Source organism: Carassius gibelio, chromosome B6 (assembly GCF_023724105.1).
Source record: "Carassius gibelio isolate Cgi1373 ecotype wild population from Czech Republic chromosome B6, carGib1.2-hapl.c, whole genome shotgun sequence".
Lineage (NCBI taxonomy): Eukaryota > Metazoa > Chordata > Actinopteri > Cypriniformes > Cyprinidae > Carassius > Carassius gibelio.
In genome coordinates, this window is record NC_068401.1 from 19,597,972 (window position 1) to 19,886,329 (window position 288,358).

Consider the following 288,358-nt stretch of genomic DNA (forward strand, 5'->3'; position numbering starts at 1 on the left):
AAAACATCGCCTACATCACGGGGTCTCCCTTTTTTCCCTGATCTTCACAGTGAGCTGTCTAGATCGTGGAATAAGCCGTATTCATCACGTCTTTTCAGCCCTCAAGTGTGCATTTATTCTGATATAAGAGGGCTGAAAGAAAATGGTTATGAAGTGATGCCCCGGGCGGAGCAGACGCTCGCGATCTATCTTTCCCCTGGTTCAGCGTCATCTATTAAGAACCCGACTTTGCCCACGAAGCCTTTAACCCCTTACTAGTAACCCCCCTTTTTTGGCATGGAGACCGAAATTACATACCCAAAATAAAAAGGTTTCTGCTCATGATTCTTTCTGACTAGATACATAATCAACCTTTGCTCACAAAGCTGACACTTTAAAGTTTACTGTTCAGGAATCAGAATCACTCAGACTGTTATGATAATAGAGATATATAAGCTCAAACATAAAAACAAAAATAAAAATATTAAAAACATATGTTTTAAATGTATTTAAAAAAATGTTGATGTAGGAAATGAGTTTGAAAACACAGTGTAGCTAAGGCCACAAGTCTTCCAAGACTTCATAAAAAATTTCATAATCGAATCTGTAAAACTGTGAATTTTATGAAATATTTTCTAAGGCCATGTCATGTGTGTTTTTAGAGAAGGCTAATCAGATTGATTTATGGCCCTTGTCATCTCTGTAAGATCTCACATGTAAACATGTGTATGTTTCACTGTTGAAAACTGCCCGAATCATGATTGTATTGTTCTCACCAAACGGTTCTTTCACACCTCCGCCAAGTATGACACATTATCCGCATTATTCTTTTATCATTATTCTTTTGTTTTAATTCCACCTTTATTAGCCTTGATTGTGGTTTTTCAGGCTTTACAAAGCAACAAAGCAGCGATCTCACTTCAGTCTCTCTTTGCATTTAGCCCTTATTTATCAAAAGTCTTACTATAAAAATACAACAAAACATTTTCTTACGACCTTACGTGAATTATTGAGACAAAAATGCATTGTGAAGAAGAAAAGCACCTGCTATTAGTAGCATTGGTGCTAACGTTAGCATCAAGCTACATCTGACAATTTATGAAATTATTAGTACACTTTTACTCAAAACTCACTTTAAACCCCGATCGAGTGTTTATAATAACTTCCTTTAGCGATCAGGGGTGGAATTTGGTCGTTTACTGTTGTAAAAATATGTTATTTGTAGCCTTTTTCATCGCTGCACAAGTTAGCATTTCCGATGTACATTTTCGATTTTTTTTATAAAAACGCCCCAGATCTCAAGAAATTCTCATACCAAGCTTTACTATCGTAATCGCAGGTTTATTATTCGGATATTTTGTGTGTACAGAGGTGTTTCAGTGTTGTTTTGGCCAGATAACTACCAGGAAGTGTGCAGGAAGCATGTGACACGATGGGGCGGTGTCCAGATATGAAACTCTAGATTGACGTTTGAAAGACCCAATCAGAGTCTGAGTCACACACCGCACGAGCTGCCGGCACAGCAAACACATACACAGATCGCTGGGAGAGGCTATTTATCATCTGATCGCGTAAATCCGTGGAAAATGAATAGAAATGACGATTCTGTCTGAAGAAATATGAAGTAAACATCAGTAAATATATCCATATATCTCCGCAGATATGCATCTTTTGTCTATAAATCCTTATTGACGCTGTTCAGTGAGTCTATGTGAACACAAATAAACCGCTCTTGACGTGACTGAAAATGAGTGAGTTGTGAATTTCTATTCAAAATGTGGCATAATACGGATTTATTATTTTGCACTCCTGACATAAATCACTAAATATCTGTCACTGCCACAATGTTTTATCAAAATATTGGTCAAATATCGAATCTTGAGTCTTTAAACTTTCCATTGATGCACAGTTTGTCCAGATGAAGTAAGACAGTGATGTTTAATGTGCTGTGAAAGTGAAACAATAATAAACTGGGGCCGTCAGCGATGTTTGCACGCAAAGGGGTTAAAGATCACATCTAATTTAGTGGGTAAAGCTTACACAGCAGCAGGTCAGGCTGGAGCTTGCCTTCACTCTATGGCTTTGCTTCAGGCTTATCAGGCTGAGCTGCTGGGGGAGTTAGATAACAGTGAGGGAGTCAGCCGTGACGAAATTCGCGAACTTCGTCGGGCTACGGATTTATCTCTCAGGGCGACAAAAGAAACAGCACGTGCTATTGGTAGATCTATGGCTGCTTTGGTTTCTACAGAAAGACACCTTTGGCTTAATCTTTCAGATATTAAAGATAAAGATAGATCTTTTCTTTTAGACGCTCCCATTTCTCATGAAGGTCTGTTTGGTGATGCTGTGAATGAAGTGGTTTACAGAGGACCACTTTTCTTGGGGTGGTATGGGATTCGCTCACGATGCGAGCCGCTCTTTCGCCCGTTCGTGTAGCCAACATCCTCACAGCCACATCAGAGCTAAAGCTAGGCCAGTCACGCACTGTAAAACAGTTCGAGAGATTGTTGGGTCTCATGGCAGCAGCGTCCAATGTGATCCCCTTTGGCCTGCTGGGCATGAGACCTTTACAGTGGTGGCTCTGGACCAGAGGGTTCTCCCCGAGGGGAAACCCACTTCGTATGATCAAGATCACGCGGCGGTGTCTCCGCGCCTTGGTCATATGGAGAGAACACTGGTTACTGTCCCAGGGTCCGGTATTGGGAGATCTTTGTCATCGGGTTACCATCTCGACAGATGCTTCCCTTACCGGCTGGGGAGCGGTAATGGAAGGCCGCTCAGCTCAGGGTCTGTAGGAGAGCCATCATCACTCTTGGCACTGCAACTGCCTGGAGATGATGGCTGTCTTCAAAGCTTTGTGGCACTTCCTGCCAGACCTGAGGGACCATCATGTGCTGGTCCGCACAGACAATACATCGGTGGTCTCTTACATCAACCGTCAGGGGGGTCTGCGCTCGCGCCCACTCTGCAAATTAGCGCACCAGATCCTCCTGTGGTCCCTGGGGAAATTACGCTCTCTGAGGGCAATGTATATACCAGGGACTCAGAATATTGGAGCAGACACCCTGTCGAGGCAGGTGCTGAGGCCAGGGGAATGGAGGCTTCACCCCGAGGTGGTGGAGCTCATATGGGAATCTTATGGCCAAGCAGAAGTGGATCTGTTTGCGTCTCAGTACACGACGCACTGTCCACTATGGTTCTCCCTTACTCATCCAGCCCCCCTGGGGTTGGACGCTATGGTACAGACGTGGCCGAGGCTACGTCTGTATTCCTTTCCCCCTGTTGCTCTGCTCCCAGGAGTTCTGGAGAGAGTCCGCCAGGACGGAGTAAGTCTACTTCTCGTAGCTCCACACTGGGGAAGCTTTGGGTGTGGCCTCTGAGGGGGCGCAACTCATAGAGAGTGGTCTCTCAACTGAGGTTGTGGAGACCATTCTTAGCTCCAGAGCTCCAGCTACGAAGAAACTTTATAGACTCAAATGGAATGTTTTTTCTTCTTGTGTTACCAACATCAGTGTTTCCCCCAGTCCACTGCTCTGTTGGCTCAGTTCTTGAGTTTTTACAAGACCGCTTCACTTCTGGTCTATGTCCATCCACCTTAAAAGTTTACGTGGCGGCCATCTCGGCTTTCCACGCCCCAGTGGGTGGTGCATCTCTGGGTCGAGACCCTCTTATCTCTCGTTTCCTTCGTGCCACCTTGAGGCTGAGACCTGCAACTCGTATTAGAGTGCCGGCCTGGGACCTGGCTATAGTTTTAGAAGGCCTTTCTAGGGCTCCATTTGAACCCCTAGATTCGGTCTCTGAGAAGTTTCTTTCGTTTAAGACTACTTTTCTCCTTGCTATTTCGTCCCTTAAAAGAGTCAGAGACCTTCAGGCTCTCTCGGTTTCTCCCACCTGCCTTGAATTTGCACCTGGGATGGTCAAAGCATTTCTCTACCCTAAGCAGGGATACGTCCCTAAGGTACCGACCGTTGTTCCGAGACCTATTGTTCTGCAGGCTTTCTGTCCTCCCCCGTTTGCATCATCGGACCAGGAAAAGTCTAACCTCTTGTGCCCGGTGCGAGCATTGGACACTTATGTTCATCGGACTTCTTCTTTTCGGAAATCCGATCAGCTGTTTGTTTGTTTCGGGTCACCTAAGATAGGTCTTCCTGCCACTGAACAGACACTTAGTAAGTGGATAGTTGGGGCTATCCTTCTTGCCTATGAGTCTTCTGACCTACCGTGCCCTTTGGGGGTCAGAGCTCATTCTACTAGGAGTATGGCGGCCTCTAGAGCCTTATTATCTGGGGCCTCTCTTCAGGATGTTTGTGATGCGGCAGGCTGGACCTCGCCACTCACATTCATCAGGTTTTATAGCCTAGACCTGGACGCTACTCCCGGGTCTCAGGTTTTTAATTCTTGAGGCGTTGGTTTTTCTGTCTGACACTCAGGCACTTGTAATATGGCGGTTTGGGTATTCTTGTTCCCAAAGCGTTATCGACGCATCATCTCTCCCTCAATGGGGAACGTCTCGGTTACGTCTGTAACCTCAGTTCCCTGAGAAGGGAACGAGACGATGCGTCTCCCTGCCATACTTCCTTCGTTCCTGTGATCGACTTGCTTCGGCACTGTCGAAGCCAACACCGGTTGCTCCGGTTGGGGTTTTTATCAATTCCTGGTCGTGACGTCACTCCTGACGCTCACTCTCGCCATTGGACTAGTTGACATGGTTGCTTCAGACGCACTCACGCAGAATGCGTTCCCAAAGCGTTATCGACGCATCGTCTCGTTCCCTTCTCGGGGAACCGAGGTTACAGACGTAACCGAGACGTTTTATTATATTCATAAGAGAAAGATAGTCTGTACCGATTTTTCCCGGAAAAACACGACCGGCTGGAGGCGTGACGTGTGGGCGGAGCTAAAGAATCACGAGCTCAAGTAAGCTTTTGCGTTGAGAGCGTTTGGAAGCTGTGGCATTACCATGAGGAAAAAAACATCCAAAACAAACCATGGCTAACAGTCAGATTCAGCGTATATTTATGATCCAGAATCAGATCAAGAGGCTGAAATCTAACAAGAGCAGCATCAGCAACGACGTCTCTATGTGGTATGTACTGAAACTGTATATATCTGCTTAGTGGTTTTGGAAAATGACTAAGTTCCACTTTATGTCGTCTTTTTTTTTTTTTTTTTTTAAAGCTTTACATGTGGAAAGTGCAGTTTGATGGCAACATCGCATGTTGTTTACTTTATGTGCTTACGCGCCGATAGCTAAGTTAACAACACAGAGAATATTTGAAGCAGTTTTACTCACCGCCTGCGGTTCTAACACACGATCGTGACCCTTTTTATTGGGACTGCATTATCCTTAAGAAATAAACGATGTGCAAATCCGGCGTCAAACTGGGCCTTGTTTGTAAAACAAGCATCTTCGAAATGTAGGGAACAAACAAAAACACTTGCACAACTCCGTTGATGCTCTGTAAAAATAAACTCCATCCACTGGTCCCTTAATGCTTTTTTTTTTTTGGTAATCTGTGCAGGGTTGTCTTGCCCTGGCAACCAAAAACACACTTCTTTTGTGACATTTCGCGACACTCTAGCTCTGATCAGTGAATGTCTGTGCTCTCAGTGCTCTGCTATACAGGAGTGCGCGCTCTTCCGGCAGAAGTGCCCTTAGGACCCATATAAGGAAATTCCGCTCCATCTAACATCACACAGAGCCATACTCGAAAAAAACTTTCCGAAACTTGTGACAAACCGGAAGAAGTATTTTTGGAACAAAAATACTCCTTCAAACGTACAACTTAATTTTTGAAACTTTGTCCATGTTTAGCATGGGAATCCAATTCTTTAACAGTGTAAAAAACTCAGTATGCATGAAAGAGCATTTCACCCCCCCCCCCCTTTAATAATTTGGAAAAATAATAGAACCACGTGGGGACTGACCAATAGCATCGATTTGTGAAAAAATATGAAATTGACAAAATTTGGACATGCGAGGTTTCCGCCCGACAGCGACGATATTTTAATAAAGGTGTTCCATTCCAATGTTAACCTTCAATTGTATCTGTGTTTCATATGAATTGTATAGTATACTGTGCCTTAAGAAATGTATTATTATTAAATGTATCATAAATATAGATCAGCACTTACCTAATGTAAGTTACTTTGCAGAAACAATTAATTTGTCAACATTTTTTTCACCACTGATAATGGGCTTTAGACTAAATTATGTCAGTGTTCCATTTTCATTCATTTTGGACACCTAATACATTGAGTGACAGAACACTCCTTTTTGTCATGCTATATTTACATATTTGGTATTGCTGGATTCAGCACAACCCCACCTTTCCAACAAGCCATCATATGTGTTTTCTATAATAATCCCAGGCAAAGCAAACATTCTGCATAGATTTTAAATTTGTGCATGTCTGCTTATTTTAGGTTTGTGTTTACATGTCTCTATTTATTCCATACATAAAGATATTTACATCCAGTCTTTTCTAGTAGCTGAATCAACTTCCTGGCTACAAACATGTCAAGTTTCAAAGCTCTCAGAGCTTGTGTGATTGATCTGCATTAGTTTATATGCCTTAACTCCCATGCGGACAGGCTATATTTTAGTCCTTTATTGGTTTTGGGGTGTATAACAATATCAGTTAATTTAACAATCTTAGCAGTAAAATATTTTAGCCAAGAATCCATTTCATATATGGGAGACCTTAGAGATGAGGAAAAACATTGTTGGGTTAAAGTATTCAACATTTTTTGTACTTAAGTATCTAAGTATCGCAAGTAGTCTATTTTAAAATTTACTACTCAAGTACTGAAAGTAAAAGTAGAAGTATTGTGTTATGGAGCTTTTAAAGAAAGTAGTCAAAAGTTTGAACATATTGTTTTTACTATTTCAAATGATTAACCTAAAGGACAATCACAATTCCTTTGACTAACTTCTTGTAAACAAAAAACGGTTACTAGGGTTAGTTCGCCCAATTAGCAAAATTATGTCATTAAGAACTTACCCTCATGTTGTTTCAAACCCGTAAGACATCAGAGGGTCAGTTAGTATTTTTTGAAGCATCGAAAATACATTTTGGTCCCAAAATAGCAAAAACTACGACTTTATTCAGAATTGTCTTCTCTTCCGTGTCTGTTGTAAGTCTGTTGTTATCGCAGTTTGTGATATCCGTTGTCTAGACTTATTTACCCGGCTTTCTCATTACCCATCTCAACAAGAATGATTAAAAAGATAAACACTGTTCATTTTAAATTCATATGGAGGAATAGATGTCAGTATATAAGAAAGATTGATTTGGTTAAAAACTATGAGGACGGGGGGTTGAATGCGATTGATTTTGATATTATGAATGGTGTCCTGAAGCTGAAGTGGTTAAAGTCTTATCTGACAAATAGAAATACCTTTTGGTTCACTGTCCTGAATATGATTTTTAAAAAAATGGGTGGGATAGACTTTCTCCTGCGCTGTGACTTTGAATGTAGCTCATTACCGATTAAACTCTCTGCTTTCCATCAGCAAGTACTTCTCTATTGGAAATTAATCTATAACCATAATTTTACGCCACATAATAATCCAGTTTGGAATAACAGGTACATACGGCTCAGCAGAAAATCTGTGTATATAGAGGAATGGAGATCCAAGGGCATTTGGGCTGTTGCACATTTTATGGATGAGACTGGAAACATGTTACAACATGAGGAATTCTGTAAAAAATACCAACTTCAATGTAATGTTAAGTATTATGACAGAATTCTAAAAGCCATACCAAGTTCTTTGAGAGCAACGGTTAGAGAAGACACTCAATACTCTGCCGTCTCCCCTGTCCTTAGTCAGTTCTGCATTGAAGGTTTGGATGTTTGTGATTTTAAATACAACAACAAAGTTATTAAGAATCTTCTGATTAAAAAATATTATCCCAACCCAGTAAAAAGGTTTTACATACTTAAGGACTTTGAAGTGGAAAAAATTAAGAAAATAAGGAAAAATTACATTTCATTTCCACTCCCACCTAAAGTAAAAGAAGTCAACTTCAAAATCTTAAATGAAATTTACCCAACAAACGAATTCTTGAGATTGAGATTCAATTTCGATCTAAATAATTGTGTCTTCTGTGTAGAAAACATTGAATCGTTAGAACACCTTTTTTTTTACTGTGACCCAGTCCATTTTTTTTTTTGGAGAGAAATGCAGAGCTGGCTAATGTCCAGGGAAATTGTATTGTCTTTATCTGTGAAGACAATTATTTTTGGTGTTTTTGATGAAAATAAGAATGTGGATTTTGTACTTAATTCTCTTTTGTTATTTGGTAAGTTTTTCATTAATAAATGCAGGTATTATAAAACCAAACCTACCTTGACTCATTGGAGGAATGAGTTGAATCTTCTAAGTAAATCTCTTAAACTTGTGGAGGAAAGGAAAGCCCTTAAATTATTTACTTTACTTTAAACATTTAAGTTAATTTGAAACGGCCCCGTTAATTTTTTTTTTTTTTCACACTGAATCACGCCTGCGCAGTATCATCAGCTCCTCGGTTCTCGAATCGGACACTTCCGAAAGAAACGGTTTTTGGTTCAGATGATCCGAAAACCAATGCAACCGGTTCTTGACTCGAGAACGAGAATCGCTCTAACCGGCACATGCTTCAGTTCAGTATCATCAGCTGCTCTACTCCTGTTCATGTTCTATTTACTACAAACTCAATTTGTGAATGTGTCATCATTAACTATAAATACAGTACAGATATTTCAAAAATCATCCCTTATTCCTATTAAACATAGAGTCTTTAGAGTCTTAATTGTTGTCCAACTTCCCTGAAAACCCCTTTGCCCTATACATAATCTACAATATACAGATTAGAAACATCTTTAAAAAAAAAAAGCAAAATAACAGTTATTTTATCACACTTTACGATGTTTAACAAAATACTTTAAAATACCAAAATTACACGCATGCGCAGTATCATCAGTTCATCGGTTCTCAAATCAGACAGGTCCAACAGAAACGATTATTGGTTCAGTATACTGGTGATCCGAAAACCGATGCAACCGGTTCTTGACTCAAGAACGAGAACTGCTCCAGCAGTTGGCGTGTTCGTTCGTCATCTTGCTCTGCTCGGTGTTCATCTTTAGTTTGGTCTTCACAGCAGTTGAGTAAATGAATTACTCCGGCATATGGTTTATTCTGACTCAGAGGGAGTGTCAGCCACATTAAAAAAGTTAACATCTTAAGTAACTTGTGGATTAATGCGTATTGGAGACGCGATGTTTTCTTTACATTTTCTGACTGAAAGCCACCAAAAAGCCATTTTAAAATGGATAAGCAAATAATAATAATAATAATAATAATAATAATAATAATAATAATAATCTGCAGGGATCCCCAGACCAATACAATTAGTGTGCCTTCTCTATTTTAAAACCCACGAACCACCACTGATCATGAATGATTCACCCCAACATAGACGCATTCGCATTCCTTTCGAAAAAAAAGGGTGTGTGAAAGTCTCACTAATGACACTGATTTACGACGCGGATGGATAAGAGCGCTCTCGCCCCGGTTGCGGGGACTCTTATTTTGACAGAGCGCAGCTCATACGGTGGGATGCTTCAGAGCGCGCGCGCACACCGCAATCCAGTCTTGCATCAGCGTCATCTTCAGAGAGAGCGAGCTGTGAAATTCCCTGACTAAATGCAGTTTTGATCTTTATGTTCTCTATGAGTGTTTAAAGTTGTGTGCGTCCAGAGAGAAAGTGAGTACTACAAATAGCACTGTTACTCAGGCTTAGTTGATTGTTGTTTGCTTAGATATCGATGTGGAAAGAGTTATGACACAAAATGGATGCTAATGTGAAGTATTGAGAATGAGAAGTCACGTGCCGATTTGGGTTGATTTGGGAGCGGTCTGAGCCGGTCGGCCCTGATGGAAGGATACGCTATCTGTTGCCAGGGGCAATGCCTTCAGAACTTCACAGAGGCGCGACTAAACATTTCAGAGCGCTTTCATTTTTGCGCATTTATTTTGTCGGCGGAACAGATCGAGACGGATCTACGAATACGAGAAAGAAAGGGAAGAAAGTAAAGCAATGCAAAAACATAAGGCGAAAGAAAGTGGACCTTACAGGAACAAGCTCACATCAACAGTGGTGTTTGGAGAAGCTCTCAGGCAGCTCCCTGCAGCGGCACAAAGACTTGAACCATATAACTCCGTGCACACATATGGACATTGGGAATTATATTGTTTATAATGTAAGTCATTTTGCATTCACGCTGTTAATGGCTTAATCTAACCCAGACATTTACATCTCGCAATCACACATTTAACTACCCTAGCTAGCCCAGAACTGGTTTGTCCACTTTGCAGCCCCCAACAAAAAAACCTGGTACAGTATGTGTCACTGGGTTAAAATCAAATTATAACTAAACATACACAGCTTTAGCTTACATCAAAACATGTTGGAAATGTTCGTATACATTGAACATCTCGATACAATCTAGTGTTCAGTCGCAGTTAATTCTAAATGCAATGTAATTACAATACGCTAAAACGCATGTGAATAAACTTACTTTGGCCAGTACAACACTGTATTCATCACCTGCTGTAAATGGACCCAGCCACAACAGAAAGCCTCGTTAACTTTCCAAAGACTTGTGGCTTTTAAACTCCTGCATTGTGTAGTAACTTAAACCGAAAACAATATAATTCCCAATGTCCATATGTGTGCACGGGGGTAAATGGTCCAGGTCTCTGTGCCGCTTGAGAGCTTCTCCAAATACCGCTGTTTTGCGCTTGGTGTAACTTAAAAAAACTGTATTCCACTGCTCCTATGTTTTCCATATGTATCGTGTGAGGTACTGCAGCAGTTTTTAACGCAGCAGTAACTTCCAGGCATGGTAAAACAGTGCAGAATTGCGAGAATCTCCTCTTAACAACACATGTAAACAATCCTGTTTCGCCGCCGGTATCCTTCCAACGTGGCGGAGACCGTGATATTGAGGGAGGGGCTTTGTGCTATGACGACAACTTCTCATTCTCAATAGTTAGTGTTTGAGTTTCATCCAGTACAGTGTAATTGCGTAATTATGTATAATTATTATACATGTAAGCTGTGAATTATGTTTAATATTCTGCTGTATTTAATGACAACATTGTGTTGATGTTTGGGGAAGCCAGTAGTTTTAATGTCATTTATGTTGTCATGAGTGTGATTGTGATAAGAAAGAAGCATTGTTTGTTAGAGCATATCTTTTATTTGTTTTGTTACAGACCACACACAGTCATACGCTTATGCTGACACTCCTCAGGACATAAAGCAAAGACGATATCACTTAATATTCATGCTCATCTTCGATCTGTGCACAGAGAGCCCTGTTTAATACAGCTAATCAAGATCTGGCTCCCTCTCTTCATATGCTTGTATAAATAAATCTGTTAAACTGGATTCCTTCTCCGATTTTGGTGTTCTTACCAACACACCCGGCCCAGCTTCAACTCATTAGCCACAGCTAGCACCTTACAGTCCTTAGTCCCTCAGCTACATTTGGTCCTTCGAGCCGGATACAAGCTGTTCCGGGAATATGCAGCAAAACGGTGAAGCATCCTGGGTCCAATCGACTCGACCGAAGAGGCAGCGGAGACCGCCACAGTGTCTGGAGGACTATGAGGTTAGTCCAATGAGACAACTGACACAAGTTTCATCTCGTACAAGTTTATTACAGCATATGCATGGTCTAGAGGGGTGGAGCTCTCACCGTGAGGGAGCGGCTATGATGACGCCAGCTGAAAGAACACGTATCACAAGGTTCCCTCGTCAGGTTCAGTGGGACTCCGATATTAGTGAGCATGATGAAGACTACTCTCCCAGCTATGATACACGTTCAACTGGCCGACGTGCAAAGTGGACATATACTCCGACACCCTTTGCAGGGGACGAGAATTAGTTATTTGAGATGCGTAGAGAGAACACATCATTATGCCGATCTGAAGAGGACAGGCAGAGCAGCCATGCACAGATTTGGAGTATTCAGAGTGAAATGCATTCTCCTGTAGCCCCAGTTAGGACACAGCAGGGGGCACGACAAGAATCGTGGCCAGTACCACCTCCTCCTGTAAAGGATCACTTTCCGGCCCGAAGGGAAGAAGAGGAGTATGACGACTGGCTACCACCTCCACCATGGCCCTCTGCTGAACCACCGACAATGCCTCCGGAGGGTGAGGAGACACAGATGGTCACAATTATAGATAGAATGATGAAGGAACTCCAGCTAATCAGAGATAGTGCTGTATCTAACTCCGCAACTAGAAGTCATCTGTCTTCAACCCCTAAGAGACCACCAGCTAGGAAGTTTCATGAGCCTCAGCCTCTGACGCACCGGCCACATTTTTACTCACCAGGCATCAGCTCTCCTCCTGTTCTTGACTCGGCTAGATCTGGGCCTCTACCTAAACACGTACCAGGCCCTCACATGAGTCATTATACCCCCTCTCGAGACATACCATACCAGCCTTTATCAGCTATGGTGAAGGAAAAGGAATACCATGGGCCAGCACCGAAAATTCCCCTCTTCATCCATAGGGACCCCATGGAATTCTCCCGCCTGAAGCTCGCCCTAATGAACCTGTTGCCAAAGGACGCCACTGAGCTCTTCAAATATCAGGTTCTCGTGGACCATCTGAGATTGGAGGAGGCTTGTCTTATAGCTGACTCATACATCAATTCACCTATGCCGTACTCAGACACAATGGCCGCATTGAACGAGAAGTTCGGGCAGCCACATCAAGTCGCCTTAAAGAGGATTGCTGATGTCATGGACTCACCAGAGATAAGGCGGGGTGATACAGCAGCCTTTGAGAAGTTTGCTTTGCATGTTCAGTCATTAGTGGGCATGTTGAAGACTCTGGGCTCTGATGGAGAAGTTGAGCTGCGATGCGGCTCACACGTTGCACGGCTGCTCACGAAACTTCCGCCTGAGTTGAGGGCCAATTTCCGACGCCAGATGTTCCATCGACCTGGCTCTACTCATACCCTGCTTGACTTAGCAGAGTGGCTCCAGTATGAGTCATGGTGTCAAAGTTATGACACCCCATCTGACACCCGAGTCCAAGGGTCACTGAGCTACAAAGCTGAGAAGCGACAGAGTAGATCAGCGGCTACCGTGCTTCATGGGGCAGAGAGCTCTGGAGGTAGTAAGGCCACAAAGCAAGATGGCCAGAGTTCCTCAGATTTCAAAAGGAGAGGCAAGATAAAGCTGTACTGCCCATATTGTGAGAGTTCGGAACATTTTCTGAATAAGTGCCCATCCATTCAGAAGTTCACAAGGGAGGAAGTCATAGATTGGATCAAGGTGAATAAAAGATGCTGGAGATGTGGGAGGTCCCACCAAGCTGCACAGTGTGACCTCAAAAGGCTCTGTGACCTGTGCCAGGGCAGGCATTTGAAAGTTCTCCACAGTGTGAACACCCGTCCCGTTGCAGAGCCACCCAAAGTAGAGAGTTGTTTAGTGAACAACGGTACCGAGGTTCTTTACCTGGATCGGCCATCAACTTCCACTCGTGTCCTATTAAAGGTTGTGAGAGTGCTTCTTCGGAACAAGGACCGTACTCTTGACACCTACGCGGTATTGGATGATGGATCGGAACGCACGATGCTCCTTCCAGAAGCTGTTGACCGACTTGGTTTGCAAGGTAGACCAGAGGATCTTGTCCTTCGCACAATACGACAGGATGTCCAAACCTTGAAGGGATCATCCGTCTCATTCTGCATATCACCCCTTGCACATCCCAGAAGAAGCTTTAAGGTGGCAGAGGCATTCACTTCACAGCGCCTCAGTCTGGCGGATCACTCATATCCCATCTCCATGTTGAAGAGAAAATATAAGCATCTGGCAGACCTCCCTATTGAACCGTTCGAGCTTGTCAAGCCACTTGTATTGATAGGACCAGATCACCCCCATCTGCTCACTCCAGTGAAGCCAGTGAGGTTAGGCCCTCCAGGAGGACCAGCAGCTATCCGTACAAGACTGGGTTGGACGCTTCAGAGGCCGACTCACATCATCAAGTGGATGGCATGCGCACAACAGTGCTTCCTTACCAGTGTTTCACCACAGACAACAGAGTTGATGAGGAATGTTGAGAAACTCTGGCAGATGGATGTGCTGCCTTTTCAGAGGGACAAGATGGCAGTGAGATCGAAGCAAGACAAGGAGGCAATAGAGCACCTGGAGGCAAAGACAAGGAGGGTTGAAGTTGCTGGTATCTTTCGGTATACTACTCCGTTGCTACGGAAACAAGACATGCCCCTGTTCCGTGCATCCAAAGAGGCGGTTCTACCAAGCTTGTGGAGTACAGAAAAAAGATTAACGAAGGACCCTCAACGTGCCAAAGCTTACTGTGAGGCAATCAATCAGCTGGTACAATCAGGAGCTGTCAAGAAGTTGGGCCCAGATGAGATCTCAATGACTGGTGAATCATGGTACATACCTCATCACCTAGTTAGCCATAATGGGAAGAATCGGCTTGTTTTCAACTGTTCCTACCAGTTTCGTGGGCTGAATTTGAATGATGCCTTTCTCCCAGGACCGACCTTGGGCGCATCTCTTCTTGGGGTCCTGCTGCGCTTTAGGCAACAAGCAGTAGCAGTTAGTGGAGATATCAGGAGTATGTTCCACCAAGTCCAACTTCTGCCAGAAGACCGACCACTTCTCAGGTTTGTGTGGAGAGATATGAAGCGAGAGGTTCCCCCTGATACCTTCGAATGGCAAGTCCTGCCTTTTGGCACCACCTGTTCACCTTGTTGTGCCACCTTTGCTCTCCAACGGCATGCTAGAGATCACAGTGTTCCAGGGGATGGTGTCAGAAACTCTGTAGAGCGCTGTTTTTATGTTGATAATTGCCTTCAGAGCGTGGCAACTGCAGCTGAAGCCAGAGGATTGGTCGACAAACTCAGAGAGACTCTGTCATCGGGTGGATTTGAAATCCGACAGTGGGCATGTAACATCCCAAGTGCCATCGGACATCTGCCGAAGGAAGCTAGGTCGGACAGTATGGAGCGCTGGCTCTCACATGATGACACTGGTCTGTCCGCTGACTCTTGGGCTAAGTTGGCATTGGGAATCGGACATCTTGGGGTATAAGAGCCGCCCACTTGATTACGGTGTACTGACTATGCGCAACGTGTATAAAGTTCTAGCTCGGCAGTACGACCCTCTGGGTTTCATATTACCCTACACAACCCGCGCTAAGTTGCTTGTCCAAAGCATGTGGGATAAGCACCATCACTGGGATGACCCCCTCCTCCCTCAGGAGCTCCAGTTAGCTTGGAAGGAGTGGGAAGACGAACTCCATCTGTTGCCTCGCATAACCTTACCCCGATCCTATGTTCCAGCTCACGTGAGTCAAACAGTTGTCTCTAGACATATCTACATATTCAGCGATGCGTCAGAGAAAGCCTATGGCTCTGTTTCTTACCTGCGGACCAAGGATGCCCAAGGCCAAGTCTACCTGTCCTTCCTGGCAGCGAGATCAAGAGTCGCTCCCCGGCGACAACACTCCATTCCACGTCTAGAGCTCTGCGGTGCCCTAACAGCAGCCCAACTGGCAAAGATGTTAGAAGGGGAGCTGACCTTGGAGATCGATAAGATTATACTTTGGAGTGATTCAACTACGGTACTTACCTGGCTGCAGTCGGAGTCGTGCCGTTTCAAAGTATTTGTGGGCACCCGTGTAGCTGAAATTCAGGAGCTCACGGAACCCAGTGCCTGGCGTTATGTGGACTCCTCACTGAATCCAGCCGATGATGTCACACGGGGTAAGACTCTTGGGGAGCTCGCCTTGCCTAATCGCTGGAGCCAAGGGCCCCCTTTCCTCCTTAAGGAACCCCACGAATGGCCATCTCAATTACCTAGGCTGCCTGATTCAGATTTGTCAGAGTACAGGAAGTCAGTTTCCTGCGGTACTGTAACTAACAGTGACTGGCCATGTTCTCTACAAGGTGGCCAACACACTTGGAAGGATCTGGTTGAAGCTACGGTGCATGAACTTCACGGGGCGGCTGGACAGGGTAGTACTTTTACTGCTTCAGATTATCATCAAGCAGAAATGATCATTTACAAGAGAATCCAGCAAGACTGCTTCCCAGAAGAACTACACCACCTCAAGAAGGGCAAGTCAGTACCCAACGGTAGTCGCCTACTTACCTTGTCCCCAGAGTTAGACCCTAAGGATGCGATCATACGTGTTGGTGGTAGATTGCGGGGGGCGGAAGTGCTCGATTCTACTTTTAAACACCCGATCGTCTTGGATCCCAGTCACCCAGCCACCAAGCTCCTTATACAGGACTATGACACTCGTCTCTGTCACCCTGGACCTGAAAGGGTATACGCAGAAATGCGTCGCACTTTCTGGATTCTGCGCGGGAGAGAAGCAAATCGTCATATACAACATCTCTGTAAGGAGTGTAGAAGATGGAAGGCCAAGCCATCGGTGCCCAAGATGTCAGACTTACCAGTGGCCCGTCTGCGTCTTTATAAGCCAGCCTTCTATTCCACGGGTGTGGACTGTTTTGGGCCTTTCCAGGTGAAGTTGGGGCGCCGCTCTGAGAAGAGATGGGGCATTATTTACAAATGTCTCACCACACGAGCAGTACACCTGGACCTCTTACATAGCTTGGATTCGGACTCATTTCTAATGAGCCTCAGGAGATTCATTGCCCGTAGGGGTACGCCAGCTGAACTCTACTCGGATCAGGGCACAAATTTCAAGGCAGGAGAGAAAGAGCTTCGTGAGACATTTGACGGTCTATCCTCTGAGCTTCAGCAACTTCTAGCGAAGCAGAAGATTGCTTTCCACTTCAACCCCCCGGCAGCACCTCATTTCGGTGGGGCATGGGAGCGAGAGATAAGATCGGTCAAATCTGCTTTGTATACAGTTATTGGAGCTCAGCCGGTCTCTGATGAAGTACTACGTACCGTCTTGTTGGAAGTTGAGGCGATACTGAACACAAAGCCACTGGGATATACCTCAGCCAATATAGCAGATCTGGATGCAATCACTCCGAACATCCTCTTGATGGGGCGGCTGGATGGTGCTTTGCCCCAGGTGGTATACAACAAGAGTGAAGGCTTGAGCAGGAGAAGATGGAGGCACTGTCAGGTCTTGGCAGACCACTTCTGGTCTAGGTTTATCAGGTACTACCTGCCTATCCTGCAGTCTCGACAGAAGTGGCATACCACCAATGTGGATCTTGCCGTCAACTCTGTTGTTCTGATGATGGACCCACAGCTTCCCAGGGCTCTTTGGCAAGTCGGCAGAGTAACTAAGGTACATCAGAGCGTTGATGGTCGTGTAAGGTCAGCAGATGTCCGGATCAAGGACAAAGTCTACACCAGACCAGTTGCCCGTCTCATTGCCCTTACAGCTATCCCAGACTCATAATGGATTCTGTCGTAGTGCCTATGGAGTGGCTGAGCAGTGAGCCTTTCTCAGGAGCAAATTGCATGCAATTTGGGGGTGTCTGTGTGAAAGTCTCACTAATGACACTGATTTACGACGCGGATGGATAAGAGCGCTCTCGCCCCACTTGCGGGGACTCTTATTTTGACAGAGCGCAGCTCATACGGTGGGATGCTTCAGAGCGTGTGCGCGCGCACACCGCAATCCAGTCTTGCATCAGCGTTCATCTTCAGAGAGAGCGAGCCGTGAAATTCCCTGACTAAATGCAGTTTTGATCTTTATGTTCTCTATGAGTGTTTAAAGTTGTGTGCGTCCAGAGAGAAAGTGAGTACTACAAATAGCACTGTTACTCAGGCTTAGTTGATTGTTGTTTGCTTAGATATCGATGTGGAAAGAGTTATGACACAAAATGGATGCTAATGTGAAGTATAGTTAGTGTTTGAGTTTCATCCAGTACAGTGTAATTGCGTAATTATGTATAATTATTAAACATGTAAGCTGTGAATTATGTTTAATATTCTGCTGTATTTAATGACAACATTGTGTTGATGTTTGGGGAAGCCAGTAGTTTTAATGTCATTTATGTTGTTATGAGTGTGATTGTGATAAGAAAGAAGCATTGTTTGTTAGAGCATATCTTTTATTTGTTTTGTTACAGACCACACACAGTCATACGCTTATGCTGACACTCCTCAGGACATAAAGCAAAGACGATATCACTTAATATTCATGCTCATCTTCGATCTGTGCACAGAGAGCACTGTTTAATACAGCTAATCAAGATCTGGCTCCCCCTCTTCATATGCTTGTATAAATATATCTGTTAAACTGGATTCCTTCTCCGATTTTGGTGTTCTTACCGACACACCCGGCCCAGCTTCAACTCATTAGCCACAGCTAGCACCTTACAGTCCTTAGCCCCTCAGCTACAAAGGGAAAGTAGAGTAGAGCGCAGTCTCGTGGGTACCCCCCGGCCGTGGGAATGGACGAGGCCGGTGGAGTGATTGGAGATGTTTCGCTTGGTAGGCTTGTCACTGGCTTCCCAACTGTCTCTCAAAATGTCCAATGGACCTCGGATCTGGTGAGCAAACAGTAATTAAAAAGGAGAAAACCCGGTGGATGCTTGGGGAACCTCACGGTAGGCAAGCAAAAGGTAAGGCAGCCATTTATATGGAAGTAAAATAATGACAAATGTCTTTTGAAACAAAAAAGCATGCTGAATAGCACTAACTGAAAAGAATATGCATTGCATTAACAGTACTTGCATTTTAATGCCTTGTATTTCCAAGGATTGCATTTTTAGATCCTGAAATTTAACATAGTTGTTCGTTTAAGCTGTGAATATTTCAATAAAAAATATTTCACACACCTTTTCATAATAAAAAAATCAATAATTCATATTCACGTTCCAGAATTCACCTCCAAAATATTCAATCGGTTTAAAAATACGATGTATAATATTTGACAGGCAAATTTCGGTCCATTTTATTTCACTTTCCAAATTCGCTTCCACAAATTCAGTGGTTAAAATTCGGCAGATAATTCGCCCATTCACATCCGGGAGCTGCAGGAATAGCAGTAGAGCACAGAGGCATGATCTCCATCTCCTGTCAGTCGCTCACCAGCAGGTGGTGCAAGCAGCTTCTGATGAAGACCAAAGCAACAGGTGGATTAAGTAATACAGTAACAAAAACTGATCTGCAGAAATGGAGCAGGCGCTAAGCAGAAGTTTTGATTATCGGGGCATGTGGAAAAGCTGATTGTGTGAATGTGAATGTTTATTTCAACATCTTTGCCTTTACCATAGACTGTATTTAAAGGCTGTTACCCGTAGCCTATTAAGCAGCATTCTCTACCATAAAGGAGATTATAATGGGATTTTACCCAACGCTGAAGTACAGAACTAACATTACATCTAAGGAAGACATATATTGCTTTCGGTTGTTTAGTTTCCGTAACTTTGTGTCATGGCTTGTGTGTCGCTGTGCTGTAATACTGGGCATCCCCTCACGTCACACTCCAAGATTCACAAATGACGAGTAACGCTTTTCAATCAATTAATACTATGATATAAGACCTCAGATCTCAGATTACACTTTATTGATGATTATGCAAACTATAGGCTATAGACAGTTAAGCGGATGTAAAATATGAACGAACGCTCAAGGTTTCACGCGGTTTCCCTCAGAAATCTGTTAAAGAAAAGAAAACTGATTAACAGTGATTACATTTACATTTATTAACTTAGCAGACGCTTTTATCCAAAGCGACTTAAACCAAGAGGGTCTGGCTGCAGACATATGGGCGAGTGGAGCTCCACTCAAGAGCGGAAATACAGTATTGTTCAAAATAATAGCAGTACAATGTGACTAACCAGAATAATCAAGGTTTTTAGTATATTTTTTATTGCTACGTGGCAAACAAGTTACCAGTAGGTTCAGTAGATTGTCAGAAAACAAACAAGACCCAGCATTCATGATATGCACGCTCTTAAGGCTGTGCAATTGGGCAATTAGTTGAAAGGGGTGTGTTCAAAAAAATAGCAGTGTCTACCTTTGACTGTACAAACTCAAAACTATTTTGTACAAACATTTTTTTTTTTCTGGGATTTAGCAATCCTGTGAATCACTAAACTAATATTTAGTTGTATGACCACAGTTTTTTAAAACTGATTGACATCTGTGTGGCATGGAGTCAACCAACTTGTGGCACCTCTCAGCTGTTATTCCACTCCATGATTCTTTAACAACATTCCACAATTCATTCACATTTCTTGGTTTTGCTTCAGAAACAGCATTTTTGATATCACCCCACAAGTTCTCAATTGGATTAAGGTCTGGAGATTGGGCTGGCCACTCCATAACATTAATTTTGTTGGTTTGGAACCAAGACTTTGCCCGTTTACTAGTGTGTTTTGGGTCATTGTCTTGTTGAAACAACCATTTCAAGGGCATGTCCTCTTCAGCATAGGGCAACATGACCTCTTCAAGTATTTTAACATATGCAAACTGATCCATGATCCCTGGTATGCGATAAATAGGCCCAACACCATAGTAGGAGAAACATGCCCATATCATGATGCTTGCACCTCCATGCTTCACTGTCTTCACTGTGTACTGTGGCTTGAATTCAGAGTTTGGGGGTCGTCTCACAAACTGCCTGTGGCCCTTGGACCCAAAAAGAACAATTTTACTCTCATCAGTCCACAAAATGTTCCTCCATTTCTCTTTAGGCCAGTTGATGTGTTCTTTGGCAAATTGTAACCTCTTCTGCACATGCCTTTTTTTTAACAGAGGGACTTTGCGGGGGATTCTTGAAAATAGATTAGCTTCACACAGACGTCTTCTAACTGTCACAGTACTTACAGGTAACTCCAGACTGTCTTTGATCATCCTGGAGGTGATCATTGGCTGAGCCTTTGCGATTCTGGTTATTCTTCTATCCATTTTGATGGTTGTCTTCCGTTTTCTTCCACGTCTCTCTGGTTTTGCTCTCCATTTTAAGGCATTGGAGATCATTTTAGCTGAACAGCCTATCATTTTTTGCACCTCTTTATAGGTTTTCCCCTCTCTAATCAACTTTTTAATCAAAGTACGCTGTTCTTCTGAACAATGTCTTGAACAACCCATTTTCCTCAGCTTTCAAATGCATGTTCAACAAGTGTTGGCTTCATCCTTAAATAGGGGCCACCTGATTCACACCTGTTTCTTCACAAAATTGATGACCTCAGTGATTGAATGCCACACTGCTATTTTTTTGAACACACCCCTTTCAACTAATTCAACTAATTGCCCAATTGCACAGCCTTAAGAGCGTGCATATCATGAATGCTGGGTCTCATTTGTTTTCTGAGAATCTACTGAACCTACTGGTAACTTGTTTGCCACGTAGCAATAAAAAAATATACGAAAAACCTTGATTATTCTGGTTAGTCACATTGTACTGCTATTATTTTGAACAATACTGTACGTCACCTCCACTAGCGCCGCCGCCGCCATGTTGGACCGGGCCACACTTTCCGTAGAATTACGTCGCCTCCACTAATGACGCGGCCGCCATGTTGGTCCGGGTAACACTTTACGTAGAATTACGTCGCCTCCATGGGGGCGAGTGGAGCTCCATTTAAGAGGGAAAATATGTCACTACCACCAAACTTTCGTTTTGTATTACTTGTTATATACACGTATAAAGGGTGCTTTGCCAGTTATGTCACCTCTTTGTACGTAAGGTTAATATGTTCTGTACTTTAATCTTTGTTACTTTTACCTAGTAGAAATAAAAAAATATATATATACTAATCTTTTACGGTTTATGACAAGACAGCATTTTTTTTATCCTATTTTTATGCACTACAGACATCAATTTTTTCATGTTTGTTTTACCAGTGTACAACTGCCAATGTAACATTCCATACTTTTTAGAAAGTTAACCTTGTGTTTTTAATATTTAGCAGTGAAAAATAAATGAAATATTAAATAAATTATTAAAATAATACCTCAACCAGAATTATGTGTTGAATTTTGTATTTTAATCAAAATAACAACATATACAAAATAACCACAGTAAAATAATGAAGAATAACTTCCACAATTTAGAAGTTTTAATGGTTTTTGAGTAATAATAATAATTAACACATCTTACACTACATTGAAAACACATGAACTGCAAGTGACCATAATTGTTCCTCTAATAACACAATGTGTTCACATGCACGTACACGTTACTCTTCAAGACCTCCATTGTCTGTGAAGCAATCCCAGCTACAGTAGCCAGGGTGGTCATCTGAGGAGTAAAACCCCAAAAGCACTCCTTGTTGGCCATTTTCCTGGTGACCAGCCCCACAGTCTTTGTGAAGCTGGCTGTACTGTAGGCGACTGCACCTAGAGATTATGTACGGCTTTCTGTACTTTAGATAGTGTCTCTTTAAATATCTTCACTGCACCTGTTCAGTATCAACAAAAAAAAAAAAGTTTCATGTTAAGGAAATGGAAGAGAGTGAGATTACTTAGTCTAATTGTTATAGCCACAAAAACAAGAGGGTTGACCACACTTACTGAAGTCACCATCAAGCCAGCTGAAGTGTGCCTCCTGTTTAATATGCTCCTGACTGACAGTGTTGTTAAATCTCTGGCATGAACAATTACGTCAGATGGGTCAAGTTTAATTACAATACTGACATTTAATTATCATTAATGTTAAAGCAATTTACTTGTTGCTGAAGGTGCCTGGTCCACCACAGTTGTGCTTTGTTGTTCTGATGCATCTGATGCTGGGCTGGGGACACAAAGAAGACATGAGCACAGCAAAACTGGAACAATACTATGTCTGTGTGCTGACGTTAGGTAAATTCAACACAGAATAGTACTGCATCATTCACCTATGACAGTCCCATAGCAGACAAGGTGATGGTGCTCGGAAGTTTCAGTCTCTATTTGTGGAGGTGTTATGAGGATGGATAACACTTGATATACATTTGATCTGAAACAAAAAAAGTCAAACAATAGAATAACAGAACAACAAAATAGAAAAAATAAATATGTTAAAGTCACATGTAAAAAGACCTTGACTTCTAAGGTGGCAACATACATTTAAAATGTAGAGTGCTGCATCTTCTATGCCAATCCTATCCCTGGAAGTGAATGAAAAATTAAATATCAAAACAACCTCCTCATATGACCTTTTTTAAATTATACAACAAATGCTAAAGGAATACACATACAAAACGATCGTGTCCTTTCATTATTCACTACGTTATTTTACCACAAGCCATCAAAAACTAAGTTACATCTATGCTATCCATCATGTACTAAAGGTAAAAATTTAAAGAGCAAACAATTAACAAATAAGTTTATCAGAAATGTATTATCCAAACTGTACTTCCCCAGTCAACTGAAAAGAAAGTATGTTCTTCAAGAATTTATTGAAGAAGAGGCAAAGAAAATAAGGAAGCTTTATTTTACTTATCCAGTTCTTCCTAAAGCCAAAGAAGTAACATTTAAAATTCGAAAGGACATTTATCCATCTAATCACTTCCTACAAGAACGATTTAATTGGGAGAACAATTCATGCGGGTTCTGTGAGAAAGATATTGAAACTGTTGATCCTATGTTTTTGAAATGTGAATCTGTACAGACTTTTTGGCTGGAATTTCAAAACTGGCTTCATTTCAAACAGATATCAATACACCCTTTGACTGTGATCTCAGTTAAGGTTGGAGTATTGTTGAAGGAAAAGATCCTAGACTTTTTGATAAATAACTTAATTACTTTTAGCAAACACTAGATTCATAGATAAGTAGATAAGTAAGATAAGTACGTTTTTATTTATTTATTTTTTTTTTATAATTGTTTTTTATTATGCAAATACAAAGAAAACAGAGAGATTGTACAATAATCAACCTGGTTTTCCAGCCAAGTTCATTCAAATGTTTACCAGTACTTAACAATAACCTCTATACAATAGGGGAAAAAAAATAAAAATAAATAAATTAGATTTAACACAAGGAACACTCCCCTTCGCCTTATACATACATCTCTCTTTTCTTTTTCCTTTTCTCTTTTCTCTTTTATTAGACAAAAGACAAAGATAAGTACGTTTTTAAAGGTTAAACTAAAGAATGAACTAAAGATATTTGCAAAGTCTCTTCATTACAGGATTGACAGGAACGCCCAGAAACTCTTGTATGCTTTGAACTTGTTTTTGTTGTTAGAATAAGACCCTAAGACATCTTTCTTTTTCTTTCCGTTATTTATTCTGTTTTATCTTATGGTGTGATTATTGTTATTTGTTATTTTTTTCCATCTTTTTTCTTTTTATTTGTCTGTATCAACACTAATTATATGTGTTCAGTTGTTGAAATCTGGTGTAAAGGTTTGTAATTGAACTTGATAACTTAATAAAAAAACACATTGGACAGACACATTGATCTATAAATTACTATGTGGTGTATATATGATCAGTGGCCAGACATCAACATTGCTCGCGATATAAATCTATAAATCCATAGTGTTTATTAATTCTTTTTTTAGTAATTTCACGTAAGCCCTGTGCGTTTTTCTTACACTGCACGTTACAACAGCGTCAGTTCACCATTTTAGCGATGCAGAGATAAAATTACCTGAGTTTAAGTTTGAAGTACTCCCGGCGACGCCATCTTGATGTTTTCAAGTGGAGGTGAAGTATTTTCGGTTTGAGAGTGGAGCTCCACTCGCCCATGGTCTGCAGCCAGACCCTTCTCACTTAAACTCACGTCTTACTGATGAAGCAAATTATACAGACAGATGAGGATATTAATGCAAGTCACTTAATAAGAAAAACTCCGTGTTAAACTTTAACGTTAAAAAAATAACGTCTTTTATTGTCTCAAGAAATTAAATTCTGCATCTAATTAATACAATATATTACTGTATATTATGTACAATTCAGCAGATGAGCCCAGAATTGAGCCCCACAAACCAAAAAGTTTTCGTAAAAAGAAAACCAAGCGCAGTAGTTTTATGTTTGATATTTGCTGTCTATTCGCTTAATCTGCTTTAGGGACCATCTGCAAATTTACCTAAAAAATGAAACGTAGTACAATATTAAATTAAAATTAATCCGTTTACACTAAATTAATAATTTACTCAAACTGACTAAATATATATGGCCAATAACTTATTTCTCTTTGTATGGACACTACACAAATATTGTTTAAGAAAAAAAATTGTAAGTCAGTCTTGCATCTAGCAATGTACAACAACTGTTGGAACATGAAAAACCCTTTCCAGGGATCTTTAATATGTAAATCATTTTATACTGTAAATATATGACGGGTATTGGCAAAATCTCACCTGTAGATAATCACTATGAGAAATACAAGATTTAGAATTTGACAGTACGTTATTTAAACACATTGGACCTTTTAACCCAGTCAGTGGAATTGTCAGATGGTCCCTTGGGTCCCTGCTCTCTCCATGAAGACGTGGACATTTCAGCAATGGATAAATGGATTTGCAGCACTAAAAACTGCTTGTAGTTGCTCTGCTACTAAATTAATTTAAAAATGGCAATCCATATACAGCTTTGATATGCTGTTCCTTCATCTTGGCTAAGCTGAACTTTGTTATGGAAAAGGTGAGGAAGCTAGCAACGCTTGCAGCATTCTGAAAAGTTGAGATGTTTTTAACTCGATACGGTGTGGATACGCTTGTTTTTTCCAGGTGCGTCCGCACCGCATCGAGTTAAAAACATCTAAACTTTTCAGAATACCGCAAGCGCATTTTTAAGCGCAATATGTGAAAGGCCCCTTACTCGTCATTTGTGAATCCTGGAGTGTGACGTGAGGGGATCCCCAGTATTACAGCACAGCGACACACAAGCCATGACACAAAGTTACGGAAACTAAACAACCAAAAGCAATATATGTCTTCCTTAGATGTAATATTCTGTACTTCAGCGTTGGGTAAAATCCCATTATAATCTCCTTTATGGTAGAGAATGCTGCTTAATAGGCTATGGGTAACAGCCTTTATACAGTCTATGGTAAAGGCAAAGATGTTGAAATAAACATTCACATTCACACAATCAGCTTTTCCACATGCACTGATAATCAAAACTTCTGCTTAGCACCTGCTCTATTTATGTAGATCAGTTTTTGTAACTGTATTACTTAATCCACCTGTTGCTTTGGTCTTCATCAGAAGCTGCTTGCACCACCTGCTGGTGAGCGACTGACAGGAGATGGGGAGTCCGATTCAAGATGGCGGCGAGACCAGACGCGATTTGAATAGACCTGAAACGACTGTTGAAGATTGCTGCTCAAATTAACTTTTAGAATTTAATTTTGCTGCTAAAAGTTTTTTTTTTTTCTGGTTTCGCAACTGCAGTGTTATTGAATTTCTTTTTTTCCTGCCGGTTTTCGGAAAAATAGCGTCTTATTATTCAAGCTAGTCATTGCTAACTCTGCAGCTAACATAACAGCGCAATGGAAGTGGTGGCAACTAAGGAAAAACGAACTGTCCGAGAAATACACTCTTATGCATGCCAGGCTAGTGCTTTTGAGGAGTGTGTCTCATCTCCTAACACGCCTACAAAACCTCAAATGAAAAAGGCAACCCTTATGAAACAAAAATATATTGCAGTATATTGGAAAATATCATGTAATATATTAGCCATATACAGTATTGTTCAAAATAATAGCAGTACAATGTGACTAACCAGAATAATCAAGGTTTTTCATATATTTTTTTATTGCTACGTGGCAAACAAGTTACCAGTAGGTTCAGTAGATTCTCAGAAAACAAATGAGACCCAGCATTCATGATATGCACGCTCTTAAGGCTGTGCAATTGGGCAATTAGTTGAATTAGTTGAAAGGGGTGTGTTCAAAAAAATAGCAGTGTGGCATTCAATCACTGAGGTCATCAATTTTGTGAAGAAACAGGTGTGAATCAGGTGGCCCCTATTTAAGGATGAAGCCAACACTTGTTGAACATGCATTTGAAAGCTGAGGAAAATGGGTCGTTCAAGACATTGTTCAGAAGAACAGCGTACTTTGATTAAAAAGTTGATTAGAGAGGGGAAAACCTATAAAGAGGTGCAAAAAATGATAGGCTGTTCAGCTAAAATGATCTCCAATGCCTTAAAATGTAGAGCAAAACCAGAGAGACGTGGAAGAAAACGGAAGACAACCATCAAAATGGATAGAAGAATAACCAGAATGGCAAAGGCTCAGCCAATGATCACCTCCAGGATGATCAAAGACAGTCTGGAGTTACCTGTAAGTACTGTGACAGTTAGAAGACGTCTGTGTGAAGCTAATCTATTTTCAAGAATCCCCCGCAAAGTCCCTCTGTTAAAAAAAAGGCATGTGCAGAAGAGGTTACAATTTGCCAAAGAACACATCAACTGGCCTAAAGAGAAATGGAGGAACATTTTGTGGACTGATGAGAGTAAAATTGTTCTTTTTGGGTCCAAGGGCCACAGGCAGTTTGTGAGACGACCCCCAAACTCTGAATTCAAGCCACAGTACACAGTGAAGACAGTGAAGCATGGAGGTGCAAGCATCATGATATGGGCATGTTTCTCCTACTATGGTGTTGGGCCTATTTATCGCATACCAGGGATCATGGATCAGTTTGCATATGTTAAAATACTTGAAGAGGTCATGTTGCCCTATGCTGAAGAGGACATGCCCTTGAAATGGTTGTTTAAACAAGACAATGACCCAAAACACACTAGTAAACGGGCAAAGTCTTGGTTCCAAACCAACAAAATTAATGTTATGGAGTGGCCAGCCCAATCTCCAGACCTTAATCCAATTGAGAACTTGTGGGGTGATATCAAAAATGCTGTTTCTGAAGCAAAACCAAGAAATGTGAATGAATTGTGGAATGTTGTTAAAGAATCATGGAGTGGAATAACAGCTGAGAGGTGCCACAAGTTGGTTGACTCCATGCCACACAGATGTCAATCAGTTTTAAAAAACTGTGGTCATACAACTAAATATTAGTTTAGTGATTCACAGGATTGCTAAATCCCAGAAAAAAAAAATGTTTGTACAAAATAGTTTTGAGTTTGTACAGTCAAAGGTAGACACTGCTATTTTTTTGAACACACCCCTTTCAACTAATTGCCCAATTGCACAGCCTTAAGAGCGTGCATATCATGAATGCTGGGTCTTGTTTGTTTTCTGACAATCTACTGAACCTACTGGTAACTTGTTTGCCACGTAGCAATAAAAAATATACTAAAAACCTTGATTATTCTGGTTAGTCACATTGTACTGCTATTATTTTGAACAATACTGTATTATTATATATATTTATTTTTTCCAGTATATTGCAATATATTGAAAGCGGCAATCATTTGTATATTTTGCAATATATTATATAGTCAGCTGCAAATATGTCTTGACCCCAAAAAAATTCTAACAAAACGTTTCTCAGTGGTTTACAGTAGTATCAAATGTACTTAAAAACATAATAAAAGTTTACCAAAGTTTGACTCCAAGAAAGGCCCCATTTTTCAAAATGGCTGCCGCCAGGTCCTTAAAATGACCATTACTCCTTTGTATTCTTCCTAGACCAGAAATATTGGTGCCTGATACATGTTTTTGCCATGTAATATTATAACTAGCATATTTGCATGATAGATAAGTGATTACAAGTCCAATTAAAGCAATTGGTTACAAGCATGTTTATGGGGAAAATATGTAAAATTTCCCTTAAGTACATGCAGGTACATGTAAAAAAAAAAAAAAGAATATCATGGAAAAGTTATTTATTTTTTGTAATTTAATTAAAAAAGGCAAACCTTTTATATTCTACATTTATTGCACATGCACAAACTGAAATATGTAAAGAGTTTTTGTTTGACTTCTGATGGTTTCGACTTACAGCTTCAGTATCTCAAAAATTTAGAATATTTTCTCAAAGATCAATCAAAAAAAGATCTACAAAACAGAAATGTTCAAGATCTCCAAAGTAGGTTTAATTATGCTATAAATACTTGGTTAGCGCTCCTTTTGCAATTACTGTCTGTGGTACTGCAGGTTGCTTTGATGGGGCATTCAGCTCCTCTGTATTGTTTTGCAGATGTTACTTATCTTCCTCTTCACAATACCCCATGGATTCTCTGTGAGGTTCAGGTCAGGTGAGTTGGCTGGCCAATCAAGCACAATAATATCATGGTCAGCAAATCACTTGAAAGGGTGTTTTGGCACTGTGGGTAGGTTGTGAGGGTTTTGCACTTTGTTTTATGTTTTGTTTCTTGTGTCTAGTATCAGCACATGGCTTTGTTAATTGTTTTCTCGGCCATGTGCTCCTTTAGCCCCTCCTCCTTGTTTCCTGTTTACCACACCCCCCTCATCAGCCTGGTCAGTATAATTGTGCTCAACTGTCCCTCATGTATTTTCCTCCTTATTTATAGTGCCCCTTACCCTTTTTTGTTTGCTGGTTCATGGTCATTCACACCCTCTCTGTCTCTGTATGTGGCTGAATACGCGCCCGTGTCTCCTTGTCTGGTTGGTCTTATGCCCTTGTCTAGTCCTTGCAGTTCTATGTTTTTGTCTTGCTCCTTATTTTAGTAATTTGTTTGTTCTTGCTTTTGGCTTTTATGTGTAATATTTATTTGGCTTTTCTAGTCTTGATTCTTGTTGGTTAAACTGGTAATTTCTTATCTTGTTACTTAACCTTTTATTAGTTCATTGGCTTATATCTTTCCTTGTCTTGAGTTTAATTTGTGTTTTTTTGGAGCTTTGTCCTGTCTAGTTTTGTGATCGAGTTCCTGACCTGTCCCCGTGTGTCCTGCCCTGGTTCTACCTACCTGGCACTTGGTCTGTTTCAGAGTCAGTGGTTAACAAGTGTCTGAGATCTGCTCTACGGTGCCTTGTGTGGTCTTCTCCATCAGCCTGGTTTTGCTGCCCCCTCTGTTGCCAAGTATTCTGCCAGTTGTTTCCTGAAGCTTTCCCAGTGGCCTCCCCTAAGCTGTTCCTGTTAACTGTTATCCTGTTGTGTTATCTATTGTTCACTTCACTACCCTCTTGTATCAGTCTGTTTTGTCAATAAAACCTTATTACCTCCCAATGAAATTGGGTCCTCCCTCCTAGATCCCTGACATAGGTGCTAAATTTCTGCTGCAAAATTAAATCAGCATCTACATTAAGCTTGTCAGCAGATGGAAGCATAAAGTGCTACAAAATCTCCTGGTAGATGGCTGCATTGACTTTGGACTTGATAAAACATAATGAACCAACACCAGCAGACGTCACGGCACTCAAATCATCACTGACTTCAGAAACTTCACACTGGACTTTGGATTCTGTCCCTCTCCAGTCTTCCTCCAGACCTTGAATTCCAAATGAAATGCAAAATTAACTTTCATCTGAAAAGAGGACTGTGAACCACTGAGCAACAGTCCAGTTCTTTTTCTCCTTATCCCAGGTGAAATGCTTCTGATGTTTTTTTTTTTTTTTTTTGGTTCAGGAGTGGCTTGGTTTTAGGAATGTGACAGCTGTAGCCCTTTTCTTGAAGAGGTCTGAGCTTGATGACTCTTGATGCACTGACTCCGGCTTCAGCCCACTCCTTGTGAAGCTCTCCAAAGTTCTTGAATCTGCTTTTCCTGACAATCTTCCCAAGGCTGAAGTCATCCCTGTTGCTTATGCACCTTTTCCTACCACACTTTTTCCTTCCAGTCAACTTTCTATAAATATATTTTGATACAGCACTCTGTGAACAGCCAGCCCTTTCAGTAATGACCTTCTGTGGCTTAACCTCCTAGCGGAGGGTTATGATGATTGTCTTCTGGACACCAGTCAAGTCAGTAGTCTTTCCCATAATTGCGGTTGCATGTTCTGAACTAGCCCAGGAGGTAACCAGTATTTATACTAATAATTAATAAAAATACTCAAGCTCAAAATGGAATGTCCAAATTTTTTGAGATACTGAATTTTTTATTTTCCTAAGCTGTAAATCGTAACAGAATAAAAAAAAAAAAAAAAAGTTTACTTTTTTAAATTAAATTACAAAAAATAAAGAACTTTTCTTTTAAGTAGTCAAGGATGAATTTTGTTTGAGCAAAATGGTATACACTGTGCTGCCAACAACATTACAATGAGTCACGCAATATCAAATGTCAATATTCTATTCTACCATCTTCTGAATTGCTGAAAATTGTGAATTTTGGTTTGTTGGGTTTAGTATAATGCCACCTTTATACTCTAAAATCTATAAAGGATGCATTACATATTAATTACCTTATTAAAATTGAAAAGAGTGACCATTTTAGAGGTTTCACACACAGGCCTCTGTTCGGGCTAATACAGGGTTGTTTATGATCAAAGTTATGATCAAAGTCATACAACTCCAATTTAAGTTACTTTTGGGTGCAATAACTTTTACATTGAATGTAAAGTCTGTGTTTTAGCAAAACAAGTTACATGACATAGGCTAAATTGTTTACATCTCTGGTTCACCCCAAACAATGATAAAACCTTACAGTATTCTCACAAAATCATGTATTCCATAAGTATCTAATCATGTTAGTGCAATTTAGACAAGTCCAATGGATTCACAGACCCAGAAAACATGTGGTTAGACACCAAGATTACTTGACTAAGTCAAATAATGAAGGAGTTAGGATATTTTAAGGGCTCCCTGCCCATCTTGGACGCCATCTTGAAAATTACACCTTTCTAGTGGTCAAACTTTGGTAAACTTTTAGCATGTTATTAAGGACACCTAATACTACAAAAAACAGCTGAGAAACCTTTTGTTAGAATTTTTTTAGGGTTAGGTGTTTTATTTTCATATATGCAGCCATCTAATATAATATATGTGTCATCAATATATTATTAAATGTATTCAAATATATAAAATATTAGAAAATAAAAAGGGAAAATAATATATTACAATATATCACAATATATTTTAAGAAATATATTGGTAAATAAATTTTCCTTTCGTAAGGGAAGAGGCAACGAAGAACAGCCATCGCTTCTGGAACTTCAGGATACCATCATTTCTGCCGTCATTGACAAGATAAACGAAAGAGCGGATCAGACAGACAAGGCGGTACAGTACAATACAGTCCAGATAAATGGTCTGAAAAAGTCTTTGGACTTTTGTCATAAAGAAGTGGCAGATCTGAAAAAACAGAATAGCACCTTAAAAGCTTCATGCGAGACACTCCAGAGAAAAGTCTGTGAAATGGAAACCAAAGTAAATGAGAGTGATCGATGCAGCCGACGACAGAACCTACGTTTGCACGGGATCCCAGAGAGAGAGGATGAAAACTTGAAGTCTCGTGTGCAAGAGGTCTGCCGTGCGGTGCTGTCGGCTAGTGAGGTTGGAGAAGTGATTGAGGCAATTGACGTTGTCCACAGAATTGGGAGACGCAAAGATGGCAATTCCAATCAGCAACCAAGACCAGTGATCATCCGGTTTATATCGAGAACAGCGAGAGACTTAATCTGGAGGACATCTAAGAAGAGTGAGTTCCTGAGCAGCAAGAAGCTTTGGTTCAAAGAAGACCTGACCGCTGAAGACAGAGCCATTCGTGGCCGGTTCTGGCCAACTGTAGAAGCGGCAAGAAAGAGAGGAGAGAAGGCTTATTTCGTGGGGATCAGAACATTTGTGAATGGAAACAAAATTAAAGACACTTGAAAAGGAAACATCTTGTATGCTTTGTTGAAGTGCAACCATTTCTTAAGGTAACCCCACATGCAGGGGCGTAGCAACCGGGGGGGACGGGGAGGACACGTCCCCCGCACTTTTAGAAACAGGTGATTCTGACCCCTGCTAATTTTTTTTCTTTTTTTTTTAGGATCCAGCGTGAATATTTCCAGTAGTGTTCTCTGATTTGTTACTTAGATTTGAGTGAAGTAACATTCAGCCAATCACAGAGCGAATCATCTCCTGGGCGCGTCTGCTATGAGCTTCAAATCTCTTGTTGCTCTTCTGAATTTTCGTTCGTTCGTTTGTTCACTTTGCTATTAGGCCGTCTGGGATAAAATGCACCCCAGAAAAAAGTAAAGGACGATTACATCCTTTTTTCAAACACACACTGTAAGTATGTTACAGTATGTCGCGATGACACGAATCGCGCGATAAAGTTTTCATGTTATGATTTAACCTATTGAACCCGTATGGACCTCGTCACGTCGTGCCGGATTCAGTGTGTTAAATGCTCTCCTAATTGTCACTTTGGATAAAAGCGTCTGCTAAATAAGACGTAACAATATTATTGGTTTCTGCTGTCTTTTGTTTGTCTACGTGCTGCTCGCGGAGTAAAATTATCATTTCACAATAAATCATATTTGTTTTGCAACGAATATCTTAAAATACTTTATCAAATTTTATTCTTTTAATTCATAACTGTTACTGTTTTATGTCCTAACTAGTCTGCAGGAAAGGCAGGCTGTGACGTCACTGGCAGAGAGAGGGGGCAGTTGCTCAACCTCTCCAGAATGTGTACAGGTGAGATTTGTATCTGGGTTACTCCGCCGCGGTATCCCCGAAGCAATCTAAAATAGTCCGAATATAAACACTTATTATAGGTGCACCCTAGTGATTCAGGACAAGCCAAAAACACGGTTTGGAAAATAGATTCATGTTGTACTCGCTTATTATATAAATTTTTCTACATTTTGAACACAAACAAAGTTACGGACCGCAGCTCTGATTGGTTGTTTTGTTTTTTTACCGGGAGTGATGTATTTCTGCAAATGGCAATAGGACACTGGGAGGAGCCAGAGGAGCTTGATTTTTTCACAGATTATCTGTCTCATATTTTTCATAAAATGTATGTTGTATAAAATTACTGTAGATGTAATCTGTATACTCATTTAACACCTGTTTTTGTCCAACTGTTAAAAAAAAAAAGTTATTGTTCAAATGTAGTGCAACTGAAATATTGTAAATATCATAAAATATCTTTATTTCATAAAAACAAAAATATATAGATGGTCTCCCATTGGTCTCAAAGTCCTGCAGTATTTTTAAATTTCGAGTATGATTTAACAAAAATAGGTTCCTGTAAGCTATCATGTCATGTTCCCAAATTTGAAAAAGTAAAATGCCAATTGGTATTCTGTTTAGAATTTATTATGAACATAAGCTTTGGGTCAAATCACCATACAGCTGTCCCCCCCACTTTTAAAATGACTGCTACGCCCCTGCCCGCATGTGTAATAAAGGGCACTGAGGCAGCTAATGATTACATTAGAGCAGTTATCTCTGCAGTTTTTGCAAAGAAGTTCATACAGTTAACGTTATTAGTTCTGAGTTTTTATGTCTGTATCTGTTTTATCTGTAAATGCCAGAGGTGCTAGAGACCAATTGAAAAGGAAATGTTTATTTTTATTTTTTCAAAACAAAGGTGCTGATTTTTATTTTATACAGGAAGACTCATGCTACTAAATCGGATATTTCTTTTTGGGGGAGTCAATGGGGGAAAAAAATATGGTTTTCATTTGGGAGTAACCGGTCAGCAGGGGTCGCTATTTTACAGGGAAACTTTAAAGGGCACATTATTAAACATTTAGCAGATTCAAATGGGAGATGGGTAATACTGGTTGTTGATGTAGATCATTCCCAATTCATTATTGTAAACATATATGCGTGTAACAACAAAAAAGACAACAAGCTATTATTTACAACAATAGAAAATATAATTAACCAGCTGATTACAACTTTTCCTACTGCCAAGATTATATGGGGAGGTGATTTTAATACCGTTATGGATGGAAATCTGGATAGATGGCCTCCAAGAAATAGTTCTTCAGATGAGTTGGAGAATGTATGTCAAAGGATGAGTCTTGTTGATATCTGGAGACACAAAAATCCCAACAAAAGCATATATACTTGGAGTAATAAAGATAGGTCACAGAAGTCCCATATAGATTTCTGGCTGATTTCTTCGGAGATCGATGACAAGACGGTTTCAGTTCATATAGAACCTACTGTTCTCACAGATCACCAAGCCATTTATATAAAGATAGATTTAATAATAGTCAGTTGCAAACCAAACAGAGATTATTGGAAACTAAATCAAATGCTATTACAAAATAAACAATTTAAGGATGATGCCGCCGTGATAATTGGAAAATATTGGAGAAAAGCTAGTTTTGATAACAACTTTGGAAGCTGCTGGCAGCTGATGAAATTTGAAGTTTGTAAGTTAGCTATAAAACTAGGGAAGAAAATAGCCAAAGACAAGAGAGAGGAAGAATCCAGAGTTATCACTAGAATAATAAAGTTATCAGAGAAAGTTAATTTAACTGGATGTGAATTTACAGAACTAACTTCTTTACAGCTTAAATTGGACAAGATGTATGAAGACAAATTTAGGGGCTTTTGTCAGATCTAGGAGGAAATGGCTTGAAAAAGGGGAAAAATGCACTAAATATTTCTTTAATCTAGAAAAAAAGAAACTTTGAAGTATAATCCTTAAATAAATTGAAAATCAATGATGTTGTCTGTAATAATAAGATCCAGATATCAAAATATGTTGCTGATTTCTATCAAAGATTGTACTCTAATGATGTCGAAAATGCAAAAAATATGGATCTCTTCCTAAAAAGTAAAAAAAAATATATTGATGTCATTGACGATGGCTTTAAATTGGTTTGTGACAGAGAGATTTGTTTATCAGAAGTGCAAAAATGTATTGACTCTCTAAAAGAAAATAAATCGCCAGGGAATGATGGGCTAATAAGTGAATTTTACAAGGTTTTTGACCAATTGTTAGCTCCTTTTTTAGTTAAAGTTTATATAGAAGCCATTAAGAAAGGGCAACTCCCACCAACTATGCGACAAGGACTTATTAAATTGATACCCAAACCAAACAAAGATAAATTAAGTATTGAAAATTGGAGACCAATTAATTTATTGAATAATGATGCTAAAATATTTGCACTAATTTTTGCTAAAAGATTAAAATCAGGGTTAGATGATATAATTGATGAAGAACAATCAGTCTTTATGCCAGGCCGAAATATAGGTAATAATATACGTTTGATTTTGGATATGATTGATTATAATGAATACATAGTAGGTGATTTTTTTGTCCTATTTGTCGATTTTTATAAAGCATTTGACACCGTTAGTGATCAATTTATGTTAAAAATGATAAAATGCTTTGGTTTTGGAGAACAGTTTTTAAAGGCTATTCAAACTCTATACAGAGGATGTAACAGCTCAGTTAAACTTGCTCATGGCACAACTCCTAGATTTGAGGTAGGTCGTGGAATACGACAAGGATGTCCCCTTAGCCGTTTTCTTTTTCTCCTTGTTACACAAATCATGGCAAGACATATTAAAAATGCCCAGTTCCAAGGTATATTGACATTAGGTACAGAATTTAAAATTTCACAGTTAGCGGATGACACGGCATTATTTCTCCGTAATAAAAACGAGGTTATCAAAGCAATTGATTCTATCACAAAATTCTCTGAAGTCTCGGGTTTAAGAATGAATCTAAATAAATCTGCCTTGTTGTCACTAAAGGAATGTGACTTATCAGTCATAAGTGGTTTTCCTGTTAAAAATACAATAACATACTTGGGGGTTATCATTGGTAAAAATGAAAAAAGGCGTTGTAATCTTAATAGTAGAGAAAATGAGGAAACTATTTAATATATGGTTGATGAGGGACTTGTCACTGAATGCAGAGTTTTATTGTCTAAGGCAGAAGGGATATCACGTGCCGTCTATCTATCTTTATCCATGGGAATGCCAGCTAGTGTATATAAAAAACTTGATAAGATCTTATTTAATTTCATTTGGAGGAATAGGACCCATTATTTACGTAAAGATATTTTATGTAATTTAAGGAAAGATGGTGGTCTTGAGGTGTTGACTTATGAAACCTTAAGTAATTCCTTTTTGGTGAGATGGTTAAGTAATTTAATTAAGGAAGCAGAGAGCATTTGGAACACCTTTCCCAAACAGATTTTTGATTCACTGGGAGGATTAAACTTGTTGTTGAAATGTGACTTTGAAATTGAGAAGTTACCTGTGAATTTCACTAGCATGCAATGTTAGCCTGGAAAATGGTCTACAGGCACAATTTTTCTCCCACAAACTGTTATATTTGGAACAACAGGAATATTCAATATAAAAAATAAATCTATATATTACCAAAGATGGGTAGATAACATTCTATTAGTTTAACAACTCATGAACACAGAAGGTCAATTACTAACATACGACGAGTTTCTTTCAAAAGCAAAACTTCCTGTCTCCCCTAAGGAGTATGCTATCGTTTTTCAAATGTGATCTCATGAGAATACGTGTGTATTTTTACGTTAAATGTGGTTCTACCACACGTACATTTACTTACGTTTTCATGCACATAGAAACGTACAATTTAGACGTATTTATAGCAGTAAAACGTACAAATACTTATGTGTTAGCATTTTAAAAACGTAAATAATCTAACGTAAAGTGTGAATGTATATGAATTCCCATGTATTAATATTAAAATCGTGGCTTTAATGATTTAAATCTGTTGTATTTAATTGTCATATCAATACATGTTTTAATTCAATTTATTGAAAGCAGTTTACTCGTCTGCTTAATAGGAAATAACATTTCTGTGCATGCTGCAAACCATAGATACACAAAAGCACAGCATACAATTACAAATCACATGCATTTGTTTGCTGTACTGCATATCTTTAGAATCCAGATGTTTGCAAGGAACATATGCAAATTCAGCCATTTATCAATCGATCTTCATCTTCATTCTCAGCAACAGCGTCCGTCACAGTCTTCTTCTTCTTCTTCTTCTTCTATTTTTACTGGCGGTTGACAACTTGTTGTTGTATTACCGCCACCTCTGGACTGGAGTATACCCACCACTTATATTATCTCTAAACTTTTAAATTCTTTTTAAAAGCCCTGTACTCTTTAAAAAAGAAAACAAAATTTGACACATTTTATCAGAACTTCCATCTAAAATATTTCTATAATTAAATATAATTTCATTAGCTTCTACTTGCTCAATAAACCTTTCCCTCTCATTCTTATATTTCTGACAATAAAACAATACATGCTCTACAGTTTCTGAGTTATTTCCAAGACAATACTCACAGATACCATCACCATGCTTTTTCATTAAAAATAATGTACTGTTAAGTCTGGTGTGCCCAATCCTCAACCTGGACAACACGCCTTCTTCATGTCTAGTTCTACCTGACCCTGCATTCTTATTTAGGCCTACTTTAGACTGTAAGTTAAAAAGATGTCTCCCACTTGATTCATTTTCCAAACAGCGCTGCCACATTTTAATTGTTCTTGTTTTAATAATACTTTTAACTTCTGCTTTACTGTGTTTTATGTCAACATCAATGATATCTTTATCTGCTGCTCTTTTGGCCCATACATCAGCCAGCTCATTCCCCTCCACCCCTATGTGTGCTGGAACCCATAAGAAGGAAAACATTTTACCCGCCTTTTGCAACCCACTCGCTAACTGCAATACTTCAAGCAGAATGTCTTTCCTGGACCCTGAATGGGAATTCTTGATACTTAAAATAGCAGAACTGGAATCAGAAGCTATGACAGATTGTCTGTTCCCCCCATTACTTTCTACCCATAACAGGGCAAGCCATATAACTACAAGCTCTGCCGTATATACTGCCAAATCATCACTTAGCCTATTTCCTACAGCCAAACCCAGCTCAGGCACCACATGAGCCACTCCCACTCTTTTATCTGATCTTTTAGATGCATCTGTAAAAATAATCCTGTCATTTCTGTAGTTTTCTGTTATATATCTATTAACTATCCCCTTATCTACTCCACATACCTGCTTTTCTTCCAGCAGCCCTAAGTCCACTTTTAATTCCTCAAAAGTCCACGGGGGAACTGTTGAGTATGGTACTGTCATACAGATATTAAGAGCACTTAAACCCATACACTCAACTTTTTGTTCAATACCCCACTCAAAGCTTTTTACTTTTTTATTTAATCGCTCTTGACAATTTCTTAGGGTTATGTGAGCAATATGATCCTCTCTATGACCTTTAAGATTAGCCCAGTACACTAGGGCCAGTTGATCTCTTCTTAAATTCAAGGGCATCTCCCCCACCTCCACTTGGATGGCTGCCACCGGAGAGGACTTGAGTGCTCCACTGCAAATTCTCAAGGCTTGGTTTTGCATTACATCCAGTTTATGTAACAATGACTTGGAGGCTGATCCATATGCTACACTCCCATAATCGAATACTGACCTCATTAAACCAGTGTAAATTGTTCTCAAAGCTGCACGAGACGCACCCCACTCAACCCCACACAAGCACCTCATCACATTTAGAATTTTCTTACATTTATCAACAATCTTCTGGATATGGAAGGCCCATGTCAACTTCTTGTCAAACCATACACCCAAGTACTTAAAAACCTCTACTCTTTCCAGCTCTTTTCCTGACAAGCTAATCTTAAATTCCGGTCTTATACTCCCCTTAGAAAAGAACATATCTTTTGTTTTTTCTGCTGATATCCTAAATCCCCATTGAACTGCCCATTTCTGAACTTCATTTACTGCTCTCTGAATTTCCTTTACTATGAATTCCACATTCCTCCCTTTCTTCCACATGGCACCATCATCAGCGAACAAAGCTACTCCATCAGGCCCCTTCACATTTTTGAATATCTGATCTATTATTATATCAAACAATATAGGGCTTACAATACTCCCCTGCGGAGTGCCATTCTCAACTATATATTCATTACTTAATTCTCCGTTTATTTTAACCCTTAGACTTCTTTCAGCCAAAAAAGCTTTTATCCACTGGAGCATTCTACCACCAATCCCCATCTGCTGCAACCTGATCAACAATCCGTTCGTCCACAACATGTCGTACGCTTTTTCAATATCGAAGAATACTACCACCACTGCTTCTCTATTTACTTGAGCTCTTCTTATACCATCTTCCAAACATACTATTGGATCCATTGTACCTCTACCTCTCCTAAAACCACTCTGGTAGCTCTGCAATAACCCCTTTGACTCAACACAGTAATTTAACCTATCGTTTACCATTTTCTCCATAGTCTTACCCACCTGCGAAGTTAAAGCTATAGGCCTGTAACTACTTGGATTATGAGGATCTTTACCAGGTTTCCTAATTGGCACAATTATAGACTCTTTCCACTCCTTAGGTATCCTTCCCTCCAACCATATCTTGTTAAATAACAGCAACAGCTTATCTTTCCCTATTCCACTCAAATTATCCAACATGTCATAACATATTGAGTCTCTCCCTGGCGCAGATTTTCTTAATTTTCTCAGGACAATATTTAGTTCTAGTCTAGTAATAAATTCATTAATACTACCTTCTTCCTCATTCACAATCCCATCCACTTTTGAATATCTTAACAATGTCTCTTTCCTTCCTTCCTTTTCCTCCAAACTGAGGTTATCTGAACTATGAACCCTAGCTAATGTTTTAGCAATCACTGTCCGTCACAGTCAAAACTCGCGCTCGTTATGATTCGAATTTGAAAATAGCGCCAGTGCGCCACGTTACGATATGCTTTACGGCACTGATATCGAACGCTCATTGGTCCTCATCCAATTCGTCACAGATTGCGACATGTAGTGTTTCAGTTTATGACATCTGAGTACTGCGACCATAGACATCATATAAGTAGACGCCCTATTGGCCGCTGGGCGACGAGATTTGCGGCCGCCATCTTGAACCGGTCGTACTCCTAGTTTCGTTGTGTAGCAGCAGTTAAGATGCCAGAGAACTGTGCAGCATTTTCCTGTTCTAATCGGCGGACCATCGCAAGTACGGCTCGGGATTACTTTTCACAAGTAAGATTTAACATAACTATTATTACTACTATTGTTATTTGTGTTTGCGCACGTGATTTCAGGAAGTAAAGTATATTAACCCTCTGATGGTCTTCCTTTCCTGTCCACACTCGTGTTTTTTGACAATAACATTTAATTTTGTGACAAGATAATATATATATCTTTTTACAAATGTAATTTTACTCTGTTTGTTAATGTTTTTACTCAACATTTGTGCAGTTTTTGGAGGATTTATGATATCTTCTAAATTTCTATAAATAAATAAATATTTATTTAAATAGGCTTTTTACAAAAAAAAACAGCATTTAATGTAAAATTCACTTTATAAAAGACACAGATTTCTAACTTTCATTCATGGGGATAACATGGATAATTTTAAATGATTTAATGTAACATTTATACCCATTTTTTGGAAAATGAAGTTTAAAAAACAAATAATAATAACTTTAACCATGGCTATAGAGCTCCACTATATGCTATTTGCCTCCCTGAAAGATATCTTTTCACAAGTTGGATTCAGTTGGATTCATATCTAAATATTATAAAATCTTTTTTTGTTTTACTGAAAAAAATCCCAGTTTTTCAATGTTACATTACAATGCATTGCAGGCAGTAAGCATGGTAAACCGCATGACTTCTGTTGACGGCGTTGGAGCAGGTTTGTGTGTGTATGTGCGTGCTAAATTGTATTGTCTCATACTGTCATCTCACTCTCTCTCCCTCTTTGGTGGCAGTTGTTTTATAACCTCACGTGTGTGTGTGTGTGTGTGATGGAGAGAGAGGGAGGGAGGGAGAAGTGTGTGTGTGTGAGATGGAGGGAAAGAGAGAGGGAGAAGTGTGTGTGTGTGTGTGAGAGAGAGAGAGAGAGAGAGAGAGAGAGAGAGAGAGAGAGAGAGAGAATGTGTATATGTCACAAATTATAATATTGTTTCTTCAACTTATTATCTGTTTCTGCTTCTTTATCATATTTATAGTGTGTGCTTTATAAATATCCTACCTCACATATTTATATTTTGGGCGTCTGGTCACTTATATATTATATCAGAATATAATATGCCACTGTATGCCTATTATGAATATTAAAATACGCTGAACCATGTGTCCTATATCATAGCTGCATGAATGACCTTTGCCGCAAAAAAAAAAAAACCCGCGTCAAAATCAGTTAGGTATTCAGTGAGATATGATTAATTTAATGCGCTGACAGCTCATTGCACCTGGCAAACAAGTTACACTGAGTGGAGCTGGCGACCGGTCCAAGATGGCGGCTCCACGGCTCGTTCAATAGGCAGTAGCGTTCGATGGGGCGTCTACCTATATATGTCTATGACTGCGACAGTGCGCCTTCATGGAGAGAAGACAGATACATAATTTCATGGATTAATAAATTAAATTCTGCTCTGTACCCTATAAAAACTATTACCTCCATAGAGGACTGCGACTGGAACTCTTTATAATTTGAACTACTTTTGGTACGACTTTTGATATTTTCTCAAAAAAATAAATGATTAACGTTATGTTTGTTTGTCTGTTATTTGTTTGTTTATAACAGTAACGTTATGTTAAGAAATGGTTATGGGTAGGTTTAGGGGTAGGTGTAGGATTAACATTAGTAGCTCAAAATATCGTTTTAATGTTATATTTTTACTAAAATTGTGTTTTATTATGTTTTATTCTTTTAACATTCTGTATAAAATGGGTAGGTTTAGGTTCGGGTCGGGTATAGGGATCTTACATTTATCAAAAAATATATAAAAAGGGAAAATATACATAAATATTAAACAAATTAATCAGATACGCATTGAAGAGCAGCTTCATGAGCAAATTTCTATGGATAACTGACTGGTCAGAAAACACGTTCTATCTGTACGTATTTGAGGTCGTTTTTACGTACATTTCGATACGTATCGAACCTGTAATTACGTCCAGATAATACGTAAATGACACTGTAAATACGTAAGGGCACATACGTATTGGACAGTTTTAATTTACGTCTAAATATGTACGTTTGTGAGATCAGGCTGCCTGATGAGACAGGATTGCGCTCGCGCTCCGTTCGTCTCTGACGCAGCGGACGTGTGATCTATAGGACTCGTGGCCAGTGCCGGAGCCGTCGACAGCTGTATTTATTGCATGGACGAAGCAGAAATGTAAGTGTCTAAATCATACGCACAGATCCATTGAATGATAAATGTTTTTAAACAATGCTGATGAACCGAATATACGAAGGAAACTTTTAAAATTAACCACAGCATTAACAACGACCTTGAAATAAGATCGCAAGATTTATCTGATAATCAGATGCATGAAAGTAGCGTTTGTTTCATTAGCAAACAGACATCTGACGCGTTTTCTCTCCGAATCATTCGCTGATGGAGAGGAAAAGTTAAATAGAGTTGAAGACGTTTTCACGATGAAAGAGAAGCGATCTCGCTCTCATAGACGTGCCAGGCTATATCTGCAGCTAACTGAATAAAAGCAGAATTAACTGATGGAAAAAAAAAAACACAAACAATTTATTAATGATGCAGTGCTAATTGAGATTTATTACAGTAGGCTACAGAAACCAAAAAGTATATTTTCTACCTTATTCTGTGCAGAAAATTTAAATAATTGCTAATTAAATGTAGCCTATATAAAATATATATAATTATTATTATTATATAGGCTACATACATAAAATGATTGTATTTGACATTTCTGTCACTTCTGAAATTATGGCTACGCCCCTGGTATGACAAAATGTTAGCTTATACATAATACTCTTTAAGCTCTTTTTTAAAAACTTGGCTTACATACATTTTTATGTATGCCATGAAGGTTTTTTTTTTTTTCAAAAGGTTTTTTGTTTTTTTTCCTAACCTATGGTTCTCCTAACCATAAATGCTACTGTAATTTGCCCCTTGACTAAGCATTTAAAGAATTTAGTAGAAGCATTTAAATAATCCCGTGAATGCACTTAAAGAATGCAGAATCGAATCGTTATAATCGAATCGAATCGAATTTAATTGTGAATCGAATCGAATCGTTCTAAATTTGCAAAAATCGTTCTTGAATCGAATCGAATACCTATGAATCGTAATCGAATTGAATCGCTGCCTTGCCAAAGATTCACAGCCCTAAATAAAATGTATGATGATTATTCTGTGTCATTCTTAATCGTTTTCTCAATCATTCAAAAAATGTTTTTAATAACAAAGCAAAAGCTGAATGTTTTTTTTATGCACACATGAACTGGAATATAAACATTCTTAATCTCTGTATTTATTTATTTGCCCCCAAAATTATACATTTAGTAGATAAAATGCACGATATAGTTATTATTATTTTTTTTTTAAATGTCTTTATAAACTTTATTTTTGTATTTAATCATATACTGCATAGTGGTGCACTTGAAAATCTTCTTGACTCAAATGTTTATTGGTCAAGTTTTGAAATCCACAACCTCGCAGTACTTTAAAAATGTTTTGCTTATTTTCTACAAACTTATAACAATTAAAATATTTTGTAGTTTAATAACAAATGGCTTAATCAAACCATACAGTAATTTGTAAATTCTCATTTCAAAGATAGATAGATTGCTTTTGTTAAATAAAGACTTCAACTGATTCTGTGTTAAAAGTTTTATTAAAGCTACACAAGGGTTTACTTATATATGTGTTTAGGGATAGGCCTACTGATCAACACAAGCAAGCACGTTATAAGATTTCTGTTGTAAGTAAATTATTAAATACATTATTAAAGTAAATTCCTATATGAACAACAAATGGCAAACATAGATTTAAACACCATGAACAAACTCAATGAAATCAGTCTAAATGTTGGGAGATGAAACATGCTTCCAAATCAATGGGACCATATTGTTTATACCCACTGCAGAATAAGCCATTCAAGAATGACCCACATGTTTGTAATCTTAATAGAATATCCACCAACATGAATTTTTTTTTTTTTTTTTTACAAAACCCTTTATTCATGTAACATGTTTTATTAGGTTGTGCTTGGTTTGATTACCTTTGATTATCTTGATTTTTTAAAGTGTGGATTTCAGGAACAAAATTTAGTAAAACTGGTTAATAATACAACATTTGTATCAAATAGTAGGCTATACTTTTTTTATTTTGCATTTGATTTGTTTAACTATTACACTGATAAAGTACACACTATGTTGGTCATCATCCAACATCCCCTGCATCAGATAAAAATAAATAAATAAACAAACAAAATAAAAAAAGTTAATTCTGAGAACGTTTACCCATGTACGTGTACAATAGTGGCTCATATAAAGCTTGAGAAATAAGTCTCCCCCATTAGAATAGCTTCTGCAAAGTAGAAAAAAAATAACAGGCTAAGGTGCAAGTATCAAACTCTGCTGATTTGTAACAGATAAATTAATTGCAAACAAACAGCTTCTCCACATGAACTGTAGGCTGCCATGCACTTCCATTTGACACCTTTTTTAAGGAAAAAAAAAAGTTAAAATGTTACTTCATAAGAGTCTTTATATTGTTCTTTATTTCTCAGTTTACAGTCGTACAATACAGTGAGTTTGTAGCAAGTTTGTGCCACCATATGTTACACACCTTCAAAAGACATACTTATCAAATGACATACTTTTAATAGCAAAACAGAGGAATATAAGAAAATATATAACAGCTGCTGGCCCATTTACTTGTAGTGTATTCTATGATGGGCTACCTTTGGCAAAATCAGTGCTGTATTCGAGTAAACATTTAAAACCGTAAACAATGAATACAATTTTGTGCACAAACGATCCATTATGTTCTACATTTGCTTATCTTCATTCGAAGTTGAAACGTAATTAACCTACCTTGAACAGTTTTTGTGATCCGGTGAAAACGCACTAATATTTTCAGAGTTGCTTTAACGCTAATATGGAAACTCATGAATATTCATGTATGCTCCGCCCAGCGTCACCGAAAATCTCATAAACCGAATATTTCAGAACACCGGTTTGTAATGCGATTTGTTCATGAACCAACCGAATCGTTCCATTGAACCGGTTCTATGCAGCAAACCAGTTGAACCGGTTCGCCCTATCGAACCGAGTCGTTTAGGACAGTTCGTGTCTGGTCCAAACCATCCCTGCGTCTCAATGTGCCTACTTTTAATACGCCCTCAAAGTATGTATTCTTTTGGTGAAGAAAAGTACACACTTTTGACTGTGTAGTAGAAAAAGATTGTATAAAGGTTTAATTTCATATATGAAAGAAAAATTGCCCCCCAACATATCAGATCCACCACTGTGCTCCAGAAGTTAATATTTTTTTTTCCCAAAAAACTTTTTCTTCCGACCAAAACAACCTAGTCCCAGTGAAATGTCTGGTTATTCAGTTGAATTCAATTAAGGTTTATTTGTATAGCGCTTTTTACAGTACAAATCATTACAAAGCAACTACAGAAAATTATGTTTCTACAATATTTAGTAGGAGACTGTCAGTTTGTGCATGTATGACCGGATCTTTCAGAAAAATGTATACAAGATGTAGTCAGCCAGACGATGAACATAATTAACAGCTATTATTATATGATGCTGTCACACTTTTAGCAATATTTGTTAGTTCTGTTATGTTTGGCAAACTGTAATCACTTTTTAAAACAGGATCATGCTTATGTGTCACCTCACCACAATTTTGGAGACTTTCAGATGCAAGAATCTACTAATACAGATCCTTCAATTGTTAACATCTCAATTTCATATTCAGAAATACTGAATGCAACATTTTTAAACTAACTTCTAGGAAATCACATTATCACATATTCTATAATATTTGACTAAAATACAACAGAATCAAACATTCCCTTACCCAAGGCTTGTTTGATTTGCATGTCTGAATTACTGCCCAGTAAAACACACCCAGGTCAATACACTAGATTCTCTTTTGATGGATAACTTGCAAGCCAATCACACAGTTAAATAACAACTATACAATTTTGTCATCTGTCCTGGTAAAATTACCTAAATCTGGCCTAAATCTGGCCGAGTCATTTAGGACCGTTTGTGTCTGGTCCAAACCATCCCTGCATCTCAGTGTGCCTACTCTTACTTGCTACGCTCTTAAAGTATGTACTCTTTTGGTGAAGAAAAGTACAGACAGTGTAGTAGAAAAGTAGGCAAGCTTTGGGATATACTATCTAGAGCCCGACCGATATGGATTTTTGGGGGCCGATGCCGATGCCGATATTAACTCGAAAAGAGCCGATTTATAAGCCGATATTTTGATTTTGAAAATAAACTGGATATTAGACCCATTTCCTATAAGCTGCACTTACATAACATTCAATGGCAAAATATCTGCCTGTTCTATGTATGTGGGCTGTATAAACCATTTTCCAGAAGGGATTTATGTAAAAAAAAGCCTTAGATTACGGTCTCAATCACTAAACAATTGCACATCAAAAGTATATATTTTTTAACGATCAAAAAACAGTCTGATTTTAAACATTTAACACTTTTACTTTCTTCCAGTTGAAGCTGATTTTAACAGTCTGTGTGTGTACTGTAAATAAATTATAATACTAAAGTTAAAGTTAAAGTATTTGCAGAAGTAGTCCCACACTTTTGCTGCTACATCATTCACCTTTTTCAGCCATCTGTAGGGCAGAAAGAGAGACATAGAAAGAATAAGCATGTGTATTAATGATATCACCATGTATCATTACTCATGTCATCATTAGAATTATAATAATAATAAACAGGGATCTCCTACATAGGCAAAAATGAGAAATATATATATATTTTTTTATTTGTCAAGCAATAGGTATTAACCTCCTTATATTTAACAATATTATTTCAACATTTTCCTGTTATGTCTGTAAAGCTGCTTTGAAACAATATGTAAGAAAAAAAAAGAAAAGAAAAAAGCGCTTGTTCAGCTCACATTTATTTACATGTCCCCTCTGATTTAATCATTTCTGACGCACCTACTGTAGTTACTGTAACTACACTATATTTGCTCTCACAGACACATTCACAACGGACCCGTATATCTTCTCCTCTTCTCTTTGTGCAGTCTGAATCAAAATGGTTAACGTTAGTGCCATGAACACACCGCTGTCAATTTTGAGAAGAACCACCTTCAAACAAGTTAATAGCAAGCATTTAAGGGGCCTGCTAAAAAGGAAGCTATATTAGCGTTAGAGTAACGTAACCAGCCTGAATTCACCAAATTGTTCCCTGGGCCTGAGGGTAGCCTCTTCTTCCTTGCTTCTCTCTTAATTCTCATCAGCAGGACTAGCGCTATCGCTCGCTTCTTACAACGGGACAGATACATGTTTGCTGCTGACCGAAAAGAGGAACAACAGACTATGAAAGAGCTCCCGCTAAAAGTTTTTAAAACTCCGCCTACGCCATAGCGCAGAGCAGGGCAAATCGCGTTGTATCTGAAGGGCAACGCTAAACCCAGCGGCCAAGCGCTGTGCATACCGCGTCCTGTGTGAAAGGCCCATTACGCGGTCATTATGTGGGAAACACACCGCAATAGAATAAGCACTAAACGCTAACTTTATAGTTCGACCTCTTATTAACGTTCGCGCTCTTCCACTGATAAACATGGTATTAGCTTTGTGGCTAATCTAATATAGCAATGCATTAGCGGCTGTAAGTGATGTTACAGAATATTTAGAAGTGATAATGATAGGACCGTTAACTAGAACTACCACACCGTTTTTATATACAGTGTATGAACTAAATCTACAATCATTTCACATGACGAACGACAGACTCACCTGGGTGGCTTGGCTGATCGCTTTCTTCTTTGTGGATTTCTGGCGCTGTTGCAACTCTGGAGCTGCAGACCGCCCTCTGGTGGGCAAACTATGCAACACTCATAACATGAGTGAAGAATATGAGACTGTTTCTCATGTTTCATCGGCCGTTATAAACGCCGATGCCGATTTAAATGCAATTAGCTCATATCGGCCGATAATATCGGCCGGCCGATATATCGGTCGGGCTCTAATACTATCACACAATTGCGTCTTTTAAAGGACCGCTCTGTCATACCTGTTACATGCACTGTGTCACTGTAAACTGGCCTGTCTCTCATGTTGTCACAGTTAACCTCTTCCACATTTCATTTAACATCCTACTACTGTACTGTAGAGAACAGAAGTAGCTCATTGATCTGGCAGTCACGGGTCTTTCATGCTGACATCTGCTCATATTTTCATTTAAACGTTGATTATTAGTAACTCAAACTAGGGGTAGGCGATATATCGTTTAGACGATAATATCCAAATTGTTGTCTGGACGATTTGCAAAATTGGCATATCCGACCTCCCAAACATGAAAAGAGCTGAAGGAAGTTAAAGAGAAAAAAAATAACGCACACTATAACCTTGTAAACAATTATATGTAACGATTTTAATAATGTAGGGGTTTGTTTGACTGTATTTTTTTTTTTTTTTTTTTTTATCACGATTGTTCCCCAATGAGTAAGCTGCTACTAATTTGCAATACAACTACGGAGTTCTTACCTGTGTGTTATGACGTTTCTTAGTTGAAGCAACAATCCAAAAACATAGAGAGTAAAGCGGATGTACGATTTATAAAATAGCTGCTAGAAAAGGCAAAATATGCGTTGTTTGCGGAAAACTGAAGTCTGAAGTTAAAACGTTTTCCTTAAATGTCTGTGGCGTCCTCAAGGTGCGAGCTTCGTGATTGCATCATTAGAACATTGCGTTGTATAATGATGAGTCCAAAAGATGGAATACATTTTCCCAAGAGATCTACTGGAATAGCCTCCGAACAACAAAAAGGGCTTCTTTTAACTTCTAAAAAACGTTTGTTTTTAGTACAAACTAAAACATTTTTATTAATACAGTGAACTGCCCATAATGCTCAGTGCCCCTGATGTCTTATGTCATTACAGTGTGCCGTGCGTGTGTTACTCAGTCACTTGTTATCATGCTTGTTATCTAGCTTCTAGCGCAAACAACACAAGAATTAGCGTAGAAAGCAAAAATACACAGTCATCCTCAAAACCAGTGCCAGAAGAGCTAACAGCGAGACGTGGGTCAGTTTCTTTAGTCGCCCATCTGTAGAATTTGTTGCATGCAGAGCGCCGCATAGCAGAACGCCACAGCCAACCTCTCCCATCATCTCCGTACAACGCACAAAACACCGTTTGAAGAGTACGGCTTCATCCTGAACAAAAACAGCACTGCTGCTACAAACACGGTACAAAAAAAAAAAAAAACAGACACAACAGACCTTGGCAGAAACATTCACAAAGAAAACACCATATGACAAAAAAAGCGAAAAGTGGAAAATGATTACAAACTCTGTGACAAGTTTTATTTCAAGGTCTATGTTGCCAATTCAATCAGTCGAGAAGGATGGGTTTCAAGAAATGTTACAGACTTTAGATACCAGATATAATCTGCCTTCAAGGAGATATTTCAGTGAAACAGCTCTACCAAAACCGTTCAAGATAAACGCTGTCCCATAAATTGCAGAAGGTCACCTATTATGCCACAACCTCAGATCTGTGGTCCAGCAGAATCTTGGAGCCATACTGCAGAGCAGTGTCTGTTATTTATTTTGTTCCTTTTGTGTTTTTTTGTCCTCATCTTTTATATTAATATAATGTACAAAAATTTTATATTGTGGTGTTTTTTAATATTTACATTTTGCAAAACAACTTTTTTTTTAAGAGGTAGTCACATTGTTGTTAGTCTATTACTAATAGAGTACTGTTTGCAAAGCACAAAGTTAATTTATTACATACATATATTGTACTGTAAAAGCACTGTTCTTGTATTAAAGTAAATATTTAGTACAGTAACTTGGTTCATGTTTAAATCAATAATGTCTCATATCTTTATGTACTAGTAATTCCATACAATAATAGGTAAAATGCGGCAAGTCAAAAGACCAACTGGACCTTCTTTCCCAATTTGCACACATTTTTTTTTAAGTATTGTAAAATGATTGTCTTAATATCGATATCAAGATATTGAAAAAAAAAATATTGAGATCTACATTTTTGTCAATATTGCCCACCCCTTTTCGTAAACCTCTCTACCAAACCGTCGATTGCATGCATCTGCCACTTGTAGTTTTTCTTTTTATTCGGGTTTGTAGTTCTGGACCAAATCCTTTGAGTAGAATCTCTCTGCAAAACCAGAGGCTGCATTTTCAGGAACGCAATCCTTGGACCGCATTTTTAGGACCCTAGGTTTTTAGTGACAACGCCACCTACTGAATTAGAGAACCAGCGAAGATGGATGAAAATCAAAGTGTGAGTATCAAATGTGAATAATTTCTTATTTTTTTAACATTAAAAACAATTGTGATGCATTTCATTGGAAAGTTAACATGACTTAAAAAATAAAAAGTGTTCATGGTTTGCTAAATGATCTTGTACGAATCTGTTGCATGAGTTAGCTTGTGTTGACATAGTGACAGCACAATAAACTGTGTCGCACATTCTATGTGAAAGCTTGTTAATTACTCATTGTTTTACCATTTTAGTTAAGTTAAAATAATCGTAATGTTTTAACTGTCATATGCTCACAGTCGGCCTGTTCAACATTACCCCACAATACATGTTATGAGTATGTCTCTTCTTTTTGACATGGTTTTATAATGTTGATTGAGATATATGACATTTTAATAGTCAAACATTACAGAGAAGCCAACATAATAATTAATTGTTAAAATACTACGTGTCTGTACAGCCTAATTTCTCACTGGTTGTCTATCTGGTTTAAATTATTATTAATATTATTTTATTTTTTTATTTTATTGTGTAGAGTTCTTGCTCAGAAAATTCATCCTGGTAGCTGGACTGAGAAGACTGGGCATGATATTGTGGTGAATAATATATTGCATAATTACATATTTCAATGAAATATGATTGCCTGTAATCTGCATTTCATATACAAGACATGTGATAAAGAGTACAGCAGCTGATGTTTCATGCATCACTAATATTATTTTTTGTTGATTATAGGGCTTGCCATGCTAGATCTGTGGAAATGGATGGGATTTTTATGTCTATGGTCAGGTGGCCTACACAATGTCCAATCTATCCTTTGTTTTTAAGCGATAACACTATTTCTGTTAACCTTGCAGTGAATATGTTCTCCATTTACTATTTCAGTGAAGTTGAAGAATTTAATAGGGTGATAGAGAAACAATTGAGAAAAGTGTTCGCTTTAAATATTTAGAGGTCAGGAAAAGTCATGTTAATAATGCTATTTCTATTCAGATTTCTTGCATCTCTATTATTATTTCTCTCAGTTCAGATGGGCTTTATTGACATGAATTTTTCAAGAACCTTTGTTCCGACAACATACAATTTTTCCAAGTCTTTGAACAGTATGCAATAACAGTATTATGAACATTCATTGGTATGAATATTTATATAATCATTTTTGTATTGCATATGTGTGTGCGCTCTGTGTTCACTAAGATCTTTTAAATATTAAATTAAAAATTAGAGAGTAGAACATGTTCAACAAAATTTTCCTTATTTCATTCACTTCTCTCTTTGTCACTCTTAGGAGTCATTGAAGACATTGTCCATGAAGTTCTTTCTATGTTGTTCACGTCATGAACAAATTTGTCTTTGTGTGTGTTCAAGTTCAACTGCTGTAATATATTATCTTATAAAATATACACAAATTTAAATCTACTCCAAGACTCATGCTTGTGACTTCCTCTGTACTTGAAAATGTGGTTAATCTAGTGACTGAAAAGACTTTACCATGATTCCTTGTTTATGTTACTTGATGAGTAATTATTTATAATACTTAAATACATTTACATTTTAATCATTTAGCAGACACTTTTATCCAAAGCGACTTACAAATGAGAACAATAGAAGCAGTCAGGTCAACAAGAGAACAACAACAGTATACAAGTGCCATGACAAGTCTCAGTTAGTCTAGTATAGAACGCATAGCCAGGTATTTTTTTTTTTATTTTTTTATTTTTTTTTTATTAAATGAAAAAGACAAGAAAAGGAAAAGTGCTGGTGTTAGTAAGTTAAGTGCAGGCGAAAAAGATGAGTCTTTAGATGTTTCTTGAAAATGAGTAAAGACTCAGCTGTACAAATTGAGATTGGGAGGTCATTCCACCAGCTGGCCACAGTCCAGGAGAGTGATTTTGAATTTCTTTGGGATGGCACCACAAGGCGTTGTTCACTTGCAGAACGCAAACTTCTGGAGGGAACATAGGATTTAACCAGTGAGTTTAGGTAAGTTGGTGCCGTGCCAGTGGTCGTCTTGTAGGCAAGCATCAGTACCTTGAATTTGATGCGAGCGGCTACTGGTAGCCAGTGTATCCCGATGAGGAGAGGAGTAACATGAGCTTTTTTTGGCTCATTGAAGACAACCCTCGCTGCTGCATTCTGGATCATTTGCAGAGGCTTGACAGTACATGCAGGAAGGCCCGCCAGGAGAGCATTACAATAGTCCAGTCTGGAGAGAACAAGAGCTTGGACAAGAAGTTGGGTTGCTTGCTCTGACAGGAAGGGTCTAATCTTCCTAATGTTGTATAAGGGAAACCTCCACGACCGGGTCGTTGTAGCAATGTGGTCAGTGAAGCTTAATTGATGATCCATCACAACTCCTAGGTTTCTGGCTGTCCTCGAAGGAATTATGGTTGACGAGCCCAGCTGTATAGAGAAAATGTGATGAATCAATGGGTTAGCTGGAATCACCAGGAGTTCAGTCTTTGTAAGGTTAAGCTGAAGGTGATGGTCATTCATCCACCTAGAAATGTCACTCAGACAGGCTGAAATGCGAGCAGCTACCGTCGGGTCATCTGGCTGGAATGAGAAGTAGAGTTGGGTGTCATCAGCATAGCAGTGATAAGAAAAGCCATGCTTCTGAATGACAGATCCTAAAGATGTCATGTACAGTATTGTTCAAAATAATAGCAGTACAATGTGACTAACCAGAATAATCAAGGTTTTTCGTATATTTTTTTATTGCTACGTGGCAAACAAGTTACCAGTAGGTTCAGTAGATTGTCAGAAAACAAACAAGACCCAGCATTCATGATATGCACGCTCTTAAGGCTGTGCAATTGGGCAATTAGTTGAAAGGGGTGTGTTCAAAAAAATAGCAGTGTCTACCTTTGACTGTACAAACTCAAAACTATTTTGTACAAACATTTTTTTTTTTTTCTGGGATTTAGCAATCCTGTGAATCACTAAACTAATATTTAGTTGTATGACCACAGTTTTTTAAAACTGCTTGACATCTGTGTGGCATGGAGTCAACCAACTTGTGGCACCTCTCAGCTGTTATTCCACTCCATGATTCTTTAACAACATTCCACAATTCATTCACATTTCTTGGATTTGCTTCAGAAACAGCATTTTTGATATCACCCCACAAGTTCTCAATTGGATTAAGGTCTGGAGATTGGGCTGGCCACTCCATAACATTAATTTTGTTGGTTTGGAACCAAGACTTTGCCCGTTTACTAGTGTGTTTTGGGTCATTGTCTTGTTGAAACAACCATTTCAAGGGCATGTCCTCTTCAGCATAGGGCAACATGACCTCTTCAAGTATTTTAACATATGCAAACTGATCCATGATCCCTGGTATGCGATAAATAGGCCCAACACCATAGTAGGAGAAACATGCCCATATCATGATGCTTGCACCTCCATGCTTCACTGTCTTCACTGTGTACTGTGGCTTGAATTCAGAGTTTGGGGGTCGTCTCACAAACTGCCTGTGGCACTTGGACCCAAAAAGAACAATTTTACTCTCATCAGTCCACAAAATGTTCCTCCATTTCTCTTTAGGCCAGTTGATGTGTTCTTTGGCAAATTGTAACCTCTTCTGCACATGCCTTTTTTTTAACAGAGGGACTTTGCGGGGGATTCTTGAAAATAGATTAGCTTCACACAGACGTCTTCTAACTACAGTACTTACAGGTAACTCCAGACTGTCTTTGATCATCCTGGAGGTGATCATTGGCTGAGCCTTTGCCATTCTGGTTGTTCTTCTATCCATTTTGATGGTTGTCTTCCGTTTTCTTCCACGTCTCTCTGGTTTTGCTCTCCATTTTAAGGCATTGGAGATCATTTTAGCTGAACAGCCTATCATTTTTTGCACCTCTTTATAGGTTTTCCCCTCTCTAATCAACTTTTTAATCAAAGTACGCTGTTCTTCTGAACAATGTCTTGAACAACCCATTTTCCTCAGCTTTCAAATGCATGTTCAACAAGTGTTGGCTTCATCCTTAAATAGGGGCCACCTGATTCACACCTGTTTCTTCACAAAATTGATGACCTCAGTGATTGAATGCCACACTGCTATTTTTTTGAACACACCCCTTTCAACTAATTCAACTAATTGCCCAATTGCACAGCCTTAAGAGCGTGCATATCATGAATGCTGGGTCTCATTTGTTTTCTGAGAATCTACTGAACCTACTGGTAACTTGTTTGCCACTTAGCAATAAAAAAATATACGAAAAACCTTGATTATTCTGGTTAGTCACATTGTACTGCTATTATTTTGAACAATACTGTAAATGGAGAAGAGAAGTGGTCCAAGTACTGAGCCTTGAGGAACCCCAGTAGCAAGGTGGTATGACTTTGAAACATCACCCCTCCAAGACACACTGAAGGATCTGTCAGAGAGGTAGGACTTAACCCACAGGAGAACAGTTCCAGAGATGCCCATCTTTCTGAGGGTGGACAGGAGAATCTGGTGATTAATAGTGTCAAAAGCAGCAGACAGGTCCAGTAAGATGAGTACCGAGGATTTTGAAGCTGCTCTTGCTAGTCGCAGGGCTTCAGTAACCGAGAGCAGAGCAGTCTCAGTTGAGTGGCCACTTTTGAAGCCAGATTGGCTGCTGTCCAGGAGGTTGTTCTGTACAAGGAACATAGAAAGCTGGTTGAACACAGCTCGCTCAAGTGTCTTTGCAATGAATGGAAGAAGGGATACCGGTCTGTAGTTTTCAAGAAGCGCTGGATTTAGAGATGGTTTCTTGAGCAGTGGGCTTACCCGAGTGTAACGGATATGCAGATCATCGATTCATGGGTTAAATTCAGGCATACAAATGAAACCCCTTTGTGCACTAAATGCCTGGCCTGGCGCCAGCCTGGCTGGACTTAAATTATTTACGATACCCGTGCGAGCCTCAAAGGAGATATGCAACCCCCAACCAAATTCCTTAACTCACACACCCAAAAAGAAACCTTTCTTAAAGTTCCTTACTTTTGTAAGTCCTTATTAATATGTATTTTTAATGTTTGTGTATTGCATAAAAATGGTTAATCCTGGGTAAATGGTTAAAGTGCTGACTTATAAGTGGAAATGTTCTCCTCAGTCTAACTCTTTCTCAAATAGTCATGTTTATGTAACCCCCACTCCTTGGCAGCTTCATAAAACTTTATGACCCCTGGGCAACAGGACAGGAGAGAAGCCAAATCACTGGCTTCTTTTCCCAATGCATTCTAAACTATTACCTTTTTGTTTTTATGTTTTCTAAATGTATTACGTATTTCTTTTTGGTACATTAGATGTTTCCCATATAAATTGGGACTATCTGCAATTTATTAGCGTGTGTTAATCTTTAATGTGTGTAATTCTGCATTTGAATGTAACTTCGTGTTTCTATCAGTTATATATATGTACTGTTTGGTGTTCTTGTAATCGTCATGCTTTGACAGACCCACTTATCTAAAGCAAAGTAATGAAAAATTTATTATTCTGGAATTACGAACTTGCTAGAATATCCCTATTGAAATCTGACAAGCCCTAAATCATTAGGGGGTTGTTTCCACAGAGACAAAGGAACTTTTTCCCGCTGCAGATCGCGGACGTTCATTGGTTGTTCACGCGAACAGAGGCGTGAACTATCTCAAGCTATAAGAGTTCTCGGACAACCGCGAGTCCCCCGGCGCGGCCTTGGGCAGTCATTATCATGGCTCCTTCGGAAGCTTTCGTTTTCGTTGTTTTCTTTTCTTTTCTTTACTAAGTTTATTCAACTATTCGCCTCTCCACACAAGAAAGACCAATTCTGGAACATTGCTGGTTAAACCTTTCAAATACCGCGCGATCCCGCAACAGCCGGAAGATGAACGAACACCCCTTGCCACGAAGGACCACGTGGCTCCACGCTCACGCCAAGATCCAGCGCAGCTCACACGCGCATCACACGGCCTCCGGCACACGCACGCTGTTTTCAAAAGGACCAGCGCACGCACGCTGAGCCATGCATTTATCACTTTTCTATGGAGATTTAAATGCTGCTTTAAAGTGTTGCTGTGATTTGATTGGTGTTGGCTGCTAAGGTTTACTGACTGTGATTTCCATATCTGAGTCCATTCAGTGACCTCATTCATTTCTCTCTCTCTCTCTCTCTCTCTCTCTCTCTTATTTGGATTCCGTTATGTCTTGTAAAAAGTTTACTGTCTGGATTGTCGTACGCATATTTACTCTGTGTGATTTGTAGTTTCGATGTATTATTAGCCAATTATTAAAAACCCATATATCCATGATCCTTGTCTCCACCACCCGCTCACATTACGAGTCACTGAGATGTCTGATCTTTAGCTACAAGCTTTAAATTTAGAAACTAAATTTATCATAAGGATAGGATAATGTTTTCATGGCCAGAGAATATTTTTCCTTGAATTATAAGAAGTGATAACTTTATTGAAAATTGATAGGTCAATCTGGTTTGCTGGACAAACCACTGTTTGATTTGCAGTAATTTACAGTAAGAGATATCACAATAATTGATATGAAGAATGGAATATTGACATATTAATGAGTAAGTTACAGGGCCCTGTAATTAGTTATTGGTATAGACAATTGAGCTATTTTTCATAATCAATAAAAAATTTTTGCAACTGTCATATGATATATAAATATTAATCATATTCCTGATTAATTATTCAAATTCCCTATATATCATTTGAGTTAATTATTCTGTACAGCTCATTGTTGCTACACGAGCCTGCTTGAATGCTAAGGGAAATGTTACAGATTGAAGAGTGGAGTAGATAATGTGAGTAAGCGGACGTATGACTGAAGAAGAGATCGTTTGAAGGAGGTGAGTGGGGATAGGATCAAGTGGACAAGTAGTAGGATGATTGGACAGGAGAATTTTGGAGACGTCCATCTCTGAGAGTGGGGAGAAGGAGGATAAAGAGTGTGCGTCGGTCATTGTGAAGTTGTCCTCAGTCTACAGAGTGGGGAATTGGTCACTGATGGATCTTGTCTTATTTGTGAAGAAAGCTGCAAAGTCGTCCGCTGTAAGAGTCGATGGAGGAAGTGGAGGCGGCAGATTAAGAAGAGAAGAGAAAGTCTTGAAGAGTGTCCAAGCATCACAGCAGCTGTTAATTTTGTTGTGGTAGTAGGATGTTTTAGCTGTGAAGACATTTGGAGAGAAGGAAGAGAGGAGAGATTGATACACACTGAGGTCCGTAGAGTTTTTTGATTTCTGCCATTTCCTCTCTGCAGCCCTGAGTTTAGAGTGATGTTCACGGAGAACCTCGGACAGCCAGGGGGCAGATGGGGCAGTGCGTGCTGGTCTAGACAACAGTGGGCAAAAGTTGTCCAAGCTAGATGTTAAAGTGGAGCAAAGAGTGTCCGTAGCACTGTTCGTGTCCAGAGCAGAAAACTGAGAGAGTGGTGGAAGAGAGGATGAAACCACAGCAGATAGGCGAGATGGAGAGAGTGAGCGTAGGTTCCGTTGAAAGGTGACCTGCGTTGGAGTGTGTGCCACTTCAGGAGTAAGTGCTAGGTTAGCAGTAATGAGGAAGTGGTCAGAGGTGTACAGTGGAGCAACTGAAGAGGTGTCCACAGAGCAACAGTGCGTGTAGATGAGGTCCAGTTGGTTGCCCGATTTGTGAATCGCTGTAGTAGACACTAGCTTGAGATCAAATGAGGTGAGCAGAGTTTTGAAGTCAGCAGCCTGGGGTTTATCTAGGTGGATGTTGAAGTCACCAAGCAGTACCAGAGGAGTACCATCTGCAGGAAAGTTTAATAGCAGCACATCCAACTCCTCCAAGAAGTTTCCCAGTTGACCTGGGAGATGATAAATGACCACAAAGTGGATTTTAACAGGGTGGGTTACAGTAATGGCATGTGATTCAAATGAACCAGTACCTGTAGGTGATGGCTGAAGATTAAATTTCCATTCTTTGGATATAAGGAGACCCGTACCTCCACCCCTCCCAGTGGTACGAGGAGTGTGGGAACAAGTAAAATTAGTGGAAAGGGCTGCAGGGGTGGCAGTATCTTCAGGTTTGATCCAAGTCTCTGTCAGTGCCATGAGGTTGAGACCGGAATGAGTAGCAATAGAAGAAATGAAGTCTGCTTTTGTTAACTGCAGACTGGCAGTTCCAGAGACCAACTGGAATAGAGAGTGTAGTAGTGGAGGTCAGAGGGACATGGCGTAGGTTTGTCAGACAGGCCTTCCTGCGACGTACATAGCGTGCTCTCCGAGTGTTAGTAGTGATAGTAGAGATCTGAAAGCACATAGTGACTACAAGTGTAAGATATATTTGAGAACAAGCTATACAAAAAGTAAAAAAAGAGAAAAAACAATACTCAAGTGCCCTGTCGGTGTCCTCGGTGGAGTCGCGCAGGTAGAGTCGATTGTCTTTACACTCGTCGGTCTTCACACGAGGAGGGTTCACACAAGGGTTGCCGCGACCGCTGCCGCGGTGAAACCTAGCGCTTTTGTATTAGTCTGATTACCTGTGATTGGACATGCCTCACTATTTAGCAGATCGAAACCAAGCAGTCCCGCGATAGGCAAACGCAAAACCAAGCAGCACTTTCAGCACGTATTAACCAGGGTAAGACACACACAATATAAACCAAAAACTTTCCTAGATAAAGACCCAATAATTACTCAGCATTCCTAGGAACCAGGTTTAATTGCAATAAAGAAAGTAGTAACCTCTAAAACTCTTAAGTACTGAAAATACTGCCTTGGTGGCACTTTTCTGGGGACTTTTGGCATACTCGTTTCAACATGCTATGCTTTGGGACAAACTTATTATAATCTGACATACTATTTAGATGGATAGTATTAACATTGAGACGCAGGGACCATTAACATCTCCGAGTATGTGTCCGACGTTCCGACTCAAAATCAGCCGAAGTCCGAGAATAGCTATTGTCCTAGAACTAGGCCTACAAGTTCTGCAAACATATTTTTTTAAAACATATATTTTTTTGCTCATATGGGACCCCTGTTGATTACTGTAGCTTGTATTAGTTATTTTACAGTGCCTAAGCACGTAGCCGGTTGTATACTAAAGGTTAACTTATTCAATATATTTTATTCTAAATTAAATCTAGCAATACATCATATAAAATACAAATGTTAATTGTTTCCTATTTTGTTTTGTGCAGGTTCTTAACAAATTATTAAAGATGATCAAACATGATAGATTTAATAAGCTATACAGCTAGCATGCTAACATAGGCTAATCTAGCATGCTTAGCAATTTCAATTTCAGAGGGTTCTTGTCCAGTAGCAGGTCAGACTACCTGAATTTCCTTTAAACATGGTCTTGTATAACAAGCATAGGTTTGTGAAATCAATCCAAAGCAACCTGACAAGCAATTTATAAGAACCAACAATATCTGCATTACAAAACCCCAAAATTTACTTAAGACAGAGTGGTAAACAAGCAAGAGAAGTGCAGTTAGTAATAGTTTTTTTTTAATCCGTATGTGTGTTGCTTTCATTTCAGATGAAGATTGCTTTGATTGGCCAGAGTCTTTTTGGACAGGAAGTGTACAAGGAACTGAAGGATGGCCACATGATTGTTGGTGTATTCACCATCCCTGACAAAGATGGAAAAGTGGACCCTCTTGGTAAGCCTCTTGTTTCTGTTAAGATCATTGATGCTATTTTTAAAGAGATAATTCACTCAAAAATTGCCCATGCTATCCCAGGTTTATATGACTTTCTTTCTTCTATGAAACACAAACAGGTTTTTTTAAATATAAGCCACATCTTTGGGTCCATTTAATGTGTGGAGTCCTTTTGAAGTTTAAATGAACACACAAACAGATACAATATTCCATAGACCCCAGTTGAGTGAAAAAACATTTATTGTGAAAAAAAGTGCTCTTATTTGAATATCTTTTATAAATGATTATGGGAACGTCATTAAGTTTGAGGGACTGATGCATATTATATGGTCTCAGAAAATTGATGATTTTTCTGAAAATATTAATTTGTGTTCTTCTCAGGAAAGGAACTCCTATATCTGGGAAAACAAAAGGGTCATTAAATGACAACAGAATTTAGATTTTGTCAAATGTTTGGAGTGAATATTTTGTCCAATATGTTCAGACCAGTAAAAAAAATATGGCAGGCCAACTGAATGAAATGCAAATTCACTCTATGACAGTAACAGTAACTCTTATGTAACAGCGGCAGCTCTGCTCTAGTATCAAACATTCATTGTGGTCTGAATCTGTCCTTTTAAAAAAAAATGCATAAAAAATTTAAATCATACATAAATAGAGTTCTTACAAAAAATTACTTGAATACAATTCTTTTACGGTGAATATGTTTTGCACTACGGAACCTTGGCCAAGCTTTGTCTTTAAAATATAAACTTGCATGTTATTTGCTGAAAGCTTTTTCATGGCAGGTGTGCCTCGCCACTGCCCTTTTTTAAATATGAATCCCAAAAAAAAAAGAAAAAAAAAGAATTTTTTTTACACAAATTGAAATAAATCTTTACACTCTCCACAGCGACTGAGGCAGAGAAGGATGGTGTTCCAGTGTTCAATTTTCCCCGCTGGAGGCTGAAAGGAAAGGCCATCACAGAAGTGGTGGATCAGTATAGGGCTGTCAAAATGGCTTAATATTTAATATTTTTTAAAACAAATGCATATAATTTAAGGCAGCTTGCTATCAGGTGCTTTGCTGGATAAATGTTCTCTTTAGTGCATCTGAGGCCCAATGTTTTATTCACTGACAGAAACCGCATAAGATGAGCAAATGATAACAGTGTGTAAATTATGTAAAATTCTGTTGTTTTAACATAAGTTATGTTTTGCTATTTTGTGTCCTCTATGGACTCTGATTCATGGTGATAAAAAGGGTGGGTTTACTATATTCTGGGCAGATGATGGACTGGACACAGGCCCAATTCTTTTACAAAGAGAATGTGATGTGGAGCCAAACGAAAATGTAAACAGCATCTACAAGCGCATCCTGTTCCCAGAGGGAGTCATAGTCATGGTGGGGATCAGTGCAGAAACTTCTACAGCTACATCATATTACAAACTATAGTATACTATGCTATACATTTAAAACAGAATCCATTCACCATTTTAATGAGAGTCCCCTTGGATTCTTGTGTTTGTATTTTTGTTTTAGGTGGAGGCAGTCAAGTTAATTGCAGCAGGTACAGCTCCGAGAATAAAGCAACAAGAGGAAGGAGCCACATATGAGTGTATTCAGAAGAAAGAAAATTCAAAGGTGGAGTACTCTAGCAAAGCACAACAGCCGATATATATAGATGGATGGATAGATTCAACCTTATTGTTGTAGAAAAAATGTAAACATTTAAACTATATGGTTGGTTGAATAGCCTGGCGCTGAGGTGAGAGGACGATGGCGCACTGTGGCTGCCGCTTCTACATCAGCGTGTTAAATTGTATATTTTATATTATATCTGCTAACATGCGGCTTTGCTGGTTTTTATTTGTTTTTATTAGAGGTGGTCATAGATTAATTTTTTAATCTAGATTAATCTCACCGTGATCTTGAAATTAATCTAGATTAAAATAGCTCATTCGAATTCTGCCGACGGCATTCAGAATATGTGTGTTACCCAAATAAAATTGACAAACAGTAAGTCTTTGAGAAGGGGTTTATCAAGCTAGGTGGTGTATAACGGTGGTAGGCGCCCTAATTTAAATAACCAGTTTAAAGAAAAAAAACCTTCTGGCGCCAGACAGGATTAAACCTGTCAAAAATTTATTTAACCCAGGATAGCAGAAAAATAACCACCTGTTACACAACAAATAATAATAATCCCAGACTAAAGGTCATCAGGATATTTATTCTTTCATATGTTCAAAATCATAACACAGAAAAAACCGAAATGGACAAAAAATAAATTAAGCAAAATAAGAAATGACCACACGTTCCCACTAGCGGTTTCTCTTCCGAATCCGTGCCCGTGCAATAAAGAAAAAGAGAGAACAAAGAAAACATTAGATAAACATCTCATTAAGTTTCATTAAAATCACACACATTAAATCAACAGCATCAATTATTTTAACGGGCAACAACAATTATAAACAAAACACTAAGCACACAAAATGTGCGAATATTAAAGCTATGTGAGTTGGTGCGTGCGTGTGTTGCAGAGTGTAATGGCGGCGCAAAGGTACTGACCACGTTTGCAGGTATTGAAGGCACCAATGAGTATCGCGGGTCACCCGACAGCAAGATAGGTGGATAAGCAGCAGTTTTTCCTTGTCTTCAGGACTGCTCATGAAAGTTGGTCTGGAAGTGCAATGCTTGTCATGCACCAGACATCAAACCCATGAAACAGCTGATTGACACGCAGCCGTCTTTCCACCCTAAACTATCACTCATACGGGCTACCCTTATGTGCAAACAAACGAATGACGCTTCTGATTCAGGTATGACACGCTCCCTTTAAATACAACTCCCTTCCGCCGTTAATTGACACACTCCACCCAGAAATCACGCTAAAATGAAAGTGAAAGTAACCAATGTCGTAGAACAGATTCTTTTGTTTGCCACAGGTGCATTAGAAAAGGGGCTCATCTCCTGTTTCCAAAATGCATCACAAAGTGCTTGAAAAAGATGTAAACTAATTCCACATTGCACAAGGTGCAAACAACCTTACGCCTATTTCACACATACTCCATCTGCAGTGCGTACACTGGGCCCTGTTTGAAATTGTTAAATTTTTATGTTTTTTATTTTTATTTATTTGTGCTATTTACACAATGTTTACGTTTTTTTTCAAGTTTGTAGGTGTCAAGGTACAGAAACCAAATAATTAAATGTAAAATAGCACTGGATAGTCTTTAATGTAAAAATGAAATATACAATCAAACCTACATTTATTCAGACACCTTCAACATTTCTCACATTATTACAGTTTTGCTATATATATATCAAAAATTATACCTGGTGTCTGGATAATTTTTGGTTTGGCTGTTAAAACTACAAAGTAATTCATTCAAGAGCAGTGAGTGATTTTCATTTTCTTGGGTTAACATTACACTAGCCATTAGCTAAATTAGGCGCGGTCCCTTTAAGAGACGATGAACGCATCCAATATAATACACATCCCATTTTTTCCTCAACTGTTTACTTTCACTTAAGAAATAACTGACAGTTTTTTCGAGCATAATTTCCAAGGTGGATATTTATGGAATAAAATCACTGTCAAAAATGATCGTATGTAATTCAAAACATTTGTGTGTAATTTTAATATACTCCTGCATAATTTAAAACCATTGTACGTAATTCTGTTTTTTGTAAGAATTGGATTCCAAAATCTATGGCCACGACAGTTTAAAGATACGTGATTTTGTGCGTTTTTTAGAGTAGGCTACAACTCTAAAATGTACGACTGTGACAGTTTACAGACGCGGCGCTTGTTTTCACAATAGCTCTGTTACACACACGACATACGAATTAAGACCACGAAATGCGGTGTGCGAAACGGCTGTCAAAAATAAGTCATCAAGGTTAGTAATGCCCGTGACCTTGATGACGTATTTTTGACAGCCATTTCACACACCGCATTTCGTGGTCATAATTCGCATGTCGTGTGTGTAACAGAGCTATTGTGAAAACAAGCGCCTTGTCTGTAAACTGTCACAGTCGTACGTTTTAGAGTTGTACTCTAAAAAACACACAAAATTGCGTATCTGTAAACTGTTGTGGCAGTATATTTTGGAATCCAACTCCGACAAAAAACAGAATTACGTACAATAGTTTTAAATTACGCACAAGTATATTAAAATTACACACAAATGTTTTGAATTATTTACGATTATTTTTGAAAGTGATTTTATTCCATAGATATTTTGACATATTTTGTATGTATTTGTCGGCACAAGCAAAAATAAGCAAATTCGGTGTTCAAGTGTTTTGAGACGCCATTCTCTGCATGAGCCCTGAACACCAGAACACCGTGAGTAGCCTACTGAATTGGGCTCTTTCACATCTTTTTGTTTGTTCAAACTGCGATTTGTATTTGTTCGTTCATGTGCAGGAGGGACTTCGAGGAGAACTTTGCAGAAGAGAGCTCGGTTCAGTGTCGCTGTCCGTGATATGGGGCTCTCTCTCTCTCTTGTGCGCATCGCGTCTTGTGTTTGGATGCTTTAATGTTTAAATCGACAAGCGGTAAGGCGTACAAACTAGTGATGGGAAGTTCGATTCTTTTCCGCGAACCGGTTCTTTCGGATGGTTCGATTCAATAAACCGGTTGAAAAAAACGGTTCATCGGTTCTTTCACGCTCTTGACGTCATTGGCGATGACGTAATGGCGTCACGTCTATCAAACATTCAAATATATAAAGTCAGTAATCATAACTTTAGTCAGTTAAAACCTCATCATGAAAAGTTTACATTTGAGTTTTGCAACAACACCTAAATACAGTAACAGCAATAATGTGCATATGAGGATTTAAGTCTTGAAGATATAAAGTAAATAAATTAGGTGTCATCAGCGCAGAAACCATGATCCACTTACTAAACATAATCCATTGCGATGTATTTGTTATTAAATGAACTTACGTTTCGCCAGATTGCCCTTCATCCAAGCCCTCGAAATACCCGCGCTCATAACATTACTAGTACAGAATCAGAATCAATCACCAAAAGAATCCCTTCGGTTCAGACATGCTGTGAGTCAGTTGGCTTCACGCTGAATCGCGCATGCGCAGTATCATCAGTTCATCGGTTCTCAATTCGGACGCGTCCGACAGAAACGATTCTCGGTTGAGTGTACTGATGATCCGAAAACCGATGCAACCGGTTCTTGACTCGAGAACGAGAATCGCTCTAACCGGCACATGCTGCAGTTCAGTGTCATCAGCTGCTCTACTCGTGTTCATGTTCTGTTTACTACAAACTCAATTTGTGAATGTGTCATCATTACAGTACAGATATCTCATAAATCATCCCTTATTCCTATTAAACATAAGAGTCTTTAGAGTCTTAATTATTGTCCAACTTCCCTGAAAACCCATTTGGCCTATACATTATATACAATATACAAATTGGAAACATTAATCTAAAAAAAATAATAATAATAAAAAATCAAAATAAAATATAGTTATTTTATCACACTTTCCGATGTTTAACAAAATACTTACAAAATTACACGCATGCGCAGTATCATCAGTTCATCGGTTCTCAATTCGGACGCGTCCGACAGAAACGATTCTCGGTTGAGTGTACTGGTGATCCGAAAACCGAAGCAACCGGTTCTTGACTCGAGAACGAGAATCAGCTCATCGGTTCTCAAATCGGACGCGTCCGACAGAAACGATTCTCGGTTGAGTGTACTGGTGATCCGAAAACCGAAGCAACCGGTTCTTGACTCGAGAACGAGAACTGCTCCAGTAGTGGGCGTGTTCGTTCATTATCTGGCTCGGCTCAGTGTTCATCTTCAGTTCGGTCTTCACAGCATTTCATTCAGGGTACTGTTTGAGTAAATGAATTACTCCGGGATATTGGTTTATTCTGACTCAGAGGGAGTGTCAATCACGTTAAAAAAGTTAACCGCTTAAGTAATTTGTGTATTTATGCTTATTGGAGACGTGAACCGTTTCAAACGATTCAGTTCGATTTGGTGAACTGGTTCAACCGGTTCACTAAGAAGAACCGGTTAAATTGAACGATTCGTTCACGAATCGGCCATCACTAGTACAAACATGTGAAAAAGATATGCTTTCATGACAAGGCGTAGCAGTGGCCCGTCAACTGTCCTGAGCATCTTTTTAGGCTGGCTTCAGCCAGTCTGTTATATCAAATATCAAGGTGAAAGTCATCATAGCTTGCTTAGTATAAACCCAGCTCCCAACCCAACTTTGAGAATAGATTAAAGGCGATATTCTTTTTATCGCCCGATAAGAGTCTCGCGTTAACGCAGCACGTTAACGCCGTTAACGGCCCACCACTAATTATTATACAAAGTACGTTCATCATGGCTCCCGCAGGAAACTGCATTCAAGCGGAGCAGTTATAAACAGTTTGGCCTCAGAGGCGTCTGGATCATCGCTATTTATCTCCGCATCATGTCTGCTCTGCTAATTTCTCCTACCTCCATAAGAATCTATTAACATCAAAGTGACGTCACTTTGTGACATTCTTTTGGACAAAAAACTGGACTTCTTTTGCCTCTGTGAAACATGACTATCTCAATCTAAATATGTGTACTCTGCCTTCTACACTTATCCGTGCTCCACTGGCCACGCCGGTGGTCTTGCTGTCATTTATAGATCTGATGTTGCAGTTACTGAGGTTTCATTGCCTTGCTTTTCATCATTTGAATGCTTGGCTTTCAAGCTGACTGGTCTCTCATCAGTTCTTGTATTGAATATCTACCAGTGCCAGTGCACTCTGTCCAGTTATTCTTTTAAGTGGTGATCTAAATTTTCATGTTGATAATTTGGCTTGCAATAATGCTGTGTGCCTCATGGATGCACTTGAATGTTTTTACTTCACTCAGCATGTTGACGTTCCGACAAACAAACATGGACATATATTAGATCTGGTCTCCACTTCAGGAGTATTTATTGAACAACTTCAGTGTACTGATGTATGTATAAGTGATCACAAGCTCCTCAAGTTCACTCTATGGGTGATTTACCAGCCTCTATTAACCAGTATAATGTTGCTCTTACAGCTATTCTGGATGAGTTTGCTCCTTTGAAAAAATGTGTTGTGTCTTTTAAGAGATCATCTCCCTGGTACACATCTGAGTTGCGCAAATTTAAGTTGTTAGGCAGACAGTTGGAACTGAAATATAAAAAATATGGTCTAACAGTTCACAGATTAATGTTTAATCAGCATCAGATTGAGTATCAAAATGGTCTCAAAGCTGCAAAAGGGGCACATTATTCTACTATTATTAGTAGCAACATCTCTTATCCCCATGTTCTGTTTAGAACAGTCAATAATCTAATCAAACCTTCTAATGACTTTAACTGTTCCACCAATGAGAAGTGTAATGCATTTCTCAATTATTTTTCAACTAAAATTGAGAATATCTGTCACAGGGTCTTTGTGACAACCATCTTGAGTGATGTCACTAGAGAGTCCTTCTCCTAACTATAAGAGAGAAAGGTTTCTCAAGTAATTTGTTTCCTTTGAATATGTATGTTACGTATACTTGCATATGATTTCTTGCACGTATGTTTATTTGTATTTTATTATTTTTGTTATTGTTTTTGTTATTTTCATTTTTATTATGTATTCTTGTGTTGTATAAGAAACATGTTACCTGTCATATGGTATGTTCCAGAGTAGGAGGAGTTGGGGCCTATAAAATGGCTCCAGAACGTTAGTAGGATAGTTCAGAGATAGGAGGCGAGGAGAGAGTTCCCGGGGAAGTGCTGCTTATGTAGTACAGTTGCACATACAGGTCAGGTTATGTTTTTCTGATTGCTTTGACCTTATGTTTGGTGCAGTTTATATTCTGTTGCATCTAAATTTTTTTGTTCTTTTTTTTTTTTTTCACCAATACTGAGTGACTGTCACTGTGCGCCATAATAAAAGCACATGTTAACTATGACCAACTGTTTCCTCTGTCAATTGGAGCCATCGTAACAGTTGGTGTCAGAAGTTAAGGAAAACATAACAGTTGTTGTCTAACAGCAGTTAAAGTGACAGTGACTCAAAAATGCCACCGAAGACCAGGGGTCAGGTCACTACAGAGGTGGAAACAGAAGGAGATCAGGATGCAGTGGGTGGCATTCCAGAAGAAGGTGTCCAACCTGCTGAGGTCCCAACTACCACAGGTGATGGAGCTGTGACAGCCCTGGCAGGGATTTTCCAGGCCTTCCTGCAGTACCAGAAGGAGAGGGATGAGAGGCAAGAGAGGGAGTCGGTACGACGGGAGCAGCAATTCAAGGTCCTCAATCATCAGGTCACACAAATGCAGATGGATGTGGAGCACGCCAGACATAAAGTTACCTCTTCAGATCAGCCAGGAATGCGAATGCTGAGTCAGATGCCTTCATTGCCAAAATTACAAGACAGTGATGATGTGGAACATTTTCTGACTACATTCGAGAGGCTGGCAGAGGTGTACAGGTGGCCAAGAGAGGACTGGGCAGTTCACCTGATTCCCTTGCTCACTGGAAAAGCAAGAGGTGCTTTTGTTGCCATAGCGCCTGCCTTTACCTCTGACTATCACCTGGTCAAAGAGGTGATTCTTAAGAAATATGAGATTAATCCAGAAACATATAGAGAGATTTCGTTCATTGAATACCGCCGCTGATGAGTCCCCAACAGAGTTGTACATTCGCTTAAAAGACTTATTCTCAAAGTGGGTCCAGTTGGATGTGAGTAGCAAAACAGAGATGATGGAAACCTTGGTGTCGGAGCAGTATATGAGAGTGCTGTATCCAGAAGTGAGGACCTGGGTGAAGGAGAGAAATCCCAGAACTGCAGGAGAAGCAGCTGACCTGGTAGAGTCCTATATAGCAGCACGGAAGGGATCTTTTGGGACCTTTCGATACTCTGGTGTCTTTCCGGAGGCGAGAGGTAAGTCTGTGGGGTCAGGGGGTAGTATGTTCTCACAAAGTCAAGCCCAAAGTTTTAAAGTCACTGACTCAAAGCCTTCACTACCAGTAGTCACACGCCAAATATTGCCTAGAGGCGATATAGTATGTTATAATTGTGGAGAGGTAGGACATACTAGCCCACATTGCCCTTTGAGAAAACCCAAATCTGCCAGTCTGTGTTATGTGCCCCAATCTAACCCTAAGCTAGTGGTGAAGCCGGATAAGGAGCCCATCATTTCAGTGTTGTTGAATGGTAAGCCGCTGATGGCATTGGTAGACACAGGATGTACATGTACGTTAGTACAGTCAGAATATGTAGCCAGAGAGACATGGACTGAGAAAACTGTAACTGTTTGTTGTGTACATGGAGATAAGTCAGAACTGCCTACAGCTGAGGTGTATTTGGAGGTTAACAAGCAGTCCTTTTTTGATGAACGTAGGTGTTAGCACAAACCTCCCCTATCCTGTGTTGCTAGGTACTGATATGCCCATATTAGCAGACTTGGTGCAGGAGACAGCGTGGTGTGAGATAGTTAATCGAGCACAGGCTCAAAAGTTTACCCAGATGGCACGAACGGAATATTCTGTAGATAGCACCCTTCAGCAGATGGCATTTTTTGTGGATGAAAGTCTAGATGAAGAAGGGTTGTCTGAGGAAGATAGATTAGACAGACACAGGAAAAGAGTTGCAGATTTGATGAATAGCTCAGAACAGACACAGTTTGAGTGGAAAGAACCGGAGATTGAGGAGTCCTATTTTGTCATACCCAGTGAACTGGGACGACTTCAGAAAGAGGATGCTACCTTGTCTGAATGTTTTGGGAAAGTTAGCAAAGATACAACTGTTAGTTCATTGTATGGTGAGATGTTCAGGATTGCAGCAACAATGAGTTTTACAGAATAATTAACTCAAATGATATATAGGGAATTTGAATAATTAATCAGGAATATGATTAATTTATATCTCAGATGACAGTTACATTAAATTTGATTGATTATGAAAAATAGCTCAATTGCCTATACCAATAACTAATCACAGGGCACTGTAACTTACTCATTAATATGTCAATATTCCATTCTTCATACCAATTATTGTGATATCTCTTACTGTAAATTACTGCAAATCAAACAATGGTATGTCCAGCAAACCACTGTTGACCTATCAATTTTCAATAAAGTTATCACGCCTTATAATTCAAGGAAAAGTATTCTCTGGCCATGAAAATATTATCTTATCCTTATGATAAATTTAGTTTCTAAATTTAGAGCTTGTAGCTATAGATCAGACATCTCAGTGACTCATAATGTGAGTGGGGTGGAGTCCAAGCCAATCGTCAGTATATGGGTTTTTAATAAATCAACTAGTAATACATCAAACTACACATCACACAGAGTAAATATACGTACGACACTACAAACAGTAAGCTTTATACAAGACATAACGAATCCAAATAAAAGAGAGAGAGAGAGAGAGAGAGAATAGAATGAGATCACATAAGGAGCTCAGGTATGAAAATCATAGTCAGTAACTTTTGGAAGCCAACAACAATTAGATCCTAACAACACTTTAAAGCAGCATTTAAATCTCCATAGAAAAGTGATACTTGCATGGCCCAGCGCGTGAGCGTGGTCTTTTTGTGACGCTTTGTGCGCTTGTCCTTTTGAAAACAGCGTGCGTGTGCCGGAGGCCATGTGACGCACGTGCACGCTTCGCTGGATCTTTGCGTGAGTGTGGAGCACGTGGTCCTTTGTTCTGTCCTCGCGCGGTATTTGAAAGGTTCAACAAACAATGTCCCAGAATTCGTCTTCCTTGCGTGGAGAGGCGAATAGTTGAATAAACTTAGTAAAGAAAAGAAACGAACGAAACGAAAGCTTCTAAAGGAGCCATTAAAATGGCTTTTTCTCTCAGCCCCTGTGCTGAGGGGGGGGCTTGCGCTATGAGCGCGGCGCGAGGCCGCGCGGAGGGTCGCACAGGAGAGCAGCGTGTCCGAGAACCAAGAACGAGAAGAAGAGGAAGAAGAGAGGGTGGACCTTGTTTGGTCAATTCTTATAGCTTGAAATAGTTCACGCCCATTTTCGAGGGAGCATCGAATGAATGTCCGCGATCTGAAGCGGAGGGAAAAGTTCCCTTGTCTCTGTGGAGACAACCCCCCCTGGTGATCTAGTGCTTGTCCGATTCCATCAGGGATATTTCTATCGGTTCGTACTTCAGATTACATACATTTTTCCATTACTTTGCTCTAGATAAATGGGTCTGTCAGAGCATGACGATTAGAACAAGACTAAACATAATAGGTATATGTGATCAAAACATGAAGTTACATTCAAATGTAGAATTACACATATTTAAAGATTTGCTTAACACATGATAACACTGCAGATGTTGGGAAACATCTAAATGTACCAAAAGGGAATACGTAATACATTTATAAAACATAAAAACTAACAGGTAACGAATTCATTCCATAGAATGCATTGGGGAGAAGATTTGGCTTCTCTCCTCTCCAGTGTCCAGGGTGGTCGTAAAGTTTTACGACCTGCAAAGATGGGGGTTGCAGAAACGTGGCTCTCTTTTAGGAAGTTAAAGTGAGGAGAGACATTTCCTAAAGTATGAGCTTGCAACTTATACTCTTCACATAACAAGGATTAACCATTTTATGCAATCCATAAACATATTTAAAATACATATTAATAAGGACTTACAAAAGTAAGGAACTTTAAGAAAGGTTTCCTTTTGTGTATGTTGGAATGTGGTTGGGGGTTTTCATTTCTTCTTTGAAGCTCGCATGGGCATCGTAAATAATTTAAGTCCAGCCAGGCTGGCGCCAGGCCAGGCACTTGGTGCAAAAAGAGTTTCATTTGGAAAATCTGAATTAAACACATGAATCGATGATCTGCATATCCGTTACACACCTCCCCCTTTCGTCAGATGAAGTCCCTGTGTGGACATCATCGGACGGCAATCATCAGGATGGGCAGATGACAGGTGAATTGTGATGGTCATGCAGCAGGTGGGTCATGATCACAGGTGGTTCCTGAAGCTGAGGATTCAGCTTGGTGAGGTTCGGTATTGTCTTTGACTTTGCGTCCCTTTTCCGGGGATTCCATCGGAGACCTCCAGCCACAGTTGTCGTGAGTTTGGCTGTAGAGGTTTGCATCTCGTTGAGTATCCTGTATAGGATGAAGGTCACGCCAAGAGTCAAGGCGGGACCACTGACAGTGGAGATGCCCCGTGCAGTGTCGGCAGCAGTCCAGGCTAGGACCGCAGATGACTGGTTCAGAACGGGCTGTCGAGACAGTGCTTGGAGGGCTGTGTCGACAGGAGTAATGTCAATGTGTTGGGTGGTACCTTTCAGTACTTGGTCCAGCAGGTTGGCACGGGTGGCGGTGTCATGCTGGTCGTAGGTCAGCGTAGCTGAGCGCACAGGAGTGTTGACGAGCCATCTGTTACCCACAATCTCTGCTTGCGTTTCTGTGACTTGTGTACGAGGCTTGGCTTCGGCAGGGCAGCGCGTATCGCTGACCCAGGGTTGCAGCTCGCAGATTCCTTCAGAGTTGTGTCTGAGGAAGGGTTTGCTAAGGCAGAGATAATGAATGTCTTTGGTTAACGTACACATGTGCATGTTTGGGGGCAGGTACAGCTGTGTGTCGCTGTCGTGGTAGGCCACCACATTTGGAATGTGTGTTTTGGTGTGGGTGTTGCTCTTCCACATCCTGACACTGACAATGTCTTTAGGTCTGTAGACTTGGCTTGACTCGCTGATGAGTTGGTTCAGGAGCACGTTCACTTCTCTCTGTTTGGGGTTTATGTGCCGTAGGAAGGCGCTATCCAGAGAGTTGGCCAGGTGTATTTGTAGCAGGTCAGCTGGCATGGTGATGGCGTAAGACAGCACAGTTAACACAAGGCTTAAAGGTATCATGTACGGTGGGGTTTTACTCGTGGTTAGGCTGTCATTGGAGGAGCTAACCTCCCACAGCATGTCTGTTGTTAATGCTGTAAACAGCTGAGTCTGGGTAAAGTCCTTCTGGAAGACAGTAAACAGTGGTTTCAAGGAGTTTACAGTCTGGTTTGCTGCATTGACACTGGACATAACAATGTTAAACATTCTGGCAGCAGCAGCGGCTCTAAGCAAAGCTCCCGGGAACGGTTTGGAGCGGTGGTGGTGTCCACCTAACTCCATTTGTGTAACCATCACTTTCTCATGTTGGCTGAACATGTGTTTGACATCGGCCTCGTTGTGAGTGAGGGAGTCCTCTCTCCATCGGAACCTTGTACAGCTGTATTCGGTTACAGTGCTGGGGTAGTGTGCCCTGTCATCGGTGGTCAGGAGTCTCAGCGGTTTTCTCGGTAGCAGCTGTCCTCTCTTTGGCTGACAGCACGGCACGGCAAACCACAGCAGCATCCTGGTACAGATAATAGGGAGAGAGAGAGAGAGAAAGGGGAGAAAGAAACAAACAAGGGCTGTCTTTGGTTGGACAGGGCAGCCTCTTTGCTTAGTGGGGGGCGACTGGGTTTAGCTTGCCCTCGCCCATGTTTTGCCACATCTTGCTGCTGGCATGACGCTTGCTTCAGTGTTTTGTCAGTGGCTCTGGTGCTGCGTGGTGCAGCACATGCTGCGTCATGGAAATATATTGGCCTTATCCCCCTTTTGCTCCGTGGCATTACACGCCCTGGCATTGTGATGTCAGACGGTGCACAACCCACAATATTGTTCTGTGCACGCAGCATGGTTTGTGTATCATGCAGTGGTCTGGGGCTTTGGTTGTCAGTGACTGTAGACTGGTTGCCAGGGTGGATGGAGGGGTCTGAGAGGTGTTAAAGCAAAGTCATTATCGAGGTTTCAGAAGCCCGCATATCCGCTTTGTTGGTCAGTGTAGACAACGGAGCCAGCGTAAGCGATTCTGATGTAGGCAGTGTAGCTAGTAAAGTTCTTATGCTGTGTGTAATCACTTCAACCTTGAATGTGGGTGGGAGGGTTGGGAGTGACCACAGAATGTTGTTTAGTGTGCCAGTTTTGGCAAGGGTGTTAGTGTGATCTTTAAAGTCCTTGTCTAGACTTGGTAGCTTCGAGTGTCCTTTTACCTTCTTCCAGTACACAATCACATTGTGTGTTTTTGTGATGTTATCACCTTGCTGGAACAGGTGTTGGTGTTTGACATGCTTGTTGTTTGCAAGTGTGAGTCCGAGTTCCACACATTCAGGTGAGGATTGGAAGAAACCCAGCGTGTGGTGTAAGGTTTGACCACCTTGCAGGTTGAGCCGAACAGCGACCCCTTTGGTGTAAGCTGGTACCACCGTACCCTGTTTGTTGACTAAGGTACAGAGGCTTGAACTTGGGCCTGTTGTTAGGGCGTTGTACTCATGGCTGGCTGCTGGGGTTCCCGTGACCTCTGTGACCTGACCGTCTGGTTCTGTGGGAGTTCCCGTGACCTCTGCGACCTGACAGTCTGGCTCTAGCAACCTGTGTGGCTGGAGAGAAAGAGGTTCTCGCACTTGAGCAAAGTCTTTTAGCTGTTTGAAGTTCAGAAAAGGGTCAAAGTGTTCTAGCAGGTCTTTGTCGATGAGCAATGTATGAGTGTTCATTGGTGGGACATACATGGGATGTATTAGACTCATCGGAACGAATGTCAGGTGAATGGAAACAACCTGTTCAAACTGGATGTCATCCTGTCTGTACACCTGTACATTCAGTTCATAAGTTTGAGGTGTAAGAATTCGATCTTGTCTCTTAGCTTCAAATTGGAGTCTTTTGAAAAGGTAAGATGAGATCACCGTCAGGTTTAATCCTGTGTCGATCAGGTCTTCCCTGTTGACTCCTTTTCGGCCCACCCCCTTTTTGACAAGGCTGCCCAGGAATGTTGGCATCAGGGCAGGTGTGACGATCGGTGGGTGGTGAGGACCGGTCTTGTGTAGCTCGCTGCGAAGGCAGGTATTCAAAACAGCATTTTCTGGTACCTTGTGTTTGTGGTACCTGGTGTGAGGACCTGTGCTGTCTCGTTCAGGGTGTGCAGCTGTTGACTGTGGAGCTTGGGTGTTGTTGTCACTTTGTGCTGTAACAGTTAGCTCTGTGGTCTGTAGATGACGGGCAGTGTTCTGGGTGCTTGGCTCATCTTCCTTGTGAGTTTTCATGTGAAGAAGATCTTTCAGCACCCTCAGGATCTATGCTGTCTCAGACGTGGCTGCACTGTGTTTTTCTGACGTGGGCTCAGGACTGAGCTTACCAGTGTCGAGTCGAGAGTGGTTCCACTGCCGGATGTTGGGGCTTTGTGTCCTGGATGGTAGGAATCGCTCGCTCTGGTGCGTTGGATGAGCACCATTACGATTGTGTTGCCCTCTGCTGGCTTGGAGCGGTATTCTTACTCTCTGTAAAAATGTCTGTGACTGTGGTGTTGTAGGGCGCCATCTAGGGTTAACTCCAAGCAGTGCTCAGAGACAGAGACGTTGGGGTTTTTCACAGTCTTTTCACAAATAGTCTTTTGCTTGGTGCAAGCTTTGTGGGCTAAGTTCCGTAGCTCTTGTGTAGTTCTGTTACGTGGACACACTGGGACTCTGAGATGAAAACTTCAACTGGCATGAAGGTTTAGGAGGAACAGAGTTGTTAAGTTGACATCCTGTTCCATACCTGGTTCGTTGCATGCTCCGAAGTAGGCTTTTCGTAGCTGACTACAGAAAGTCTGCGGGTTTTCAAATCGGCCCTGTTTGAGGTCCATAGCAATAAGGAGCCCATGGTCTGAGTTTGGATCAGAGAATTCAAGAATCAAAGTCTGTAGCAGTTGCTGGTAGTACGCTTTGACAGTCTCTGGTTGACGATCCAGAAAGCAATGCACATCACGGCTGGCCGTGATTTTTAACAGGTACAATGTGTTCACATTTGTCACGTTGGCAACAGTTTGCAAATGAAAGTCAATGGCTTGTAAAGAAGCATGAACGTCATGTCCTCCTGCAGGATCTGGAATGAATGTAGAGATGCTTCTGGCTAGCTTGTGAAGTTCTCTGTGAGCAGTGCAGGGTTTGGTGACATGCGTTCTCTGGAAGGGTTCTCTTCCCTCCGTTGTTGACAGATGTTCTTGTAAGCTGGCTGGTGATTTCCTTAGAAGGGAGCTTACACCCCCTTTTCCAGCTCTGGGTTCTTGGCTGAAAGGGTTAGAGTGGCGTCCCGGGAGAAATTTTGTGGTGTGCGTTTCTCCGATGCAGCCACTCTGTAATCTGTGAGATTGTCTCAGTTCTGTGTGAACAGTGTCAAGTTCATCTTGGAGCTTGTCTCTCTGCAGAGTAAGCTTGTTGAATTTAGCTCGGGCCGCTTGCAAGTGTGTTTTGCAGGCCCAGGTTTTATAGTCTCTTTCTATCAGTTCAATCTCTGCTCTTTTAAGGAGAGCGCCAACTTGCTGGAGTTTTTTGTTGAGGTCTTTTCGGGCTTCTCTCTCCAGCTGTTCTTTTTGATCTGTGTCGAGGCGAAGATCTTGCAGGGCATTGTGAAGTCTTTAAACTCCTTTCTGTAGCTCTGGATCTGTGTCGTCCTCTTTCTCGCGCTGGTTCTGGGTCTCGAGGAGGAGCTGATCAAGATGATTCTGGGTTGGGGCCTGGTCCTTCCAAGCCTCCTCCGCGATGTTGCTCCGTTCACTGAGCCGTGCCTGGGCGACGAGAATGTGAACTAGGCTTCCGAAGATCCTGGCGAGTTCTCTGTAGTAGTCGCTTTGGTTTGGATCGTGTGCCATCAGTTCATCTAGCTCGGTGTCTAGTTGCTCTGGGTGCTGCAGGTTACTGGCGTCCTTGTGCAGGAAGGGGGTCGTCACTGCTTTCAACCATGTCGAGAGGTGGCCCCCGTGGACTGCTGGACTGGATGCCTGGAACATCCTGATTCTCTGTCGGTGAGAGAAGCACAGCACACACACACAAAAAGACTAATGCAAGTTCGTTCTACGTTTAACGAGCTATATTCATAGGGGCTGTGCCGTTTATGAGAATTTTGGGGCTGACTGATGCAAACAGTCAGACAGTTAAGTAGCCAATTAACTTGGGTCAACGAAGGACCTGAAATGGAGATTTGACAGGCAGTAGGCTCCCAGGTTACTGTCTCTATGTGAAATGAAAGAAACAAATCACAACAGAACAGAGGGTAGAAAAAGATCAAAGTGAAGCACAACACTTGAAATGAGATGAAAACAATAGAAACACAATGTGTTAGTGGGAATAAGGAGGCCTAAGCCTACTGCTAGGTTTTAAGATAGGGCCAACAGGTGAGTGGGCTATCTGGGTAGGAAACCTAGAAATAATGGTGTGGCTTAAAGAAGCAAAAGGGTCAGAACACTTAAAATATATCCGGGGGAAAATCTAATATTCTGTGGCTTATAATAAGTGGATAGGTTTTATCACTTTTGGTTCACCTGGTTGAATTGAAGTCATTCAGGTGGGAACCAGTGGCTTGGTCAACCTCCCCGGTGCTCCCCAAACACTGAACCGCAGTGTCCCCGGTCCTCCGTTACTCTGGCGTGGCGCCGTCTCGAACGGCTTGTGACTTTTAGCACAACCTTTGGAGTGCCAAAATTGCTGATGGTCTCTTGAGACAAGAGCAGCCTCAAGAGACAATCATGTCGGGCAGCCTTGCTCACTGGAAACCTGAGATGACTGTCCAATCACCGAGGGAGTTCTACAATTAAATACACAAAGGATGAACAAAGGAAACTTAAAGTTAATTAAGGTTTGGTTTGTTAAACATCAATTGAGTAACTATATATGTAAAGAGGAGAGGTAACAGCTTTACCTAATAATAATAAAACAAAACAAAGGAATTATGATAATAATGGTAATTATCAAAACAACCTAAGTCAAAAGAGAGAAGAAAAATAATAAACATCAAATTAAAAGACAGGAATGAAACAAGGGAGAAGGAGTAGCTGGTTTTCACCACAAGGGGGGGGGGGGGGGAGTACTGCTTCTCTGTCTTTAACCTGCTGAGCAGAAAACCTAATTCAAATTAAAAATTCAAAACTGGTTTAAATCAAAATTTAAAATAAGCATGTATGAATTAAAAAGGAAAATCTGAATAATATCCTATAATAACCATTGATAGCTTGTAAGTTATCATTAATGATCATGAAATTAATCAAACAGTGTGAGATTAATCAAAGAGGGTAAAAGTGGACATTCAATTCAAAACAGAATGGAAAAGACATAGGTCTGTTAGTCGATTTAACAGGAGACTGCCACTAGATGGCTTACCTTCTAAGTGGGTCAATCAGTGGTTGACCTGAAACATCTAGATTTCCACTATTAAACAATTACATTTTAATTCAAATCATGTTTGAACTAAACTCAAAGTAAATGTAAATAGTCAAAGGCAGGGAACATTCTTTTGTTTCCCTGTAATAATATTCGCACGAGCAAAGCTGTAAATGCAAATATTTATCGAGAATTTAGACATCTAATTCAAATACATCAAGGGGAAAGATTAGCAATTAGAGCGCATTATCTGAAACGGCCACGGGATGGCAACTTTGCACTTATGCAAGCTGGAATCAGAAAGCAGGGCGTACCCTGAAATTTCTAACCCACACGTTCCCTCTGGTGTTTAGATAGCGGAATTACAATTTCAATATGACTTAGAAATTATCTGATCGTTTGTCAGACTGATTTTCTGCATCAAAAATCACAAGTAACAAACAGAAAGTTTTAATCTCTGAGGTGCTATATTCCAAAACACAAATGTAACAAAAACAGGAATTTTCCAACTGTTGACTCCAACAAACATTTATCAAAATAGCACTTATGATTTAAATGTTTTAGGTTTAAAAATCGGGTAGCTAAGCCAATTTTAGACCAGGAGTTTTTATTGTTTATTTTTTTGAATATCATGTGGTTTACCACGAATTCAATAACGATATTTAATAAGCAAGGCCTTTTTAACTGAATCAGAGGAACATCGCTCAGGTTCAGATTTACATGTTGCAACTATTAAAAGATTTCTTTATCTTTTAATTATTCATATTAAAATGTTCTCACTGTAAAAAGATTTTGGTCTTTCTTAACAGGATACTTTTAACATTATACTGCAGTTTACTTTCATTAAAAATAACAGTGACTATACTGTTAAGTTTCTACAAATACCTAGCGCGCTGACTGACCAGCTTTTTGCCTCAGTCAGTAGTGAGTTCGCGTCTTGCGACTTATCTCACAAGTAACATTACATAATTTCATAGCGCACGTGCAGAAATTCTTAAAAACCATATACACAGATTGATTGCTCACAAAACGAAGTTTGAAATGCCCGCATTCTCCACCAATTCTGTAGCAACAATGAGTTTTACAGAATAATTAACTCAAATGATATATAGGGAATTTTAATAATTAATCAGGAATATGATTAATTTATGTCTCTGATGACAGTTACATTAAATTTGATTGATTATGAAAAATAGCTCAATTGCCTATACCAATAACTAATCACAGGGCACTGTAACTTACTCATTAATATGTCAATATTCCATTCTTCATACCAGTTATTGTGATATCTCTTACTGTAAATTACTGCAAATCAAACAGTGGTATGTCCAGCAAACCACTGTTGACCTATCAATTTTCAATAAAGTTATCACGCCTTATAATTCAAGGAAAAGTATTCTCTGGCCATGAAAATATTATCCTATCCTTATGATAAATTTAGTTTCTAAATTTAGAGCTTGTAGCTATAGATCAGACATCTCAGTGACTCATAATGTGAGTGGGGTGGAGTCCAAGCCAATCGTCAGTATATGGGTTTTTAATAAATCAACTAGTAATACATCAAACTACACATCACACAGAGTAAATATACGTACGACACTACAAACAGTAAGCTTTATACAAGACATAACGAATCCAAATAAAAGAGAGAGAGAGAGAGAGAGAGGATTAAGACACTTTTATTTTATCAACAATTATAAACAGACATGTTTGTTCAACACAATATGATGATGATGACGACAATCATTCATCATCACAACAAATAAATAAATAAACATTAAAATTTCAACACCAATTCATCTTCATAAACTGTACATAAGACATGGTTTATCCCCCAAATTTCCATAAAATGCTCTAAACGCCCAACCAATTTGTAGTATGCATATTCCACTCTGAGACGAGAACCCACTAGGCCCAGAAACATGAAAATTGGATTAACTGCACCTTGTCCTAATATCTTATTTTTTCTAGTTTTCCAGATGGCTAATTTTGCATTTCCAAAAAGGAAATTAAGTAATACCAGAACATTCTTTTGCTCAACAGTGTACTTTGGACCAAAAATAAACAACTGAAAAGAAAAGGTTTCACCCAAAGATGTAACCCACTCTGTTAACAAAGAAAACAAATCCATCAACCTTGTACATTGCATGAACAAATGAAAGACAGATTCAGTCTCTACACAAAAAGGACAACCCACATTAACACTAGGATCAAGATGCACCACATGTCTGTTTGTAGCTATACATCCATGTACAATCCTCCACTGGAGGTCACCAGTCCGCTGGTCAATCGGACGTTTGTACAGGATACGCCAACTACCTTTAGGGGAAGAGTCAATACCAAAAACCTCTGTCCATTTTGTCGAAAGAACCCCAGTCAAAGAGTGTAAATTACACACCTTTACACAGGTAACATAAAGGGCTTTCTTTCCCACTGACTCAAATCCATCCATTTGTGGAGTTCTGAAAGACAGTAGAGCTTTCTTCTGTTCCTGCCAGTCCCCCACCGCAGCTCTTACAGTCAGAGAGGGGAGACAGTACTCACATCCACTTCTCCATTCATCTAATATAGCCGGATTGTCCAGGAAAGAACGAAAATTAAAATCCAGTTCTCCAATCACCTCTGTGATGAGCTTTTGTAATATTCTGGTTGACTTAACTCCAGCTTTCCTACCCAAGGTTTCCAAACTGGTGTGTAGTAAATGCCCAAGCTTCGTACACCCGGCAGACTGTAGACGTGCACGCAGAAAGGCTGAGGATAGAAGTCTCGAAGGCAGGAAAGAGTTAAGAAACAATGGCTCCTCCAGCAGCCACATCCCTGCAGGTGTTTCAGGTGATCTTGAAAATGCAAAAACTTTCCAGGCTTCCAGAACAGATTTATAGAAAGGAGTCAGATCTGTAAGCTCATTCTCTTCTAGCTTCATCAGAAACAAATGTTTATCAAGTCCCATTCCACCAGCTCTTCTCAAAAGTACCACTGCGGTGTCAGACCAAGCACGATCATTGTTGTATAATAGTCTCTGGGCAGCTTGTAAACGAAAAGTCATTAGCCTGGATCTGATATCCACCAAACTGTGGCCTCCTTCTTGTATTGGAAGAAACAGTACAGACGAACGCACCCAATGTTGTCCGGACCAGAAAAAGTTCACTAACTTCCTTTGTACTTCTTGTACTAGTCCAGCCGGTGGTTGTAACACATTAAATCTGTGCCACAATGTGGAAGCAACCAGATTATTGACAATCAAGACTCTCCCCCTGTAGGATAGTTTGGGTAGCAGCCAATTCCAGCGAGACAATCGGGTGCATACTTTCTCCATAACACCCTCCCAGTTTAACTTCTGAAAGTCATCTGAACCAAAATGAACTCCCAAGATTTTTAACCCTGATTTACCCCAATCAAGCTTTCCTGGCAGTGATGGCAAACAATGTAGAGGATCTTGACCTGCCCAAAAAGCCTTACTTTTTGCCCAATTTACCTTTGCTGATGAAGCCTTCTCATATAGATTAAGGACTTCAGACAGAGCAGTAATATCTTGCCCACCACTAACCAACACAGTCACATCATCAGCATAAGCAGTAATAGAAACATTTGTATTCTGAATCACATTTGGTATTGAGAACCCACATAAAATCTTTCTTAGATTAAAAAGTAGAGGTTCAATAGCAATACTGTACAACAAACCAGACAGCGGGCAACCTTGTCGTATTCCTCTTTGAACAGAAATTGGTTTACTCAAACCACCCCCAACTTTTACCATACATGAAGCACCAGCATAAAGGAGTTGTATCCAATTTAAAAAGCTTTCCCCAAAACCAAAAACTTTAAGTAAATTGAATAAGTAACCATGATCTACCCGATCAAAAGCTTTTTCCTGATCTAGGGCAACTAATCCAACTCCTAAATTAAATGTTTTACAAATATCTAAAATGTCTCTTACTAAAAACAAATTATCCATTATTGACCTATTTGGTATGCAATATGTCTGATCTTTATGCACTATTGTGTGTACGTATTTCTTTAACCTATTGGCAAGACATTTTGACAAAATCTTATATTCTGTGGTCAATAATGCAACAGGCCTCCAGTTCTTTAACAAAGATAGATCTCCCTTTTTAGGAAGCAAAGAAAGAACAGCACGGCGACATGTGACAGGCAAAAACCCATCTTTAAAACATTCACAGAAAACCTCATAGAGATCAACACCAAAAAGGTCCCAAAAATGTTTATAAAACTCTGATGTCAACCCATCAACACCAGGGGAACGTCCCGAGCTGAGCTGTGTAGCAGCAGATGTAAGTTCATCAAACATTAAAAAAGAGTCCAAGGCAGTCTTAGAATCAGAGTCCAATTTAGGAAGGCCTTTAAATAACTGTTCAGCACAGTCCAAATCACAATGTTCTGTGGTATATAGACAGGAGTAAAAATCCACTGCATGATGGCGCATTTCTGCAATGTCAGTGGTGACCCTTCCATCAGGCAGACGGAGGCAGACCATTTATTTCTGCTGTGCTACTGAACGTTCCAAGTTAAAAAAATACACACTTGGGGCATCCATCTCATTTACTGCAATAAACCGAGACCTCACCAAGGCTCCTTTCACCCTTTCATTTAAAAAGGACCCCAACTCACTCTTTTTCTGTTGTAAACAGTAAGATAAACCAGGATCATGTCTATCTAACAAGTCTTTCTCTATTGAATCTATAGATCGTTCAAGAGTTTGAATAGCTTTCTTTATCATATTTGTGGAATTAACAGTATATTGCTGACAAAACATTCGTATTTGTGTTTTTCCAATCTCCCACCATTGTCTTAATTTTTCAAAAGTATGTTTTTTTTTTCCCAACATTCCCAAAAAACTTCAAAATGTTTACAGAAATTAACATCTTGTAATAATTTGGCGTTAAAGTGCCAATATGAAGATTTCCTTGCAGACTTGGATAACACCAATGACATTAAAACCATATGATGGTCTGAAAACCCCACTGGAAAAAAAGAGCACTCAACAACCCGATTACTAAAACATTTAGATATATAAATTCTGTCCAAACGGGCAGCACTCACTCTATCATCAGATACTTTTAACCAAGTATATTGTCTGGCAGTATTATGTTTAATCCTCCACATATCTAACAGTTCAGCTTCTTTTACTATTTTAGACAAATAAATGGAAGATTGCATATGAGGTTCCTCAGAAGTTCGATCAATGGTAAAATTTTCTGTGCAATTCCAGTCTCCCCCAACTATCACATTATCATTGTTGTCATACTGTTTCAATATTCCACTTAAAATTTTAAAAAACCTAATTCTCTCATGTCCCACATTTGGTACATACACATTTATGAAACAAAAAGAAAAACCTTCAATTTCAACCTTCACTAAGACAAGACGACCTTTTATAACTTCTTCAGAACTTAAAATATTAACTCTAGTTTCTGGAGAAAAAAGAATCGCCACACCTGCACTAAGATTTGTCCCATGACTAAGTATTTGTTGCCCCTTCCAGCACATTTTCCAATCAGCTTCATTATCTACATCACTATGAGTTTCCTGAAGCAATACAACATTTAGTCTTTTTAGCTTTATGCTTTCTAATAGCAAATCACGTTTATGTCTATCCCTCCCACCATTAACATTAATGGAGCCTACCCTCAAACTAGCCATACATGTATTTGAAAGGAGAAAAAACAGACATAACAGAAAAAGAAAAGAAAAAGAAAAGAAACCCATGTGATGCATTCCTGATCAGTTTAAGAACTTTTTTTCCCTTTCCTACATTTTCTTATCACTGTAAGATGCTTCTTTAGTCGAAAACGCTTCTTTTCACTCAAAATATAAAAACCAACTGTTTTTTGAAAGACTGTGACAGATCTAACAAACTTGTCAATATCTGGGAAAAAATCTTTGACATTCACCTGTTTGCCAAAAGTATCATCCAAAAAGTGATTTATTTCCTCAAGGGGATATAAGGAGATTTCCTTTTGAAGATCTCCCTGTGAGCTCTCAATGTCAACTGAATCTGTATCATCAGACATGGCATCAATGCTATCATTGCCTGTAGACTTTAATAACCCGCTCGGATTAATTTCATCAGATTCTTCATCATTATAGTTACTTTGCTCAATAACGCTATTTCCAGCTGTGGGGTTCTCAGCATTCCCGCTGCGAGTGACGTCACAAGCGCTGTGCTCTGCTGACTGTATCGGCACCGCAGACACTGGTTCAGAGATGACACGCGCTATTGTATCAGTATCTGACTGTAACCCAGAAGGACCTGCGATTTCATTATCACCTGGGATGATCACAACATCAACCTCCCCCTCTGAAACTATCGGTTTCGCTCCTCCATGCTCTTTGCGTGGACACGCAATCCGCTTATGCCCTACGTCACCACAAATAAAACATCTCAAATTACCAGTACTTGCATAAACCATATATGATCTCCCTTCATGTTTTACACGGAAAGAAACATCCAAAGTATTTTCTGGAGAGTCCAAAAACATGTACACTTGTCTTCTAAAAGACTGCACATGTTTTAAAGACGGATGTTTACAACCTAAAGAGATCGTTCTAAACTCGCTAGCAAATTTACCGAATCTCACTAATTCACGTTCCAACGCCTCATTAGAAATGAAAGGCGGAATATTTGAAATAATGATTTTGCTAGAAGGTGCATGAAGCGGAGTAACCTGCACAAGATTATCACGTATGACAATACCATTTTCAATCAACCTACAAGCAGCGTTTTTCTCTTTTACAAATACAACAACCGCTTTATTCATTCGGGAGGCATAAACAATGCTTTCAAACCCTACTGAAGGTAAGGTGTGCTGATTCTTAGGTATAATTCTTGGTCATCGCCATGGAGTGTCGGTAAGGACACGGAGACAGGAATTCCAGTTTGGTTACTTTAATATCCATCAAGTTTGCCGGTTACATTGGTATGTTGGCATTGCTCTATACAAACTTGTGCATGGTCATATGGATATAGGCATGAGTGTGTATTTGTGGTCTAAACAAAGGAAAGGAGAAATACAATTACATAAATCAAGTGATTTAGAACAAACAAGATAACATTATCAAATGTAAACAATCAGTTTAGCATATAAACTTATAGAATGTAAACCTTAGAAACTAAGCAGCATATGTAAACATATGGAGATATGCATTAAATGTACATTTGAAACATTAACCACACTTCTGAACTGATTAGCATTCGAATTAGGTGGAAATATTGCACAATCACAATAATGATTTGAATATGAAGATTCTAAGTATACATATTTGGTCTACAGCGCTTATGTTTACATAAACAAATGATCTTGCAGAGCCGCGGGTCTTCCGCGTGATCGTCTAATCTTATACATAAACATCTCAACAAATGATCTTAATCAGCGTTAACAACACCATCCAAGATAAGCAAACACTTACTTTTGGTCATTAACGCACACGACTTTGACAGGAATCAGGAGAAAACGACACAAACCATCTCTTTCTGACCATGCAAAACGAAGCTTAAAGGTTCTATTTTAACAGTCATCCGATAACACAGTGATTTGATTGGCTGCCCTGTCGCGTGATCAGTGCATGATAACTACGGTGGCCTGGATGCTTGTTAACCTGGATACCCAAGAGTGTCCAGCAGATGGTGCAGTTGACTTTACTTTTCTACAGCCGCCCCTACATTTGCTGTGCAAATGTAATTTCTAACCTCCTTGTTTAGTCTGTTGCAGGGTCATTATCTGGAATGGCGGGCAGTGTGTTAAGACGAGACACTGGTCGATGGTAGTGCTTGTTTTTTACTGCAATTTCTGCAGAACGGACATTGCCATCTGATCCAGGGTATATGGTTACTACTTTGCCGACAGGCCAAAGAGCTCGGGGGAGTTGGTAGTCAATTATCATCACAACAGTCCCAGGTGTGAGGTTGCTGGAATCTCTCATCCATTTCTGCCGTGGTTGCAGGGTGGGCAAGTAATTCTTTATAAAACTTGTCCAAAATTGATCTGCCAGTACTTGTGATTGCCGCCATCTTTTTCGACTGAGAATTTCGGATTCTGGGTAAATCACTTGTGGTAGTGATGCATCTGGCCGCCCCATCAACAGGTAATTTGGGGTCACTGGATCTGGATCCGCTACATCAGAAGAAACATAACCCAATGGCTTTGCATTGAGTATAGCCTCAACTTCTATAAGGAGTGTTCTGAGGACTTCCTCTGTAAGAGTTTGGGACCCGATGATGGTACGCATGGCAGTTTTAACAGAGCGGATTTCACGCTCCCACATACCTCCGAAATGTGGGGCATTTGGGGGATTGTATTGAAACTGAATCTTCTGTTTTGCTAACTGGGTTTGGAGGTCTGGGCTCATGGAACTGAAAGCTGTCTGTAGTTCCTTTTCACCTCCTCGAAAGTTGGTGCCCTGATCTGACAGGATTTCAGAAGGCGTTCCACGTCGAGCAACCATACGCCTAAGGGCCATCAGAAACGAGTCTGTATCCATGTTACTCAGTAAATCCAAGTGGACACAGCGGGTCGTCATACATTTAAAAATTATTCCCCACCTCTTTTCATTACTCCTTCCTCGCTTTACCAGGAATGGGCCAAAGCAATCTACACCTGTGGAGTAGAAAGCTGGTTTCATCAGGCGGAGTCTGGCGGGGGGAAGCTCTGCCATTTTGGAATTTTAGGTTTAGCTCTCCACTTTTGACACTCGACACAGGAATGCTGATGGCGCCGTATTGCTTGTCTCCCTCTGAGTATCCAGTAATGTCTTCGCATTTCTGCAAAGACCCTTTCTGGACCAGGATGGCCGAGTTTGGTATCATACTGCTTTATAAGGAGGCGGGTAATCGGGTGTTTTGGGTCCAAGACTATGGGATGCAGAGTACTGTAACTCAGGTTGGTAGTTTGCCGCAGTCTTCCTCCTACACGGATGAGTGCAGTCGTTTTATCCAACTCTGGTGACAAAGTGAGCAGACTACTGGACAAAGGGATTGGCTTGCCATTTGTTAGGGCCTGATATTCTGTAGGGAAACTGTCTAATTGGGCTTGCTTCAAAAGACTTGATTCAGACTGCTGGTACTCCAGTGCTCCTGGGTCACCCGTTTCCCCCACCAACCCCTGACTGGATCTGCAAGTAGCTTCCAGAAGTTCTTCGAAGGTCGAGAACTGGGTAGCATCTGGCAGTGATAATCCAGTACAAGTCAAAGTAAGGCCACAAAACTTTGTGTTACGAAGCTCGGTGGGGTCCTCATTCAGCCCAATGGCAGGACTTTCTGGCCATGTTGCGGGTGGTAGGTAGAGGAAGTCTGGCCCTTTATACCATCGATTGGGTTGGGATAATTCAAGCAAGGTTTTGCCACGTGTGATGTCATCTGCAACGTTGTTTCCTGAATCTACATAGCGCCAGCAGTAACCTTCTGTGAGTTCTTGTATCTCGCTTACTCTGGTTCCTACAAAAACTTTAAATCTGCAGGACTCTGATTTTAGCCAAGTGAGTACTGTTGTTGAGTCACTCCACAAGAATGTGTTCCTAATTTCCAATGATATCTCATTATGAAGTATCTTGGCTAACTGCGCTCCAGTGAGGGCAGCACAAAGTTCAAGCCTAGGCATTGATTGTTGCCTTTTTGGAGATACTCTTGATCTGGCATGGATAAATGCCAATTCCACTAGGCCTTGGTGTTCAGTACGAAGGTATGCTACTGATCCATAGGCTGTCTCAGAGGCGTCACAGAAGATGTGAAGTTCTCGTTCTGCCTCTGGGATATCCAGCATGGCTGACACATAACACCGAGGTATGGTGATCAGTGGTAGATGTTCTAGTTCTGCTTCCCATTTTTGCCAGGCTTTTAGCAGATCTGATGGAAGAAGGGGGTCATCCCATTCTCTTTCCTTCACCCACAGTTGTCGCACTAAGGTTTTAGCCCTGGTTGTGAAAGGTATAATGTAGCCTAAGGGGTCGTACTGGCTGGCGAGAACACGGTAGATATTTCTCATCGTTACCTCATGGTAGGATAGAGGACGATGGCGGTAATGGAGGGTGTCTACCACACAGCGGCAGTTTAATCCCAGGGTCATCTCTTGTGGATCTGATTGGCTGAGGGAAATCCACAACTCAGTGTTCTCTGACCTAGCCTCTTTGGGGAGATGGCTAACCACTGAGGCCTCATTGCTCGCCCACTGACGGATTTCAAACCCGCCTGAACCCAGTAGGGACCTTAACCCATTGATCAGCTCCTTGGCTTCTGTCAAGGATGCAGTACTCTGTAAACAGTTGTCAACATAAAAGCAGCGTTCAACTGACTGTCGTAGCTTATCACCAGGTTGGCAATGAGTAAAAACGTGTCGCTGTACTGCGAATGTCGCACAACAGGGGCTACAGGTTGTGCCGAATGGAAGAACCTGCCACTCGTACACATCAGGTGGGTTTTCTGGCTCTAGGTCTCGCCACAGGAACCTTAGGAGGGGTCTGTCTCTGGGGAGCAGGCGGACCTGATGGAACATTCCCTTTATGTCTCCACTAATGGCTACTCTATGTTCTCTGAAGCGGATCAATACTCCAAGGAGAGAGGGGCCTAGAGTAGGTCCAGGTAACAGCTGCTTGTTTAGATTTTGACCATTGTAGGTGTACGAGCAGTTAAACACCACTCTATGTTTGCCATTGTGGGTGACAATATGGTGGGGTAGATACCATGATTCTGTAGATTGGGCTGCTTCTTCAGGTGATATCTTAGTGGCGTAACCATTTTTCTCCAATTTCTGGATCTCGTCTTTGTACTTGTTAGCTAATGTTAGGTCCTTTGCCAACCGACGTTCAGTGCTACGGAGATGGCACATAACAGCATCCTTTGGAGCATGTAACAGAGGCATAGTTTTAACTCTCAAAAGTGGAGTGGCGTATCGTTCAACTCCATCTACTTTTACTCTGACAGTCTGTGTCTCCAGCATGTTCAGTGCTTCTCTGTCCTGTTGTGACCTTATTACCATCTTTTCACAGCGATAAGGCAGGATGTCCATCTGCCATAACCGTTCAACGTGATGAAACAGATCTACAGATGGGGAGCAGTTGGATGTGAACAGACAATGGGATACTGATAGTTGTTCCTGCAGATGTTTGGAAGGGCCTTGCAGGGTCCAGCCAAGGCGAGTTCTGACTGCAGCTGGACCCCCAGGTGGACCCAGTCGCACTGGTTCAATTGGGGTGATAAGCTCAGGGTGATCTGAACCAATAAGAAGAAGTGGGCAAGCTTTCACCAGAGGTGGAATAGGAATCCCTCTCAGGTGTCTGTACCTTTCCTGCAGGGTACTCACAGGGTAGGTGTATTCTGCTAAACCAAACTGATCAGCTGTGAAGGCCCCCTGAATGCTGAACCTTTTCTCAGGGTCAGTTGGAGTGGATAAGCTGAAGTTTATGGAAGTGCCATGCAATGTCCTGATGTCTTGGTGTACTGTCCGTAAATTCAGTTGCTCAGGTTTGCCTTTTAATCCTAGATGCTGTGCAGCTGTGTCAAGCAGAATGGTGCGCTCTGAACCGTCATCAAGTACAGCAAATGTGTCCAAAGCTTTCTGTTGATGATGTATGGTAACCTTTACAACTTTCAGGAACACCTTGCCACCACAACGAGGTTGGTCTAAGTAAAGAGTCTCTGTGGTGGAGTTGTACAGACTATTGTTCTCACTGGTAACCTCACCTTTCCTTTGGTTGATGTCGTGGAGTATGGAGAGGTGTTTGGCTTGGCAAAGATGGCACGGTCTCTTTAGGTCACAGTCCTTGGCCATGTGGGAGCGTGCACATTTCCAGCATCGTTTATTGTCTTTGATCCATCCAACCATTTGCTCCTTAGTTAATGTTGTGAATACGGTACACTGGCTGAGGTAATGTTCTGCACAACAGTATGGACAGACGGCTTTGCGCTTGGTAGGTAATTTGGGATGAACTGCTTTGGATTCAGGTAATGGTTCTGTGGCCTGTCTTTGTTCTACACCATGCAATACGGTCGTTTGTTTGCTATATCCCCGAATCACTGCCTTTTGATCTCGTTTTATGGTTTTTGTCTCATCAGTTGGGTCAAATTCCATACAGTTGGCTTCTAGCTGTAGCCAATCTGCAAACTCGAGCAGGGAGAACTTGGTCTTATCTGGGTTTCTTTTGAGGTGATGTCTCCTAAATTGGGTTTGTTGTGAACGAGGAAGACGGTTCAGAAGGCGTTTCACATTTGATCCACTGTGTAGTTCTTCAATCCCCTCCTCCTTCAAGGCTTTGAGCATACCGACTATGGCTTGGACTCTAAGGGAAAAGCTGTCAAATGCCCGCTCATCACCAGCATGGATAGGTGGCAGATTCTCCAAAGTCTCTATTTCCCTTAGCACAAACTGGTAGGGCCGGCCATACCTTCTGTCAAGGGCTTGTAGAGCATTAGTATACGGCGTAACTGACTCTGCATGTGCTAGCACCAGTCTGTGTGCATTAGGTACCTTTACATGTTTAAGCAGGATGGAGTATTTGTAATGCTCTGGTAGTTGGGGGTGAAGCAGGTTGTCTAGGGCAATCCTAAGTTCCACATACTGGGCTCTGTCTTCTTTAATGAAATCTGGGAAGGTAGGGCCCTCTACTGTTGGAGGCCAGTATGATGAGGGATGGGGAATGTAGGGCACTGCATCAGCTCTAAGATGAGATGTTGTAACTGGGTACGAAATTCTTGACATTGGCTCAGTCTCTGGAGCAAACTGACTTTGCACTGGGAAAGCTTCAGAAGGTGGTGGTACTTGATAGTATGGGAGCTGGGTGGTTTGTCTCGGTCTCTGGTCTGGGAGAGGAGGTAATGGTTTCATCCAGGGTTCTGCACTGGCATGTATATGTGTTCTAATCGGATCTGCTGAGGGGCTGCAGCATGGTGAGGCATAATGGTGTGTCGACAGACTGGTCTCTCTGCTCATTGGGGGTGGTGACTGGAAATTAGTGTCTCTGATTTGGGTTCTCCTCAGCATTTGAGACAGCTCCTCAACGAAAGGGGGTTGGGTGCTTTGGGTTTTCCCAGGCTGTGGCCAAGGATGACGATCTGGAGTTACAACATCAAGACTGGCATCGGATTTTGGCCTTCCCTTTTCCACTGATTTCAGGATCTGGGTTCTAGGTGTCTGATGCCGAGATGATGCTTGTGAGGAGTGAGCAGATGTTTGAGGAGTACTGTGTAGCAGGACTTTTTCCAAGAGTTCTGTTTGGCGTCTAGCAGTCTCGCTCTGTTGCCTTGTAATTTCCATTATCTGCAGCATGAAATCTTCTGATGCCCCAGCTGTTCCAAATAGGTGGTGAGAGGAGATGGGGGTTGAAGTCACCATTACCTTCTGTTTAGGTTTAACAGTCTGTCCTGATGGGTTCCCAGTATAGTTGACCACATAGTCGTCTAGGAAGGCAGGCCTCTGGATTGTTCTGCGTGGGCGCTGGGATGAGGCAGGAGCAGATTTAGATATTTCAGACTCTGGAGTTGCCATGGTAACGACCCGGATCCGGCTCGAAGGACCAAATTTGAAGGGAAGGTGTGCTGATTCTTAGGTATAATTCTTGGTCATCGCCATGGAGTGTCGGTAAGGACACGGAGACAGGAATTCCAGTTTGGTTACTTTAATATCCATCAAGTTTGCCGGTTACATTGGTATGTTGGCATTGCTCTATACAAACTTGTGCATGGTCATATGGATATAGGCATGAGTGTGTATTTGTGGTCTAAACAAAGGAAAGGAGAAATACAATTACATAAATCAAGTGATTTAGAACAAACAAGATAACATTATCAAATGTAAACAATCAGTTTAGCATATAAACTTATAGAATGTAAACCTTAGAAACTAAGCAGCATATGTAAACATATGGAGATATGCATTAAATGTACATTTGAAACATTAACCACACTTCTGAACTGATTAGCATTCGAATTAGGTGGAAATATTGCACAATCACAATAATGATTTGAATATGAAGATTCTAAGTATACATATTTGGTCTACAGCGCTTATGTTTACATAAACAAATGATCTTGCAGAGCCGCGGGTCTTCCGCGTGATCGTCTAATCTTATACATAAACATCTCAACAAATGATCTTAATCAGCGTTAACAACACCATCCAAGATAAGCAAACACTTACTTTTGGTCATTAACGCACACGACTTTGACAGGAATCAGGAGAAAACGACACAAACCATCTCTTTCTGACCATGCAAAACGAAGCTTAAAGGTTCTATTTTAACAGTCATCCGATAACACAGTGATTTGATTGGCTGCCCTGTCGCGTGATCAGTGCATGATAACTACGGTGGCCTGGATGCTTGTTAACCTGGATACCCAAGAGTGTCCAGCAGATGGTGCAGTTGACTTTACTTTTCTACACCTACCTCATCTCCCACTGCCACGAGAATGTCCTCTACCATAACACCGTCATCAGGTACACACCGCACACCATGCTGCAGAGATAGAGGTGGCGTCTCAGGAGACGCCATCCTATCACGCAACCCAGGTGCGCTCAAAAATTAACCGCTTGTTTTTTTTTAAAAAAACTGTCAGAACATGCAAAAAAAGAAAAGAAAAAGGGTAAAAAGAAAAAGACAAGAAAAAAGAAAAAAGGAAGAAAAAAAGAGTTTTGCAGATCAGTTCTCACTCAACGCCACTCTCACCCCAAAAAACCCCCGGCATGCACCAGAGAGAGAGAGAGAGAGAGAGAGAGAGAGAGAGAATAGAATGAGATCACATAAGGAGCTCAGGTATGAAAATCATAGTCAGTAACTTTTGGAAGCCAACAACAATTAGATCCTAACAACACTTTAAAGCAGCATTTAAATCTCCATAGAAAAGTGATACTTGCATGGCCCAGCGCGTGAGCGTGGTCTTTTTGTGACGCTTTGTGCGCTTGTCCTTTTGAAAACAGTGTGCGTGTGCCGGAGGCCATGTGACGCGCATGCACGCTTCGCTGGATCTTTGCGTGAGCGTGGAGCACGTGGTCCTTTGTTCTGTCCTCGCGCGGTATTTGAAAGGTTCAACAAACAATGTCCCAGAATTCGTCTTCCTTGCGTGGAGAGGCGAATAGTTGAATAAACTTAGTAAAGAAAAGAAACGAATGAAACGAAAGCTTCTAAAGGAGCCATTAAAATGGCTTTTTCTCTCAGCCCCTGTGCTGAGGGGGGGGCTTGCGCTATGAGCGCGGCGCGAGGCCGCGTGGAGGGTCACACAGGAGAGCAGCGTGTCCGAGAACCAAGAACGAGAAGAAGAGGAAGAAGAGAGGGTGGACCTTGTTTGGTCAATTCTTATAGCTTGAAATAGTTCACGCCCATTTTCGAGGGAGCATCGAATGAATGTCCGCGATCTGAAGCGGAGGGAAAAGTTCCTTTGTCTCTGTGGAGACAACCCCCCCTGGTGATCTAGTGCTTGTCCGATTCCATCAGGGATATTTCTATAGGTTCGTACTTCAGATTACATACATTTTTCCATTACTTTGCTCTAGATAAATGGGTCTGTCAGAGCATGACGATTAGAACAAGACTAAACATAATAGGTATATGTGATCAAAACATGAAGTTACATTCAAATGTAGAATTACACATATTTAAAGATTTGCTTAACACATGATAACACTGCAGATGTTGGGAAACATCTAAATGTACCAAAAGGGAATACGTAATACATTTATAAAACATAAAAACTAACAGGTAACGAATTCATTCCATAGAATGCATTGGGGAGAAGATTTGGCTTCTCTTCTCTCCAGTGTCCAGGGTGGTCGTAAAGTTTTACGACCTGCAAAGATGGGGGTTGCAGAAACGTGGCTCTCTTTGAGGAAGTTAAAGTGAGGAGAGACATTTCCTAAAGTATGAGCTTGCAACTTATACTCTTCACATAACAAGGATTAACCATTTTATGCAATCCATAAACATATTTAAAATACATATTAATAAGGACTTACAAAAGTAAGGAACTTTACGAAAGGTTTCCTTTTGTGTATGTTGGAATGTGGTTGGGGGTTTTGATTTCTTCTTTGAAGCTCGCATGGGCATCGTAAATAATTTAAGTCCAGCCAGGCTGGCGCCAGGCCAGGCACTTGGTGCAAAAAGAGTTTCATTTGGAAAATCTGAATTAAACACATGAATCGATGATCTGCATATCCGTTACAGGATGAAACAAGGTCTTCTTTATTAACATAGTGAAGAGGAAGGTTCGCAGTTAGTGGTACCCAAAGCTCAGCGCAGAAAGGTGTTAGAGCTCAGCCATTCAATTCCCTGGTCAGGTCAGATGGGGTTCATTAAGACATTGATGAGAGTTTCCAAATGGTTTTATTGGCCCGGTATGTATACCGAAGTGAAAGAGTATTGTAAGACTTGTCCTGAGTGTCAGTTAGCAGTTGGTAGGACACCTGCAAAGTCACCTCTTATTCCAATATCTGCAGTGGATACACCTTTTGAGAGGATAGGGGTCGACATTGTGGGACCTGTGGAGAGAAGTCAGAAAGGGAACCGGTTTAGTCTGGTAGTTTGTGATTATGCAACCAGATACCCCGAGGCCTACCCTTTGAGAGATGTTACTGCAAAACAGACTGCAGCAGCATTGTTAGACTTCTTCTCACACGTGGGTCATTCTCACGAAATAGTTGAAACGCCATGTCACTAGTGATTTTAGATATTAAACATGCAATTTAGTAATATATAAAAACACCATAATAAAGACAATACTGTTCTCTACCTTGCACAAAGAGTAATTTCAACATAGGAATTAATTATTTTTGCATTTTATTGCATTTTCTGCTGAAATTCTCATTACCGCAATGCATCCAGCTCTATCTTAACTTATATTATGTTGTAATTTAAAAAATTATCTTGTCAGAACGTGTACACGACAAATTGATTATCACTGAAACGGGTAGTTTTCCACATTTAGAAAAATATTAGATGACAAATTTTCTATGAAAATATACTTCATTAATGACTGATTATATACACAGAGTAAAAATTTAGCTAAATCATCATGGCTTCTCTGTTGTTAGCAAAACATGCTAAGACACCTCATCCTCCGCAACACCATTTTCACTCACCGCAACAATTTAAGGCCAGTTGCGGTAGAGAGAACCTCTTTTTCGGTAATGAGAATTTAATCATACAGACTATTGTTAAATATATATAATGAGTTATTAAATTAAATATTATTTAATAACCAAACAAAAAAGCTTAAGCAAAGGCTAGGGTGACCAATTTCAGAGAAAATGTTTATACCAACCCACCAAATCCCAGGAAGGAGAGAGACATTATGGGTTAGAGGTTACAGCAGGAGTAGTTATCAAAAATTGTTGAGAAGCCAACACAAATGTTGGTGCATCTATCATTATGAGGACTTTCTATAAGTGTAATGATTTTTATACTGAGCAACAGAACTTTGTGTGTGTGTGTGTGTGTGTGTTCACTGCTGTGTGTGTGCACTTTGGATGGGTTAAATGCAGAGCACAAATTCTGAGTATGGGTCACCATACTTGGCTGTATGTCATATTAGAATAATTTCTAAAGGATCATTTGACACTGAAACCTGGAGTAATGATGCTGAAAATTCAGCTTTGTCACCACAGAAATAAAATCCTGGTTTAAAGTATATTAAAAAGATAACAATCACTTTATCATAATATTACTGTTTTTACTGTAGTTCTGATCAAATAAATGCAGCCTTGATGAGCAGAAGAGGCTTTAAAAAAACTTTTTTTATTTTTTATTATTGATGCTAAACTTTTGAATGGCAGTGTATTTAAATATGAAAAAATGCAGAAGTTTTAAATTCTAATTCAAAAACAATTATTATAGAATGGTTAGGGTTAAATTTAATGAGAACATATTTAAGGAAAAAAGACAAATATATTGTGAATCATCTTTTTAGGAATGAGCGATTTTGGAAAAACTTTAGGTTCACACTTGGGTATACTCTTTACCAGAACCAACTCTTTCAGTAGAAAGAAAAAAATCCACTTGAGTTATCAAAGACTACATTCCCACTGTCAACGACTATTAATAAATAGGTATTACATAATTACATGATTATTACATAAAATATAACATAAAATAAGAAACATTATTTTGTAATAATGTATTGTGAATAATTTTTTAATAATAAAACTAAAATTACAAAACTAATATTAGTCTTCTTTGTTTTCTAACATTACACTATTAAGTATTTATTTTTGTGGAAAACCACAGGGTGCCTTTTAAACTGCTTCTCATAAAACCTATTCATAAAGCAGCTGTGACAGAATTTTACTAAGGAATGGGGAGAAATCTTAAGCTAAGAAAAAGAGTGAGGATGACCTTTTTGGTATGGATGATGTCAGCATGATTACTAACTACACCCACAGTGATTGGCTGATAAGGGATGGGTCTCTGTCAGTTATTTTATATTTTATTCTATTATTTTATAATAGAAATATTGTAGAATGAGATATCATGTTGCCATAATCAAATAAAGATTTCAAAATAAAAATGTTGCAATATTCAATTAAAGTTTGAACTAGAGTGTCACTAATTAAACAAGCATATGTTCAGCTAATTGTCAGCTTCTACATGTCTGCATCTTATAAATAATTGTTATATGTATAAGCAGCCTTTTAAATAACAGACTAGAATTATTATGGCTGATATGACAGTAAGATTTAGTACAAAGGTAAAATAAATCCAAACTGGATTGCTGTGGAAACAGCCATTTTAGGATTGTTTAGGATTTGGTCTTTGTGATTTAGGTGTCCTCTTGACTACCACTAACTTTTCACAGATTTAAGAGCTGATTTTTACATAAAAACACTTTATGAAGTACTCGAAGAAGAGTCGAAGAGTCCTAAAGATGTGGAGTTAGGATCAACATTTAGTTTCACTTAAAATATTTTGTGAAAATGGCCCCTGGTGTTTATACCCTATGTAATCTAGTTATGAAGCACTGCAAAATAATTTATGCCAATATTATCTAATTTATTTTCTACATTAAATATTATTTGTTTGACTATACCACGTACTTAATATGCCTATTATCATTACCGAAATCATGAACCTCATTTTCGTAACCTATGTATCATTACCGCAACATGTGTTCTTCTAAGATTTATTTAAGAAATTGAAAAATAGTAGTCTGCTTTTAAATGTATGTGCAGAATCTATACATTATGTTCTTTCAGGTTTGCAACATCATTTTGAAAATATTTAAGTTTTTACTGAAAAAAAAATAAAAAAAATTGGCTGCAAAATGCAGAAGGTGTTGCGGTAATGAGATAAATAATTGAAAATCACAAAAATTTTATTATAAAAATATATTTTATTCCAGAGTTTCAAGTAACTGTGCATGACTGTTAATAAACCATTTTTAAAAATGTGAAAATTTATTATTTTTCCCCACATCACTGGACTTTTCAGAGTGTTACGGTAATGAGATTTTTAAGGACATGTTTTGGAAAATATGTTCAAAAAGTTGTTAAATTGTCAGTAAAACTTTTTTAAATTTATGGTCACTGACACTTCAGACCCGGCTCTTAATGCTTAAAAAGAAAATTTGTTGATACAAACATTTTTTTAAATGTCATATATGAAATCTTTGAAACTACAATTTCGTGAGAATCACCCACGTAGGCATCCCTAAAGTAGTCTTGACTGACCATGGCCCCAATTTTATGAGTCACACCCTAAAACAGGTCTATCAGTTACTGGGCATTAAGAGAGTTCATACTACTCCATATCACCCCCAGACTGATGGTCTGGTAGAAAGATTTAATCAGACCTTAAAAGGCATGTTGAAGAAGTTTTTGTCTGAAAATGGAAGAGACTGGGACAAATGTATGGAAGTAAAATAATGACAAATGTCTTTGAAACAAAAAAGCATGCTGAATAGCACTAACTGAAAAGAATATGCATTGCATTAACAGTACTTGAATTTTAATGCCTTGTATTTTGTATTTCATTTTTAGATCCTGAAATTTATGCAAAAAATATTAAAAATATTTCACACACCTTTTCATAATAAAAAAATCAATAATTCATGTTCACGTTCCAGAATTCACTTCCAAAATATTCAATCGGTTTAAAAATCCGATGTATAATATTCACAGGCAAATCCCTGTCCATTTTATTTCACTTTCCAAATTCGCTTCCACAAATTTAGTGGTTAAAATTCGGCAGATAATTCGCCCTTTCACATCCGGGAGCTGCAGGAATAGCAGTAGAGCACAGAGGCATGATCTCCCTCTCCTGTCAGTCTTTTTTTATTTTTTATTGTTTTTATTTAGTATTAACAATACAATACAACAACATCTGTTTATGCCAGGGTTGATACACAAAATACACTACTAAAACCGACATACAAGACAAACAATAACCACAAAATAAAATAGAAATAAAAATAAAACAAGACCAAATTACATAAAAGGATGCAAATGCAAAACATATTTAGAGAGTACAAGATCGGTCTTAATAGCCTTTCTATTTTTAAGACCTTTAACTGTGGTGTGATATTGTTTTAGCTCTGCTAAAAGGTGTTCAAAATTTGGTTTGGACTCTGCCCATTTCTTCTCATGAATATGAAATTTTCCTAAGACTAACAACAATTGGACAAAAAAAGAAAAATCCTTATCTGTTCCACCATCTCCAAAGTAAATAAACACATCCTTCCCCCTCAATGTTAAAGTTTGTCCAGTTTTACGTTTTATATAGTTTTCAACATCCCTCCAAAATATCTTGCTAACTATATATACAATCATAAAATAGGTGACAAATTGTTTCATCATAATTACCACAAAAGGTACAGGAATATTCAATGTCAATTTTAAATCTCTCTTAAGTTTTCTTTGCAGGGTATATTCTATGTACAATTTTATAAGACACCTCCTTTACTTTATTATTTAAGAGGAACTTGTCCCCAATTAACCACATTCTTTCCCAGTTGATTTCTTCAAACTGAGAAGCCCAAAAGGATCTTGCTGCAGGAAGCGTTTTAGTGTGCATTAGATTCATAATGTATTTCTTTGGGCATTTTTTTGGTAGTGATGTAAATGTCGCCAAGAAAGATTCCTTGTGTAGTCAAATAACCGCCACTTACAGTTGAGTTATATTTTAAAATCTGAATGATATTTCTTGGCACAGCATCAAAAACACAGCCTGATTTCACAGTCAAAACGTACATATTTAGACGCAAATTAAAACTGTCCAATACGTATGTGCCCTTACATATTTACAGTGTCATTTACGTATTATCTGGACGTAATTACAGGTTCGATACGTATCGAAATGTACGTAAAAACGACCTCAAATACGTACAGATAGAACGTGTTTTCTGACCAGTCAGTTATCCATAGAAATTTGCTCATGAAGCTGCTTTTCAATGTGTATCTGATTAATTTGTTTAATATTTATGTATATTTTCCCTTTTTATATATTTTTTTTGATAAATGTAAGATCCCTATACCCGACCCGAACCTAAACCTACCCATTTTATACAGAATGTTGAAAGAATAAAACATAATAAAACACAATTTTAGTAAAAATATAACATTAAAACTATATTTTGAGCCACTAATGTTAATCCTACACCTACCCCTAAACCTACCCATAACCATTTCTTAACATAACGTTACTGTTATAAACAAACAAATAACAGAAAAAAAACGTAACGTTAATCATTTATGTTTTTGCGAAAATATCAAAAGTGGTACCAAAAGTAGTTCAAATTATAAAGAGTTCCAGTCGCAGTCCTCTATGGAGGTAATAGTTTTTATAGGGTACAGAGCAGAATTTAATTTATTAATCCATGAAATTATGTATCTGTCTTCTCTCCGTAAAGGCGAGTAGTAGTAAATATACTGTAGCTTCTGTCAAGATGATTTATGACTTTGACCTTTGACCTTTTGACAGGTTGAACTTCCGGTGACCTTATGATGGATGGGCGGGACAAATGAGTTCAAGGGTTAATCTATGACCTTTCCCACGCATCGATCATTTGGTTTTGATAGAAAGTTTTACCCTATTGACCTAATTAGTTCTAAATCATGGTTTTGACGGCTAGTTTAAACGTATATGAATCATGTGGTTTTGACAGAAGCTGTTTGAACTTTGTGTCAGTTAGGTTGTTTGAACTCTGTGCCAGCTAGCTTGTTTGAACTCTGTGTCAGTTAGCTTGTTTGAAGTTTGTGTCAGTTAGCTTGTTTGAAGTTTGTGTCAGTTAGCTTGTTTGAAGTTTGTGTCAGTTAGCTTGTTTGAAGTTTGTGCCAGTTAGCTTGTTTGAACTCTATGCCAGTTAGCTTGTTTGAACTTTATCACAGTTATACGGTTATGTGTGTGTGTGTGTGTGTGTGTGGTTATATGGCTTCTCCCCCTCCCACTACATTCATGAGCAGTGTATAAATGGGATCGGTGTGTTCCACATTTTATATATATGTGCGTGCGTGCGTGCGTGCGTGCGTGCGTGCGCGTGGGAAGTCGTGGCCTAATGGTTAGAGGGTTGGACTCCCAATCGAAGGGTTGTGGGTTCTAGTCTCGGGCCGGACGGGCGCCGCAGCATAAATGGCTGCCCACTGCTCCGGGTGTGTGCTCACAGTGTGTGTGTGTGTTCACTGCTCTGTGTGTGTGCATTTCGGATGGGTTAAATGCAGTGCACAAATTCTGAGTATGGGTCACCATACTTGGCTGAATGTCACTTGACTTTCACTTATATAAACATTCTATATTTTATATAATCTAAAAAAAAACAATTAAAGGTTGAAAAACACATTTTAGTTATTTCACATTTATATATAAAACATTCTATAATTTATATAATCTAAAACACATTTTAGTTATTTCACATTTATATATAAAACATTCTATAATTTATATAATATACATAATCTAAAAAACAATTTAACTAAGGTTGAAAAAACATTCTGTTCTTTTAAAAAAGGTTATAAATTAAACTAATTAAACCGACTGTTTCAGATAAAACAAGATCCAATTTTTCTTTCTTTTTTTTTTTTTTTTTAGAGAGCAGAAAGGAGGTATTTTCACATACCTTTGATCCAGCGTCTGTGTTTGTACGCCACAGTGCACACTCGTCGGAATTTACTACAAAATCATAATATCTTCAAATACAGTCTATGAAGCCTTTAAAACCATATTACATTTCATTCCTGTAATTTTCTTCAAGTTTTTGCTGTCTTATTTTATCTGCCGGTAGAGATATAAAAAAAAAAACTATTCATTGATGTTATGCTATTTTTACAGTCTATGGCGTCTTTAGACCATATTTCATATCATCCCCGTAATTTTCATCATGTTTTGCAGATTATGCAGTCATCTGCTGATAGAGACATTTTAACACTATATTCATAAAGTATGTGTTATCTGCGTCTAATGTCCCAATCACCGCCAGACTGTTTTGTATGAAAAAAACTTTTATTTTGAAAATATGATGACATCCTGTGACACGTGCTTAGCTTTCCCTGCTACAATGCTATGTATAGGATTTCAGAAAAAAAAACAAACAAAAAAAACAATTCTGCTCCGTTAAATCGACGTTTTGCCATTGCGTTATCCGTTTTTCATCTATGAACACCACATCGCGGGGGTGTATGCGCTCCCGGTTAGGAATGCACGGGTCTACCGGTCTTAGTGAAACGGCTTCCTCCCGTGGAATTCATACGCAAGGCATATTAATGATTATTGTATCAGCCCTAAACCCTTCCAACGCAGTAAACGGAAGTATAACTGATCTTTTTCAAAAAGCTGTTTAATTATTTATTTTAACCGTACACCTACAGTACCACCACACAATAAAATGCTGCATGGACGTACATTTTTAATTAAATTTAGTTTTTAAGCGATCTATTTTAAACAATAAATAAAATATAAAATTATATATGACCGCATGTTACTAAACCGGAACATACATTTTAAATGTGTTTATCAAACTTATAAAAAACATCGCAGTAACAGACATGTTACTAAACCAAAGCAAATAATTTATCATTCATTTTTTAATCATGTATTCAACCAATACTTATACAACATATACAAACACATTTTAAACATATTTTAAACAAAAACTAATCATAAACGCACCCTTCTCAAAATTACAGACATGTACAATCATGCTGATCACATATTATGGATATTCAGACTTTTAGCCATTAATACGTTTTAGGATAATGAAAAACACCAACGTCTGAGGGCTGTCAAAATATCTCCAGTCCCCCAAAACCCACTCAGACTCCAGGGGTTAAAGAATATGAAAATAAATAATTATATAATGACATCATCATCCTAAAGCAATTCATTAAACAAAAAAAGTATTCAACATTTAAGTTAATCAGACTTATAAAACACACCATACTCTTCTTTTTTTTTTAAAAAGATAACTTATTTTAAATGTGATAGCATAGTATATACAATAAACATTTCTGATGATACATATAAAAAATTATCCCTTACATTTTTAGACCGGTGAGAGATGTCCAAACATGAATGAAATATCCCCAAAATAAAATAATACGACTTAAAAACTAAAATAAAAATGATTAAATTATAAACAGAATCTCACAGGTCCTCGTAGTTAAATGTATGTGAGACCTGAGGGGCTGCTTCACACACACCCCGCGCAGGCGAGGGTGGAGTTCCAGTCCGCATGATCTAAGTCAATGGTGTACATTATTTCAAAGCTAACATTAATGTAATGTTTTTTAATAATCAGTACCCCCACTACATCTGATGTCCGCTGTTTCTTAATGCAACAAAATTATGATGTATATATTACCTACAATATTTTATATAATATTATATAATAAATAATTATTTATATCATATTATATCATATCATATATATGATTATATTATATTAGATGCGTTATGCATTAATCACTTTAGATTCTTTAAAGTTCTTATTTTTAGCACCATCTTCAAAGTTTTCATACCATCTCTCTCTCTCTCTCTCTCCCTCTCTCTCACACACACACACACACACACACACTCTCTTTCTCTCTCCCTTTCCCTCTCCCTCTCTCTCTCTCTCTCTCTCTCTCTCACACACACACACACACACACACACACACACAATGAAACATGAAGCCAAAGTCTTTCTGTATGTTTTTTAAAAATAAAACTTAAAATATTGATTTTGCTTTAAATGTATGCTCGTTTGTTTGTCACAGTATAGACTGTGAAGTTTAGATGAAGTTGTTTTATCTTTTAGAAGAAAGACCCTCGATCGTATTCAACCATTAAAGATGGTTCAGGAAAACCCACGCATCCTAGAGATGTAATTTATGTGCGTTGCTACGGTCGTAAACCTTTCACATATCTATGGTACTTTCAGACACAGAGCAGGCAAGACATTTGCAGGCCCTCTGTTTAGCCGTCCCAAAATACCTCCATTTAAAAGCAAAAATATTAAAATGACCGCCTGTACATCTAACAGGCTGTAGTTCTATTTTATATATTTTGTATTAAAAGTACTATCCATATTATATTCCTTATTTAAAACCATAATATTTAACCCGACAGTATCCCCCCAACGTGTGTTTTCCATCAGTTGTTTGCCCTTCAGCCTTATTACGTAGTGCTTTTCATTCAGCCTACTGTAAGATCCCTTTACAATAGTGTAATGAAAGTTAACTTTTCTTAAAGTTTATAGTTGTATTTTACTACATCCCCATCCTTCTATCCTGTAGATTGTATGCGTACTGTAAAATAACAAATATACATCTTGCTTAAAGTCAGTCAAATAATTACACCTACAATTTGAAACGTGTTTAAACACATTGTGTGTCACTAAAGCAAGGCACACCGTCTATCGTCTTATTTTTTTTAAATAACTCGATGACCGGCATCGTCTCTTCATATAATTTATGCACCCGAGTGCTTTTCTCTCCAGAGAGGAAAACCCTTTCTCTTTGGATATGTTTGGCAGAAACATAATTTCTACATCAGAATTTTTTTTAAATGTACGACTGAACTTTTCTCATTCGACAGAAATACTATTTTCAAATTATTTACCCGGCCTATAAAACTCGGTGTAAATGTTCTTACCTAGTCAAAGCGTATGTTTTCTGTTCTATTTTGTAGGCATCGTGTAATGTTAAATGGTTTACTAAAAAAAAAAAAAACTAATCAGCGGCAGCTGTGATTTTCAAAATGAAGGAAATGTACGAGCTAAGGATGTTTCAACTATTATCATCATTTCATTTTGTCCCAGATAAAGCGGTAACTAATTTTCTATGCGAGTGAAACAATATACAGTTCTCATACTATTTGTGTAAATAGCTGTGCTAAAACATTTATGACTATTTTAGCGCAGGCCAGCAGATCATGTCAAGAGTGTTTCACATCTAAGAATCCCAATGTTTTGTAAATGACATTTTTCTTACACTCGAGATTTAGCCGTATCAAGATTTTGGACGGCCTTGCGTGTATTCGAGCGACCAAATCACTAAGAAAGAGAGTATAGCAAGAAAACTAACGTTTACAACGCCTATAGAATTCAGAATACAATTGTTAAAGTATTTTTTTTTTTGTTAAATGTTGATTTGTAAATTATATTTTTATTACTCCGTTAGATTTAGTCATCGTATTTGGATAGCCGATGACACAATTCACATTTTTATTTTTAAGACTCCTGTAAGTTCATGCTAACTCTTGCGTGGGAAAGAGAGCGGGGTGAGCGCATTCTATTCATTTAAGAAAAATGATTAAACATTTGACCGAACTTTTTTTATTATTTTGACAAAACACGACACGACGACATTAAACAATGTTATCAGTTCCTACGGCCATCTTCTTCGATTCAAATAAAGCAACATCTCTAGTGTACCTGTGTATGTGCTAAACATCTTTGCTTCTCCACTTCTCCAGATTTCTTAGATGGGCTACCGTTGTAATACAAACACATTTGAGAACTACGACGTTCTCACTTTTGTAACGGTTATAGAAAAATGCAGTATATACTTTTGCATTTCATAATTCAGTGATTTTAGCAGTAATGATCACATAAGACAAAAATTGTCATCGTGTGACTCGTAAACATGTATCATTTTATTTATTTATTTTTTACCAGAGATAGTCGACCGATCTGTTGACACGTTGTTTTGCAGTTTTCTCTTACTGCGGTCAAACATACACTGCCTGTTCATAGGAATTTTACAGTGTAACAATATCGCCCCTACATCTAGAGCTCTTGTTCATATAGCCGATGACCACGTTCACATTGTTTCAACATTTCCGCTTGACATTAAAGAGTAGGCCTATGCGTACTCCCCTTTGGTCGTAAGCATTATCATCTGCCGTGTGCTGAGATTTTTCTGCTTTGTCCACTTTTGACGGATTTGCTAGAGGGACTATGTCATCTCGTTGTAACGTGATTACGTTTAAGATCCATAAGATTGCACTACATTCACCTGAAAAGGTTATAGATATAGTCTTTTATACATGAAATGTGTATCAGAATAACAATTACCTAATAGTGAAATCCACTCTTCTAAACTATTGTGAAAACTTTTAATGTTGTAATCTTTCATTGTTTTTTTTTTAGATAAAGACTATTCTCAGAGTTTGGTCAAAAAAGACAAAAACATGAACAAAATAGAGTACAAGATGATTAAATGATTGTCAAGAGAGTGTTCAAACTGAGATTGTGATGCACTTTAGAGCTTTTTCTGGTCTACCTGTGTCACAAAGACAATGGCCACTACATCGACTTTTATAATGAGTCTTACCATCTTCTGTTATGACTGTTACACTTAATACAAACCCATCTACTACACTAAAGTTAGACATTAAAAGTCATTTTTCATTGAATGCATCTCTAAACAGTACTTCAATAAATAAACCGCTGTTGATAAGTCCTTCATTTAAGTGAGAGGCGGGATGATTTTGACCGTTTTAGTCATTCATTGTGCTTAAGGTCTGATCCGGGAAACTGCACTACAACTGTAACTGCGCTTTGGCACGTCTAAATAACCCGTTCTTCTTTAAGAAAACACGAGTCGAGCAGTTTCTGACATCTATTAATTCACTTCATTTTTTCACAACCGCAAATGTTTGTTTAGCATAGATATTAGTTTTAGTCAGTTACATAGGTGCCATGCATGAAGTTTATAGTTATTTTAAATAATTATGATAGAGTTACAGGTTTAGGTTAGTGGGGTGCCTGTAAGCGGTGAAAACTTCGAGAATCAGAGACGACGGTGTTACTGAAACAGCCCATAGCGTTATCTTTTAACAAACTATTGTATTCCATGTTACTAAGACAAAATCTGTAACAGCGTTCATTAATATGTTGAAATGAAAATAAACATACAAAACTTTATAATGACCGTGAGTTCAATATAGCCTAACACCGCATAGACAAATGGTTGTTCTAACGCTTTCGCCCTAAAATTGCAAGATTTTCTTGACTTCGCTAGATCTCATCACGCCGCAGCGAACTGTAAACCACACACTTTCTCATCGCATTGCGCTAAGAAACTGCACATGGTTAAAGCTATTACACCATAAACTGTCTAAAGTTATTAATGTACAAGCACAGTAAACTATTTCTACAAAAAATATCATCGCACTACTGTTTTTTGCGTATAATACATTGTTCAACAATACTTTTGCACATTCATTCGACTGTATTTATTACCGCCGTTCTCACGTTCCTGCTGTTCATAATGTACATACAATCCCTGCATTGCATTCATATTTATATTCTGTATATACTCTGATCAATATTGTATATAGCAACTCCCCTGTATATCATAGCTTTACTTACTCTGCACTTTTATATAAAACACTATATTCTTGCTCTTCTGGTTAGATGCTAACTGCATTTCATTAGCTCTGTACTTGTACTCTGCATAATGACAATAAAGTTGAATCTAAACAAGTACAATCTTCCAGGACTTTGCTCATTCTTTGTTTCAATTTGTTTAAACGACTTTCACATTCTTATCTTATTTTCACCAACTAAGTGTAATTCCTAGGCCTCGCTGATTGTTTTCTAGTTTTGCCGTCAACCTCTTTGTTCATACGCAGCGATATCTCTGTGAATTTGCTCGATTTCATAAAATATTTTATTTTTTATGTTATATCATTATACTATCCTAGTTTATATCAGATACAAGTTTGTTTCTTCATATTTCTCTTACATCTACCCCCCACCCCCCACCCCCCCCCGTTAGAGTATCTATGACTGTATACTCATTGTAATGTGCTAAATCATTAAAATCCAAAAAACTCTGAGAAAGAATATTCAGTGAAGGGATTCAAACTTTTATGTCAACAAAACAGTGTTGAATTTACAATGAAGTAATGAAGAAAGTGATCAAATTGTTATTACAAGTAGATTACAAGTTATCTAGCCAGAAAAGAAAATCTCGGCAGGCCCTCAAGTTTTGTTCTACTATGAAATTGACGACGGTTTCAATAATTTCATGTATCGCGAAACCATAATGTTTAGCGACTAACATCACACACAAATCCGTTATGCACGTACACAGACAGAGAGTCTCGTTAATGTACATCTCGTCGCTACATTCAGCCGTCACATACAGAATTTTTCTGGACGTTACACAAATTGGCGCCTTGCTGGTCGTATATAAGCTCGTCAAATCGGGCCACGGATTATTTTTCAGGCTTCTTACAACATCCATTTCTTTCTTGAGATTTGTTACGCGCTTGGAATCCGCCGTACAATCATGATTCGGATCAGATGCATCGTCTATGATTTTATGCATCAGATCAATCATGATTGTACGGCGGATTCCAAGCGAAAATTCTGTATGTGACGGCTGAATGTAGCGACAAGATGTACATTAACGAGACTCTCTGTCTGTGTACGTGCATAACGGATTTGTGTGTGATGTTAGTCGCTAAACATTATGGTTTCGCGATACATGAAATTATTGAAACCGTGATGTCATCCCTATTGTTTGTAATAACAATTTGATCACTTTCTTCATTACTTCATTGTAAATTCAACACTGTTTTGTTGACATAAAAGTTTGAATCCCTTCACTGAATATTCTTTCTCAGAGTTTTTTGGATTTTAATGATTTAGCACATTACAATGAGTATACAGTCATAGATACTCTAACGGGGGGGGGGGGGGGTAGATGTAAGAGAAATATGAAGAAACAAACTTGTATCTGATATAAACTAGTATAGTATAATGATATAATGTAAAAGATAAAATATTTTATGAAATGAGCAAATTCACAGAGATATCGCTGCGTATGAACAAAGAGGTTGACGGCAAAACTAGAAAACAATCCGCGAGGCCTAGGAATTACACTTAGTTGGTGAAAATAAGATAAGAATGTGAAAGTCGTTTAAACAAATTGAAACAGAAAGAATGAGCAAAGTCCTGGAAGATTGTACTTGTTTAGATTCAACTTTTTTGTCATTATGCAGAGTACAAGTACAGAGCTAATGAAATGCAGTTAGCATCTAACCAGAAGTGCAAGAATATAGTGTTTTATATAAAAGTGCAGAGTAAGTAAAGCTATGATATACAGTGTAGTTGCTATATATAATATTGATCAGAGTATATACAGAATATAAATATGAATGCAATGCAGGGATTGTATGTACATTATGAACAGCAGGAACGTGAGAATGGCGGTAATAAATACAGTCAAATGAGTGTGAGTAAAAAAGTATTAGTATTGTATTGAAAAAGTATTGTTGAACGATGTATTATACGCAAAAAACAGTAGTGCGATGATATTTTTTGTAGAAATAGTTTACTGTGCTTGTACATTAACAACTTTAGACAGTTTATGGTGTAATAGCTTTAACCATGTGCAGTTTCTTAGCGCAATGCGATGAGAAAGTGTGTGGTTTACAGTTCGCTGCGGCGTGATGAGATCTAGCGAAGTCAAGAAAATCTTGCAATTTTAGGGCGAAAGCGTTAGAACAACCATTTGTCTATGCGGTGTTAGGCTATATTGAACTCACGGTCATTATAAAGTTTTGTATATTTATTTTCATTTCAACATATTAATGAACGCTGTTACAGATTTTGTCTTAGTAACATGGAATACAATAGTTTGTTAAAAGATAACGCTATGGGCTGTTTGAGTAACACCGTCGTCTCTGATTCTCGAAGTTTTCACCGCTTACAGGCACCCCACTAACCTAAACCTGTAACTCTATCATAATTATTTAAAATAACTATAAACTTCATGCATGGCACCTATGTAACTGACTAAAACTAATATCTATGCTAAACAAACATTTGCGGTTGTGAAAAAATGAAGTGAATTAATAGATGTCAGAAACTGCTCGACTCGTGTTTTCTTAAAGAAGAACGGGTTATTTAGACGTGCCAAAGCGCAGTTACAGTTGTAGTGCAGTTTCCCGGATCAGACCTTAAGCACAATGAATGACTAAAACGGTCAAAATCATCCTGCCTCTCACTTAAATGAAGGACTTATCAACAGTGGTTTATTTATTGAAGTACTGTTTAAAGTTAGACATTAAAAGTCATTTTTCATTGAATGCATCTCTAGTGTAGTAGATGGGTTTGTATTAAGTGTAACAGTCATAACAGAAGATGGTAAGACTCATTATAAAAGTCGATGTAGTGGCCATTGTCTTTGTGACACAGGTAGACCAGAAAAAGCTCTAAAGTGCATCACAATCTCAGTTTAAACACTCTCTTGACAATCATTTAATCATCTTGTACTCTATTTTGTTCATGTTTTTGTCTTTTTTGACCAAACTCTGAGAATAGTCTTTATCTAAAAAAAAAACAATGAAAGATTACAACATTAAAAGTTTTCACAATAGTTTAGAAGAGTGGATTTCACTATTAGGTAATTGTTATTCTGATACACATTTCATGTATAAAAGACTATATCTATAACCTTTTCAGGTGAATGTAGTGCAATCTTATGGATCTTAAACGTAATCACGTTACAACGAGATGACATAGTCCCTCTAGCAAATCCGTCAAAAGTGGACAAAGCAGAAAAATCTCAGCACACGGCAGATGATAATGCTTACGACCAAAGGGGAGTACGCATAGGCCTACTCTTTAATGTCAAGCGGAAATGTTGAAACAATGTGAACGTGGTCATCGGCTATATGAACAAGAGCTCTAGATGTAGGGGCGATATTGTTACGCTGTAAAATTCCTATGAACAGGCAGTGTATGTTTGACCGCAGTCAGAGAAAACTGCAAAACAACGTGTCAACAGATCGGTCGACTATCTCGGGTAAAAAATAAATAAATAAAATGATACATGTTTACGAGTCACACGTTGACAATTTTTGTCTTATGTGATCATTACTGCTAAAATCACTGAATTATGAAATGCAAAAGTGTGTACGGCATTTTTCTATAACCGTTACAAAAGTGAGAACGTCGTAGTTCTCAAATGTGTTTGTATTACAACGGTAGCCCATCTAAGAAATCTGGAGAAGTGGAGAAGCAAAGATGTTTAGGACATACACAGGTACACTAGAGATGTTGCTTTATTTGAATCGAAGAAGATGGCCGTAGGAACTGATAACATTGTTTAATGTCGTCGTGTCGTGTTTTGTCAAAATAATAAAAAAGTTCGGTCAAATGTTTAATCATTTTTCTTAAATGAATAGAATGCGCTCACCCCGCTCTCTTTCCCACGCGAGAGTTAGCATGAACTTACAGGAGTCTTAAAAATAAAAATGTGAATTGTGTCATCGGCTATCCAAACCCGATGACTAAATCTAACGGAGTAATAAAAATATAATTTACAAATCAACAAATACTTTAACAATTGTATTCTGAATTCTATAGGCGTTGTAAACGTTAGTTTTCTTGCTATACTCTCTTTCTTAGTGATTTGGTCGCTCGAATACACGCAAGGCCGTCCAAAATCTTGATACGGCTAGATCTCGAGTGTAAGAAAAATGTCATTTACAAAACATTGGGATTCTTAGATGTGAAACACTCTTGACATGATCTGCTGGCCTGCGCTAAAATAGTCATAAATGTTTTAGCACAGCTATTTACACAAATAGTATGAGAACTGTATATTGTTTCACTCGCATAGAAAATTAGTTACCGCTTTATCTGGGACAAAATGAAATGATGATAATAGTTGAAACATCCTTAGCTCGTACATTTCCTTCATTTTAAAAATCACAGCTGCCGCTGATTAGTTTTTTTTTTTTTTTAGTAAACCATTTAACATTACACGATGCCTACAAAATAGAACAGAAAACATACGCTTTGACTAGGTAAGAACATTTACACCGAGTTTTATAGGCCGGGTAAATAATTTGAAAATAGTATTTCTGTCGAATGAGTAAAGTTCAGTCGTACATTTAAAAAAAATTCTGATGTAGAAATTATGTTTCTGCCAAACATATCCAAAGAGAAAGGGTTTTCCTCTCTGGAGAGAAAAGCACTCGGTGCATAAATTATATGAAGAGACGATGCCGGTCATCGAGTTATTTAAAAAAAATAAGACGATAGACGGTGTGCCTTGCTTTAGTGACACACAATGTGTTTAAACACGTTTCAAATTGTAGGTGTAATTATTTGACTGACTTTAAGCAAGATGTATATTTGTTATTTTACAGTACGCATACAATCTAAAGGATAGAAGGATGGGGATATAGTAAAATACAACTATAAACTTTAAGAAAAGTTAACTTTCATTACACTATTGTAAAGGGATCTTACAGTAGGCTGAATGAAAAGCACTACGTAATAAGGCTGAAGGGCAAACAACTGATGGAAAACACACGTTGGGGGGATACTGTCGGGTTAAATATTATGGTTTTAAATAAGGAATATAATATGGATAGTACTTTTAATACAAAATATATAAAATAGAACTACAGCCTGTTAGATGTACAGGCGGTCATTTTAATATTTTTGCTTTTAAATGGAGGTATATTGGGACGGCTAAACAGAGGGCCTGCAAATGTCTTGCCTGCTCTGTGTCTGAAAGTACCATAGATATGTGAAAGGTTTACGACCGTAGCAACGCACATAAATTACATCTCTAGGATGCGTGGGTTTTCCTGAACCATCTTTAATGGTTGAATACGATCGAGGGTCTTTCTTCTAAAAGATAAAACAACTTCATCTAAACTTCACAGTCTATACTGTGACAAACAAACGAGCATACATTTAAAGCAAAATCAATATTTTAAGTTTTATTTTTAAAAAACATACAGAAAGACTTTGGCTTCATGTTTCATTGTGTGTGTGTGTGTGTGTGTGTGTGTGTGTGTGTGTGTGTGTGTGTGTGTGTGAGAGAGAGAGAGAGAGAGAGAGAGAGAGAGAGAGGGAGAGGGAAAGGGAGAGAGAAAGAGAGAGTGTGTGTGTGTGTGTGAGAGGGAGAGAGAGAGAGAGAGAGAGAGAGAGATGGTATGAAAACTTTGAAAATGGTGCTAAAAATAAGAACTTTAAAGAATCTAAAGTGATTAATGCATAACGCATCTAATATAATATAATCATATATATGATATGATATAATATGATATAAATAATTATTTATTATATAATATTATATATAAAATATTTTAGGTAATATATACATCATAATTTTGTTGCATTAAGAAACAGCGGACATCAGATGTAGTGGGGGTACTGATTATTAAAAAAACATTACATTAATGTTAGCTTTGAAATAATGTACACCATTGACTTAGATCATGCGGACTGGAACTCCACCCTCGCCTGCACGGGGTGTGTGTGAAGCAGCCCCTCAGGTCTCGCATACATTTCACTACGAGGACCTGTGAGATTCTGTTTATGATTTAATCATTTTTATTTTATTTTTTAAGTCGTATTATTTTATTTTGGGGATATTTCATTCATGTTTGGACATCTCTCACCGGTCTAAAAATGTAAGGGATAATTTTTTTATATGTATCATCAGAAATGTTTATTGTATATACTATGCTATCACATTTAAAATAAGTTATCTTTTTAAAAAATATAAGAGTATGGTGTGTTTTATAAGTTTGTTTAACTTAAATGTTGAATACTTTTTTTGTTTAATGAATTGCTTTAGGATGATGATGTCATTATATAATTATTTATTTTCATATTCTTTAACCCCTGGAGTCTGAGTGGGTTTTGGGGGACTGGAGATATTTTGGCAGCCCTCAGACGTTGGTGTTTTTCATTATCCTAAAACGTATTAATGGCTAAAAGTCTGAATATCCATAATATGTGATCAGCATGATTGTACATGTCTGTAATTTTGAGAAGGCTGCGTTTATGATTAGTTTTTGTTTAAAATATGTTTAAAATGTGTTTGTATATGTTGTATAAGTATTTGTTGAATACATGATTAAAAAATGAATGATAAATGATTTGCTTTGGTTTAGTAACATGTCTGTTACTGCGATGTGATTTATAAGTTTGATAAACACATTTAAAATGTATGTTCCGGTTTAGTAACATGCCGTCATATATAATTTTATATTTTATTTATTGTTTAAAATAGATCGCTTAAAAACTAAATTTAATTAAAAATGTACGTCCATGCAGCATTTTATTGTGTGGTGGTACTGTAGGTGTACGGTTAAAATAAATAATTAAACAGCTTTTTGAAAAAGATCAGTTATACTTCCGTTTACTGCGTTGGAAGGGTTTAGGGCTGATACAATAATCATTAATATGCCTTGCGTATGAATTCCACGGGAGGAAGCCGTTTCACTAAGACCGGTAGACCCGTGCATTCCTAACCGGGAGCGCATACACCCCCGCGATGTCGTGTTCATAGATGACAAACGGATAACGCGATGGCAAAACGTCGATTTAACGGAGCAGAATTGTTTTTTTTGTTTGTTTTTTTTAAAATCCTATACATAGCATTGTAGCAGGGAAAGCTAAGCACGCGTCACAGGATGTCGTCATATTTTCAAAATAAAAGTATTTTTTCATACAAAACAGTCTGGCGGTGATTGGGACATTAGACACGTTGATATTAAGTCAGATAACACATACTTTATGAATATAGTGTTAAAATATCTCTATCAGCAGATGACTGCATAATCTGCATAACATGAAGAAAATTACGGGGATGATATGAAATATGGTTTAAAGACGCAATAGACTGTAAAAATAGCATAACATCAATGAATAGTTTTTTTTATATATATATCTCTACCGTCAGATAAAATAAGACAGCAAAAACTTGAAGAAAATTACAGGAATGAAATGTAATATGGTTTTAAAGGCTTCATAGACTGTAAAAAAATTAGACCATATTCTTTGTTCTGTTCAATTATATATTCCCCCACCCCGATCCTGGTAAAATGTATATTTTTAGTGATGAACAAAACTATTGTAAATGTTTTGTTTTATATTGTTTGTGAATGTATAATGTGAATTAATGACTGAGAGGGAGAGAGAGGGGTACAAGAGATGCTAGCCGTGCACCAACCTTAATTCATAGGTGAACCGTCAGAAAACTGTCAAAAACATGGTATTCCCGCTTGAGATACGATGGTTTTAATTAAACAATGGCTTTGAAGATATTATGATTTTGTAGTAAATTCCGACGAGTGTGCACTGTGGCGTGCTAACACAGACGCTGGATCAAAGGTGTGTGAAAATACCTCCTTTCTGCTCTCTAAAAAAAAAAAAAAAAAAGAAAGAAAAATTGGATCTTGTTTTATCTGAAACAGTCGGTTTCAGTATATTTTTTATACAGTTTAATTTATAACCTTTTTTAAAAGAACAGAATGTTTTTTCAACCTTAGTTAAATTGTTTTTTAGATTATGTATATTATATAAATTATAGAATGTTTTATATATAAATGTGAAATAACTAAAATGTGTTTTAGATTATATATAAATGTGAAATAACTAAAATGTGTTTTTCAACCTTTAATTGTTTTTTTTAGATTATATAAAATATAGAATGTTTATATATATATATATATATATATATATATATATATATATATATATATATATATATATATATATATATATATATAAAATGTGGAACACACCGATCCCATTTATACACTGCTCATGAATGTAGTGGGAGGGGGAGAAGCCATATAACCACACACACACACACACACACACACACACATAACCGTATAACTGTGATAAAGTTCAAACAAGCTAACTGGCATAGAGTTCAAACAAGCTAACTGGCACAAACTTCAAACAAGCTAACTGACACAAACTTCAAACAAGCTAACTGACACGGAGTTCAAACAAGCTAGCTGGCACAGAGTTCAAACAATCTAACTGACACAAAGTTCAAACAGCTTCTGTCAAAACCACATGATCGATGCGTGGGGAGTCTTTCATATACGTTTAAACTAGCCGTCAAAACCATGATTTAGAACTAATTAGGTCAATAGGGTAAAACTTTCTGTCAAAACCACATGATCGATGCGTGGGAAAGGTCATAGGTTAACCCTTGAACTCATTTGTCCCGCCCATCCATCATAAGGACACTGGAAGTTCAACCTGTCAAAAGGTCAAAGGTCAAAGTCATAAATCATCTTGACAGAAGCTACAGTATATTTACTACTAAGGCGCACTGTCGCAGTACTCAGATGTCGCAATCTGTGACGAATTGGATGAGGACCAACGAGCGTTCGATATCAGTGCCGTAAAGCATGTCGTAACGTGGCGCACTGGTGCTATTTTCAAATTCTAATCATAACGAGCGCGAGTTTTGACTGTGACGGACGCTGTCGCTGAGAATGAAGATGAAGATCGATTGATAAATGGCTGAATTTGCATATGTTCCTTGCAAACATCTGGATTCTAAAGATATGCAGTACAGCAAACAAATAAAATGCATGTGATTTGTAATTGTATGCTTTTGTGTATCTATGGTTTGCAGCATGCACAGAAATGTTATTTCCTATTAAGCAGACGAGTAAACTGCTTTCAATAAATTGAATTAAAACATGTATTGATATGACAATTAAATACAACAGATTTAAATCATTAAAGCCACGATTTTAATATTAATACATGGGAATTCATATACATTCACACTTTACGTTAGATTATTTACGTTTTTTAAATGCTAACACGTAAGTATTTGTACGTTTTACTGCTATAAATACGTCTAAATTGTATGTTTCTATGTGCATGAAAACGTAAGTAAATGTACGTGTGGTAGAACCACATTTAACGTAAAAATACACACATATTCCCATGAGATCACGTTGCATCAGGCGGTAAACAGTGGAGCGCTTGAAGGACAGATAAGAGGCACGATTCACGAACATTCTTCAAGCTCTCCATTAATTCGTGCGTGTAGTAATTTAATGTGTATACATTTTGAAAGCATTGAATCGCTATAGAAATCGTGATTCATTCGATTCTTAGCATTTTGAATCGATTGCTGTTCAAGATCGGCGATTCACGATTCAAAAATCATGTTTCAAGATCGATGCATATGAATCGACAGGGTTTGTAATCGATGCATCGAGAAAACGAGTGAATCGTTACACCCCTAATTTTATTACATTTTGGCAAAGTTATTAATCGATTCATTTTAAGGACTCTTATTTATATCAAATACGAATATTATAAAACTGCTTCATTGTAGGCTCATTTGGAGCATAGCCTACCTCAAGTAAATCATTAGGCCTACTACAATCACTAACCATGACACAATCTATAAATTAAATTGTTTCCTTATTTTCTCTACTATGGGGTCAAAATTGAGATTACAATGCCTTTTTTTTTATTTTTATCAATGATAACCCCCAAGTATGTTGTTGTATTTTTAACAGGAATACCACTTTTGGAACTGCACATTTTTAATATGTCTGGTCATGATTTGTGTAACAAGGAGAAAAAGAAAAGGGCTAAGGGGACATCCTTGTCGTATTCCACGACCTACCTCAAATCTAGGAGTTGTGCCATGAGCAAGTTTAACTGAGCTGTTACAACCTCTATATAGAGTTTGAATAGCCTTTAAAAATTGTTCTCCAAAAACAAAACATTTGATCGTTTTTAACATAAATTGATGACTAACTGTGTCACATGCTTTATAAAAATCGACAAATAGGACAAAACTATAATCTACTATGTTTTCATTATAATCAATTATGTCCAAAATCAAATGTTTATTATTACCTATATTTCGGCCTGGCATAAAACCTGATTGTTCTTCATCAATTATATCATCTAACCCTGATTTTAATCTTTTAGCAAAAATTAGTGCAAATATTTTAGCCTCATTATTCAATAAACTAATTGGTCTCCAATTTTCAATACTTAATTTATCTTTGTTTGGTTTTGGTATCAATTTAATAAGTCCTTGTCGCATAGTTGGTGGGAGTTCCCCTTTCTTAATGGCTTCTATATACACTTTAACTAAAAAAGGAGCTAACAATTGGTCAAAAACCTTGTAAAATTCAATTATCTTAAAACTCACATCATTCCCTGGCAATTTATTTTCTTTTAGAGAGGCAATACATTTTTGCACTTCTGATAAACAAATCTCTCTGTCACAAACCAATTTAAAGCCATCGTCAATGACATCAATATAATTTTGTTTACTTTTTAGGAAGAGATCCATATTTTTTGCATTTTCGACATCAGTAGAGTACAATCTGTTATAGAAATCAGCAACGTATTTTGATATCTGGATCTTATCATCACAGACAACATCATTGATTTTCAATTTAATTAAGGATGATACTTCAAAGTTTCTTTTTTCTAGATTAAAGAAATATTTAGTGCATTTTTCCCCTTTTTCAAGCCATTTCCTCCTAGATCTGACAAAAGCCCCTTTAGCTTTGTCTTCATACATCTTGTCCAATTTAAGCTGTAAAGAAGTTAGTTCTGTAAATTCACATCCAGTTAAATTAACTTTCTCTGATAACTTTATTATTCTAATGATAACTCTGGATTCTTCCTCTCTCTTGTCTTTGGCTATTTTCTTCCATAGATTTATAGCTAACTTACGAACTTCAAATTTCATCAGCTCCCACCAGCTTGGCTTGGTGATCTGTGAGAACAGTAGATTCTATATGAACTGAAACCATCTTGTCATCGATCTCCGAAGAAATCAACCAGAAATCTGTACGGGACTTCTGTGACCTATCTTTATTACTCCAAGTATATATGCTTTTGTTGGGATTTTTGTGTCTCCAGTATCAACAAGACTCATCCTTTGACATACATTCTCCAAGTCATCTGAAGAACTATTTCTTGGAGGCCATCTATCCAGATTTCCATCCATAACGGTATTAAAATCACCTCCCCATATAATCTTGGCAGTAGGAAAAGTTGTAATCAGCTGGTTAATTATAATTTCTATTGTTGTAAATAATAGCTTGTTGTCTTTTTACAGTAATGAATTGGGAATTATCTACAACAACAACCAGTATTACCCATCTCCCATTTGAATCTGCTAAATGTTTAATGATGTGCCCTTTAAAGTTTCCCTGTAAAATAAGCGACCCCTGCTGATCGGTTACTCCCAAATGAAAACCATATTTTTTTCCCCCATTGACTCTCCCAAAAAGAAATATCCGATTTAGTAGCATGAGTCTTCCTGTATAAAATAAAAATCAGCACCTTTGTTTTGAAAAAATAAAAATAAACATTTCCTTTTCAATTGGTCTCTAGCACCTCTGGCATTTACAGATAAAACAGATACAGACATAAAAACTCAGAACAAATAACGTTAACTGAACGAACTTCTTTGCAAAAACTGCAGAGATAACTGCTCTAATGTAATCATTAGCTGCCTCAATGCCCATTATTACACAAGGGGGGTTACCTTAAGAAATGGTTGCACTTCAACAGAGCATACAAGATCTTTCCTTTTCAAGTGTCTAATTTCATTTCCATTCACAAATGCTCTGATCCCCACGAAATAAGCCTTCTCTCCTCTCTTTCTTGCCGCCTCTACAGTTGGCCAGAGCCGGCCGCGTCTTCAGCGGTCAGGTCTTCTTTGAACTGAAGCATCTTGCTGCTCAGGAACTCACTCTTCTTAGATGCCCTCCAGATTAAGTTTCTCGCTGTTCTCGATAAAAACTGGATGATCACTGGTCTTGGTTGCTGATTGGAATTGCCAATCAGCAAGAATTTCTGTCGTCGGCTGTATCGATCACTCTCATTTATTTTAGTTTCCATTTCACAGACTTTTCTCTGGAGTGCATGAAGCTTTTAAGGTGCTATTCTGTTTTTTTAGATCTGCCACTTCTTTATGACAAAGTCCAAAGACTATTTCAGACCATCTATCTGGACTGTATTGTAGTGTACCGCCTTGTCTGTCTGATCCGCTCGTTCGTTTATCTTGTCGATGACGGCAGAAATGATGGTATCCTGAAGTTCCAGAAGCGATGGTTGTTCTTCGTTGCCTCTTGCCTTTTTCATTTGAGGTTTTGTAGGCGTGTTAGGAGATGAGACACACTCCTCAAAAGCACTGGCCTGGCATGCATAAGAGTGTATTTCTCGGACAGTTCGTTTTTCTTTGTTGCCACCACTTCCATTGGGCTGTTATGCTAGCTGCAGAGTTAGCAATGACTAGCTTGTATAATAAGACGCCATTTTTCTGAAAACCGGCAGAAAAAAAAGAAAATCAATAACACTGCAGTCGAGCAACCAGAAAAAAAAAAAAAAAACTTTTAGCAGCAAAATTAAATTCTAAAGGTTAATTTGAGCAGCAATCTTCAACAGTCGTTTCAGGTCTATTCAAATCGCGTCTGGTCTCGCTACCATCTGGAATCGGCCTCCCTAAATATTTAACCTGACAAACATGGAGCGATTTTTAGCAAGTCACAGAGTTTAGGCTACTATAATGAAGTCAACACATTAGTGAAATCTGACATGAACGTTAACTTACATGAAATAGTCGACATTCTTTTATCCACGTTTGTTTGTTTTTTAAAAAGTTTCGCTAATACAAGACTAATTTATGAATGTACAACACGAAACAAGCATCCTTTGTCAAAAATAATCCGTCATTGCACAAAGGCTATGTGACTATATTTGCTATGCTTGCATTTTTAAGCAATCTACATGCAGCCTATGTAACGTTATGGATATTACATTTATCATACCTTGTTGTTCCTCTGCAGGAAAGAAGGATTATCCAGCGGTTGCTATTTATTTCAGCACAACTGTATTGCAGGCAAGCGATCAGACTACCAATAGCGTTATTAAAAACAATTACCACAGTTTTAAAAGCATATTTTGAAATGGTAGAGTAAAAACATGGCAAATAGGGCTTTATAATGTGGCGCGTTTTTGCTACCACTTTTTATAAGAGTAAAAATATTATAATAATATAAAAATATGAATTTAAGGTCCAAAATAAAATTAAACTTGTATTTTTTAAAGTTTATTTACCTTTTTTTATTTATTGTTTAGAACTGTATTAATGCCTGTTGACTTTAAATTGTGTTAACAGGCCTAAGGAACAACAGAAAATCAGGCATATATCATACAAAAAAAAAAATGGGCAAAACCAAAATCCCAAACATAAAAAAGGCCAAACATCTTTGAATAAAAATGGCCAAATACAAGAAAATTGGTTCATCCTCTGTGAATTGGGACTTCTTTTTTTATTCTAATACTTTTAATTACATTATTCTAATTAAAATCTGAGTGACTAGCAGGAAAAGAAAGGGGGAAATAGGGCAGCCCTAATATTCCTGAATAGGAAATTTTGTTGTTGTCCCAGAAAAAAAAGGTTTAACAAAACGATTTCCTCTGACATCAAAATTGTTTCACTGCATTGATAATTGATAGAATTCAAATCAAAGAAACATAATACAGTAAAAAAATAAAATAAAAATAGATTATGGCTAACAGTATTGAAGTCTTTTTGAAAGTCTAAGAATGTAGGATCCAAAGCCAAATCATAATCAGTCAAACCAAGAGCTAACCTTACACATGGAATATGTGGCAACCATTCACAAACCCTGACTGGCACTCATCAATCAAACCATTAAGGCCAGATTTAGGTAATTTTACCAGGACAGATGACAAAATTTTATAGTTTTTATTTAACTGTGTGATTGGCTTGCAAGTTATCCATCAAAAGAATCTAGTGTATTGACCTGGCTGTGTTTGTCTGGGCAGTAATTCAGACATGCCAATCTAACAAGGATTGGTTAATGGAACGTTTGATTCTGTGTTATTTTAGTCAAATATTCATAATATGTTATAATGTATCACATTTCTAGTCTTACTTGATCTTAGTGCTGCGTTCGACACCATAGATCATGACATACTCATAGATTGATTACAAAACTATACAGGTATTCAAGGGCAGGCTCTAAGATGGTTTAGATCCTACCTGTCCGATGGCTACCATTTTGTTTACTTAAATGGGGTGTCATCTCATTTATCATCAGCAAAATATGGAGTGCCACAAGGATCCGTCCTAGGTCCCCTTCTATTTTCAATATACATGTTGCCCCTTGGTAATATTATTAGAAAATACGGAATTAGCTTCCACTGTTATGCTGATGATACTCAGCTATATATCTCAACGAGACCAGATGAAACTTCCCAATTATCTAAGCTAACAGAGTGTGTTAAAAATGTAAAAGATTGGATGACAAATAATTTTCTCCAATTAAATTCGGATAAGACAGAGATATTAATTATTGGACCAAAAAACACTACACAGAATCTTGTAGATTACAATCTGCAACTAGACGGATACTTCCTCTACTGTCAGAAATCTGGGTGTTATATTAGACAGCAATTTGTCTTTTGAAAATCATATTTCCAATGTTACAAAAACTGCATTCTTCCATCTTAGAAATATTGCCAAGCTACGAAACATGTGATCTGTTTCTGATGCAGAAAAGCTAGTTCATGCATTCATGACCTCTAAACTGGATTATTGTAAAGCACTTCTAGGTGGTTGTCCTGCTTCGTCAATAAACAAGCTACATGTAGTCCAAAATGCAGCAGCTAGAGTCCTTACGAGGTCAAGAAAATATGATCATATTACCCCAATTTTACAGTCTCTGCACTGGCTACCTATTAAGTTCCATATCAGTTACAAATTATCATTACTTACCTATAAGGCCCTACATGGTTTAGCTCCTGCGTACCTAACTAGCCTTCTACCACACTACAACCCATCACGCACCCTAAGGTCACAAAACGTTGGACTTTTGGTAGTTCCTAGGATAGCAAAGTCCATTAAAGGAGGTAGAGCTTTCTCACATTTGGCTCCCAAACTCTGGAATAGCCTTCCTGATAATGTTCGGGGTTCAGACACACTCTCTCTGTTTAAATCTAGATTAAAAACACACCTCTTTCGCCAAGCATACGAATAATGTATCTTTTAAATTGTGAGTGTAGTTGCATCTAATCAAATGTGCATTTTTATTCATTAGCTTGGGTTAAACTAATTTTACTTTTTTGGATCAGCAGCTATGCTAATGATGTCTCTATTTTGTTTCTATGTTTTCCCACGGGATTTAACTAGGATTTACACAAGCTCCAGTCTTGATCCAGAACACCTGAGAAGAGATGATGCTGACCCTCAGAGGACCCCAGATGATGCTAACCTTGAATCAACAAACAGAACTAACAATTATTGCTACATGTGTGACTGCATCATATAATAACTATTAATTAATAATATTGATAGTTCATTGTCTAGCTGACTACGTCTTGTATTATTATTATTATTTTTTTTTTTTTCTAAAATCCTGTCAAACGTGCACAAACTACTAGCTGCTACTAAATATTGTAGAAACATAATTTTCTGTAAAGTTGCTTTGTAACGATTTGTATTGTAAAAAGCGCTATTCAAATTCAAGTTCAAGTCTGCTTTATTGTCAATTTCCACATGTACAGTACATACATACAGAGAATCGAAATTGCGTGACTCTCAGACCCCGGTGCATACAGATAACATTAACATTAAAGCCTAAAAAAATTACTAGATCAAATATAAAATGTAGATACAACTATACAATAAGGGAATGATAAAAAAAGACATGTAATAAAATCAAAAATAAAGTTAAAAATAAAGTTAAATAAAGCAGCGTAAGGTAAATGACAGATATAGTGCAAATCAATGTAGTGAACAACAGTGCAGTTAAAAGATTTTTTAGTGCAAAAAAAAATCACTTATTAAAATTATCTTAAGTCTGATTAAAGTGACAAGTGACAAGTGGCCAAGAGCAGTTATTTAACTGACTGATGAGGTTGTGGAATGACATCAGTTCCATGCCGAATGAGGTAGTGAGTGGTGAGTGGGCAGACCAATGCTGCACAAGTGACTAGTGCATGCCATCATATAATTAGTTGGGGGGTGGGGGGGGGTTGGTTCATAGTTCAGTGGTGCCTGGGGAAGAAGAGGGGAGGGCGGGCAGGTTTGGGAGGGAGTTCAGCTTCCTGACAGCCTGGTGGATGAAGCTGTCCTTCAGTCTGCTGGTCCTGGCCTGGAGACTCCGCAGTCTCCTCCCTGATGGTAGCAGGCTGAAAAAGCTGTGTGATGGGTGAGTGGGATCACCTGTGATGCAGAGGGCTTTGCGGGTGAGACATGTTCCATAAATGTCCTGGAGGGAGGGGAGAGAGACACCAATGATCTTCTCAGCTGCTCTCACTATATGTTGCAGAGTCTTTCGGCAGGACGCGTTGCAGGCGCCATACCACACAGTGATGCAGCTCAACAGAATGCTCTCGATGGTGCCTCTGTAGAAGGTGTACATGATGGGGGGTGGGGCTCTGGCTCTTTTCAGTTTGCGGAGGAAGTAGAGACGCTGTTGTGATTTCTTGGCCAGTGCTGCGGTGTTTTCAGTCCAGGAGAGGTCCTCTGTGATGTGCACACCCAGGAACTTGGTGCTGCTCACTCTCTCCACAGTCGCACCGTTGATGGTCAGAGGAACGTGCTGAGTGTGTGCTCTCCTGGAGTCTACAACAATCTCCTTCGTCTTCTCCACGTTCAGAGAGAGATTGTTGTCGCTGCACCACCCAGCCAGGCGGCTCACCTCACTCCTGTAGTTTGTCTCATCTTTGTTGCTAATGAGACCCACCACAGTCGTGTCATCTGCAAACTTAATAAAGAGGTTGGAGCTGTGTGACGGTGTGCAGTCATGGGTCAGATTGTAGATTGTGTTGAATGCTGAACTGAAGTCAATGAACAGCATTCTGACATATGAGTCATTTTTGTCCAGATGGGTGAGTGCTGAGTGGACGGCAGTGGATATGGCATCATCGGTCGACCGGTTGGACCGATATGCAAACTGGAAGGGGTCCAGGGAGGGGGGGAGGGCAGACTTGATGTGGTGCATGACTAGCCATTCAAAGCATTTCATGAGGATGGGGGTAAGTGCAACAGGACGGTAGTCATTGAAGCAGGATGGAGATGGCTTCTTTGGGACTGGGATGATGGTGGTAGTTTTAAAGCATGTGGGAACAACAGCCTGACTCAGTGAGATGTTAAAAATGTCTGTGAAGACATCAGTGAGTTCTGCTGCACAGTCTTTCAGTACACACCCAGGGATGTTGTCTATACAAATAAACTTGAATTGAATTGAATGTGATTTCCTAAAAGTTAGTTTAAAAAATTGCATTCAGTATTTCTGAATATAAAATTGAGACATTAACAGTTAGCATGGAGGATGTGTATCTTTTGCCCCCGTAGTGTGGATGGTTTGAATGCCCAAACAATCTCCTAGAATCTACTCACGTGAAGGATGCATGCACAACTAATAACTAATATCATCACGCTATAAAGGGTTGGTCTGGGCTGGGTGCTCCCCTCTCCCTATAACTGTTCTGTCTTGCGGAGGAGCTCATATGGCGCTTTTCCACTGCATGGTACGGTACGGTTCGGTACATCACGGCACGCTTTGGCGCTTTTCCACTGCATGGTACGGTACGGCTCGGTTCGGTATGGCTCAGTTAGAGCATCACAGTCCCGCCCACAGCCCGAGAGAGCTTTGTTGCCAGAAGTAAATTTCCCATTCATTTCTCCCATTGACTTTCGGAAAAATCCGTATCTAAAGAGTTTTAGAGCATGTATGAGGATAACCAGCCACGGCTGAACTCATAAGCATATAACATATCATTTCAATTGAAAAAATTAAGACAAAATCCAAAAAAAGTCAAAGGTACAAGACTGTGTACATAATTTTCATTTTGAGCGCAGGAACTACTCATCCCATAAACCACCGCGCCTCATTGAATTCGACTGAAGCCACAACCGCGAACGTGCCTTTTGAGCGACTTCCAAATCTGATGACGGCCGCCCGTGCAAACTTTCTCCTCCAGTGAATTTTATTTTATATAGAGAATGTGCAGTAATAGCAGTCGTGTATTTTATATTGTGTGCGTGTGTGAAAGTTGTTAACGATAATGTCAGCAACATGGTGCAGTGCTTTGTACCTGACTGCAATCACCGCTCAGTCGTCAACACATGTCGTTGTCATTACACAAATGTTCAGTAAATGCTGTAACGGATATGCAGGTCATCGATTCATGGGTTCTGAACTAATGAATCACGGTTCGTTGAATCTAAAACAATGCAAACCCAACACTTGTAGATTTTGAATTCAGACAGATAAAATGAAACCTTTTTACAGAGAATACCTGGCCTGGTCTGGCGACAAGAAATTCCAGAGTCACGAGAGCAGCCTCAAAGGAGAAACGAAACCCTCCACATTCTTAAACACACACACACACACACACACAAACTTTTCTTAATAATAAAGTCCTTAATAATATGTATTTTGAATATGTTTGTGCATTGCATAAAATGGTTAATCCTTGTTATGTGAAGAGTATAAGTTGCTAGCTTATACTTTGGAAATGTTTATCCTAATTTTAATGTTCTCAAATAAGAATCATGATTCTGTAACCCTACCCCTGACCAGCTCATAAAACTTTATAAACCCACTGGGAAACAGAACAGGAAAGCTAACTCTTAGAAAAGAGAATAGTAAAATGTACTCAAATGTATTCTAAATGTATTGAGTATTGCCTTTTTGTGCAGTAGATGTTTCCCCATATAATTTGGAGTATCTGCAGTTTACCATGTGTTAATCAAATTTTAAATGTGTGTAATTCTGCAGTTGAATGTAACTTCATGTTTTGATAATTTATATATGTTATTTTTGGTATCTGTTTAATCGTCATGCTTTGACGGACTCACTTATATAAAGGAAATTAATGAAAAATGTATTAATCTGTAAATGCAGATTTCATTTTCCAACAGGACTTGGCACTTGTACACAGTGCCAAAGCTACCAGTACCTGGTTTAAGAACCATGGTATCCTTGTTCTTAACTGGCCAGCAAACTCGCCTGACCGTAACCCCATAGAAAATGTATGGGGTATTGTGAAAGGGAAAACGCGATTATGTCAGACCCCACAATGCAGAAGAGCTGAAGGCCACTATCAGAGCAGCCTGGGCTCTCATGACACCTGAGCAGTGCCACAGACTGATCGACTCCATGCAACGCCGCATTGCTGCAGTAATGCAGTAAAGGTGCCCATACTAAGTATTAAGTGCAGTACATGCTCATACTTTTCAGTTGGCCACGATTTCTAAAAAAAACTTTCTTTGTATTGGTCTTAAGTAATATTCTAATTTTCTGAGATACTGAATTTGGGATTTTCCTTAGTTGTCAGTTATAATCATGAAAATTAAAAGAAATGAACAGTTGAAATATATCAGTATGTGTGTAATGAATGAATATACAAGTTTCACTTTTAGAATGGAAGTAGTGAAATAAATCAACTTTTGGGTGATATTCTAATTATATGAACAGCACCTGTACATCAAGCTCTTTTATCTCAAATTATTTATTGTCTTATAACAACTTTAAATTACTGATATTGTTTTTTAAATAAGTAGGAAGGAGTAAATGCTTTCTGCTTTCTTTTAGTCCGTCAAGCAGCTGATGCCACATGCCACGTGCTCAGCCTCCAGTCAGCAAACATCAGACAAACAAAGCTACAAACAAATTGAAGTATCAGAATATGAGAATGAAGAGTTACTGTATTTCTTCAGTTAAAATGAGAATGTTGACACATACTTGAATATGAATACAAATTTATTTCCATAGAGAGTTGGTGATAAGTATATTTTCAATCCTCATTTTTGATAGGTTAAAATGTTTTTAAAAAGGATATCAATGTTACTGAATGTATGAATCATGAACATGAAATCTTGTAAAACTCTTTAAAGAAATATTTGCAGACGCAAATAAAGTCAGAATTTTGATTTAAATGTAATTTTTTTATTGTTCTGAAGTAAACCAAATAAAATACATTAACTGCACTGTTTTATAAAAAAAAGTAGAACTTTTTTTTCACAAACATGAAAAAACTGTATCTAAACTTTACAAAGCCATACAAAAATAGGCATCATAACAACTGTTTTATACTGGTGAATCAGGAAAATAAATTTTAAGGTTAAATCAGACTGAATATAAACAGTTCATGACAAACAGTAAATTTTATTTTTCATAGATCAATAGTATTTATTCTGGTTAAGAGGCAGATCAGTGATGATGTTCACTGCCATTAATCGTAAATGTGCTCACAAATCACTATACTGAAATATGAACTTTAGAAAAAAATCGAACCAAAATTCAAAAATCAAGTCACATGATCAAAATTAAACAAAACTAAATGTGCATTGTTTTTGGTAAAATTATCTATCTGTATGGAACACAGTACTATTATGTTTTCATGTAATAAACATGAATGCAATGATTTTCTTAAATTAGATGATGATGAAAACCAGTGGAGGCACTGAAAAAAGGCACAAGATCATCTGTGAAAGAGACTGAGAGACTGAGGGAGACAGCCTGACATGGGTCTTTTAGAAGCACGTTCTGTTTCCACCATTACTCCAAGTCTTGTAAATTGATGGTGCTCCCAGTGAATTGGGAGTTATCAGATCCATATTCATCTTCAGCCATGACTGTAGGTTCCTACAAGAGATAATATTTAGTTAAGTTTGCAGGATACTGTGTAACAGAGTAACAGTAACCAAATTTCAAAATACAATGGGACAATTATGACACATAATCACAATGGATATATATGGGCCATTCTACAGAATTGATGCAAAGTCTCCCCCCCCCCCCCCCCAAAATGATATGTATGCAAACTGTATCATATCTAAGGTTAAAAAAATAATAAATAATAAAAAAAAAAGTTAATAAGTTAATTACAAGGGTTTTATTGACCTATTAAGATTCAGCTTACATCTAGGTTGTAAAAACATTTTTTACTATTTTATAAAATCTTTCTGGAGGTTAATCAATTGCAATTACATTTTTAACAATATTTAAATTTTAATTTATGAGATTTGTTGTATTTTGGATCCAATTTTTCTTTGTAAAATGCAAAAAGTTGATCATACTGATTTCAGAGTTAAGGATTTGTTAGTTTGAAAATATTTCTTCCAAATGAAATTGTTTGTTTCCTTTGTGGTTGTGACGGTTCCGTTAGTGACAATTTTATGGGATATCACCACAAACCAAGGACAAAAAGCAGTGCAATGATTATGAGGCAAGTAGGTGTATGAACCTGTAGGATGTTGACAGGCAGATCCACAGTGAGCTGAGAGTGTGAACACGAGGTCTGTGAACTCAACTGGAAAGCCAGGTCTCCATCTGCAGCAGGGTCATCCTACAACAAACACACTCAAATCAATATACAGTAAAGAAGTGATAACCAGAGGTCGACAAATGTTTTTGTCACTTGCCGATGCAGAAATTTAGAAATCAGGGCAGCTGATGGCCAATATATGATGCTGATATGTTGGAGCTGATTATTATTTTTTATTCATCTCATAATTGTGAGTGCGAGCAAATTTTTATTGCAGGGTCCAAGATAGTAATACTGGCCCAGTTTAGAGTAATAACACATGGCTCAAAACTTAAGCACCTTGAATCAAGAGATGTAAGCTGCTGCAAGTTTACTCTTCTTGACCAGATTAATTCACAAATGAATAATTGGGACATTCTAAAAGCACGCTTAACGTGAAAGTACGTGGCTTTATGCATTAAAACAGTGTTTTAAAAAGACCAAACTCAGTAAACAAAGTATCAATAAAGCATTCTATTCACAGACAAGCAGATATGAACACAGAATACGAACACAAAGCGTTTAATTTCCACCCATAACCTGCTTGTCTGTAAATAAAACGTGTTATTAAAAATGTTTACTGAGTTTGGTCTTTTTAAAACACGTTTTAATGCATTACGTAGAATGTCCTGAATCATTCCAACTGATTGAAAAGAATCGGCTCACTGGTAACAAAATGGATATCGGAGAAGAAACCAATTTAATATGAATAGATGATACTTTATAAAGTTTCTCTCATTTTTTGACAGTGGCTGTGAGACTGCACTAAGATAAGAGCACAATTCTCATGAAATTTTGTTCATTACTATAGCAACGGTTTACCGGTATGTCCTTTCAGAATCATCACTGGCCGATAGAAATAAAAGTTTATCGATTTCTTCACTTTCAAATAACGAGGAGCAGCATATTTTCCTGAAATAAAGGGTATGTTTTGCAATGAAGTAAAGACAATTAAAATTTCATAAAAATTTATTGGCAGACACATTAGACTATTGCAGTGTCATTTATCAACTGCATGATGGATAATTATATGTAACAATAATTGTCTTGTCATGCTATATAAATTAAAACAGTAATGATACACCCCTTTCATTTTCCTTTCTCATACTCTGATGATATGAAATAATCAAATTTTCTAAAATTATTTAATTCATAATTCATTCTTCTATCTGAAAACCTGATCGTCTGAGAAGGGTCTGGCTGCAGACTTGCACTTGCACTCTCAGACTTGCATTCTCAGACTTGAATTAACACGCACGATTTGAGCTGATTGCAAGTGACGTCACAGGTAGCAGAGTGCAAGAAGCGATTGCAAGTGACATTGTAATTTAGTTTATTTTTTCTTGTCTTCACCACCTGGCTACTGTTATAAAATGTTGGTAAATTCAAACAAAAAGTAACAAAAAAAAAAAAAAAAAAAATCAACAAAATAAAAAATAAAGACTGCAAGTGATGTCTGAGAGTGCAAGTACAAGTCTGCAGCCAGACCCTTTTGGATCATCTTACTGTGGATAATCAACCCAATTAATTTACTATGTTCGTATGTTAGCCTAAAGACCTAAAGACCTAATTTAACAAAATCATTTCAAGGACATGGTGAGTTACAGGCTAATGTTTTTTTTTTCTTCTTTTGTGCATTATGAAGGCTTTATAAAACTGTACAGCGTTTATCTTTTTAAACAGCATTCTCCGTCCTACACCAACTACGCACACATTTCCTATCATGTATGTCTTTGAAAGACGATTGAACCAAGTTTCAAGTTTCAAGTCTTTATTTCGCCAGAACAACCCACATCGCCTGGAATTCATTTTGGTGTATTGGCTCACACAAGACTGTACAACATAACATATGATACAATAAAAACATGAAATCTAAACAGAAAACAAATACTTAAATTACTGCTAATAATTAGTAGTAAAACTAATCAGACAAAGTGCTAGTGCATTTAGTAACCCTAAGAAGAAGGAGGGCATAGCTGTGTCTGTAAAAGGAAAGTAGATAGAGATTGTTGTTGTGAGTTGAGAGCCCTCACAGCCTGCGGGTAAGTACTATAAGAAAAACGAGTGGTTCTGGATCTTATGCTATTTTACCCCACAGAGTAGGTGTGGGGCGGGGCTGCATGTGCAACCCCGCCCCAGGTGCAGCCCCGCCTCGATCTGCTCGACAAACATATCCTACAGAGTGCAAATAAATTCTCTGCCAGCAGGAGCGGAGCGGAGTTGGAGCGAAGATATAACGCTTTCCCCGGTAAAGGCTGTAATCAAATAACCACTGCTCACAAGCTACTTTATCAGGCATTACAAAAAAGACAAAATTAAAATGATGTCAAAGTTCTTTTCAAAGATACATTCATTTAAAAACACCCGCGCTGGATTTTAATTTTGAAATGTAATGCTCCATTTATTCAAAGAAGTATAAGCCTTTTGGGAAATCTATTTGTGGCAGTCAGTTTTGATATAGATATGAGCAATCACAAATAACTTAATGTATAGGAAACACTGCAAACTGCTATAAGTGATAACAAAAATAAAAGATTTCACACATTACACAGCCTGCTGCTCATAACAGTGTGCCAACCATGAGCGATGACGTCGTGGATAATATGGATGAACCTACACACACATTTCATGAGAAATTTACGTTATGTTATTATGTTATAATCAGCCCAGAAGTTATGTGTGAATTGAACGTGTTACTACTTTCAAATGCAAATGACTTGTTTACAGTATGAAAGAGTTAATTTTACAGCATCAATTCTTGTAGGATAAAATGTAATTCCACTTGAAATGGGTTGTTTTGCCCTGCCATTAGCTGAAGCTGTGTGTGAACAAGCTGGTGCTGCTGAGTTTGAGCTGCTCTGTCTCTCAAGCATCCTCAGAGGTAGTTTAGTAACAACGCTTAGCTGCCCACCTTGCGCCTGCCTATAAATCATCTTAATCTGAAGTCCAACCACAGGAGTCAGAATCACAAACAAATGGTCTTTCACCTGTGAAGGAAAAGTGAGAGCGGGATGTTAGAAAACGGAAGTAATATTACTTTAATCTAAGTCAGGGGCGATTCTAGGATTTTTTCAACTGGGGGGCACAAGAGGGGCCACGATTAATACAGAGGGGCCAATCTTGTGTTGTTTGAACTGTATATCCAAATCATTTCAAGAGTTCAGTAACCTTTAAAATCAGTAATAAACAGTGATACCCTATTATATTTTAATAGCAGTTATTCACTGCTCTAAATAAAAAATAAAAAATCAAATACAATTTGTATTAACTTTTCACTTCATTTCATTTATTTTGCTATTTAATCATGCATTAAATAATTATGTACGATTTTTTTGAGAATGTTTGTGGGTGTCATCAAATGACGTTTTGTCAATAACTTCTGTGAAGGGAGGGAGAGAGAGCTAGAGAGCGAGCTTTCCAGGGTGCAGACAGCAATCGCCGAGCACCATGGTGATTTTTTCACCACAAGTCTGAAAGAAGACATGTTACTGAAGACAAACAGCCCCAAATCTCAAAATTGACCAGTACAAAAAACTATGTTTTTGCATGTGTCTCACCCATAGACTTTAAAAAAAAAAGTCTCAAGTGTGGAGGGTTAGATAAACATTACACGATTTGTTTCGTCACCTCACTTGAGTGAAAAAAGTCGCTAATCGACTGCATGATTCAATAATGACTTTATTAGAATTGCTATTATATATATTTTTTCAAACCATTGCTTTAAATTGCGTTGTTGCCTATATCGGCGCGTTCGGCCAAAAAAAAAAAAAGTAAATCGTAACGCAGTAAACCCCTTTTACATTCAGCATCAGAGGAGCATGGTAAATATAATGATTAGCATCTTGGTCTGCTCTAGGAGATAACATCGTCATCGAACCTGGTCGGTCCAACACCGAAAGCTGTTAACGTTAGTACCAAACACTTCTTGCACTGCAACAACTCGCTAATCGAAAAACATAAGCTATTTAAAATCGGTGCTTTTTTCGTTGGAAAACAGCAGCTCGCTATTCTTGGTCCTCGTTGAGAAGCATCGCGACGCAATCATGAGTTATTTACTAAACTGAAAGATTATAATTTGAATTTGTGAGTGACAGACAAGTAGAAGGGTGGGGGCACACTGGGGGGCCAATCAGTTTTCAGGAGGGGCCAGTGCCCCCATGGCCCCTCCCCTGGCTACGCCACTGATCCAAGTATATGCTTATTTGTTCACCAGTGTGACTGCAGAGATGTATTTGGAGTCGACAAGCTTTGTCATATCGCTTGTCACAGCCAGGATAGGTACAAGTGAATTGAGCCATTTCTCTGAAGTGTGTCCTGTTGTGGGAAAACAGGGCACTGAAAGTGATGAAGGTCTTCTCACATCCTGAGGAAACAGTTGGTATTGTTGGTATTACTACCTGTAATATTGCTTATTGTGAACAATTTAGAAATTGGTTAAGATATCAATTCAACTCACCTGGGAACTCACACTTATGTGGTCTCTCTGGTTCATAGTGTGTTCTCTGATGATTAGTGAGTCTCGTGGCAGTGTGAAACCTCTCACTGCATACAGTACTTCACAGATAAATGCATTTTCCAAATTATGTGCTTTAACGTGAGCTTTTAGATTGTAAACTGTGGTGAAGCGAAGACCACAGTTTTCCCATTCACATTTATAAGGACGCACTTTGTCATGAGATTGCAGGTGGCGTTTCAGCTTGTATAATGTCGTGAAGGACCAATCACATCCCTCCACAGTGCACTTGAAGGGACGCTGGTCCTCTGTGTGCAGAACCAAGTGGATTTTGAGTTTTTGCCTGGTATCAAAGGTGCTGGAACAGCCCGGATTGGGACATCTATACTTTACTACAGAACCTTTTTTGGTCAAACCTGACAGTTAAAAAGTTTATTGGCTGTAGTTCTTTACAACTAATTGCTTTGCTTTTTGAATTTTGGCAAATACTACTATCATCTTCAATAGCACAAACGGTTCCTTCTTCTTGCTTAATTTATGAGCAGGAGTCCAGAGTAACACCCATTTCTGATAGAGAACAGTCATCAGCTAGAGTCAACTCTGAATTACTGCTGACGAATCTGGCTTTAGGCTCATCTTGTAGACTTGAGTTAACATTGCTAATTTTCCCAATGGACTTACTTCCCCCATCATAATGGAGCAGAACAAGATCTTCATCATCTTTAATTCCCAAATGTTCTTTTAAGCTTATTATACCATCCTCCTTGTAAGCGTAACCCTCTGGTGAGGTGGATAGGGTCAAGATTCCATTTTCAATAGTTACAATAATACTCTGATTGTTAATCATGATGGTCCCAGAGGACGTTTCATGCACAGGTATTTGAGTCACATCAAGACCAAAGTCCCCAGTACTGCTGGACTCTTGATTTGCATAATCCATGATATTCATTTCAGGTGCAACGCTGTTCTCTAGAACAAAAGCAGGCATATTATTTTTTGTGACACACTGTGTAAGTTCTGTTGAATGTTCCCCTTGTGACGTAGGCACCAATGAGGGTGCGGGCGCCTGTGCACATCACGTCCCACCAAAATGGGCGTGGCTTATATCTGACGAACCATCTGCCTCACAGACAGAAGCCGGCCTTATCCTCGCCGCTTCAGCCGTCGTTACTGCTGCGATATCTGGCACCTATATCCTTTCACACTTTTGCTTGTGTATGTGTGTTTGTGTTCGCCCCGCGACACACTCCTTCTGAAAGAGCCGAAGCATTGTTATAAAATACCTAGTTTTCTAAGCGCGACTTGTGCAGAGCCTCCCTCAGCGACGGGGACCGCCACATCCTGTGTGTTTCCTGCCTGGGAAGAAATCATGCTGACCACCCGCTTTCCAAGGGCGGCTGCCCGGAATGCGACGCCAGGCCCTCCGCTTCTCTCATCTGGGCGGTGCCTTAAAAAGCGCCGTTCACAGAGAACGCCGGAATACATTCCTGAGAGGGCTCGCATGCCGGGTAACTCCCCGTGTGCGTCGCTCTCTGTGTCCCCACCTTCAGGCCAGCCCTCGCCATGCATCTCGAGTCTTACGGGGACAACGCAGAAGAGGACAGCTGCTCTCTTCTAGCTTCTGAAAGCGAAGATTGGTCGGGCTCTTTCCCGGACCCCGCCCCTTCCACACAAGTTGAGCGATGTGCGGTCAAGCTTTGACACGGAGCATCTCCGCCTTCTCACCCAGGCCATCGAAGACCTCTGCCTCGATTGGTCTCTGCCTGAGGAACCCGCACCCAGCAGGCTGGATGGCTGTTTCCTGCCCGGGCGATGCTCGACACCTCACGCTAAGCCCGCTCCCTTCCTGCCAAAACTCCACGAGGAGCTGACTAAAAGCTGGAAGGCGACATTTTCTGCTAGGCTGCGGCCTACTGTCTCTTCGACGCTCTCCCTCGTTGACAGCGTGAAGGACAAAGGCTACCTCTCCATTCCTGCCGTCGAGGAGCCGGTAGAAACATACCTGTGCCCGCCTTCCGCTGGATAGAGCTCTAAGCCATCGCTGCCTTCAAAAGCCTGCAGGACAACTTCGGGTTTGACTGGTCGTGCTTACACAGCTGCCGGCACCCGCAGCCTGACCTATGGGCCCTGCACGTCAGGGCCATAAACGGGTACCTGCGGACCTCCCAGAGGGAGTGTCAAACACTATTACACAGGCGAGAGCGCCTTCTACTAGAAGGCTTTACACCTCAAAGTGGTCAGTGTTTTCTGGCTGGTGCTCGGGTCAGGACATAGACCCAGAATGCTGTAGTGTTGTGGAGATCCTCTCCTTCCTTCAGGAGCTGTTGGAGAAGGGCAGGTCCCCTTCCACATTCAAAGTGTACGTGGCTGCCATTGCAGCGTTTGTCATAACTATGCTTGGCCAGTCACTGGGAAGGAATGATCTCATCATTAAGTTTCCTGAGAGGTGCTAGGAGATTAAACCCTCCCTTGCCCCCTCTCGTTCCGGTCTGGGACCTCTCCATGGTCCTGGACGCTATGTAGGGCGCCCTTTTCGAACCGCTGCAGTCCGTGGATCTGCGGTACCTTTCATTTAAGACCGCTTTCCTTGTGGCTCTCGCCTCGGTCAAGCGAGTAGGCGACCTGCTTGCGCTCTCTGTTAGTGCTGCATGTATCGAGTTTGGACCTAATGACTCTAAAGTCATTCTCAAAACCACAGTTATGTCCCGAAAGTACCTTCCACTCCGTTCAGGGCACAAGTCATTTCACTGTCAGCTCTTCACGTTGTGAACTTCCTCTGCCAGGTCAGGATGCTGAGGATATATGTTGAACGGTCTGCTGTTTTCAGACAGTCAGAGCAGCTTTGTTTATTTTGGTGGCCGTACTAAGGGGCTAGCCACATTGAAACAGAGCCTTTCCAGATGGATAATTGATGCTATCGCTCTGGCATATGAGTATAAGGGCTTTTGCTGCCATCTGGGCATCAGAGCTCATTCCACAAGAGGCATGGCCTCCTCATGTGCATGGTCTAGTGGTGTTTTACTCCAGGACATTTGCAGACTGGGCCTCCCCATCTACATTCATTAGGTTCTAAAACCTGGAACATGCCCTGGGGAATATATGTGTGGATGTTACTACGCACGCACTGCGTTTTACATTGGGTTCCCATAGCATAAGCTAGCTTACACATCACGAAAGGACTCTCGTAAGAGAATGCTCTTTGTTACTAACGTAACCTCGGCTCTCTCCAGATGAAGGAATGAGTGTTGCATAACCCTGCCGTGCTTGTGCTATGTTCAGTTTTTCGTTTCATCAATGATAAACCGAAGAGTAACCTATCTGGACTCATCTTATATAGACATAAGCCACGCCCATTTAGTGGGACATGACATGCATGGGTGCTCTCATTGGTGCCTACATCACGAGCAGTCCGATAGGTTACAGCAGTTGCTGCAGAGCGACCAATAGTTGCTGCAGAGTGACCAATTCACTTAAGTCTGAAGTCACGTAGCAGCGCTTCCGTGTCCAAACGCTCTATCAGTTACCACGAGAAATCAACAAAAGGTGCTAATATAAACTCACAATGTGATATAATACTAGCGAAAAAGTTATAATCTTAACCTTTAACTCCATACCGAAGTCTCAGATAGCCAGACAATGAAAATGTAAAAACAGGATTAAAAACAGGATTTGTCAGTACATACTTAACACCCAAAAATGGAAATTAAGCTGTTTTATCCATCCACGTGGCATCCTAGGTGTATATGACTTTCTTCTTTCAGACGAATCCTGAGTTATATTAAAATTGTCTTTGATCTTTCAAGCCGTTTAATCCTACTCAGTGAGTGTTCCATGTATCAGTCCAAAAGAAGTTAAAGGGATACTCCACCCCAAAATAAAAATGTTTTCATTAATCACTTACCCCATGTTATTTCAAACCCGTGACAACTTCGTTTATCTTTGGAATACAATTTAAGATGTTTTGGATGAAAACTGGGAGGTCTGAGACTTGTCCCATAGACAAGTATGCTCTTCTGTGTCAGCCACGCCACAACTATGCACATTCTTGTGGCGCGGCTGATAACATTGACACGCTGTCTTGTCAAGGCTGGACCCCGCAACACCAGAGGGTCTTTAGCACATTTCCTTAGACATTAAGTTTTCCAAGACATTCTAACTTACTGAGATGATTCTGTACATGCATACATAGATTCCTTTTTGAAAGAAACCTGTTTTTTGGCATATTCAACAAACTTAGGTGGGATTTCCTTTGTGGTTTTTTTTTTTGCAAAATGTTTACCGTTTACAATTAAAAAAAAAACATAAAATGTTCATTTTTTTAAGTTTTGAGAAAATTAGAGATGGTTTTGAGAAATGCATTTTAGCAATTCTAAATGAAAAAAAAAAAAACTGTAATAAAGAAAAACCTTTAAAAAAAAAGTGTCTTTATGGTTCTATTGCTTGGACTTATGTCGATGTTGGACTGTTAAACGTGTATGCGTATGATGTATTGGATGTCCATGTACCTCAAGTATCACACCCTGTGCACACCCCTACTGAAATAATCTAAAACATAACTTTTCATTTAAAGCAATAAAAATATATATATATGGCTGGTCAAATGCAGGGTGAACAAATGATTTGCAGTTGTGCTTAGTAAAGGTCATTTAAAAAAGAAATAAATCACACCTTGAACTGAACAAACAAAAGAAACTTTTTATTATTTTGGAATCGGGATAGATTATGTCTTCATTGAACTAATCAAAAAAAAGACAGAAAAGACAAACTTTGGCCTTTTAACTTAAAAATAAAAGGAACACAAAGGACATTGCTAATTTGTCTGTCAAGCTTCTCACTCACTAGCATCCTTCATACTCCCTTTTTGTGATCCTGTTGCAGTATGAGGTTCCATTGCATCTTCAGAAATGGTGCCAAAAACTACTGCTGTTCTTTTGAGAACAAAAACACCAGCATGCAGTCCTCCCACATTCACCCAAACAGTGTGCAATTTCCGCCACAGACCCTCCGTCTGCGACAATGCCTGCAAAAGATGGTTAAAATATCCTGTTACAGTATACATCACAAGGACCTAGATAAGACGTATTTAATATATTAAACTTAAAGAAGAAAAATGGGTGTCCCATGAAAACCCATTAATTATCAATGTATTTTTACTCCAAAATGCTTTTAATGAACCACATTATGAACTATCTCATAATAACTCAGGATCTCATAATAACTATACCTTCAAGAAACATTTTTTATCTTGGGTCAGCAGTACAGCTTTTCCTGTACCAGGTTTACAAACTCGAGCCATTTCTCGAAGACATGAAGGGTATAATTCCCAGTTCTTCTTCTTGGATCCCATTCTTTAACACACACACACACACACAAAAACAGTAAAAAAAAAAAAAAAAAAAAAAATCAATAAAAAATATTAATTATCAATAATATGATTTTTAATTGCAATAAACTGAAATAATTCTAAAATTGCATAGCTCCAGATGTCGGTCAGTACCTTTTTCCAAAAGGCATGTCAGTAATGATGACATCCACTGAACTGCTTCTCATGGGTAGATTGCATAGGTCCCACTGAACTATGTCTAAGGGCAAGCCTGAAGAGCTACAAATACAACATAAAACCCTGAGAATATATGGACAGTGAACAATAATACAGTGTGTGTGTGTGTGTGTGTGTATATATATCTATATCTATATATATATATATATATATATATATATATATATATATATATATATATATATATATATATATATATATATATAATATCTTCCTCAAATAAAAAGTTTAGGTTGAAGTACTAAAATTACTAAAACTAAAATTGTATTAAAGCAAAAGAAAATATATATATATATATAACAAAAAAATACACAAAGCACAAACTGATCACAAAAAAAAAAAATACATTTAATAAAAAAAAATAATCTATTCCAAAATATGAATACAACTATAGTATATAAGTAGTTCAAAATGATAGTAAAAGGTTGACTGGACACAAGCTCCCTTACCTTCCTCCATCATGTGTTCTCTTTAGAATGTGCTTGATATTAGAACGCGTCCGGCTGACTGCTGTGCCATTGTTGTCTCCAGCTAAAAAGAATGAATTCTGCCACTCCATAACTCCCTGTTGAATTTTTTTAAATAATTCACTTCATGAAAGAGAAATCTACAGACTGAAAAGTTTAATTACATTTTACAAACCTCTAAAGGTATTGCTCCAGTTCCACACATAGGATCTACAATCACATCAGACACTTGTGGCTTGCAAAGTCTGAAATAAATATATTTTTTTGTATCATTACACACACACAGTTAGAGATGCAATTGTTTTCTTTCTTGCATTTCCTTCAGTTTATAAGCATTACAGGTACACAGGTACAGGTACTGTCACTACAAGAGTCTGTTTTGAGGGGGCTATGCACATTCAGTTTGGCATGTGAATGAATCTTGTTCATATTGGAGAAGAATCATTTGTCATTAACTGTGGTGATAACGGTCATGGTGTTTAGTAGCTTCTCTTGGTAGATTTGTATATGCAAATTGTACTATATCCTAATTTTAAGTAATAGTACTCCAGTCTTAAGTGTAACATAATCGTTCAAAGATCATTCTAATATGCAGATTTTCTGCTCAAGAAACATTTCCTATTCTTCAAGGTGAAAACACTTGTGCTGCTTAATATTTGTGGAAACTGTGATGCTATCATTTAAAAGTTTGGAGATTTATTCACTAAAAACTTTTAACAAGGATACATTAAATTGATCAAAAAGCTATTTAAAATATGATAAAATTACATATTTTAAAATAAATGCTATACTTTTCAACTGTTTAAATGATCATGCAACACAGATGTATGGTGTATAGTTGCTGAAAATTCATCCTTGCAATCTCAGGGATACATTTTAAATGTGAAACTTCCAAACATTAGGAGTGGTATTGTGGCACTTTATCTAGTATAGTACCATGAGGTAAAATTATGACATTGTGATTACCCCTACTGAAATGATTGCAAGCAATACTTTACATGAATGTTGCTTACCTAAGCATGCCATGAGCCAGTGTAGAACGTAGAGTAGTCGGGCCAAAGTGAGTGATATTTCTTCTATGTAGACTCTCCACTGTGAGAGCAATACCCACAACAACTTCATTATTGTGGATATTCAACAGCACCTAGTAAATAAGCGAGAAACATTTGTTACAAGCACTTTTTTTACTGAACCTTTATTACTACTTTACACAACACCACACTGGACTGCAATACACTACATACATACATAATATATACACACACACACACACACTAAACAAATATTAAGTTTAAAAATAGTTCCTAACTTGATTTAGGAGAAACTCTTCAAAATAATGGGTGTTAGTCCTAATTTTAGGACTCTTAAAACTTGGGTCAGAATGGTCAAGAGGACTCCTAACTTACGAAGACCAAATCACAAGCAATCCTAATATGTTCGTTGCAGGCAATCTGCCTTGGAACATAAACATTTTTAGAAAGATTCCACAATAATTTCCCTTTTATTTTTCCTGTCCTTCATGTACAAGCTGGGCAAGGGATGAATCTAGTTCTTGCATCTACTTTAGTTTTCTTTTGCACAAAATGATCCCATCAGCCATGATTATTCCCATCTGTTAAATAAAAGGCTGCCTATATGCATATTTGCTTATTGTTTATGAAACAATAATTTATTTGTTTTATGCAAGTGACCTTTTTAGGAGAACACTTAGTGAGAAGACAATGTTTTGTGAACTTTACCTCAACATCAAATTTAGTCATATCTGCTTTCCACTGAAAGAATTCTTGCACAGCTCCGCCAAAGTCTCGTGCAGCATCATTTGAGGTGAAGCAGTGTTTGTCTCCAGCTCTGTTGCATGTTACTCGAAACTTAAGAGGTGTCTCCCCTGGCTCCTGATCCTGGATTTCAGAGCGTTTTTCTTCCTCAGAATCATTTTCGGGCTGAGAAGAAACATCTCTTTGGTTCCCCTTCACTTCTAGAGCCTCAAGATCTTCCCAGAGCTCTTCTGTATCTGATGGGACAGTATCAGTAGATTTGGTGCCAACATTGCCACACTGATCCGACTTGGTGGGTTTAGTTCTTTTCCGACGTCCTTTCTTCTTTTTTATAGAATTGTTCAACTTCCAGACTTCTAAGGCATTGGTCCAAGGTAACTTGGCTGCCAGCTCTTGCCAATCTATTTGCACTTCCTCCTGTTAAATAAGCATTAAAACAAATTATTTCCAGTGCAATAAGTTTGGTGGGAAACACATAATTGAAAAACACATAGTTGTTAAAATAACTACTAAAATATTGAACATACCTTTGTGGTTTTGAATTGGTAGTCGTCATATTCTTTTACCACAACAAACAGATTGTCTAGAGATTTCAGCTGATGTACCTTCAGATATAAATAAATAAATAAATAAGAGGCAAAAAGACAGTGCTGCTTTATTCATTCATGTGGTTTCAAACCAATATGACTTTTTCCATGAAACACAAAACTAGAAATTTTCAAGAACTATACTGGTCATTTATTTAATAGCAATTCACAGAAGATATTGAGGATCTTGAGGCTTAAGTTTAAAAGGATGCAGAAACACCATAAAAGTATCAAATGTCTTTTGACACAAGAGGGCATTGTCTAATAAAACCATACTGTAAGTTTCAGAACTGAGAAAAAATGTGGAAAGAAATGACTGAAACCAATGAAAAATAAATGAATAAAAACATCTAATTCCAGATGTTAAATCCTCTAAACCAACAGCATGTTAGACCCCATTCCATCTAAGGTCCTAAAAGAGGTGTTTCCAGAAGTCATAGATCCTCTTCTGACCATAATTAATTTGTCATTAGGATATGTCCACATAACCTTCAAACTGGCTGTTATTAAGCCTCACATAAAAAAAAAAAACAAAAAAAAAAAAAACAACTAGACCCCAAAAGAACTAGTTAATTACAGACCGATCTTGAATCTTCCTTTTCTGTCCAAGATACTACAGGGGAAGTCAGGGGAAGTTCAGGGGAAGTTCAGGGGAAGTCGTGGCCTAATGGTTAGAGGGTTGGACTCCCAATCGAAGGGTTGTGAGTTCTAGTCTCTGGCTGGACGGAATTGTGGGTGGGGGTAGTGCATGAACAGCTCTCTCTCCACCTTCAATACCACGACTTAGGTGCCCTTGAGCAAGGCATCGAACCCCCAACTGCTCCCCGGGCGCCGCAGCATAAATGGCTGCCCACTGCTCCGGGTGTGTGCTCACAGTGTGTGTGTTTGTGTTCACTGCTCTGTGTGTGTGCATTTCGGATGGGTTAAATGCAGAGCACAAATTCTGAGTATGGGTCACCATACTTGGCTGAATGTCACTTCACTTTTTTTTTTTTTTTTTACTAGAAAAGTTAGTATCCTCACAATTATATTAGTTCTTCAAGAAAAATGGTATCTGTAAGGATTTCCAGTTAGGATTCGGACTGTATCATTGTACCGAAACTGCACTCCTTAGAGTTACAAATGACCTGCTCTTATCATGTGATCGTGGTTGTATCTCTCTATTAGTGCTATTGAATCTTAGTGCTGCATTAGACACTATTGACCACAACATTCTCTTGAATAGACTAGAAAACTTTGCTGGCATTAATAGAAGTGCATTAACATGGTTCAAATCTTGCTTATCTGACTGCCATCAATTCGTTGCACTGAATGAAGAGGTATCATATCGATCACAAGTGCAGTATGGAGTACCTCAAGGCTCAATACTAGAGCGGTTACATGTCATACTTTGTTATCCTTTGGAGATATCATCAGGAAGCACAGTTTTAGCTTTCACTGTTATGCTGATGTTCAGCACTATATTTTTTTTTTGCGGCCTGAAGACACATACCAATTTGAAAAATTAATGGAATGCATAGTCGATATAGAATCATGAATGAGGAGTTATTTCTTACTGCTATATTCAGAAAAAAAAAAAAAACAGGTGGTAGGACATAAAAATCTGCATGTAATAACCTAGAACATGCTCCAAGACTTGGATGGCTGCTCTGTCAATTCATCATCATCAGTTAGGAACCTAGGTGTGCTACTTGATAGCAATCTTTTCTCTGAAAGCCACATTTATAGCATTTGTACAACTGCTAGAGGTGCTCCGAAATGCGCATAACGATCGGCCGATCGTGATCGGAGCACCCCTAACAACTGCATTTTTCATCTCAAAAATATATCTAAATTACGAACCATGCTCTCAATGTTAAATGCAGGAATGTTAATTTATGCGTACATGACCTCAAGGTTAGATTATTGTAATGCTTTATTGGGTGGTTGTTCTGCATCTTAAAATCTAGCTATTCCAAAATGCCACAGCTAGAGTTTTTACTAGGTTCTATCAACACTGCACTGGCTCCCTATCAAACATTGTATAGATTTTAAAATCTTGCTTATTACTAATTAAGCCCTGAATGTTTTAGCACCTCAGTATTTGAACAAGCTCTAACTGCTCCATAGTCCTCCATGACACGTCCGCTGGATTCTCAAAACTCAATACCTAGAATATCAAAATCAACTGCAGGCAGCAGATCCTTTCCCTATTTAGCATCCAAACTCTGGAATAACCTACTTAAATTTGTTCAGGAAACAGCACAGTTAAGTCTAAATTAAAAACCCATCTCTTTAACCTGGCTTACACACAACACACCAACACATTTCTCATAATCATATCCATTAAAGGATTTCTAGGCTGCATTAATTAGGAAATCCAGAACTGGGAATACTTCCCATAACACACAATGTACTTGCTACATTGGTAAAAGAATGGCATCTACACTAATATTAGTCAGTTTCTATCTTATTCCGAGGTCACTGTAGCCACCAGATCCAGTCTGAATCCAGATCAGATGGTCATTGCAGTCACCCGGATCCAGTACGTATCCAGTCTAGATTGTGGATCAGCACATAGAGAGGACCTCTACAGTAGAGATCGACCGATATGGGTTTTTCTATAGCCGATTTCTAGAGTCAATTATTTGCATAAGTTTTAGAGCATTTATCAAGCAGAATTTTTCAAGTTTGTTGGAACATAAATGTAAACCTAAATATACATTTAAATACAATTTTATAAATAAAACTAACTGAAAAATATAAAAAAATAATAGTAGTGCTGCAAACACACTAGCAACATTTGTGTTTGGTATAAATGACACAGAACATCTAAAGTGCATTCTAATTTCAAACTTACATCGCAGTCTGTTCATTATTAAAATAAAGTACAGTCAACCAAACATATGAAAGGTTACACTGGTCAGTTTAAATAGACCATAGTATACCGGTCCACCACTCTGATGTAATGCCAAGGACATTTTTGCTCATGTGAAGAGGATGATCTTTTCCGTCTAGTTTTAGTGGCTTTTTCACATAATAATAATAATACCGCTGCAGACGCATTTTGCAGTATTAAGGTTATTAATTGATTGTTAATTTAAACGATGATCGATCATGGAAATTTTCGTATATTGACATACCTAAAAGCAAATGAGTTGGATGGAAACCTGGCTATTGTCTGGATCAAACCATGCTTCCGAACAAATGTCATTCACCATTCTGGGCAGCTCCAGGACAGCTGTCTCTCCGAGCATGCTGCTGTCTGTGAGCGGGGCAGAGTAATGTTTATATGCAGTGTTTGTGAGAGCTGCCAATTTCTCCACCCCCATTTACAGAGTGAAATTCTCTTACTACCTTTATCTCCCAGGACTGTTATTGAATCTTCCAAAAGTTTTGGCTTGGGGTCCTTCACAGACGGAAGCAGCACTTTCCACTGCACCAATAACACTGGGCTGCCTGCCGACGTGCCTGACTTTAAATCGCCACTACTAAACATATTAAAAAATGACAAATATTGGCCCAATATATCAGTCGACCTCTACTCTACAGTCCTCAATGTCAGCGGAGACCAGGACAACTAGATAAGCCCCAGAGACGGATCCTACAAAACCTTGTCTCCTAGACGGCCACTGGGATAAGACGATAAGACGAATCCTGTTTACATTAAATAAGCCTGCTCAAGAACAGGTTTATGCTTACAGACCTGCTTCTATGATAGCAACTCGGAGATGAGCTTTGAAGAACCAAACAATCCAAGATAAAGCCAAATCGTCAACAATCAAATCTAAACAACTAAGGAGCCATTTACACAATGTTTTCAGCCAAAAACAGGAAACTCTGCTGTTTGCCTGTTTGTTTACACTACAATGTTGTTTTGGGGACTGAAAACTATTTTTTTTAAACGTGTTTCAAAGTGCAAGTTTTTTTAAATGACACCATTATAGTTTCCGTGTAAACACCCAAAACGGGAATCTTTGAAAATGGTGATGTAATGAATGTGCGTAGTACGTGTTAGGCAAGTAGACATGCGCAGTATGTGTTGATTTTAAAAGCAAGCATGTACAAACATGCACAATGGTGGAGTATATGGTACTGTTTTTGCTGCTCAAGAGTTTGCCAACACTTCTTCAGCAAAGTGTGGATTTACTTCAATATTACAACCAACAGCAGAGATGCATCATATTATAAAACATATTGTCACTTCCTTACAGATAAAGTTTACTAACAAGGTGACAGTGCCAACTACTGGCATATGTAATACAGCATTTTTGGCCGTTTTCGTATATGTATAAACAAGAATCGTTTTGAAAACATTGTCGTTAAAAAACAATAAGTCGCATTTTGTCTACATCGTTGTCGTGTAAACGTAGCGTGAGTTGGCGACATATGAAGAATGGACCCCTGCTTGTTTTCTGATCATTCAAAAAAAAATTATTATGTTGCTTGCAATGGGAAAGTATTTCATTCCTTTAATAAAAATGGAAAGCATACAGAGTCTTTTACTTTTGTGGTCCTGTGAAGTTTTATTATTTGCTTGAAATAAATGTTTGTAACGTTGTGATTCACGTCATAGAAGCTGGTTGGTTTGTTCACATCATTTTTTTTTTTTTATTGCCATGAAAAAAAAAAAATGAAAATGCACTTATTTTGTACACAACAAATAGCTTTAATTTTTTTTATACGCTTATAGCGTCATGTGTCATTTACAAAAAGCTTCACACTTTGTGGCAGAGCTCACTAAAAACATTTATATCGATTCTCATTTTTACGAAACTATATTAGTATAGCCTGTTTTCAGTTAACACTGTAGCGTGCCTCCCATCCAATAAATCTTAAGCTTTGAGCTTTGTTACTTTTGATATGAAATGAAGTCGTACTCTGTTACGAACGTAACCTCGGTTCCCTGAGATACGGAACGAGTACTGCGTATGGGGAAAAGCTCCTTTTTTCCTCGATACTGAAGCCTTTTTTCAATAACGCAGTGCAACTGCACTGCCATTGGTTTAATCTGTAAACTTTTTTAAACCAATGACAGCGCTGCGTAGCGAATGGCTATATAAGCAGGCAATCGCCAGAGGAAATCAGGTCATACGATTGAAGCGACGACACTGAACCCACAGCCTCGTGGCACGGCATTATAACGCAGTACTCGTTCCGTATCTCAGGGAACCGAGGTTACGTTCGTAACCAAGTACGTTCCCTTTCGATACTTCACTCATACTGCGTATGGGGAACGAATTCAACCGCGCCGTGCCACGGAAGGGAACGACAAGACTTATCTTGAACACCCTGGGGTCCAGAGGATAAGTGAGAGGGCTGGAGCCATCGAACCCTTGACGCTACACTGCTAAGAGGGAGCTAGCTCCCTGGAGATGGTATGATGACGGAGTCTGCTAGAGGCTGTCGTATCAAACCGAAAGAACCCGAGCATGCAAGGTCGGGATATCCAAGTTATAGAATCTGACAAAAGTGGACGGCGAGGACCAGCCGGCCGCCTCACAGATGTCCTTGATAGAGACACCACTAGACCAGGCCCATGAAGAGGCCATCCCTCTAGTAGAGTGGGCTCTTACTCCTATGGGGCACTCAAGGCCTATAGAGGAGTAACAGAGCGATAGCTTCAACTATCCAACGCGAGAGGCATTGCTTTGAGACCGAAGACCCCTTGGTGCGGCCACCAAAGCAGACAAAAAGCTGGTCAGATTGCCTGAACGGCTGTGACTGCTCAATGTATATCCTCAATGCCCTCACTGGGCAGAGTAAATCCAGCTCCCGCTCACCTGACAAAGGAGGCAGAGCTGAAAGGGAAATTACCTGTGCTCTGAATGGCGTCGAAAGCACTTTAGGTAGGTAGCCAATGTTTGGGTTTTAAAATGACCTTAGAGTCATTGGGCCCAAATTCAAGGCATGCAGGGCTCACTGAGAGGGCCTGCAAATCGCCAACACGCTTGACCGATGCTAGAGCAAGTAGCAGAGCGGTTTAGAGCGTTAGGGGCCGAAGGTCAGCTGACTGCAGCGGTTCAAAGGGAGGTCCTTTGAGTGCTCCAAGGACCGTGTGAAGGTCCCAAGTGGGAACGGTGAGAGGACGTGGGGGCTTCAACCGCCTAGCACCTCTCAAGAAACGCACAATGAGGCTGTTTCGACCCACTGATTGGCCAGCAATAGGAGCATGAAATGCTGCGATGGCTGCTACGTAAACCTTGAGTGTGGAAGGGGTAAGACCCTTTTCTAGACGCTCTTGGAGAAATGACAGTATCGGAGATACGTCACACTCAACAGGGTCTTTGTTTTGTGCTAAGCACCAGTCAAAAAAGACTGACCATTTCTGGGCGTAGAGGCATCTTGTAGACGGGGCTCTTGCCTGAGCAATGGTGTGTAGCACGCCCCCGTGGAGGCTCAGGGGGGCTACCATCGAGGAACCATTCATGCAGAGCCCAGAGTTCTGGCTGTGGATGCCAGATTGTCCTGTTCGCCTGAGAGAGGAGGTCCCGCCTCAGGGGGATCGGCCATGGGGCTTTCATGGAAAGCCTGAAAAGCTCAGAGGACCAAACTTGGCTCCTCCAGAGTGGGGCCACTAGGAGGACTCTGTGCCCGTCTTCCCTGACTCGTCTGATGACCTGTGGGATCAGAGCGATCGGGGGAAAAGCATAAAGGAGGAGGCTGGGCCAGTTGTGGGCCAGCGCATCGTTTCCTTTGAAAAATAAGTTGGGCAATGAGAGTTGCTTTCTGAAGCGAAGAGGTCGACCTCTGCCTTCCCGAAAATCTCCCAGATTTTGAGAACCGTCTGGGGATGGAGCATCCACTCGTCCGAGGGGACATTGCTCCGTGAAAGCATGTCTGCTCCCAGATTCGTCTTGCCAGGTATGTGTGTCGCCTTGAGCGATCGCAACCTGGGTAATGCCCATTCCAAGAGGCGCTTTGCCAGTGCGCAGAGGCGGCTGGACGAAAGGCCGCCTTGGTGATTTATGTAGGACACCACTGTCATGCTGTCCGACTGGACTAGGATGTGGCGCCCTTCCAGGATCGCCTGAAAGGATTGAAGGGCTCGTTCCACTGCCAGCATCTCGAGGCAGTTGATATGGAGATGGCTTTCCTCGTGCGACCACGAGCGAAGGCTGGTCTGCCCTCGCACAGAGCACCCCAACCCAGGTTGGACACATCTGTTGAGAGCACAATCCTTCTGGAAACTGCCTGTAGGGGTACTCCACAACTGAACCAAACAGGGTTCATCCAAGGCTCCTAGACAGGCCTGGTTGACCCTGATGCGAAAGCGGCCGTGCCGCCAAGCATGAGGTGGGACCCAGAATTTCAGCCAGTATTGCAGGGGCCGCATTCGTAGGAGGCCGAGCTGTAAAACTGGGGAGGCGGAAGCCATCAGCCTCAAGAATCGTCTGTGATGGGGGGCTATCTGGATGTGAAAGTAAGCATCTTTCAGGTCCAGCGAGAAGAACCAGTCCTCTTCCTGAACTTCCATTTCATGAGGGAGAGGTTCAGGTGCCTGAGGTCTAAGATGGGTCTGAGACCGCCATCTTTCTTGGGGACAAGGAAATAACGGCTGTAGAACCCCGATCTGCTTTCTGAGGGGAGAAACTAACTCTATGGTTCCCTTCCTTAACAGCGTCATCACTTCGGTGCGGAGGACCTGAGCATCGTCCGGTTCTACCAAGGTGGGAATCACCCCGTGAAAACGCGGGGGTCTTTGGGCGAAATGCACTGATTAGCCGTGTTTTTATTATCCCCAACACCCACTTGGACACTCCGGGGATGGCCTGCCAGGCCTCGGCCCGCGTGACAAGAGGCTGGAAAGTGTCAGATGGCAGGCCGCTGATTAGGGGCCTGAACACTGACGAGTGTGGAAGAGGAAAACTGCTCTCTTTTTGAAAATGTGAAATATTTATTGTGTTCGCCATAACAACTGCGCTTTGCGTGGACGCAACAACGGTGGGCCCAGGTCGCACAGCATGCAGGCGATAAAGCTTCTGGGGTGGTCCGGCCGTGGCGGGACTTTGCCCCTTCCTCTTTCTTCCCCAACGATCAGGAGGATTTAGAGGACATCGGGTCCAGCACAATCCTTTGCCGGGGGCCCTGACGTCTGGGCGGTTTAGCGCGCCTAGTGGGGCGAGCTGGGTGCTGCTCCCTAGGGGGCACCGCCTGGGGGGTAGAAGGGACAGGTTTGCTCTGGTACTGAGTCGGCGCAGTCCTGGGGCGACTCGGGGCAGAGGTGGAGTGCTTGGGCAGGAAGTGTCGCATGGCTTGGGACAACTTCTGTGCTGCAGTGAAGCGCTCTGTAAATCCTTCTACGGCTGGCCCGAAAAGACCAGATGGAGAGACTGGGGCATCGAGAAAGGCCACTTTGTCGCTCTCCTTAATCTCTGTTAGGTTGAGCCAGAGGTGGCGCTTCAGCACAACCAGGTTGGCCATGGATCGTCCGATGGCCTGGGCCGTGGCTTTTGTGTCGCGCAGGGCCAAATCTGTGGCGCTGCGGAGGTCGCGAAAAGCAGGTTCACTAGTGCTAGACTCATCCAGGGAACGGAGAAGCTTTGCCTGGAACACTTGCAATATGGCCATGGTGTGTAGTGCTAAAGCGGCTTAGCCCGCAGAAGTGTAGGCTCTGCCAGCCATGGCAGAGGCCATCCTGCAGGGCTTGGAAGGAAGGGCTCTCTTGTTTTTCCACCCCACAGCCGCGGGGGGACAGAGGTGAGCAGCCACGGCCTCGTCCAGGGGCGGCAATTGCTCATAGCCCTTCTCCTGAGAGCCATCTACTGAGCTGAGAGCTGCAGAGGAAGTGAATAAGCGGGCCGAGTAGGGGGCGCGCCACAACTTTGTCAGCTCATCATGAACCTCAGGGTAGAATGGGGCAGAGCACTGGCGGCGTCCTGGCAGGAACCACTCGTCCAGCCTGCTGCGTGTCGGCTCTTCAGGGGGGGCCCACTCCAGATGGAGTTCCTCAACGGCCTTGGAGAGAATGTGGAGAAGCTCAGCATCCATCCCAGCTCTGGCGTCGATGGGCTCCAGTGACGGCAAGTGGGCGGGGTCAGAATCACCGGCCCAGTCCTCCGTTTCAGAAGCCACGAGTGACATGAGTCGTCAAGCAGCTCGTCCTCCGATCCGCCAAAAGAGATAAGGTCGCTCGCTTCAGCCGAGGGACGCTGCTCTGGGCGTGAGAAGAGGACAGGGGACGGCTCTCTGATTGTAGAGAGCGAGGCACGCGGGCGCTGAGCCGGCGTGAGCTCACCCAAAACCGGGCGCTGAACCCTGTTCAAAGGTTCATTGCTCCGTGAAAGCATGTCTGCTCCCAGATTCGTCTTGCCAGGTATGTGTGTCGCCTTGAGCGATCGCAACCTGGGTAATGCCCATTCCAAGAGGCGCTTTGCCAGTGCGCAGAGGCGGCTGGACGAAAGGCCGCCTTGGTGATTTATGTAGGACACCACTGTCATGCTGTCCGACTGGACTAGGATGTGGCGCCCTTCCAGGATCGCCTGAAAGGATTGAAGGGCTCGTTCCACTGCCAGCATCTCGAGGCAGTTGATATGGAGATGGCTTTCCTCGTGCGACCACGAGCGAAGGCTGGTCTGCCCTCGCACAGAGCACCCCAACCCAGGTTGGACACATCTGTTGAGAGCACAATCCTTCTGGAAACCGCCTGTAGGGGTACTCCACGACTGAACCAAACAGGGTTCATCCAAGGCTCCAAGGCTGCTAGACAGGCCTGGTTGACCCTGATGCGAAAGCGGCCGTGCCGCCAAGCATGAGGTGGGACCCAGAATTTCAGCCAGTATTGCAGGGGCCGCATTCGTAGGAGGCCGAGCTGTAAAACTGGGGAGGCGGAAGCCATCAGCCTCAAGAATCGTCTGTGATGGGGGGCTATCTGGATGTGAAAGTAAGCATCTTTCAGGTCCAGCGAGAAGAACCAGTCCTCGGGGCAAATCTGCGTGAGGATCTGCTTCAATGTCAACTTCCTGAACTTCCATTTCATGAGGGAGAGGTTCAGGTGCCTGAGGTCTAAGATGGGTCTGAGACCGCCATCTTTCTTGGGGACAAGGAAATAACGGCTGTAGAACCCCGATCTGCTTTCTGAGGGGAGGAACTAACTCTATGGTTCCCTTCCTTAACAGCGTCATCACTTCGGTGCGGAGGACCTGAGCATCGTCCGGTTCTACCAAGGTGGGAATCACCCCGTGAAAACGCGGGGGTCTTCGGGCGAAATGCACTGAGTAGCCGTGTTTTTATTATCCCCAACACCCACTTGGACACTCCGGGGATGGCCTGCCAGGCCTCGGCCCGCGTGACAAGAGGCTGGATAGTGTCAGATGGCAGGCCGCTGATTAGGGGCCTGAACACTGACGAGTGTGGAAGAGGAAAACTGCTCTCTTTTTGAAAATGTGAAATATTTATTGTGTTCGCCATAACAACTGCGCTTTGCGTGGACGCAACAACGGTGGGCCCAGGTCGCACAGCATGCAGGCGATAAAGCTTCTGGGGTGGTCCGGCCATGGCGGGACTTTGCCCCTTCCTCTTTCTTCCCCAACGATCAGGAGGATTTAGAGGACATCGGGTCCAGCACAATCCTTTGCCGGGGGCCCTGACGTCTGGGCGGTTTAGCGCGCCTAGTGGGGCGAGCTGGGTGCTGCTCCCTAGGGGGCACCGCCTGGGGGGTAGAAGGGACAGGTTTGCTCTGGTACTGAGTCGGCGCAGTCCTGGGGCGACTCGGGGCAGAGGTGGAGTGCTTGGGCAGGAAGTGTCGCATGGCTTGGGACAACTTCTGTGCTGCAGTGAAGCGCTCTGTAAATCCTTCTACGGCTGGCCCGAAAAGACCAGATGGAGAGACTGGGGCATCGAGAAAGGCCACTTTGTCGCTCTCCTTAATCTCTGTTAGGTTGAGCCAGAGGTGGCGCTTCAGCACAACCAGGTTGGCCATGGATCGTCCGATGGCCTGGGCCGTGGCTTTTGTGTCGCGCAGGGCCAAATCTGTGGCGCTGCGGAGGTCGCGAAAAGCAGGTTCACTAGTGCTAGACTCATCCAGGGAACGGAGAAGCTTTGCCTGGAACACTTGCAATTAGAGCTGAAACAACGAATCGATTTAATCGATTAAAATCGATTATTAAAATAGTTGTCAACTAATTTAGTAATCGATTCGTCGCTAAATAAATTTTATTTGCCATAAGCGGCTCATTTCGTGCATATTTCAAATCTGCGGTGACCAAAGTGTGGCAGTAATGAGCCACCGGAGGTTTTACTCAGCCAGTACAGCAGGTGAAGTAGCGAATAGCCAATAGCTGGCCTCGTTTTATGTCACGTGCTTCCCGAACAGCGTCTCTGCAGAATTCAGCGGGAAGTGGGAGTACTTTACTTTGAGCCTTCAAAATGAAAAGTAACCTATAAACTCTGCACTACTGAACTGTTTAAGGGGCCGTTCACATATCGTGTCTTTTGCGTGCTCAAGTTCGTTATTTCCTATGTAGGCGCGCAGTATGCACTCTCATAATGGAAGCGACGCGGTCGCGACATGCACGCGGTGCGATGCGCCCGTTTTTCCAGGCGCGTCCACACCGCATCCATTTATCCTTTGCTGAAATTTCCGGGTCTTCATGGAGAGGGCACGTCATGGATAGAGCACGTCATGGTTGCTTAGCAAAGGCAGACGCCTCAGGGGCGCTTCTGCCCGAGCGCTTTGGAAAGAAGGAGAAAGCGGCGCGACTAGCGTTTTCCACGCGTTTTTAGGTGCGATATGTGAACGGCCCCTAAGAATTTTATTTGTGCAGATTCTCCAGTACAAGGTTGTTTGCAAATGTTTAGTCGTAAAAGCTGATAACATTGCTTTTTAACAGTTAACATTTAAAGCTTTACAAACATGTTATGTGGTCAGTTTGTCGTTTACCAGTTCATAATTCAGACTTGCAGCCTAATTATGACTGAATGAGAGAGGTAAATGTTTGAGTATATTTAAAATGCACTTCTTTTCTAAGTATTCACTGCTCTTTTTCACACAGCAGGTTTTTTGTGTGTCCCAATTTTTTTTTTTCTGGACAACCTTCTGATGGATTTTACTTTAAATTGTGAGTTCCATTCAGGTTTCATGCCATTGGCACTTTTTTATCGAAGGATTGTTTACAATTTCACAGCATAAGCTATAAAGCTTTTTCCCAGTAAATAATAAAATACAATGCACTGCAATTTTATTCTGTTTTATCCTTATACTTCGTGAAAATATGTTCTCAAAGATTCCTTAAGCTTTGTTTGGGATGTTAAACTACTTTAGGAGCTCTAAGGACTGCCATGGTGAAAACAATATTTGAAATCTCCTTATGAATTTTGCTAGAGTATGGGTTAGTGTTTTGATTGCAGAAGAGTTCGACAAAGGATTACTAACATAATAAAACAACTCCAGGTATATTTTTGATGAGGATATGACAATGCAAAATGGTTAAAATCTCTTAAAAATCTATGCTGAATGATAAAGACCCTTTATTAATAATTTACTTGGGGAAAAAATGGAAAAAACTAAAATATAAGTACATAAACCGATTAATCGATTAATCGTAAAAATAATCGACAGATTAATCGATTATCAAAATAATCGTTAGTTGCAGCCCTACTTGCAATATGGCCATGGTGTGTAGTGCTAAAGCGGCTTAGCCCGCAGAAGTGTAGGCTCTGCCAGCCATGGCAGAGGTCATCCTGCAGGGCTTGGAAGGAAGGGCTCTCTTGTTTTTCCACCCCACAGCCGCGGGGGGACAGAGGTGAGCAGCCACGGCCTCGTCCAGGGGCGGCAATTGCTCATAGCCCTTCTCCTGAGAGCCATCTACTGAGCTGAGAGCTGCAGAGGAAGTGAGTAAGCGGGCCGAGTAGGGGGCGCGCCACAACTTTGTCAGCTCATCATGAACCTCAGGGTAGAACGGGGCAGAGCACTGGCGGCGTCCTGGCAAAACCGGGCGCTGAGCCCCTCTTCCCCGCTGTCTTTTCCTGGCCGGCTCGCGGGAGGAAAAAGACGGGGGGGGCGTGAGGGGCGGGATTGCTTTCATTAAAGAAAGCAATCCGCGAGCGCAGAGAGGCGAGATTCATGCTCTCACAAAAGCGAGAGGCAGAAAACACACTCACCATGGCCGTCGTCATCATGCAGAGGGGCTCTGCATGTGCCACAGCTGTGGCGCGGCATGGCCGCCGCCGTTAAAAACGGCGTTAGAAACACTCTTTTAGAGCAGTGAAAACCACTGGAAAAAGCTCTTTTGTGATCGCCGGATGGCGGCAGGAGATCGCTGAGAAGCGGCCGGAAGCGGGAGTGGGCGGCACGAGATCAGCGCTAAGAGCAGCTGTCTGCGAGAACGCCGGCGCTGCAGGCGATCGGCGGTCTCGGCTGGTCCGCTGCAGTGCCTCTTCGACGCCGAGAGCTCGTTCCAGGCGAAGGCGTTCAGCAAAGATCCAGCGAAGTGAAGTCGTCGCTGAAGGAGTAAGATTTGATTTCCTCTGGCGACTGCCTGCTTATATAGCCATTCGCCCCGCCCATTCTGGCGGGCTTTGGCGCGCTGCATCGACACAGGCTCGCGCAGCTATGCAGCGCTGTCATTGGTTTAAAAAAGTGTACAGATTAAACCAATGGCAGTGCAGTTGCACTGCATTATTGAAAAAAGGGTTCAGTAATGAGGAAAAAAGGAGCTTTTCCCCATACGCAGTACTTGTTCCGTATCTCAGGGAACCGAGGTTACGTTCGTAACAGAGTACGACTTCATTTCATATCAAAAGTAACAAAGCTCAAAGCTTAAGATTTATTGGATGGGAGGCACGCTACAGTGTTTCCCCTTTTCAGATTTCAAATTCTGTCCATTTTATTACAAAGTTCAAACAATAAATGCCGTTTTATCGCTGTAGAGCCTCAGTTCAAGAGAAGTGCCACTGATAATCTCCTCTGCTTCAGTGCCAGTTTTAAGCATGAAATAAACATGAATAAACACCCAAAGGCATGTTAAAAGAGATCTTAAAAATACATCTTACCTAAATACATTTGTGTCTCATGTAATCGCTCAATCAGTGTTTGAACCATGAAAAGACGCAAGTAAACAATGTCACATTACATCACACTTACCTCAGAAAAAAAAAAAAAAAAACATATTTGGTGAACATAAACTAGAAAAAATAATTTTAGAGAGGAGAATTTTGCTAAATATATGCACCACATAAAACATAATTTTTACTGTTCTTCGGTATTTTATTTTTGTTTGAATATGCCCATCAAGTTTTTATGACAGCCACCATTTAAATGTTTCTATTTAAAAAAAGAATTGGAGCAGAAATTATGTAAATGTAACTTATATAAAAAAAGTGTCATTTAAGTGTTTGCATACAAATCATTAAATTTAAACCTTCAATATTAGTCAGTACCAACTGGGTCTCTAATATTGTATACTCTATGTATAGAGTATTAGTTTTTTTTTTTTTTTTTTTTTTTCTTGAGAAAGTTTGTCATGTACTGTGTAATAATCGATTGGAATCGGAAATAGACTCGCAAGCTTGTGAATCAGAATCAAACCCCAGCCCTACTATGCCTTTCTTTTACTGTCTGTGCTACTATGCGTCATACCAGAGCTTTTAATGGCACGTGTTTTACTGAAAACCGGATGTGTCGCTAGCGGCTTCTGTTCGTATGCCATGCCAGTAATGTTAAACAGACACTTGATAGATCGTTGTCGTTACAAAATGCCAAGTTATGTGTAACACACTAGAGTACGACTGACCTTAAGAAGCTTATCAGTCGTTATATCAAAATAAATTCTTCCTCTGTTTTTGCTGACTCTAGCAGTGGCCTCAAGCTTCTCCTGAACCTCCTCCGCTGCAGTGTGCTCGAATCCCGTCGGAACAGTCGCTCCGATTGTGACAGTCTGATCAAGCTCCTGCATTATCAGCTCCAGATGAACTGCAATAGAAAAAAAAAAAAAAAACAATACACCCGAGACTAATGGTGGAGTTTTCCTGATAATATGACTTAAGCCTGAAGTACTTTAGACATCGACTTGCAACGTTTGCTGAAGCATTTAGAAAAATCTAACTGGTTCTCAGTTTGCCTGCTAGTAAGCTATGAGAGCATTTAAGGGCTTACGCATTAATAACGCAGTCATTCGTACAGTAACATTACACTAACAAGAAAGCTAAACCCAGGGGGGGAAATAAGCAAGAGAAGTTACCTCTTCTTTCTTCTTGTTTCGTTAAACCGTGGAACGCAAACTGACATAATGCATTACTGCCACCTACCGCTAACATGGACCAAAGATCGTTACCTTTTCCCCAAGACCTTTGAAGTTTTTTCCCTGATAAAAGTCAAATGATAAATCATAACGTGGTTGCATAAACTATATAAAAAATTATAAAAAAAGATTAATATAAATCTAATACAATACTGTCAAAATTACAAATATATAAATTGTTACAAATGACCACTTTAAAACTTAATCCAGACCTTCAATCCTTTGATTTTTGACCAGAATTTTGGTTTGTCACCTAGATGAGCCCCAGAGACAGATCTCCAGCAAAGACCTTGCCACCTCAACGACCATTGGTACAAGACCATGGGACCAGATGAATCTTCTGCTCAATCAGACTTCAGGGTTTCTACATGGAAAAACCATGCTATGCTGGATTCATCTGGTCAGAGTAGAACTGACCCCCCACAACTGAGCCTGGTTTTCCCAAGCTTTTTTTCTCCATTTTGTCACCAGTGAAGTTTTAGTTTCTTGCCACTGTCTGTTGCTTTTGGCTTGCTTGGTTGTGGACACTTGATTGACTGCATAGAAACTATTAGAAGAGAGCTGAACTGGATGGTGACATTGCTGAATCATCAATGAATTGACTTTAGTAAAAAAAAAAAAAAAAAAACACTCTCTTTGTCATTGTCATCTTGCATTATTGACAAACTATTTTCCTGTTGACCTTGTAAAGCGGAGTTGACATAAACAGTATTGTATAAAGCACCATATGAATAAATGTGACTTGATTCAAATGCTTTAGTTCCATCCCCACAATACAGCTTGATTGTGGCTCAATTGCAATTAACCTACATTTCAATGGTGCATAAAATAAGATCAAAAGAAAAATCAGATAATAAATAGTATTTATTCTCCATAGTAGGTTCCAAGAGCAAAGATGCTAAATCCTGCTCCTGGAGCTGCACCTTCCTGCAGAGTTCAATTCCAAACCTTCTCAACACACCTGTCTATAATTATCAAGTGCTCCTGAAGATTTTTAATTAGCTGGTTCAGGTGTTGACTAGGGTTGGAGCTGAACTTTGCAGGAAGGTAGATCTCCAGGAACAGGAGTGAAAATCCAAGGGTGTTCTTTTAAAATCAATGCATAGGGTTCCACCAGGAGAGGGCACTCATGCAACTTAAGCAATAATTAGTGGTCCAGTGGTTGGGACACTGTTCCTGAAGGCCCCCCAACAGTCGTTCTAAGGCTTCCCAAAGTTCCCAGCTTGACCCCTTCTCTATGTAGAAGAGAAGGTGACAGTGGTAAACCTGTATGATTAGTTCTTCACAGTGATGGTGTAAATACAGTGAAACCAATATTTTCCTTATTTTTCCATTACTGCCTTCATATCAGTAATGCTAATTATAATTATAGTATTTTGATAGCATAAAAATGAATGTATATAAATGCAAATGAATGAAAATCATATGTAGTCTTCCAATGGTTTACATCATGTGCAATGAGGCTCATCAAGAGACAGCTACAAAAATGCCACTTGTGAGACATGTCTCCAGAAAACTCCACGATAACTGATACTCTTCTTTTCTTCCAGAGAGCAGTGTGTGAGCACTGTACTTTGTTTTTACATGTTACAATTACTTGACAGTTCCACGAAGAAGTGTAAATTCTGAAGGATGGCATCTAGACAACTGATCTGTTTTATCCTGTAATGAAGATGAGTGCTTTCAAAAAGCAGGAAAAGTCCCAATTCTAAATAATTAACCTTACATGTGTAAAATCTATATAGGCAAAATTCTGACATTAAATGTGATTTAATCACATTTTAATGCAAAATGAGGAGACCATATGTGCAGTTGGGCAAAGCTTATGGTTCATGGGTAACAATCAACAACAACAAATTATTGTAAAATATTTTGTTACTCTTCTCAGCACACAGAGACTCTTTCACCTAGATATCACACTATAGAGACTGTGTCTGTTCCCCGAAGTAGAAAATACAAAAAACGTCTAAACCAAGTTAAGATTAACAATTTAATTGAGGTTCAACAAATAAAAAACAAATGCAATATGGATAAACAAATGATAAAGCTTGGCTTATTGAATATCAGATCCATTTCTACGAAAACACTTTCTGTAAATAATATGATCACTGATCAAAATATAGATGTACTCTGTTTGACAGAAACCTGGCTAAAACCTGATGGTTACATTATTTTAAATGAGTCCACCCCCCAAGATTACTGTTATAAACAAGAGCCACGTCTAAAAGGCAAAGGGGTAGGAATTGCTTCAATTTATAACAACGTTTTCAGGATTTCTCAGAGGGCAGGCTTCAAGTATATCATTGACTTGATTGCAAATAAATGCACATACACTATTTAACTGAACAAAGATAACATAACTGAATTCAATGATGAACTGCCTTTAACTATCATTTTGCATTATTGAGACACTGTTTTCCAAATGAATGTTGTTCAGTTGCTTTGACGCAATGTATTTTGTTTAAAGCGCTACATAAATAAAGGTGACTTTGACTTTGACTTTTAAAATTTTCTTTTTTTTTTTTTTTTAAGAATTTTTTTAATTTGATGTCCTTTTTAAAAAATGTTATATTACAAAAACAAAGAGATCTGAGTTCTATTTAGACTTGATCTTTTTTTTTTTAGCATAATCTTTTTATTATTATTATTATTATTTGAAAAGCATCCATACATGAATAGACATTAGTCAGAGAATAGAGTTATCAAAAAAGGGGCCACAAAAAACAGGGTTGCCAACTCTCACGCATCTGGGGTCCGTGTAAATCAGGGTATCTTCCGTCCATTCCAAATCCGTTTCAAATTAAAAAACAGAAAACGAAAAACTCAAGAGGATTCAAGTGAGAGAACATGAATTAAATAACGAGAAATGGAAAAATGGCTTGTTTATTCGTTATTCCATCTAGGTAAACAAACGGAAAATGAGTTTTTGATTTGATTTCTCATTTTGTCGTTTGGGGTTTAAAAAACGGCTTATGGCTTCAATAATTCACTCGCACTTGTGGGCGGAGCTGAAACGCTCCTTTCATCTGATTGGTCGGATCGCTCCGCCTTCAACTCGAGCTTACATTCTTTCAGAATAAGAGTCTTATAAGAGTAGTGTCTGAAACCACCGCTCACTGTTAATTAACATAATATTTGAGTCAGATGTTGCTGCGCACATAATTCGTGCTGCTGTGGCTTGCAAGTCACCCCTTTAAATTATTTCTAGGTTATAGTATTGTATGAATATTGTCCCACTGTAAATACAGTGCAAATAGTTTTGTCTCCTTGGATAAAAGTGAAGAGGAAGTAAAAATCAATAATAGACTGAACATTTCCATGATAATATGTCTGTAACATTTACCACTCTCATCTTTTAAGTCAGAAGGCACTAGGTAGGTGTGTGCGACATTAATAATTAATTGGGAAAATTAATATAGTTAAATTTATGAAATAAATTAGTAATATTAGTTTTATTACATTCTAAATTTAATGATGTTTCTATTTTAGTCTTCTTTGTTGGCCTTGAGAAAGTCGACATATATTTGAACATGATTATCATTTATTATGAGAGTAATTGACAACGACTAAAATTTTAATGTTTCACCAAATTCAGCTCAGATCTTCAGACTCGCCTGACTTGTTGCTGTAACTGGTCAGACTTTTTCCTTCTCAAAAAATCCTAGTGACTTTCATTATCTGAGCAATGAAGGTCTAACACTTAATGCCCACTAGATTACATTTACGTAAGTTTAAATGACAAATAAATACATTAATTTCATGTGTACTACCATGAATATGCCATATCTGTGTACAAGAATAAACTTCACACTTCAAGCTTTACTTAAAACTTCCCATTCTGGCTTTTTCAACCTACCTCCAAATTTATTTTAAGATTTATTTTTTATTCACACTGGTTTATGCATTTAACGTTTGTCCATCTGGAACTTTTATTTTTCATGAGCTGTACATTTTAAGATGTACTCGGTGTTGATAAATCACATGCACTGAATGTAAATGCTAATGTCAGGACTCTCAGTCCTCCTCTTGGATGGCCAGTGTCCTGCAAAGTTTAGCTACCCCAAATAAACACACCTAAAATAAGCAAGGTCTTCAGGATCAGTAGCAATGTCCAAGCAAGTGTGTTGGAACTGTACTCTGCACAACATGGTTCTCCCGGTTCAGGACTGAGTTTTAAATCTATAAATGCATTTGTACAGTTGGGTGTCTGCATGCAGAGGTGTACTTCAGTAAGTACAATGTAAACTGTAATTTATAAAGACAAAATCTTTAGATCAGCATTTAGGCCACTGCCTTGAGGTCTCCATCCATTGGTCAAAACAGACCTCGCACCCCACCACACTCCTGTTAGCTTTCAACATTAACTGCCGCTGGTGCCAAATAAAAATTATTATGTATCCCTTGTGCATTGTTCAAATTCACTACCCTTTCATTATGTTCGGGATGAAAACATCCACTCAATTAAACTGCTATAAAAATGTATCAGACAAATATATTTTTTTTCAATATTTTCTTTTTTTGCATAAATCTATTAATCAACCTCAGTCCTGATCAAAACTACCAAATGTTTTTTTTAAAATCCAATATTTTAACTCTTTAATTGCCAAGTTCATAAATGATGTAACTGATTTCAAGCATTTTCCCAAAATATATGTCAAAATAAGATTTGTCACCAAAAATCATTCCATTAGCTGAAACACAGAGAAAGTTGTGGCCAAAATAAGGCTCAACTTCTAGTGGACGAAAACGTCCCCAACAACGCATAAGGGGTATTATATAACAGCAAGTCATTTGTGCAAGTACATTTGACTTGCAGTTTTCCAAAACATAATCATTTTTATTTGGCACCAGCTGCAGTAGTTAATGTTGTTTTCTATTATACAGTTATCATTTGGCTAAGGTATACCCCCCTACCACACCATCTATCATTGAAGAACCTGTGTTACACAGATATGGCATATTCATGGTAATGTTTTTATTTGTCATTTAAACTTACGTAAATAGAATTCCTGTCTCCCCCTCTAGTGGACATTAAGTGTAAGACCTTCATTGCTCAGATAATGAAAGTCACTTGGATTTTTTTTTAGAAGGAAAAAGTCTGACCAGTTACAGCAACTAGTCAGGTGAGTCTGAAGATCTGAGCTGAATTTGGTGAAACATAAAAATTTTAGGCGATTTCAATTACTCTCATAATAGATAATAATAATTATGTTCAAATATATGTTGGCTTTCTCAAGGCCAACAAAGAAGACTAAAAGAGAAACATCATTCAATTTAGTTTGTAATAAAATTAAAAATTCTAATTTATTTAATAAATTTAACTATATTAATTTCCACAATTAATTATTAATGTCTAGTGCCTTTTGACTTAAAAGACGAGAGAGGTAAATGTTACAGACATATTATCATGGAACTGTTCAGTCTATTATTGATTTTTATTTCCACTTCACTTTTATCCATGGAGACAGAACTAATTGCACTGTATTTGCAGTGGGACAATATTCATACAATACTATAACCTAGAAATAATTTAAAGGGGTGACTTGCAAGCCACAGCAGCACGAATTATGTGCGCAGCAACATCTGACTCAAATATTATGTTAATTAACAGTGAGCGGTGGTTTCAGACACTACTCTTATAAGACTCTTATTCTGAAAGAATGTAAGCTCGAGTTGAAGGCGGAGCGATCCGACCAATCAGATGAAAGGAGCGTTTCAGCTCCGCCCACAAGTGCGAATGAAATATTGAAGCCATAAGCCGTTTTTTAAACCCCAAACGACAAAATGAGAAATCAAATCAAAAACTCATTTTCCGTTTGTTTACCTAGATGGAATAACGAATAAACAAGCCATTTTTCCATTTCTCGTTATTGAATTAACGTTCTCTCACTTTAATCCTCTTGAGTCTTTCGTTTTCTGTTTTTTAATTTGAAACGGATTTGAAATGGACGGAAGATACCCTGAGGAGCGGTTTGGGGAGCGATTTAAACATCTTCAAGGCGCGTTAAATAACCCAGCGCTGGCCTGAAACAACCCAGCGACGCAACCCAGCAGGTTTAACCCAACACCTGGTAAATTGAAACTACCCAAAAGTGTTTAAAAACAAATTAAATAACCCAACAAAATGACCCAAGAGACTCAACCCAGCATTTTGGGTTGAAAAATAACCCAGCCGTTTTTAGAGTGTAACTATACATTTAGTAGGCCTACTGTAAATCCATGGCTTTATCAGATCTCGTCTGAATTGGCGACAAGTGAGCAGAATTCTGCTGCCTATTTCCTTAGGTTGGAAAGGCAGCAAGTGAAAAATTATATTTAGCAGCTATGTAGATAAATGCAGATCTTTGTGCTTTAATGATTTGTATTCTTCCAAATTCTGCCAGCAGAATATTTTTATTCTTAATTCTCACCTAAAATAAATGAATAGCCTAAAGAAAACTGTAGTTTTTGTGAAGCATAAAATCAGGGTTTCATCCACATCTTTTTTTATTTAATTTTGAAATCTGAAAAATGAAATTAATTTACTCCAAACCTGCACTCACTAGAAATTATTCTATCAGTGTCATATTCTATCACAAATCATTTTTATTAACCATTTAAACGGAATGTCGTATTAGGCCTAAATATAAAACCCGATTCCAAAAAAAATTGTGACATTGTGAATAAAAACAGAATACACCATAGATGACATATCAAATGTTTAAACTGAGAAAAGGTATCAATTTAAGGGAAAAATAAGTTGATTTTAAATTTCATGGCATCAACACATCTCAAAAAAAGTTGGGACAAGGCCATGTTTACCACTGTGTGGCATCCCCTCTTCTTTTTATAACAGTCTACAAGCGTCTGGGGACTGAGGAGACAAGTTGGTCAAGTTTAGGAACAGGAATGCTGTCCCATTCTTGTCTAATACAGGCTTCTAATTGCACAACTGTCTTAGGTCTTCTTTGTCACATCTTCCTCTTTAAAGATCTGGACTGCAGGCTGGTCATTTCAGTACCCGGATCCTTCTTCTATGCAGTCATGATGTTGTAGTTGATGCAGTATGTGGTCTGGCATTGTCATGTTGGAAAATGCAAGGTCTTCCCTGAAAGAGACGACATCTGGATGGGATCATATGTTGTTCTAGAACTTGGATATACCTTTCAGCATTGATGGTGCTCATCTTTCCAGATGTGTAAGCTGCCCATGCCACACACACTCATGCAACCCCATACCATCAAAGATGCAGACTTCTGAACTGAGCGCTGATAACAAATTGGGTTGTCCTTGTCCTCTTTAGTCCGGATGACATGGAATCCCAGTTTTCCAAAAAGAACTTCAAATGTTGATTCGTCTGACCACAGAACAGTTTTCCACTTTGCCACAGTCCATTTTAAATGAGCCTTGAATCAGAGAAAACACCTGCTCTTCTGGATCATGTTTAGATATGGCTTCTTTTTTGACCTATAGAGTTTTAGCCAGCAACGGTGAATGTCACGGTGGATTGTGTTCACCGACAATGTTTTCTGGAAGTATTCCTGAGCCCATGTTGTGATTTCCATTACAGTAGCATTCCTGTATGTGATGCAGCGCCGTCTAAGAGCTGAAGATCATGGGTATCCAGTATGGTTTTCTGGCCTTGACCCTTACACACAGAAATGATTCCAGATTCTCTGAATCTTTGGATGATATTATGAACTGTAGATGATGATAACTTCAAACTCTTTGCAATTTTTCTCTGGGAAACTCCTTTCTGATATTGCTCCACTATTTCTCACCGCAGCATTGGGAGAATTGGTGATCCTCTGCCCATCTTGACTTCTGAGAGACACTGAGAGGCTCTTTTCATACCCAATGATGTTGCCAATTGACCTAATAAGTTGCAAATTGGTCCATTTAACTTTTCCGGCCTCTTATTGCTACCTGTCCCAACTTTTTTGGAATGTGTAGCTCTCATGAAACCAAAATGAGCCAATACTTTCAACATTTGATATATTATCTATATTCTACTGTGAATAGAATATAAGTTTATCAGATTTGTAAATTATTCCATTCCTTTTTTACTCACAATTTGTACAGCGTCCCAACTTTTTGAGAATCGGGTTTGTATTTATCTCATCCTTAATGTTAAATTCTTAATGATGATGATAATGTTAAATTGGAATACATGTAATAATTAAATCAGTATTAATTAAGCCTTCAGAGATAGCTGCTACTGAAGTTGATTTTAGATGTATTATTAGGCCTGTTTACAGTTTAATGCTGATCAGACATGCCTTTACATAGCAATTACAACTGTATAATGAAATGAGATTAATGTTTAATACAACATTTTTAACACAGAAATATGTAATGACAAAATGAAATGATAGGCCTACTTTACGATACTTCTGAAAGTAATATCGCCACTAGGTGTCGGTAAGTCACTGTGTTAATAAAGAAGCCTTTTATTCAATCTATTCGTCCAAGATTCAGATTCTTTCAGGAATAAATTCAAGTGTCTGTGTTTAATAATTTGTCACTGAACTGTCTATAATAATAGGTCTTTCAAAGACTGATTCATATCAGGATTCAGGAATGATACATAAGTCTACGCTTGCTGTTACTTTGGTTTGATGACGTCAAGAAAATACCCCCCACCCATTCACATCTGAAAACTACTACTTATATGTAACACAATATAACTGTAAAAATAATGTAAATATGTAACTTCACATAATTTTGTACATATTTGTTTACATGTTTGCATTTAAATAAAGAAAACGCTTGACCCTCTACTTGCTCTCTGTTCGTTTTCTATCTAGCCTACTTAAGATTAACAAAAACACTTTCTTTATATATTCTAAATATTTATATTCTAACTACTTGTTCTCTCTCTCTCTCTCTCTGTGTTTGTGTGTGTGTGTGTGTGTGTGTATAAAGTAGTCAACGTTTGAAGTGGATCAAATCTTTTAATCAAAGCTGTCCTAAAACCAAAACGAATATATATATATATATATATATATATATATATATATATATATATATATATATATATATATATATATCGTTTTGATTGCTTTTGTTGATCTCATTATTAATAAAATAATCTGCTAATATAAATGTTTTAATTAATGATCGCTTAAAATGCCTCACATACCAAAACAAGCGGTTAGCGTGATTTCAAAGGACATTTAAACCATCTCTGATTGGTTTATTACATTATATTAACCAATATAATCTATTAGAGCGTGTTGTATTGTTATTGGACATACTGTAACTATGCCTGTGATCATTAAAAAAAACGTGTTCTTTATCCCCGCGAGGAATACGCGGAAGTAAGCGCAATTCCTTTGAAACTATCCACTGCGCATGCGCAAAGCAAGCAGGACGGCACCGTGGGAAATAGTTAGACCTACTACAACAAATAAAGAACAATTGAGAAAACGTAAATTTGATCCATTATTTCGCTTTGGTTTCCTTGTTTATTATATTTCCCGTTTCGAGCTGAAAGCAATGAAACAAACGTCAGTTTTTAATATTTGGTTCATACAGAAAAACAGAAAAACAAAATATTGATTCGTTATTTCGTTTTTTGGTTTTCCAGATTAAATGGAATAATTGAATGATCGGATGATACACGGACCATCTGGCCATAGAGTAGGCAACCCTGCAAAAAATAACAGCATACTCTCTTGGGCAACCTATTTTAATCATAGACTTTAAAAAAAAAAGAAAAAGAAAGAAAGAAAGAAATAAAAAAATGAAAAAAAATAAATAAATAAAAAACTCAAAGTATCTGACCAATTTTCAACTACTTCTGGGTCGCCTCTCATGGAACAACTTTTTTCTCTAGTTTCCCTTCTAATGATTCATTTCTGTATATCAAACATTTTCAGACTGTGAAAAGGATCAGTAAATTGCTAAGCAATATTTTTTAAATGGACATAATTTTTACTAAAACCAAGCGACCGACATTTGCAAACAAAAATAATCGGAATGTCTTAATCATCAATGTTATGTTTTTATCTTTTTAATTTTGTATAATTATTTTTTTGTTCCTTAAACCGAGTAAATCACACAGTGGATACTGTGGTCAGCCTGCGAATGTGCGTTGTTCAAAAATCGTCCAAGTTGGATAAACTTTTTCCAAACACAAAAGCAGATTAATGCGGATAGAAGGTGATAATTGTTACGTAAATGTTTTACACTATAAGTTACATTAGTGTATACATTTTAATATCGTGTTGTTATATTCATGTCGAAGTCGAGGAGATTTGTTTTTCGAGTAAACTTACTCGTTCCGGTTGTGAATGGGCTTCGCTAATGTGACCCAAACTCCATGAGATTCTTCAAGTACTTTAAATTGTAGATGATTTACCTTGTGATTACACGAATCGTGGATTCAAAGTAATAGTATCTTTTAACTAAATACCATTGTTCTTGAAGATGCATATTTGTTATACTAAGATATATAATGTTTTATGTAAAAAAGGCTATGAATAATTTGAAGTTAATTTATTTTAAATGCATTTATTTTGTTTTAGTAACTATAGCATTTAGGATAATGCATATCTACAAATAACTTATTGTAAACATTTATCACAAGTAAAAAAAAAAAAAAAAGTTAATTAAAAAATATTTATATCTAGTGTCCAGACATATTTGCTGCAACAGATAGTACTGTATTTGGTGGTGCTAAAGCATCATATTTGTTTTGACATTAGGCAAAAATTGGCATTGATGATAACACTTCTCTGCATCCAACTGCTATCATAACTCTTCTTCTAAACCTCAGAGGTCTTATGCAGGGGTCTTGTCCTCTTTACATTTGGCATTAATAGGGCACGAGTCATATGGACCACTTTCTTGTGTTATTTTTTGGAATTTTTGACATACCTAGGGCCCTTTCACTTTTGTTATAAAATATTACTATAATTTTTTCCCCAGAAGAGAAACTCTATAGTTTCCATAGTTTTAGAACAACATGAGAGTGTGTAAATGACAAAATTATCATACTAGCATTGGGCAAAACATTTTTTTTTTTTTTTTTTTTGTACATAGATATATACCGAAATAATGAAAATATAAACTGAATTATGAAAATTCCTTTATAAAATTTGTAAAATCATTTTGGTCTCGAAATGAACATGAATGATTAATCCATGTATGTTTCTTGTATTTGTTTTGACTTCATAAAGTTTAATCAAAATGTCAAACCCAATTTTTCAGTGAAAATTACAAACTTCTCACACGAGGTGTATGCCTTAGTGTTTTGTGCATACTGTTAAACACAGTAAGTTCAAATATGAAAAAGATTCATATCTACTTTGAAATGATAATTTGAAATTTAAAATGATACTTAGAATGTACATATTGTAGAGTTGTGTAGCTTTAATTAACAAAATGTAACAAAACATGGCTTGATTAAAACTTTTTCATGTTTGATACACATATTGCTACCTTGAGTGTTTCCCGATACAATCTTTTTTTTTTTTTTTCAGTTCAGACTATCTTTAACTTATTAATGTGCTTACTACACACTGCTTCATCATTATAAATGAAGAGAAAACATTAAAATACATAAAATATATGATGATAGCTTTTAATACAGATATTGCTACTAAATAAATATATACACTTTATTAACAATGTTTTATTTACTAGGACAACAGACATAATACATACAATAAAACCATAATATAGGCTAAACGTAAAAACTACAGGAGGAACATTGTTTTAGTAAAAACGTGAATTGTGCTTTGCCTCTACTGTTCTGTGTGGGTGAATTTAATGGCAAATTTCATGAAGAGTAACAGTACTACTTATAATACTCTCAAGCAATATGACTTAAAACACATAGTATGCAGTTTCCCATTAAATCCATCCCATCAATTACTGATGTACGTGTGCATTACAGAAAAATTACATAGTGTAGCTTTAATTATCTTTCATTACAAAAACAGTATGAAAGGCTCCAATGCAGAGCGGCTTAAAAGCATTTTATACACATTCTGGGTGCTTTACATATGATGGTGTGATTTACTGCAGTATCTCTTTCTTGAGTCACAGATGAACCCTCGCACCATAATGAAAAGTTTAGAGCACAAAAAAGAGATATTGTGTGTGCGCAATACCGAGTGTATTGCATCTACTGTATTCAACAGTTTACCAAGCCTTTTAATAAGGGTTTTAAATTCTAGTAACTGTGCTAGTGAATGATGTGTTTTTATTCAGTCCTCTTCTCCACTGATCTCATCTAACAGACACCCGATAGCAAGTACCATACCATTCAGAATCGCCAATAAATTCCATACATGGTATTAACAGTGAAGTACATTGCACCATCATGCCAAGATCAAAAGAGTTGCCCAAGCCCCTCAAAAGTAAGGTTGTTGCGGCCTGTGAGTAGTGAGATTAGGAACATTATATTTCCCATCTATACATGAGCACATTTTAAACATTGATTTTCTCGGTAGTTCCATTATACAGTTTATAAAATGAATTCAATGATTGTCTTATGATAGAAAAGATTTAACTCAAAGTAAAGTTTGTCAAGACAAACATTGATGTTGGCTTCACAAAGTCTAGTTTAAAGTTTATTATTTATTTATTTTATTTTATTTTTTTGACATTCCCCATAAACATAGTACCCTAACACTGTTCATAGCCAAAAGAGCTTATCTTGAGTTTTCTGTGATATTGTGGTGCATAGGATGGGGTCTTGAAAGGCTTTTCTGGATTCTATTTTAACTTTTATGAATTCCATTTCAATGGTTAGAATTTTTTTTAATTTTCATGTCTAATTAATTGAAATTATGCTTATTTAAAATTGAATATAAATCACATTTCTAGGGCCCTACAGAACACCCCCCCCCCCTCCCATTCTGTTTTATTTTCCCCAAATTTTCTGGATTCCCATTTAATTGTTTAATCAAATTTAATAATCAAAAAGCAGTTTGAATTGTTTTAATTCATAAAACAAATGTATTAGTACAATATTCTTTTACATTACAATAGTATTTTGCTATAGCTTTCTGGATTTATGATTTAATACATTGACGGGATGCCTTGAAGACTGTTGTTTCTGTATAATGATTTTTATCAACTGAAATGCTAAAATGAGATGAATTTCATGTTGAGTGTCTTCATATGAGACAGCATTGGATGAAAACACCATGCATATTTTTTTGCTGAAGTGTTTGGTTTTCAGGGTGTTATAGTTGGTTATTATGCTGTTTTGGCTGGGTGCTGAGCATCACTAGGGGGTTCTAGCTGGTTACAAGAATGTTATGGCCAATTTCTATGTGTTTTTAGGGTTTATGGAGTACAATATTACCCTACTTCCTTACAACACAACATGGAAATAGATGTCAAGAGATATAACGCTATCTCTGTGGCATCCCAAGGCTCTGTAAACTGTAAAATAAAAACAGGTCACAGTCCACTCCTTTCTTTAGCCAATCAAACAACTTTTGATTTCTCCCTGCCAGTCATTTAGCTGCACAAATTAAGATTTTTTTTTTTCTCTCATCAAATTTTTTTCACCCTGTAATGAATTAAACCTTCATAATCATCGGGAAGAAGGAGGCGGGAACCAGCGGACAATCAAAACAAGACTTTAATAATCAAAATAAACACAAAACATAAAATAAAGCACAGACCTGGTCCTTTCTCATCCTTCACTGTCGTCGCTCCAGTTTTATATCCTTCCATCTCCTCCGTGGGACTCGAGACTGGTGGGTCGAGCAGGTGTCGCTCATCTCCAATCACTCCACTGGCCTCGACGGTTCCCATGACTCTCGGCCCCACCCCACTCGTCACACACCCATTGAAAGTCTATGTAACATTTTTAAAATTCAAAAGTACATAAAAACATTGTGAAAGTAATCCCTAAGAATCAAGTCTTCTGAAGAGACACAAAAAAAATTATCTTATTTGGTAATTAAGTATATCATTAGAGTTGGGTTAAGTGTTTTGATAAAGCTTGTTGAAGTTTTCCTGTTTATAGGAACAAAATGCCTAAATGATGAGAAACTCACTCCTAATAACAGAGATAACAAAGTCTGAGATGTACAGTGATATAGTGGTGCATATCTGTACATGTACTTCAGGCCTGTGTCTGTGGAATGACAGGTTGTAGTCTTGTGAATGTGTGTTTGTTCCCCTTCAACGGGGGGAAAGAGAGAAAGCTGTCCAGCTCTTTTTGTCTCTTTTGTTCAAGTGGAGATTTAAAAGGTCAGTGAAAAGAGGGGGAATTGGAGAATGAGGGAGAGTTGCAGATGGAGGGGAAGGGTGAGTGAGTGAGTAACTGTTGAATGTGAGTGCATCCATGCATATGCTGGAATTTGTAAGGTGTGCACAAGTATTTTAATAAAAACTAAAATAAATTGTAGTGTGTGTGTGTGTGTATATATATATATATATATATATATATATATATATATATATATATATATATATGAATATGACAGTTATCATATTAATTTAGTGTAATTTATCATTCAGACAATGGTTAAAAAAATATATATTTATCAATGTATTTCTCTAACATTTTACACTTCTATGTATTGTGTGGATTCACTGACATGTAAACATCAGGAAAAAAATAATCTGTAATTGTGTATATTTCTAAACTCCAATTTTAATAGCAGTAATTCAGAAAGAGAAACCTAACTCTAAACCAACCAATAGGTAATTTAAATATTTTATGCGCTCTGTTTCTGTTCCTTTGTCTTACTGATGCAGTCACACAGAACTCCTCAAAATTCTTCCTGGGATGCTCATAATTTTAATTATGAATAAGTCTTTATAAGTCTTTAAATAAAATAAGTCTTTATTTTTTTTGTAAGGAATATATGTAGATCCATACAACAGTAGTCCCTTTGATGATACATAGGCAAAAATTATGAGAGATACATTCCATATTTAATGGCCTTATATTCTCAAATACTTTGGTACATTGTGGAATGCTTGGTTGAGTCTATAATTTCCTCAGGAAATAATTATTATTCCTGTCTGGCCTCAAACCAGTATGCTTCCATTCCTGTTGCACTGTTTGGATCTCATTTTAGGCTATTTTCAGTTTTAGAAATAACAGTTTAACTTTTGTCCCATTTTATCAAAGCACATTATCTATAGTATTTGATTATGTCATCAAACATTCCCTGCCACAAAACTGGTTGAGGAATGGCCTAAACAAAGGAAAGCAAAGCACGTCTCTGCTGCTGCTGAACTGGATAGAGAAAAAACATTACTGAGAAATGGATAAGACTCAGAGAGACCTGTTGGAGTGCATAATTTATGCTGCTTTTTGATACAAAAACTTGATACAAATGGTTGTATTTTTAAGGTAAAAATGTTATTTGTGAAACCGACTAAACTGTGACAAAACGCAGTTATTTTTTTCTTGTAAAGTATAACTTGCAAACACGTTTGAAAAGCCAGATGTAAACATCAGTTCTTTTTTTTTTTTTTACCTTAAAAATACATTGACTTAATTTGATTTAAAAATCACCTGCTGTAGCACACTGAAAAAAGTGTTTCATACATCCAATGAAACAATTTTAGGGTAATGATTCACATCTATATATATATATAACTATTTGCTCAAGTCAAATATATATATTTCTTCATTGGCTCAAGTAAAAAAATATAGATGTGAATCACTACCCTATTTTGTTTTTAATTGGACCAATGAAACACTTTGCATCTGTTTTATTCCCACCAACATTATTTGATTTTAACATTTTTCAATCATTTATTTATATAGCATACTTTTTTTTTTATTCTCACTGGTAAAGCTTTTTTTTTTTTATAAACCAAATGTAAAAACTAAAACAAATACTAAATGCTGTTTAAGAAACATCTTATTGAATGTGTGTTGATTGTTGTTTTGATTGTAGAACTATGCAGTTGTTGCCTTTGATTTCACATGGTTACAGTTAATCTTTTAATTTAAGGCCAGTTCTATTTAGTTTCAACACAATTCAAATACAAAAGCTAAATTCTGATGTCTGTACCATCTATGTTTTTTATCTCAATACGGTATTATCACAGTTATTGAATTACGCTACAAAAAACACACAATGATGTTATGCTTATTATAAGTGCTGGAGTGCTGTAAATCAGCACATTGGATTCTGATTGGACGTCAATGTTTCGTTTATCAAATTGTTGTGATTCTAAAAATATTGCTCCTCTGTGGCATTTTAGTTGTGGTGTGGACAGTGCTATTCTTTTATATGTAGCTTGGTCTTTAAAACTATCTTTTATAGTTATAGGTTTCATCCTTTGTGTGAATGAGCTTTAACTGTCAGTCAGTATTTTAAAGTTCAAGTGTTAAAGGGTTAGTTTACCCGTCAATGAAAATTCATCCATCTTCTACTCACCCTCGAAGAATCCTAGGTATGTTACTTTATTCTTTCTGAATAATCCAATCGGAGTTATATTAAATATTGTCCTTGCTCTTCCAAGCCTTTCAATGGAGGTAAGAAGGTGTTTGTTGTAAACAGTTCAGGAGACATGAACTAAAGTGCATGCATCTGTAATAAAATGTCCCTCACACGGCTCGGGGGGTTGAATAAAGGCCTCCTTTAGCAAATTCATGTGTTTTTTTAAGATAAATATTCTTTTTTTTTTCTCACTTCTGCTGACTGTGGAGAACCGGAAGACGTGGCACAACAAACACCCGCTTACCCCATTGAAAGGCTTGCAAGCACAAGGACAGTTTTTAATATAACTTTGATTGGATTATTCGGAAAGAAGAAAGATATTATATCAGACAACTGCTGATATTATTACCAATTTCTTAGCATCAGCCTTATTCAGAAAACATTATATTATTTGAGCGATTACATTTTTTGAGCTTTTTATTTAAGCTTTAGGAACTCTATTATAACATGTTTTATGTAAAGTCTTTTTATGTTTAAAGTCTTGTCATTTTGTTGACAAAAATAATGTAGCATGCTAGCAGACACACACACACACACACACACACACACACACACATATATATATATATATATATATATATATATATATATATATATATATATATATATATATATGGCTCAACAAATCTCAACAAATTAGAATATGGTGACATGCAAATCAGCTAATCAACTCAAAACACCTGCAAAGGTTTCCTGAGCCTTCAAAATGGTCTCTCAGTTTGGTTCACTAGGCTACACAATCATGGGGAAGACCGCCGATCTGACAGTTGTCCAGAAGACAATCATTAACACACTATAGAAGGAGGGTAAGCCACAAACATTCATTGCCAAAGAAGCTGGCTGTTCACAGAGTGCTGTATCCAAGCATGTTAACTGAAGGTTGAGTGAAGGAAAAAGTGTGGAAGAAAAAGATGCACAACCAAACAAGAGAACTGCATCCTTACGAGAGCTGTCAAGCAAAATGAATTCAAGAATTTTAGAGAACTTCACAAGTAATGTACTGAGGCTGGGGTCAAGGCATCAAGAGACACCACACACAGACATGTCAAGGAATTTGGCTAGAGTTGTCATATTCCTCTTGTTTAGTCACTCCTGAACCACAGACAATGTCAGAGACTTACCTGGGCTAAGGAGAAGAAAAACTGGATTTTTCCCAGTGGTCCAAAGTCCTCTTTTCAGATGAGAGCAAGTTTTGTATTTCATTTGGAAATTAAGGTCCTTAGAGTGTGGAGGAAGGGTTGAGAAGCTCATAGCCCAAGTTGCTTGAAGTCCAGTGCTAAGCTTCCACAGTCTGTGATGATTTGGGGTGCAATGTCATCTGCTGGTGTTGCTCCATTGTGTTTTTTGAAAACCAAAGTCAGTGCACCCATTTACCAAGAAATTTTGGAGCACTTCATGCTTCTGTAACGGATATGCAGATCATCGATTCATGTGTTTAATTCAGATTTTCCAAATGAAACTCTTTTTGCACCAAGTGCCTGGCCTGGCGCCAGCCTGGCTGGACTTAAATTATTTACGATGCCCATGCGAGCTTCAAAGAAGAAATGAAAACCCCCAACCACATTCCAACACTGGAGACAAAGGAAACCTTTCGTATAAGTTCCTTACTTTCATTTTATTATTAATATGTATTTTAAATATGTTTATGGATTGCATAAAATGGTTAATCCTTGTTATGTGAAGAGTATAAGTGCTAAGCTTATACTTTAGGAAATGTCTCTCCTCACTTTAACCTTCTCAAAGAGAGCCATGTTTCTGCAACCCCCACTTTTGCAGGTCGTAAAAGTTTACGACCACACAGGACAGGAGAGAAGCCAAATCACTGGCTTCTTTTGAACAATGCATTCTATGGAATGTATTCATTAACTTTCTGTTTTTATGTTTTATACATGTATTACGTATTCCCTTTTGGTACATTTAGATGTTTCCCAACATCTGCAGTGTTATCATGTGTTAAGCAAATCTTTAAATATGTGTAATTCTACATTTGAATGTAACTTCATGTTTTGATCGCATATATCTATTATGTTTAGTCTTGTTCTAATCGTCATGCTCTGACAGACCCATTTATCTAGAGCAAAGTAATGAAATATGTATGTTATCTGAATTACAAACTTGCTAGAATAATCCCTGGAATTTGGACAAGCCCTAGATCTCCAGGGGGGGGGGGGGGGGGGGGCTGTCTTCACAGAGACAAAGGAACTTTTCCCTCCGTTTCAGATCGCGGACTTTCATTGGCTGTTTACGCGAAAAAGGGGCGTGAACCATTTCAAGCCATTAGAACGACCGAACAAGGTCCGCCTTGCTCTTCTTCCTCTTTTTCTCATTCTCCGTTCTCGGACACGCTGCTCTCCAACGTTGCTTCTCATAGCGCAAACCCCCTTAGCACAGGGGCTGAGAGAAAAAGCCATTTTAATGGCTCCTTTAGAAGCTTTCGTTTTCGTTCTTTTCTTTTCTTTACTAAGTTTATTCAACTATTCGCCTCTCCACGCAAGGAAGACGAATTCTGGAACATTGTTTGTTGAACCTTTCAAATACCGCGCGAGGACAGAACAAAGGACCACGTGCTCCACGCTCACGCCAAGATCAAGCGCAGAGTGCACGCGCGTCACATGGCCTCCGGCACACGCCACGCGCTGGGCTATGCAAGTATCACTTTTCTATGGAGATTTAAATGCTGCTTTAAATTGTTGCTATGATCTGATTTGTTGTTGGCTTCCAAAAGTTACTGACTATGATTTTCATACCTGAGCTCCTTATGTGATCTCATTCTATTTTCTCTCTCTCTCTCTCTCTCTCTCTCTCTCTTTTATTTGGATTCGTTATGTATTGTATAAAGCTTACTGTTTGTATTGTCGTACGCATATTTACTCTGTGTGATTTGTAGTTTGATGTATCACTAGTTTAATTATTAAAAACCCATATACTGACGATTGGCTTGGACTCCACCCCACTCACATTACGAGTCACTGAGATGTCTGATCTTTAGCTACAAGCTCTAAATTTAGAAACTAAATTTATCATAAGGATAGGATAATATTTTCATGGCCAGAGAATACTTTTCCTTGAATTATAAGGCGTGATAACTTTATTGAAAATTGATAGGTCTACAGTGGTTTGCTGGACATACCACGGTTTGATTTGCAGTAATTTACAGTAAGAGATATCACAATAATTGATATGAAGAATGTAATATTGACATATTAATGAGTAAGTTACAGTGCCCTGTGATTATTTATTGTTATAGGCAATTGAGCTATTTTTCATAATCAAATTTAATGTAACTGTCATCTGAGATATAAATTAATCATATTCCTGATTAATTATTCAAATTCCCTATATATCATTTGAGTTAATTATTCTGTAAGACTCATTGTTGCTACAGAATTGGTGGAGGAACGCGGGCATTTCAAACTTCGTTTTGTGAGCAATCAATCTATGTATATGGTTTTTAATAATTTCTGCACGTGCGCAATGAAATTATGTAACGTTACTTGTGAGATAAGTCGCAAGACGCGAACTCACTCAACTGACTGAGGCAAAAAGCTGGTCAGTCAGCGCGCTAGATATTTGTAGAAACTTAACAGTATAGTCACTGTTATTTTTAATGAAAGTAAACTGCAGTATAATGTTAAAAGTATCCTGTTAAGAAAGACCAAAATCTTTTTACAGTGAGAACATTTTAATATGAATAATTAAAAGATAAAGAAATCTTTTAATAGTTGCAACATGTAAATCTGAACCTGAGCGATGTTCCTCTGATTCAGTTAAAAAGGCCTTGCTTATTAAATATCGTTATTGAATTCGTGGTAAACCACATGATATTCAAAAAAAAAAAAAAAATAAACGATAAGAACTCCTGGTCTAAAATTGGCTTAGCTACCCGATTTTTAAACCTAAAACATTTAAATCATAAGTGCTATTTTGATAAATGTTTATTGGAGTCAACAGTTGGAAAATTCCTGTATTTATTACAGTTGTGTTTTGGAAGTGAATGGATCCTTCTTCAACCTATGTTAATATAGCACCTCAGAGATTAAAACCTTTGGTTTGTTACTTGTGATTTTTGATGCAGAAAATCAGCCTGACAAACGATCAGAAAATTTCTAAGTCATATTGAAATTGTAATTCCGCTCTCTAAACACCAGGAGGAACGCGTGGGTTAGAAATTTCAGGGTACGCCTTGCTTTCTGATTCCAGCTTGCATGAGTGCAAAGCTGCCATCCTGTGGCCATTTCAGATAATGCGCTCTGATTGCTAATTTATAATCCCCTGTGATGTATTTTTGAATTAGATGTCTAAATTCTCGTTAAGTATTTGCATTTACAGCTTTGCTCGTGTGAATATTACTACAGGGAAACAAAAGAATGTTCCCTGCCTTTGACTGTTTACATTTATTTTGAGTTTGGTTCAAACATGATTTGAATTAAAATGTAATTGTTTAATAGTGGAAATCTAGATGTTTCAGGTCAACCACTGATTGACCCACTTAGAAGGTAAGCCATCTAGTGGCAGTCTCCTGTTAAATCGACTAACAGACCTATGTCTTTTCCATTCTGTTTTGAATTGAATGTCCACTTTTACCCTCTTTGATTAATCTCACACTGTTTGATTAATTTCATAACTATTAATGATAACTTACAAGCTATCATGGGTTATTATAGGATATTATTCAGATTTTCCTTTAAATTCATACGTGCTTATTTTAAATTTTGATTTAAACCAGTTTTGAATTTTTAATTTGAATTAAGTTTTCTGCTCAGCAGGTTAAAGACAGAGAAGCAGTACTCCCCTCCCCCCCCCTTGTGGTGAAAACCAGCTACTCCTTCTCCCTTGTTTCATTCCTGTCTTTTAATTTGATGTTTATTATTTTTCTTCTCTCTTTTGACTTAGGTTATTTTGATAATTACCATTATTATCATAATTCCTTTGTTTTATTATTATTAGGTAAAGCTGTTACCTCTCCTCTCTACATATATAGTTACTCAATTGATGTTAAACAAACCAAACCTTAATTAACTTTAAGTTTCCTTTGTTCATCCTTTGTGTATTTGATTGTAGAACTCCCTCGGTGATTGGACAGTCATCTCAGGTTTCCAGTGAGCAAGGCTGCCCGACCGGTGTTCCTCTTGTCTCAAGAGACATCAGCAATTTTGGCACTCCAAAGGTTGTGCTAAAAGTCACAAGCCGTTCGAGACGGCGCCACGCCAGAGTAACGGAGGACCGGGGACACTGCGGTTCAGTGTTTGGGGAGCACCGGGGAGGTTGACCAAGCCACTGGTTCCCACCTGAATGACTTCAATTCAACCAGGTGAACCAAAAGTGATAAAACCTACCCACTTATTATAAGCCACAGAATATTAGATATTCCCCCGGATATATTTTAAGTGTTCTGACCCTTTTACTGCTTTAAGCCACACCATATTTCTAGGTTTCCTACCCAGATAGCCCACTCACCTGTTGGCCCTATCTTAAAACCTAGCAGTAGGCTTAGGCCTCCTTATTCCCACTAACACATTGTGTTTCTATTGTTTTCATCTCATTTCAAGTGTTGTGTTTCACTTTGATCTTTTTCTACCCTCTGTTCTGTTGTGATTTGTTTCTTTCATTTCACATAGAGACAGTAACCTGGGAGCCACCAACGAAGTTAAATAGTAGAGCGACCACCAGCAGCCGGTGTCATCACACGACCCGCTAGGCTACTGCCTGTCAAATCTCCATTTCAGGTCCTTCGTTGACCCAAGTTAATAGGCTACTTAACTGTCTGACTGTTTGCATCAGTCAGCCCCAAAATTCTCATAAACGGCACAGCCCGTATGAATATAGCTCGTTAAACGTAGAACGAACTTGCATTGGTCTTTTTGTGTGTGTGTCCTGTGCTTCTCTCGCCGACAGAGAATCAGGATGTTCCAGGCATCCAGTCCAGCAGTCCACGGGGGCCACGTCTCGACATGGTTGAAAGCAGTGACGACCCCCTTCCTGCCCAAGGACGCCAGTAACCTGCAGCACCCAGAGCAACTAGACACCGAGCTAGATGAACTGATGGCACGCGATCCAAACCAAAGCGACTACTACAGAGAACTCGCCAGGATCTTCAGAAGCCTAGTTCACATTCTCGTCGCCCAGGCACGGCTCAGTGAACAGAGCAACATCGCGGAGGAGGCCTGGAAGGACCAGGCCCCAACCCAGAGTCATCTTGATCAGCTTCTCCTCGAGACCCAGAACCAGCGCGAGAAAGAGGACGACACAGATCCAGAGCTACAGACAGGAGTTGAAAGACTTCACAATGCCCTGCAAGATCTTCGCCTCGACACAGATCAAAGAGAACAGCTGGAGAGAGAAGCCAGAAAAGAACTCAACAAAAAACTCCAGCAAGGCGACGCTCTCCTAAAAAGAGCAGAGACTGAACTGAAAGAAAGAGACTATAAAACCTGGGCCTGCAAAACACACTTGCAAGCGGCCCGAGCTAAATTCAACAAGCTTACTTTGCAGAGAGATGAGCTCCAAGATGAACTTGACACTGTTCACACCGAACTGAGACAATCTCACAGATTACAGAGTGGCTGCATCGGAGAAACGCACACCACAAAATTTCTCACGGGCCGCCACTCCAACCCTTTCAGCCAAGAACCCAGAGCTGGAAAAGGAGATGTAAGCTCACTTCTAAGGAAATCACCAGCCAGCTTACAAGAACATCTGTCAACAACGGAGGGAAGAGAACCCTTCCAGAGAACGCATGTCACTAAATCCTGTACTGCTCACAGAGAACTTCACAAGCTAGCCAGAAGCATCTCTACATTCAATCCAGATCCTGCAGGAGGACATGACGTTCATGCTTCTTTACAAGCCATTGACTTTCATTTGCAAACTGTCGCTAACGTGACAGATGTGAACACATTGTACCTGTTAAAAATCACGTCCAGCCGTGATGTGCATTGCTTTCTGGATCGTCAACCAGAGACTGTCAAAGCGTACTACCAGCAACTGCTACAGACTTTGATTCTTGAATTCTCTGATCCAAACTCAGATCATGGGCTCCTTATTGCTATGGACCTCAAACAGGGCCGATTTGAAAACCCACAGACTTTCTGTAGTCAGCTACGAAACACCTACTTCGGAGCATGCAACGAACCAGGTATGGAACAGGATTTCAACTTAAAAACTCTGTTCCTCCTAAACCTACATGCCAGTTGGAGTTTTCATCTCAGAGTCCCAGCGTGTCCACGTAACAGGACTACACAAGAGTTACGGAACTTAGCCCACAAAGCTTGCACCAAGCAAAAGACTATCTGTGAAAAGACTGTGAAAAAACCCAAAGTCTCTGTCTCTGAGCACTGCTTGGAGTTAACCCTAGATGGCGCCCTACAACACCACAGTCACAGACATTTTTGCAGAGAGTCAATACCGCTCCAAGCCAGCAGAGGGCAACACAATCGTAATGGTGCTCATCCAACGCACCAGAGCGAGCGATTCCTACCATCCAGGACACAAAGCCCCAACATCGGGCAGTGGAACCACTCTCGACTCGACACTGGTAAGCTCAGTCCTGAGCCCACGTCAGAAAAACACAGTGCAGCCACGTCTGAGACAGCAGAGATCCTGAGGGTGCTGAAAGATCTTCTTCACATGAAAACTCGCAAGGAAGATGAGCCAAGCACCCAGAACACTGCCCGTCATCTACAGACCACAGAGCTAACTGTTACAGCACAAAGTGACAATAACACCCAAGCTCCACAGTCAACAGCTGCACACCCTGAACGAGACAGCACAGGTCCTCACACCAGGTACCACAAACACAAGGTACCAGAAAATGCTGTTTTGACTACCTGCCTTCGCAGCGAGCTACACAAGACCGGTCCTCACCAACCACCGATCGTCACACCTGCCCTGATGCCAACATTCCTGGGCAGCCTTGTCAAAAAGGGGGTGGGCCGAAAAGGAGTCAACAGGGAAGACCTGATCGACACAGGATTAAACCTGACGGTGATCTCATCTTACCTTTTCAAAAGACTCCAATTTGAAGCTAAGAGACAAGATCGAACTCTTACACCTCAAACTTATGAACTGAATGTACAGGTGTACAGACAGGATGACATCCAGTTTGAACAGGTTGTTTCCATTCACCTGACATTCGTTCCGATGAGTCTAATACATCCCATGTATGTCCCACCAATAAACACTCATACATTGCTCATCGACAAAGACCTGCTAGAACACTTTGACCCTTTTCTGAACTTCAAACAGCTAAAAGACTTTGCTCAAGTGCGAGAACCTCTTTCTCTCCAGCCACACAGGTTGCTAGAGCCAGACTGTCAGGTCGCAGAGGTCACGGGAACTCCCACAGAGCCAGACGGTCAGGTCACAGAGGTCACGGGAACCCCAGCAGCCAGCCATGAGTACAACGCCCTAACAACAGGCCCAAGTTCAAGCCTCTGTACCTTAGTCAACAAACAGGGTACGGTGGTACCAGCTTACACCAAAGGGGTCGCTGTTCGGCTCAACCTGCAAGGTGGTCAAACCTCACACCACACGCTGGGTTTCTTCCAATCCTCACCTGAATGTGTGGAACTCGGACTCACACTTGCAAACAACAAGCATGTCAAACACCAACACCTGTTCCAGCAATGTGATAACATCACAAAAACACATAATGTGATCGTGTACTGGAAGAAGGTAAAAGGACACTCGAAGTTACCAAGTCTAGACGAGGACTTTAAAGATCACACTGACACCCTTGCCAAAACTGGCACACTAAACAACATTCTGTGGTCACTCCCAACCCACCCACCCACATTCAAGGTTGAAGTGATTACACACAGCACAAGAACTTTACTAGCTAAACTGCCTACCTCAGAATCGCTTACGCTGGCTCCGTTGTCTACACAGACCAACATAGCGGACATGTGGGCTTCTGAAACCTTGATAATGACTTTGCTTTACCACCTCTCAGACCCCTCCATCCACCCTGGCAACCAGTCTACAGTCACTGACAACCAAAGCCCCAGACCACTGCATGATACACAAACCATGCTGCGTGCACAGAACAATATTGTGGGTTGTGCACCGTCTGACATCACAATGCCAGGGCGTGTAATGCCACGGAGCAAAAGGGGGATACTGCCAATATATTTCCATGACGCAGCATATGCTGCACCACGCAGCACCAGAGCCACTGACAAAACACTGAGTCAAGCGTCATGCCAGCAGCAAGATGTGGCAAAACATGGGCGAGGGCGAGCTAAACCCAGTCACCGCCCACTAAGCAAAGAGGCTGCCCTGTCCAACCAAAGACAGCCCTCGTTTGTTTCTTTCTCCCCTTTCTCTCTCTCTCTCCCTATTATCTGTACCAGGATGCTGCTGTGGTTTGCTGTGCCGTGCTGTCAGCCAAAGAGAGGACAGCTGCCACCGAGAAAACCGCTGAGACTCCTGACTACCGATGACAGGGCACACTACCCCAGCACTGTAACCGAATACAGCTGTACAAGGTTCCGATGGAGAGAAGACTCCCTCACTCACACTGAGGCCGATGTCAAACACCTGTTCAGCCAACATGAGAAAGTGACGGTTACACAAATGGAGTTAGGTGGACACCACCACCGCTCCAAACAGTTCCCGGGAGCTTTGCTTAGAGCCGCTGCTGCCGCCAGAATGTTTAACATTGTTATGTCCAGTGTCAGTGCAGCGAACCAGACTGTAAACTCCTTGAAACCACTGTTTACTGTCTTCCAGAAGGACTTTACCCAGACTCAGCTGTTTACAGCATTAACAACAGACATGCTGTGGGAGGTTAGCTCCTCCAATGACAGCCTAACCACGAGTAAAACCCCACCGTACATGATACCTTTAAGCCTTGTGTTAACTGTGCTGTCTTACGCCATCACCATGCCAGTTGACCTGCTACAAATACACCTGGCCAACTCTCTGGATAGCGCCTTCCTACGCCTCCCACGTAAACCCCAAACAGAGAGAAGTGAACGTGCTCCTGAACCAACTCATCAGCGAGTCAAACCAAGTCTACAGACCTAAAGACATTGTCAGTGTCAGGATGTGGAAGAGCAACACCCACACCAAAACACACATTCCAAATGTGGTGGCCTACCACGACAGCGACACACAGCTGTACCTGGCCCCAAACATGCACATGTGTACTTTAACCAAAGACATTCATTATCTCTGCCTTAGCAAACCCTTCCTCAGACACAACTCTGAAGGAATCTGCGAGCTGCAACCCTGGGTCAGCGATACGCGCTGCCCTGCCGAAGCCAAGCCTCGTACACAAGTCACAGAAACGCAAGCAGAGATTGTGGGTAACAGATGGCTCGTCATCACTCCTGTGCGCTCAGCTACGCTGACCTACGACCAGCATGACACCGCCACCCGTGCCAACCTGCTGGACCAAGTACTGAAAGGTACCACCCAACACATTGACATTACTCCTGTCGACACAGCCCTCCAAGCACAGCCTCGACAGCCCGTTCTGAACCAGTCATCTGCGGTCCGAGCCTGGACTGCTCCCGACACTGCACGGTGCATCTCCACCATCATTGGTCCCGCCCTGACTCTTGGCGTGACCTTCATCCTATACAGGATACTCAACGGATGCAAACCTCTACAGCCAAACTCATGACAACTGTGGCTGGAGGTCTCCGATGGAATCCCCGGAAAAGGGACGCAAAGTCAAAGACAATACCGAACCTCACCAAGCTGAATCCTCAGCTTCAGGAACCACCTGTCATCATGACCCACCTGCTGCATGACCATCACGATTCACCTGTCATCTGCCCATCCTGATGATTGCCGTCCGATGATGTCCACACAGGGACTTCATCTGACGAAAGGGGGAAGTGTGTAACGGATATGCAGATCATCGATTCATGTGTTTAATTCAGATTTTCCAAATGAAACTCTTTTTGCACCAAGTGCCTGGCCTGGCGCCAGCCTGGCTGGACTTAAATTATTTACGATGCCCATGCGAGCTTCAAAGAAGAAATGAAAACCCCCAACCACATTCCAACACTGGAGACAAAGGAAACCTTTCGTATAAGTTCCTTACTTTCATTTTATTATTAATATGTATTTTAAATATGTTTATGGATTGCATAAAATGGTTAATCCTTGTTATGTGAAGAGTATAAGTGCTAAGCTTATACTTTAGGAAATGTCTCTCCTCACTTTAACCTTCTCAAAGAGAGCCATGTTTCTGCAACCCCCACTTTTGCAGGTCGTAAAAGTTTACGACCACACAGGACAGGAGAGAAGCCAAATCACTGGCTTCTTTTGAACAATGCATTCTATGGAATGTATTCATTAACTTTCTGTTTTTATGTTTTATACATGTATTACGTATTCCCTTTTGGTACATTTAGATGTTTCCCAACATCTGCAGTGTTATCATGTGTTAAGAAAATCTTTAAATATGTGTAATTCTACATTTGAATGTAACTTCATGTTTTGATCACATATATCTATTATGTTTAGTCTTGTTCTAATCGTCATGCTCTGACAGACCCATTTATCTAGAGCAAAGTAATGAAATATGTATGTTATCTGAATTACAAACTTGCTAGAATAATCCCTGGAATTTGGACAAGCCCTAGATCTCCGGGGGGGGGGGGGGCTGTCTTCACAGAGACAAAGGAACTTTTCCCTCCATTTCAGATCGCGGACTTTCATTGGCTGTTTACGCGAAAAAGGGGCGTGAACCATTTCAAGCCATAAGAACGACCGAACAAGGCCCGCCTTGCTCTTCTTCCTCTTTTTCTCATTCTCCGTTCTCGGACACGCTGCTCTCCAACGTTGCTTCCGCGCGGCCATAGGCTCATAGCGCAAACCCCCTTAGCACAGGGGCTGAGAGAAAAAGCCATTTTAATGGCTCCTTTAGAAGCTTTCGTTTTCGTTCTTTTCTTTTCTTTACTAAGTTTATTCAACTATTCGCCTCTCCACGCAAGGAAGACGAATTCTGGAACATTGTTTGTTGAACCTTTCAAATACCGCGCGAGGACAGAACAAAGGACCACGTGCTCCACGCTCACGCCAAGATCAAGCGCAGAGTGCACGCGCGTCACATGGCCTCCGGCACACGCCACGCGCTGGGCTATGCAAGTATCACTTTTCTATGGAGATTTAAATGCTGCTTTAAATTGTTGCTATGATCTGATTTGTTGTTGGCTTCCAAAAGTTACTGACTATGATTTTCATACCTGAGCTCCTTATGTGATCTCATTCTATTTTCTTTCTCTCTCTCTCTCTCTCTCTCTCTCTCTCTCTCTCTCTTTTATTTGGATTCGTTATGTATTGTATAAAGCTTACTGTTTGTATTGTCGTACGCATATTTACTCTGTGTGATTTGTAGTTTGATGTATCACTAGTTTAATTATTAAAAACCCATATACTGACGATTGGCTTGGACTCCACCCCACTCACATTACGAGTCACTGAGATGTCTGATCTTTAGCTACAAGCTCTAAATTTAGAAACTAAATTTATCATAAGGATAGGATAATATTTTCATGGCCAGAGAATACTTTTCCTTGAATTATAAGGCGTGATAACTTTATTGAAAATTGATAGGTCTACAGTGGTTTGCTGGACATACCACGGTTTGATTTGCAGTAATTTACAGTAAGAGATATCACAATAATTGATATGAAGAATGTAATATTGACATATTAATGAGTAAGTTACAGTGCCCTGTGATTATTTATTGTTATAGGCAATTGAGCTATTTTTCATAATCAAATTTAATGTAACTGTCATCTGAGATATAAATTAATCATATTCCTGATTAATTATTCAAATTCCCTATATATCATTTGAGTTAATTATTCTGTAAGACTCATTGTTGCTACACTTCCTTCTGCTGACCAGCTTTTTGAAGATGCTGATTTAATTTTCCAGCAGGATCTGGCACCTGCCCACGCTGCCAAAAGCACCAAATGTTGGTTAAATGACCATGGTGTTGGTGTGCTTGACTGGCCAGCAAACTCACCAAACCTAGATAATCTATGGGGTATTGTCAAGAGGAAAATGAGAAACAAGAGACCAAAAATGCAGATGAACTGAAGGCCACTGTCAAAGAAACCTGGGATCCAAACCATCTCAACAGTGCGACAAACTGATCATCTCCATGCCACGCAGAATTGAGGCCGTAATTAAAGCAAAAGGAGCCCCTACCAAGTATTGAGTACATATACAGTAAATGTGTCACGGTAGTGATCCAATGAGGCATGGAGATAGAACCAACTGCAGGTAAGTCGTTTATTTAGGGATAATCCAAAGGGGTAAACAGTCCAGGCAGGGGTCAAAACCAAACATAATCCAAATCCAACATAAACAAGACACGAAGACAAAGCAAGGCAAGGCAAGGCAAGACAAGGCAAGGCAAGAGTTGACGGACATGAGTAATACACGACATTAAACAAGGACTCCGTAACACAGACTAAGACAGACTGGGTATAAATAGACAGAAAGGTAATGAGGGAACAAGAGAAAGGTGGTGGACAATCAATTACACAACAAGGAGGAAGGTGACCAAATAAGGGAACAGGAAGTGATCTGGTGACAGACACCGTGTGAAAGGAGAACATCTAGTGGAACCCCAGGGAACAACAACCCAGACACTGTGACAGTAACCCCCCCTCTACGGAGCGGCTCCCAGACGCTCCATGACAAGACACAACACAGAGACCAGGAGGGAGGTGGACAGGTGGAGGCTCAGGGGGAGGGACGGAGGGCCGGAAAAGAAAAACATGGGGAACAAACACCAGAAATGTAAACGTAAAACAGGGAGACCAGGAGGGAGGAGGACTGGAGGAGGTTCAGGGGTTGAGGGACGGAGGGCCAGACTAACTGAGGGGAACAGGCAGAAACATAACAAAAACCAAAAACACAAAACAGAAGTCCATGAAGGACATAATGTGGCGCCCACCAGTGCGGAGCCGAAGACCACCACAGCCATGTGGTCGAAGCCAGAGCTCTCCAGGGCGGAGCGGAAGACCACCACAACTGTGTGGTTCGAGTGGAAGCCCCCCAGGGTGGAGCAGAAGACCACCAAGTCCTCGTGGTCGCCGCCAGAGTCCCCCAGGGCGGAGCGGATGACCACCACGTCTTTGTGGTCAAGGCCGGAGTCCACCAGGGCGGAGCGGAAGACCACCACAGCCATGTGATCGAAGCCAGAGTCCTCCAGGGCGGAGCGGAAGACCACCACATCTTTGTGGTCGAGGCTGGAGTCCACCAGGGCAGAGCGGAAGACCACCACAGCCATGTGGTCAGGGTGAGGGCCCCCCAGATCAAAGCAGAAGACCACCACAGCCATGTGGTCAGGACGAGAGCCCCCCAAGGCGGAGCTGACCTCTGTGCGGCCGGACCAACAGGACTATGAAACTCCGGTAATCCCCTGGTGTCTTTACTGGACTCCAGAAGATCGGTGATTTGACCTGACTCTGGAGGGTCAGCGGTGACTAGACCTGAATCTGGAGGGTCAGCGGTGACTAGCCCTGACTAGCCCTGAGTCCACGGGAAACTGACTCGACTCCGGAGAGTCCACCGGAACCTGACTAGATTCAGGACTGTCTGTGAAGACCTGAGGCGCCTCGGCTTCGGGCACTGCCTCTGGAATGGTCTCGGGCACCGCCTCGGTCACGGCATCGGGAGCGGCCTCAGGCACTGCATCGGGAATGGCCTCGGGCACCACCTCGGCATCGGGCACCACCTCGGACTCCGGAACAGCCTCGGGCACCACCTCGGCCACGGTATCGGGAGCGGCCTCGGGCACAGCATCGGCCTCCGGAACAGCATCGGGCACCGCCTCAGCATCGGGCACTGCCTCGGCCTCCGGAACAGCCTCGGGCACCGCCTCGGCCTCTGGAACAGCATCGAGCTCCGCCTCGGCCTCTGGAACAGCATCGAGCACCGCCTCGGCCTCTGGAACAGCATCGAGCACCGCCTCGGCATCGGACACTGCCTCAGCCTCCGGAACAGCATCGGACACCACCTCGGCCTCCGGAACAGCCTCGGGCACCACCTCGGCCTCCGGAACAGCATCGGGCACCGCCTCGACCTCTGGAACAGCATCGGGCACCGCCTCGGCGATGACAGCGGTCCGCTCGGGAACGTCCTCATGGACGGCAGCGGCCCACTCGGGAGCGTCCTCCTGGACGGTAGCGACCCGCTCGGGAACGATCAAAGCAGAAGACCACCACAGCCATGTGGTCAGGACGAGAGCCCCCCAAGGCGGAGCTGACCTCTGTGCGGCCGGACCAATGGGACTACGAAACTTCGGTAATCCCCTGGTGTCTTTACTGGACTCCAGAAGATCGGTGATTTGACCTGACTCTGGAGGGTCAGCGGTGACTAGACCTGACTCTGGAGGGTCAGCGGTGACTAGCCCTGACTAGCCCTGAGTCCACGGGAAACTGACTCGACTCCGGAGAGTCCACTGGAACCTGACTAGACTCAGGACTGTCTGTGAAGACCTGAGGTGCCTCGGCTTCGGGCACTGCCTCTGGAACGGTCTCGGGCACCGCCTCGGTCACGGCATCGGGAGCGGCCTCAGGCACTGCATCGGGAATGGCCTCGGGCACCACCTCGGCCTCTGGAACAGCCTCGGGCACCACCTCGGCCACGGTATCGGGAGCGGCCTCGGGCACAGCATCAGCCTCCGGAACAGCCTCGGGCACCGCCTTGGCATCGGGCACTACCTCGGCTTCCGGAACAGCATCGGGCACCGCCTCGTCCTCCGGAACAGCATCGGGCACTGCCTCGGCCTCCGGAACAGCCTCTTGAGTCGGCCATCTTGTGCTGTGGCGCTGGGTTGGCGGCCATCTTGTGCTGTGGCTCTAAGCTGGCGGCCATCTTGGGTTGTGGCGCTGGACTGGCGGCCATCTTGTACTGTGGCGCTGGACCGGTGGCCAATTTGGGCATTGGCGCTGGGTTAGCGGCTCTCTTGTGCTGTGGCGCTGGGCTGACAGTTATCTTGTGCTGTGGTGCTGGATTAGCGGCCATCTTGGGTTGTGGTGCTGGCTCAGCAGCTTTGACTTGAACAGTCTTGGGAACTTAGGATCTGTGACAACATGGAGAAATATTCTAAGAATGAGTCAGCGGCCGTCTTGGGTGTCGGCGCTGAGCTGGTGGCCATCGGGTACTGTGGTGTGAGGCTGTCTTCCATCTTGCCTCGTGATGCGAGTTTGGTGGCCATGCACCGCAGCAGCGCAGGGTTGGCGGCCATCTTGTGCTGTGGCGCAGGGCTGGCGGCCATCCTGTGCTGTGGTACTGGGCTGGCAACCACTTGGTGCTGTGGCGCTGGGATGGCGGCCATCTTGGGTTGTGGCGCTACAATGGCGGGCATGCGCTTCTTCTCACCTCTCTGTCCGCCATGGTGAGACGGTGGCTCTGACCCATTCCACAGAAGCCCCGGATCGAAGGGAGGCCATGGTTGAGAGCGATGCCGAGTCTCCTCTCGACCACTCCCTCCTCGGCGTCCTCCCCTGGTCCCCCGGAAAACCACCAGGCGAGTTCCCTCAAAACCGCCTCTGTCCCGCTCTGTGGCTGGGGATGAGGCATGAGCAGACATACCGCTGGTTCTCTGTTTGACGGAGTCCTTCTGTCACAGTAGTGATCCAATAAGGCACGGAGATAGAACCAATTGCAGGTAAGTCGTTTATGTAGGGATAATCCAAAGGGGTAAACAGTCCAGGCAGGGGTCAAAACCAAACATAATCCAAATCCAACTTAAACAAGACACGAAGACAAAGCAAGGCGAGACAAGGCAAGGCAAGAGTTGACGGACATGAGTAATACACAACATTAAACAAGGATTCCGTAACACAGACTAAGACAGACTGGGTATAAATAGACAGAAGGGTAATGAGGGAACAAGAGAAAGGTGGTGGACAATCAATTACACAACAAGGAGGAAGGTGACCAAATAAGGGAACAGGAAGTGATCTGGTGACAGACACCGTGAGAAAGGAGGACATCTAGTGGAACCCCAGGGAACAACAACCCAGACACTGTGACAAAATGAACATACTTTCCAGAAGGCCAACAATTCACTAAAAATAAAAATAATAAATTATTTTTTATTGATCTTATGAAGTGTTCTAATTTGAGATTATATATATAAATTTTTTGAGCCAAAATCATCACAATTAAAAAAAAAACAAAGACTTAAACTACTTCAGTCTGTGTGCATTGAATTTATTTAATACAAGAGTCTCACATGACATTCTAATTTATTGAGATGCACATGTATATTTAAATAATCAGACCACATTGCTAAAACTGTCCAGTCCTGCAGATTTGCTTTATCCTACATCAAGAAGATCAGGCCCTTTCTTTCCGAACATGCTGCACAACTCTTTATTCGAGCTCTTGTTCTGTCCAGGCTGGACTATTTTAATGCTCTCTTGGCAGGTCTTCCAGCCAGTTCAATTAAACCTTTACAATTATTCCAGAATGCGGCAGCAAGATTAATTTTTAATGAGCCAAAAAGAATACACGTCACACCTCTGTTTATCAATCTGCACTGGCTACCAATAGCTAAAATTCAAGGCATTGATGTTTGCCTACAAAACCACCACTGGTTCTGCACCCATTTACCTAAATGCATAACCTCAGACTTATGTGCCAAATTCACTTTTACAGGCTTTTAAATTAAATGCTCCCTCCTGGTGGAATGAGTCCTTAGCTGTTAAGACCCAGGCCTCTGTGGCTCTCTCCGACGGCCACCGGAGGGCACCTTCACAGTATTAACATCTTCATGTACTAAATCACCCATATGCCCCGTACCTCGGACTAATCACCACCAGGTGTTCCTCTTTCCACGCCCTATATAAACTGAAGCCAAACACTCACTCACTGCGGTCTTGTTTAACCTGTCTAGCATTTCTGAGTGTTTATCCCTGCCTGTTTATATGTGTATTACCTTGGACTGTTCTGATTCTACTGATCCTCTGCCGTCTGCCGTACTGGCCCTTTGCTTTGTTTTTTGACCTGCCTATTGTCTGCCGCCTACCACGATTCAAGCCTGATAACCGAGCTTGATATTGATTGTCTCTGATATCCTTGACGCTGTTGTCTGAACCCTGCCTGGTGTACTTCTATATTTTCTCAATAAACATTGCACATGGATCTGAATGTCTCTGACTCCTTATTATTACTACTCCATACTGCACTCTTGATTGATATGATACATCTTCATTCACTGCTATGAACTGATGGCAGTCATATAAGTACGATTTAAACCATGCTAATGCACTTCCATTAATGTCAACAAAGTGTTCAAGTCTATGCAAAATAATGTTGTGGTCAATTGTGTCAAACGCAGCACTAAGATCCAATAAAACTAATAGAGAGATACAACAAAGATCAGATGATAAGAGCAGGTCATTTGTAACTCTAAGGAGAGCAGTCAGTATTATGATACGGTTTAAATCCTGACTGGAAATCCTTACATATACCATTTTTCTCTAAGAAGGAATATAATTGTGAGGATACCACCTTTTCTAGTATCTTGGACAGAAAAGGGAGATTTGAGATTGGTCTATAATTAACTAGTTCTTTGGGGTCAAGTTGCGTTTTTTTTGACGAGAGGCTTAGTAACAGCCAGTTGCTATGACTTCTGGAAGCACCTCTTTTAGGAGCTTAGATGGTATAGGGTCTAACATACCTGTTTTTGGTTTAGATGATTTAACAAGTTTATACAATTCTTATATAGCAGAGAATGAGTGGAACTGTTCCTCAGGGGGTCTATAGTGCGCTGTCTGATGTGATACTGTAGCTGACGGCTGAAATCGAGCATTGCGTTAGTTCAGTCAGGTCACGTGAGTCAAGCTTGCATCAGCTGACAGTCAGCTGTTCCTGATGTGTACCAATCCAGTCTTGACACCTATCTCCTGCGGTCTATTTAAATTCCCACTATTTAGTGTCTCTCCATCGCATTGCTGCTTGCACTTAACTCCCTCTTCCAACCCCAACTCCACCAACTGAACCTGTAATCTGATCTAATTTGTTCTTTCTTTACAGTGTCTTCATTGGAAGCAGTCTCTGTGACATTTTGTTTACAACTCATGTAATTGTGAATTGTAATTATGTATGCTTATGGTTCTGTTCTGTACCCCAGGGAGGTTTGTCTTGCTGTTCTCCCCACTCTGTCCAAGCATGGCTGCATGGACAGGCATGTGGAGTGTTGCCCAGAACATAACCATACCGCCAACACTAACTGTGTGGTCCTGATTGAAAGGTTACAATTTTATCTCTAATAGTATTGATTTTAGAAGTAAATAGTTCATAACGTCATTACTGCTGTGAGGTTGGGAAATGTCAACACTTGTTGAGTCTTTATTTTCCATTAATTTAGCCACTGTATTGAATAAATACATGGGGTTATGTTTGTTTTCTTCTAAAAGAGAAGAAAAGTAATCAGATCTAGCAGTTTTTAATGCTTTTCTGTAGGATAGGTTACTTTCCTGGCAAGCAATACGAAATACCTCTATTTTTGATTTCCTCCAGCTGCGCTCCATTTCCCAACAATTCCATCTTTTTCGAGCTCCCACTGCGCCACCCACACCGCCTGTTCTCCCTATACCACCAGTGACCGCCTCCCAGCCAGAACCACGCCTCCCTATCCCGGAGACATATTTTTCCATTTTGTCCTGTTGTAAAAAGTGTCATGAGTCTTGTTTAGTGTCTGCCTGTCCGTCTGTGTCTGTGTTACAGGAGGAGGCGGTGGATTTGTCTTACATGCCCGCTGAGTACCTCCATCTGAAGGAAGTGTTCAGTAAGTCTCGTGCTGCTTCTCTTCCTCCGCATTGTCCCTACGACTGTGCCATAGATTTACTGTCAGTTAAGGCTCCGCCTTATTCACTTTCTGTTCCAGAGAGGGAGGCTATGGAGAAATATATTTCTGATTCTCTAGCTTCTAAATTCATCCACCCTTCCTCTTCTCCTGCGGTGGTGGGGTTCTTTTTTGTGGGAAAGAAGGATGGATCACTACGACTTTGCATTGATTACCGGGGACTGAACAACATCACGGTTAAGAATATTTATCCTTTACAGTTGATGTCTTCGGCCTTCAAGAGTTTGCAGGGAGCATCAATTTTCACAAAACTGGACTTACCATATCGTATCATTTGGTTCGGATCAGAGAGGGGAATGAATGGAAGACCGCTTTTAACACCCCCAGAGAGCACTTTGAATATTTGGTTATGCCCTTCGGGCTTTCCAACTCCCCAGCGGTCTTCCAGGCACTCATCAACGACGTGCTGCGAGATATGATCGATCAGTTCATTTATGTCTACCTGGACGACATATTGATTTTTTCTTTCTCTCTCCAGGAACATGTGCAGCACAGCCGACGAGTGCTTCAGAGGTTGCTAGAGAATGGGCTTTTTGTCAAGGCGGAGAAATCTTGACACAGTCAATTCCATTTTTGGGGTATATCGTGTCGACTGAGGGAATACGCATGGATCCTGAGAAAGTTAAGGCTGTGGTAGAATGGCCAAGTCCAGATTCCCGTAAGGCCCTACAGAGGTTTCTGGGGTTCACTTACTTCTACCGGCATTTCATTCGCAACTTCAGCCAACCAGCCGCACCTCTGACAGCCTTGACCTCCACCAAGACTGCGTTCGGGTGGTCAGACACAGCTGAGGCTGTGTTTGTATGGAGCTATTATTATGACAAAATGATTTGAATTTGAATTGTGTAAATTTGAATTATTTGCAAGTGTAATCTAACAAAATTGAATTTTAGATGGTAGTTTAAATTGTTCTGAATTTGATTTTTTTAAATGAATATTGAACATTTGAAATTTAACAAACTGAAATGTTTTTATGGCTGAATTTTATAGACATGTATTTTCAAATAGCTAGTTTTTTTTGTTCTGAATTCTTATATTGCAAAAATTCAGTTTAAAACAAAATCAGATTCAAGTTTTCAAGATGAAGAAATTCGGAACTTCAAATTCAGTTTTCTAAAATTCAATGTCAAAAATTCAAACTCAAAAATTCAGATCTTACAGAAAGTAGGTCACAGGTCATCCACAGGGAAGAGTAGATGATCTCAGAAAAGTCGAACAGAGCATTTTGGCCAATTGGGGGCTGCGGAAGTTTTCCAGCGCGAACGTGGTGGTGGTTCAAGAGGTTGCCACTCTCTGACTCTGATCATGAATCGCCCGGTGTTGTGTTATATTCGTGCAAACGGAACTGAAAATATCAGTGCACGCTCATCAAATCTCTATTTGTTTTAATGGATTATTTTGAACAGGTAACAATGTTAAGTGTTAATTAGCATTAACTGCAACAGTGCCAAAACAATGGATAGTTTGTGTAATATGATAAATTGTCTTTCATGTCACATTACAATGCTTCAGTGCTTAAGATAGACACTTCGTTACCTTTTCAAAATAATCCAAGTAGTGATTTGAGGAGAGTGCACTGATTAGGGAACTTATGAATGTTCATTTAAACTCCACCCACGGGAACAGTTTTTCACGGGAACCGAATATTACACAATACCAGACGCGAACGTGCGACGCGACCCGTGAAATCCCCAACAGCGCACGGATTCCCCATCCTATTTTTGACCTAGTCCCAGCACTTTGCAACAGTCGCTTCAAGCACTGTGTTGCGTCACGCCGCTCGCGTCCTGTCTGTGTAACTTAGGCCTAGTAGACACAGTGGCGTTCTAATCAATTTTACACAAAATATACTTTAAAACAAACACCAGAGACCGCTTAGACAAATGTCTCACGTGCTGAGAACGCTTACCTAACATATAAACACAAAATCATTTATGTTTAAGAATCACTTACCTCCGGGCGATTCATGATCAGAGTCAGAGAGTGGCAACCTCTTGAACCACCACCACGTTCGCGCTGGAAAACTTCCGCAGCCCCCAATTGGCCAAAATGCTCTGTTCGACTTTTCTGAGATCATCTACTCTTCCCTGTGGATGACCTGTGACCTACTTTCTGTAAGATCTGAATTTTTGAGTTTGAATTTTTGACATTGAATTTTAGAAAACTGAATTTGAAGTTCTGAATTTCTTCATCTTGAAAACTTGAATCTGATTTTTTTTAACTGAATATTTGCAATTTAAGAATTCAGAACAAAAAAACTAGCTGTTTGAAAATACATGTCTATAAAATTCAGCCATAAAAACATTTCAGTTTGTTAAATTTCAAATGTTCAATATTCGTTTAAAAAAATTAAATTCAGAACTATTTAAACTACCACCTAAAATTCAATGTTGTTAGATTACACTTGCAAATAATTCAAATTTACACAATTCAAATTTAAATCATTTTGTCATAATAATAGTTCCATATGTTTGCCAAACTGAAGAGCCGTTTCATTTCAGCCCCTATTCTGATTACCCCTGACCCTACACGTCAGTTCGTGGTGGAGGTCGATGCGTCAGAGGTGGGGGTAGGAGCGGTGTTATCACAACGTTCTCCCTTAGACGTTCTCCCATCCTTGCGCATATTTTTCATATCGTTTATCTCCTGCAGAACGAAATTACGATATTTGTAACCGAGAATTGTTGGCAGTTAAGATGGCATTGGAGGAATGGCGACACTGGTTAGAAGGATCGGGGGTTCCTTTTATAGTATGGACTGACCACAAGAATTTAGAGTACATTAGCACCACCAAAAGGTTGAACTCCAGGCAGGCTCGATGGGCACTTTTTTTCGGACGTTTTGACTTTACTATTTCGTACCGCCCGGGTTCCAAAAATATCAAACCCGATTCTTTGTCACGTATTTTTGACCATTCCGAACGCCCGTCCACTCCCGAGTGTATTTTTCCTGAGACATTAGTGGTCTCCACTCTCACATGGGAGATCGAATCGAAGGTCAGAACGGCCTTAGAAGGGGTAACACCTCCGCCCGGGTGCCCACCGAACCGCTTATTTGAGCCGGAGGGATTAAGGTCTAACGTTATCCAGTGCGGACATTGCTCTAATGTAGCTTGCCATCCAGGAATTAACCGTACTAGATTTTTAGTCAAGCAACGATTCTGGTGGCCACTTATGGCTTGCGACATTCACAATTTTGTTTTGGCTTGCTCAGTTTGTGGCACTGGTAAGACTTCCAATCGGCCCCCTGATGGGTTACTCCAACCGCTGCCGGTTCCTTCGAGACCCTGGTCCCACATCGCACTAGATTTTATTACCGCCCATCCAGGGCAACATGGATGTTTTAACCATGGTGGACCGGTTCTAGAAGGCAGCCCACTTTATTCTCTTGCCCGAATTACCCTCAGCCAAGGAGACAGCGTTGACCGTCGTAGACCACGTCTTTCGTTTACATGGCCTCCCGATTGACGTGGTTTCCGACAGGGGACCCCAATTTGTGTCAAAATTTCGGCGAGAATTCTGTAAATTACTGGGAGCAACTGTAATTCTGTCCTCAGGGTTTCACCCCCAGAGCAATGGTCAAACCGAGAGAGCCAACCAAGATTTGGAAAGGGTGTTGCGATGTTTGGTCTCCAAGAATCCTTCCTCCTGGAGCCAACAATTGTCTATGGTGGAGTACGCCCACAATACCTTACCAGTATCAGCTACAGGCCTATCTCCTTTTGAGTGTAGTGTAGGTTACCAGCCATCTATTTTTCCCAGTATGGAATCCGAAGTTGCAGTCCCCTCCGTTCACGCCTTCGTCCAGAGGTGTCACCGCACTTGGACCAGAGCCCGCGAGACTCTACTCCAAGTGGGGGCGCGCACCAAGGCCAAAGCCGATCGCCACCGTTCTAGGCCTCCCGTATACGTAGTGGGTCAAAAAGTGTGGCCTTCTACCAAGAATATTCCTCTCCGTTCCGTATGTAATAAATTGCCTCCCAAATTTATTGGCCCGTTTACTGTCACCAAGATCATTAGTCGATTGTTGTTTGAGGTTCCGTTTCTGATGTCTGATTCATGTGTTCCTGCCTTGCTTTGTCTCCTGTTCGGTTTCTGTTGGACCATTACCTTCACTCACGGATTATCGTCACCTCACTTGGATTTGGACCGCCGTCATCATCATCAGCGCACTCAATTCACCTACTCACCAGTCTGTGCTGCCATCGCTGTTCCTGCGTCTTTCTCCAACCTATCTCAAATATTATAATAAACTCTGTTAACTTGCTTTTGCCTCCTGTCCTTCATAATCCAGCGTCACAGCATCAGGTAGATAACTTAAAAAGTAGTCTTTTGTGGTAGAAGTGATGGTTCTTCCATACTTGTAACAAGAAGTAGAATTCACAATTTTGGCTATATGAAGTTTGCACAAAACTAAATAATGATCTGAGATATCATCACTTGGCTTCGTAATTTCAACACTATCAACATCAATTCCATGTGACAGTATTAAATCTTGAGTATGATTTCGACAATGAGTAGGTCCTTAAACGTGTTGTCTAACCCCAATAGAGTTCAGAATGTCTAGAAATGCTGACCGCATGTATAAGTAAATCTACAAAAGTAAACCAATGATTTCAGGAGTGAACAGTGTACAGTTTGTACATTGTACAGGTGATACTAGAGTTGTTCCGATTCCGATACTAGTATCGGAAATATAACCGATACCACAACAAATTCTGGTATCGGCATTGGCGAGTACATGAACCCATATACCGATCCAAATCCATTTTCATAAACAAGACCTAGTTATGACTGCTAGCTCTGCCTAACTGCTGCATGGTTCTTCTTCGCTGCTCAGAATGCATTGCAAACACAGGAAGTTGGTCAATCGCATTCTGGACTCTAGAAGGAGGGGACGCGGATTTCAGTACTTGGTGGACTAGGAGAGTTACGGTCCGGAGGAGAGAAGTTGGGTACCTGCTAGGGACATTCTGGATCACTCCCTTATCGATGATTACAATCGACAGGTAAGAGAGTCTCTATTTTTAACCGTTGAAATTGAATAAATACAATAGAAATAAGTGTATGTATGTGTGATTAATTTTGAGACCTGATAAATTAATTCATTATGATGTATCACTTATTTTATAGTATAACATCGATGCTTTTGAATTTGAATATTTAAGAAAGCATGCAAACAAAGATCTTCATGGCAACCCATCAAAATAAATGTTCGGATTAACGTGAGTAAATTGACAATATATTAAGCTACTGTTGTAGCCTACAGTAGATTTAGCTATGTCTCTATGTAGTACTAATAATATGTCTCTATTAAATAATTATGCCTTGATGGTGGCTTGTTTTTTACTTGTTTTGTTGTAAAGAGATTATCTGATTAATATATATATATATATATATATATATATATATATATATATATATATATATATATATATATATATATATATATATATATATATTTTATATTCCCAGACTTATTTGTTGCAGTTTTTTATACAGTTATATTGTAAAACTAAAAGTACCTTTTTTTAGTTTGCGGTGTTAGATTTTTGGCTGCATTTTAAGTTTCTTTCGCTTAAGAAAATAAATAATATTACTTTCGAATTTATGTCAGATAATAAAAATATGATAATAAATACATATTAAAGCTGCAAGCAGCGATGAAAGGGCCCTCGCACTCGGGCTCACCACCACCCGGTGCCCATAGGAGGAGCAGCGAACGTTGGGCCATATGCTTATAAAATAGTAAATTTTTGTGCAACATTTCCTGCTGCCAACAGGTGGCGCTATGATTATAACTGAATATCGACATGTAAATATCTTCAGGCCAGGACTCTTACAAAACATGCAAAGTTTCTGGCAGATCAAACAAGTCATGTTTAAGTTAGTATAAAATAACTAATTTCCTGTTGCCAGCAGGCGGCGCTATACTTATAATTGAATATTGGCCTTTAGTTGTGTTCAGGCCAGGACTCTTATAAAACATGCCATTGTTGCATGCTTTAACACTTAGCTAAGTGTTGCTAGCATGTTTTATTATGCTTCTAGCATGTTGCCAGCCTATTCAACACTTTTTGACACTTTTTAATTCATTCTTTTCACTTTCACTTTCACTTTCACTTATGAGTTCATAACAGTATTAGCCTTGTCACTTCCTGTTACCAGCAGGTGACGCTGTGACTATAACTGAATTTGGTCATGGGTATTTGTTTGGAACAGAACAACTTTCACACAAGTGAAGTTTGGGGAAGATCGGACATTGCTTGCCTGAGTTACAGCAACTTCCTTTTTCACTATATTATTAGTATGCTTTAACACTTAGCTAAGTGTTGCTAGCACGTATTAGTATGTATCTAGTATGTTGCCAGCCTATTTAACACTTGTTTACACTTTTTAATATGTTCCTAGGAGTCTGTAATAGTGTTAACCATGTCACTTCCTGTTACCATCAGGGGGCGCTATGATTTTAACTGAATTTGGTAATGGGTTTTTGTTCAGGACAGAACACCTATTACACGTGTGAAGTTTTGGGAAGATCGGACATTGCTTGCCTGAGTTACAGTAACTTCCTTTTTCACTACATTAGTAGCGTGCTTTAGCACTTAGCTAAGTGTTTCTATCATGTATTAGTATGTATGTAGTATGTTGCCAGCCTACTTAACACTTGTTGATGCTTTTTAATATGTTCCTAGGAGTCCATAACAGTGTTAACCTTGTCACTTCCTGTTACCAGCAGGTGGCGCTATGACTATAACTGAATTTGGTCATGGGTGTTTGTTCAGGACAGAACACCTATCACATGTGTGAAGTTTGGGGAAGATCGGACATTGCATGCCTGAGTTACATGAACTTCCTGTTTCACGGCGAAACATCAAACTTTATCAGGCCGCCAGGGACACACCCCTTGACGAAAACCCAAAACCTTCACAATTTAACATCACAAAGGTCTTATGATGACCCTCACCAAATTTTAAGATAATCCGATTAAAACTGTAGGAGGAGTTCGTCAAATGGAAATGCTGCACAAAAATCATACAGGAAATTCAAAATAACTTACTTCCTGTTGGGTTTTGGATTTTGTACCAAGAGACTTTTTTGTAGGTAATGGTGTGTTACATGTGTGTACCGATTTTCATGAATGTACGTGAAACACAGCTCGAGGCGCACTCCGTTGAAATTTAACAGGTGGCGCTATCGAGCCATTTTGTCACTCCCAGTTCTGAAACCTATATCAGATGTAAATTTTCACCAGTCCTGATGCGCGTGCAAAGTTTCATGAGTTTTGGAGCATGTTTAGGCCCTCAAAAATGCGCTTCATGACGGAGAAGAAGAAGAAGAAGAAGAAGAAGAAGAAGAAGAAGAAGAAGAATTAAAGCTGCAAGCAGCGATGAACGGGCCCTCGCACCCGTGCTCACCACCACCCGGTGCCCATAGGAGGAACCGTGAACGTTGGGCCATATGCTTATAAAATAGTATTTTTGCCACATTTCCTGCTGCCAACATGTGGCGTTATGATTATAACTGAATATTGCCATGTAAATGTCTTTAGGCCAGGACTCTTACCAAACATGCAAAGTTTCAGGCAGATCAGACATCTCATGTTTAAGTTAGTATGAAATAAGTCATTCCTGTTGCCAGCAGGCGTCGCTATACTTATAATTGAATATTGGACTTTAGTTGTGTTCAGGCCAGGACTCTTATAAAACATGTGAAGTTTGGGTCAGATTGGGAATTGTATGCATGAGTTACAACAACTTCCCGTTTCATAGTATTAATATCATCCTTTAGCACATAGTAAGTGTTGTTAGAATGTTTGAAAATATTTCTAGCATGATTAGCACACAATGGCAAATTTGATTGTGTTGCAAATAATGCATAAAATTGTTAAACATGACACTTCCTGTTGCCAGCAGGTGGCGCTATGACTATAACTGAATATGGGCATGCTGATGTGTTCAGTACGGGACTCCTGTCAAAAGTTTGGGGCAGATCGGACGTTGCTAGCTTGAGTTACAACAACTTCCTTATTCAATGCTATAGTTGCATGCTTTAACACTTAGCTAAGTGTTGCTAGCATGTTTTATTATGCTTCTAGCATGTTGCCAGCCTATTTAACCCTTTTTGACACTTTTTTTAATTTATTCTTAGGAGTTCTTAACAGTATTAACCTTGTCACTTGTAGCTATGACTATTACTGAATTTGTTAATGGGTGTTTGTTCAGAACAGAACACCTATCACACGTGTGAAGTTTGGGGAAGGTCGGACATTGCTTGCCTGAGTTACAGCAACTTCCTTTTTCACTACATTATTAGCATGCTTTAGCACTAAGCTAAGTGTTGCTAGCATGTATTAGTATGTATCTAGTATGTTGCCAGCCTATTTAACAATTTTTTACACTTTTTAATTTGTTCCTAGGAGTCCATAACATTGTTAACCTTGTCACTTCCTGTTACCAGCAGGTAGCGCTATGACTATTACTTAATTTGGTCATGGGTGTTTGTTCAGAGCAGAACACCTATCACACGTGTGAAGTTTGGGGAAGATCAGACTTTGCTTGCCTTTTTTACAGCAACTTCCTTTTTCACTGCCTTAGTAGAATGCTTTAACACTTAGCTAAGTGTTGCTAGCATCTTTCGTTATGTTTCTAGCATGCTGCCTGCCTATTTAACACTTATTGACACTTTTTAATTTGTTCTTAGAAGTCCATAACAGTGTTAACCTTGTCACTTCCTGTTACCCGCAGGTGGCGCTATGACTATAACTGAATTTGGTCATGGGTGTTTGTTCAGAACAGAACACCTATCACACGTGTGAAGATTGGGGAAGATCGCACATTGCTTGCCTGAGTTACAGCAACTTCCTTTTTCACTACATTATTAGCATGCTTTAGCACTTAGCTTAGTATTGCTAGCATGTATTAGTATGTATCTAGTATGTTGCCAGCCTATTTAACACTTGTTTACACTTTTTAATTTGTTCCTAGGAGTCTGTAACAGTGTTAACCATGTCACTTCCTGTTACCAGCAGGTGGCGCCATGACTATAACTGATTTTTTTCATGGGTGTTTGTTCAGGACAGAACACCTATCACACGTGTGAAGTTTGGGGAAGATCGGACATTGCTTGCCTTAGTTACAGCAAATTCCTTTTTCACTTCCTTAGTAGAATGCTTCAACACTTAGCTAAGTATTGCTAGCATGTTTATTATGTTTCTAGCATGTTGCCTGCCTATTTAACACTTTTTGACACTTTTTAATTTGTTCCTAGGAGTCCATAACATTGTTAACCTTGTCACTTCCTGTTACCAGCAGGCGGCGCTATGACTATAACTGAATTTGGTCATGGGTGTTTGTTCAGAGCAGTACACCTAATACACGTGTGAAGTTTGGGGAAGATGGGACATTGCTTGCCTTAGTTACAGCAACTTTCTTTTTCACTACATTATTAGCATGCTTTTAACACTTAGCTAATGTTGCTAGCATGTAATAGTATGTATCTAGTATGTTGCCAGCCTATTTAACACTTGTTTACACTTTTTAATAGGTTCCTAGGAGTCTGCAATAGTGTTAACCATGTCACTTCCTGTTACCAGCAGGTGGTGCTATGACTATAACTGAATTTTGGTCATGGTTGTTTGTTCAGGACAGAACACCTATCACATGTGTGAAGTTTGGGGAAGATCGGACATTGCTTGCCTTTTTTACAGCAACTTCCTTTTTCACTGCCTTAGTAGAATGCTTTAACACTTAGCTAAGTGTTGCTAGTATCTTTCGTTATGTATCTTGTATGTTGCCAGCCTATTTAACACTTTTTGACACTTTTTAATATATTCCTAGGAGTCTGTAACATTGTTAACCTTGTCACTTCCTGATACCAGCAGGTGGCGCTATGACTATAACTAAATTAGGTCATGGGTGTTTGTTCAGAACAGAACACCTATCACACATGTGAAGTTTGGGGAAGATCGGACATTGCTTGCCTGAGTTACAGCAACTTCCTTTTTCACTACATTAGTAGCATGCTTTAGCACTTAGCTAACTGTTGCTAGCATGTATTAGTATGTATCTAGTATGTTGCCAGCCTATTTAACACTTGTTGATGCTTTTTAATATGTTCCTAGGAGTCCATAACAGTGTTAACCTTGACACTTCCTGATACCAGCAGGTGGCGCTATGACTATAACTGAATTTGGTCATGGGTGTTTGTTCAGGACACATCACCTATCACACGTGTAAAGTTTGGGGAAGATCGGACATTGCTTGCCTGAGTTACAGCAACTTCCTGTTTCACGGCGAAACATCAAATTTTGTCAGGCCGCCAGGGACACACCCCTTGTCGAAAACCCAAAACCTTCCCAATTTAACATCACAAAGGTCTTATGATGACCCTCACCAAATTTTAAGATAATCCGATTAAAACTGTAGGAGGAGTTCGTCAAATGGAAATGCTGCACAAAAATCATACAGGAAATTCAAAATAACTTACTTCCTGTTGGGTTTTGGATTTTGTACCAAGAGACTTTTTTGTAGGTAATGGTGTGTTACATGTGTGTACCGATTTTCATGAATGTACGTGAAACAGCTCGAGGCGCACTCCGTTGAAATTTAACAGGTGGCGCTATCGAGCCATTTTGCCACACCCACTTCTGAAACCTACATCAGATGTAAATTTTCGCCAGTCCTGATGCGTGTGCAAAGTTTCGTGAGTTTTGGAGCATGTTTAGGCCCTCAAAAATGCAATTCATAATGGAGGAGAAGAAGAAGAAGAAGAAGAAGAAGAAGATGATGATGAAGAAGAAGAAGAAGAAGAAGAAGAAGAAGAATTAAAGCTGCAAGCAGCGATGAACGGGCCCTCGCACCCGGGCTCACCGGCAGCGAGTGGCTTTAGTAAATAGGTGAACGTTGAGAAATATGCATTTAAAGTCATAAATATAAGTGGAATATATCAAAGTATATTGCATATACAGTATGTTCCAATCTTCCTGTTGCCAGCAGGTGGTGCTATCATTATAATGGAATATTGGCCTTCAGATGTGTTCAGACCAGGACTCTTTATCGAACATGTGAAGTTTGGGGAAGATCGAACAATTTATGCCTGAGTTATAACAACTTCTTCTTGCTGTGGCGAGACATAAAACTTGTCATGGCGCCATGGACACGCCCTTTAACAAAAACTCAAGATCTTCACAAGTTAACATTGCACAGGCCTTTAGATTAGGCTGACCACAAAATATATGTTAATCTCAAAAAAATTCTAGGAGTAGTTTGTCGCAGCGTAAAAGATGTCACTTCCTGTTGCCAGCAGGTGGCGCTATGACTATAACTGAATATGGGCATGTAGATCTGTTAAGGGCAGAAGTCTTATCTAACATGTGAAGTTTGGGGCAGATTGGACATTGTATGTCTGAGTTACAGCAACTTCCTTTTTCATGGCGAAACATCGAAATTTGTCAGGCCGCCATGGACACGCCCTTTAACGAAACCTCAAGATCTTCGCAATTTAACATCACAAAGGCCTTTGGATTACACTGACCAAGTATGGTTTTGATCTGAATAAATCTCTAGGAGGAGTTTGTTAAAGTACAACCCCTGAAAATGGCAAAAACAACACCAATTTTGCAGAGAAAATTCTAAATAACCGACTTCCTGTTGGGATTCGGATTTCATACCAAGAGACTTTTTTGTAGGTATTGGTGTGTTACATGTGTGTACCGATTTTTGTTCATGTACGTGAAAAATAGCTCGAGGCACACTCCATTGAATGTGCATATGCACTCCGTTGAAAGTTTATAGGTGGCGCTATCGAGCCATTTTGCCACACCCAATGGAATATTGGCCTTCAGATCTGTTCAGGCCAGGAGCCTTATCACACATGTGAAGTTTGGGCAAAATTGGACACTTTATGCCTGAGTTATAACATCTTTTATTCCCATGACGAGACATCGAACTTCATCACTGTGCCATGGACACGCCTTTTAACAAAAACTCAAGATCTTCACAACTAAACATCACACAGGTCTTTAGATTAGACTGACCACAAAAAAGACATTGATGTCATAAAATTTCTAGGAGTAGTTCAACGCAGTGTAAAATATGTCACTACCTGTTGCCAATAGGTGGCGCTATGACTATAACTGTATATGGGCATGTCAATCTGTTTAGGTCAGGAGTCTCATCAAACATGTGAAGTTTGGGGCAGATTGGACATTGTATGTGTGAGTTATAGCAACTTCCTGTTTCATGGCGAATCATCGAAATTCGCCAGGCCGCCACGGTCACGCCCTTTGACGAAAACTCAAAATCTTCGCAATTTAACATCGCAAAGGCCTTTAGATTAGGCATACCAAATTTGGTATTGATCTGAATAAATCTCTAGGAGGAGTTCGTTAAAATACAAAGCATGGAAATGACAAAAATTACACAAAATTTGCTCATAATATTAAAAATAACTGACTTCCTGTTGGATTTAGAATTTTGGTCCAAGAGTCTTTTTTGTAGGTATTGGTGTGTTACATGTGTGTGCTAATGTTCGTGCATGTACGTGAAACATAGCTGGAAGGCTTTTGATTTTCTTAGTATAAGTGGCGCTGTCGAGCCATTTTGCCACACCCTCTTCTGAATCCTATATCAGACGAAAATGTTCACCAGGTTTCACGCGTGTGCAAAGTTTCATGACTTTTTGAGCATGTTAGAGCCCTCAAAAATGCGATTAATTCAGGAGAATAATATTAATAATAATAATAAATATAGCTGCAAGCAGCGATGGCGGGCTCAAGCCACCAATGCCATCACCACCCCGGTGGCATCAGGTAAACTGTGTCCAGCGGGCACATGCATTCACAATATCCCTCTGGCAGTGAGGTTTTAAAGGATCTGGCGGTTAAAGGGTTAATCCGAATCATCTAGACTTTAAAATCACATTCACAGAACAATATATATATATATATATATATATATATATATATATATATATATTTAGTAACACTTTACAATAAGATTTCATTTATAAACATTATGTTAACATGAACAATATTTATATAGTATTCATTTATGTCAGTTAATATTCCAAACTTAAACATTAAAACATTGTTTTATTGTGATTTTTTTCCAAGCACATTTTACCAATTCCAAACCATATCAATCTTAAAAACTACCATTATTTTTTATTTAATCATTTATGAGTGCTATACAATAGTCCAGGAAAGCTGGGAGAGAAAAAATCCTTATATTCATGTGTGCAGAATCATTAGGCATGTTTTCTTTTACAGATGAAATGCGCTAAAAAAGAGTTCCAGTTAATTGCAAAATAATTAGGAATTAATGTGAAGATTAATTTTTAGTCAATTCTGCAAGACAGACTTTCAGGAAAGGAGGTGGAATAAAAATGAGCTCCTAAATCTTAATCCCAGATTCTGTAAGATATATTCCTCATACCATCGGACAAGAGGAGGTGGTGCTGGTCCTTCACGAGTCACTCTAATCTGTTCATAAAGCATATATATAAAGTCTTAATATATAGTATTTCACAATACTTCATGGTATTCTAATTAAATCATTTTTTGGAATCTTTGATTTCTCAGAACCTGACACATTGTAATTCTGAGACTCCAGGAAAGTGGCAGTTCTGTAAAATGTTGGCACTGGAGACTAAATGCTCCCTGATCGTTTCACACCTAATTCACTTAACACACACACACACACACACACACACACACACACACACACACACACACACATTACCCACAGTGACAGAGGGACAGAGTGACATCAGATGTATGATAGTTTTTTAATTTTCTATCATCCATATAGTGTTGTATAGTCATGAAACTATGCATATTTCCTCAGAATGACTTGTCTTCTATGTGTACATTTTTTTGAAGTGTTTAGAAGCTGCACTTAAAAAAATAAAAGACATTTACTGGTTACTTTTTTACTGTTATTTCAAAAAATCACCACGACAAAACCATTCAAGCTATTCAAAATTAATTCGCACCTGTACTGTAAGATACATTCTTTAAACTGGTAAAAGAGGATGTGGTGCTGATCCTTCAAGAGTCTCTCAAAACTTATCTGTCCATAAAGCCTATAAAGAATTATTCTTAATATACAGTTCACAATACTTCAGCTTGTTATTCTAATAAAGTGAGGGTCATTTTATCAGTAAAATACATAAAATTCATATTATTTTTCTTTGAAAGATTTCTATAAATGATTTAAATCATACTTGTTTCTACAATAATTATTTAAAAGTAATCCTATAGCTCCATCTGGTGGCCATTATTGGTACTAAGAATTGCAAGCTTGATTTATATGTTATGATAGTTTTAATTTTATGCTGGCTCTTGAAAATGATAAAGCTATGAAACTTACTGTGCTTCCTTCAAATGATGACTTCTAGGTATATAAAAAATTATGAAGAGTTGGAATTAAAAATTTTAAAGATATAGTAAAATAACTATTGTATTTTTTTATGTTACTTTAATAAATCTCTATGGCCACACCATTTAAGATATCCTAAACCCATTCGCAATTTAACATCTTCAGTATATGGCTTCATGTTAAAAAAGTTTGGTGTGAACTACTTGTGTCTTCTTGGAGGAGAATTAATTCATTTACAGGCTGAGTTTATCATAAATCCACAATAACATTTCTGAGTTCTGTATCAATCAGTGTTGTTGTTTGTTTATTTATTTATTTATTTTTTTTTCATAGGAAGATAACTGACCCTTTACTCTCCTTTTTAATAAATGAGCTATTTATAGCTGTATTTATAAACTGCTTACTACTGACTATTAATATTGGGACAAGGCTTTATGAAGCATGAACTGACTATTTACTAATGAATGCAGTTATTATAAAGTGTTATCAATGCATTTGCTAATGTTAACAAATTAGACATTATTTTACAGTGTTATCAAATCCCTTAAATGATTTGTAAGTGTTTTGTAATGATTTTATTGACCTACAAGCATTTGTGAAAGTTCTGCTTGCATTACAAATTTCATTTCTTCTGCACAATCTGACTTTGCTGCAGCCTGGAATTGAACTACTGGTTTCGTCTGGTCAGAGGAGAACTGACCCCCAACTGAGCCTGGTTTCTCCCAAGGTTTTTTTCTCCATTCTGTCACCGATGGAGTTTCGGTTCCTTGCCGCTGTCGCCTCTGGCTTGCTTAGTTGGGGTCACTTCATCTACAGCGATATCATTGACTTGATTGCAAATAAAAACAGACTGAAACAGAGATGACATAAAGGCAGTTCATCATTGAATTCAGTTAACTATCATTTTGCATTATTGAGACACTGTTTTCCAAATGAATGTTGTTCAGTGCTTTGGCGCAATGTATTTTGTTTAAAGCACTATATAAATAAAGGTGATTGATTGATTGATTGATTACAGCTTAGTCTTGATCTGTGAGCTGAACAGATTTACTGTTACATCCATGAGATTATGTAAATTCAAATAAATATCATGTCACAGGATGTCAGAGGTCAGTATCAAATTAGTTTGAAATTATTATTTGCAGCACAAATAAGGTTTTTTAGGATTAAAAAAAATCCCTAAAACTGTCAGAAAAGGATAAGGCCTAAGATTTCTATGTGAGTGGCTAAATTTGTTTGTTTTTATAACTATAATGCATAAACTATGAAACTATACAAAATGTATAAAAAAGTACAAGTTATTCTTTTCCAATGTTTTTTATTTATTTACAATTTTTTTTTTTTTTTTTTTTGGATTTACATTTTTAAAAATTTGCCTACGGCAATCATTCTAAACAGCTTGAATAAAACCTGTCAATATTTATTATAGACCACTATAACTGTGTATAATCTAACAAACGAGTTTATTATGAAAATAAAAGCGTGTACACCAGATAAATTGGACGATAAAGAAATTGCTAACAATAGTATAATAGAGCATGTTTTAGGTTTTTAGGCGTTTAGATGCAGAAATGGACAAATCAAATGTAAAATAAAATGTAATTGATTTAATTAAATATAGATTAAGTCTTGTTAGAGCAAAATAATAAATAAATACGTACACACATTAAAAAAGCAGCCAAGATGAATGAGTTTAATTTTTTATATAGATTAAAATTGAAGACAGAAGCAGCTGGTATATGCGGTCACTTAATATTAAAATCCAGTAGATCCACTTCAGATTTATTTCTCAACAGTTTATGTTCACGTGGCTGTTTTCGTTTATATTCGCCAAGCTATTATGTATTTTGAAATAATCTTGTCCATGATGTGTTCGTTCTTACAACGAAAGGCAGAATCCTGCATCTCGAGAGATATATGTTATTCTGCCAGTCGCGCTTTCAAACAGTCTTGCACACTTAAACGGGTCACAAACACCTGCATTTAGCTCGTGTTGTGTTATAATGGATGTATTGTGTGCATTTATGGCAATAATTTATTTTAAAAAGATCTTAAACAAGAATAAATTCGTTAGTTTTGAACTTGTGACACTGTGCGCGCTGATCGGAGGCAGTGATTTCAGATAGGCAGCCGCGAATATTTCATTTTCACACAAACAGTTCAAAAACATCTTAATTTAGCTCTTGGTGTGCTCTAATTGGTGAATTGTGTGATATCGCTGCAATACTTTATTTTAAATAGCTATAAAACAAGAATAAACTTGTTTTTTTCAGAGCTCATCATTCCACACACTCTTGCTCAGAGCGGTGATTCATCTCTCGTGTTTCTCACGTATCACTGACCACACATCAATTATTAATGAGCCCTGACCTGATAATAATCATATATGTTGGTTTAGCTTGTCAGTGTGAATTAAATCCAAGTATTTATTTGTATTTTAACCGATTTAAAAGTGAAACCAAAAGACAGTCTCCTCCCTTTTTTAGTCTGGTAACTGCACCTGTAGGGGCGCTATTTCTCTCAGACAATGGAAGTCCAAGCACACACACTCAAACAGAGGGACAGAGTGATATGAGATGTCTGACAGTTTTTTAATTTTCTGTTATCCATACAGTGTTGTAAAGTCATGAAACTATGCATATTTACTCAGAATAACTTTTTTTCTGTATCAAAAAAGGTTTTGAAGTGTTTGGAATTTAAAAATGCAGGAAAATTAATAATTCCATCTTTATTGTCATTTAAAAAAATCACCACGACAAAACCATCCAAGATATCCAAAACCCATTCACAATTTAAGTTCCTCAATGTTTTTTCAACATGTACACCAAGTTTGGTGTGTATAGTGTTACTCTCCTCTGAGCAGTATGCATTAATTCACAGCTAAATGCAAAAAACAATCCACATTCAAATCAAAATAGCCGACTTCCTGTTGGTCGTAGCTGATGACTGTGAATTAGAAAGTTGTCCGTCTTGATAAGAACAATTTTTGTACTGAGTTTGGTGTCTGTAGCTAAAACTAACCCCCTCACTTTTGACAAAAGGTGGCGCTATAGAGTGCCTCTTCCACGCCCTCTTATGAACTTTTGCCAGTGTCTAGCTGTCACTAATACTGATATGTGTTCTGAGTTTGATGAAATTCTAAGCATGTTATATGCCTCAAAATCACCTGAGAAGTATTCCAGTTTGACATGTTGCCACGGCAACAATATTTTTAGATATCAATATCCCCCCAGCAGATTTATATCGGCTGTGTTTTAACATTATTCTGATGAAGTTTGAAGCAAATCGAGTAAAAATAAGATGCTGAATTCAAAGCATTTTGAAAATGACACACTTCCTGCTGCCAGTTGGTGGCGATATAACTTTGACTCCTAATAGTCACATATATGCGATCGACATCATACAATGAATAATCTGATGAAGTTTGATTAAAATTAGGAAATGTATGTGGATGGTATTAGACACTTCCTGTTTCTCAATTCTCGCCATAAATTCAACGCCTCGCTACGAGCAAACCGTTCGAGATATCAAAAATCCCCTGGCAATTTTTCATCCCCAATGTCTTGAGATCATGTTGACCGAGTTTGGTGGCAATCGAGTAAAAAACCTATGACAAGTATATCAAATTCCAGAGCATGCGCTTTTTACATAACTCTAAATAGCTGACTTCCTGTTGGGCGGAGCCTATGACATGCAATACGCAAGTTGTTCGGCACGATGAGATCTATATGTGTACTGAGTTTCATATTAATACGTGCAAGTATGTGTGAGCTATACATCAATATTTATGACTGTGTTCCAGGGGGCGCCGTAGAGCCCCTGTGCCACGCCCGGGTCCCAACCTCTGCAGGCTCCTAAAGGCCACAGATCCAAAGGTGTGTGCAAATTTTCAAGAGTTTTTGAGTATGTTAAGGACTCCAAAAGCCCCCACAACTTTGACGACAAATATGAATAATAAACCCTAAATAGCCAACTTCCTGTTGGGCGGAGCCTATGATATGCAATACGAAAGTTGTTTGTATTGATGAGTTCTATATGTGTACCGAGTTTCGTACGTCTACGTACAAGTATGTATGATATATGGCCCTCCATATTCCAGGGGGCGCTGTAGAGCCCCTGTGCCACGCCCGTGTATCAGTCTCTGCCCGGCCCTAATGGCCGCAGGTTCCAATGTGTGTGCCAATTTTCAAGACTTTTTAAGCATGTTAAGGGCCCCAAAAGCCCCCGTAACGTTAGAAAAAAAAAATAAAAAAAATAAATAATAATAATAAATATAGCTGCAAGCAGCGATGGCGGGCTCAAGCCACCAATGCCATCGCCACCCCGGTGGCATCAGGTAAACTGTGTCCAGCGGGCACATGCATTCACAATATCCCTCTGGCAGTGAGGTTTTAAAGGATATGGCGGTTAAAGGGTTAATCCAAATCATCTAGACTTTAAAATCACATTCACAGAACAATATATTTATATATATATATATATATATATATATATATATATATATATATATATATATATATATATATATATATATATATATATATATATATATAGTAACACTTTACAATAAGATTTCATTTATAAACATTATGTTAACAAGAACAATATTTATATAGCATTCATTCATGTCAGTTAATATTCCAAACTTAAACATTAAAACATTGTTTTATTGTGATTTTTTTTCCAAGCACATTTTACCAATTCCAAACCATATCAATCTTAATAACTACCATTATTTTTTATTTAATCATTTATGAGTGCTATACAATATTCCAGGAAAGCTGGAAGAGAAAAACTCCTTATATTCATGTGCAGAATTATTAGGCATGTTTTCTTTTACAGATGAAATGCGCTAAAAAAGAGTTTTAACTCAAACTGTTTTAACTCAAAGTCGAAAATTATGAAATACCCATGAGAAGTATCAAACACAAATGCAATACAGAAATAGATAAGTTAAGACGTGACCATTGTACAAAAATGCTCACTGGGTCATGAGGTCAGAAAAGAAGAAGAAAAAAAAAACAGGTCAAGAAGAACTGACCGAAATAATTGCAAAATAATTAGGAATTAATGTGAAGATTAATTTTTAGTCAATTCTGCAAGACAGACTTTCAGGAAAGGAGGTGGAATAAAAATGAGCTCCTAAATCTTAATCCCGGATTCTGGAAGATATATTCCTCATACCATCGGACAAGAGGAGGTGGTGCTGGTCCTTAACAAGTCACTCTAATCTGTTCATAAAGCCTATATATAAAGTCTTAATATATAGTATTTCACAATACTTCATGGTATTCTAATTAAATAATTTTTTGGAATCTTTGATTTTTCAGAACCTGACACATTGTAATTCTGAGACTCCAGGAAAGTGGCAGTTCTGTAAAATGTTGGCACTGGAGACTAAATGCTCCCTGATAGTTTCACACCTAATTAACTTAACACACACACAAACACACATTACCCACAGTGACAGAGGGACAGAGTGACATCAGATGTATTATAGTTTTTTAATTTTCTATCATCCATATAGTGTTGTATAGTCATGAAACCATGCATATTTCCTCAGAATGACTTGTCTTCTATGTGTACATTTTTTTTAAGCGTTTAGAAGCTGCACTTAAAAAAATAAAAGACATTTACTGGTTACTTTTTTACTGTTATTTCAAAAAATCACCACGACAAAACCATTCAAGCTATTCAAAATTCATCCGCACCTGTTCTGTAAGATTAATTCTTTAAACAGTGGTAAAAGAGGATGTGGTGCTGATCCTTCAAGAGTCACTCCAAACTTATCTGTCCATAAAGCCTATAAAGAATTATTCTTAATATACAGTTCACAAAACTTCAGCTTGTTATTCTAATTAAGTGAGGGTCATTTTATCAGTAAAATACATAAAATTCATATTATTTTTCTTTGAAAGATTTCTATAAATGATTTAAATCATACTTGTTTCTACAATAATTATTTAAAAGTAATCCTATAGCTCCATCTGGTGGCCATTATTGGTACTAAGAATTGCAAGCTTGATTTATATGTTATGATAGTTTTAATTTTATGCTGGCTCTTGAAAATGATAAAGCTATGAAACTTACTGTGCTTCCTTCAAATGATGACTTCTACGTATATAAAAAATTAAACCCAATTAAACCCATTCGTAATTTAACATCTTCAGTATATTGGCTTCATGTTAAAAAAGTTTGGTGTGAACTACTTGTGTCTTCTTGGAGGAGAATGAATTCATTTACAGGCTGAGTTTATCATAAATCCACAATAACATTTCTGAGTTCTGTATCAATCTGTGTTGTTGTTTGTTTATTTTCATTTTTTTTTTTTTCATAGGAAGATAACTGACCCTTTACTCTCCTTTTTAATAAATGTGCTTATAAACCAAGAACAAGCTATTTATAGCTGTATTTATAAACTGCTTACTACTGACTATTAATATTGGGACAAGGCTTTATGAAGCATGAACTGACTATTTACAAATGAGTGAAGTTATTATAAAGTGTTATCAATGCATTTGCTAATGTTAACAAATTAAATATTATTTTACAGTGTTATCAAATCCCTTAAATGATTTGTAAGTGTTTTGTAATGATTTTATTGGCCTACAAGCATTTGTGAAAGTTCTGCTTGCATTACAGCTTAGTCTTGATCTGTGAGCTGAACAGATTTACTGTTACATCCATGAGATTATGTAAATTCAAATAAATATCATGTCACAGGATGTCAGTATCAAATTAGTTTGAAATTATTATTTGCAGCACAAATAAGGTTTTTTAGGCGTTTAGATGCAGAAACGGAAAAATCAAATGTAAAATGAAATGTAATTGATTTAATTAAATATAGATTAAGTCTTGTTAGAGCAAAATAATAAATAAATACGTACACACATTAAAAAAGCAGCCAAGATGAATGAGTTTAATTTTTTATATAGATTAAAATTGAAGACAGAAGCAGCTGGTATATGCGGTCACTTAATATTAAAATCCAGTAGATCCACTTCAGATTTATTTCTCAACAGTTTATGTTCACGTGGCTGTTTTCGTTTATATTAGCCAAGCTATTATGTATTTTGAAATAATCTTGTCCGTGATGTGTTCGTTCTTACGACGAAAGGCAGAATCCTGCAGCTCGAGAGATATATGTTATTCTGCCAGTCGCGCTTTCAAACAGTCTTGCGCACATAAACGGGTCACAACCACCTGCATTTAGCTCGTGTTGTGTTATAATGGATGTATTGTGTGCATTTATGGCAATCATTTATTTTAAAAAGCTCTTAAACAAGAATAAATTCGTTAGTTTTGAACTTGTGACACTGTGCGCGCTGATCGGAGGCAGTGATTTCATATAGGCAGCCGCAAATATTTCATTTTCACACAAACAGTTCAAAAACATCTTAATTTAGCTCTTGGTGTGCTCTAATTGGTGAATTGTGTGATATCGCTGCAATACTTTATTTTTAATAGCTATAAAACAAGAATAAACTCGATTTTTCTGAGCTCGCCATTCCACACGCTGGTGCTCAGAGCGGTGATTCATCTCTCGTGTTTCTCACATATCACTGACCACACATCAATTATTAATGAGCCCTGACCTGATAATAATCATATATGTTGGTTTAGCTTGTCAGTGTGAATTAAATCCAAGTATTTATTTGTATTTTAACCGATTTAAAAGTGAAACCAAAAGACAGTCTCCTCCCTTTTTTAGCTGCACCTGTAGGGGCGCTATTTCTCTCAGACAATGGAAGTCTAAGCACACACACTCAAACAGAGGGACAGAGTGATATGAGATGTCTGACAGTTTTTTAATTTTCTGTTATCCATACAGTGTTGTAAAGTCATGAAACTATGCATATTTACTCAGAATAACTTTTTTTCTGTATGAAAAAAGGTTTTGAAGTGTTTGGAATTATAAAAATGCAGGAAAATTAATAATTCCATCTTTACTGTCATTTAAAAAAATCACCACGACAAAACCATCCAAGCTATCCAAAACCCATTCACAATTTAAGTTCCTCAATGTTTTTTCAACATGTAGACAAAGTTTGGTGTGTATAGTGTTACTCTCCTCTGAGCAGTATGCATTAATTCACAGCTAAATGTAAAAAACAATCCACATTCAAATCAAAATAGCCAACTTCCTGTTGGTCGTAGCTGATGACTGTGAATTAGAAAGTTGTCCATCTTGATAAGAACAATTTTTGTACTGAGTTTGGTGTCTGTAGCTAAAACTAACCCCCCCACTTTTGACAAAAGGTGGCGCTATAGAGTGCCTCTTCCACGCCCTCTTATGAAATTGTGCCAGTGTCTAGCTGTCACTAATACTGATATGTGTTCTGAGTTTGATGAAATTCTAAGCATGTTATATGCCTCAAAATCACCTGAGAAGTATTCCAGTTTGACATGTTGCCACGGCAACAATATTTTTAGATATCAATATCCCCCTTGCAGATTTATATTGGCTGTGTTTTAACATTATTCTGATGAAGTTTGAAGCAAATCGAGTAAAAATAAGATGCTGAATTCAAAGCATTTTGAAAATGACACACTTCCTGCTGCCAGTTGGTGGCGCTATAACTTTGACTCCTAATAGTCACATATATGCGATCGACATCATACAATGAATAATCTGATGAAGTTTGATTAAAATTAGGAAATGTATGTGGATAGTATTAGACACTTCCTGTTTCTCATTTCTCGCCATAATTTCAAAGCCTCGCCACGAGCAAACCGTTCGAGATATCAAAAATCCCCTGGCAATTTTTCATCCCCAATGTCTTGAGATCATGTTGTCCGAGTTTGGCGGCAATCGAGTAAAAAACCTATGACAAGTATTTCAAATTCCAGAGCATGCGCTTTTTACATAACTCTAAATAGCTGACTTCCTGTTGGGCGGAGCCTATGATATTCAATACGAAAGTTGTTCGGCACGATGAGATCTATATGTGTACTGAGTTTCATATGAATATTGGCAAGTATGTGTGAGGTATACATCAACATTTCTGACTGTGATCCAGGGGGCGCTGTAGAGCCCCTGTGCCGCGCCCGGGTCCCAGCTTTTGCAGGCTCCTAAAGGCCACAGATTCCAAAGTGTGCGCAAATTTTCAAGAGTTTTTGAGTATATTAAGGACCCCAAAAGCCCCCACAACTTTGACGAAAAATATGAATACTAAACTGTAAATAGCCAACTTCCTGTTGGGCGGAGCCTATGACATGCAGTACGAAAGTTGTTTGGTTTGATGAGATCTACATGTGTACCGAGTTTCGTGTGTCTACGTGCAAGTATGTATGATATATGGCCCTCAGTATTCCAGGGGGCGCTGTAGAGCCCCTGTGCCACGCCCGTGTATCAGTCTCTGCCCGGCCCTAATGGCCGCAGGTTCCAATGTGTGTGCCAATTTTCAAGACTTTTTAAGCATGTTAAGGACCCCAAAAGCCCCCGAAACCTTGGAAAAAAATTAGAAGAATAAATAATAATAATAATAACAAATAATCCTAAGGAAAACAATAGGGCTCTCGCCCTACAGGCTTGAGCCCTAATAATAAATATAGCTGCAAGCAGCGATGGCGGGCTCAAGCCACCAATGCCATCGCCACCCCGGTGGCATCAGGTAAACTGTGCCCAGCGGGCACATGCATTCACAATATCCCTCTGGCAGTGAGGTTTTAAAGGATATGGCATTTAAAGGGTTAATCCGAATCATCTAGACCAGTGGTTCCCAACCTTTTTCAACTCGCGGCCCACACAACCAAACACATATGTTTGCGCGGCCCACTTCAAAAAAATTAACTGACCCGGCTATTGTTGGGTTAATAACTTAGTACTCCGAAGCTAGATTTTAAACTGTATTTATTGAATAAACTAGGGCTGTGCGATATGGACAAAAAAAAAAAAAAACTATCGCGATTTTTTTTATCAATTTTGCAATTGTGACACACATCGATATGCTTTTACAGTCATAAATGCATTCAGGATTAATTTGAAACATATTTCCAAAAGAAAACCAATCAGAGCTTTATCAAAAAGTCATCTCTAGAACAGACATAAGTCAAAATTATCACTATAGTGAAGATGTAAAAAAATGTATAGACTTGTGGCAAAAAAAAAAAAAAAAATCCTGTATACAGGGACTTTTTTTTCTTTTTTGCCATGCATTGTTCATAGAGCTCATTAATTGTAGCGGTGCCTCAGGTGTTTGCAGTGTATGCGGTCAGCAGTGAGAGCGCATAAATATAACGCGAAAGCACATTCAAATAATGCACGAGTGCGAATCTATCTGTTCGCAGCAGATTTCCTTTGCTCTGTCACAAAACCAGTCGTGCTTGCTCAGATACACACTGCTTTGCGAGCAGAGAGTGTGCACACTTAAAACGTGTCTCCTCTCACTAAAACTGCATCCTGTTCACTAACAAATTCACTCTATGCTCATGTGTTAGACATTAATTATTTTCGCACGTTTTTATTTCTAGCCTTTTACCGCAGTGAGAACGCTCTGATCCGTCAACATTGGCTCAGAAAAAAGGCGCATCACAGACAGTGTGTGAACCTGGAGTTAGGCATATGCCCAGTCTCTGTTCTCGCACTAGGCGCAATGCATTCTGATGGGATCGGATATGGGAGGTCAGGGCCGTGGAAAATTGTGGTATAAAGCGATTTAGAAATCGCGCACGCTCAAATCGTGATTTTAGGACGTTTTCTTTTAATCGCACAGCCCTAGAATGGACTGGAAATGAACAGAAAATAATTGGCGGCCCACCTGCAATACCACAGACCACAGGTTGAAAACCACTGATCTAGACTTTAAAATCACATTCACAGAACAATATATATATATATATATATATATATATATATATATATATATATATTTAGTAACACTTTACAATAAGATTTCATTTATAAACATTATGTTAACATGAACAATATTTATATAGCATTCATTCATGTCAGTTAATATTCCAAACTTAAACATTAAAACATTGTCAAGCACATTGTACCAATTCCAAACCATATCAATCTTAAAGCTGCAGTAGGGAACTTTTGACGCTCTAGCGGTTAATAAACAGAACTGCTCGCGTCTTGCGGAAGAACATTGTAGCTGGAGATACTTCTCTCTGTTTATGTCTATGAAGAATCACAAAGGTACTGGGTTACTCCGCCGCGGTACCCCCGAAGCAATCTAAAATAGTCTGAATATAAACACTTATTATAGGTGTACCCTAGTGATTCAGGACAAGCTAAAAACACGGTTTGGAAAATGGATTCATGGTGTACTCGCTTATTATGTTCATTTTTCTACATTTTGAACACAAACAAAGTTACGGACCGCAGCTCTGATTGGTTGTTTTTTACCGGGAGCGCATGACTTTCTGCAAATGGCAATAGGACCACTGGGAGGAGCCAGAGGAGCTTGATTTTTTTCACAGATTATATGTCTCATATTCTACTGTCAGGACATAATGACAGGTTTAATAAATATGTAAAAAAATATTTTTTTTTACAAAAGTTCCCTACAGCACCTTTAATAACTACCATTATTTTTTATTTAATAATTTATGAGTGCTATACAATAGTCCAGGAAAGCTGGAAGAGAAAAACTCCTTATATTCATGTGTGCAGAATTATTAGGCATGTTTTTAGGCATAATAATAATAATAATAAATATAGCTGCAAGCAGCGATGGCGGGCTCAAGCCACCAATGCCATCGCCACCCCGGTGGCATCAGGTAAACTGTGCCCAGCGGGCACATGCATTCACAATATCCCTCTGGCAGTGAGGTTTTAAAGGATATGGCATTTAAAGGGTTAATCCGAATCATCTAGACCAGTGGTTCCCAACCTTTTTCAACTCGCGGCCCACACAACCAAACACATATGTTTGCGCGGCCCACTTCAAAAAAATTAACTGACCCGGCTATTGTTGGGTTAATAACTTAGTACTCCGAAGCTAGATTTTAAACTGTATTTATTGAATAAACTAGGGCTGTGCGATATGGACAAAAAAAAAAAAAAACTATCGCGATTTTTTTTATCAATTTTGCAATTGTGACACACATCGATATGCTTTTACAGTCATAAATGCATTCAGGATTAATTTGAAACATATTTCCAAAAGAAAACCAATCAGAGCTTTATCAAAAAGTCATCTCTAGAACAGACATAAGTCAAAATTATCACTATAGTGAAGATGTAAAAAAATGTATAGACTTGTGGCAAAAAAAAAAAAAAAAATCCTGTATACAGGGACTTTTTTTTCTTTTTTGCCATGCATTGTTCATAGAGCTCATTAATTGTAGCGGTGCCTCAGGTGTTTGCAGTGTATGCGGTCAGCAGTGAGAGCGCATAAATATAACGCGAAAGCACATTCAAATAATGCACGAGTGCGAATCTATCTGTTCGCAGCAGATTTCCTTTGCTCTGTCACAAAACCAGTCGTGCTTGCTCAGATACACACTGCTTTGCGAGGAGAGAGTGTGCACACTTAAAACGTGTCTCCTCTCACTAAAACTGCATCCTGTTCACTAACAAATTCACTCTATGCTCATGTGTTAGACATTAATTATTTTCGCACGTTTTTATTTCTAGCCTTTTACCGCAGTGAGAACGCTCTGATCCGTCAACATTGGCTCAGAAAAAAGGCGCATCACAGACAGTGTGTGAACCTGGAGTTAGGCATATGCCCAGTCTCTGTTCTCGCACTAGGCGCAATGCATTCTGATGGGATCGGATATGGGAGGTCAGGGCCGTGGAAAATTGTGGTATAAAGCGATTTAGAAATCGCGCACGCTCAAATCGTGATTTTAGGACGTTTTCTTTTAATCGCACAGCCCTAGAATGGACTGGAAATGAACAGAAAATAATTGGCGGCCCACCTGCAATACCACAGACCACAGGTTGAAAACCACTGATCTAGACTTTAAAATCACATTCACAGAACAATATATATATATATATATATATATATATATATATATATATATATATATATATATATATATATATATATATATTTAGTAACACTTTACAATAAGATTTCATTTATAAACATTATGTTAACATGAACAATATTTATATAGCATTCATTCATGTCAGTTAATATTCCAAACTTAAACATTAAAACATTGTCAAGCACATTGTACCAATTCCAAACCATATCAATCTTAAAGCTGCAGTAGGGAACTTTTGACGCTCTAGCGGTTAATAAACAGAACTGCTCGCGTCTTGCGGAAGAACATTGTAGCTGGAGATACTTCTCTCTGTTTATGTCTATGAAGAATCACAAAGGTACTGGGTTACTCCGCCGCGGTACCCCCGAAGCAATCTAAAATAGTCTGAATATAAACACTTATTATAGGTGTACCCTAGTGATTCAGGACAAGCTAAAAACACGGTTTGGAAAATGGATTCATGGTGTACTCGCTTATTATGTTCATTTTTCTACATTTTGAACACAAACAAAGTTACGGACCGCAGCTCTGATTGGTTGTTTTTTACCGGGAGCGCATGACTTTCTGCAAATGGCAATAGGACCACTGGGAGGAGCCAGAGGAGCTTGATTTTTTTCACAGATTATATGTCTCATATTCTACTGTCAGGACATAATGACAGGTTTAATAAATATGTAAAAAAATATTTTTTTTTACAAAAGTTCCCTACAGCACCTTTAATAACTACCATTATTTTTTATTTAATAATTTATGAGTGCTATACAATAGTCCAGGAAAGCTGGAAGAGAAAAACTCCTTATATTCATGTGTGCAGAATTATTAGGCATGTTTTCTTTTACAGATGAAATGCGCTAAAAAAGAGTTTTAACTCAAACTGTTTTAACTCAAAGTCGAAAATTATGAAATACCCATGAGAAATATCAAACACAAATGCAATACAGAAATGGATAAGTTAAGACTTGACCATTGTACAAAAATGCTGACTGGGTCATGAGGTCAGAAAAGAAGAAGAAAAAAAACAGGTCAAGAAGAACTGACAAAAATAATTGCAAAATAATTAGGAATTAATGTGAAGATTAATTTTTAGTCAATTCTGCAAGACAGACTTTCAGGAAAGGAGGTGGAATAAAAATGAGCACCTAAATCTTAATCCCGGATTCAGGAAGATATATTCCTCAAACCATCGGACCAGAGGAGGTGGTGCTGGTCCTTCACAAGTCACTCTAATCTGTTCATAAAGCCTATATATAAAGTCTTAATATATAGTATTTCACAATACTTCATGGTATTCTAATCAAATAATTTTTTGGAATCTTAGATCTCTCAGAACCTGACACATTGTAATTCTGAGACTCCAGGAAAGTGGCAGTTCTGTAAAATGTTGGCACTGGAGACTAAATGCTCCCTGATAGTTTCACACCTAATTCACTTAACACACACACACACACACACACACACATTACCCGCAGTGGCAGAGGGACAGAGTGACATCAGATGCATGATAGTTTTTTAATTTTCTATCATCCATATAGTGTTGTATAGTCATGAAACTATGCATATTTCCTCAGAATGACTTGTCTTCTATGTGTACATTTTTTTGAAGTGTTTAGAAGCTGCACTTAAAAAAATAAAAGACATTTACTGGTTTCTTTTTTACTGTTATTTCAAAAAATCACCACGACAAAACCATTCAAGCTATTCAAAATTCATCCGCACCTGTTCTGTAAGATAAATTCTTTAAACAGTGGTAAAAGAGGATGTGGTGCTGAACCTTCAAGAGTCACTCAAAACGTATCTGTCCATAAAGCCTGTAAAGAATTATTCTTAATATACAGTTCACAATACTTCAGCTTGTTATTCTAATTAAGTGAGGGTCATTTTATCAGTAAAATACATAAAATACATATTATTTTTCTTTGAAAGATTTCTATAAATGATTTAAATCATACTAGTTTCTACAATAATTATTTAAAAGTAATCCTATAGCTCCATCTGGTGGCCATTATTGGTGCTAAGAATTGCAAGCTTGATTTATATGTTATGATAGTTTTAAATTTATGCTGGCTCTTGAAAATGATAAAGCTATGAAACTTACTGTGCTTCCTTCAAATGATGACTTCTACGTATATAAAAAATTATGAAGAGTTGGAATTAAAAATTTTAAAGATATAGTAAAATAACTATTGTATTTTTTTATGTTACTTTAATAAATCGCTATGGCCACACCATTTAAGGTATCCTAAACCCATTCGAAATTGAACATCTTCAGTATATGGCTTCATGTTAAAACAGTAAAACAGGTGTGAACTACTTGTGTCTTCTTGGAGGAGTATGAATTCATTTACAGGCTGAGTTTATCATAAATCCACAATAACATTTCTGAGTTCTGTATCGATCTGTGTTGTTGTTTGTTTATTTTTATTTTTGTATTTTTCATAGGAAGATAACTGACCCTTTACTCTCCTTTTTAATAAATGTGCTTATAAACCAAGAACAAGCTATTTATAGCTGTATGGATTTACATTTAAAAAATTAGCCTACGGCAATCATTCTAAACAGCTTGAATAAAACCTGTTAATATTTATTATAGACCACTGTAACTGTGTATAATCTAACAAACAAGTTTATTATGAAAATAAAAGTGTGTTCACCAGATAAATTGGACGATAAAGAAATTGCTAACAATAGTATAATAGAGCATGTTTTAGGTTTTTAGGCGTTTAGATGCAGAAATGGACAAATCAAATGTAAAATAAAATGTAATTGATTTAATTAAATATAGATTAAGTCTTGTTAGAGCAAAATAATAAATAAATACCTACACACATTAAAAAAGCAGCCAAGATTAATGAGTTTAATTTTTTATATAGATTAAAATTGAAGACAGAAGCAGCTGGTATATGCGGTCACTTAATATTAAAATCCAGTAGATCCACTTCAGATTTATTTCTCAACAGTTTATGTTCACGTGGCTGTTTTCGTTTATATTAGCCAAGCTATTGTGTATTTTGAAATAATCTTGTCCGTGATGTGTTCGTTCTTACGACGAAAGGCAGAATCCTGCAGCTCCAGATATGTTATTCTGCCAGTCGCGCTTTCAAATAGTCTTGCACACATAAACGGGTCACAAACACCTGTATTTAGCTCGTGTTGTGTTATAATGGGTGTATTGTGTGCATTTATGGCAATAATTTATTTTAAAAAGCTCTTAAACAAGAATAAATTCGTTTGTTTTGAACTTGTGACACTGTACGCGCTGATCGGAGGCAGTGATTTCAGATAGGCAGCCGCAAATATTTCATTTTCACACAAACAGTTCAAAAACATCTTAATTTAGCTCTTGGTGTGTTCTAATTGGTGAATTGTGTGATATCGCTGCAATACTTTATTTTTAATAGCTATAAAACAAGAATAAACTCGTTTTTTTCTGAGCTCATCATTCCACACGCTCTTGTTTAGATCGGTGATTCATCTCTCGTGTTTCTCACGTATCACTGACCACACATCCATTATTAATGAGCCCTGACCTGGTAATAATCATATATGTTGGTTTAGCTTGTCAGTGTGAATTAAATCCAAGTATTATTTTGTATTTTAACCGATTTAAAAGTGAAACCAAAAGAGAGTCTCCTCCCTTTTTTAGTTCAGGATATGTACCTGTAGGGGCGCTATTTCTCTCAGACAATGGAAGTCTAAGCACACACACTCAAACAGAGGGACAGAGTGAGATGAGATGTCTGACAGTTTTTTAATTTTCTGTTATCCATACAGTGTTGTAAAGTCATGAAACTATGCATATTTACTCAGAATAACTTTTTTTTTCTGTATGAAAAAAGGTTTTGAAGTGTTTGGAATTTAAAAATGCAGGCAAATTAATAATTCCATTTTTACTGTCATTTAAAAAAATCACCACGACAAAACCATCCAAGCTATCCAAAACCCATTCACAATTTAAGTTCCTCAATGTTTTTTCAACATGTAGACAAAGTTTGGTGTTTATAGTGTTACTCTCCTCTGAGCAGTATGCATTAATTCACAGCTAAATGTAAAAAACAATCCACATTCAAATCAAAATAGCCGACTTCCTGTTGGTCGTAGCTAATGACTGTGAATTAGAAAGTTGTCCGTCTTGATAAGAACAATTTTTGTACTGAGTTTGGTGTCTGTAGCTAAAACTAACCCCCCCACTTTTGACAAAAGGTGGCGCTATAGAGTGCCTCTTCCACGCCCTCTTATGAACTTTTGCCAGTGTCTAGCGGTCACTAATACTGATATGTGTTCTCAGTTTGATGAAATTCTAAGCATGTTATATGCCTCAAAATCACCTGAGAAGTATTCCAGTTTGACATGTTGCCACGGCAACAATATTTTTAGATATCAATATCCCCCCAGCAGATTTATATCGACTGTGTTTTAACATTATTCTGATGAAGTTTGAAGCAAATCGAGTAAAAATAAGATGCTGAATTCAAAGCATTTTGAAAATGACACACTTCCTGCTGCCAGTTGGTGGCGCTATAACTTTGACTCCTAATAGTCACATATATGCGATCGACATCATACAATGAATAATCTGATGAAGTTTGATTACAATTAGGAAATGTATGTGGATGGTATTAGACACTTCCTGTTTCTCAATTCTCGCCATAAATTCAACGCCTCGCTACGAGCAAACCGTTCGAGATATCAAAAATCCCCTGGCAATTTTTCATCCCCAATGTCTTGAGATCATGTTGACCGAGTTTGGTGTCAATCGGCAAAAAACCCTATGACAAGTATTTCAAATTCCAGAGCATGCGCTTTTTACATAACTCTAAATAGCTGACTTCCTGTTGGGCGGAGCCTATGACATGCAATACGAAAGTTGTTCAGCACGATGAGATCTATATGTGTACTGAGTTTGATATTAATATGTGCAAGTATGTGTTAGCTATGCATCAACATTTCTGACTGTGATCCAGGGGGCGCCATAGAGCCCCTGTGCCACGCCCGGGTCCCAGCCTCTGCAGGCTCCTAAAGGCCACAGATTCCAAAGTGTGCGCAAATTTTCAAGAGTTTTTGAGTATGTTAAGGACCCCAAAAGCCCCCACAACTTTGACGAAAAATATGAATACTAAACCCTAAATATCCAACTTCCTGTTGGGCGGAGCCTATGACATGCAGTACGAAAGTTGTTTGGTTTGATGAGATCTACATGTGTACCGAGTTTCGTGCGTCTACGTGCAAGTATGTATGATATATGGCCCTCAGTATTCCAGGGGGCGCTGTAGAGCCCCTGTTCCACGCCCATGTATCAGTCTCTGCCCGGCCCTAATGGCCGCAGGTTCCAATGTGTGTGCCAATTTTCAAGACTTTTTAAGCATGTTAAGGGCCCCAAAAGCCCCCGAAACCTTGAAGAAAAATAATAATAAATATAGCTGCAAGCAGCGATGGCGGGCTCAAGCCACCAATGCCATCACCACCCCGGTGGCATCAGGTAAACTGTGTCCAGCGGGCACATGCATTCACAATATCCCTCTGGCAGTGAGGTTTTAAAGGATATGGCGGTTAAAGGGTTAATCTGAATCATCTAGACTTTAAAATCACATTCACAGAACAATATATATATATATATATATATATATATATATATATATATATATATATTTAGTAACACTTTACAATAAGATTTCATTTATAAACATTATGTTAACATGAACAATATTTATATATTCATTCATTCATTCATTCATTCATTCATGTCAGTTAATATTCCAAACTTAAACATTAAATCATTGTTTTATTGTGATTTTTTTCCAAGCACATTTTACCAATTCCAAACCATATCAATCTTAATAACTACCATTATTTTTTATTTAATCATTTATGAGTGCTATACAATAGTCCAGGAAAGCTGGAAGAGAAAAACTCCTTATATTCATGTGTGCAGAATCATTAGGCATGTTTTCTTTTACAGATGAAATGCGCTAAAAAAGAGTTTTAACTCAAACTGTTTTAACTCAAAGTCGAAAATTATGAAATACCCATGAGAAATATCAAACACAAATGCAATACAGAAATGGATAAGTTAAGACTTGACCATTGTACAAAAATGCTGACTGGGTCATGAGGTCAGAAAAGAAGAAGAAAAAAACAGGTCAAGAAGAACTGACAAAAATAATTGCAAAATAATTAGGAATTAATGTGAAGATTAATTTTTAGTCAATTCTGCAAGACAGACTTTCAGGAAAGGAGGTGGAATAAAAATGAGCTCCTAAATCTTAATCCCGGATTCTGGAAGATATATTCCTCAAACCATCTGACAAGAGGAGGTGGTGCTGGTCCTTCACGAGTCACTCTAATCTGTTCATAAAGCCTATATATAAAGTCTTAATATATAGTATTTCACAATACTTCATGGTATTCTAATTAAATCATTTTTTGGAATCTTAAGTCTCTCAGAACCTGACACATTGTAATTCTGAGACTCCAGGAAAGTGGCAGTTCTGTAAAATGTTGGCGCTGGAGACTAAATGCTCCCTGATAGTTTCACACCTAATTCACTTAACACACACACGCACACACACACACACACACACACACACACACACACACATTACCCACTGTGACAGAGGGACAGAGTGACATCAGATGTATGATAGTTTTTTAATTTTCTATCATCCATATAGTGTTGTATAGTCATGAAACTATGCATATTTCCTCAGAATGACTTGTCTTCTATGTGTACATTTTTTTGAAGTGTTTAGAAGCTGCACTTAAAAAAATAAAAGACATTTACTGGTTACTTTTTTACTGTTATTTCAAAAAATCACCACGACAAAACCATTCAAGCTATCCAAAATTCATCCGCACCTGTACTGTAAGATACATTCTTTAAACAGTGGTAAAAGAGGATGTGGTGCTGATCCTTCAAGAGTCACTCAAAACGTATCTGTCCATAAAGCCTATAAAGAATTATTCTTAATATACAGTTCACAATACTTCAGCTTGTTATTCTAATAAAGTGAGGGTCATTTTATCAGTAAAATACATAAAATTCATATTATTTTTCTTTGAAAGATTTCTATAAATGATTTAAATCATACTTGTTTCTACAATAATTATTTAAAAGTGATCCTATAGCTTCATCTGGTGGCCATTATTGGTACTAAGAATTGCAAGCTTGATTTATATGTTATGATAGTTTTAATTTTATGCTGGCTCTTGAAAATGATAAAGCTATGAAACTTACTGTGCTTCCTTAAAATGATGACTTCTACGTATATAAAAAATTATGAAGAGTTGGAATTAAAAATTTTAAAGATATAGTAAAATAACTATTGTATTTTTTTTATGTTACTTTAATAAATCTCTATGGCCACACCATTTAAGGTATCCTAAACCCATTCGCAATTTAACGTCTTCAGTATATGGCTTCATGTTAAAACAGTTTGGTGTGAACTACTTGTGTCTTCTTGGAGGAGAATGAATTCATTTACAGGCTGAGTTTATCATAAATCCACAATAACATTTATGAGTTCTGTATCAATCAGTGTTGTTGTTTGTTTATTTTTATTTTTTTTATTTTTCATAGGAAGATAACTGACCCTTTACTCTCCTTTTTAATAAATGAGCTATTTATAGCTGTATTTATAAACTGCTTACTACTGACTATTAATATTGGGACAAGGCTTTATGAAGCATGAACTGACTATTTACTAATGAGTGGAGTTATTATATAGTGTTATCAATGCATTTGCTAATGTTAACAAATTAGACATTATTTTACAGTGTTATCAAATCCCTTAAATGATTTGTAAGTGTTTTGTAATGATTTTATTGACCTACAAGCATTTGTGAAAGTTCTGCTTGCATTACAGCTTAGTCTTGATCTGTGAGCTGAACAGATTTACTGTTACATCCATGAGATTATGCAAATTCAAATAAATATCATGTCACAGGATGTCAGAGGTCAGTATCAAATTAGTTTAAAATTATTATTTGCAGCAAAAATAAGGTTTTTTAGGATTTTTAAAAATCCCTAAAACTGTCAGAAAAGGATAAGGCCTAAGATTTCTATGTGAGTGGCTAAATTTCTTTGTATTTATAACTATAATGCATAAACTATGAAACTATACAAAATGTATAAAAAAGTACAAGTTATTCTTTTCCAATGTTTTTTATTTATTTAATTTTTTTTTTTTTTTTTTTGGATTTACATTTAAAAAAATTAGCCTACGGCAATCATTCTACACAGCTTGAATAAAACCTGTCAATATTTATTATAGACCACTGTAACTGTGTATAATCTAACAAACGAGTTTATTATGAAAATAAAAGCGTGTACACCAGATAAATTGGACGATAAAGAAATTGCTAACAATAGTATAATAGAGCATTTTTTAGGTTTTTAGGCGTTTAGATGCAGAAATGGACAAATCAAATGTAAAATAAAATGTAATTGATTTAATTAAATATAGATTAAGTCTTGTTAGAGCAAAATAATAAATAAATACGTACACACATTAAAAAAGCAGCCAAGATGAATTAGTTTAATTTTTTATATAGATTAAAATTGAAGACAGAAGCAGCTGGTATATGCGGTCACTTAATATTAAAATCCAGTAGATCCACTTCAGATTTAATTCTCAACAGTTTATGTTCACGTGGCTGTTTTAGTTTATATTAGCCAAGCTATTATGTATTTTGAAATAATCTTGTCCGTGATGTGTTCGTTCTTACGACGAAAGGCAGAATCCTGCAGCTCCAGAGATACATGTTATTCTGCCATTCGCGCTTTCAAATAGTCTTGCACACTTAAACGGGTCACAAACACCTGCATTTAGCTCCTGTTGTGTTATAATGGATGTATTGTGTGCATTTATGGCAATAATTTATTTTAAAAAGCTCTTAAACAAGAATAAATTCGTTAGTTTTGAACTTGTGACACTGTGCGCGCTGATCGGAGGCAGTGATTTCAGATAGGCAGCCGCAAATATTTCATTTTCACACAAACAGTTCAAAAACATCTTAATTTAGCTCTTGGTGTGCTCTAATTGGTGAATTGTGTGATATCGCTGCAATACTTTATTTTTAATAGCTATAAAACAAGAATAAACTCGTTTTTCTGAGCTCATCATTCCACACGCTCCTGCTCAGAGCGGTGATTCATCTCTCGTGTTTCTCACGTATCACTGACCACACATCAATTATTAATGAGCCCTGACCTGATAATAATCATATATGTTGGTTTAGCTTGTCATTGTGAATTAAATCCAAGTATTTATTTGTATTTTAACCGATTTAAAATCGAAACCAAAAAGACAGTCTCCTCCCTTTTTTAGTCCGGTAACTGCACCTGTAGGGGCGCTATTTCTCTCAGACAATGGAAGTCTAAGCACTCACACTCAAACAGATGGACAGAGTGAGATGAGATGTCTGACAGTTTTTTAATTTTCTGTTATCCATACAGTGTTGTAAAGTCATGAAACTATGCATATTTACTCAGAATAACTTTTTTTCTGTATGAAAAAAGGTTTTGAAGTGTTTGGAATTTAAAAATGCAGGAAAATTAATAATTCCATCTTTATTGTCATTTAAAAAAATCACCACGACAAAACCATCCAAGCTATCCAAAACCCATTCACAATTTAAGTTCCTCAATGTTTTTTCAACATGTAGACCAAGTTTGGTGTGTATAGTGTTACTCTCCTCTGAGCAGTATGCATTAATTCACGGCTAAATGTAAAAAATAATCCACATTCAAATCAAAATAGCCGACTTCCTGTTGGTCGTAGCTGATGACTGTGAATTAGAAAGTTGTCCGTCTTGATAAGAACAATTTTTGTACTGAGTTTGGTGTCTGTAGCTAAAACTAACCACCCCACTTTTGACAAAAGGTGGCGCTATAGAGTGCCTATTCCACGCCCTCTTATGAACTTTTGCCAGTGTCTAGCTGTCACTAATACTGATATGTGTTCTGAGTTTGATGAAATTCTAAGCATGTTATATGCCTCAAAATCACCTGAGAAGTATTCCAGTTTGACATGTTGCCACGGCAACAATATTTTTAGATATCAATATCCCCCCAGCAGATTTATATCGGCTGTGTTTTAACATTATTCTGATGAAGTTTGAAGCAAATCGAGTAAAAATAAGATGCTGAATTCAAAGCATTTTGAAAATGACACACTTCCTGCTGCCAGTTGGTGGCGCTATAACTTTGCCTCCTAATAGTCACATATATGCGATCGACATCATACACTGAATAATCTGATGAAGTTTGATTAAAATTAGGAAATGTATGTGGATGGTATTAGACACTTCCTGTTTCTCAATTCTCGCCATAAATTCAACGCCTCGCTACGAGCAAACCGTTCGAGATATCAAAAATCCCCTGGCAATTTTTCATCCCCAATGTCTTGAGATCATGTTGACCGAGTTTGGTGGCAATCGACAAAAAAACCTATGACAAGTATTTCAAATTCCAGAGCATGCGCTTTTTACATAACTCTAAATAGCTGACTTCCTGTTGGGCGGAGCCTATGACATGCAATACGAAAGTTGTTCGGCACGATGAGATCTATATGTGTACTGAGTTTCATATTAATACGTGCAAGTATGTGTGAGCTATACATCAACATTTATAACTGTGATCCAGGGGGCGCCGTAGAGCCCCTGTGCCACGCCCGGGTCTCAGCCTCTGCAGGCTCCTTCAGGCCACAGATTCCAAAGTGTGCGCAAATTTTCAAGAGTTTTTGAGTATGTTAAGGACCCCAAAAGCCCCCACAACTTTGACGACAAATATGAATAATAAACCCCAAATAGCCAACTTCCTGTTGGGCGGAGCCTATGATATGCAATTCGAAAGTTGTTTGTATTGATGAGTTCTATATGTGTACCGAGTTTTGTGCGTCTACGTGCAAGTATGTATGATATATGGCCCTCAGCATTCCAGGGGGCGCTGTAGAGCCCCTGTGCCACGCCCGTGTATCAGTCTCTGCCCGGCCCTAATGGCCGCAGGTTCCAATGTGTGTGCCAATTTTCAAGACTTTTTAAGCATGTTAAGGGCCCCAAAAGCCCCCGAAACCTTGAAGAAAAATAATAATAATAATAATAATAATAATAATAACAAATAATCCTAAGGAAAACAATAGGGCTCTCGCCCTCCAGGCTTGAGCCCTAATAATAACAAATTAAAGCTGCAAGCAGCGATGAACGGGCCCTCGCACCCGGGCTCACCGCCATCGTGTGGCTTTAGTAAAAAGGTGAACGTTGAGAAATATGCATTTAAACTCATAAATATAAGTGCAATATATCAAAGTTTATTCCATATGTGTGCCAATCTTCCTGTTGCCAGCAGGTGGCGCTATCGTTATAATGGAATATTGGCCTTCAAATGTGTTCAAGCCAGGACCCTTATCACACATGTGAAGTTTGGGCAAGATCGGACATTTTATGCCTGAGTTATAACATCTTTTATTCCCATGGCGAGACATCGAAATTCGTCATGGCGACATGGACATGCCTTTTAACAAAAATTCAAGATCTTCACAACTAAACATCACACAGGTCTTTAGATTAGACTGACCACAAAAAAGACATTGATGTCATAAAATTTCTAGGAGTAGTTTGTCACAGTGTAAAATATGTCACTTCCAGTTGCCAATAGGTGGCGCTATGACTATAACTGAATATTGGCATGTAGATCTGTTCAGGTGAAGAGTCTTAACAAAAATGTGAAGTTTGGGGCGGATTGGACATTGTATGTGTGAGTTATAGCACCATCATTTTTCACGGCGAATCATCGAAATTTGTCAGGCCGCCATGGACACGCCCTTTAACGAAACCTCAATTCCTTCGCAATTTAACATCGCAAAGGGCTTTAGATTACACTGACCAAGTTTGGTGTTGATCTGAATAAATCTCTAGGAGGAGTTCGTTAAAATACAACCCCTGAAAGTGACAAAAACAACACCAATTTTGCAGGGAAAATTAAAAATAACCGACTTCCTGTTGGGATTCGGATTTCGTACCAAGAGACTTTTTTGTAGCTATTGGTGTGTTGCATATGTTTACCGATTTTCGTACATGTATATGACATGTAGCTCGAGGCGCACTCCATTGAAAATGTATAGGTGGCGCTATCGAGCCATTTTGCCACACCCAATGGAATATTAGCCTCCAGATGTGTTCAGGTCAGTACTCTTATCAAACATTTGAAGTTTGGGCAAGATCTGATATTTTATGACTGAGTTACAACAACTTCTACTCCCATGGCGAGACATCGAACTTTGACATGGCGCCATGGACACGCCCTTTAACGAAAACTCAAGATCTTCTCAATTTAACATCGTACAGGCCTTTAGATTAGACTGACGACAAAAAAGACATTGATGTCAAAAATTTCTAGGAGTAGTTTGTCGCAGCGTAAAATATGTCACTTCCTGTTGCCAATAGGTGGCGCTATGACTATAACCGAATATGGTCGTGTCAAACTGTTCAGGACAGGAGTCTCATCAAACATGTGAAGTTTGGGGCAGATTGGTCATTGAATGTCTGAGTTATAGCAACTTCCTGTTTCATGGCGAATCATCGAAATTCGCCAGGCCGCCACACACAGGCCCTTTAACGAAAACTCAAAAGCTTCGCAATTTAACATCGCAAAGGCCTTTAGATTAGGCATACCAAATTTGGTGTTGATCTGAATTAATCTCTAGGAGGAGTTCGTTAAAATACAACGCATGGAAATGACAAAAATGACACAAAATTTGCTCATAATATTAGAAATAACCGACTTCCTGTTGGGTTTCGGATTTTGCTCCAAGAGACTTTTTTGTAGGTATTGGTGAGTTACATGTGTATACCGATTTTCATACATGTACATGAAACGTAGCTCGAGGCGCACACCGTTGAACGTGTATAGGTGGCGCTGTTGAGCCATTTTGCCACACCCACTTCTGAAACCCATATCAGATGTAAATTTTCGCCAGTTCTGAGGTGTGTGCAAAGTTTCATGACTTTTCGAGCATGTTTAGGCCCTCAAAAATGCGATTCATCTTAGAGAAGAATAATAATAATAATAATAATAATAATAATAATAATAATAAACGGAGCAATTCCAAGAGGGTCCTCACACCATCGGTGCTCGGGCCCTAATAATCCTAAGGAAAACAATAGGGCTCTCGCCCTCCAGACTTGAGCCCTAATAATAATAAAAAATAATCCTAAGGAAAACAATAGGGCTCTCGCCCTCCAGGCTTGAGCCCTAAATATAGCTGCAGGCAGCGATGGCGGGCTCAAGACGTCAGTGCAACGCCATCTCAAGTGGCATCGGGAAAACTGTGCCCAGCGGGCATAAGCATTTACAGTAACCCTCTGGCAATCAAGTTTTAAGGGATATGGCAGTTAAAGGGTTAATCCGACCCATCTAGACTTTGAAATCAGATACACAGAACAATATATATAACTTTAGTAACAATTTATTTTAATATATATATAAAATTTATAAGGTCTGCATTGTAGCTGACACCTAAATTAACACATTAAAATTATTTTATGACTGCAAGTCTTTCTCATCAAATGCTATTGCGCTTCAAATTTGCTTTTGAGTCCATGTAAAAAAGTAGCATAATTTACATATGACTTACAATTTGTTTTAATAAACATTACACATTCAATTTAATTGTGCATTATAGCTGTCACGTAGATGAACAATTACAGTTGTTTTTATGACTGTAAGTCATTCTCTTCAAATGCTACTGACGTTAGAAAAGTGTATAACAATATCACATGTAACTTTAGAGACGGTCCCTAAATTTGAGACTCTCGAATGTCCAATGTCAAGCCAAATTTATGCCTTTTTTTTTTTTTTTTTTTTACTTTCTTTTTTCTTTTCTCTGTGCCTGATTACTTATGTCCTTTACCCGGTCTGATGTCCATCCAAAATTCAAAAATTCAGCCGCAAACATGAGGTGCGAGTGATCGCGAGCGCGGATGGGAGAATGGTGGATGTTTTTTTTTTTTTAGCAACTGGGATGGTGTCCCCTCTGGAAGTTGGTGCCCTATGAAGACTGCATACTCTGCATATAGGGAGTCAGGGTACTATCTGGAAGATATATTCCTCAAACCGTCGTACAAGAGGAGGGGATGCTAGTCCTTCAAGAATCAGTCAAAATATTCTGTTCATAAAGCCAATATATAAATAAATTCTTAATATATAGTATTCCACAATACATCATCCTATTCTAATTAAGTACTTTTTTGGGATCTTTTACATCTCTCAGAACCTGACACATTGTAATTCTGAGAGTGCAGGAAAGTTGCAGTTCTGAAAAATGGTGGCACTCTAGACTAAATGCTCCATTATAGTGTCACACCTAATTCTTCACTTTAATTATTTTGCAGTTTAGGTGTTTCTGTTCTTCTCCACCGTTTTTTTTTCTTTCTGACCCTTCTGACCCAGTAAGCATTTTGCTGTCCAGTGGTCATGTCTTTACTTTGTAATTACTGTAGTGATCTAATTTTGAATATTTCTCATGAGGATCTAATAATTTTGGGTTTTTTTCAGTCTGAGTGAAATGTCTTTTTTTGGCTCATTTTATCAGTAAAGGAAAAGTGCCTTTTATAGTTATTTTTTTCTCTTCCAGTCTTCATGGTCAACTACGTGTATATCACACTCGTTGCCTTCTCTAGTGCAGCTCAACCAATTCGAATCCCATTCGTCTATATTTGTGATATCACAAATCCCGGAAAATGCTTGTTGTAGTCCAAACAATTTTTTTGTTGTAGTTTTTAAAAAGTGATTTTTGTATAATTGCACATGTTTATATTTCATATATATGTGTGTATATATATATATATATATATATATATATATATATATATATATATATATATATATATAATATATATACATGAAGAGTTCAGATGCAAAAACCTCTAAATGCCATCTGAAATTTTCATCTAAAATATATCTATATATATAATTAAACATAACCACAGCACCACCAAGTGGACAAAACCTTTACCATCCCCAATGTGTCTCCTACTATATATATATATATATATATATATATATATATATATATATATATATATATATATATATATAATGTAATTCAAGTTTACAGTTTACTTTTATTGCATATTGAAATAAATATTTTTGATTTCTGTATCAATCTGTGTTGTTGTTTGTTTATTTTAATTTTTCTTAGGAAGATAACTGACCCTTTCCTTTGTAATAGATGTGCTTATAAACCAAGAACAAGCTATTTATAGCTGTATTTATAAACTGCTTAGTATTGACTATTAATGTTAAGACAAGGCTTTATAAAGCATAAACTGACTATTTACTAATGAGTGCAGTTATTATAAAGTGTTACCAATGCATTTACTAATGTTAACAAATTAGACATTATTTTACAGTGTTATCAAATCCTTAAATGATTTATAAGTTTTTTTTTTTACAATGATTTTATTAACCTATAAGCATTTGTGAAAGTTCTGCTTGCATTACAGCTTAGTCTTGATCTGTGAGCTGAACAGATTTACTGTAACATCCATGAGATTATGTATTTTCAAATAAATATCATGTCACAGGATGTCATAGGTCAGTATCAAATGAGTTTGAAATTATTATTTGCAGCACAAATAAGGTTTTTTAGGATTTTTAAAAATCCCTAAAACTGTCAGAAAAGGATAAGGCCTAAGATATTTCTATGTAAGTGGCTAAATGTATTTATGTTTTTATAATTATAATACATAAACTATGAAATTATACAAAATGTATAAAAAAGTAAATAAATAAATACGCACAGACATTTAAAAAAAGCAGCCAAGACGAATGAGTTTCCTTTTATATTACTTTAAACTTTATTTCCAGACCCAGAGGGATCCATAGTACAATACAAAAACACATACATAGAAGAAAAAAAAATAAAAAAAATAAAAAATAATAATAATAAATATACAAGAAGTAAAAAATTAACCCTCCACAGTGTTCAGTGTCTAACATACAGTCATGTACACCAGTGGTTCCACAGTCTGGACGAAAATCTTACAGAACTTCGTCTAGGGTTAGCCAACACAGCAATTAGATAATTTTTTGACTCAGACACCCTACCTATAAATCTAAACATTAAGTTACGCAAGACTGCAGCACAGGTAGGTACCCCAGCACTAACAAACATATGGCTTGCACTGGAGCCTCTTGGGACTCTTAGCATCAGCCTCATGCTGTCATTATAAGCCACTGTAAGCTTTCTAATGCTATCTTGCTTATAACGGCACCAAAGATAGGCAGTATACATCGGTGTACAGTATGTTCTAAAGAGTGAAATCTTCACAGGGACAGAGCACATACTAAACTTACGACACAACATGTTCGCTTGCACATACAGCTTACGACGCTGCCTATAAATATCCTTGTCATCAGACAGGTCATTTGCAATAATATGGCCAAGATATATAATATCTGTGCATACATCAAGTACAGTACCAGATAGATAAAAATCAGGAAAATGAGAATGTTTATCATCTCTACTTCTTATTGTCATAATTTTACTCTTTTTTGGATTATACTTTATATCAAAATCTACCCCATACTGTGTGCATAGTCTCAAAAGCTGTTGTATACCAGCACTATATGGGCTAAAATTACCAAGTCATCAGCGTACATAAGGTGATTAATTAGTGAGTCACCAACCCTACAACCTGTACCACAAGCATTTAAAATCATAGACAAATCATTCATATACACATTAAAAAGAAAAGGAGACAGAATTCCACCCTGTCGAACCCCATTGGTCACTTTAGAGGGAGCCGTTGTTACACTCCCCCATTTAACTCTCATTGTCTGATGAGAATACCAGTAGACCAAGATTCTAATCAAAAAACCAGGGACCCCACTTTTAATCAATTTTAAAAACAATTTTTGATGATTAACACGGTCAAATGCTTTAGAGGCATCAATGAAGCACAAGAACATTGTGGAATTTTGTTTATTATATCTATCTAAAATTTCCTTTAGTGCAAAAATACATAAATCAGTACCATGCTTACGTTTAAAACCAAATTGATTATCCGTAGACAGGACGTACCTCTCAAGTCTAAACAGAACAACTGTCTCCAACACTTTTGACATAACACTGGCCAAAGCTATTGGCCTATAGTTATCTGAGCTATTCAGCTTCCCCACTTTATCCTTGATAACAGGTACCAGCTCAACAGACTGCATAGAATCAGGTAACTCCCCATGTACAAAAAAACCCTGTGTAGCACATAGCCACCAGAGGACACAGTTTCTTACTGGCAAGTTTAAGATGTTCAGCTGTAATATGATCCGGACCACATGCCTTATTATCCCTTAGCTTCAATATTGCTTCATGGATTTCAGAAGAAGTAATAACAACATCATCATTATACTCCACATTATCCACCACAAACAGATTACTTTTTACACAGTTTAGTAGTTCACAATAATGTTTCCGCCATAACTGTGAAATTTCATCAGGACCACTCACACCATCTATATTAGACGGAAGAGATATTTTGCAATTATTAATAGTTTTAATTTCTTTCCAGAAATCATTAACATTATTATTTTGCAGCTTCCATGCCAGTGAATCAGACCTCATAATGTTTTCATTTCTTTTAATATAGCGAAGTGCACATTTAAATCTGGCATTAGTGCTTTTTTTTTGTTTCAAACAAGGGGCCATGCCTACTTTTGCCTGACTCAGCCCATTTTTTAAAAGCATTACGGGCCTCTACATGAAGCTCTTCTACGTATTCCTTCCACCCTGGCTTAACAATACACAAGTTTTTCCTAGGTTTATATAGATATATATATAGATAGATTAAAATTGAAGACAGAAGCAGGTAAATGCGGTCACTTAATATTCAAACCCAGTAGATCCACTTCAGATTTATTTCTCAAAAGTTTATATTCACGTGGCTGTTTTCGTTTATATTAGCCAAGCTATTATGTATTTTGAAATAATCTTGTCCGTGATGTATTCGTTCTTACGACGAAAGACAGAATCCTGCAGCTCAAGATATGTTATTCTGCCAGTCGCACTTTCAAACAGTCTTGCACACTTAAACGGGTCACAAACACCTGTATTTAGCTCGTGTTGTGTTATAATGGGTGTATTGTGTGCATATATGGCAATAATTTATTTTAAAAAGCTCTTAAACAAGAATAAATTCGTTAGTTTTGAACTAGTGACACTGTACGCGCTGATCGGAGGCAGTGATTTCAGATAAGCAGGCGCGAATATTTCATTTTCACACAAACAGTTCAAAAACATCTGAATTTAGCTCTTGGTGTGTTCTAATTGGTGAATTGTGTGATATCGCTTTAATATTTTAATTTTAAAAGCTATAAAACAAGAATAAACACGTTTTTTTCTGAGCTCGTCATTCCACACGCTCCTGCTCAGAGCGGTGATTAATCTCTCGTGTTTCTCACGTATCACTGACCACACATCCATTATTAATGAGTCCTGACCCAGTAATAATCATATATGTTGGTTTAGCTTGTCAGTGTGAATTAAATCTAAGTATTTATTTGTATTTTAACCGATTTAAAAGTGAAACTAAAAGAGAGTTTTTTTTTTTTTTTTTTTTTTTTATTCAGTTCCATCACACAAATGATTAACTTGAACAGAAAAACATTGCACATCTCAAAGCATGCAAAATAACTGCGGCAACAACAAACAATTACAATTAAATTTAAACTTACATATAAACAGACAAATAAGAATACAAAAAAAGATACAAATTAAATAAATAAAAAATAAAAACTGCATTAGGGCAATTACATAAATTTGAAAAGCTTTAGAATTTGTATTGTTTTTAAAAGCTTCTTGTTTTGTGATCTTATATTAGAAAGGGTTTCAAAATATATTTTAAGATCAGTGTTACAAAATGTAAGATATGATGGTTTCTTTTGAAATACTTTTGACTTATGAATATAAAACTTTGCTAAGATAATTAATAGATTAATAATATACATATGTTTATCAGAAATAGATGGGTTTTGATAACAAAGTAAAATATCATGAGGTTCTAAATTAAGGACTTTGTTTATTTTTTTTGTTATGTCTATTTTAAAGTCAACCCAAAAAGAAATAGACCAAGGGCAATAGAAGAATAAATGTTCAATATCCTCAACAGATGCATTACAAAAGGTACACTTATCACAAACACTATGAATGTATCTGCTAACAACTGCATTTACAGGATAACATCTGTGAATAATTTTGTAAAGTACTTCTTTTACTTTATTAGAAATTACATATTTATATGGCAGCATCCAAATGTTGCGCCAAGATATACAGTGAGGTTTAAGCCATTTGGATTTACATGGAGGACTGGATCCAACATTAAGGGAGTTTCTTATAAAACTATTATTAAAACGCTTGTCAAAAATAGAGAGACCATTTACAAAAAGTTGGAGATTTTGTTGGCTTGTATTATTGATATTTACATCAGAGGATTTGGTTAAAATTAGTATGCCACTAGGAATAGCCTTGATTACTTTGTTAAATTCTTTTTCACTTACAAAAAAGCCATATCTTGTAATAAAATTAGGATAAGTGTAAAAGTGCCCATTATTGTCAATAAGCTGGTTTACAATTAATATGTTATGCCGAACCCAATTCTCCATATATAATGACTTGTTACTATGAGTGATATTACCATTGTTCCAAATAAAACACCTACTAGGAGAAAAATTATGTTTGTACAAAAGTGACCAGTAAAGCAATGCTTGTTTGTGATAATTGGCCAAGGCAATGGGGAGTTTACCAGTTATATAAGGGCACTGCAGCAAAAAATTTAAACCCCCAAGTTTTTCAAATAAATAATATGGGACAATGTTGAAAATACTTGTCTGATTTTTTTAAAAGTTTTTAAGCCAGTTAATTTTTAAAATTTGGTTGAAAATTGTAAAATTAAGAACATTTAACCCACCATCAGATAGTTTATTAATAAGAACACTTTTTTTAACTTTATGAGGCTTGTTTCTCCAGATGAAATTAAAGAGAATTTTATCCATTTGTGAGCATATAACCTTTGGGGCATTAAGTGAAGACAGGAGGTATGCTGCTCTCGAAAGACCTTCTGCTTTACTTAATAAAATTCTTCCCTGAATAGAAAGATCTCTTGCCAACCATGAATTATACCTCTTTTGCATTTTTTCGATAACGGGTATAAAGTTTGAGTTGACCATTGCATCAGTATTTTTAGAGATTTTGATACCCAAATAGTTTACCATGCTCTTAACAGGAATATTACATACAGTGGATAAGTTGTTATTTTTGAGCTGTAGGATCTCACATTTAGATAGATTTAAATTCAATCCAGAGAATTTTGAAAAATTATCAATGATATTCAAAGCCAGAGGTACCTCAGAACTATCACTAAGAAAAACTGTTGTGTCATCAGCAAGTTGCGATATTTTGACTTGTCTTTCATTAACTGTAATACCTTTGAAGGAATGTTGATTTATCATATTACTTAAAACTTGAGCTACAACCAAGAAAAGGAATGCAGAAATTGGACAACCCTGTCGGATACCTCGGTTTATTTCAAATCTAGGAGATGTTCCATTGGCAAGTTTAATAGAACTATTGCTACCACAGTACATAGTTCTTACACTTTTTATGAAATATTGTCCAAAACCAAAGAATTTTAACGAATCAAAAATAAATGTATGGCTTACAGTATCAAAAGCTTTTCTAAAATCGAGAAAAAGTATTAAAGGGTCTCCATTTAATAAATTACTATACTGCACTAAATCAATAACTAAACGAATATTAGAGGAAATGTGACGACCTTTCATGAATCCACACTGAGTTTCATCAATAATCTCATTTAATGCATTTTTCATACGTTTTGCAAAAATGGATGCCATTATCTTATAATCATTATTTAATAATGAGATAGGACGCCAATTTTCTAATAAAAGGATATCTTTTTGATGCTTGGGGATCAAGGTGATAACACCTTGTTTAAGTGATGTAGGTAAGGATTCCTTGTCGATGGCCTCTTCATATACTGCTAACAGGAATTTAGATATATCATTTATAAAAACTTTATAAAATTCTGATGTAAGCCCATCGTTTCCAGGGGATTTGTTGTTTTTAAGAGCTTTTATACAAAATTCTATTTCATTTAGAGAAAGGTCTTGAGAACACTCGGTTTTACTTTCTAAAGACAATGTTTTTGGACTTATAATTGTTTTAAAAAGAATTGCATTGTCTTGATCCTCTCCTAAAGAATAAATATCTGTGTAATATTTCGAGACAAATTCAGAAATCATGCCTTGGTCCTCAGTAACAGTACTGTTAATTTTTAATTTTTTTATTAAGTTTATTTCTGCATTCCTTTTCTCAAGACTAAAAAAGTATTTGCTGTTTCTTTCACCTTCTTCCATCCATTTCCTTCTAGATCTTACAAAGGCACCTCTGGCTTTTTCTTGATAAATAGAGTCTAATTCTTTCTGTAAATTTTCTAAATCATCACTATTTGATGGGTGGGTAGGTGACTGAGTTAAATTTGAAATCTCTTTTATTATGTCTTGAATACGTGTTCTTTTTTTCATGGCCAACTTTTTTCCAAATTGAATGCTAAATTTTCTTATTTCAAACTTTAGCAGTTCCCAAACTGTGCCATATTCCTTTCTGATTTGTGCCTGTGTCCAGTATTTATTTATTAATGTTTGGATATGCTCCACATAATCTTGATGGTGCAAAAAGGAATTATTTAATTTCCAATAGCCTGCATTTCTACAATTACATTGGACAACTTCAAATTTAATGTTTAAAGTTAAGACTCTGTGATCAGTGAGAATAGCAGGGGATATTTTAGTTTGCAAAACATTTTGTTCTAATTCTGAGGAAATTAGCCAAAAGTCAATTCTCGATTGCTGAGTCATTTGCTTATTGCTCCATGTAAATTGTCTAACAAAGGGATTTCTATATCTCCATATGTCTATGAGAGCTAAATTATTGCAAAAATTCTGGAGGTTGTTATTTTTATTAAAGACTCTTGGGGGGAATCTATCTAGAGCATTGTCATGAACCATATTAAAATCTCCACCGATAATTACCTTTGCCCTTGGAAATTTAGTTGAGAGAATATTTACATTTTCTTCTATAGTGTCCAACAGATTTTGATTCAGAACACAGGAATTATATCCATATATGTTGCATAATATAAACATATTACTGCCGATTTCAATAACTAAAATTACCCAATGACCTTTGACATCACACTGGTTATAAAGAATTGCCCCTCTAAATTTGCCTTTCAAAGTGATCACACCAGCTGAATGGTTAGTTCCATGTGTTAACCAGAGCTCATCACCCCACTGGTTCTTCCAAAACAAAACGTCCTCTGCACTTGAGTGGGATTCTTGTAAAAAAATAAAATCTGCTTTCATTTCTTTGCAAAACAAAAATATCGCTTTTCTTTTTACAATATCTCGAATGCCCTTTACATTAAGAGAGATAAGTGATAACTCCATTGTGAAGTAACAACAGGAGATAAGAGAACAGAAGTATGTAGAGGGTTTGAACTATCCTCAGGGTACTGTATCAGAACAGACTTAACACTGTAATTCTTGAAACAGGTTCAATAAATTATAACTAGCCTACAATTTAAAATTTACATTTTAGCATAGGTTATGAACAACAGGAATAACAAAGAACTTCGTTGACTTAAATTTAAGCAAAACGAAATAAAGATATTTGTATGTAGGAATTACTCTAAACAGACTATTAGTTCATCCGCCTTGTTCAGTTTATCTTTTGGCCTTCCACGTCCAGCTTGATCTCTATGCCTTCAATGAAAGCTTTGGATCCGATATAGTAAGCTTTCTTGTTGTCTTCACGTGCTTTCTTCACATGTGGCCACAGAAGCGATCGTTTGTCCTTTTCATCTTTGGTCAAATCCTCTACGAAGCGAAGCTTGCGTTGTTTCAGGAGTTCGCTGTTTTTGGCATTCCTCCATACGGCATCTCGCACAGATCGCAACGCGAACAGAATAATAACGGCACGAATCCTACCTGGCTGCGGTTTGCCGAGCCTATGAGCAATGTCAATGACATCAAATCCCTTCCGACAAGATTCTGGAGAAACGGCGTTGCAAATTTCAAGGACTTTCGCTTTTATGTCTTCGTTTGGTTGTTCAGAAAGACCATAGAGGCGCAGGCTCCAGCGTCTTTTGTAGCGTTCAGCATCAGCAATTCGCTCTTCCAGAGTGATAAGCGATTTCTGTTGCTGTGCAATCTTCTCAGCGATCTTAGTTTTGTCATTCTTAAGATCTTGAATCTCCACGTACATGTGATTTAAAGATGTTTTGAGATCCTCAATTGAGTTTGAGTTGGTAGTTATCATTTTCTCGAGCGAGTCTGCCCTTTGATTAATTTTCAGGGTAAGGGCAGTGATAATATTTTCCTGTAACTCAGACAGGGAAGGCTCACCTTTGTTTCTCTTCGGCATGGGGCTGCTTAGTGGAGTGTCAGGAGCTGGAGGAAGAATTATTGGTAGGTCACCTGAAGACGAATCAGTAGGCGGTGAGTCTGTGGCAGAAGATGAGTAGACGTGATCTAATATCAATTTCTTTCGTTTATCTTTGGCGCTCATCGTTGACTTGTTGACAAGGCCGTTATGGCTCTGTCTCTTACACAGCAGATATTAAGTGCTTCTTACTGAATGAAATGGAACGATTATTAGACAATATTGCGAAATTGTTTCAAGATTTCTTTCTTTTAAATAAAATAGACTACAAAATGTTTTTCTAAGAGGATAGAAGCCAAAACCCCACAAAGCGTTTCAACATACGTCTGTGTCGGTCGCCATCTTGTTTCGACCCCAACACTCAAGTATCGAAACTAAAAGAGAGTCTCCTCCCTTTCAGTCGAATTTCCCTTTCAGGAATTGCACCTGTAGGGGCGCATTTTCTCTCAGACAATGTAAGTCTAAGCACATAATACTCAAACAGAGGGACAGAGTGAGATGAGATGTCTGACAGTTTTTTAATTTTCTTTTACCCATACAGTGTTGTAAAGTCGTGACACTATCCATATTTACTCCGAATGACTTTTTTTTCTGTATGAAAAAAGGTTTTGAAGTGTTTGGAGTTAAAAAATGCAGGACAATTAATAATTCCCTTTTTACTGTCATTTAAAAAAAATCACCACGTCAAAACCGTTCAAGCTATCCAAAATCCATTGGCAATTTAAGTTCCTCAATGTTTTTGCATCATGTAGACAAAGTTTGGTGTGTATAGTGTTACTCTCCGCTGAGCAGTATGCATTAATTCACAGCTAAATGTAAAAAAAATCCACATTCAAATCAAAATAGCCGACTTCCTGTTGGTTGTAGCTGATGACTGTGAATTAGAAAGTTGTCCGTCTTGATAAGAAGAATTTATGTACCGAGTTTGGTGTCTGCAGCTAAAACTAACCCCCCCACTTTTGACAAAAGGTGGCGCTATAGAGTGCCTCTTCCACGCCCTCTTATGAACTTTTGCCAGTGTCTAGTTATCATAAATACTGATATGTGTTCTGAGTTTGATGAAATTCTAAGCATGTTATATGCCTCAAAATCACCTGAGAAGTATTCCAGTTTGACATGTTGCCACGGCAACAATATTTTTAGATATCAATATCCCCCCAGCAGATTCATATCGGCTGTGTTTTAACATTATTCTGAGGAAGTTTGAAGCAAATCAAGTAAAAATAAGATTTCAAAATTCAAAGCATTTTGAAAATGACACACTTCCTGCTGCCAGTTGGTGGCGCTATAACTTTGACTCCTAATAGTCACATATATGCAATCGACATCATACAATGAATAATCTGATGAAGTTTGATTGAAATCAGGAAATGAATGTGGATGGTATTAGACACTTCCTGTTTCTCATTTCTCGTCATAATTTCAACGCCTCGCCACGAGCAAACCGTTCGAGATATCAAAAATCCCCTGGCAATTTTTCATCCCCAATGTCTTGAGATCATGTTGACCGAGTTTGGTGGCAATTGGGTAAAAAACCTATGACAAGTATATCAAATTCCAGAGCATGCGCTTTTTACATAACTCTAAATAGCTGACTTCCTGTTGGGCGGAGCCTAAAACATGCAATACTCAAGTTGTTCGGCACAATGAGATCTATATGTGTACTGAGTTTCATATTAATACGTGCAAGTATGTGTGAGCTATATATCAACATTTATGACTGTGTTCCAGGGGGCGCCGTAGAGCCCCTGTGCCATGCCCGGGTCCCAGCCTCTGCAGGCTCCTTAAGACCAAAGATTCCAAAGTGTCCACAAATTTTCAAGAGTTTTTGAGTATGTTAAGCACCCCAAAAGCCCCAACAACTTTGACGACAAATATGAATAATAAACCCTAAATAGCCAACTTCCTGTTGGGCGGTGCCTATGATATGCAATATGAAAGTTGTTTGTATTGATGAGTTCTATATGTGTACCGAATTTCGTACATCTACGTGCAAGTATGTATGATATATGGCCCTCCATTTTCCAGGGGGCGCTGTAGAGCCCCTGTGCCACGCCCGTGTATCAGTATCTGCCCGGCCCTAATGGCCGCAGTTTCCAATGTGTGTGCCAATTTTCAAGACTTTTTAAGCATGTTAAGGGCCCCAAAAGCCCCCGAAACCTTGAAGAAAAATAATAATAATAAATAATAATAATAAATATAGCTGCAAGCAGCGATGGCGGGCTCAAGCCACCAATGCCATCGCCACCCCGGTGGCATCAGGTAAACTGTGCCCAGCGGGCACATGCATTCACAATATCCCTCTGGCAGTGAGGTTTTAAAGGATATGGCAGTTAAAGGGTTAATCCGAATCATCTAGACTTTAAAATCACATTCACAGAACAATATATATATATATATATATATATATATATATATAAATAACTTTAGTAACACTTTACAATAAGATTCCATTTATAAACATTATGTTAACATGAACAATATTTATATAGCATTCATTCATGTCAGTTAATATTCCAAACTTAAACATTAAAACATTGTTTTATTGTGATTTTTTTCCAAGCACATTTTACCAATTCCAAACCATATCAATCTTAATAACTACCATTATTTTTTATTTAACCATTTATGAGTGCTATACAATAGTCCAGGAAAGCTGGAAGAGAAAAACAGGTCAAGAAGAACTGACAAAAAGAATTGCAAAATAATTAGGAATTAATGTGAAGATTAATTTTTAGTCAATTCTGCAAGACAGACTTTCAGGAAAGGAGGTGGAATAAAAATGAGCTCCTAAATCTTAATCCTGGATTCTGGAAGATATATTCCTCAAACTATCGGACAAGAGGAGGTGGTGCTGGTCCTTCACGAGTCACTCTAATCTGTTCATAAAGCCTATATATAAAGCCTTAATATATAGTATTTCACAATACTTCATGGTATTCGAATTAAATCATTTTTTGGAATCTTAAGTCTCTGAGAGCCTGACACCGAGTAATTCTGGAGACTCCAGGAAAGTGGCAGTTCTGTAAAATGTTGGCGCTGGAGACTAAATGCTCCCTGATAGTTTCACACCTAATTCACTTAACACACACACATACACACACACATTACCCACAGTGACAGTGGGACTGAGTGACATCAGATGTATGATAGTTTTTTAATTTTCTATCATCCATATAGTCATGAAACTATTGTCATGAGACCTGTCATTCTGAGGAAATATGCCTCAGAATGACTGGTCTTCTATGTGTACATTTTTTTTTTTTGAAGTGTTTAGAAGCTGCACTTTAAAAAAATAAAAAGACATTTACTGGTTCCTTTTTTACTATTTACTTTTTTACTATTTACTAAGCCTATAAAGAATTATTCTTAATATACAGTTCACAATACTTCAGCTTGTTATTCTAATTAAGTGAGGGTCATTTTATCTGTAAAATACATAAAATTCATATTATTTATCTTTGAAAGATTTCTATAAATGATTTAAATCATACTTGTTTCTACAATAATTATTTAAAAGTAATCCTATATCTCCATCTGGTGGCCATTATTGGTACTAAGAATTGAAAGCTTGATTTATATGTTATGATAGTTTTAATTTTATGCTGGCTCTTGAAAATGATAAAGCTATGAAACTTACTGTGCTTCCTTCAAATGATGACTTCTACGTATATAAAAAATTATGAAGAGTTGGAATTAAAAATTTTAAAGATATAGTAAAATAACTATTGTATTTTTTATGTTACTTTAATAAATCTCTATGGCCACACCATTAAGATATCCTAAACCCATTCGAAATTTAACATCTTCAGTATATGGCTTCATGTTAAAACAGTTTGGTGTGAACTACTTGTGTCTTCTTGGAGGAGAATGAATTCATTTACAGGCTGATTTTATCATAAATCCACAATAACATTTCTGAGTTCTGTATCAATCTGTGTTGTTGTTTGTTTATTTTTATATTTTTCATAGGAAGATAACTGACCCTTTACTCTCCTTTTTAATAAATGTGCTTATAAACCAAGATCAAGCTATTTATAGCTGTATTTATAAGCTGCTTATTAATGACTATTTAAGTTGGGACAAGACTTTATAAAGCATGAACTGACTATTTACTAATGAGTGCAGTTATTATAAAGTGTTACCAATGCATTTACTAATGTTAACAAATTAGACATTATTTTACAGTGTTATAAAATCCTTTAATGACTTATAAGCATTTGTGAAAGTTCTGCTTGCATTACAGCTTAGTCTTCATCTGTGAGCTGAACAGTTTTACTGTTACATCCATGAGATTATGTAAATTAAGATAAATGTCATGTCACAGGATGGAATAGGTCAGTATCAAATGAGATTTAAATTATTATTTGCAGCACAAATAAGTATTTTTAGAATTTTGTTTTTAATTCCTGAAACTGTCAGAAAAGGATAAGGCCTAAGAGATTTCTTAAGCTGTAATGAAAACAGCAATGTTAGCAAAAGCAACAAAAAATAACAATTTTAAATACATTTTTTTTCTGGTGATTAAAGAGATGATTAAGTCTCTCTCTCTCTCTCTCTCTTTCTCTCTCTCATTGTGTCTGCCACTCAGCTCATGCCCATCCCCCACTCACAGACACACACACACACACACACTCAGTCAGCACACATACATTCCTCAAACAGAGGGACAGAGTGAGTTGAGATGTCTGACAGTTTTTTAATTTTCTTTTAATCATACAGTGTTGTAAAGTCATGAAACTATGCATATGTCCTCAGAATGATTTGATCTCTGTATGATTTTTTTTTAAGTGTTTGGAAGCTGCAATTTAAAAATACAAGACAATTAACTGATTCCCTTTTTACTGTCATTTCAAAAAATCACCACGACAAAACCGTTCAAGCTAACCAAAATCCGTTCGCAATTTAAGTTCCTCAATGTTTTTTCAACATGTAGACAAAGTTTGGTGAGTATAGTGAACATTTCCTGTGAGGAGTATGCATTAAATCAGAGCTCAATTTAAATATTCAAATCAAAATAGCCGACTTCCTGTTGGTCGTAGCTGATGACTGTGAATTAGAAAGTTGTCCGTCTTGAAAAGAACAATTTATGTACCAAGTTTGGTGTCTGTAGCTAAAACTAACCCCCCCCCACTTTTGACAAAAGGTGGCGCTATAGAGTGCCTCCTTCACGCCCTTTTAAAAGCTTTTGCCATTGTCTAGCTATCACTAATACTGATATGTGTTTTGTGTTTCATGTAAATCTGAGCTTGTTGTCTGCCTCAAACTCACCATAACAGAACATTCAAGTTTGACACGTTGCCATGGCAACACTATATCAGATATCAATATCCCCACAACAGATTTACATCGGCCGTGTTTTGTCATTATTCTGATGAAGTTTGAAGCAAATTGAGTAATAATAAGATGCTGAATTCAAAGCATTTTGAAAATGACACACTTCCTGCTGCCAGTTGGTGGCGCTATAACTTTGACTCCTAATAGTCACATATATGCGATCGACATCATACAAAGAATAATCTGATGAAGTTTGATTAAAATCAGGAAATGTATGTGGATGGTATTAGACACTTCCTGTTTCTCATTTCTCGCCATAATTTCAACACCTCGCCACGAGCAAACCGTTCGAAATATCAAAAATCCCCTGGCAATTTTTCATCCCCAATGTCTTGAGATCATGTTGACCGAATTTGGTGGCATTCGGCAAAAAAACCTATGACAAGTATTTCAAATTCCAGAGCATGCGCTTTTTACATAACTCTAAATAGCTGACTTCCTGTTGGGCGGAGCCTATGACATGCAATACGAAAGTTGTTCGGCACGATGAGATCTGTATGTGTACTGAGTTTCATATGCATATGTGTGAGTATGTGTGAGCTATACATCAACATTTCTGACTGTGATCCAGGTGGCGCCGTAGAGCCCCAGTGCCACGCCCGGGTCCCAGCCTCTGCAGGCTCCTAAAGGCCACAGATTCCAAACTGTGCGCAAATTTTCAAGAGTTTTTGAGTATGTTAAGGACCCCAAAAGCCCCCACAACTTTGACGAAAAATATGAATACTAAACCCTAAATAACCAACTTCCTGTTGGGCGGAGCCTATGACATGCAGTACGAAAGTTGTTTGGTTTGATGAGATCTACATGTGTACCGAGTTTCGTGTGTCTACGTGCAAGTATGTATGATATATGGCCCTCAGTATTCCAGGGGGCGCTGTAGAGCCCCTGTGCCACGCCCATGTATCGGTCTCTGCCCAGCCCTAATGGCCGCAGGTTCCAAGGTGTGTGCCAATTTTCAAGAGTTTTCGAGCATGTTAAGGACCCCAAAAGCCCCCGTAACGTTGGAAAAAAATAATAATAATAATAAAAAAATATAGCTGCAAGCAGCGATGGCGGGCTCAAGCCACCAATGCCATCGCCACCCCGGTGGCATCAGGTAAACTGTGCCCAGCGGGCACATGCATTCACAATATCCCTCTGGCAGTGAGGTTTTAAAGGATATGGCAGTTAAAGGGTTAATCCGAATCATCTAGACTTTAAAATCACATTCACAGAACAATATATATATATATATATAACTTTAGTAACACTTTACAATAAGATTCCATTCATAAACATTATGTTAACATGAACAATGTTTATATAGCATTCATTCACGTCAGTTAATATTCCAAACTTAAACATTAAAACATTGTTTTATTGTGATTTTTTTCCAAGCATTTTTTACCAATTCCAAACCATATCAATCTTAATAACTACCATTATTTTTTATTTAATCATTTATGAGTGCTATACAATAGTCCAGGAAAGCTGGAAGAGAAAAACAGGTCAAGAAGAACTGACAAAAAGAATTGCAAAATAATTAGGAAATAATGTGAAGATTAATTTTTAGTCAATTCTGCAAGACAGACTTTCAGGAAAGGAGGTGGAATAAAAATGAGCTCTTAAATCTTAATCCTGGATTCTGGAAGATATACTCCTCAAACCATCGAACAAGAGGAGGTGGTGCTGGTCCTTCACGAGTCACTCTAATCTGTTCATAAAGCCTATATATAAAGCCTTAATATATAGTATTTCACAATACTTCATGGTATTCTAATTAAATCATTTTTTGGGATCTTAAGTCTCTCAGAGCCGGACACCGAGTAATTCTGGAGACTCCAGGAAAGTGGCAGTTCTGTAAAATGTTGGCGCTGGAGACTAAATGCTCCCTGATAGTTTCACACCTAATTCACTTAACACACACACAAACACACACACACACACTACCCACAGTGACAGTGGGACTGAGTGACATTAGATGTATGATAGTTTTTTTATTTTCTATCATCCATATAGTGTTGTATAGTCATGAAACTATTGTCATGAGACCAGTCATTCTGAGGAAATATGCCTCAGAATGACTTGTCTTTTATGTGTAAATTTTTTTAAGTGTTTAGAAGCTGCACTTTAAAAAAATAAAAAGACATTTACTGGTTCCTTTTTTACTATTATTTCAAAAAATCACCACGACAAAACCATTCAAGCTATCCAAAATTCATTCACACCTGTTCTTTAAGATAAATTCTTTAAACAGTGGTAAAAGAGGATGTGGTGCTGATCCTTCAAGAGTCACTCAAACCGTATCTATCCATAAAGCCTATAAAGAATTATTCTTAATATACAGTTCACAATACTTCAGCTTGTTATTCTAATTAAGTGAGGGTCATTTTATCAGTAAAATTCCTAAAATACATATTATTTTATTTGAAAGATTTTTATAAATTATTTAAATCATACTCGTTTCTACAATAATTATTTAAAAATAATCCTATAGCTCCCTCTGGTGGCCATTATAGGTACTAAGAATTGCAAGCTTGATTTATAAGTTATGATAGTTTAAATTTTATGCTGGCTCTTGAAAGTGATAAAGCTATGAAACTTACTGTGCTTCCTTCAAATGAGGACTTCTACTTATATAAAAAATTATGAAGATTTAGAATGAAAAATTGATGAAGAGTTGGAATGAAGGATGTTAAAGATATAGTAAAATAACTATTGTATTTTTTTTATGTTACTTTAATAAATCTCTATGGCAACACCATTTAAGCTATCCTAAACCCATTCACAATTTAACATCTCAGTATATTGGCATAATGTTGAAAAAGGAGTATGGAGTAGTATGAGTAGGAGTATGAATTCATTTGCAGGCTGATTTTATCATAAATCCACAATAAAATTTCTGAGTTCTGTATCAATCTGTGTTGTTGTTTGTTTATTTTTATCTTTTATTTTTCATAGGAAGATAACTTACTCTCCTTTTTAATAAATGTGCTTATAAACCAAGGACAAGCTATTTATAGCTGTATTTATAAACTGCTTACTACTGACTATTAATATTGGGACAAGGCTTTATAAAGCATGAACTGACTATTTACTAATGAGTGCAGTTATTATAAAGTGTTATCAATGAATTTGCTAATGTTAACAAATTAGACATTATTTTACAGTGTTATCAAATCCTTAAATGACTCATAAGCATTTGTGAAAGTTCTGCTTGCATTACAGCTTAGTATTGATCTGTGAGCTGAACAGATTTACTGTTACATCCATGAGATTATGTAAATTAAAATAAATATAATGTCACAGGATGTCATAGGTCAGTATCAAATGAGTTTGAAATTATTATTTGCAGCACAAATAAGGTTTTTGTAGGATTTTTAAAAATCCCTAAAACTGTCAGAAAAAGGTTAAGGCCTAAGCTATTTCTATGTGAGTGGCTAAATTTATTTTTGTTTTTATAATTGTAATACACAAACTATGAAATTATACAAAATGTATAAAAAGGTAAATAGATAAATACGCACACATTAAAAAAGCAGCCAAGTCGAATGAGTTTCCTTTTTTATATAGATTAAAATTGAAGACAGAAGCAAGTGGTAAATGTGGTCACTTTAATATTCAAATCCAGTAGATCCAGTTTATGTTCACGTGGCTGTTTTCGTTTATATTCGCCAAGCTATTATGTATTTTGAAATAATCTTGTCCGTGATGTGTTCGTTCGTACGACGAAAGACAGAAACCTGCAGCTCAAGAGATATGTTATTCTGCCAGTCGCGCTTTCAAATAGTCTTGCACACTTAAACAGGTCACAAACACCTGCATTTAGCTCTTGTAGTGTTACAATGGGTTTATTGTGTGCATTTGTGGTAATATTTTATTTTAAAAAGCTCTTAAACAAGAATAAATTCGTTTGTTTTGAGCTCGACACTGTACGCGCTGATCGGAGGCGGTGATTTCAGATAGGCAGCCCCAAATATTTCATTTTCACACAAACAGTTCAAAAACATCTGAATTTAGCTCTTGGTGTGTTCTAATTGGTTGATTGTGTGATATCGCTGTAATAATTTATTTTTAAAAGCTATAAAACAGGAATAAATTAGTTTTTTCTGAGCTCTTTACTCCAGACTCTCGTGATCACAGCGGTGATTCAGCTCTCCTATTTCTCACGTATCTCTGGCCAGAAATAATTTATCCATGAGCCCTGAACCGGTAATAATCAGATATGTTGGTTTAGCTTGTCAGTGTGAATTAAATCTAAGTATTTATTTGTATTTTTAACCGATTTAAAAGTGAAAGTAAAAGTCCGGTAATTGCACCTGTAGGGGCGCAATTTCTCTCAGACAATGGAAGTCTGAAGCACACATACTCAAACAGAGGGACAAAGTGAGATGAGATGTCTGAGAGTTTTTTAATTTTCTGTTATCCATACAGTGTTGTAAAGTCTTGAAACTATGCATATTTCCTCAGAATGACTTTTTCATCTGTATGAAAAAATTCTTTGACGTGTTTGGAAGCTGCATTTTAAAAATACAATAATGATTCCCTTTGTAAGGAAATTTCAAAAAATCACCACGGCAAAACCATTCAAGCTATCCAAAATCCATTCACAATTTAAGTTCCTATCAGAAATACTGATGTGTGTTCAGAGTTTTGTGAAATTCTAAGTATGGTATTTGCCTCAAAATCACCTGAGAAGTATTCCAGTTTGACATGTTGCCACGCCAACAATTTTTTAGATATCAATATCCCCCTTGCAGATTTATATCGGCTGTGTTTTAACATTATTCTGATGAAGTTTGAAGCAAATCGAGTAATAATAAGATGCTGAATTCAAATCATTTTGAAAATGACACACTTCCTTCTGCCAGTTGGTGGCGCTACAACTTTGACTCCTAATAGTCACATATATGCGATCGACATCATACAACGAATAATCTGATGAAGTTTGATTAAAATCAGGAACTGTATGTGGATGGTATTAGACACTTCCTGTTTCTCATTTCTCGCCATAATTTCAACGCCTCGCCACGAGCAAACCGTTCGAGATATCAAAAATCCCCTGGCAATTTTTCATCCCCAGTGTCTTGAGATCATGTTGACCGAGTTTGGCGGCAATCGAGAAAAAAACCTATGACAAGTATTTCAAATTCCAGAGCATGCGCTTTTTACATAACTCTAAATAGCTGACTTCCTGTTGGGTGGAGCCTATGACATGCAATATGAAAGTTGTTCGGCACGATGAGATCTATATGTGTACTGAGTTTCATATGAATATGTGCAAGTATGTGTGAACTATACATCAACATTTATGACTGTGTTCCAGGGGGCGCCATAGAGCCCCTGTGCCACGCCCGGGTCCCAGCCTCTGCAGGCTCCTAAAGGCCACAGATTCCAAAGTGTGCGCAAATTTTCAAGAGTTTTTGAGTATGTTAAGGACCCCCAAAGCCCCCACAACTTTGACGAAAAATTTGTATACTAAACCCTAAATAGCCAACTTCCTTTTGGGCGGAGCCTATGATATGCAATACAAAAGTTGTTTGGATTGATGAGATTTATATGTGTACCGAGTTTCATACGTCTACGAGCAAGAATGTATGATATATGGCCCTCCATATTCCAGGGGGCGCTGTAGAGCCCCTGTGCCACGCCCGTGTATCAGTCTCTGCCCGGCCCTAATGGCCGCAGGTTCCAATCTGTGTGCCAATTTTCAAGACTTTTTAAGCACGTTAAGGGCCCCAAAAGCCCCCGAGACGTTGAAAAAAAAAAAAAAAAAAAAAAATAATAATAATAATAATAATAATAATAAAAAATAATCCTAAGGAAAACAATAGGCCTCTCGCCCTTTGGGCTTGAGCCCTAATAATAATAATAATAATAATAATAATAATAAATATAGCTGCAAGCAGCAATGTCGGGCTCAGGCCATCAGTGCAACTCCACCCCGGTGGCATCGGGAAAACTGTGCCCAGCGGGCATAAGCATTTACAGTAACCCTCTGACAATCAAGTTTTAAGGGATGCGGCAGTTAAAGGGTTAATCCGACCAATCTAGACTTTGAAATCACATACACAGAACAATATATATATAACTTTAGTAATACTTTATTTTTATATTCATAAAAAATTTATAAGGTGTGCATTGTAGCTGACACCTATATGAACACATTACAATTGTTTTGTGACTGCAAGTCTTTCTTCTCAAATGCTATTGAGCTTCAAATTTGCATTTGAGCCCATGTGAAAAAGTAGCATAATTTACATATGACTTACAGTTTGTTGTAATAAATATCAAACATTCAAATTAATTGTGCATTATAGCTGTCACCTAGATGAACAATTACAGTTGTTTTTATGACTGTAAGTCATTCTCTTCAAATGCTACTGACGTTAGAAAAGTGTATAACAATATCACATGTAACTTTAGAGACCGGCCCTAAATTTGAGACTCTCGAATGTCCAATGTCAAGACAACTTTATGCCTGTTTTTTATTTCTTTAGTTTTCTTTTCTCTGTGCCGGATTGCTGATGTGCTATACCCAGGCATAGATGTCTATCCATCAATTACGAACATTCAGCCGCAAACATGAGGTGTGAGCGGTCGCGAGCACATATTGGAGAATGGCGCATGTTTTTTTTTTGTTTTTTTTGAGCAACTGGGATGGTGCCCCCTCTGGGAGTTGGTGCCCTACGAAGACTGCATACTCTGCATATAGGGAGCGGCAGTACTATCTGGAAGATATATTCCTCAAACCATCGTACAAGAGAAGGTGATGCTAATCCTTCAAAAATCGCTCAAAAGCTATTCAAGTGTACAGTTTCCTTTTATTGCATCTTGAAATAAATATTTCTGAATTCTGAATCAAGCTGGGTTGTGTTTATTCATTTATTTTATAAGACAACTGAGACTTTAATCTATTTTGTAATATATGTGCTTTTAAACCAAGAACAATTTATTTATAGATGTATTACTGCTTAATAATGACTATTATTAAGGGAAAAGGCTTTATAATCATGAACTATTTACTAATGCTTAGCTAATGAGTGCAGTTATTATAAAGTGTTACCAATGCATTTACTAATGTTAACAAATTAAACATTATTTTACAGTGTTACCAAATCCTTAAATAATTTAATAAGTGTTTTGTAATGATTTTAATGACCTATAAGCATTTGTGAAATAGTTTTGCTTGCATTGCAGCTTTATCTGTCAGTTGAAGAGTTTTACTGTTACATCCATGAGATTAATAAATGTCATGTCACGTCACAGGTTGTCATAGGTCAGTATCAAATGAGTTTGAAATTATTATTTGCAGCACAAATAAGGATTCTTAGGATGTTTTTAAATCCCTAAAACTGTCAGAAAAGGATAAGGCCTAAGAGATTTCTTAACCTGTAATGAAAGGAAAAAACACCACCATTAGCAACAACAAAAACAATAATTTAAAATACAGATTTTTTTTTTCCTGATTATTAAAGGGATGATTAGGTCTCTCTCTCTCTCTCTCTCTCTCTCTCTCTCTCTCTCTCTGCCAGACAGCCCCTCCCTACAATCCACACACACTGTCAGTCACCAAACATTCACAGTCACCAACCCCCTCACACTCCCTCTCCCCCTCCCTTTCCTCACACAGACAGAGTGGCCAGAGTGAGATCATGTCAGTTGAGAAGTCTGACAGTTTTTTAATTTTCTGTTATCCATACAGTGTTGTAAAGTCGTGAAACTATGCATATTTCCTCAGAATGATTTGATCTTTGTATGAAAAAATGCTTTGAAGTGTTTGGAAGCTGCAATTTAAACATACAAGACAATTAATGTTTCCCTTTTTACTGTCATTTCAAAAAATCACCACGACAAAACCGTTCAAGCTAACCAAAATCCATTCGCAATTTAAGTTCCTCAATGTTTTTTCTTCATGTTGACAAAGTTTGGTGTGTATAGTGTACTTCCCCTGTGAGGAGTATGCATTAATTCACAACTGTAAAATCTCAAAAATACACATTCAAATCAAAATAGCCGACTTCCTGTTGGTCGTAGCTGATGACTGTGAATTAGAAAGTTGTCCGTCTTGAAAAGAACAATTTATGTACCAAGTTTGGTGTCTGTAGCTAAAACTAACCCCCCCACTTTTGACAAAAGGTGGCGCTATAGAGTGCCTTCTTCACGCCCTTTTAAAAGCTTTTGCCATTGTCTAGCTATCACTAATACTGATATGTGTTTTGAGTTTCATGTAAATCTGAGCTTGTTGTCTGCCTCAAACTCACCATAACAGAACATTCAAGTTTGACACGTTGCCATGGCAACACTATATCAGATATCAATATCCCCACAACAGATTTACATCGTCCATGTTTTGTCATTATTCTGATGAAGTTTTAAGTAAATAGAGTAAAAATAAGATGCTGAATTCAAAGCATTTGGAAAATGACACACTTCCTGCTGCCAGTTGGTGGCGCTATAATGTTGACTCTTAATAGTCACATATATACGATCGGTATCATACAACGAACAAACCCATGAAGTAGGGGTGGGCGATATCTCGATATTTAAAATATATCGAGATATTTTTTAAACACGATATGGATTTTGACATATCGTATATATCGATATATTGTTTATATTCTGATTCCGCCACTTTGCTTGTTTGCCTTCCCTGTGCTGTGCTCGCCCCCGCTCGCTCGCCCCCCGCCTCCTTGCTTTTGTCCCTTCTCACCTCGCGTGTAGAGAACTAGTCAAAAAAAAAAGACAACTGGCTCCATTATATGGAGATACTTCAGTTTTAAGGCGTAGGGCGAACGGCAGGCAGATGTCTACTGTAGGGCCCAATGAAACGCGGACGGAATCGCGGAATCCAGTCATAAAAATGGAATTTACAGTTTAACGCGGAATGTCACGGAATTGGTCAAATTTTAAATGAATTAATCAAAATTAGGTCATGCACTTACATCAAATCGCGAAATGGACTAATATCTGCAAATATTAACCCGGAAAAGTCTATTTAAATATGAATCATGCATGTTCTGCGTGTCTGTGTCAACGAATGGAGCAGAAGCGCGTCTTCATTCATTAAACACGGAAGCTCGCATAACGCTCGCGCTGATTACATTGTCTTTCCTCTCTCTAAATAAAGACGTGAACACATGAGGAACATCTCCAGAACTGCACTGAGAGTCACTTCATGAGCATCTGACCGTTTGATTTGAGTAAGACTAGCTCATATCACATCATAGACTGTGGTATCACATACACAGAACTGTAAAGGTAAACCCGTCAAAATAAAAGTATTTGACAGAAATCTATCACTATTGTTCAGCAGAATGTACATAGCCCACTACTACTACTATTAAAATGAAACGAACATAATTTTATAAGGAATAATCACACACAACATTTCTCCCATGTTTTATTTTTAATAGTAAATCCCCTTTGTTTACCAAAAAATAAAGTTTGCTTAATTTTAAATAATTAAAAGATAAATTAAATGAATGTTTTATGCCTTCATTTGATAATCAGAAAAATGTAAATACACAGAATTTCTGAAGGGAAAAAAACATTTCACATAAGGCTATTTTAAGAATGGTTTTTAACTAATTAAGTTGTTTTTATGCATTTAAATAATTGCACATGCTAAAACACAGAATTAGGTAACAATAAAACATATGGTGAAGAAAAAAATAAAATGTTTCATAGGCCCCTTAACATGTAATATTTGCCATATTTGTTTTTGCAGTAGTTTTTTGGGGGTTATTTTTCCTGTAAAGATATCGAGATATATATCGTATATCGAGATATAGCAAAATATATCGAGATATATTTTTTGCTCCATATCGCCCAGCCCTACCATGAAGTTTGATCAAATTCAGGAAATGTATGTGGATGTTATTAGACATTTCCTGTTTCTCATTTCTAGCCATAATTTCCACGCCTCGCCAAGGGCAAACCGTTCGAGATATCAAAAATCCCCTCGCAATTTTTCATCCCCAATGTCTTGAGATCATGTTCACAGAGTTTCGTGGCGAACGGGTTGAAAACCTCAGAGGAGTATTTCAAATTCCAGAGCATGCTTTTTTTAAACAGCCCTGAATAGCTGACTTCCTGTTGGGCGGAGCCTATGACATAAAGTGTGAAAGTTGTTCGGCTCTATGAGATCTATAAGTGTACCGAGTTTCATATAAATACATGCAAGTGTGTGTGAGCTATGGTTCAAGATTTCTGACTGTGTTCCAGGGGGCGCTGTAGAGCCCCTGTGCCACGCCCGGGTCCCAGCCTCTGCAGCGTCCTGATGGCCGCAGATTCCAATGTGTGTGCCAATTTTCAAGAGTTTTTGAGCATGTTAAGGCCCCCAAAACCCCCCGGAAGGTTTAATAAAAAATAAAAAAAATAATAAGAAGAAGAATATAGCTGCAAGCAGCGATGTCGGGCTCAAGCCATCAGTGCAACGCCACCCTGGTGGCATCGGGAAAACTGTGCCCAGCGGGCATAAGCATTTACAGTAACCCTCTGACAATCAAGTTTTAAGGGATGTGGCAGTTAAAGGGTTAATCCGACCAATCTAGACTTTGAAATCACATACACAGAACAATATATATAACTTTAGTAACACTTTATTTTAAAATGTATAAAAAATGTATAAGGTGTGCATTGTAGCTGACACCTATATGAACACATTACAATTGTTTTGTGACTACAAGTCTTTCTTCTCAAATGCTATTGAGTGGTCGCGAACGCGGATGGGAGAATGGCGCATATTTGTTTTGTTTTTTTTGAGCAACTGGTGCCCCCTCTGGGAGTTGGTGCTCTACGAAGACTGCATACTCTGCATATAGGGAGTGGCGGTACTATCTGGAAGATATATTCCTCAAACCATCGTACAAGTGAAGGTGATGCTAGTCCTTCAAGAATCGCTCAAAACCTTTTCAAGTGTACAGTTTCCTTTTATTGCATCTTGAAATAAATATTTCTGAATTCGGAATCAAACTGGGTTGTGTTTATTGATTTATTTTATAAGACAACTGAAACTTTAATCTCCTTTGTAATATATGTGCTTTTAAACCAAGAACAATGTAATTAGAGATGTATTCCTGCTTAATAATGACTATTATTAAGGGAAAAGGCTTTATAATCATGAACTATTTACTAATGCTTAGCTAATGAGTGCAGTTATTATAAAGTGTTACCAATGCATTTACTAATGTTAACAAATTAGACATTATTATACAGTGTTACCAAACCCTTTAATAATTTATTAGTGTTTTGTAATGATTTTAATGACCTATAAGCATTTGTGAAATAGTTTTGCTTGCATTGCAGCTTAATCTGTCAGTTGAAGAGTTTTACTGTTACATCCATGAGATTAATAAATGTCATGTCACGTCACAGGTTGTCATAGGTCAGTATCAAATGAGTTTGAAATTATAATTTGCAGCACAAATAAGGCTTCTTAGGATGTTTTTAAATGCCAAAAACTGTCAGAAAAGGATAAGGCCTAAGAGATTTCTTAACCTGTAATGAAAGGAAAAAAACACCACCATTAGCAACAACAAAAACAATAACAATTTAAAATATAGATTTTTTTTCCTGATTATTAAAGGAATGATTAGGTCTCTCTCTCTCTCTCTCTCTCTCTCTCTCTGCCAGACAGCCCCTCCCTACAATCCACACACACTGTCAGTCACCAAAGATTCACAGTCACCAACCCCCTCACACTCCCCCTCCCTCTCCCCCTCCCTTTCCTCACACAGGCGGAGTGGCCAGAGTGAGATCATGTCAGTTGAGAAGTCTGACAGTTTTTTCTTTTCTTTTATCCATACAGTTTTGTAAAGTCATGAAACTATGCATATTTCCTCATAATGATTTGATCTCTGTATGAAAACATGCCTTGAAGTGTTTGGAAGCTGCAATTTAGACATACAATACAATTAATGTTTCCCTTCTTACTGTCATTTCAAAAAATCACCACGTCAAAACCGTTCAAGCTAACCAAAATCCGTTCGCAATTTAAGTTCCTCGATGTTGTTTCTTCATGTAGTCAAAGTTTGGTGTGTATAGTGTACTTCCCATGTGAGGAGTATGCATTAATTCACAACTGTAAAATCTCAAAAATACACATTCAAATCAAAATAGCTGACTTCCTGTTGATCGTAGCTTATGACTGTGAATTAGAAAGTTGTCCGTCTTGATAAGAACAATTTAAGTACCGAGTTTGGTGTCTGTAGCTAAAACTAAATAAAATGCATTATTATTATTATTAGCTGTACACTTGCTAAACATTTTTAAATATAAACTTATGCAATTGTGTGTGTGTGTATATATATATATATATATATATATATATATATATATATATATATATATATATATATATATATATATATATATATATATATATATATATAAATTCAAGTGTACAGTTTTCTTTTATTGCATCTTGAAATAAATATTTATGAGTTCTGTGTTTGTTTATTTTATTTATTTTATTTTTTATTTTACATTTTTTTTAGGGAGATTACAGCCTTTAATCTCCTCAAAATAAATGTGCATATAAACCATGAACAATTTAATTATAGCTGTATTTATAAAATGCTTACTAAAATATTAATTTTGGGAGAAGGCTATATAAAGCATGAACTGACTATTTACTAATGCTTAGCTAAGAATTGCAGCTATTATGAAGTGTTACCAATGCATTTACTAATGTTAACAATTGAGACATTATTTTAAAGTGTTACCAAATCCTTAAATAATTTAAAAGTGTTTTGTTATGATTTCATTAACCTATAAGCATTTGTGAAATAGTTCTGCTTGCATTAAAGCTTAGTCTTCATCTGTGAGCTGAACAGTTTTACTGTTACATCCTTGAGATTATGTAAATTCAAATAAATGTCATGTCACAGGGTGACAGAGGTCAGTATCAAATGAGTTTGAAATTATTATTTGCAGCACAAATAAGGTTTTTTAGGATTTTTTTTAATCCCTGAAACTGTCAGAAAAGGATAAGGCCTAAGATATTTCTTAAGATGTAATGATAACAGCACAATTAGCAACAACAACAAAAAAATAACTATTTAAAATACAGTTTTTTTTCTGGTGATTAAAGAGATGTTTAAGTCTCTCTCTCTCTCTCTCTCTCTCTCTCTCTGTCTGTCTGCCACTCAGCTCACACCCCTCCCCCACTCACACTCACACACACACACAGAGTCAGCACACAGAGTGACAGAGTGAGATCAGATGTCTGACAGTTTTTTAATTTTCTTTTAATCATACAGTGCTGTAAAGTCATGAAACTATGCATATTTCCTCAGAATCACTGGTTTTCTAAATTAAAAATGTTTTTTTAAAGGTTTGGAAGCTGCAATTTAAAAATACAAGACGATTAATGTTTCACTTTTTACTGTCATTTCAAAAAATCACCACGACAAAACCGTTCAAGCTAACCAAAATCTGTTCGCAATTTAAGTTCCTCGATGTTTTTTCTTCATGTAGACAACGTTTGGTGTGTATAGTGTACTTCCCCTGTGAGGAGTATTCATTAATTCACAACTGTAAAATCTCAAAAATACACATTCAAATAAAAATAGCCGACTTCCTGTTGATCGTAGCTGATGACTGTGAATTAGAAAGTTGTCCGTCTTGAAAAGAACAATTTATGTACCAAGTTTGGTGTCTGTAGCTAAAACTAACCCCCCCACTTTTGACAAAAGGTGGCGCTATAGAGTGCCTCCTTCACGCCCTTTTAAAAGCTTTTGCCATTGTCTAGCTATCACTAATACTGATATGTGTTTTGAGTTTCATGTAAATCTGAGCTTGTTGTCTGCCTCAAACTCACCATAACAGAACATTCAAGTTTGACACGTTGCCATGGCAACACTATATCAGATATCAATATCCCCACAACAGATTTACATCGGCCGTGTTTTGTCATTATTCTGATGAAGTTTTAAGTAAATCGAGTAAAAATAAGATGCTGAATTCAAAGCATTTGGAAAATGACACACTTCCTGCTGCCAGTTGGTGGCGCTATAACGTTGACTCTTAATAGCCACATATATACAATCGGTATCATACAACGAACAAACCCATGAAGTTTGATCAAATTCAGGAAATGTATGTGGATGTTATTAGACATTTCCTGTTTCTCATTTCTCGCCATAAGTTCCATGCCTCGCCACGGGCAAACCGTTCGAGATATCAAAAATCCCCTCACAATTTTTCATCCTCAATGTCTTGAGATCATGTTCACCGAGTTTCGTGGCGAACGGGTTGAAAACCTCAGAGGAGTATTTCAAATTCCAGAGCATGCTTTTTTTAAACAGCCCTGAATAGCTGACTTCCTGTTGGGCGGAGCCTATGACATAAAGTGTGAAAGTTGTTCGGCTCAATGAGATCTATAAGTGTACCGAGTTTGATATAAATACATGCAAGTGTGTGTGAGCTATGGTTCAAGAATTCTGACTTTCTTCCAGGGGGCGCTGTAGAGCCCCTGTGCCACGCCCGGGTCCCAGCCTCTGCGGCGTCCTGATGGCCGCAGATTCCAATGTGTGTGCCAATTTTCAAGAGTTTTTGAGCATGTTAAGGCCCCCAAAACACCCCGGAAGGTTTAATAAAAAATAAAAATAATAATAATAATAATAACAAGAATAATCCTTAGAAGAACAATAGGGCTCTTCGCCCCTTCGGGCTTGAGCCCTAAATAATCCTTAGAAGAACAATAGGGCTCTTCGCCCCTTTGGGCTTGAGCCCTAATAATCCTTAGAAGAACAATAGGGCTCTTCGCCCCTTCGGGCTTGAGCCCTAATAAACGGAGCAATTCCAAGAGGGTCCTCACACCATCGGTGCTCGGGCCCTAATTAAAGCTGCAAGCAGCGATGAACGGGCCCTCGCACCCGGGCTCACCGCCATCGTGTGGCTTTAGTAAAAAGGTGAACGTTGAGAAATATGCATTTAATGTCCTAAATATAAGTTGAATATATCAAAGTATATCCCATATATGTGCCAATCTTACCGTTGCCAGCAGGTGGCGCTATCATTATAATGGAATATTGGCCTTCAGATGTGTTCAGGCCAGGACTCTTATCAAACATGTGAAGTTTGGGGAAGATTGAACATTTTATGCTTGAGTTACAACAACTTCTCTTGCTGTGGCAAAACATCAAATTTTGTCATGGCGCCATGGAAACACCCTTTAACAAAAACTCAAGATCTCCAAAAGTTAACATTGCACAGGCCTTTAGATTAGACTGACCACAAAATATATGTTAATCTCAAAAAAATTATAGGAGTAGTTTGTCACAGCGTAAAACATGTCACTTCCTGTTGCCAATAGGTGGCGCTATTGATAATAATAATAATAATAATAATAATAAACAAAGCAGATACAAGAGGGTCCTCGCACCTCGGTGCTCGGGCCCTAATAATAATAATAATAATTAAAGTTGCAAGCAGCGATGAACGGGCCCTCGCACCCGGGCTCACCGGCAGCGAGTGGCTTTAGTTAATAAGTGAACGGTGAGAAATATGCGTTTAAACAAAAATATAAGTAGAATATATCAATGTTTATTCCATATATGTGCCAATCTTCCTGTTGCCAGCAGGTGGCGCTATCATTATAGTGGAATATTGGCCTTCAGATGTGTTCAGGGCAGGACTTCTGTCGAACATGTGAGGTTTGGGGAGGATTGGAAATTTTATGCCTGAGTTACAACAACATCCTATTTCATGGCGAAACATCGAAATTTGTCAGGCCGCCATGGACACGCCCTTTAACGAAACCTCAAGATCTTCGCAATTTAAGATCGCAAAAGGATTTAGATTACACTGACCAAGTTTGGTGTTGATCTGAATAAATCTCTAGGAGGAGTTCGTTAAAGTCCAACCCCTGAAAATGGCCAAAACAACACTAATATTGCAGAGAAGATTCTAAATAACTGACTTCCTGTTGGGATTCGGATTTCGTACCAAGAGACTTTTTCATAGATATTGGTGTTTTACATGTGTGTACCGATTTTTGTTCATGTACGTGAAACATAGCTCGAGGCGCACTCCGTTTAAAGTGTATACGCACTCCGTTGAAAGTGTATAGGTGGCGCTATCGAGCCATTTTGCCACACTTGATGGAATATTGGCCTTCAGATCTGTTTAGGCCAGGACCCTTATCACACATGTGATGTTTGGTCAAGATCGGACATTTTATGCCTGAGTTATAAAATCTTTTATTCCCATGGCGAGACATCGAACTTCGTCACGGCGCCATGGACATGCCTTTTAACAAAAACTCAAGATCTTCACAACTAAACATCACACAGGTCTTTAGATTAGACTGACCACAAAAAAGACATTGATGTCATAAAATTTCTAGAAATAGTCTCTCACAGTGTAAAATATGTCACTTCCTGTTGCCAATAGGTGGCGCTATGACTATAACTGAATATTGGCATGTAAATCTGTTCAGGTCAAGAGTCTTATCCAACATGTGAAGTTTGGGGCAGATTGGACATTGTATGTCTGAGTTACAGCAACTTCCTTTTTCATGGCGAAACATCGAAATTTGTCAGGCCGCCATGGACCCGCCCTTTAACGAAACCTCAAGTCCTTCGCAATTTATTATCGCAAAGGGCTTTAGATTACACTGACCAAGTTTGGTGTTGATCTGAATAAATCTCTAGGAGGAGTTCGTTAAAGTACAACCCCTGAAAATGGCAAAAACAACACCAATTTTGAAGGGAAAATTCAAAATAACTGACTTCCTGTTGGGATCCGGATTTCGTACCAAGAGACTTTTTTGTAGATATTGGAGTGTTACATGTGTGTACCAATTTTTGTACATGTACGTGAAACATAGCTCGAGGCGCACTCCGTTGAAAGTGTATAGGTGGCGCTATCGAGCCATTCTGCCACACCCGGTGGAATATTGGCCTGCAGATCTGTTCAGGCCAGGACTCTTATCACACATGTGAAGTTTGGGGAAGATCGGACATTTTATGCCTGATTTATAACATCTTTTATTCCCATGGCGAGACATCGAACTTCGTCGCGGCGCCATGAACATGCCTTTTAAAGAAAACTCAAGATCTTCACAACTGAACATCGCACAGGCCTTTAGATTAGACTGACCACAAAAAAGACATTGATGTCATAAAATTTCTAGGAGTAGTTCGTCGCAGCGTAAAGTATGTCACTTCCTGTTGCCAATAGGTGGCGCTATGACTATAACTGAATATGGGCATGTCAATCTGTTCAGGTTCGGAGTCTCATCAAACATGTGAAGTTTGGGGCAGATTGGACATTGTATGTGTGAGTTATAGCAACTTCATTTTTCATGGCGAATCATCGAAATTCGCCAGGCCGCCACGGACACGCCCTTCAACGAAAACTCAAGATCTTCGCAATTTAACATCGCAAAGGCCTTTAGATTAGGCATACCAAATTTGGTGTTGATTTGAAGAACTCTCTAGGAGTTCGTTAAAATACAACACATGGAAATGACCAAAATTACACAAAATATGCTCAAAATATTAAAAATAACCGACTTCCTGTTGGGTTTAGAATTTCGCTCCAAGAGTCTTTTTTGTAGATATTGGTGTGTTACATATGTGTGCCAATTTTCGTGCATGTACGTGAAACATAGCTGGAAGGCTGTTGATTTTCTTGGTATAGGTGGCGCTGTCGAGCCATTTTGCCACACCCTCTTCTGAATCCTATATCAGACGAAAATTTTCACCAGGTTTGACGCGTGTGCAAAGTTTCATGACTTTTTGAGCATGTTAAAGCCCTCAAAAATGCGATTCATTCGGGAGAAGAAGAAGAAGAATAATAAATATAGCTGCAAGCAGCGATGGCGGGCACAAGCCACCAATGCCATCGCCACCCCGGTGGCATCAGGTAAACTGTGCCCAGCGGGCACATGCATTCACAATATCCCTCTGGCAGTGAGGTTTTAAAGGATATGGCGGTTAAAGGGTTAATCTGAATCATCTAGACTTTAAAATCACATTCACAGAACAATATATATATATATATATATATATATATATATATATATATATGTATATATTTAGTAACACTTTACAATAAGATTTCATTTATAAACATTATGTTAACATGAACAATATTTATATAGCATTCATTCATGTCAGTTAATATTCCAAACTTAAACATTAAAACATTGTTTTATTGTGATTTTTTTCCAAGCACATTTTACCAATTCCAAACAATATCAATCTTAATAACTACCATTATTTTTTTATTTAATCATTTATGAGTGCTATACACTAGTCCAGGAAAGCTGGAAGAGAAAAACTCCTTATATTCATGTGTGCAGAATCATTAGGCATGTTTTCTTTTACAGATGAAATGTGCTAAAAAAGAGTTTTAAATCAAACTGTTTTAACTCAAAGTCGAAAATTATGAAATACCCATGAGAAATATCAAACACAAATGCAATACAGAAATGGATAAGTTAAGACTTGACCATTGTACAAAAATGCTGACTGGGTCATGAGGTCAGAAAAGAAGAAGAAAAAAAAACAGGTCAAGAAGAACTGACAAAAATAATTGCAAAATAATTAGGAATTAATGTGAAGATTAATTTTTAGTCAATTCTGCAAGACAGACTTTCAGGAAAGGAGGTGGAATAAAAAAGAGCTCCTAAATCTTAATCCCGGATTCTGGAAGATATATTCCTCAAACCATCGGACAAGAGGAGGTGGTGTTGGTCCTTCACGAGTCACTCTAATCTGTTCATAAAGCCTATATATGAAGTCTTAATATATAGTATTTCACAATACTTCATGGTATTCTAATTAAATCATTTTTTGGAATCTTTGATTTCTCAGAACCTGACACATTGTAATTCTGAGACTCCAGGAAAGTGTCAGTTCTGTAAAATGTTGGCACTGGAGACTAAATGCTCCCTGATAGTTTCACACCTAATTCACTTAACACTAGGGATGCACCGAAATTTCGGCCACCGAAAATTTTCGGCCGAAAATGGCCTTTTCGGTTTTCGACCGATAGACTTTTATCACCGAAACAACACGGCCGAAATGTTGTGATGACGCAAACAGAAACCACGACCTGCACGTGCACCTGCATAGCGCAGACCACGAGCTCCACGCGACATTCACTTAACACCAGTGAGAACATTCTCTCTCTTCGTATTCCTTTATTCGCAGCACTAAAAGTCTCCTAACAAACAGATTAAGACGGACCACGAAGTAAAAACAAAGAAAAGTACAGTCTTATAGAGTCTGTTAGCACACGTCTCACTGAGATCTTTTCGGATCCTCTGCACTTCATCGCGAATGTGCTTGATCCGCGTTATAAAGACCATTACTTGGATGCGGAAATAAAGCAGCGCGCACAAGAAATGATCCAGGCCGCGCTGGATGCGGAGAACCCGCGTGGAGACGGAGAACGCCAAGCGCAGGAGACAGATCAGAGCGCAGAAAAAAAGACTGGTCTCTGCACCAGATGAGTGGCATGCACCATCGTTGTCTGATATGTTCAGTGGAATTCTGCAAGAAAGTGCCTCAAATAATAATAATACGTTGGCTATTGTGTTCTTAGGCTACTGTGTGTATATATATATATATATATATATATATATATATATATATATATATACACACATACACACACACACACACACACACACAAACATATATACATACATAATATCAGATTGTAGCCATATTTATGCTAGATTTTCTGCTAGATTTCTGCTTTAATTTGATAAAAAAAATGTTCATTTATGCCCTGGCCCTATTTAAATACACTCTCTCAAATATTTCTCAAATGTCAGGCAGATGACAAGCTCAACTGCTCAACAGCTAGATGGTTATCTGTCTGAAGTCCCCATCCCCAGAAGTGATAACAGTCTTGCCAACTGGAGAAGTAATGCACTTTCTAGTCCTACAGAGAACAATTTCAAATGCACTTCACCTAAATGCACTTTGTTTTTATGAGAGAACTGTTCATTTTAAAACCTTTCTGCAGGCCAGTAGGCCTGTACATTATTATTTAATATACACTTGAGTGGGATAATTTTTTAGTTTGAATTTTATTTTATACTGTGCATTGTTGCAATGTGCTTAATAAATATTTGCATCATTTGTAATTATGTATTTTTATGTTTTTTTTTTATAAGTTATGTAATTGTAATTATCTTTGAAACTTTAATATTAATTTATGCAATTGCAATGTCTTAATTTTAGTGAAGTTAGTACACGGTCATAGGAATAAATGCAATGGTACTAATAATTGGCATAATTTCTTTCGGTGTTTCGGTTTCGGTTTTCGGCCTTGGTTTTCTCTTTTCCGGTTTTCGGTTTCGGCCAAGAATTTTCATTTCGGTGCATCCCTACTTAACACACACACACACACACACACACACACACACACACACACACATTACCCACAGTGACAGAGGGACAGAGTGACATCAGATGTATGATAGTTTTTTAATTTTCTATCATCCATATAGTGTTGTATAGTCATGAAACTATGCATATTTCCTCAGAATGACTTGTCTTCTATGTGTACATTTTTTTGAAGTGTTTAGAAGCTGCACTTAAAAAAATAAAAGACATTTACTGGTTACTTTTTTACTGTTATTTCAAAAAATCACCACGACAAAACCATTCAAGCCATTCAAAATTCATTCGCACCTGTACTGTAAGATACATTCTTTAAACTGGTAAAAGAGGATGTGGTGCTGAACCTTCAAGAGTCACTCAAAACTTATCTGTCCATAAAGCCTATAAAGAATTATTCTTAATATACAGTTCACAATACTTCAGCTTGTTATTCTAATAAAGTGAGGGTCATTTTATCAGTAAAATACATAAAATTCATATTATTTTTCTTTGAAAGATTTCTATAAATGATTTAAATCATACTTGTTTCTACAATAATTATTTAAAAGTAATCCTATAGCTCCATCTGGTGGCCATTATTGGTACTAAGAATTGCAAGCTTGATTTATATGTTATGATAGTTTTAATTTTATGCTGGCTCTTGAAAATGATAAAGCTATGAACCTTACTGTGCTTCCTTCAAATGATGACTTCTACGTATATAAAAAATTATGAAGAGTTGGAATTAAAAATTTTAAAGATATAGTAAAATAACTATTGTATTTTTTATGTTACTTTAATAAATCGCTATGGCCACACCATTTAAGGTATCCTAAACCCATTCGAAATTTAACATCTTCAGTATATTGGCTTCATGTTAAAAAAGTTTGGTGTGAACTACTTGTGTCTTCTTGGAGGAGAATGAATTCATTTACAGGCTGAGTTTATCATAAATCCACAATAACATTTCTGAGTTCTGTATCAATCAGTGTTGTTGTTTGTTTATTTTTTAAATATTTTTTTCATAGGAAGATAACTGACCCTTTACTCTCCTTTTTAATAAATGTGCTTATAAACCAAGAACAAGCTATTTATAGCTGTATTTATAAACTGCTTACTACTGACTATTGATATTGGGACAAGGCTTTATAAAGCATGAACTGACTATTTACTAATGAGTGCAGTTATTATAAAGTGTTATCAATGCATTTGCTAATGTTAACAAATTAGACATTATTTTACAGTGTTATCAAATCCCTTAAATGATTTGTAAGTGTTTTGTAATGATTTTATTGACCTACAAGCATTTGTGAAAGTTCTGCTTGCATTACAGCTTAGTCTTGATCTGTGAGCTGAACAGATTTACTGTTACATCCATGAGATTATGTAAATTCAAATAAATATCATGTCACAGGATGTCAGAGGTCAGTATCAAATTAATTTGAAATTATTATTTGCAGCACAAATAAGGTTTTTTAGGATTTTTTAAAATCCCTTAAACTGTCAGAAAAGGATAAGGCCCAAGGTTTCTATGTGAGTGGCTAAATGAATTTGTTTTTATAACTATAATGCATAAACTATGAAATTATACAAAATGTATAAAGAAGTACAACAGTTATTCTTTTCCAATGTTTTTTATTTATTAATTTTTTTATTTTTTTATTTGTATTTACATTTTTAAAAATTAGCCTATGGCAATCATTCTAAACAGCTTGAATAAAACCTGTTAATATTTATTATAGACCACTGTAACTGTGTATAATCTAACAAACAAGTTTATTATGAAAATAAAAGTGTGTACACCAGATAAATTGGACGATAAAGAAATTGCTAACAATAGTATAATAGAGCATGTTTTAGGTTTTTAGGCGTTTAGATGCAGAACTGGACAAATCAAATGTAAAATAAAATGTAATTGATTTAATTAAATATAGATTAAGTCTTGTTAGAGCAAAATAATAAATAAATACGTACACACATTAAAAAAAGGAGCCAAGATGAATTAGTTTAATTTTTTATATAGATTAAAATTGAAGACAGAGCTGATATATGCGGTCACTTAACATTAAAATCCAGTAGATCCACTTCAGATTTATTTCTCAACAGTTTATGTCCACGTGGCTGTTTTCATTTATATTCGCCAAGCTATTATGTATTTTGAAATATTCTTGTCCTTGATGTGTTCGTTCGTACGACGAAAGTCAGAATCCTGCAGCTCGAGAGATATTCTTCCAGTCAAGTTTTCAAATAGTCTTGCATACTTAAACGGGTCACAAACACCTGCATTTAGCTCTTGTGTTATAATGGGTGTATTGTGTGCATTTATGGCAATATTTTATTTGAAAAAGCTCTTAAACAAGAATAAATTCGTTAGTTTTGAACTTGTGACACTGTGCGCGCTGATCGGAGGCAGTGATTTCAGATAGGCAGCCGCGAATATTTCATTTTTACACAAACAGTTCAAAAACATCTGAATTTAGCTCTTGGTGTGTTCTAATTGGTGAATTGTGTGATATCGCTTTAATATTTTATTTGTTAAAGCTATAAAACAAGAATAATCTCGTTTTTTCTGAGCTCGTCATTCCACACTCATGCTCAGAGCGGTGATTCATCTCTCGTGTTTCTCACGTATCACTGACCACACATCAATTATTAATGAGCCCTGACCCGTAATAATCATATATGTTGGTTTAGCTTGTCAGTGTGAATTAAATCTAAGTATTTATTTGTATTTTAACCGATTTAAAAATGAAACTAAAGGAGAGTCTCCTCCCTTTCAGTCGAATTTCCCTTTCAGGAATTGAACCTGTAGGGGCGCATTTTCTCTCAGACAATGTAAGTCTCAGCACATAATACTCAAACAGAGGGACAGAGTGAGATGAGATGTCTGACAGTTTTTTAATTTTCTGTTATCCATACAGTGTTGTAAAGTCGTGAAACTATCCATATTTACTCAGAATGACTTTTTTTGTATGAAAAAAGGTTTTGAAGTGTTTGGAATTAAAAAATGCAGGACAATTAATAATTCCATTTTTACTGTCATTTAAAAAAATCACCACGACAAAACCGTTCAAGCTATCCAAAATCCTTTTGCAATTTAAGTTGTTTAAAATGTTTTGGCATCATGTAAACAAAGTTTGGTGTGTATAGTGTTACTCTCCTCTGAGCAGTATGCATTAATTCACAGCTAAATGTAAAAAAAAATCCACATTCAAATCAAAATAGCTGACTTCCTGTTGATCGTAGCTGATGACTGTGAATTAGAAAGTTGTCCGTCTTGATAAGAACAATTTTTGTACCGAGTTTGGTGTCTGTAGCTAAAACTAACCCCCCCACTTTTGACAAAAGGTGGCGCTATAGAGTGCCTCTTCCACGCCCTCTTATGAACTTTTGCCAGTGTCTAGATATCATAAATACTGATATGTGTTCTGAATTTCATGAAATTCTAAGTATGTTATATGCCTTAAAATCACCTGAGAAGTATTCAAGTTTGACATGTTGCCACGGCAACAATATTTTTAGATATCAATATCCCCCTAGCAGATTAATATAGGCTGTGTTTTAACATTATTCTGATGAAGTTTGAAGCAAATCGAGTAAAAATAAGATGCTGAATTCAAAGCATTTTGAAAATGACACACTTCCTGCTGCCAGTTGGTGGCGCTATAACTTTGACTCCTAATAGTCACATATATGCGATCGACATCATACAAAGAATAATCTGATGAAGTTTGATTAAAATCAGGAAATGTATGTGGATGGTATTAGACACTTCCTGATTCTCATTTCTCACCATAATTTCAACGCCTCGCCACGAGCAAACCGTTTGAGATATCAAAAATCCCCTGGCAATTTTTCATCCCCAGTGTCTTGAGATCATGTTGACCGAGTTTGGCGGCAATCGAGTAAAAAACCTATGACAAGTATTTCAAATTCCAGAGCATACGCTTTTTACATAACTCTAAATAGCTGACTTCCTGTTGGGCGGAGCCTATAACATGCAATACGCAAGTTGTTCGGCACGATGAGATCTATATGTGTACTGAGTTTCATATTAATACGTGCAAGTATGTGTGAGCTATACATCAACATTTATGACTGTGTTCCAGGGGGCGCTGTAGAGCCCCTGTGCCACGCCCAGGTCCCAGCCTCTGCAGGCTCCTTAAGGCCACAGATTCCAAAGTGTGCGCAAACTTTCAAGTGTTTTTGAGTATGCTAAGGACCCCAAAAGCCCCCACAACTTTGACGACAAATATGAATAATAAACCCCAAATAGCCAACTTCCTGTTGGGCGGAGCCTATGATATGCAATACGAAAGTTGTTTGTATTGATGAGTTCTATATGTGTACCGAGTTTCGTGCATCTACGTGCAAGTATGTATGATATATGGCCCTCCATATTCCAGGGGGCGCTGTAGAGCCCCTGTGCCACGCCCGTGTATCAGTCTCTGCCCGGCCCTAATGGCCGCAGGTTCCAATGTGTGTGCCAATTTTCAAGACTTTTTAAGCATGTTAAGGGCCCCAAAAGCCCCCGAAACCTTGAAGAAAAATAATAATAATAAATAATAATAATAAATATAGCTGCAAGCAGCGATGGCGGGCTCAAGCCACCAATGCCATCGCCACCCCGGTGGCATCAGGTAAACTGTGCCCAGCGGGCACATGCATTCACAATATCCCTCTGGCAGTGAGGTTTTAAAGGATACGGCAGTTAAAGGGTTAATCCGAATCATCTAGACTTTAAAATCACATTCACAGAACAATATATATATTAGTAACACTGTACAATAAGATTTCATTTATAAACATTATGTTAACATGAACAATATTTATATAGCATTCATTCATGTCAGTTAATATTCCAAACTTAAACATGAAAACATTGTTTTATTGTGATTTTTTTCCAAGTACATTTTACCAATTCCAAACCATATAAATCTTAATAACTACCATTATTTTTTATTTAATCATTTATGAGTGCTATACAATAGTCCAGGAAAGCTGGAAGAGAAAAACTCCTTATATTCATGTGTGCAGAATTATTAGGCATGTTTTCTTTTACAGATGAAATGCGCTAAAATAGACTTTTAACTCAAACTGTAAGGTCGAAAATTATGAAATACCCATGAGAAATATCAAACACAAATGCAATACAGAAATGGATAAGTTAAGATTTGACCATTGTACAAAAAATACTGACTGGGTCATGAGGTCAGAAAAGAAGAAGAAAAAAGCAGGTCAAGAAGAACTGACAAAAAGAATTGCAAAATAATTAGTAATTAATGTGAAGATTAATTTTTAGTCAATTCTGCAAGACAGACTTTTCAGGAAAGGAGGTGGAATAAAAATGAGCTCCTAAATCTTAATCCCGGATTCTGGAAGATATATTCCTCAAACCATCGAACAAGAGGAGGTGGTGCTGGTCCTTCACGAGTCACTCTAATCTGTGCATAAAGCCTATATATAAAGCCTTAATATATAGTATTTCACAATACTTCATGGTATTCTAATTAAATCATTTTTTGGAATCTTAAGTCTCTCAGAGTCCGACACCGAGTAATTCTGGAGACTCCAGGAAAGTGGCAGTTCTGTAAAATGTTGGCGCTGGAGACTAAATGCACCCTGATAGTTTCACACCTAATTCACTTAACACACACACACATTACCCACAGTGACAGTGGGACTGAGTGACATCAGATGTATGATAGTTTTTTTTAAATTTTCTATCATCCATATAGTGTTGTATAGTCATGAAACTATGGTCATGAGACCAGTCATTCTGAGGAAATATGCCTCAGAATGACTGGTCTTCTATGTGTACATTTTTTTTTTTAAAGTGTTTAGAAGCTGCACTTTAAAAAAATAAAAAGACATTTACTGGTTCCTTTTTTACTATTATTTCAAAAAACATCACGGCAAAACCATTCAAGCTATCCAAAATTCATTCACACCTATTCTGTAAGATTAATTCTTTTAAACAGTGGTAAAAGAGGATGTGGTGCTGATCCTTCAAGAGTCACTCAAAACGTATCTGTCCATAAAGCCTATAAAGAATTATTCTTAATATACAGTTCAAAATACTTCAGCTTGTTATTCTAATTAAGTGAGGGTCATTTTATCAGTAAAATATATACAATTCATTTTTTTTGAAAGATTTCTATAAATGATTTAAATCATACTCGTTTCTACAATAATTATTTAAAAGTAATCCTATAGCTCCCTCTGGTGGCCATTATAGGTACTAAGAATTGCAAGCTTGATTTATAAGTTATGATAGTTTAAATTTTATGCTGGCTCTTGAAAGTGATAAAGCTATGAAACTTACTGTGCTTCCTTCAAATGAGGACTTCTACTTATATAAAAAATTATGAAGATTTAGAATGAAAAATTGTAAAGATATAGTAAAATAACTATTGTATTTTTTTATGTTACTTTAATAAATCTCTATGGCAACACCATTTAAGCTATCCTAAACCCATTCACAATTTAACATCTCAGTATATTGGCATCATGTTGAAAAAGGAGTATGGAGTAGTATGAGTAGGAGTATGAATTCATTTGCAGGCTTTATCATAAATCCACAATAAAATTTCTGAGTTCTGTATCAATCTGTGTTGTTGTTTGTTTATTTTTATCTTTTATTTTTCATAGGAAGATAACTTACTCTCATTTTTAATAAATGTGCTTATAAACCAAGGACAAGCTATTTATAGCTGTATTTATAAACTGCTTACTACTGACTATTAATATTGGGACAAGGCTTTATAAAGCATGAACTGACTATTTAATAATGAGTGCAGTTATTATAAAGTGTTATCAATGAATTTGCTAATGTTAACAAATTAGACATTATTTTACAGTGTTATCAAATCCTTAAATGACTCATAAGCATTTGTGAAAGTTCTGCTTGTATTACAGCTTAGTATTGATCTGTGAGCTGAACAGATTTACTGTTACATCCATGAGATTATGTAAATTAAAATAAATATAATGTCACAGGATGTCATAGGTCAGTATCAAATGAGTTTGAAATTATTATTTGCAGCACAAATAAGGTTTTTTTAGGATTTTTAAAAATCCCTAAAACTGTCAGAAAAAGGTTAAGGCCTAAGCTATTTCTATGTGAGTGGCTAATTTTATTTTTGTTTTTATAATTGTAATACACAAACTATGAAATTATACAAAATGTATAAAAAGATAAATAAATAAATACGCACACATTAAAAAAGCAGCCAAGTCGAATGAGTTTCCTTTTTTATATAGATTAAAATTGAAGACAGAAGCAAGTGGTAAATGTGGTCACTTTAATATTCAAATCCAGTAGATCCAGTTTATGTTCACGTGGCTGTTTTCGTTTATAGTCGCCAAGCTATTATGTGTTTTGAAATAATCTTGTCCGTTATGTGTTCGTTCGTACGACGAAAGCCAGAATCCTGCAGCTCGAGAGATATGTTATTCTGCCAGTCGCGCTTTCAAATAGTCTTGCACACTTAAACAGGTCACAAACACCTGCATTTAGCTCTTGTTGTGTTACAATGGGTTTATTGTGTGCATTTGTGGTAATATTTTATTTAAAAAAGCTCTTAAACAAGAATAAATTCGTTTGTTTTGAGCTGGACACTGTACGCGCTGATCGGAGGCGTGATTTCAGATAGGCAGCTGCAAATATTTCATTTTCACACAAACAGTTCAAAAACATCTTAATTTAGCTCTTGGTGTGTTCTAATTGGTTGATTGTGTGATATCGCTGTAATAATTTATTTTTAAAAGCTTTAAAACAGGAATAAATTCGTTTTCTCTGAGCTCTTTACTCCAGACGCTCGTGGTCACAGCGGTGATTCATCTCTCCTATTTCTCACGTATCTCTGGCCAGAAATAATTTATCCATGAGCCCTGAACCGGTAATAATCAGATATGTTGGTTTAGCTTGTCAGTGTGAATTAAATCTAAGTATTTGTTTGTATTTTTAACCGATTTAAAAGTGAAAGTAAAAGTCCGGGAATTGAACCTGTAGGGGCGCTATTTCTCTCAGACAATGGAAGTCTGAAGCACATATACTCAAACAGAGGGACAGAGTGAGATTTTTTTTTTTATTATTTATCCTTTATTTAACCAGGAGAAGCCCATTGAGATTAAAAATCTCTTTTGCAAGGGAGACCTGGCCAAGATAGGCAGCTGAATTACATCACATCATTACATACGTACAAAGACACACACTCAAAAAACCATGAAAATAAAATATTAATTAATAGAAACAGTTTGAAAGCCAATTATGCACTTACAATGAAATCTCAATTAAAAACATTGACATGTGAGGGAGTCCAACTCAAAACATCTCATTCTTAACTTAAAAACACTCAAAGGAATCAATTTACTAAGTTTTAAGTTGTTCTGCAGCAAATTCCATGTAAAAGGAGCAGAATAAACAAAGGCCTTTTTACCCAGCTCAGTACTGATATGTGGGACAGAAAACAAGACAACAGCCTGAGAACGCAGAGAGTAATGACCAGCACTTTTTTTCATAAGAAGTGAACATAAATAGGATGGAAGCACACCAAGAATAGCCTTATATATAAATATGTACCAATGACAAAGCCTCCGTGTGGCCAGAGCAGACCACCCTACACGAGAGTACAGCTCACAGTGGTGGGTGCGAGCTTTACAATTAGTAATAAATCTCAGTGATGCATGATAGGCTGCGTCAATCATTTGAAGGCATTGAGCAGATGAATGCATATATAATATATCACCATAGTCCAGCACAGATAAAAAAGTGGATGCCACTAACCGTTTTTTAACATTAAAAGAAAAACACAGCTTATTTCGAAAGTAAAAACCCAATTTTAGCTTCAACTTTCTCACTAGACAGTGAACATGAGGCTTAAATGACAGGCAATCATCAATAACAATTCCAAGATACTTATAAGTTGTAACAGTCTGTATTTCATGTCCGTCAAGAGTAATCACTGAAGGAACATTCAGTGGTCTATTCCGAGTGCCCGTGAAGAGCATACATTTTGTTTTTTCTGCATTAAGCACAAGTTTCAACTGTAGCAACGTGTTTTGAACCACAGTGAAGGCATTCTGTAAATGTGCAATGGCTTGTTTAAGAGAGGGAGCACAGCAGTAAATAACGGTGTCATCTGCATAAAAATGAAAGTTTGCATCAGACACATGCCGATTAAGGTTATTTATATAAATAGTAAATAAAATAGGGCCTAACACAGATCCTTGTGGAACCCCTTTAAGGATTGGTAAAATACCTGATTGAACACCATCATACTTAATGCACTGGGTTCTGTCACTAAGATAGTTTGAGAACCAAGAGACAGTATTCTCTGAAAACCCCGAATTAAGAAGCCTAATCTTTAAAACATCATGATCAACCGTGTCAAAAGCTTTTGACAAATCAATAAAAAGTGCTGCACAGTGCTGCTTCTTGTCACGAGCAACAGAGATGTCATTTATCACCTTCATTGCAGCTGTGATGGTACTATGTTTTTTTCTAAAACCAGACTGAACTGGGGATAAAATGTCCTGTACATGCAAGAAGTATTTAATCTGATCACTCACCAGGGATTCAAGCGTTTTGGCCAAAACAGACAAATTAGAAATTGGCCTGTAATTATTTAAATTTGATGGGTCACCCCCTTTCAATAATGGACAAACAAATGCAGATTTCCATATTTTGGGAATAGTATTGCTCTCTAAAGTAAGATTAAAAAGGTACGTTAGAGGCTGTGCTACACAATCAGCAGCTATTTTTAAGAAGTAGGGCTCTATAAGATCAGGTCCTGGAGGTTTTTCAGGAGCCAGCCCTTTTAGGGCTTTTTGAACATCAGCCACTAAGAATGGAGTGAGATTGAAGACACTTGTAGAGACTGGTACATCTTTACAAGGTGTCACAGTATAAGGACAAGCAGTGTCAAACAAAGAACCAGACTGAATAAAATACTCATTAAAATGGTTCAATATCTCCAGCTTGTCATGAACTACTACAGACTCTTTCATAATAAAAGAAGGAACATTAATACTATCTTTGTTTGAAGAAAGTAATTTTATAGCCTTCCAAAATTTTCTGGGATCATTTAAGGTGTTAGTAGTGGCTGACAGATAAAAGTCAGATTTTGCTTTCTTAATAAAAGAAGAACATTTATTTCTTAACTGCCTAAAAACAAGCCAATCAGATGAAGAGCCCGATTTTCTTGCTTTGGCCCAAGCTAAATTGCGGTCATGAAGAATATCTCCAAGCTCAGAGGAAAACCAGGGATTTTCCCGCCCCTTAACTCTGAATCTCTTTAGTGGGGCGTGTCTATTTATTACTTGCAAAAAACTATCCCGGAAAAAGATCCAGGCTGACTCCACATCGGGAATCAGCTCTATTCTACTCCAATCACAATTAAACAAATCATGGCAAAAGCCCTGTTCATTAAATTTTTTGAGATTCCTCTTACATATTACGCGAGGTTTACATTTAGACATCTTAGTATTTCTTACAGCAGCAACAACACAATGATCACTTAGGTCATTGCAAAAAACACCAAAAGCAGAAAATTTGTGTGGGACATTAGTCAAAATTAAATCAATTAAGGTGGATTTATCATGGCACTTAAGATTTAAACGAGTGGGAGAATTGATTAACTGTGTAAAATTGACAGAATCACAAAATGACTTAAATTCATCTGAACAAGGTTTCAGCCAGTCCCAGTTTAGATCACCTGCTAAAATAATTTCAGAGTAGTCCAATCTGGATAAGAGTTGAATTAGAGTCTGCAATGCAGTACTCAGTGCAGAAGGAGGCCTATAACACCCAACAACAGTAACATAAAGGCTCTTGGCCAACTCCACCTTCACTGCCAAAAATTCCAGCTGCTTACCGATTGATTCTGAATCGACTAACTTTACATTAAATTTAGATTTGACATAAATTGCAACCCCACCACCCTTCCTTGGTCTGTCAGCACGAAACACGTTATAACCACCCATTCCAATCTCCATATCAGTGATTGATTTTGTCAGCCAGGTTTCAGATAGCACAACAATATCTGCATCTGTTAAATTCACCCAAATTCTAAGCAGATCCATTTTGGATAACAAACTGCGAACATTAAGGTGAATTACACTCAAACCAGACATGGATTTCACATCAGATGGCAATGGAATACACTGCAACTCAGGGCCTGGATTTGGCTGCACATTGCCAGATAAAAGCAGCAATAAAAATATTAACCATCTCTGTTTACCATCAGTATATGAAGAATCTGTAGAGTTTTTAAAATGAGAGTCCCAGTAATGTCTGCCATCAAATGCAAAATAGTCATTTAAAATCAAAAGATTTTGAAGTTGAAGAATATCTCTGGGTGGCAACCAGGCTAGATTTAAGTCCTCTGCCAACTCTTTTGGCATTTGAGGGGAATGCACAAAGGCTGAACAGTTAAATCCATAGGCTATGTCCAAAGAGCCACAAATATTGTACGATGTACTCACCCAGTATAAATCACTTGATCTTAGATTCTGCACAAACAATGAACAAAGCAGCATTAAGAGAAGAGCCATGTTAGCAGAAGATGTTAGCAAAACCATGAGGAGCTGACAGGGCCTCAGGATCCACGCAGAGACTGGAGATGTTAGCTGGGCTGCTAGGGCCTAGAGAAGCTAGCAGAACCTCCAGATCCAAGTAAAGCCTGGAAAGGCTAGCAGTGCCTCAGGATCCAAACAGAGCCTATAGACGGTAGCTGGGCTGCTAGGGCCTGGAGCCTAGAGATGGTAGCTGGGCTGCTAGGGCCTGGAGCCTAGAGATGGTAGCTGGGCTGCTAGGGCCTGGAGCCTAGAGATGGTAGCTGGGCTGCTAGGGCCTGGAGCCTAGAGATGGTAGCTGGGCTGTTAGGGCCTGGAGAGGCCAACAAGGCCTCAGGATCCAAATAAAGCCTGAAGATGGAAACTGGGCTGCAAGGGCCTGAAGCCTAGAGATGATAGCTGGGCTGGAGAAGGAAGATGGTAGCTAGGACCTGGAGCCTAGAGATGGTAGCTAGGCTGTTAAGGCCTAGAGAAGCTAACAGGGCCTCAGGATCCAAGTAGAGCCTGGAGATGGATCATTTCTGCAGCAAAGTAGTCCATAATCCAATTGTAAAATTATTTCATCTAAAAACCAAAGAGCTCAATCATAGAATCTGCTAAAAAGTTTACTCCATATATGAGCATAAAAGCAAACAAATGAGTATAGATAAGAGGACAAACACACATCAAACCATACATGCCGCCATCTTGGATCCTCCAGTTATGAGATGAGATGAGATGTCTGACAGTTTTTTTAATTTTCTGTTATCCATACAGTGTTGTAAAGTCGTGAAACTATGCATATTTCCTCAGAATGACTTTTTCATCTGTATGAAAAAATTCTTTGACGTGTTTGGAAGCTGCAATTTAAAAATACAATAATGATTCCCTTTGTAAGGTCATTTAAAAAAATCACCACGGCAAAACCATTCAAGCTATCCAAAATCCATTCACAATTTAAGTTCCTATCAGAAATACTGATGTGTGTTCAGAGTTTTGTGAAATTCTAAGTATGTTATTTGCCTCAAATTCACCTGAGAAGTATTCCAGTTTGACATGTTGCCACGGCAACAATTTTTTAGATATCAATATCCCCCTTGCAGATTTATATCAGCTGTGTTTTAACATTATTCTGATGAAGTTTGAAGCAAATCGAGTAATAATAAGATGCTGAATTCAAATCATTTTGAAAATGACACACTTCCTTCTGCCAGTTGGTGGCGCTATAACTTTGACTCCTAATAGTCACATATATGCGATCGACATCATACAACGAATAATCTGATGAAGTTTGATTAAAATCAGGAAATGTATGTGGATGGTATTAGACACTTCCTGTTTCTAATTTCTCGCCATAATTTCAACGCCTCGCCACGAGCAAACCGTTCGAGATATCAAAAATCCCCTGGCAATTTTTCATCCCCAGTGTCTTGAGATCATGTTGACCGAGTTTGGCGGCAATCGAGAAAAAAACCTATGACAAGTATTTCAAATTCCAGAGCATGCGCTTTTTACATAACTCTAAATAGCTGACTTCCTGTTGGGTGGAGCCTATGACATGCAATACGAAAGTTGTTCGGCACGATGAGATCTATATGTGTACTGAGTTTCATATGAATATGTGCAAGTATGTGTGAGCTATACATCAACATTTCTGACTGTGTTCCAGGGGGCGCCGTAGAGCCCCTGTGCCACGCCCGGGTCCCAGCCTCTGCAGGCTCCTAAAGGCCACAGATTCCAAAGTGTGCGCAAATTTTCAAGAGTTTTTGAGTATGTTAAGGACCCCAAAAGCCCCCACAACTTTGACGAAAAATTTGAATACTAAACCCTAAATAGCCAACTTCCTGTTGGGCGGAGCCCATGATATGCAATACAAAAGTTGTTTGGATTGATGAGATTTATATGTGTACCGAGTTTCATACGTCTACGAGCAAGAATGTATGATATATGGCCCTCCATATTCCAGGGGGCGCTGTAGAGCCCCTGTGCCACGCCCGTGTATCAGTCTCTGCCCGGCCCTAATGGCCGCAGGTTCCAATCTGTGTGCCAATTTTCAAGACTTTTTAAGCACGTTAAGGGCCCTAAAAGCCCCCGAGACGTTGGAAAAAAAAAAATAATAATAATAATAATAAAAAAATATAGCTGCAAGCAGCGATGGCGGGCTCAAGCCGTCAGTGCAACGCCACCCCGGTGGCATCGGGAAAACTGTGCCCAGCGGGCATAAGCATTTACAGTAACCCTCTGGCAATCAAATTTTAAGGGATATGGCAGTTAAAGGGTTAATCCGACCCGTCTAGACTTTGAAATCACATACACAGAACAATATATATAACTTTAGTAACACTTTATTTTAATATATATATAAATGTATAAGGTGTACATTGTAGCTGACACCTAAATTAACACATTAAAATTGTTTTATGACTGCAAGTCTTTCTCCTCAAATGCTATTGAGCTTCAAATTTGCTTTTGAGTCCATGTGAAAAAGTAGCATAATTTACATATGACTTACAGTTTGTTTTAATAAATATCAAACATTCAATTTAATGGTGCATTATAGCTGTCACCTAGATGAACAATTACAGTTGTTTTTATGACTGTAAGTCATTCTCTTCAAATGCTACTGACGTTAGAAAATTGTATAACAATATCACATGTAACTTAAGAGACGGTCCCTAAATTTGAGACTCTCGAATGTCCAATGTCAAGCCAAATTTATGCCTGTTTTTGTTTTGTTTTTTACTTTATTTTTCTTTTCTCTGTGCCGGATTGCTGATGACTTTTACCCGGGCATAGATGTCCATCCATCAATTACGAACATTCATCCGCAAATGTCCGAGCGGTCGCGAGCGCGGATGGGAGAATGGCGCATGTTTTATTTTACTGGGATGGTGCCTCCTCTGGGAGTTGGTGCCCTACGAAGACTGCGTATTCTGCATATAGGGAGCGGCGGTACTATCTGGAAGATATATTCCTCAAACCGTCGTACAAGAGGAGGTGATGCTAGTACTTCAAGCATCTCTCAAAACCTATCTGTTCATAAAGCCTATATATAAAGTCTTAATATAGTATTCCACAATATGTTGTGCTATTCTAATATTATTGTGGTTTTTTTATTGACATTGTTATTTGCTGTTATTTTTTGTTTTAATATTGTTACTGTTGTTACTTGTTGTACGGTGACCTTGAGTGGTTTGAAAGGCGCCTTAAATAAAATGCATTATTATTATTATTATTATTATTATTATTATTATTATTATTAGCTGTACACTTGATAAAAAAAATTAAATATAAACTTATGCAATTGTATATATATGTATATATAGTGTACAGTTTTCTTTTATTGCATCTTGAAATAAATGTTTCTGAGTTCTGTGTTTGTTTATTTTTTTATTTTTATTTTTTTATTTTTTTTAGGAAGATTACAGCCTTTAATCTCCTCAAAATAAATGTGCATATAAACCATGAACAATTTAATTATAGCTGTATTTATAAAATGCTTACTAATGACTATTAATTTTGGGAGAAGGCTATATAAAGCAGCAACAGTTGATGTTGAGGCCTAAGATATTTCTTAAGCTGTAATGATGAAAAAACAACAACAACACAAAATTGCTTTTTTTTTCTGCTGGTGATTAAAGAGATGATTAAGTCTCCCTCCCTCTCTCTCTCTCTCTCTCTCTCTGACACCAAGCCCATCCCCTCTCCCACACATTCACACAAACTCAGCACACACACTTAACACACACACACTTAACACACAAACACACACACACATTACCCACAGTGACAGAGGGACAGAGTGACATCAGATGTATGGTAGTTTTTTAATTTTCTATCATCCATATAGTGTTGTATAGTCATGAAACTATGCATATTTCCTCAGCATGACTTCTATGTGTACATTTTGTTGAAGTGTTTAGAAGCTGCACTTTAAAAAAATAAAAGACATTTACTGGTTACTTTTTTACTGTTATTTCAAAAAATCACCACGACAAAACCATTCAAGCTATCCAAAATTAATTTGCATCTGTTCTGTAAGATAAATTCTTTAAACAGTGGTAAAAGAGGATGTGGTGCTGATCCTTCAAGAGTCACTCAAAACGTGTCTGTCCATAAAGCCTATAAAGAATTATTCTTAATATACAGTTCACAATATTTCAGCTTGTTATTCTAATAAAGTGAGGGTCATTTTATCAGTAAATACATAAAATTCATATTATTTTTCTTTGAAAGATTTCTATAAATGATTTAAATCATACTTGTTTCTACAATAATTATTTAAAAGTAATCCTATACCTCCATCTGGTGGCCATTATTGGTACTAAGAATTGCAAGCTTCATTTATAAGTTATGATAGTTTTAATTTTATGCTGGCTCTTGAAAATGATAAAGCTATTAAACTTACTGTGCTTCCTTCAAATGATAACTTCTACGTATATAAAAAAATATGAAGAGTTTGGAATGAAAAAAATTAAAGATATAGTAAAATAACTATTGTATTTTTTTTTATGTTACTTTAATAAATCGCTATGACCACACCATTTAAGCTATCCTAAACCCATTCGCAATTTAACATCTCAGTATATTGGCTTCATGTTAAAAAAAGTTTGGTGTGAACTACTTGTGTCTTCTTGGAGGAGTATGAAATCATTTACAGGCTGATTTTATCATAAATCCACAATAGAATTTCTGAGTTCTGTATCAATCTGTGTTGTTGTTTGTTTATTTTTATTTTTTTATTTTTCATAGGAAGATAACTGACCCTTTACTCTCCTTTTTAACAAATGTGCTTATAAACCAAAAACAAGCTATTTATAGCTGTATTTATAAACTGCTTACTACTGACTATTAATATTGGGACAAGGCTTTATAAAGCATGAACTGACTATTTACTTTTTGAGTTTGAAATTATTATTTGCAGCACAAATAAGGTTTTTTAGGATTTTTAAAAATCCCTAAAACTGTCAGAAAAGGATAAGGCCTATTTCTATGTGAGTGGCTACATTTATTTGTTTTTATAACTATAATGCATAAACTATGAAATTATACAAAATGTATAAAAAAAGTACAACAGTTATTGTTTTCCAATGTTTTTTATTAATTTTTTTTTTTTTTTTTTTTTTTGGATTTACATTTAAAAAAATTAGCCTACTGCAATCATTCTAAACAGCTTGAATAAAACCTGTCAATATTTATTATAGACCACTGTAACTGTGTATAATCTAACAAACAAGTTTATTATGAAAATAAAAGTGTGTACACCAGAAAAATTGGACGATAAAGAAATTGCTAACAATAGTATAATAGATCATGTTTTATGTTTTTAGGCGTTTAGATGCAGAAATGGACAAATAAAATGTAAAATAAAATGTAATTGATTTAATTAAATATAGATTAATTCTTGTTAGAGCAAAATAATAAATACATACGTACACACATTAAAAAAGCAGCCAAGATGAATGAGTTTCATTTTTTTTATAGATTCAAATTGAAGACAGAAGCAGCTGGTATATGCGGTCACTTAATATTCAAATCCAGTAGATCCACTTCAGATTTATTTCTCAACAGTTTATGTTCAATTGGCTGTTTTCGTTCATATTCGCCAAGCTATTTTGAAATAATCTTGTCCGTTATGTGTTCGTTCGTACGACGAAAGGCAGAATCCTGCAGCTCGAGAGATACATGTTATTCTGCCAGTGGCGGTGTCAAATAGTCTTTCACACTTAAACGAGTCACAAACACCTGCATTTAGCTCTTGCAGTGTTACAATGGGTTTATTGTGTGCATTTGTGGTAATATTTTATTTAAAAAAGCTCTTAAACAAGAATAAATTTGTTTGTTTTGAGCTCGACACTGTAAGCGCTGATCGGAGCGGTGATTTCAGATAGGCAGCCACAAATATTTAATTTTCACACAAACAGTTCAAAAACATCTGAATTTAGCTCTTGGTGTGTTCTAATTGGTTGATTGTGTGATATCGCTGTAATAATTTATTTTTAAAAGCTTTAAAACAGGAATAAATTCGTTTTTTCTGAGCTCTTTACTCCAGACGCTCGTGATCAGAGCGGTGATTCATCTCTCCTATTTCTCACGTATCTCTGGCCAGAAATTATTTATCGATGAGCCCTGAACCGGTAATAATCAGATATGTTGGTTTAGCTTGTCAGTGTGAATTAAATCTAAGTATGTATTTGTATTTTTAACCGATTTAAAAGTGAAAGTAAAAGTCCGGTAATTGCACCTGTAGGGGCGCTATTTCTCTCAGACAATGGAAGTCTGAAGCACATATACTCAAACAGAGGGACAGAGTGAGATGAGATGTCTGACAGTTTTTTAATTTTCTGTTATCCATACAGTGTTGTAAAGTCGTGAAACTATCCATATTTACTCAGAATGACTTTTTTTCTGTATGAAAAAAGGTTTTGAAGTGTTTGGAATTTAAAAATGCAGGACAATTAATAATTCCATTTTTATTGTCATTTAAAAAAATCACCATGACAAAACCGTTCAAGCTATCCAAAATCCATTGGCAATTTAAGTTGTTTAAAATGTTTTGGCATCATGTAGACAAAGTTTGGTGTGTATAGTGTTACTCTCCTCTGAGCAGTATGCATTAATTCACAGCTAAATGTAAAAAAAAAATCCACATTCAAATCAAAATAGCTGACTTCCTGTTGATCGTAGCTGATGACTGTGAATTAGAAAGTTGTCCGTG

At 38.4% G+C, this 288,358-nt stretch overlaps 4 protein-coding genes and 1 long non-coding RNA gene across 12 annotated transcripts; 2 read left to right on the forward strand and 3 right to left on the reverse strand.

The window, feature by feature from the left end:
* Window positions 1-9,511: 9,511 nt before the first annotated feature.
* On the forward strand, window positions 9,512-18,930 carry LOC127959801 (uncharacterized). 2 transcript variants are annotated; one of them, XR_008154300.1, is made up of 2 exons: window positions 9,512-9,728; window positions 18,084-18,930. XR_008154300.1 is itself a non-coding variant. In XM_052559183.1 (2 exons), exon 2 carries the CDS (start codon window positions 11,926-11,928, stop codon window positions 15,106-15,108), a length of 3,183 nt encoding a protein of 1,060 aa, XP_052415143.1. In that variant the 5' UTR covers window positions 9,512-9,728; window positions 11,243-11,925; the 3' UTR covers window positions 15,109-15,250. The 2 variants fall into 2 exon arrangements, 1 of the variants encoding a protein (XP_052415143.1); XM_052559183.1 differs by lacking the exon at window positions 18,084-18,930 and adding an exon at window positions 11,243-15,250.
* A 3,001-nt stretch (window positions 18,931-21,931) lies between these two features.
* Window positions 21,932-24,681, reverse strand: LOC127959807 (uncharacterized). Of its 2 annotated transcripts, XR_008154303.1 has the most exons (6): window positions 24,543-24,681; window positions 23,012-23,054; window positions 22,803-22,903; window positions 22,635-22,699; window positions 22,480-22,552; window positions 21,932-22,367 (listed from the first exon to the last, which is right to left on the reverse strand). It is a non-coding gene; the product is annotated as an uncharacterized LOC127959807 (long non-coding RNA). The 2 variants fall into 2 exon arrangements; XR_008154304.1 differs by lacking the exon at window positions 23,012-23,054 and having other exon boundaries at window positions 24,543-24,602.
* Window positions 24,682-40,543: 15,862 nt separating this feature from the next.
* On the forward strand, window positions 40,544-123,933 carry LOC127959805 (mitochondrial 10-formyltetrahydrofolate dehydrogenase-like). 3 transcript variants are annotated; one of them, XM_052559190.1, is made up of 5 exons: window positions 40,544-40,726; window positions 60,442-60,565; window positions 61,834-61,949; window positions 62,088-62,189; window positions 123,122-123,933. In XM_052559190.1, exons 1-5 carry the CDS (start codon window positions 40,649-40,651, stop codon window positions 123,143-123,145), a joined length of 444 nt encoding a protein of 147 aa, XP_052415150.1. In that variant the 5' UTR covers window positions 40,544-40,648; the 3' UTR covers window positions 123,146-123,933. The 3 variants fall into 3 exon arrangements, with proteins under 3 accessions (XP_052415150.1, XP_052415149.1, XP_052415151.1); XM_052559189.1 differs by lacking the exon at window positions 123,122-123,933 and having other exon boundaries at window positions 62,088-62,548; XM_052559191.1 differs by lacking the exons at window positions 40,544-40,726; window positions 123,122-123,933 and adding an exon at window positions 42,733-42,876 and having other exon boundaries at window positions 62,088-62,548.
* LOC127959804 (uncharacterized) lies at window positions 85,551-93,100 on the reverse strand. Of its 2 annotated transcripts, none has more exons than XR_008154302.1 (2): window positions 92,864-93,100; window positions 85,551-85,728 (listed from the first exon to the last, which is right to left on the reverse strand). XR_008154302.1 is itself a non-coding variant. In XM_052559188.1 (2 exons), exon 1 carries the CDS (start codon window positions 88,715-88,717, stop codon window positions 87,359-87,361), a length of 1,359 nt encoding a protein of 452 aa, XP_052415148.1. In that variant the 5' UTR covers window positions 88,718-88,742; the 3' UTR covers window positions 85,551-85,728; window positions 86,148-87,358. The 2 variants fall into 2 exon arrangements, 1 of the variants encoding a protein (XP_052415148.1); XM_052559188.1 differs by lacking the exon at window positions 92,864-93,100 and adding an exon at window positions 86,148-88,742.
* A 14,444-nt stretch (window positions 123,934-138,377) lies between the features above and the next one.
* On the reverse strand, window positions 138,378-157,622 carry thumpd3 (THUMP domain containing 3). Of its 3 annotated transcripts, none has more exons than XM_052559187.1 (10): window positions 157,522-157,622; window positions 156,803-156,981; window positions 142,032-142,109; window positions 141,469-141,921; window positions 140,743-140,873; window positions 139,905-139,974; window positions 139,712-139,827; window positions 139,200-139,304; window positions 138,927-139,050; window positions 138,378-138,722 (listed from the first exon to the last, which is right to left on the reverse strand). In XM_052559187.1, exons 2-10 carry the CDS (start codon window positions 156,962-156,964, stop codon window positions 138,534-138,536), a joined length of 1,428 nt encoding a protein of 475 aa, XP_052415147.1. In that variant the 5' UTR covers window positions 156,965-156,981; window positions 157,522-157,622; the 3' UTR covers window positions 138,378-138,533. The 3 variants fall into 3 exon arrangements, with proteins under 3 accessions (XP_052415147.1, XP_052415145.1, XP_052415146.1); XM_052559185.1 differs by lacking the exon at window positions 157,522-157,622 and adding an exon at window positions 157,250-157,372; XM_052559186.1 differs by lacking the exon at window positions 157,522-157,622 and adding an exon at window positions 157,165-157,255.
* Window positions 157,623-288,358: the final 130,736 nt, after the last annotated feature.

Coding starts and splice junctions, on each gene's coding strand:
- LOC127959801 (XM_052559183.1), top strand. CDS start 11,926: ATGCGTAGAGAGAACACATCATTATGCCGATCTGAAGAGGACAGGCAG.
- LOC127959805 (XM_052559189.1), top strand. CDS start 40,649: ATGCCAGAGAACTGTGCAGCATTTTCCTGTTCTAATCGGCGGACCATC. Junction 40,727..60,441: donor CTCGGGATTACTTTTCACAA/GTAAGATTTAAC, acceptor CTTTCATTTCAG/ATGAAGATTGCTTTGATTGG. Junction 60,566..61,833: donor TGGAAAAGTGGACCCTCTTG/GTAAGCCTCTTG, acceptor TATTCTGGGCAG/ATGATGGACTGGACACAGGC.
- LOC127959804 (XM_052559188.1), bottom strand. CDS start 88,717: ATGAGAAATATCTACCGTGTTCTCGCCAGCCAGTACGACCCCTTAGGC.
- thumpd3 (XM_052559185.1), bottom strand. CDS start 157,325: ATGTTAGCGGTAGGTGGCAGTAATGCATTATGTCAGTTTGCGTTCCAC. Junction 141,922..142,031: donor ACCAATTCAAAACCACAAAG/GTATGTTCAATA, acceptor CTTATTTAACAG/GAGGAAGTGCAAATAGATTG. Junction 139,975..140,742: donor CTGGCTCATGGCATGCTTAG/GTAAGCAACATT, acceptor TATTTATTTCAG/ACTTTGCAAGCCACAAGTGT.